The sequence below is a fragment of the Colias eurytheme genome, chromosome 10 (genome assembly GCF_061535395.1).
Source record: "Colias eurytheme isolate Ceu_HAF_F1 chromosome 10, ilColEury1 Martin Lab GWU primary, whole genome shotgun sequence".
NCBI classification, from domain to species: domain Eukaryota; kingdom Metazoa; phylum Arthropoda; class Insecta; order Lepidoptera; family Pieridae; genus Colias; species Colias eurytheme.
Genome location: NC_142989.1, coordinates 5259484 through 5547482, shown reverse-complemented (window position 1 = coordinate 5547482; position 287999 = coordinate 5259484). Strand labels below are relative to the sequence as shown.

At 32.4% G+C, this 287999-nt stretch overlaps 8 protein-coding genes, 1 long non-coding RNA gene and 2 pseudogenes across 15 annotated transcripts; 5 read left to right on the top strand and 6 right to left on the bottom strand.

Annotated features, from left to right (window-relative positions):
* Positions 1-12688: 12688 nt before the first annotated feature.
* On the bottom strand, positions 12689-16672 carry LOC149905178 (uncharacterized). The gene has a single exon (XM_090106540.1). The coding sequence runs from the start codon at positions 16670-16672 to the stop codon at positions 12689-12691; it is 3984 nt and encodes a 1327-aa protein (XP_089962666.1).
* A 26617-nt stretch (positions 16673-43289) lies between these two features.
* Positions 43290-48721, bottom strand: LOC149905177 (chymotrypsinogen B-like). Its single transcript, XM_090106524.1, has 7 exons — positions 48468-48721; positions 47240-47419; positions 46437-46668; positions 44969-45081; positions 44593-44754; positions 44096-44258; positions 43290-43650 (listed from the first exon to the last, which is right to left on the bottom strand). Exons 1-7 carry the CDS (start codon positions 48687-48689, stop codon positions 43421-43423), a joined length of 1302 nt encoding a protein of 433 aa, XP_089962650.1. The 5' UTR covers positions 48690-48721; the 3' UTR covers positions 43290-43420.
* Positions 48722-87199: 38478 nt separating this feature from the next.
* On the bottom strand, positions 87200-233488 carry LOC149905176 (uncharacterized). Of its 3 annotated transcripts, none has more exons than XM_090106142.1 (6): positions 232969-233488; positions 160262-160315; positions 153292-153321; positions 110094-110187; positions 89260-89425; positions 87200-88242 (listed from the first exon to the last, which is right to left on the bottom strand). In XM_090106142.1, the coding sequence occupies exons 1-6, from the start codon at positions 233063-233065 to the stop codon at positions 88078-88080; spliced, it is 606 nt and encodes a 201-aa protein (XP_089962268.1). In that variant the 5' UTR covers positions 233066-233488; the 3' UTR covers positions 87200-88077. The 3 variants fall into 3 exon arrangements, with proteins under 3 accessions (XP_089962268.1, XP_089962269.1, XP_089962270.1); XM_090106143.1 differs by lacking the exon at positions 232969-233488 and adding an exon at positions 181325-181503; XM_090106144.1 differs by lacking the exons at positions 110094-110187; positions 153292-153321; positions 160262-160315; positions 232969-233488 and adding an exon at positions 94076-94296.
* A 9181-nt stretch (positions 233489-242669) lies between these two features.
* On the bottom strand, positions 242670-244261 carry LOC149905175 (uncharacterized). Its single transcript, XM_090106138.1, has 2 exons — positions 244208-244261; positions 242670-244128 (listed from the first exon to the last, which is right to left on the bottom strand). The coding sequence occupies exons 1-2, from the start codon at positions 244217-244219 to the stop codon at positions 242767-242769; spliced, it is 1374 nt and encodes a 457-aa protein (XP_089962264.1). The 5' UTR covers positions 244220-244261; the 3' UTR covers positions 242670-242766.
* An 8061-nt stretch (positions 244262-252322) lies between these two features.
* On the top strand, positions 252323-256693 carry LOC149905174 (uncharacterized). The gene is made up of 5 exons (XM_090106141.1): positions 252323-252434; positions 253147-253226; positions 253930-254149; positions 255926-256198; positions 256472-256693. Exons 1-5 carry the CDS (start codon positions 252399-252401, stop codon positions 256631-256633), a joined length of 771 nt encoding a protein of 256 aa, XP_089962267.1. The 5' UTR covers positions 252323-252398; the 3' UTR covers positions 256634-256693.
* A 164-nt stretch (positions 256694-256857) lies between these two features.
* On the bottom strand, positions 256858-259070 carry LOC149905173 (uncharacterized; annotated as a pseudogene). Of its 2 annotated transcripts, none has more exons than XR_016457131.1 (2): positions 258985-259070; positions 256858-257901 (listed from the first exon to the last, which is right to left on the bottom strand). The product of XR_016457131.1 is annotated as an uncharacterized LOC149905173, transcript variant X2 (transcript). The 2 variants fall into 2 exon arrangements; XR_016457130.1 differs by lacking the exon at positions 258985-259070 and adding an exon at positions 258362-258403.
* Positions 259071-260039: 969 nt separating this feature from the next.
* Positions 260040-261346, bottom strand: LOC149905172 (uncharacterized; annotated as a pseudogene). Of its 2 annotated transcripts, none has more exons than XR_016457132.1 (2): positions 261271-261346; positions 260040-260916 (listed from the first exon to the last, which is right to left on the bottom strand). The product of XR_016457132.1 is annotated as an uncharacterized LOC149905172, transcript variant X1 (transcript). The 2 variants fall into 2 exon arrangements; XR_016457133.1 differs by lacking the exon at positions 261271-261346 and adding an exon at positions 261165-261248.
* A 2248-nt stretch (positions 261347-263594) lies between these two features.
* Positions 263595-266021, top strand: LOC149905171 (uncharacterized). The gene is made up of 2 exons (XM_090106139.1): positions 263595-264149; positions 265241-266021. Exons 1-2 carry the CDS (start codon positions 263673-263675, stop codon positions 265973-265975), a joined length of 1212 nt encoding a protein of 403 aa, XP_089962265.1. The 5' UTR covers positions 263595-263672; the 3' UTR covers positions 265976-266021.
* A 576-nt stretch (positions 266022-266597) lies between these two features.
* Positions 266598-271019, top strand: LOC149905170 (dnaJ homolog subfamily C member 8). The gene is made up of 6 exons (XM_090106616.1): positions 266598-266857; positions 267338-267529; positions 268421-268549; positions 268818-268925; positions 269733-269867; positions 270692-271019. Exons 1-6 carry the CDS (start codon positions 266807-266809, stop codon positions 270809-270811), a joined length of 735 nt encoding a protein of 244 aa, XP_089962742.1. The 5' UTR covers positions 266598-266806; the 3' UTR covers positions 270812-271019.
* Positions 271020-272527: 1508 nt separating this feature from the next.
* LOC149905169 (uncharacterized) lies at positions 272528-274126 on the top strand. The gene is made up of 2 exons (XR_016457166.1): positions 272528-273039; positions 273529-274126. It is a non-coding gene; the product is annotated as an uncharacterized LOC149905169 (long non-coding RNA).
* A 1311-nt stretch (positions 274127-275437) lies between these two features.
* On the top strand, positions 275438-277374 carry COX7B (Cytochrome c oxidase subunit 7B). The gene is made up of 3 exons (XM_090106234.1): positions 275438-275540; positions 276060-276171; positions 277254-277374. Exons 1-3 carry the CDS (start codon positions 275465-275467, stop codon positions 277372-277374), a joined length of 309 nt encoding a protein of 102 aa, XP_089962360.1. The 5' UTR covers positions 275438-275464.
* The last annotated feature ends 10625 nt before the right edge of the window (positions 277375-287999 follow it).

Genomic DNA, 287999 nt, shown 5'->3' with positions numbered 1-287999 from the left:
ACGACCTTAAAATAAGCGCACCTTAATTATTTTCTTACGGCTCTGATTAAATTTCAACTCTTCGTTTATTTGTTACTGAAGGTATATTGCCTGTCAAAAACGTACATGCAATTGCGGTTCTTTATGCTTTTTCCGTACAAGATGTATGGCTTTGCAAATTATGACGTATGGTATTATCTTGGACAAGATTTTATCAGTCATCATTTTTCAATGTGTTGGTAGGTATATGTTGTGGTGATTAGTCGAAGGTTTCAAAGGAATTCCATCGTTATAATGTATTAGCTATATTCTTGTAGGAATTAATCTAGTGGCTTCCCGGAGCTCCATGTAATGAAGTTTGCGTGTGCAGTAAAACTTTATATGAAAAATGATTTATGCAGTTGTGAGAATAGCATAAAGTTCTCTTTGATACGTGTTGTAGGAAAACTTACAATGTGAAAGTAAAAATAAAACTTTCCTGGGAAACTTTAACATAATATTATTATACCTACTTTTAAATAAATAATATAGAAATTCAGTAGTGATAAAAATAAAATGAACAAATGCTTATGAAAATAAAATTTTCCAATTAAAAAACTACACCTACAAAAAATATGAATGAGTAGTAGACCTGCATAAATATTCTCAATAGCTAAGTGTTGGACGTCACTCAACTATAAGTATCGCCTTTTGTTTAACAAAAGTAAAGTCTAGGACATAAAAAAATTGAAAAACCTCTAATAGGGCGTTTGTCCACTACAAGGAATTTTACGGTCCGGCATTCCGATTTTTTACGGTCCGGTATGGCACGCCATTAATCTATATACTAGCTTGTGCACTATACGTAATTTTACTGTCCGACATTTTACTTTTCCCTATTCCGGATGGTTTTTTGTGTCTACGAGTCGCTGTAGGTATAATTGTTTTCGAATGCCCACTTGCTTGGATTTTACTGTTTTTACTGCATATGCCAATTAAAAGCAAGCTCTTGTTTTACTTTCTTTTAGTTGGCAATGAGATTTGAGAAGTCGGTATTGTTATTTTATATACATTGACCAAGCACTGACCTATAATTATTATCTAAGTAAGTGTTGGTAAGTTAAAGTTCAAGTGGGAATAGCTTAATTAGCTCCTCGTCACCGATTAAAATAAATAAGTGAAACACGCATTTTAAATCTCTTACGGAACTTTACTTTTTATTATAATGAAGTAAAATAATATTTCACCTTCTATATTTTTTACTCGTTTCTTGTAAAATACAAAAACAATCATTTATGATAGCATTATACCGCCAAACTTCCTTGAACTGTACCGCACTGATCCGAATAAAGACGGACAGGTGCACAAGCAATTCATCGGTTTTTTCATGCCACACCGGACCGTAAAAAATCGGAATGCCGGACAGTAAAATTCCTTGTAGTGCACAAGCGCCCATACACTTGAGAGATCTCTGTATTCTTTCATAATACTGGGATGGACAGCTGATAAAAAATTCCACTAACAATTCCCATAGCGCTCGTTTAATGCATGGATCTAAATTCTAAAATACTAGATTAGTCTACTCTTCCATAGTGCATAATGCGTAGGCCGTCTGTATTAATTAATATCAATTATTAACTATTCAAGTAGTAATAAGTACCAAACGTTTGAGGTATTTTCAATTAACATTATAATATGTTTTCTGCAATAAGAAAAGTTTTCCAGCACAAAGTTTCACAATTATTAAAAAGCAGAAATCAAATAATTATGTTAAGTGTAAGTAAGATATAGATAGATTTCTGTCTAACATATTTGTAGAATCGTAATAACATTTTCAAAGGCTTTGAAAACTACACGGTTAAGTACAATTCTATACATCATCAAAACTTATAACCATCAGTATCATTTAACACTTTTTAAAAATCCTGTTTCTCTACATCTACGTAATTCTCCCCTCTAGTCCGGCAGACGCGACTCAGCCCCGGTGTCCATGTTTACTGTTTGCGCCACTGTAATTAACATTTTATTGTATCGGCTGTATCCTCAGATCAAGTAAATTAGTATTCATTAATATTGACCGTTTTAACGTATCCTGTGGTTATGTGATTAAAATGATGACGCTTTTCTGTAGGAACATATTGTATGCTTCGTAGTTTAAACCATGGTTCATTCTATGTTAATAGAATGAACCATGGTTTAAACTACGAAATAATTTTATAATTTCCATTCTTATTACTCTAGTATACCTAGCAAATTCAATCAAAAAGTTTAAAATAACATTGAGAGTCATTTGACTCTACTTTAGATGTTATCGTTTTAATACTTCAAAACTTACGGTTATTCGTATGATACTTAAGTTTAATATGATTCCTATATGTTTTATTTACTACTAGAAAATAATATTCTCTAAAATATTACACAAAACTTAACCAAAACGCTGCGCCGTACGACGACTTTGTATACTTCATTACAGTATCGTAAAAAATAAATTACCCAATAGTTACGGTATTTAGTATTTACAACTCATAATTGAGATTATCGGAGATACTAAAAAACAATTATAATGAGAAAGAATAATAAACTTTTCATACTATTAAATACCTATACCTATGTTAATGCATGTTCCAAACTATGCAGGTAAACACTTAGGTACACCTACTGTACTAAATGTTATGCTAATCTATTCAGTCTTGCTCCTAAACTATTACGTATACCTATCTATATTAAATTAGCTCGATAACACAGGATTTAACAATCAATGGTACCATGAGCATAATGATTCCATTTGCAAGCCCGCTCCAGACCTGTAGAGTTACATTCGTAGCGAAAACAAGAAAAACAGACATAAAACCAGTATTTTTATAGCACACACAGTAACTAAGTTCCTCAAACTACGAACTCTAATACAAATAGTATCCGCTTACTAGTATTTTCAGCTGTTTATTTTCTTAAGGGTCGTATTCGATCTAACATAATATTGTTGTACCTACATGGCAGCTTCTGAATAAATCATATTATATACTGTTAAATACACCTATTACCTATAGGTGTTTTTGGTTTTTATTGATATTTCATTTTAAAGAGCCTTGAAATGTGTAGGATTTCAGTTTCAGTTTTATTATTACCATCAAGAATCAAGTTTGTGTTTGCATATTCACAGAACTTTACTCACTCATTTATATCTACGTTATTCATGCTATGTACTTACGTATTCGTATGTTTCGTAAAAAGTACCTATAGTGGAGCTGAAAAAAAACCGACTCTTCATAAACATCGGATGCTTAAAACACTGAATCGATTTATTCAATCTCTTTTGAACAGGAATCGTTTTAAAGCTGAAATCAATCTGCTACTCTCATTAAAACCTTGTAATTTGTACCTCATTACGGCAAGCAAAAGAAAAAATGTAACCATCAATTCATTCAAATATTGGAAACACGACAGATGCAGCGTGCTATTAAAGTTATAACACCGTTCCCCATATTAATAGTAGCCATATTTCAAGAACCTTAATCAGTTTGATTAAACACAATAGCAGTGAGTCAGGCTGTAAGCATCTTGCAAGCAAGGTAATTGAGTATTCCTGGCCGCAATCCTCCGCAGGTGGTCTACAGGAATCCAGTGCCATAATTTCAAGCTCGCTCTTATAATAATCAATGTTTAAACAGCGTCTCAGAAATTAGTTACAGCGAGATAAAGAGGCCGATTAATCAATGTTATCCGATAGAAATTGAAATATGTCGCACGATCCTGTACTCGAGTTGAATGTTTTTGTACGTGTGTACGGTGAAAGATTTCTTTAAGAAAGATAAGATGCTAACGACTCTCTTTATTACATTTGGAAGTCAAAGTTTTCCTAGTGGCCTACCACTAGGAAAACTAAAATACAAACGATTTTCAATTCATAATGGATTTTAAATATAAATTTTAGTTAGAAAAATATAAAATGCTTATTTTCATTTCAACTTTCGTTATGAAGCAACGGGATGATTACAAAAACTCAAAATGCGACAGAACCTCAACAACCTTTTCTAATTATGAACATTTCAACTTTATATAATTAGTATCAGAATAACAAACGGTGAAAGTGAACCACATGTGACCCAGGAAGCAGGGATTACGGGCAAGGGACACGTACATCGGAACAATGAAACTCTTTTTATCCAACGCTATACAACGTTGTGAAAACAACAACCAATAAAACCTCCGAGATATCAACATTTCGCGCCACCCTGCTCGTAAAATTAAATGGAACAAGGGCTCGCGATCTTTTGGGTCAGTACTCAGTACATCTTCCCTTTATGAAAACCAACTCATACATGCAGAGATAGATTCGAAACATTTTGTTTTTTTCAAGTCGTACTACATTGCTGTATGTAAAGACGAAAATAATTTTGAGACACAAAGTTTATTTGTATTTCAGGATTATCGTAGATATAAGATATATAGGCACCTATTGTAACAAAGATGGAAAGAAGCTTAATAACAAATACAATAATTATAAAATAGTTGAACCTAAGTTCTATATTGTTCCTAATAATTAGGAACAATATAGAACTTAGGTATATATATAATACAATTATTGTATTAACGTACGTCATTGTATACTGGACACTCACAACTTAGACCACTTTCTAAATGTTGCCTCATGTAATACAATGTTGTTTCAAATTTGCTCTATGGTATATTATTACAATAAATTACCGTCTATAAAGCACAACCATTAAATTGTTTTACAGTTTGGCAATATTTTATATACATATTACAATTAATATTAAACTAATGTGAGTCTAGGCTATAAGTAAATAATTTTTATGTCAACTATTTTCACTTGCACTAGGAAGATGACAATTACAGACAATTAATTACTTACAAATATTCACTGAAACTGTTACCTCTCAGTAACTTTTTGTTAATTTGTTATTATATAATAATAATTGCGTTATTGTTTCTTGAATAAGTATTGTACAGAGAATGAAAAAATAAAGCATTTATAAAATTTCACGAAACAAGAAACCCTACAGCAATTAATCGAAAAATCATCATGGAATCGATTGTCAGCTCAGCATTTACGTGAATCGATTTACACTCGATATCGAGTGTCTCCAGTCAGCGCTGACAGCCGCGCAGATATTAACCACTCGATGGCTAATTGTTCCCAGTTCAATTATCGAACAACTGTCAACGGGGTACTTCGATGACTGAAACAAATTTAGTGGCCGGTGGAATTAATATAGCGAGGATGGAGCGCCCATGATCCTTTGTACAAACACACCCAACACGCGACGATCAAATGTAGAGCATTTGAAAGTAATTTCTTATGAAATACCATTTATTTTGCTATCTGCAGTTGGATTGACACAATGTTTCTTGAAATGAGCAAATAAAGAATGAATGACGCTGATATTTGCTTGTTTAATTGCGGTTTTTATAAGGAGAATACGGTTCTGAAAATAATCGTAATTGGTACCTATTGTGTTTGATTGCCAACAATTTTTACAATCCATAAAATATCATATTAATATTATCACGCAGATGTAATGAAATTTCAAAGTGTATTAAATACAGACAAGTACCATTACACGGAACGGTTGTGGTTGCACAATTTAAATTACGTAAATTTTCTAAATATCACGTTGAATTGTTTTAAAGGATACTCGATCAAATATAAAAATAATGATAGTGCTATAGTCAGTGTATGAATTAGAATTTAGTTGTCAATAATGAATTTTGTTTATATGTATTATTTATTAGTTATTTATCAATAATGAATTTTGTTTATATGTATTATTATTAGTTATTATTAATTAACTGAATGATAAACCAAGTTCAATATTCAAAATTCATTACAAATTCATAAAATAATAATATATGTATAACTAGTATCATCATCATATACTACGCATAACATTCCTCGATTAAACAGACTTGAATAAATAGCAATCGCAACTTAATATTAAATAAAATTACTAAGGCAGGCTAAGAGTACGCTCGAAGCAACATTTAAAATGAATCGTTGTGAATAATTGATGTCCCCGTCTGCAGGCCCGTCTCCCGCTATAAATATATATAAAGAGGATGGAAAGAAACTGCAAAAAATGTGCGTGATCGCTTCGAACAACACAATCAGTCAAGTGAAACAAATGATAGAACTTTCTGGAACGCATGGATGCGTTAGGTCTTAGTGTGTACAATTAGCTAAGTTGTTACTGATCTTTTTCAGCAGTACTTAAAAGATAGCAAAAGTAGTAACATGAAATTGTAATGAATATGTAACGTTTTTAGTTATGCTTACTTTTATTAAATTAAATGAGTAGAAAGGCGTGATACCTGGAGATTTTTAGTGTCTGAGTTCAAAATCCTTGTTGGGTCGTAGCGCCGAAGTAGCAGTAGTATTTTTTGTAAGGTAATATTATCCCAAAAATCACTCAATAATTCATTAATAATTTGGTACATATAACCTTCTTATTAACTTAATTTCTTATATACTCATCTTGCTTAGTAGTTTTTGTTTTAATACAAATCCTATATCAATTCATAGACCTTCGTGCCACCTGGGAAAAAGAAGAAGATTTTCTAATTTTCTCTTAATTATTATTATGTACATACAGAACAAAGGCTCGACCTTTCCTAGGTTATTCTAAATTAGGAAATGGAAAAATGTAATTCAATGAGTACCAAAACTTTTATAGTTTCTGATTAAGTAAAAGGAAAGGTCCCTCAATTTAATTTCCTATTCCTTATTGGCGGAAATTACTATAATTATCTAACTTTTGTATTCGCCACCACTATGAAAGTCATGAAAACACCATTATGAAAAGAATGCCAGTGTATATTTTCATTATTTTTGCATTTGGCCAACTTTAGGATGCTTTTCTACCAATAATATACGAGGGTGTGTAGCGAGGAATGGAATATAAATAATCAATAGTATCGCTTCAAACGCAAAACACTTCAAACTTCAAACTAAATAAAACGATATGATTGGTTTTTACAACACATTCCTCGCTACACATCCTCGTACATTATTAGTGGACAAGCAGCCTTATTCTATTTCAAAAAGCACTTGGAAAATGAAATCCAATGTTCTATAAACTATGACTGACAATCAATAGTGTATAATCATGTCGTATTACAAGCCGTTATTTTCGATGAGGGAAACAACTGAATCATATTGTAACCTATATATCAATAATTGTAGAGTAAGGTACGACGATTTCATGACTTATTAAAAGTAAATTTTTTAATAGAAATTATAGATAAGATTGTCTCTTCTTTTTTTTTTCATACATAAATGGACATTTTCATGTTTGCAGATAGCATTCGTGCCAAAGAAAACTTAGTCATTACGAAATAATCACAAGACGTTCCCATTCTATTTATCTACTTAATAACTGGAATAAAACAAATGAGATTATTATTAATTCCATTAGTAATTTTTTCATACTTTCTTTAACACTAGGTACACACGCTTTGTTAATCGTAACGCTGTTCTTAAAATCTATTTGAGTATTGATTTTAACAGCACTCTAATCGAAAATAGATATGTGGTGAGTCCGAATCTCCTCAATGCACCAACAAATATTTGGCCTTTCGTATTTTGACTACGTGATCCGATTACGAAATTAAAACGGTACACATTTCTGAATAACCCATACATATCTGAGAAAGGTTAAAAGCATTATAACTCACAAATGAACATACGGGCACCAAAATTCTCATTACGAAGCAATTACCATTAAACGTAAGATTCATTAACTGTTAATAACTCTCCGAAACATTATATCGGTCAATTAACGTATTTCTTAATGTTATGCTTGATAATATCCAGTTTAAATGAGTAATGTTTAATGAATCTAAAGCAACGGAATGTGGATTTAAAGGCTTTCACAGATTATTGATTTATATGTTTAACTCTCTTGAATCTTACTAATTGTAATATTATGTTATGAATATTATATTGTGTAAGTAGCTTCCGCAATCAATAGATAATATTATGATGAATCATAAAAAAATCTCATTTCGAAAACATTATAAGAACGAATAAAGTGTAGGTATATTTCTAAAATACGTTATTCTTATTGTGATTTTGGACATCAATTGGTTTAATACAACTTCGATTACAAGATTTGTCCCAATCTCTTCATTAAAATAAGAAAAGAGAAAATAACGCACGATGCACACGGTTGACATACCTCATATCTGAGTCTATAATAGCTGGCATAGAAACAATGGATAAATGAAACAGTTTATATGAAAACAGTCCCATAATAAGCATGTAGGTCTTACTGTATGAACAAGAATACAACAGCTATCAAACTCTAATTAGCTTGAGTGCAGTTTCTTGTTTCCATTTTGAAGGCACACGCGACTGTTTCTTAGTGGGTAATATTAAACCCACATAAACCAGCTAAGTATATTATATTCTTAAACTTATATTGCGTTTTCACGTATAGGAATGGATAGACGTGGAAACTTGATAATTATGCTTTAAGTTGAAAAACAACTAAATAAGAATGGTAAGTAGACTCGTCTTATAAGATTAGCACCAAATGAACGAAAAAACTTTGTTTTTCAAAGGTATATTATATAGGAGAACATAATCAATACAGACGGGATTGTAATCATGTACAAAGGGAATTTAAAAAAAAACTTTTGACAGTATTCTAGAACAATAAAATTTAAATAAAATACGTGCATGGAAGACATAAAAGAAAATAAGTTGATTGTCTCGAAATGGATTAAATAATAACAACGAGATTCATTAAAGATAAAAGAACGGGATTAATAACGAAAGGAAACATTCAATAACAATTAAAATGGATGCATGCAAATGAAAATGAAGTTAAATCCTGATAAGAAAGAGTAGATTACGATAAAAGGCTTTTAAAACGAGCCAATGCGTATGTTTATAAAAAAAAACTTCCTACAGGAATAAAGCCACATGGTGTCTAATGTTGAGCTTTTATAAGATTAAATGCATTAATATTCATAACATAAACTAACAAAAATATTGTACAATTTAAATCCATCAGTTGCCAAAACGTGAAAAAATCATTGGGTTATAATAAAATCGATCTGATGGCAGGTCAAAAGTGTCGTGCTTCGACAGCGGTTAACGTATTGGAGGGCTTACCTCGACCTCTGACTGATTTATGCGTCGCCTAAATCTCCAATTTACACGCTCTGCTGTGATCTAATCGTTGATAACAAGTCCTCTCAATTACAGCTAATTGCGTTAATACTTTACATCTAATAATTACGTGACGGGACGTGACAGAAGTAGTAATTACGCCAATCTGTATAGTGTGTACGTTTGTAGGGAATGTAGAAATAACTAGATTTATTTTTGTAGACTGATACCAAGTAATTTATTTGATAATAATTTCTGATAATCCTTATCAAAAAGGGAATTCATTGTCCTTATCAAAAACTTTGAGGTGACAAAGGTGACACTTTTACAATGTAATATCTTACTTATTTTTCAAAAATGCTTGTACTTAATCCTGAGGCTTGCGCCGCGTTTTTCCCGGATAAAGGTCAGCTTTTGTGCTTATCCTTACTCTATACCAAATTTCATACAAATCCGATCAGCTGTTTTTTCTTGAAAGAATAACAAATACACATACAACATATTAAAACGTAATTAGTATAGCAGCAATTGTTTTACTCAAATTCTAGAGGCGCTTCTATCATTCATTAAATATAGATGGAAATTGCATTAAACAGGATTTCATTCCCCCGTGAATAAGTTTAGTGCAAATAAAAGGGATTTGCAATTACAAGTGTTGGGGAGCATTCATTGTCCTAAGAAGCTTAAACCTGCTTGAGTATTTATAACGATTCCTAATTATTTTAACAAAAACCAATACACGTTTGAAAACTTTTAGTGGATTTTTTTAAATCTACATAGAGGAATTGAATAAGTTATTTAATCAGTAATTATATATTATTTTGAAAGTAAATTGATGACTCGCTAATGTGTAATTCTTATCATTAAAACTGAGGTTGTGTAGTTCTCTGAAAAATGCTTGAACATTTATTTACTAATTAGTTTATATTAAAAAAATGTCTGTATACGTTATTTATCTTCTATTTACTATTTATAAAGTACGTAATTTACTTTACTTTAAAAAGCACTCAGCCAGAGTAGTGATGACCTCGGACTTCACTGATGATGATGAAGTACGTACTTTTTATAACATTAAAAGGCGGATCCAAACAGAGCGAGCAGCTTCGCGAAGCCATTGCTGCGCGAAGCTAAGTATCTGCATGGACGAGGCTCGGCCGAGGTATGTGCGTGTGTCGTTGACATCATCAATAATATTCCACTCAATACTGTACGTAATAGAATCCATGGAGCTTTCAATCTTCTAGTATCATGCATAGATAACAATTTTCTGGTAGTTTTGACGTTGTTTTAAAAATCCAAACATAAATTACTTATTCAAGCTATGCGAGAGCAGATTGCAAGTTAAAATAAAATTATTAAAAACTGGATAAAAGATCATTTTTATCCTGCACAAGAATATAGTAAGTGTCTTAACAAATGTTTAATGATGAACAGTACCTTTGTTGACTTGACAGTTAATTACGGAGTTAGAGCAGCTATCCAAAACTCATCCAAGTAACACAATGCCGAGTTATACCGGGAATTTCATTATTCACCTTATATCGGAATTCATTTTAAGGATATATAATATTTAAATTTTCCTTTTTTATATATTTTTAATTATACTCTTTTGGCAGCGGATGCAAAACTTTTTATCGGGGTTACGCGCAACGCGCCATCTTTTTCTTATCCCTACCACGCGTGATTCGACGTATTTCTGTAAAGTTGCATATAAGGCCATAAAGAAGTTTCACTTCTTACGTGTGTACACTAGTACACGCACACATTTTTATAAATCTAGGGATTTTAAGAATCGCTTTTACTCTTTCGTTCAGAAAATAGTACATGAGCTATGTTTGATTTAAATTAGAATTAAAATAATCATTTAATATGTGTTCTATTTTTAAATTGTACATTTTATTTTCTTCTTCAGTATATATTTAGTAAAATTTACGTCGATAGATATGGGACATCAATGAGGTGAAAACCCTTTATTAGGTCAATAAGCTTTTCAAACATCTCAATTTCCAGCACGTGTAAATTAATAAATCAACCATTTCCATTTTTTCTATAACTTATATCAGGCCAAAGTGTATATAACTGCATATCATTCTACGTATATAACACATTTGATTTATTAGCAAGTGCGGGATGGGGACTGTCACCGAGCCTCTGTAGCTGACCCATGCTTATACAATAACTATGCAAATTATTCTGATATCGCCCCCAAATTGCCCCCGCTAAATTGAATTCGTAACTCTGATTAAAACCTTTTGAAATGTCGATTCTGTAAAAACAAAAACTGATAGAGGATTTGAATGAATTCAATTTATTAATCCGACTTTATTTTGATTCAATTAATATTAAGGATTTTTCCAAGCAATGAATAGCGATAATTTTTCATAAATATTCAATTAAGTTCAGCGGTAAAGCTTTTAGGATTTCTGTGCATCTCACGAACCAAATAAAATATTATCTAAAGATAATAAGAATTAACCACTAGCTGATCCCATTCCGTAAATGGAGGATATTTAAAAAAATAGGAGGACCCTTACTTAAAAGAGTCCGATTTTAATTTTTATCTTTCTATATCTTGCGAATACATCATATCGTAACTGCAAACTGAATGCAATTGAAACTCGATGATTTAATTTGCATTCACAAGACAATTTTGATAGTGAAATTTAGCATAGATCTCATGGGAGAAGTAATGAATATTAACATTGGATTGGTTAGTCTAAAATAATTAGTACCGAACAAGTCTAAAACAAGTCTAAAGACTTGTTGGGTACTAATAATTTTGGACTAAATTATTTTGACTTTGAAAGGCCTGTATTTTAAGGAATAGTTTAATGAAATGTGTTTGTTACTTATTGTTCGGTATAAACGTTGAAGTAAGTATACTTATACTAAAAGGATTAATATCATTCAGATTGTTGTAGCGAGTTGCTATAAAAACAATAGAAATCGATATTAACATAATATTTAGAATGTTCAATATCATCTGTCAAATGAAAATGTGCTGCTCTATATATTTTCAATATTTAAATCCTGTAAATATGTGATTTTATATATAAGATCTCCTTATTATTTAAGCAATGAAATTGATTGAAATAATTGGCACGTATTTACATGCAAAAAATCATTTTAGTTTAGACAAAGATACAATAGTAGAATGTAAATATACGCAAAATATAGCTTTAACTAAATACAAATACACAAAGTACAGTACTTATAGGATTATGTGCGAAGCTCTCAATATCGTCGCATTATTTAGTTGGATCTCACAACTTCGTTGCGCCATATTGTATTATAAAAACTTCGAAACGTGTGCACGTCCCACACGAAATTATTGCTTTTGCTATGTGTGCAAGAACTGGGGTCTTGGGGTGTCGAATAAAAACCATCTAAAGGTTCTAAATTATATTTGACAATAATTATATGAGTCGTACAAAATAAAGGAAGACAATAGCACGCTTATTGGAGGCGTGTGTCACGTACGACGCTCGAAGTAGAAGAGGGCGAGGCATCGGCTCTGAGGTGGGGCGCGGGGACGGCGCTCGTTCGGGAAACCGGTTTCTTGATGCCGTCCCTGTGTCGCTGTCGCTAGGCGGATGCCTAGACATACTGGGGGCCGTTGGAGACGTCAGGCTCCAAGACCGTCTCTGCGTCGTCCAGCAAAGGGCAGAGGTACTTCACACCTCGCCTGTAGGAGCCGGAGGTGGTGGCAACTTCGGCCACTCGGGAAATCCCATCAGCTCCAGGGAAAAGCTTTGTTACGCGTGCGAGCCTCCAGTTTAAGGGAGGAACATTGTCCTCCTTCACCAACACCAGGTCGCCTTGCTGCAGGCATCTTCCAGGAAGACGCCACTTTGTCCGCTGCTGCAGCTCGGCGATGTACTCGAGGTGCCAGCGGCGCCAGAAATGCTGCCTCAATGCTTCGAGTCTCTGAAACCTATCTAAACGGTTCGGGGTTATGTCCGCTAGGCTCGGCGATGGCAGTGAAGTCAGCGCACGACCGATGAGGAAGTGACCTGGAGTCAAGGGTTGAAAATCATTTGGAGAGGAAGATAAAGGACATAAAGGTCGGCTGTTCAGGATGGCCTCTACTTGACTGAACAAAGACGCTAACTCTTCAAATGTCAAATGCGCATTCCCTAAAATTCTTTTTAAATGAAACTTTGCGCATCGTACTCCTGATTCGACCAGGCCGGAGAAATGTGGAGAGAAAGCCGGTTGGAATTCAAACTTAATCCCCTCGTTTGAAGCAAAGTCTGAAATTGAACTTGATCTTATAATATCGTTAAGCTCTCGGGCCGCTCCGACAAAGTTTCGGCCGTTATCACAAACTATCTCGCGAGGCTTACCTCTGCGAGAGATAAAACGGCGCAAGGCTAAAATGAAAGAATCCGTAGATTGTGAGCTTACAGCTTCCAAGTGTATGCACTTATAACGCGTGCATACAAAAACAACTAAATAGCATTTCGTTATTTTACATCCCCTTCCATGCCTATCAGTAATAAAAAATGGCCCGGCTAAGTCAACGCAAACACTAATGAATGGGAAGTCCGGCGTGACGCGTTTGGAGGGGAGATTCCCCATGAGAGGTATAGAAGTCCTGCCCGCGACGCGGCGGCACCTCACACACTGCTGCGACACGGTGCGAGCCAGGTCGCGCCCACGCACTGCCCACACGAACTCCCGGATAGACCCTAATAGCAGCTGAGGAGCAGCATGTAGTAAACGCACGTGCTCTTGCTGAAACAGCAGCTTAGTTAGCCGGTGTTTGGCATGGAGAAGAATGGGATGACACTTATCAAAGGTGTAGAAAGATGAACTCAAGCGACCACCAACCCTTATAAGATCATCGTCCTTATCATAAAAGGGATTCAAGGACAAAATTGTAGACTTAGGACTCAATGATTGGGTGTCGCGAAGAATTTTCAATTCCTTGGGGAAACTATCATGCTGTGCCAGCCTACACAAGTGTTTAAAGGACGCGTCAAGTTCCTCAGGCTGTAGAACACCGCTATGTTTATTATTTGGATGTCGACAGTTATGAATAAAGCGTAATAAATATGCGAACGCGCGCTGTAGTCTCGTTAGTTTTGAATATCTGTCGAAATCAATAAAGTTATTTACGGTCTCCCCAGGGTTGTTTATAACGGCAACATTAACCTTTAATTCAGGTAAGTTGCTACTAATATTCGCTGCAAATTGCGGCCAGTTGCATCGAGGCTCACGTAAAAAGGACGGTCCGTTCCACCACAAATCAAGATCAGTTAGCCTACAAGCTTCAACACCGCGCGATGCGTAATCAGCCGGGTTCATCGACGTGGGCACGTGACGCCATTCACTGCCTTCAGTAAGTTCTAAAATACTAGCAACGCGATTTGAAACAAATGTTTTCAATTTGCTATAACAGGTTTTTAACCACCCTAAAACAATGGACGAATCGGTCCAGTAGACTACTTGAGATATCTGGCAACGGAGCGTTCTACGAACAGCCGAGGCGAGTTGAGATCCTAATAGTGCACCGGCCAGTTCTAAACGGGGGATAGTAGTAGGGCCTCCCGCGCCTACCTTTACCGGGGCCACTCGCGCCTTTCCGCTTAGAAGCTGTACGACAACATCACCCGCTTCATTCATAGATTTCAAATAAATGCACGCGGCGTAAGCCGACGCGCTACTATCACAAAAACAATGCATCTCAATATAAGTAGGCGATTCGCATAAAACATGACGGGGGATTTGTAGTGAAGTTAAATAAGTTAAACCATTAACAAAGTTTATCCAGGAAGTCTGGATATCTAAGGGCACGTTTTCGTCCCATTCAATTTTTGCAACCCATAATTTTTGAATTAATATTTTTGGTATTATGGTTAGTAAACACAACATACCTAAAGGGTCAAATATCTTACACGAGTCGGATAAAATTGACCTTTTAGTGAGATTCTCGACCCTGACCGCGTACTCAGTGGGGAAATGAATAACGTCTAAAAGAGAATCCCAACCTACTCCGAGCGTGTGCGATGACGAGCTAATTATTAGGCTGCCTTCAGCCTGCGCACTTTGTGAATCACATAAAACATTAGGTGAATTAGACCTAAATTTCCGCAGTGGGAAACAACCCGCGGACAAAGCACTTTCTACGGACTGCTTAATATAACGTAGGTCATCTTCTGTGTCTGAGCCTGTCAACAAATCATCGACAAGAAAATCATTTTGAATTATATTTTTAATTCTGTCGTCGCTGCATTCCTCGCCCAATTGCCATAAGCAGCGCGTGCTCAAAAAACTAGCGCTCGAAAAGCCGTAAGTGACCGTGTTAAGTCTTAATGTTTTTAAAGGCTCATTTTCATGACAACGCCAAAGAATTAATTGCAAATCACGGTCACACTCCTGTACCATAATCTGGCGATACATTTTTTCTACGTCGCCAGTCAGCACAAATTTATATAAGCGAAATCTAATTAGAATATTAAATAGTGAGTCCTGAATTGTAGGCCCGACCATCTGCAAATCATTCATTGAATATCCAGATGTGGTCGGAGCACTCCCATTAAATACCACTCTTATTTTTGTTGATTCACTATTGGGCTTGAGCACCGCATGATGGGGCACAAAATAAGAAATATCTGGAATGGCGGTCTCAGACTCAGACATATGACCTAAGTATGAGTACTCATTAATAAATTCTATATAAAGCTTCTTTAACTCGGGATTATTCTTAAATCGCCTTTCTAACGCAAAGAAACGATTTTTAGCACGCCTAAATGAATTGCCCAAGCAACTTGGCTTAGAAATAAGAGGCAGGCGAACATAAAATCTACCAGTTTCATCACGATATGTATATTTTAAAAAATGTTGTTCGCATTCAGATTCTATATCTGAATAAGGTTGAATAGGCTGTGGAATTTGCTCCAATTGCCAAAATTTAGTTAGCGAGTCGTTCAAACTATCAAGAGTGCACAGTGTATTGCATTGCAAAAATGAATTAAGTAAAATGTCGCTTGACCTTGAAGGGGCGCTAACTGGCCCGGCAATTACCCAACCTAACTTCGACTTGCGCATAACCGGCATGCCCTGGCCTAACGTAATCTGCTCGGATCCGATTAAATTCCAAAAAATGTCAGCGCCGATTAAAATATCAATTGGACCGGGCTGATTAAAATTGGGATCTGCGAGTTTGATGTTACACGGCAAATTTAAATGAGACACGTCTAAGTATTTATGCGGCAAATTACCCGAAATATTAGGCAAAACTAAACACGATATATCAAAATTGATATTATTGTCATGTATAGACCTAATTTGCAAGGCGCAACGTTCAGGAGTTTTAAACAATGAAATATCACCTACTCCTCTCAAATTAACGAAATTGTGTTGCGGCGTTAATTGCAATCTATGTTTTAATTCATCAGTTATTAATGACGTCATACTACCGGAGTCTAACATCGCCCGTGCTGTCACGTGGTCGTTGCTAACGGGATTGTAAACATCAATGAGCGCTGTACATAACAACACCTGAGTTGAATGGGAGACGGCCATATGATTGGACGCGACTCCGGACTCGCTTTGCGTGGGCGTAGGCGAGTCCATAGTTTGTGTATTTACAGCCTGAGTAACTTCCCTATGTAATAAAGTGTTATGGCGCTTCTTACAAGTACGACAAGAACGCAATCGGCAACGGTATGTGGTGTGACCTGCTCTGAGACAGTTGAGGCAGAGCTTCAATCGAGCAGCGCCGGCGATTCGATCCTCGACGCTCAAGGACCGGAACGACGAACAGTCGTAAATGCGATGACCGCCGTTGCAGAAGACACACGAAGCCGATGGGAGAGAAGAAGCACCGGGAGCGGCTGAAATTGTGAAGGTTTTCATGTTTACGGACTTGTCTGACTTGTTGTGAGAAACAAAGTGTTCCCGCTTACTATTGTTATTATTAAACGATTTATCTAATTTATTACGTTGTACTGATTCTAAAACGTCAGCACGTCCCTTTAAAAATTTATTAAAATCAAATAATGACGGCATTTTATCATCGTTGAAAGAAGTATTTTTAAATTCTTCCCATTTCAAATTAGAATTATTGTCGAGCTTAGCCGAAACCATATGTATAATTAAAGTGTCCCAGTGATCAGTGGGCTGCCCCAATGTATTTAAGGCACGCAAATTTTTAGACACATGATCAACTAGGTAACGCAAAGATTTCGCCGACTCTCGGCCTATAGATTGTAAATTAAACAAAGAATTTAAATGGTTAAAAATTAATTGTCTTTTGTTGTTATATCTCTCGCAAAGGAGACGCCAAGCTACGATGTAATTGCAATCGGTTACCTCTAAATTGCTTATAACTTGAGCTGCTTCACCTTCTAGGTACGAGTTCAAATAATGAAATTTATGAATGGACTTTATGCGCTCGTTATTATGTATTAGCGATTCAAAGGTATCGCGAAACTCAAGCCATTTGTAATATGAGCCATCAAAATTTCCTATATTTATCAAAGGTAATCTAAAATTTATTTCGTTACTTTGATGACCGCAATGAGCTTGATTTTCGGACTTTACACTTGCTAGTTCACAGTTATTCTTATCAAGTAACTTTTGAGCACTAGCTATTAGAGAAATAAAATCTTGTTCAATTTCATCCCTTACATCAATTTCGGCTTCCATGGAGGTTGGATTCTCAATTTCGATGCGCGTTTGCACATCGTCGAACTGGGTGAACAAAGCACGAAAGCGCTCCAACCTCAATGAAAGTTCATCCATTTCTTGCGAAGAAATATCATCGCTATTGTAAAGATTATTGATATAATTCTTAAATTTAGTTAAACGTCCTTTAATGGAGGATCTAGTATTTACGTAAGAAGTCATATTTGGAACAAAAAATATATTAATTATAAATCGACAAGAAATGGAAGAAGGATTAAATTTAAATTAAGAAAAAATAATATTGTAAAAGAAATACGTAAATTAATCCGGCTTATAATCCCATTCACTCGGCGGTGGCGCAGGGCGTGTGCGTAGTAACAGCTGGCGGCAGATAACGGGACTCGAGCTGAGTCACGCGGTCCGACACTGGCAAGCAAAGCGAAGCGTAGTTATCTAATGCAATGAAATATTAAGCAGGGATTTATAATTTTTAGCTATAAATTGATGGGATGAGTGCAAGTTTATTCAATAATTAAATGAAATGAGTATAATTAATGCCCTTTAGGAAATAAAATAATAATGAAATATAGGCAAGCAGCTTTAGCTTTTAATTTAATAGTGCAAAAAATATTGCGAATAGCTCAGTAAGCTTGTATGGCTTGAAGCTAATTAATTTAATGTAAAGAAACTCCTCCAAAATAATAAAATAAAGAATTTATGCAGATATATGCGAGCGGATCGATCGGCAATTTAGATAATTTCAAAGGAATTAGATATGGAAAGAAAAAGGAAAAAAGGAGTGGTTCACTTCCCTGCTGGAACGTGGCTGCGGCACCTGGCGGCGTCGGCGGGTCGGCGGGTCGGCGGCCGCTCCTGAGTCCTGACTCTTGAGTGACGTGGCGGGCTTCAACGAAGCGACTGGGACGGCACGGCTAGTAATTGCTGCCTGAAGTCTTCGGTCTTCCAAATCGGTCTTCTAAATACGTAGTAGAAGTTCGAGGGCGTGGCAATCTGTGACCTTCGTCCGTCCTTCTGTGTTCCTTGCGTCAATCACGTCGGGGTCACCATGTGCAAGAACTGGGGTCTTGGGGTGTCGAATAAAAACCATCTAAAGGTTCTAAATTATATTTGACAATAATTATATGAGTCGTACAAAATAAAGGAAGACAATAGCACGCTTATTGGAGGCGTGTGTCACGTACGACGCTCGAAGTAGAAGAGGGCGAGGCATCGGCTCTGAGGTGGGGCGCGGGGACGGCGCTCGTTCGGGAAACCGGTTTCTTGATGCCGTCCCTGTGTCGCTGTCGCTAGGCGGATGCCTAGACACTATGTTATGTAGAGACACTTGGATTTCATACAAATTGACGAGCTTTCTCCAGCTAGTTTAATATGCGGTCTGTGGTTATATGTATGATAGATTGCCTGTTCACATTTTATGATTTATTTACTAGATATGCCGATATTTCACACAACTTTTAATAGTAAGTAGCTGTCAGATTTTTTACATCCTACTTTCTAAACACCTAAATTTGTAAGAATGTTTACAGTTTAGGTGATTCCTCTTCCACGCCAAATATATTAAACAGATTTTAATGTTACTGATGAAATGGTAAAATCTACTATCAATAAGTACTAAAATCACCAAATAAGTCACATCTGTTTTATTAGGTAAAAGTTTTGCTATTAGTGATTTATTATTAAAAATAAATTAAATATCCATCAGAAGTGACGGGCTAATTTTCAATAAAGCTGAGTATGTATTGCAATGCCCTTGCTTAGGGCGATGTCGATCAGACACGCTTCACCCTCTATTAATCCGTAAAGTATCGGCAGTCGTAACTGGTCAACAAATTTTAAAGTTTTATAAAACTAAATATAATTTTTTTTTATATTGATCTGCATTACACATGTGAATAACATAATTAGATGGGTATACAAATTACAGTTAAATTTAAGATTAGCAACTAAATCTTGCAATAAATTCTAATGTGCAAACAAAAGCTCATAACCTATGTTAATTTTAATTTACTTCTATTTATTAAGCTTTACTACTCACAAACAAGATTATACATATGAGTTGTGGCCACTACTATTACGGTAAATCTTGCAATTATTAGAAACACAAGTTCTAAATAGGAAGTGATAGGATGTAAAAACAATTGTTAAAATCAGTTTTAACAATTGTTTTTTATCAGTAAAATAAGGAATCATTATAGAGAATGAGAAATTATAGTATATGTTTTTTATAAATTTTACTCTATTTCTGATACATACTTGGAATAAATTGTATTGAAATAAACAAAATATATTTTTTTTTTATATAAAGCAAATATTAACTTATTTTGTTGTCTGCACGTGTTGGCAGTGAGTATCGCGTCCGCTTCACACAATGCGATCAACATACGATCACACTAATGCTGTTTTGATTAAAATGCATCGGACATGACGTTTTCAATTGTAAATGTTACTTTTTATAATTGTATTTTATGGAATGTATTAACTACTGTTAGCTTTCGTACAAAAACGTTTGTAAAAATATATTTTATTTGTTTATTTGATAATTTTATATTCAATTTTTTTTTAACTTAATTTATAAACGAGCTGTGTCTATCTACTGCTGATTAAGAACAAACATAAAATTATTATCGAGATTTGTCATAAACAAAAAAAAAGCAGTTTGAAACCATTAATAAGAACTCTACACTTTATGCGAACCAACACCCTGATGAACACGGTGTTCGTTAACCGAACTTAAATTATTTTAACTACCAACTTAAATACTTAAACTACCTTTTAAAAGTGGTAATAGTACTCTAGTCATAAACATTTCCTCCAGTAAGTAGAACCAATACCACAGAATATATAATAGTACTACCAATACCTAAATTACGGAAAAGGATGTCAGGTTTCACAATAATTTTGTGGTAACAAAGAAAATAAATGTATCGTCCATAATAAGGTATCTGCCACTCAAAAAATACCCCAATCTAACATCTGATAAACCGCTTCTTTATAATCCGAATAATAACATACCTATACAATACATAAAAATAATTACACGCTGAGTGGTTCAGTCCATATGATTGTTTTCCGTTTCTAATTGTTTTACCGGATGAGTTGGTCTTATAATGGCTTCATATTTTGTATATTGATTTCGATTTTGATGTTTACTCTTATGGAAAGCAATAAAATTTAAACCAATACTTCGTGTGATTTTTAGCCAGACAGATTTATGTTATAGCCGTTAGCAATCAACGTGTGAAATTGGTGTATTTGTTGACAATAGTTAAACAATTATACTATACTAGCTTAGCGCCCGCGGCTTCGCCCGCTTTGTCTAAGACCTAATAAATTATATACTAAAACCTTTCTCTTGAATCACTCTATCTATTAAAAAAAAACCGCATCAAAATCCGTTGCGTAGTTTCAAAGATTTAAGCGTAGACAGAGAAAGCGACTTTGTTTTATACTATGTAGTGAAGTACCTATGTCGTTTGTTGTTTTTGAAGTAAAACATATTTTGGCGCGTTGAGAGTAAATTTCAAGGACGCGTCATGGCAATACCGTCACGTCATGGAGGAAGGCGACGATTTTGGTATATTTGAATCTTGCCAAAGAAGTTTCACTTCTGACACGTGTGCTGAGCACACACGCTCCTTTTTATTTAAAGACATACAGTTAAAGAATTGAGTACATACATGTCATATTCGAGTGATATAGGTGTAGTGTGCATAAAAAATAGAAAAAGTATAAGGACACATGTTCCGCCTACATTATTTGAATATTTAATAGATTCACTACAAGGACACCTACATATTATTTTCATATTTGTAAATCCGTAGAAAGATGGATATTTTAATCATGCTAAGAGGGGATTATTGTTTGGCAGTTGGTTTGAACAGACGTCTAAAATGTTGTACACCTAGCCAATCAAGTTGAAATATTTATTTAAAAATGAGTGATAAAGAAATTATAATTAATGAAGTACTATGTTATATTTGTAATCGAATAGATGTTATTGATGAACAAGCAATAACTCAAATATGTACGTCGAGTTTTTCGGAAAAAGAAATAGAAAGTGCGAAGGCGGTTATTTGTGAGAATTTGGGAACAAGAATCACTACAAGAAAGGGCGAAACAAGGTCAGTCAAAAATGTCCAGGACATTATTAAAATTTTAAAAGACACCGAACCCGATAACTTACCGATTTTTGTAGCAAAAGATTTACACAAAATTCCGCCAGTAACGTTCGATCACTTAGATGTCACCAAAATTTTAAAAGAGCTAACTTCCCTAAGATCGGAAGTTACGTTTATGAAAATGAACATGGTTGTAAAAAATGAAATATCTAAAATTCAAAACGATATGGTCACAATAAAAACTGAAATCTTTAATCAACGCAAACCTTTGTGCAGTACTGTACAACAATCATATGATTCGTTAAAAAATGTACAGAATACTGAAGGTAGTTCGAAGGAAGTAATTTCACCGTTACCTGCATCGGAAATAATAAAATCGACTCAGTCTGATGTACGTATGAATGAACCGGCACGAAGGAGGCGTGGCTTAGTGGATGCTAACATAAAGGCCAGTGCACACAGTTACTCGTATCGTTATGCGGTGACCATTCCGGAAGAAAATATAAATAAGCAAAAATCTAAAAATCTAGTAGATGCCGATGGCTTTCAATTTGTCACAAAAAGAAAAAATTATTTAAAAAATCGAAATATGAGAGGGAAGGGGGACGCTGACGACTTATTGCCGGCAGTACCGAGTACATCTGCACTGTATATATCGCGGGTACGCTCGGATATTTCAGCCGATAAACTACAAGAATACATAAAAAAGAAAGGCGAAAATATTATAAAAATTGAGCACCTGAAGTCGTATAAGAATCAAACAAGTTTTAATACGTTTGTTGTTACTATAGAAGCGCAGAAATTAAATGTATTTCTAAATGAGGATTTTTGGCCTCCTGGCATTGTGTACAGAAAATATATATATAAAAGATATAATAAATTGCCCAATAATGCTAGTGAAAATGATAATCGTGATATAAATAATTAATATGGCTGTAACTTTAAAACTATCATCTTTTAATTGTAAATCGGCAAAAAGATCTGCTGAGCACATTCGTGAATTGTGTTATAGTTCCGATATAATTGCACTTCAGGAAACTTGGCTTTTGCCAAGTGATATTGGATTGTTAAGTCAGATCCATGAGGACTTCTCATTCCATGGAATTTCAGCCGTTGATATGTCCGCGGGTATTTTGCGTGGCAGACCTTATGGTGGTGTGGCTTTGCTGTGGCGAAAGAATCTATTTCAGCAGACTAAAATAATTGATGTGGTAGATGACAACTCTCGCATAGTGGCAATAGAATTTCATCTGCAAAACATATCATTTATCGTGATGAGTGTGTACATGCCTTGTGACTGTAGCGATAACTTGCCGGAGTTTACGAGTACATTAAGTGCGATGAATGCTATCGTCGAGAATAGTTGTGTACAATTAGTGTATATGTTAGGGGATTATAATGCGCACCCCGATGCATTGTTTGGGCATGAACTTTTGGCTTTTTGTGAGGAGATTGACTGGCGATGCTCGGATATAGAAATGTTAGATAGTCAATCATCCTACACGTTCGTAAGTGAGGCGCACGGAACTTTGAGGTGGCTAGACCATTGCGTGTGTACTAGGCTCGCCTCAAATACCATTGAAAAGTGTAGTATTCTTTACGACGTAACATGGTCAGATCATTATCCCTTGTTAATATTTTGTAAATTTGACGTGAGTATTCCACCAAAGGTTATAGGGTCAAGTAAGGATATAGAATGTAATAAGATAGTTTGGGGTAATAGAACGTTAAAACAAATTGAAGTATATAGTAAATATTGTGAAAGTAAATTTAAAACCATAAACCTGCATTTAAAATGTCAAAGCCACAACTCACATTGTTTCATAAAAGATCATTCTGACTATTTAGTATCTATGTATAATAATATTATCAACATTTTGAAGGAAGGCGCGGCTTATAGTTATATAAACAATAAGGTTATTAATAAAAAACGTATCCTAGGGTGGAATGATCACGTCAAAGAGTTACACAAAAAGGCTAGAATATATTTTAAGATGTGGATTTCATGTAGTAAGCCTCGTTGTGGTTCAGTGTACGAACAAATGCGATCTTCGCGAAATAGATTTAGAGCAGCTTTAAAAAAGTGTCAAAAAAATGAAGAACAGGTCAAGTTTGATTTATTAGCTAAACATCACAGTAATCAAAATTTTGTTAAATTTTGGCAAATTACAAATACGTGCCATCAGAATAGGGTTGTTTCTAGTACAATAGGATGTGAGAGTGATTGCACAAAAATTGCAAATAGTTTTAAAGACCATTTTCTGGTACAGCCGCTATTGAACGCCAAAGAATGTGAAACAGAGTGTGGTGACCTGATTGATATAGAAATCACAGAAAAAGATGTAATAAGATCATTTAAACATCTCAAAAGAGGAAAATCATCAGGTCATGATAGTTTGAACATTGAGCACCTGTTATATGCTGGACCGACTTTTGTGAAGCTGTTAAGTTATCTGTTTAGCCATTTTATTAAGCATAGCGTATTGCCGGAATCTTTAATGATGACCACGGTTGTCCCAATTGTAAAAAGTAAGTTGTGTGACCTTTCTGACATGGGTAATTATAGACCGGTATCAGTGGCCACTGTGTTGTCAAAGGTTTTTGAATTTATTTTATTGGGCTACCTAGAGAAGAGTGTTAAAATTAATGATCGTCAATTTGGCTTCAGACAAAATTTATCTACGGATCTTGCGATATTTGCATTAAAGAGTTGTGTTAACTATTATAAATCTAGAAAAACTTCTGTGTATGCGTGTTTTCTAGATTTAAGCAAGGCATATGATAGAGTGGTGTACAATAAGTTATGGGACAAAATGTTTAACGCGGGTGTACCTCATAGTATTATTCGTATCTTGAAATATTGGTATCAGCACCAAAAGAATGTTGTAAAGTGGCAGCGTTCATATTCAGATACATACATATTGAACTGTGGTGTAAGACAGGGCGGACTGACTTCTCCGATCCTATTCAATCTTTATGTCAACGCACTGATCGAGGAGCTGAGTTCAGCCCATGTCGGCTGTCATATCGGCGGGTTTAATGTCAATAACATAAGTTACGCGGACGACATGGTGCTCCTTAGCCCCTCGATCAAGGGTCTTAGAGTACTGGTAGATATATGTCAAAATTTTGCTAGCGAACACGGGTTATTGTACAATGAGAAGAAAAGTAATGTCTTGGTATTTCGCTCAGGAAAGGGTCCCGATAACATCCCACCTATTTATTTGAACGGAACGAAACTAGCAATTGTAGAAAATTTTAAATATCTAGGTCACTTTGTCACCAGTACTCTAAGCGACGAAGCTGACATAGAGAGAGAAAGGCGAGGTTTAGCTGTACGATCTAACATGATTATAAGAAGATTTAAGCAGTGCAGTAAAAATGTTAAAAAGCTTCTTTTTACCTCGTATTGTCAGTCTTTTTATTCGAGCAACCTCTGGGTTAATTATACGCGTAGGACCATAAACATTCTAAGAGTTCAATATAACAACGCATTTAGGATGTTTATGGGTCTGCCGCGTTACTGTAGTGCCTCCTTGATGTTTACATTATATAGGGTAAATGACTTTTATGCGATAATGAGAAAAAAGATTTTTTCTATTAGAGATCGGATAAGTAAAAGTACAAATATTGTTTTAAAGGTATTAAACTATTTGGATAATGTTATTAGCAAACATTGGCTTTGTAAATTAGGCTGTAGGAATAAATGTATGTAATTAATAGATAATTGTTATTTGTAATACTAACACTAGGTTATGATGTTACTAATACTATATGGGCTATGTGGCCTGAAATAAATGAATTTTATTTATTATTATTTAAGAGGTATTTGTTCACATCAAAAGTAGAGTGAATTGAAATCTTGATTCTGTATCATTGGATAGGTATATTATAACAAGCAAATAGTATTTAAAAGCATCACATATAATATATTTTCCGTACAAAAGATCATACATGTAATGAAACTTGAATCTATGCGAAATATAAGAACTGTTATAAATAATTAAATACACAGCCTTAATTAAATTATACCTTCAGTAGGTTTGATTCATTGCTGCATATTCTGAAATTACATATTATTTCACGTAGCCTTATTCAAGTTCCCTTTACAGTGTTAATGCATGGGAGTGAAAAATGAATAACGAAACGTGTAAAGACATCTGTTCGCAATACAGGAGCATGGAAAGAGCGAAATTTAATATTAAATTAAGGTGTTAGGTGGAAATCGAGAAAGGAACGCCGGTAGACATAAATCCTTGTGATATATGAGCCTCGGATCGAGCGTGTTGACATTTTTGAGGCAACATTTTTAGGTTTTCGCTGCTTGGCTGTGTTATTGTTGTAAAAGATTGCTTGGCGTTACAAGCGTGAGCGATGGCCAAATATTTTAGAGCAACATCGCAAAAAATAAATGAAATTTATAAGAAAGGTACGGTAATGTTTTGTGCAACAGGTTGTCCAAACCCATCAACAAAATGTGATTTAAAATTGTATTTTCATTGTATCGAAGCATCAATTATTAAAAAATCAGGCAACAAATTTAAAAACAGAAAAGCACGTTTGCTTCAAAATGCCTGTAGATTGTGCCCCATTCTCGACGTTCATAACAATTTATCGAAATTGGTTGCGGAGTTTATATCCATGAAAATTTAATAGGCCAGAAGAGGAAGATAGCATTTAAAAATTAAGTGTGGATGATGATGAAAATACACAAAATAGATGGATTTTTATAATAATTGTGATAAACTGTAATAATATAATATTTTACAAGAAATTATTAATATGCTTCTGTTGATATTGAAACTAAGATATTCAAGCGTTGCATCAAATGAATGTTTAAAAAAATATTTTTTGCAATAACAGGTAGCTACGATTAATATCGTGTAGTATCACCGATTTTACTATGGAAGGGATAAAATGATTAGTATCTATTTCCTTTTATTTTATAGATAATAATAGTAATTTATATAAACTACAAAGAATAGCCACTCACTAAAGTGAGGGTCGGAAAGAATTTCTGTCTTTTTTTATAATATTTGCTGTTTTCGTAACAACTTCTGGCTCGGCCTAAAACGACCATATAAAGTATCGTTTTAGATAAAACTAATTATGTATTACTAGATTACCGCCCGCGGCTTCGCCCGCATTTTCAAAGGAAAACCCGCATAGTTCCCGTTCCCGTGGGATTTCCGGGATAAAACCTATCCTATGTGTTAATCCAAGTTATCCTCTATATGTGTGCTAAATTTCATTGTAATCGGTTCAGTAGTTTTTACGTGAAAGAGTAACAAACATCCATACATCCATACATCCATACATCCACACATCCACACATCCATACAAACTTTCGCCTTTATAATAGTATTTAGATTAAAGCAATAACCGTAGCTTTACCCGTTTATTTAATAAAATTTGTATAAAATATTAGGTATTTACTTAATAACAATATCGCGAACTCTATCAAATCTATACTAATATTATAAAGCTGAAGAGTTTGTTTGTTTGTTTGTTTGTTTGTTTGAACGCACTAATCTCGGGAACTACTGGTCCGATTTGAAAAATTCTTTCGGTGTTAGATAGCCCATTTATCGAGGAAGGTTATAGGCTATATTTCATCACGCTACGGGCAACAGGAGTGGAGCCACGGGGGTGAAACCGCGCGGAGCAGCTAGTACTAAATAAGAGTATAATATTAAACGCTCTTTATTCCTGTACTTTTCAATTACCATCTCAATATTATTGGATTTTATTTAAAGAATGTAATGACGATTCAAAAGTGCTTCTGGAAGAAGTCTAATTGAATAAATAAATGTTTGAGTTTGAGTTTATTCAAACTATTAACTAAAATAAAGTTACTTAAACACAATATTATTAAAATGAAATTTTCTGATAATTCATACAAAACAGTACGGACTCACGCAGACTCGCGGACTTACGAATTTACATGCTAATATTATTTCGTATAAGCTACCGTTGTTCAATTTTCCACTGCTTTACGCTGGCTCACTAATGTGACCCGACGCCAGCGTGCTTCGTGACATCCAATTCTGAAGCTACTCTTTATTTATTTCGTTTATATTAAACTTCTGTGACTTTCAAAACAGTTTTAAATCATTGTAAGTCGGAATACCTCATTTAATAAAATGCGTTTCCGTGTAATAATTTGAGCTAAATTCTAGAGATGCGGAATGTGATGCCTATTTCTTTATTAATACTTAACTTTATTACTATTTATTCATTAGTTTACAAGCCGTCAGCGTAAACTAATTGCTCTATTGCTAGTTTAGTCGTTATTTTGAAGTTATGTATAAACCATTCTACAGAATTTAGAGGTAAGAATCTTCTACCAATTAGTAAACATGTTTGGCTAAATAAATGTACTACCTACCTACTATTTTTTACCTTATCTACGTTACAAAAGTTGAAACTTTATTATCGTTTGAAAAGTAAATTAATATTCAATGTATATTGTTTTTAATTTTTACGACTGACTTAAACCAGGCCTTGAAATTGGAAACTGTCAACAGTTGGCTTCCGAAAGATAAAATCATGTTTATTTTGAACAGTAAAATGTGAATGGTTATTCGTGGCTTTAAACAAAATAAAGGTGTTAAAATACAGAGCAACTATAAATATACTTCGTGGGTGGTTTTCGACAATCACCTGTGAGCTTTTTAAATTTTTCGTTCTGTAATAATGTAATATTTAACAGAATTCTTTTTGTAGTAATAATAAGGAAGATTTGACAAGATTTTGTTAACCAAGTTAACCTTAGATATTGCGCACTACTATTTTCCTTTGCAACGTTGTAAATTTGAAATACGCTAACATTTACTTATATTATGTACCAGATATTCAGTATTAACCCGTAACTATTGCTTTAATGAAAACAACACTACTTCACTCGTATAATGGGCCTAGTGTTGTGCTAGATTGCGTAATCCCACGCTGATAATTTCCTGTTAAACATGACTGCGCGACGCTTGTTGGTTACATGTGACGTTTTCAGGTGACGCTTCTCATTCACCACACACCCCTCACACCACATCCATTCATTTGGAAATTAAGTAAAAATCAATTAACACGGGAAAAGCTAAGCGAATTGAAATAAATTTATTTTCGCGTTTACGAGACACGAAGTGAACTCGCGCGCGTTTCTACACAATTAAATTTAATTAATTTGAATAGTTCGCGCGTCGTGCCAGCTAATGGGTTGAATACGTCTGCCATCACAAAGGGCTGTAAATATGCTGCCAGAACATTATGTTAATTCCTATATGCTGGCCTTATAATAATGATACTTTAATTAATTTTGGGATTTTCTTTGTTCCGATGTTCTGAGCATGGAATATTGTGATTAACGCCCTTATTATAAGAATTCTCTCTCTGAATTTACTGACCTATACTTTTATTTTTACCTCGAAATGTAAGATGAAAAAATAAACAGCTCTTTGCTAAAATTAAAAGGCACATTAGATAGTCATAATATTTTCGTCTTAAAGAAACGAAAACTAAGAAGTATTTTTGCAAAAAAAAATGTTAAATTTGTACCTTAAGTTTGAGTAATCCACAAGTTACTACTATTATCTGATTAACAAAAGATGCTATTTTAAACTGACAACTGAACTATAATGATTCAATAGATAATATTAACGGATATTAAGTTATATATAAATAAATATTTCGGGACAATTTTCACACACGGCACGATCTAATCCCGTACTAAGCTTTCGCTTGTGTTATGGAAACCAGATGGCTGATAGACATCATACTAATTAATATTATAAATGCGAAAGTAACTCTGTCTGTCTGTCTGTTACTCAATCACGCCTAAACTACTGAACCAATTTTCATGAAATTTAGTATGGAGATATTTTGATACCCGAGATAAGACATAGGCTACTTTTTATCCCGGGAAAATGACGCAATCCCGGAAATCCCACGGGAACGGGAACTATGCGGATTTTTCTTTGACTGCGCGGGCGAAGCCGCAGGTGGAAACCTAGTTTATATATAATTTTAAATAAATACTTATATATGGATAATTAACACCCAGACACAGAGCAAATGTTCATCACACAATTATTTGCCCCGGATGGGAATCGAACCCACGACCAGTGGCTTGGAAGGCAGGGTCACTACCAACCAAGCCAACCGAACAGTCAAAATATTAATAATAACTAATTGTACGATTAGTTATGAAAGTTACTGTAAAATTCTTATTCAAAAGTGGGTGAACCCTTTAACACAACATACCTTAACGCGCAATTTACGCGCCTTTATATTTGTACTTTATAGGCTAATATTTCAACACTAAATACCTTGTAACACACAAAACCAGCAGAATTCGCGTTTTATAAAAACAATCCTAAGACCGAAAGCGCCTTGTTGAAATATAACTTGAGCTTCCCATAAATTCTCCGCTATGAAAACCGCAATATGTCCGGAACCTCTTTATTTATTTCCCCAAACTTTTGCTATCCTTAAATCTTTTAAAAATACACGGATAGAATACATTTATGGTATGACATCGGTGGTAGCACTTCCATTTATAAATAAACATAAAATAGTGTAAATTGTATTGGAAAACAAAAAACTAACAAAAATTACAACATCATAATATTTATTTGAATAGTGAAAATATTATAAAAAGTCCATATAAAATACCATCATAACATAATATTACCTTCGTTCACTTTTATTTTCCTTCTTTAGATTTAATAAGAGAGCAAAATGTCATTAAATTGACAAATATCGATTTCAGCTGCAAGTAAATTGTGACAAAAGTGACAAAATAGAAAACAGTTGAATATCAATTTCAGTCGTTCGTAATTCGATATTCAAAAACTTTTTTTTTTAATATGGCGCATATTATTTCCAGCTTATGTTTTGCAGTGTTGACACTAAGTAAGGTTGGCGAGTTCTTACCCTTCAAAAGCTGCGGTTATGTGTTGTCGGTAAAGCCGCCATTCATGGTCCGACTTTCCGGTGCACCCTGTCATTTAAAATTTTAATGAAATCAACGCCTCATTGTTTCCTGCCTGCCTGATTTTTCTTGGATATACATCTGACGCATAATTACACATATAACTCTTTATTTACTAACGTTTAAAGGTACTTTCAATATTTATGTTCTTGATTAGAACTCGATATTTTAAAGCATTAAAAAAATATTCATCATTGTTTATTCATTTAAAATCAGTTAAATTCTTTAATTAATTAAAGTCGTCTAATGAATAGTCAGCCGAAATTTTTTGGTTAGGGTAGAATACGATATATCTATAGCAAACATAACGCCTTTATTGTCAGGCAGTACAGGTGGCATTGCTCAAAAATAAATGATGGTTGCGGTTGCGGTTTCGTTCACCCTCCACTCACCTTGACTAGTGCAATGCACTACAATTATTTGCCAGGTTTTGCTTTTAAAATATTATATACATGTCTATTGAAATATAGACAAGGATAAGATATTGAACGTTAATATATTTCTGGATGGTGTGTAATATGTAATGTAATAGCCACATGGGCGTAGCCACGGTGGGGCAGGGTGGGGCGCTTGCCCCACCCTGGCTCTGACCTGGAAGGTACCTAACCAAATCTAAAAAAATAATTATGTAGGTACTGACTACAAAACTTAATATCCGTAAGATTAGTTAAGTTCACACTCAAAAGTCGTCAGTCGACACAAAAAAATCGATCTAAGCAAAAAGCTTGCGCACGATTGACACCACGTACACAAACTTAATCCTTTTGTTTTTCGTTTGTGTGCAATTATTTACCTCAAAATTGACTGATTAACAAATTAGCATACGCCCACGGCCCAGCGCCCTAACGGCTGAAGTAAGGGACACATTTTTGAATGCATTTCGTGATGTAAGTAATAAGAAGATGTTTTGGATAATTCTAATTACCTACACTCGAAAAAAATTAAATTGCTGAGGCTTCAATGTAACATGAACATGATATGAACTTTGGTGACAGAAAAAGTAGCGTAGTTTTGTTACCCCACTTTTTTTGCCAACCTCGCACAAAATTTCCGAACCAATTTTATTTTTGTTTTAGGTTCAGGGTCACTTACTGACCATAAAAATGAAAAAAAATATGATCTGTACGATCCAGGTGGAGTTTCGCTTGTAATCTTAAAGAAAAGTTTTTGGCCGATATCTCGGAAACAACCCACTTTAGGGCAAAAGTTGTTTTGACTTAAAATTAATAGTGTAGTTATTACCTCACCTGCAATAGTTATGGACTTTTTAAATATTTTATTTTATTAAATTTCGTACAACTACATAATATTGAGTAATTATATTATATTGGGATGCAAGAATGAAATAAAAGAAAACGAAAGGAGAATATTTAAAAAAAGTGTTAAAAATTCATGTTTCTTTAAAAAAAATTGCCACGGATTCAGAGTTTGGATACGGCAAAAATTTTGCATATCTCTTCTTCATATTATACATTATACTCTTTGCTCTTCTTCATCTTCATTACATCCGTGAAAAAACTTTTGGGCTGATGCGTCAGCCTGCCGAGCGCAGGCATTTCAATAAGTCAAAAAATATGGGCATTAAAAAAAAATTCAAACAAAAGTTGTAGAGAACAAAATGAATTTAAAAAATGGATATGTAGTGCATTTTATTCATTATTCCAATATTTTAAGAGTTATAAGCCAAAAACGATGAACCGGTTCATCAAATAGGCCATATATCGTAAACGATAAGATTTAAAAAAAAGTTTACAGGGTATAAAAGATGCGAAATTTTACTCTCTACAAAAAAGTCAACAAAAATTTTGCCCTAAAGTGGATAGTTTCCGAGATATCAGCCAAAAACTTTTCTTAAAGATTGTGAGCGAAGCTCCACCTGGATCTGTCAGCATTTTAAATTTTTATGGTGAGTGATTATTAACCTAAAACAAAAAAAAAATACCTGAAATTTAGTGCTTGTTTAAACGCTTTATTTACTGAGTTATATCTGCCATTGAAAATAGTTTAATTTTCCATTTACATAGAATTTGTTTTATATTTCATGATAAAAATAAATTATTAGGTACATCATATTATTGTATAATTATAGTAAACTATATCTATGCTAATATTATAAAGCTGAAGAGTTTGCCTGTTTGTTTGAACGCGCTAATCTCGGGAACTACTGGTCCGATTTCAAAAATTCTTTCAGTGCTAGATAGCTCATTTATCGAAGAAGGTCGAAATCATCGTCGAACGATGAATAGTGTGAAAATTTGCAACATAAACGACTGTATCTTTTGATTGTTTGTTGTTGATTTATAAGTTTGATTTTTTTTCAGCTTCAAGAGACGGTAGACTTTAGTATTTAATATTAATTTCAGCTTGATACAGCCACGCGTTCCTGAGAAAATAGGTCTTTTAGACAGACAGACAGACGGACAACAAAGTTATCCTCGGGTTTCGTTTTTTCCTTTTGAGGTTCGAAGCCCTAAAAATTAACCGGGATAAGACTTCGGCTATAGTTGCTAGTTACATAATTTTTTTTTGTTGCCCCACCCTGAGCCCATGGCTAGCTACGCCCATGAATAGCCATTATCTGCAGTCGGCATGTTCTTTATTTGTGTATTTCTTTATAGACGCCTCTAAGTAAAAAGTGTTTAAAAAATTATGATGCTCAGCAATCGCAGCTCCCGATTTGAGTTTGAGGTTTAAAGTTACATGAGATTATTTTCATCTGACTCTTTTTAGATTTCATTAACAGCTAGCTCTACATAAATAACTAGTTTAGTAACAGGCACCTATATATGTAGTATATTATAATGCACTTTTAATGTAAAGCAGTAACAATATATTATACAGTATTATAGATTAATATCAAATTCATCGCTTTACATGCAAAGCATATGCAGAAAAAACTATCCTCATTCTGCGCATTCATTTGAAGTTGTTTAAATTTCGTTCAAACTTTATAACAAGGTATGTAACTTTGTGATTTCGTGTGCAAAATTCTGTTTGTTTTTCTTTGCAATTTAAACTTCGCCACCTGCATATGAGAGGTAATAGAATTAATTTATTTTGTTTAAATTATGCTTTTCTCGTACGTTAAACTTCAAATTAAGTTTTCAAACATAATACTCTCATAAAGCACTTTACTACTAGGTTAATTTTAATTGTTAAATAAAGTACATGAACTAATCAATCCGTTTTAGTTCAATTCAGCTGATATAAAAGTATGTTTAGTAAACATTTTATCATGCCGTTAAAAGATTGAAAAAATCATGAATCAGATCAATCTGCGCGTCAAACGTCGCTTGGAAACTTTAAAAACGGATTTAAATGAGGAGATTTCAGGGGATCAGGGTAAAGCCCTCCATAAATAACGGTTAGTGAAGTCATCAGAAGGGTGGCAGCTTTCAGGCCGAGTGTCATGTGAACCAGCGATCAATCTTACGGTCGGTCGCTACGCATAATGTACTGTGTTTACTTTAGCGGGGACAGCTACGGTTCCAATGAAGTGAGATATCATTTTATCTATTTTATTGGGGTGTAGGTCAGTGTGCTGAGGTTTTATTTACCTTAATTAGTTGTGTTTTATCGCCGTGTCAATTGATTTCTGGTAAAGATTGTATTGATTTGATAAATAAATAGCACATAGTTCAAATCTTACTTACAAAATAGTGTAATCAACAAAAATAGTGTAATCAACGATGATGTTATCATAAAGTGGTTTCATTATCCGCGAAATATAAAGATATCGAACGTTGTGGCAAAACACGAACTGTTAAGAAATCTTACTGAATCTAAAATGACTACGACTCATGTATTGACTTTTTAACTTTCCATCAATCAACACATTTTTCCCCAAAATTTCTTCCACATATTTCATTATACTGAAAGTCAGGATTAGATTCAAGCATTTCTCAACTACGTTGGCTTATAATTTGCCGTCATCTCTCATCGTTCATACGACGCATCTCCTCTCCAGCTTAAACAGGCAATCTGTTATAACAGGAAGCAGGCGTGTTACAGTCCTGGCATAGTTACGCAATAAATGGATGTGCGTCCTTTTTCTCTGTTATCATGCTGTCACGTTACACTGGAACGGAACGTAGAATTCTTTGTAGATAACACTAAACATTGAAGGGAATTTCAAGTGAGATTTATTGGCAGCCGCGAAGGGCTTAATCAAATGATACGATCGTGACTGTTAAAATATTGATGATATTTTTCTTAACTTGCAATGAATATCATAGGATAATGTAATTAAGTATAATATTATATATAATATTTATTTCCTCAAAAAGGATTAAAATCACAGCTACACTTATTTTATACTTATAATTTAAATTACTATTATTATTATTACTACTACTTACTTATTATTTTCCTTTAGTCAAATACAAATACTATAATATTTTCCGTGTCTCTTTATATATTATAGACCAATAATAAATAAAACAATATCGTCAATATCGATGCTCATGTTCATCGTTATTCCATCAAAGGCCTCATCAAAATCCCAAATTCGACTGCGATTGATCAAGGGCTTAAACTCCATTTCGTCTTTCATGTACCCATAAAAATTACAATGGAAAAACTTAAATTATTCGAAGGGGTGCATGGGGCCCTTTTCAATGGGAATTTTGTAGGGAATAAAGGGAATGGTTTTGCTTAAGCAACCATTAGTTTATATCCGCTGGAGGCACTTTTAGAGTATATTTACGGACAAATAATTATGTCCGTACGGATCCCTCAAGCTTTTCCCATATAAATTTTAAGTTGCTTATTTTTTTTTGAAACATAACTCTGGTAACAATGATATTATTCTTTATTCGAGTAAAGAAAAATGTATTATGACTACTCTTGACAGATTTTATTATTGCACAATAAACTCTAAAATCTCCTTAAAATTCATTGCATCAGGGCCCCATGATTGCTTCGAGGCAAATGAACCCTACAAAACCAGATCAAATTACAATACAGCTTATTGTCTACAAAATTGGTCATTATATTCTAATGTATTTTTCTCTAAATACAGCTTTCCGGTAGCGCGTTCGACTGCATTTTTTTAACAGAAGGGTCCCTTAATTTATTGCTCACAATGATAAATTCCCTTAATGGATATTGTTCACGAAAAAAGAAATCTATTAATGTCTCTGGAATGTAGTTGGTAATAGAGAGATTATTTTAGGGCTGACTAATATGTACGATTCAGTGTTGAAATTGCTGCCAACTTTTTTTTCCCTATTTGCTTTCGATTTCAATTATAGCGCGCGCGTGGTTTTACCTTTTTTTAGCTCACCATTTCTATCGTATAAACAAGTATTTTTACTATAGAGGTATATTTATATAAGACCTATGTCCTATATAAAACTCACTGTTAATAATTGTTTACTCATTTAGTTTCAAAACCAATTCAATCGAATTTGACTATTATCATTCAGGGCTTCTAACTTTCGTCCTATCAATCTTAGTTTCTTATCTATGTTCCGTCCTTTCAAACTCCATCTAACCTAACAAATTGCATCTAAAATGCACGTTATTTACCACGAATCATCACTCACGCCATAATTCCCAATATGAATGACGCTCACGTACTTAACTATTACAACGCTTTGTCAGCCGCGCTTCGTGAAGAGTTTTCTTGGAAATTGAGGCGCATTTTCATTTGTTTATCGCGTTCTAGGAAATAAAAGCGAGAATCAACATATTAGAGAACAGAAAGACTTGATAAATAAAGTCAGGCGTCGAGGGGACTGCGTTGGTGACTGGTGTGCTATAGTGTATTAGAATATGGATGTTTAAAAATGTTGTTTATCATGACTTTCGTGGTTCATATTAATGAAATGGATTCACTACTAGCATCACTGTGAATTGATTAAAAAAAACAAAGCTAATTTCGTTATAACAAGAAATCAATTCGTGTTTCGAGAATCAAGGACATCACATTTTGGTCAGCGTTACAAAACCAATAGTCAACCTACCATCAACAAAAAATATTATAATGCCTATTTACCGACAATATATTTTCCACCACCGATTTTGTTTACCAACATAATGTGTATTGTAAACACGTATAACACAATAATTTAGGGATGAAGTGAATTCCTGCGCTATAAAATTAATTTCCGTAAAATTCCCCGTAGGTGCGATTGGCAATAAAAGTTGGTGCTATGTGCTCACTCATGCCAGCTTTAATGAACCACGTGCACTTCGCTTGTGAGTCCGAGCACGTTTGAGGGAAGACAGGACCATCACCCTCTCGCGGCGCTAAAATGGAACTTGCGCGATGCTTTACTATTACTTCTTATTTTTAAAGTGCGAGGAATGGGTGGTAAAATTAACGTTCGTTGTGATTTGTGTTATAATTGAGGTCGGGTTTTTGCTAGTCTTATAATTAAAATAGAAAAAAAATAGTAAGTAATAATTATGATGACTCACTACCACGAAATAAAATTAAGTAGTTAGGTATGTATGTATGAACTAAAATTGATTTAAACATCGATTGCTTCATTTCGCTGTTTTTGGAAGACACAAAACCTAGGTACGCAATTTTTTGTATTATTAATTTATTCACTAAATATTTCTAGGTGAATCTTCCTATTTTGATTCATATACCCATTACATTATTAACCATAAAAAACATTATTTCAGAAAGCAGTTAAATATAACCATATTATTGTACATTTACGATCCAGGTGTTAAGAACAATAACTTGCAGCAACATTTTAGAGGCGCAGAATCCCGTCACAATTAACCATAAGTATTAATACTGTTTTCCCCCAGCGTTACGCGCTATTTCGCCTTTGCTTATTGCTAAGGGTGTCGACGCAACTTTATTGGCACCGATTGTGTCTTCATGTACTGGCGACACTTTCCCTTTATGAAGGTTTTGGTTTCCCCCTGATCGTGTTATTTCTAGTACACTCTTGAACTTTGCACCTCTTTCTTAAGAATTTAATGCGTTTTAGTCTCTATCTCCAACAGCCAAGGTATATTTTTCTTTGCATTGCAGAGATTACAGCGGAGAATCCGTTAATGATCTTTTATGTTTACGCCTTATAAAGTAGTAGCTGAAAATTTCGCGTGACGGCAAGCAGAAAAGTAATCTTTATATTTTATTCGATGCGCAATTAACAGTCATTGATTAGAATTAAATAGCGCCACAGTATAGCGTATCTAGTTACCAAATCATTAGCAGCCTCTGAGTTGAACTCGTTTAGGGTGCGTGCGGTTAGCCGGCAGATACGTTCTCTCAATAACGATCAGCGTAATTACACTCACTGTTAGCCGTTTGTAGCAATTTACTTTGTTAAACGACTGGGAACTTCCTGATTAATCTACTGGAAGTGTGCCTTTGATGACTTTAATGTTTCTTTATTTAAAACTAATTATTTTTTCCAAGCCGCTCTGGCTGGCACCGCAATTTGATGTTTAAAAGTAAACGCCCAATTGGGAGTAAGAATTGTAATAAACAAACATAAACTTGATTTTCATATCTATATTTGGTGAGCAATCCACTTAAATCAACTCTACATTTTACCAAGACCGTAATCATAAAATTATTATCAGTTTTATGGTAATGTTGAACACTGGAGGCAAAAGCGAGGTAATAAATTCTTTGAAGTAATAATAATCGATCCAATATTATGACATAACAAACGTCGTAAACTTTTAGACATACCTAAGAATTTATAAAGTTACATAATCGAACAACCCTGTTAAATGCAAACAAGAAAATGATGCAATTATTGAAATGTAAAGAACCCGTCGCCTAAACATAAATCAAAAGAAAGAAACCCGAGATTGGACGTTAGTTCCATATTCTATATTTTCTCAAATGGCAAAGTCATTTTTCGCACAAGACACGCTGCTTTATCAAACATTGGAACACTGGAACATGATTATGAGGGAACGTGCCTAGAATATCCTCCATCGAAAGAATTACGGCACATCAAAGAAAAGAATAAACGCTTTGATACTGATATGAAAAATTACTCCACTCTCGTTATCGCTGAGAAATTTTGTTATATTTTCAAATTATGGACCATTATACGTATTCAGCGTGAATTTAACGGTTCTTATAAGCGTATTACTTTTTATATTTATGTTAAACTTTGAATATTATATTTCATGTAAAAATCTGATAAAAATGAAGCTAAGTTTTTCGACGAATTTGAATCATAATGAAATACTTAGTATTTTGTGTATCTAGTTACTATATTATTATACTTGTAATTTCCATTAAAACATAATATCTAAATCACATTTTTTTTTCTCATATAACGCTATAATTTTCTGTCTGCATGCAAATTACATGCTTAAACCATAACATGTAGGTATGTTGTATAGAATAACGAGTCATGATTTTGTATGCATTTAAATTTGCAAATTTTCTAGTGGTTCATTCATTATTAAAAATTAAAACGTTGGCTAGAACCTAAAAAAAAACTCAAAATAACGTAATTCAGCGAAAAGGAGAGCTATTTTATATTTGCATGAACAAAAGTTATGGCTCAGCTAATAGGAATCCATGTTTTAATATTTTCGTTCTCGTGTAGTGAGCAAGTAAATCACGTGCACTTTAACCGTTTATACGTGAAAAAATATTTATTCATTTTCATAACACGAGTGTGAATTAAACGTACGACAATTTAAAACATAATTACTGTGTACCAGCTAAAGAATTATAATCAAGTTGCATTTTTTTATGAACACGTCAAGCGTTATACGATAAATATAAAAAAAATGAAATTTTGCAGACTCTATGTGATTTTTATTTCTTATAATATTATATGATTGCAATATCTGCTAGTCATTGTTGTGAAGGGCGTACGTTCTGCGATTAAATTTAAGTCATGGGTAGATACACTACACTAATATTTAATAATATTAGTGTACTTTCCAAGTCATGTTTACCAAACTGTATCTTCTTCAGTTCATGTAGAGTAAAATTGTGTTTTTTTAAATAAACAAATAATATTCAGCACTCATTATATTGTTGTTTAGCTTATGTTTTATATTACAACTATCAAATAGAAAAATAATATCACACTTTATATAGCAGTACTCTATTATCTACGAAGCATTGTATCTTCCTACAGGAAAAAACACTGGAATACTCTCCAACGCCCTTCTCACAAAATTACACCATTCCTTTAACTCATAGTCATTATTCTCGAATCAATCGCTTGTCTAGCACGAAATAAGAGTTACAAAAGAGACTGTAAACAGCCAAAATAGACTTTATCTCGTGTTGTTAAAGATTCTTATTGCATGGTGTAGATTTATTAGGATAAAGTGAAACAATTTTCAGTCCCGTCAATGTGATCACGTCTAGTAAAATACATCTACGCAAATAGATAAAGTTATTATTTTGTTATATATATTTATATAGTGCTTATATTCTCACTAACATCTTTAAGTTTATCTAGTTTATAATAGTTTCTGTCTACAATGATTGTACAGAACAGATGTAACAAATTTTAAGGAAAAGTACGTCTAATCAACGTTCTCATGACAAAACTGTTATTTAAGATTATTTATTAATTGGATTAACTAATTTAAAACTTTCATGTTGAAATAAAATTTTAAATTATTATTTATGGGTGCAATAGAACAGTTCCGCGCGAAAACGCAATAAGCTCGCTAGGCAAACAGTGGCAAGAGAGCTTGTACGTAGTAATGTAAAGTTAGGTTTTAAAATATTACGCATTATATGGTGTTATTTGAGATTCAAACAACAACAGTTCATTTGGAGGTTGTAATTTCACTATAATAATTAATTTTTCAAACTACAATTAATAAAAACGTTTCATCCTGCACATATAAAAGCTACTTTAAAACGCACTGAACCATCCAATACCCCTTAAAATCGAAGTAACTGAAACCGTTCATGCATTTCTATTCAATTATCTTCATTACTCTGCAATCAAACGTTTAACTATGAATCCACCGAAATTCAAACTGCATGATCGGGTGTCCGTTACAGACTCATTAAATGCATGGCCATGCACCAATGGTCGGTCGCAAAGCTCCGCTAGTTTACCTCTCGGTTTATGGTTCATGTATTAGTCGAGGATTTATAACTATCATCTTTATAAGCGGAACATTAGTAGAATGCAAGTGGTGGCTTTTAATAATAATCGATAGATATTTAGAATTGTGCTCCGATACATAGATAGTTTGGATCGTGTAGGCAGTGATAAGTAGGTCGCGGAAGAATTCCAACAAATACCCGCGGCCCCATCATTAAAGCGGCTCGACGGAACACAGTGGGGTTTTAGTCGGTAAGAATCCGACATAACCCACGGCTCCTTCCCAGGGGGCCGTGGGTAGCTTTGGAAGATTTCCCCACTATAAAAAAAAAGGCAGTGATAAGTAGAAAATTGTTTATAGATACATAACAAATTTAGAGATAATATCTAATAATAATTATATTAGTATAATAAAGAAATCTCTGAAATTTATTAAATGTGTGAGCGCTTAAAAATAATGAGGTGTAAGGTTCGATTACGGGTAAAGATTTTAATAACGCTGTCTGTTAGGCCAGCGTCATTATACATCATTTAATTAAAATGATTATAATGAATTTAATGAAAAAAAGAATTATGTCGAAGGGGAAAGACGAGTCTCATTAAACGAAACTTTTAATTAAAACGAGAAGAACTTGTTCAACTTCCCTAAAGTATAGGGATACCTTCATTTTTAAAATTATGAAACTAATTATTGTTATAACTTTTTTGTTAGTAGTAACTGGCTGTTACTCGCGACGTCGTCTGCACTTACCTTTATCTTTGATAATTGCTCTTATACATTTTCTCTGTATAAATTATTTTCAATTACTTTCCGAAATATCTCAACTATAGCTTTCAATCAGGTTCATCTTTCAAACGTAAAAACGTATCATGTAGGCATTAAAATACGTATAAATAAATCGAGCAGTATAAAATCTGCTAATGTTTTATTTACTTAAATCGTATTGAAATTCCAAATGAAAGCTACTAAATAACAATATGTTGGTTTCTTCACCGGAAAATGTAATTCAATGCACGTAACTTTGGCTTTACTGAGCACAGAATCCAAGCAGGATCGTTCATTTGACATTAATTTTAAGAGCTTTACTTCTCGCACTATTAGAAAAATAGTACAAAATCATTATTTTAAGCTATTGTTAACGATCATGAAGATACATTATTTCTGTATTGTCTCTGAATAAACATCTTATCAAATATTGTGATCAAAAAATTTAAGAAGGTACTCATTTATATTCTTTACCTTTTAAACATGTCATTGCACTATTTTATACACTTTTATGCGATAAATTATGTCTCCAGCCACAAAAGATTTGCCTATATTATTAAATTTTTCCTATAAAGTGTCTTCAGTACAGTAGCCATTGTTTGAAAATCCTATTACCTTCCTTCAGCTTTTATTTTATCGGATTTTTATCAGTTGCTCGTCTGGAAACAATAGCTAAGTTAATTCAATATTATCTAAGGAAATTGGCTAAAATTAAGTATTTTTAAAGAATGCTGCGTTATCAAGTTTTTTATCAACGAATATTATCTTCTATATTTTTTCTAGATACATATTAAAAACATACAAAATTCGAAGCATACGAAATACAGCAGCTTATTTTTTAAATAACCAAAAGAATGTTATAAATTTTTCGGAAAAAATATAATAGTAAAATAAATGAAACAGTACGGTCTACAAATTACAATACTAAAGTGCGGCACTATTTTATACTGTTTAACCAGAACAATTTCACGATGAGTTATAAAGTATGCATTTTCTCAAAGAAATTGTTGGGCAACTACGGAGAGAATTGGTAAAGCGAGAATCAGAAAATGCGAATATATTTCATAGCGATTCTTAATGCCTGCTCAGCGACAGCATGTAATTGAATCTTCGAAGCGCATCTTCTTGGTCACAAAATATGGGTATTTTATTATAAAATCTCTTTTATGAAACGTCACTTATCGAAAATTAATTTTCTGCCATTCTACATATGAATTGATCTTTGATTTTATAGAGTTTACTACTTAATTCATCTAATTTAAGGTAATAGTAATTGTAATGTTATCCCTATTTATATTGGAATGTGGTGTAGTGATCTGAAATATTTCAAAGGGCTGCCTTATACCAACTATTATAATATTATTGCCATGTTTAAATTTATTAAATTAATGCAATATGGAGGAACTAATTCGATAGATTAACAGAACATGGACTTTCAACAAACTGTTGAGGCAGACAATTTGAATTGTAAAGTTGTTGGCTGTATTGTCCACATACCAGACATCTACTCGTAGTTTGAACTTAGAAGATATAAAACAAATTTTCATCAAAACGGCAAGAGGATAAATCAAATTCAATGCGTGTTTAATAAGTTTTATTGACATATATTAGAAGCTTAACACAATTAGTTCTCTTAATTCTATAAAATATGTGACTTTCACTTAATTAATATTTACAATTTTCATCATCATCCTAGGCCCACTTTTATTAGAGGATGGCCTCTATAACAATATTACAAGGATACAGTCTTCTCTTCTACGGGGATATCAAATAAAACTAAACTAACTAATCGACAATATTGCTCAAATAGCTCAACCCACTATGATGGTAGACCCATCCATAGTGTGGTGCAACATCTGTATAAACTACATAGAAGGTAGGATCACACATTGTTTTACCCTGCGGAACCCCACATTTTGATAGTAAACCACGGAGAAACCAGCTAACTTTGTGATCCGGTTGCATTACAGCTACTACTAACCCGCCTCCACTGTCACCTTGAAGAGGGCTCGTACCTGTAAAGCAATATATGTGTAAAGATTTTTACGGGTCTCATAATATAATTGTTGGCATTTCTAACAAGCAAACGAAAATATATGTATTTCGTATTTTTACTCCATTGAAGAGTGATGAAATCACGAAATTCCTGGGGAATTTGGTCGACATGCAACACTAATTTTACTATTCCTTGTTTTAGATTATAAAAATATTAATATGTTCGTCTTGGGTGCATCTCCAGATTTTCTCACAAGCTTATTAATTATTATTTCCGAATTAAGAAAAAATATTATAGGAATACTTAAACACAACTAAATAAACTTGGGTCTAGTACAAATGCTCATAATTATAGTTACTCCTCCATGGAATGCGTGAACGACGTCTATCTACTAATAATCACCAATCGTCTACACTTCATTACATTGAAACGAAATCATTCAATATTAAAACAGTTGAACATACCTGAGTCAGGACTTAGACCGGCGCAGAAAGTGAATTCGTTCAGCAAACTCATGTACAATTGAGGTGAATACGCAATGCAAGTGGTATCATTCTGCACTACAGTGTACGTTGACCTCAATTTGTTCGACAGCTTATTTTCTTCCGTTGTTCCAAAGCCAGCTACCTGAAATATAACATTTTATGCAAAAAATTGATGCAACTTTCTGAGAACTATTTAAATTAAAATGGGATTGTGGGAGGTTAAAGATATAAAAAAGATAAAATATTACTTTTTATCATAATTTTTCCTTTATTTTATGTATATTTCCTTTTTTCTTAAATCTTAATTTTAAAGGAATAGTCACTGAAATCAGTGCGAGTTAATTACCACCACCAATTTTTAAATACGTTCCTCTAGCGATAGAATTTCAATAATTTCGCTCTTACATCGTTGTACAATGTTTATTTTGAAAATTTTTATAGCTAATAATTTGTATTTATTTCTAGGCGTAACTTACCAATGCCGTTTCTCCATAAAGAGTTTCTTTATTATATGAGGGACCCCAAATACATATTGGTTGTACAAATTCCGTATATCTGAACCGATTAACTCGAATGATAGCTAAATCACCAGTTGCCTCGTCCAAATGAAAAGCTGGATGAATTATAATGTCTACAGCCTGCAATTATAATTATTATAATGAACCGTGACAGTGAAATAATACGAAATTTTGTCTAATTTCGATCAATAATTAAGGCTACAATGAATATAGATGTTGATGTGAAATATAAATCTTATTTGTTATCTATTTAAAATTATATAATCATATGGTAAAAGTACGCTGTCTAATTATTTATTCTAAATCTTTAAATAATTTATTCTTAAATACTTACACGTAATGATTGTCTACCAACTTGATATGCATCGAGTAAGTTATCAATTCCAGCTTCAACTACAAATTGTGATACATGAACTCGAACTCTATTTAAAAATATACAATGCCCAGCTGGAAAAGAAGAATATTTTATTGAAAATGTGTGCCAATTAAACTAGACGTATAACTGAGCTTAAACATTATCTAATAAGATTTTCGTCGAATGGTGCATTTACATCATCAAACGAGCGAATGCTCATTCTAACCCCACTCTATGTAAAATTATTTTAGTGTAAACAGGCGTAGAGCATTCTTTCGTTGTTCTTACTTTCGAAAAGATTCTATGCAATATTCTAATACTGAATACGAGTTATCGTTTACACTAAAATATCACGAAAGAATTTTTGCCCTTGCGCTAGATCTATGTTCGTTTGATGTAAATGCACCGTAATATTACTTTAAATGTTTTTTCCTTAAACTCATTTCCAAACAAATCGAGATATATCCTAGAACAAATATAATTCAATGTTATTTACAAGACATTTAATATCTTTTTATATATATAAAAATGAATCGCAAAATGTGTTGGTAAGCGCATAACTCGAGAACGGCTGAACCGATTTCGATAATTCTTTTTTTATTATATTCCTTGAAGGACGAGGATGGTTTTTATGTAGAAAAAACGTAAGTATGTACCACGGGCGAAGCCGGGGCGGTCCGCTAGTACCTAATAGAAAACGATTAAACTTAAAACTCGATTGACATAACCTACTCGTGGACTCGAATAGAGTACGCAGAACTATATAATAATATGTAGTACAACCACGATTCGCCAATTATTTAATTCCCTTGAGGTTAGCCTATTACCAAAATGGACTGGACCTAGTTCAAAATTTCATTCGGAATTATAATATTCTGTTCGCCTAAATAGCCTGTTCTGTTAATGTAGAATTTAGAACGAATATAACTATAAGGTAAATAAATTAATCTTATATATAAAAATGAATCGCAAAATGTGTTGCATAACTCGAGAACGGCTGAACCGATTTCGATAATTCTATTTTTATTATATTCCTTGAAGTACGAGGATGGTTTTTATGTAGAGAAAACGTAAACATGTGTCACGGGCGAAGCCGGGGCGGACCGCTAGTAATCTATAACAATGTCACTGAAACCTTATTCTTTAATTTATGGTTCGATCGACAAACAGTACTAACAGTAGTTCTGTTTAATTTACAGAAATATGCATGGATTTATTTCATGTCTATAAAATATGTATTTTTTAAAAATGTACAGAGAGAAAATCCTTTGTACAGTATCTATTTCCCAGTAGGTATGGAAATAATGTAAATTAATACCTTCCAAAAATTACAATAGTTATGAGCTTTGTAACTAAAACATGAGACACATTAATTATAATAAAGTCTATTCTGACTCTATTGTGAGAAAAAAATTGAAAATTCCTAGCCAACATTATTCCAACCTACCTGTCAAAACTGCAGTCTTAGAGATAATGTTGCCCCCACATTGATACATGGCTTGATTCACATCATAGGGACCCGTGATTAGTACAGCAACATGCCATGGCCAGTCCCCCGCCTTAACGTCTGTTTTCACAGAATTTAGTTCGGCGTTTTGCAACGCTCGTCTCCCGCATACCTGGCGTTGTACTGTGTCATCTGGCTTGGTCATGTTCAGGGATTGTATTGTTTGGTCTTTCTACAAGAAAATGGAAGGAAACAAGCTTGTGAATCATCAGTATTATGATTTGCATTGTAAAGGTTGATGAGTTAGATTTTTCTCAATCCCCTTATTTCTTTATCGTCTACCATCTCTGGCCCATGATTGGAATATCCTCTAGTAACTAGTACGTATTTCCAATATTTTCAGAACGTTTAATACAGTTACGTCACTAGTCACTACACTCCAACATTAAGCATATGAAAACATTATCTCTTATTCAAATACCAAGAATCTATCAATTCTATTATGAATTCCGATAACTTCAATGGCTGATGTATTTACTTATCATTTGTACTTTAAATTTCAATCTAAAAATATTTAAAGTAACATGATAGTAGAGAAGAATATTATGTTTCTTATGAAAAAGCATTTAAGTACTTTAAATTTCAATCGTATTTCATATATTGAAAAACGTACTAGAAGAAGCCTCTACTCCAAGAAGGTACAATTTTTTACAAGTACAAAGAAGAAGAAGTGGTAATGATTAAAAGTTACAAAGTCCTTCCATATTATGTTACAGTAGTAAAACAAATTAATTAAAAATTACCTTCATTATATCATTACACAGTACTAAATCGTTGAGTTTAACTTGTGTGACAATGGGCACATTGTTTCCATTATTGTTTTCAGCAAGATAAAAAACATAACGCGGCGGTAATTCCCCACTTGGTTTCAATACAAACACTTTCCAATCGTCCGTAGCTGTGATTATAGTGTTGTGTGATGCCTGAAAATATAAATACATCTATTACAGCTATCTATAATTATAATTTAAAAGCATAAAATATAAACCCTAAAGAAACTTCATTAATCAATATAATTAAACTTATTAGTAATTCTAATTAGTAATTTCTGATAGATACTGATTAATTTATTGAGGATAAATTTAGAGTTAGAGTTTTGTTTTTATATTGAAAACAAAAAAGGTTTTCAACTTTTATAATAAACTGTCAAACTTGAAAAACTACCCTACTTCCCAAAAGGTAGACAGAGGGGTTCATATACTGCACCCAAATCTATAGGTACATATAGTAATAGAAGAATAGGGTGTAGAACACAACAGTGTGTAGAATATAACCACAGTATTACAATATTATATAACTATAATCTAAGTAGGTATAAATAACCTCTAGATTTTAAACCAAATCTCTCTAATAAAGGATCATTTAAAAAAGTGGTTTATATGATATTAAGTAAGCATTCTAAATGCAATAAAGAATGATGAATGCAAACAGAGAATCAAAGAAAGTAATGACATGCATATTGTATCATTTTTTTCATTTATAAATAACAGTAGAGTATCCATACAAATAATTTCCAATACAATCTACAAGGATATAACCAATATGACAAGTATCATCGAACTAAGATTACTCGGCCCATATTACCGGCTCCCACTTCTGAAGAATTACTTATGTTCGACCCGATAAGGCGTCATTGATATCGGAATGAGTTACTCTCACTTGTTGCTTTTATAGTTGTTGATCGGTGTTTACATGTGAAATATTCAATTGGAACTTTTGTTTTACTCGTAATGTTAATAAAGAAAAATGTGTAGCCTAAGTTTTCTTTTTTGTGCCTTGTTTAATTGTGCTACTGTTTTCTTAAAACTTATAATATTAAGAACCGCTTAAAAGATTTGAATTAATTTAAAACAAAACTTAAAGTCTTATAGATGTGGAATAAGGGAAGGTTAATTTTTAAGAATCCATTGCATAACGAAAATACATATCTACAACGGAAAACTAGTTATTAGATAATTACCATAAACTTACCCCATAAATAGTCGTAGGATTATCAAAACTAATTTCAATGGCAGCATTACTTATATTAGGGTATAGACTAAAATTTATAACACCTTGCCACGAAGTATTTGTTGATTTTTCAAAGTATATTAACCCTAAACTGCACGGGTCATATCTAGTGTATTCAGGTCCACGGATTGCCACACCATTTACAGATAAAATAAACAACGAAATTACTAAAAACACTTCCATGCTGGACTGAAATTTGATTTATACTTGTAATTTGTAGCACTAAATCTCTGTGCGATAACTATACTGAACTTTATCTCAAACGTTGTATACAGTATGTTCAAAAATAAAAAAAAACAACTAGTACTCTCAGCCACTCGCTTTGTGAAATTGCCGTGGTCACTCAAAGCGCACTCCTTTTTAAGTGAAAGTTTTTCAGTGAATCATTAGGGTAACAATGTGCAAAAAGTTCGTACATTCAACCTGTTAATTAGGTTAGTATTACTTCACTATTGATAACAATAAATATTACAATGAATGGCATAACATGTGTAATATGACCCACTGACATGGTCATACATAGAGCTGTAGTAAATATTATGCATGATACCCACTTGTACAAATAGATGGTGAGAATATTATGTACGGGATTAGTAATATTAAAATCAAGCCACAATCGCTACGTTTCTTTGTACTGTTAGATTAGTTAAAAAAATTATAAAAAATATGGATGGCGGTGTTCTGTAAATTTAGACGCAATATTATATCATTACCCTTAACATATATGGATATGTTTATGTATTGTAAATTGCTGTCTTTTATAATAAAGATTAATTATTCAGGTAACGAATTATTTACTAGTCAAAATATTATATTAATTTAATTAATACTGCTTTATAAATTGGAACTCTGATTGTTCTCATTTAATTACCACAATAAGATTCATTTTTTACAACAACAATATCGATTAGACGAAGTGCCGTTCAAAAGTTACAATAAAAACATACTGTTTATCATGACCATGACCTCCAATTCTTAGAACTTTTTGATAGCATTGTTGTGTATTATGACAACACACTGTAATTAATAAAATAATTATACATATTTGGTCATTGGTTTTTCATACTTTATTTTTCCTTGTGTTATGTAAATAAGATAGCTGTAATCAATATATTATTATAATATTACTTATTTTTGATCTAACAAATGTCAAGCAAAATAGTAGAAAATCTGTATATTTTAGTATAAGTTTAACGAAACGGGTCTAACTTATCCCAATATCCCTAATGCCACAACCAATATAAGCAAAAAGGTAGTTAAAACGAGCTTATACGAAAAAGTTCACAAATTACAAAACCCTAAAACAAAATTATTAATTTCAGCATACATGTAGTTAACATATTCCATACAAGACCAAAGGTATGCGATATTTATTTTAAATTCGTTTGAAAAAGCATACCAACCTTTCCAACTTGGAGTTTGAATTAACGGAATACTTTTAGGGTTACAAGTATGTTCGAAATTACGTTTACAAAGGGATATTATATAAATAGAGGTGAAATGGGACATTCGTATGTATCGAGGGAGAATTATTAATTTATATTTTTCAAGCTTATCTCTTGTTTATGTTTCGTACAGTCAGTAAGTAATTAACTAGTCAATTTATTTTATATAGATAGTTATATGATAAGCTTGCGCGGTACAACTATATATTTCATTCATCTATTCCAGTTTCATCTATTGGATTTTTTTCATTATTATTGGCATTATCTGACAGTATTATCATATACATTTTTAGTTGTTTTTTTTTATAGTTCTGAATTGTTTATTAAGCATCAGATTTTTGTGAATGTTCACAATTTTTCAAGTTACTTTGGGTGTCAATCACACCTCGAGATTATTAAAATTAAAAGAAATAATTTTTAATCGGACAGTAATAATCAGTTTCGTAATCAGAAAACTTAACTTTATCCATACAAGGTGGATGGCTATATCCTTAGTACTCTGTAGTTTTATTTCTTAAATATTCTTATTGGCCCCATTCAAATGGAATAGGGATTTGATATAAATATGGGAATGGAATGATATAAATCTCGAAATTTTGCAAAAAATATATAGCTTTTACTATTTCCTAAAGTGTAAAATGAAAGGTAAGTAGGTTAACCAATGAATATTACCTTCATTCGCTAATAATTTAGCCCACTTCTAATAGCTCGACGATGTGACCGCACTCGTGTGGCAGAGAAATATACGCTGGGACGCGTCTTTCCAAACTATACAAGGCCAGTACGCAACGGTGTGAAACTAATCACGTATAGTTTGGAAATAACTTTTTTACAAAGTTCTTCCAATCTATACAACACCAGTACGCAAATACTCGCGTATACTTTGTAGTGAAGTAAGTAAGAATAGCGCTCCAAAATATACAGCGCCAGTACGCATGCGGACTAATCGTGTATGTTTCGGAGTAAGCGCGGCGTCTTTCCATTGCTCGCGTTTATATTATTGTATTGCTGTTTTGAAATCTATTATTAAAATGCATGTGTATCGTGTATGTAATATTGCGTACTGTTCGTACCTATATTTTTTGTATCGAGGATGCTTGTGTCTTCGTTTCCGACTATACTGCACGAATTACAATTGACAATAGTGCTAAAATGTAAGAATCTAATAAGTCCAGAAGAAAACGGTTGCGAGGCGACGGAGCCCCGCTTCGCGGGGCTCCTATTTTTGTGTAGTTAAAAAAAACACGAACCTTACCTAACCCATAGGTAACCCTTACATCTGTTACCTATTTATTTTTCTAAGCTTACCTAATAATATTTTTATTCCATATTTTACTGAATCAATCAAGAAGAATAAAAGTAGATAGATATAGCTGTACAAGTCTTTGATTGCCTATATATTTATTATTTCGCTCAAGCGTAAGTTGTGTAGTAGCTATATTTAGTTATACATATTTTGCGTACTGATCGTGTATAGTTTGGAACGAAGAAGCAAGCATCCGCGTTACAAAGTATACACGATCAGTACGCAAAATTCGTGTATATATTGTAATAACAAACTTAAAAACAGCATTACAAAGTATACACGAGCAGTTTCCTATGGTTGCGTTCTGGCTATGTATAGTTTGGAAATACGCCGCTGGGACTTCATCGGAAACCAACTGCAAATGTTTTGAGGAATATTATGAGGTACGAAACACACACCAGTAATATGTATATGATTCCCTGGTACCCGTGTGGTAAATTTCATTTCTAAATCTTTGATTTGTTTTTTTTTTTAATGATAAGTGTTTTATGTTATTTACATTTTCTATAAGTCTCTACCAGAATCAAAATATATTATTAAGAATTGAATCCTGCAGTATAAAGTCTGATTACAATTTGTTTAAATAATAAATATTTAATTGAAGTAACACAAGAGGTTCTACAGCTGTATCTACCGTCTTAGAAAGTAGAACGTATTAAGAAGAGATTTTATTAGATAATACCCGCTCCCAAGTGAGGTAATTTTCTATTTTCAATTAAGACGATGTACACTAAGCAAATGTATTATGCCTGAAGAGCCATTGAAATAGATTAATGCAGTGGTTTACGAGTGCTCTTGGCATAGCGATGACTATATCCTTAATTACATTTTACTTATATATGTGCATGCAGGAATATAATAATAAAAAAATATGTGTTAGAAATTGTGTGTAAATACATCGACAGAATGGTAAGGTAAAATGATAGAGAAGAAATATCTATTTTAATTTTTCCTTGCTAGTTAATAACTATAGTTGGAAGTAACATTAGTATTTAATAATTATATCAATCTCCAAATATTCCTTATTAATAAACTGCGCATTACGTTCACATGAAATTGAAATTAAACAAAATTCTAAACTTAATAGAAAGTTTATATTTCTGACTTGTATGTTATCCTATAGACGGTATTAGGTATTTATGTTCCTCATATTTTTCTCAAAAGAACGCACAACTATATTTTCGGAAAGTCTATCGACGCATCTTCATCATTTATCAACATAAACAAACATACCAACACCGATTGATTATACTCTTGAGTACTGCTCGTTGTTGCGCTAGATAAACAACACTACATAGTGTTGTTTATCTAGCGCAACACAGAAAATACTATGAAAAAAAGTATGAATGCCTTTCTTGCGATGCGTTTTTTGGATGCATATAAACTCTAATAATCTTCGTGTGACTCGACTGCTCAATTGTCGCCCATAAAGACATTATATACATACACAGCAATACACATTCATAGTATAATTAAAGACTTGTCTAGATAGCTGAAGAGCCGTAAAGTTTTATACATAGTTAAATAAATTGCGAATGTTAACAATGTGAATAATCTTAAGGTACGCGCATAAAGTTAAGACAACGTTCTAGAATTTTCTTATAAAGACGCAAACTAGTTGTGTACGTGGAAAATATTTTCCATGCATAACTTTGCTGTGAGAGCGTTGTGAGCGCTTCTAGTTGCCGCGTTTGTTCCAATTTATTCAAGTTCTTGGTTATTATTTCAAATACTTTGTTTAATTGTATATTGATTGATAAGGAATGCTAAAAAGCAATACATATTTATCATTATGTATTTCTTTTGTCGCTTGTTGATACTCGTATAGGGAGTAAAGTTGCAAATAACTATACACCAAAATATAGGCTCGGCCTAGTTGAGATGATTAGTGTCCATAGACATAATGGAAGTAATTAATTTAAGAAATTGAATGGCTTGCAAATTGTCAGTTTAATTCGTTAAATGTTTTATGCTAAAAATAGGTACCCAGTTACTTTTAGACTTTCGACTGGTTCACAATTTGGATGTTGGCAATTATTTCACACAAAAGCTAATACAAAAACAATTTGGCTGTAATTCTCTATGTAAGTAGATTATAACGTCGTAACAATATTAATTATTCGCAAGCAATGCCTCGGCATAAGCTAGTCATGTATAAAGCTTGCATTACCAAATACCATTGATGTAGCAGTGAAATAGTCGCATTTCTCTGACGCGTCAATGTTTTTTACGACCAAATAATTTTGTGTTGTTCCTGACGCCTTTTTTAGCATTCTCCACCGGGAATCAAATGCACAGAATAGCATCACTAGCAAGTAAAGTAAACATGTAATTTCAAAGGATTTTGATCTGTTGTTGATTTAAAAATTGTACATTTTTATAGGTAGATATCTATTAGGAAATAAGAGAAAAATCATTTTAAACATATTCTAATTTGTATTCTCTCTTCGATTGAAATATGTAGATAAATTCTTATTATAAATGGTATGTTGTTATAATTATTCATAAATCAGTCAAATGCATTTATCGATTGATTGTAGAGCAATTTGCAATCAGCACTATCAATAATTATAATTAGATCCATAGTGCATATTAATTGAATGGGTACCGTTAATGTGACATAACAAGGTAACGACCGGGCACTAAAACTATGCACTTGAGTATCGTTGTCCTATTGATATAATCATTTAATCGATTGCTAGCGACACGTTACGTTATTCTCAATTAAGGAATACACTTCATAGTTTTCTAGACACGACACACGTATTTTTATTATTATAATTTAAGGAAGTATTTTTTTCGCATTTTAACACCAGTATTGAATTACATATAACCTGACTATTTTACTTGACAGACAGTATTTTTTTCGTAATTACACGTGCCCCTCTTAAACTCTACTTGACCACTGACGAAAGGCACTTCCAAACAGGCCGTTTCCAGATTTACAATATCAATGTACTCAATAAAACGCGGGCGATGAGAATGCCCTTAATAACTAGTTTTCTAATTCACTTTAACGAACAAGTGACTTGAGTTAAACAAGACTTATTGCTCTTAATTGGTGTTGGACAATATGTAAGTCTCAACTACGATTAACAGATTTCTTACAACAATATTTGCAGACACACAAATTAAATACGTCCGTCTTCATTGATTTAATTGTATTTTATGAATAACAATGAATGTTAAATGTTATTGTTAATGAAAAAATGTAGATTAAAAATTTTAGGTATGTTCGTGTTTTAGCGTTTACTTTTGGAATCATTTACTATTCAGTATTCACTATGCAAAGGTATTCTCGTATTCTTGAAGCCTGGTTCTGGATCTTTAAATATTTTTAATAAGAAATTTATGATATTCACCAAAGTGTTTTCCGCTGAAAACACTTCTAATCTGGTATTTATCTCTGCAGTAAAATATATCTTTGTCCAACATAGCATTGCGTCACTGTGAAATATCTTCTTGTATCGATACGGCACGGGTATTAAGTCCACAACATGGGGTTCGATTGGCCAAAGGTTTCTTTATAGACAACAAATGCTTAGTTGAATGGCGGATTTTATTCCGCATACCTACTGTTGTTTCGTTCCTGCCGTAAATACTTCTATCGCTGGGTTTAAAAATATTGTTATACTGTTTGTTGTTTACTGTGGAAGTAAAATATAATGATATCAGTTTATTTAAAGTTGAAAAAAAGAAACAATTGACCAAAATAATATTGTTTTAGGGACTCTACCTACTACAATGTATCATACTATGACTGTAACATGATAGTGTCAGGCAAAATGAAATCTTTCTAGATCCTAACACCACAGCGTACACGTTCCTATTGCGGTAATAATATGAGCGCTTTAAAGACAGTATTGTTATCTTTACAAGAAAAGTGTTACGTTTGATTTGACAAATTTCGTTCCCAAATAATTATACTCGAAACAATATGATATCCTAGTTGGATCTACATCGTTACACGCAAGCGTGATGATTTTAATTGGTCCGTGTTTATACAAGAAAATGATTCAGTTAATTAATTGAATAAAATCCTTTCCTACAATTTGTGCAGCTGTGTTTGTTAAATGTGTTACAAAAGCAATTTCAATTGGATATGATAATGAGTTTACTTTAAGTAACAATATCTTCCTAGAAGATCGGTTTTAATTGCAAAATTGATTTTCAGTATAATTTAAAATATAATGACTTCCCTTGAATAATTTTCCGTTAATTTACAATTTATATTGAGCCCTTAAAGTGTTATAATTTAATGAGAGCATCATTTTTTATTTATCAGAAAAACAACGTGATTAATTATATGTTACTAATATCACAAATAATATACCAAGATACCAAAATAATTTGGAAAATCCAAAAGTGCACGCCTCATAATTTTTTTTTAATAAATATTTATTAATTATTATTTTTGTTTATTTAATAACAATTAAACCACATCGAATCAGACCCTGAAAAATAAAAGGGTTCTATTCCTGAGCATACTCAAGCGTAAGAGAAAAAAAAGACTCGATTAGTAAAGTATTTCGGTCGCTATCGTGTTAACAAGAAAAAGGATCCGCACATACAGACACACGGACGTCCAAGACAGAACTTTTTTAAACTGTTTTTTAACTAGTTTTAATAACAAAAATGACATCAAAAATATCATGAACGTTAAAAATAGTGTTTTTTCTTAATATGTGTGTGTATGTATTATCTTACAAGTGCAATGTATGATACATAAAGACATTTTAAGTTTGAAAAATCAGATGTTTTGCGCGAAGTGACAGTAGTACCCACCTCAACGCTTCGCTTATGAGGCGTGCAATACTATGAAAAATTAGAAAATATCGACCATAACACTAATACACCATTAGAAAAGACACATTTCACAAGCAGTATAAATATAATAAAGGAATCGTGTAACTAGATTTATAGACAAAGGGGTATTCGCCGCCATTTGTTATTTATTGTCAATTTGTGTCCCGCTCGCTGCAGTTCGTTAGTAGCGGATGGTAATAAACTTATTAAAAATACCGCTTATTACACCGCTACATTTTTAAATTCGCAACCATTTATATAATAACGAAGTCGTATACATAATTGCTGGTGAAAAGTTAAGGATTTATAAGTTTTATGGGTTGTTTGAATAATCATCATCATCCCTCTTCTTGCTTCCTAATATCTACCTATATAATATCTAAACTATTTAGCTGGTGAAATGTATGCAGATGGGCATAGCGATCCTTGGTCTTTGATATGCCAGTTTCCTGAAGTTGTTCTCCATAGCCAAGACATATGCTGATATGAAAATTTTAAAATATACATTGAATAAAGTTATTGAACTTTCATGTAGCTACGTTTATTTTAATTCATATCTATTTCTTTAAATAAATTTGAATTATATCCTATGATAATTTTGTGATCAATTGGCCGAAAGATAAACTATTTTTAAAGGTACATTATTTCGAACCCATCCATCCATACTTTCATCCGGACCCTTTTACATAACCAAAGAAAAGATTAAGATAAAAGAAAGAAGGATTTTCACTGAAATAAAGGCAAGTGTCCGCGTTTAGGATCTCTTATCGCACTATACGAACTTACTTTTCTTGTGAAAGCCTAATAAAACTATTCAGGACAATTTTACTAGAAGAGACTTTGTGTTTTGAATTGTGCAAATAAAAGTGTATAAATAATTTGAGTCTAAAAATGTCTATTAATGAATAATTCATCGTTGTGATTGGTACTGAAAAGTATCTATATAACGACTATTGATGTAATAATATAGGTATATATCCAAATTGAGCCGATATTAAAATTATCTTATTCTTGTTGTACAAATGTAATTTTCCATAAAAATAAAATAACATGGATACGAAAAGGTACTGGAACGATTACCGTATCTATATATCACGAACTATTTAAAAAAATTATAACAATCTTGCATTGAAATTGATAAATCTCAAAAGTTACAAGTACAAAAAATATTATCTCTATCATTTTGTATGTAACGGTGTAAGCGTATCAACATCCCATCCAAGCTTTGAACACGCATGAATCGCAATTATTCTCGTCCAAAGCCCACCCATAACATTATATTGCGTCTGTTAATTAATAAATAATACAATAAAAATTTAAATGCGGTAATAAACACGACCATCTGGTTTACAGAGGTATTTACAACAATTACTTATCTCATTACTGAACAGTTTTGAGTAAATGTAAAAGAGTTTTTATTATATGTGCGAACCTCAGTCTATTTTAGTAAGAAAAATTATTATGTATCGATGTATTAAAATTTAACGCCAATATTTAGTCAATTACTTGATCAACAACTACATAATATATGAATTCTAATGGAGATTTTTATATAATAAATGCTAATGAATAAAATTATATCTACTTGCAGCATTAGGGCTTACCTAATTAAGTGCCGTTAAAAACTAAATGAATTTAAAAACAAGAAAATAAAAAATTTATAAGTAAATTAAAAATACTTCAGAGCACTTATTTAGAAATGTTTTCCTTTTGCAAAGGATAATATTATTAAGTTTAAGTTGGGTGATAATTTTCAAGCCGTTAAACTGAAAACTTAGCTTTGTCGTAAGAAAGCGTAGTCAGTTTATCTGGAGAGGGCGGGAAAATACGAGTGAATATAAATAACTGGAGAAGTTGCAGACTTAAGTGTTTAATTGTATTTTGAAACAGATTATGAAAAAGGACTGTTTATTAGTCTAAAAGCTTTATGTCTGTGTATCATGATTGATGAATGTATTAAAAATGAAATTGTTTTCACTAGCTACTGAAATATACTTACTATTTTTAATTGAGCATGTCAAGCAAAGGAGTAGGCGGCCGAAGAAAACTTAATTTTATGTGGTCAACACCGCTTTTCAGTCAGTGACATAATATAACCTACGCTTTTTTCTTGAAGGCCACAATTTAAGGGTATATCGCAGGTGGTATATCTTTTATGAAGCTTCAGTATGCGAATGGACAAATGCTTAGTAACAAATATTAGATGTGATGCTGATAGGGAGAGATAGTGGTTAACACTAATTTAAATAGGACATTCATAGTAAAAAACTTCAGTTTGTTCTATTAGAATACAATTTATGCAAGTTTCAAATCAATTTCACTCAGTGTCTAGGAAGAAATTACAATTGCCAAGAAAGAATCTAATTAAACAAATTGTATTCCATACTCAGAAAGCACCAAGGAATTGCAGTGTTCCTATTGTACCTTGTGAAATATTTTATTTTGTGAAAATATTTTTCCTTGCAAACATGTTCCGTGAAATCTGGCACATTAATCAGGCGTGGACCGAATCGGACGATACCGCAATTCTAAGCAGCTTGATTTATAGCCCCCGGAAGCGTCTACCACCTGTCTCGAAGCTGGCCAATGCTTCGACATGGTAACTTGGAGATTACGATAGCCGTAACATGGTACATATCGAATGTGTGTATAACGTGTATCTAAAAGAGATGGCTCGTTTTTGAATGTGTTGATCAAACATGATGATTCAGAAGAGTTTCCTAATTTAATTATCTCTCTACATCAAAATTAATTCCTTTATTATTCCTTATATGGTAACAGTTAACAGTCAACAGCTGGACCAATTTTACTCATTATTATTTGTTTGTGTTTTTTTTTGTCAGTAGAAGGCGACAATGGCACATCAAATTACCTGCAACTAAAATTACCAAATAACATACAGGCTTCATACACTTTACATTTGATATGAAACTATGTCACTGTACTGCGAAATAGTATTTACTTAAACCCTGACTTATTTAGCTGGCTCTCATCTATTTGCCCAAGACAAGAGCCTGTTAATCCTAAGACATGGCCGTACTCTATTAATTAAATCTGTTTGCTATTTGACTGTCTGTGTTTGCTTCAACTTAATTAACATTCCACTAAATAACAAATATTAAGTTGTATTTATATCTTCATACGATTAAAGTTCTGTTTCGTAACTGGTCTAATCGGTAGCTCGAACAATGGAATAGTTCGCTTCGTAGTTTAATTGAAGAACCGGTAATTAGGTAATAAACGCAATAGATGTAAAAAAATATTTAAGTGGTACAACACAACCCACCGTGGTGGAAGTGGGTATACCTAAAATTACCTGACAGTAAAAGTCTACATGAAGAGTGTAGACTGCTGTGAACACGAGAAAGCAAAATTAACAAAAGCATTTTGACAAAATTTTATTTTCACGCAAATATAGCTTGCAATAACATAAAAAGCCCACTTTTATCTGAAACCAAACACAGCGGAAAAAAACGCTTTATGCGTTAAACAAATATATATGTTTTTTTTTATACATCGTATATAAAATAAAATATTTCAACACCCTCTAATTAAATGACTTTTTATTATTTTACAAAAATCCATAAAACTGCTAAAAACGTTAGTACAAAAATGGGCAATGGTCGTGATATCTGGATTGTTTAATTAAGCAAGCGAAGACGCGACGGCGACGTCTTAAAAATACATTAGCTGGCTTCTAAAAGAATTAGTCACGAGCCGATGCTTAAGACATTTCACTTGTAATTTGCTCTTTGCTCCTTAATTAATTACTAAGCAAAATATATAAAATATAATGTAAAGTATATATTTTTCAAAAATGTACGTAAATCGCGGCGGATGTCCCAATAATCTTCAAATGAATGTTAAGTTATATTCGTAGCTTTTCCTGATACTACAGGTACATTTTATTGTTCAAGTATAGAGAATGCATCACTTTTGCACTCACACTTTCAGATACACAAATAACTGTTTGTCACTCAATAATGTAATCTAAGTAATAATAATTCAATATTAAAAACAAAAAAAATTAAATATATCCGGCACTGAAGACAAAAATGTCTGTAAATGCACCCTCCAATTACGCTATCCTTTAGCCAAAGGCGATCAAGTCATTTTTATGGTTCTTGAATAAGCGAATAAATTAACATTGCGTATTTCATACTCTTCATTCATTCATTGCGCATTCAAGTCAGCCAACACCTTATTGTGAAGGGTCATTGTGAAACCTGAATACCGCCAGGAAGACAGGATTGTATGGGTTTGAAATAGATCCCTATAAAAGAAACTTTTGAAATAGCTTAACCCATTTTCCGCAATACGTGGACGTAATTATTTTGATACAATATGTAACACAGTTTAATCTGTATTAACTTGTATTGTTTCATGTTAGATACACGTTTTATCACTTAAACCATTGACCACCGAGCGGCCCGATCGGGCCGAGACACAATAGATTTTCTATTGTGTCTGTGATCCGAGGACTAACGGATTAAACAGTAATATTGAATAAAATAAATGAAAATTAGCAATGTACATTTAAAGCAGTATCGTTAAGGTATTTATATTTAAGCCAAGATCCTTTAATTAGAAACATTAATGAGCTTAAAGTCGCTATAAACGCTCTAACATCTTATATCTTCCTACTGTAACATTGTCAGGATTTATGGCTCGTTACGAATTTAAAGACCTTTAAACGACACTTAAATTGTACTCTGTACGGGATAACATTTTTATCACTACACTATCCACAAATTGCCTACTACTTCAAGACATTATAAGAATAAATATATACTCTGTGGCCTGTTTGTAAAATACTTTTTAGGACGGAAATGAAATTTTAACAAAAATTAACACTTAAAATGCGAAAATACGTAATATTTTTGCAATGATTATCCAAAAATATTTGCCAAATTTTATTCTTATAATACCTATGAAACTCTGGACGTAAAACATTTATTTTCATAACACTCTTATACTAATCTCAACGATTTGTAGAGCAATTATTATAGAAATAAAATAATGTCGTAATATTAATCTGATTATCATGAATTTCCGCGATTTTTCTAAATCTCAAAAAAAAATTTATCAAAATTGTAGAGACAAGTAATATATCCTATGCCGTATTTAAATAAAAGCCATTAGATAAAGATGTATCCCCGCATCCAAAGAACTATAGCGTATTGTTTCCCTCAGTATGCTAACCGATAAATTTCCTTGACAAAAAACTGCCCAAAAGGAAATATTGAAATGGATGCCGGATATCGTCTGTCTTTATAGACGTCCACGGTCCATTTTCAGCTTGATTTGTTATGTTCTGTGACTATTTTTATGACTATTGGATTTGCTTTCAAATAACGAGTCACTTTCGTTTTGTTTTCTTTGTAAGAAAGTTATGTTAGGTAGAATAAATCGCAACGATGTGGTAATAAAAATACAAAATGTTATTATATGAATAATATGTATTGAAAATATACACCTGTATCGCTGGTAAAATAATTTGAAATTACTCCAAAATTCAAGAACTACACTCATCTCCCATAATATATGATAGATGTTAAAATTTATTTTCAATAGGAAATTTAAAATTTTATATGCAAATAGTTTCATAAAGCAGCCATTTACTAAAGTTTTGGAAATAATAATAATAAATAAAATCATCTTTATTTGGTTCTCACAACATTAAAAGGTTACAAAACTCAATTATACTACACAAAGAGAGGATAACGTTGTGAGAAACTGGTGCCTGAAATAGACTAAATAGAAGTCTGAGGTACAGGTCACCAGCCCCCCTCGCGGATATCATACAAAGTAGGTTAATTAAAGTTTACGCACCTAAATAATGGATAAAAGTATACAAATTTTACCAGTCGACAATTTTACTGTAAAAGAAAGAAAAAAATAAATAAATAATACTATATAATACAAGGAAGAATAACCTATTTTAAATTCCTACCAAATCTTATAGATGTGCCTTAATGTGTGTGTGTGTGTGTGTGTGTGTGTGTGTGTCTCTTAATGTGCTTGTGTTTGTGATGTGTTGAATCTGAATGTATGTGGGTGAAATTGAAGTTGGAAACATTTTGGGTGCAAATGTACAAAGTTAAAGTCTGGGAGAAAAGTATATAAAACATTACGTCGGTGGAGATAGCAGATTTTCAGTTTCTTCGTATGTTTGGGACTTAAGGTAATTAGTGACAGTTTTTTTACAGTTAGTTTTATTTTGAATATAAATGTTAAATCGATTGTTAAAATTGTTGTATAAAAATGGACCAAGATAGCAGAAGAAGCGGTGAGAATGGAAAGTGTTGAAAGATACGGTTTGACATACGTTATACTTGCGGCGTTTTTTGTTATAGAGATCAGGATCGAAATTTAGTTGGGAGTGTTTCTTCAAAATCACTTGTAGTATAAATGATTGTCTGATAGATAAAACATCCCACATTTTGAAAAGGTTAGCAGTAGGGAACCGGTAGGGAAGACCAGCACCTACCTTTAGTATAACTCGTTGGGCCCTTTCCACTTCAATCAAATGAGTTTTCGCACTACCACCCCAAGTTAGAATACAATAGTTTATTATCGATTGTACTAGTGCAAAATATACCATTTTAATGGTGTTACGATCAGAAATATTTCTTAAACTTTTAAAAATATAGATTAATTTTCGCATCCTACAAACAAGAGAGTCTATGTGGCACCTAAAGGTGAGACATTGGTCGATCATGACACCAAGATACTTTATATTATCAGCCCTTTGAAGTGATAAGCATTGGCAGGTTAATGAAATGTGGTCGCAAGTATGAGCTGTAATGGATAGTAGCGGTGATGGTAAAAGGTGAGTTTTGTGGGCAAATGCAATATATTTGGTCTTGTTTACATTCAGGGTAAGCAAATTAGTTGTAAGCCAATCATAGACCCTGTCAAAGCCAGCTTGCGCAGTTTTAAAAAGATTGTCCCATGTGACGTCGGTAAAGAAAAGAGCGGTGTCATCTGCAAACGTAAAAATTTTACCCCCAGTTAGGTTTAAACCACACAAATCATTAATGTATACTAAGAAGAGCGTAGGGCCGATTATACTGCCTTGAGGTACGCCATAATTGACCGGTAACTTGTCGCTTACCGTATGATCTATCCTAACCCTTTGAAACCTATCACTCAGATAGTTTTTCAAGAATTTTAAGGGGACTCCTCTTATACCAATATATTCCAGCTTATTTAACAATCGAGGGATAGAAACTGTGTCGAAAGCCTTGGCCAAATCTAGGAAAATTGCTAGACATTTACGCCTGGCATCTAAATTGGTGATAATATTATCCACTAGTTCATGAACAGCATCATTTGTATTCTTACCGTGTCTAAATCCAAATTGATTTGTTGAGAGGAGATTATTTGTCTCTAGAAAATTTACTAGTCGTTTATTGACAACGCGCTCTAATATTTTTGATAAAGTTGGCAATATTGAAATTGGCCTATAGTTATCGACACAGCTTCTATCCCCATTTTTGTGTACAGGGGTGATAAAAGCAACTTTAAAAGCATTTGGAAACATTCCTGTATCCATTGCTAGGTTGCATATGTAGGTAATTGGAGGGACGAGGATATCAATGTATCTCTTGATAATTTTAGCAGTGATCAAGTCACTGCCAGCGGCAGGACTGTCCTTAAGATTTTTTATTATTAGTGAGATCTCATCTTCACTCGTAGGAAGTAGTACTAATGAATTGAGAGGTGATGAATGTGAGAGTGTGAGTGTTTGGCGAGAGGCGCATAGTTGATTAGAGGAAAAAATTTTTTCTGCTAAGTTAGATCCGATGTTTGCAAAGAAATTATTTATATTATTAAGACAGCTTTTTGGATCGTTAGACGTAATTAAATTTGAAGAACTATGTTTTTGTTTATCATAGTTTGTAATATTTTTAACAGCCCTCCACAGACTTTTACTATTACCCCTAGCATTAAGAATTTCTCTTTTATTATATTCTCTTTTAGCTTTATTTAATAATGAATTGCAAAAATTTCTATAGCGCTTAAAAGTGATTTTAATAGTTTCATCATTTTGGTTACGTTTAAATTTTTTATAAAGGTTGTCTCTGTTCCTCATCACACGCAAAAGGGCATTGGTAATCCACGGTTTGACAATCCTTTGTCTGGACGGAGTTGAAATTAAACTTGTGTTAGCTTTTATATTGCGATGCAGAATTGATACCAAACGATCAGTCGCTATATTGACATCGGTAGACTCAAAAATTGATTGAAAGTTAATTTTATTAAGTACTTTATCAAGGCCATGGAAGTTTATACGGGATAATTTTTTGTTGGATATCAGTACTTCATGATTATATGCTAAAGAAATGGCTACACATTCGTGGTCTGTGATGGAAGACTCGATCACAAAACATTTAGCCTTTAGAGTCGTTTTAATCATCGCATGATCTAAGCACGTCTTCCCATGGGTAGGAAGAGTATGACTCGGTAAAATACAATGAGTTGCCAAAATATTTAGGTAATCGTAGGCTCGTTTGTCGTTAGTGTTAGGAACGATATCAATATTTATGTCACCGCAAACAATAATATTCTTAAAGCAACTAAGTTCCCCAAGTGTTCTATCCAATGAGTTTAAGAAATTTGTAGTGTTACTATAACTTGGCGGACGGTATATAGCAAGGATACAAGTAAGAGAGTTTATTTTTAATAAGATACAATTAGCATCGCAAATAAGTGGTTCTTCGTGGACTACATTAAGGCTGTCATTGTAATAAACTACAACTCCCTCATTTTGGGTGCGGTGAACAGAAGTTGCTACGGCTTGATAATTGTGGATTGTAGGTAAATTTTGTACAGATGGAAGCCAACATTCTGTGAGTATAAGAAAATCCCACGTAATTGCTGATCTTTGTAAGAAAGTAAAAAGATTAGGTAAATTGCAATTTATACTTCTAATGTTTTGGCAAAGGAAATTCAAATTTTTACTGGTATTCAAATTTAAGTGTTTATTTACATCCTCAATATCACAAACAATCGTATGCGCCACTTGAAACGAGTCCAAATCGGAGTTTAATTCCTCAATATCCTGCATAATGATATAATAGTGAAAAAAAATATAAATATGGTCACTGCAACGCCGTGACTCATATGTTTATCAAAATAATAGCGAGTTATTATCCGATTGGTACTACAAGAAGCAAGTAAACGCAAATGATGTGAGTGAGTGAGGGCAGACGGGGTGTGTGGTATTTATTAAAATGTGTATGCATAATAAGTATATGATTGCAAATTTTGCGATGTGTTAGTGTAAGTGTAGTAGTGTAAGAGTGTATATTAATTGTAACTTTAAATTGAGCTGATTTCATGAAAAAATGCGAATAAAACAAAAATGAACGATCAAAATATTGATCAAATAAACAAAATGATCTACTGAATTTATATATGAAACTTAGATAAAAATCACTTAAGTTATGTATATATTGTGTTTTGAGTTGTGTAAATAGTTTAATATAAGTTGGTAGGAAAAAATTGTATATTAAGTCTATAATAGTACAATATTCTAAGTAGAAAAATCCGTTAATAGATTTTTTAAGTAACTTACATTGGATAGGTAAATATATAAGAAGAACGAAATTATAACTATTGAGTACGAAGACTAGTCATGCAACTATTTTCAATAAGTCCGCCTCTTCGTTTATACGGACTGGGGACGAATTCTGATCCTTCTTTACGTATATCTTTCCGTATGCTGTCCACGTGCTGAAAATCTTATTTGTTTTAACACTTTGCCGTGCCATATAAAATAATCTTCGAGTTTTAGATGATAAGTATTCCGAAATAAATATAGTATGAGGAGCGCCCGACAGGTTGATATGTTCAGTATTTAATTGTTTTTCTTTATTAATACGTTTCGATTTATTGTAGTTATTATAGCTTGAAACAAGTTTATCCTTATGGAGCGTAGTAGTAAAATTCACTATTACGGCCTTAGACTTGGTGCGAAATATTTCCCGAATGTCCGTTGGTGTGATAGGTGAATCCATACAAAGTTTTGAGCTCAAACTAGTAACAATATTGGTAAGAATTTCCTTGTTTTCGTTAGTTTGTATAGGCAAATTCCTTATTTCAATAGTGCTGGAATGGGCTGATTTTTCGAGTTGATCTAATTTAAGTTCCAGGTAGGCTAATTTCATTTTATACTCTTTATTTTCATTTTCTAATTCATATACTCTTGATAATAACTCTTCATGTTGACATGTAATGCATTCAACCGATTTTTGTATGTCTTGGTTTTGGGTGATAATTGTAGTGAGAGCTTTGGTTAAAGATTCGAACTTGAGATCCTGTTGTTCCTTTAAATCAGTAAACATATTTTTTATGTCCGATATTGACGAAGTGGATGGCATAGGACATTCAACAAGACTTCGTTTTTGGCGTTTTGTGATATTGAAGTAATTATCATCTGAGTCTCGACTGCATGGACGGTTTAAGGCCGAGTCTGAATTATATTGCGTTATAACGTTTGGTGTGTTTAGTTGAGAACAAGTACCTGGCGGTGAACGCTGGATTGACATCGCGAAAAACAATAGAATTTGCTTGACTGGGTAAAATAGAAATTTATTACTGTGGCGCAAGGTCGCAATTAGCGTAGCTACAGAAAGCAGCGATAGCTGTATGGACGAGCGGATTACTCACTTGAGTTTTTTATCTTCTTCGCACAGATGGATGTCCTGCTTTATCGCAGTCAGTGTCCGCGTGTTTGATTGAGGTTTGATAGGCGTTGTTCGATCTGTTCGAAACTGTGCAATCCTGATACTAAGACTAATAATTGTTAGTCTGAGTGGGATAGGACGAATTTAAGTAGATGTAGCACTGATGCAAATGATCACCACGAGGTTATGGGCGCCTAATATTTTGAGATTAATTAATTCACTTTAAATTTGATTTTAACACAAGATAGAATGAGCGGTAAACACGTCTGCAATGCACGGAGGCCGCGGGGGAAGGGGGAAATAGCGACTTAACTAAAGTGCATACAAATCATTTCCAGTCTAGACGTTTACGTAACCATCATACGAACTTCTTAAACTATCCGTTGAGACGCACAATGCATTACTTACATGAAATCGAACCGGAAAATATTCTTGTCGATAGCAATAAAAACACTCGGAACTATATGCAGTCAGGACGCATCGAGTCGAAAAATATTGGACTTGTTCCAATAAGTCAGTGTAATGAAAACAAGTTTACAGAGGCACCTAAGACGCTCAAAATTTCCGAACAAATCTTTGTACGTTTTACGAGCAAGACAATAGATGTTTGGCGGTTGCTGGTGACGGACTCGAGACCTAATTTACTGGCTTAACCTTAAAGAATAATGTAACTTAAAATAAACTTTACAAATTCGGGCAAAGGTCAGAGATTATTCATATAATTTTTATTTATAAACTCGAATAAGAGATTTTCTTTGTTGCTACGCCATTCTTTGCTCAGCTTAATATGCCTAAAGGGATACTAAAGCAATAAAAATTACAAGCGCGCTCAAATTTTTTAATTCGTTGAAAATAATGCTCATGAATGTTGCAAAGAAGCAAATAAAGTGTATGAATGTATGAAGCCCTCGTTTCGGAAAGCTCATTTGGGTCAAGCCAAGCGACGTGCATTGTCGAGTCCCGAGGCTGGCTAAATTACAGGACATGAAGAATTCTTTTGATGTGCCAACATTTGTATAACTCTTCTTAGTGAAGCTAAGTACCCTTTATACACTTGTTTTTTTACTGATACACCAAAATAGAGCTTTATTGCTTGTTTTCATTTAATGGAGCTCTATGACCACTTGCATTGATTGTTATAAACTTAAACAACGTTATATGAACAAGAACAGCGTAATTAAGGAACCTAACCAATTGAACGTAGTAAATAACTCACACTCTTTTATCCACATAATATGGACTTTTGTAACTGATTGTGACATTCACACTACCTCATCCATTTGTTCAGGTTAAGTGAAAATAAATACAGAACTAATAAGGGTAGCCCGGATCCCTCCCTGGCGAGTGTTGGCAGAGGGCCGGCGCGGTGATGCGAACAACTCATTTTACGCTCCACCTCATCAACCCGATCGGCCGCCGTATTTTGAATCAATCGCTTTGGAACTTAAGACACTCACGTATCTCTGTCGATGCTCATAATACGCCTTTGTAGCGTCTTGGATTAGATCCAACGTTGGGAATTATTAGGTTCTTGTATTGATTGTTTTATTCTTGTTAATGATTCATGTATATATAATGGTTATTAATTAATGAGTTCGAATTTTCCTTATTTTTTTTCTAATCATTTGATTTTAATGATACAACGATTATCCGAAATACGAATTCATTCCATTTGTCTAGATAACTTTCAATTATTACTATCGATAATTGAATCACAACATTTCTTTTAAAATGCCCTGGGCTTCATTACTTAATTGGTTTAGATTTGATATCGTCCACTTAATATAATGATAGTCAATTACTGACAAACCTGAGAATGCTCCTTTGTGATTAATCCACGAGTTTGAAGTTTATTTAATACAAAAGGCTTGCCTGAACAAGTAAGATAATCCATTACATACACGTACCCTCGAAACTTATACTAACTTGCACAAGAGAAGTTCCACGAGCTCATGAACGCGGAAAATATTGTTCAAGACAAGTTTAATTTTTCAGTTCCTTGAAGTATTACTCAATACCGTAGCATTTACTTTAAGAATGTGTATTGACACGTGTAAGACAAAACAAAAAGGCGTAGTAAAAATATTCAGGACGGTGAGCAATGAACCACCTTTTTGTGGTTATGATGATAAAATAAAAAGCTAAAGTTTCATTTTGCGGTAAAGAATTATTTTACTATGCATATCGATGCGTAAGACATGACACATTTTAATAAGAGAGTCAAAAGGTCAAAATATTTGAAGTGAATATGGATCGTGACGAACAAAAAGAGAGGGTCACAAAGCTGAACCTTAATAAGGATAAAGAATGATGAATTGAACCTTCAGGTCATATTCGAAGCCGGAAATGTGAAAGGTTTTATGAATATCTTATATGAGAAAAATCTACGTTTTATTTTTACGCCCCACTTCATCCTGTAGAATTAGAATATCATTTGAAATTTCTACGTTTGTAATTGTCCTCTTTTTAATCGAAGGATAATACATTCCACTTCTATTATTCCTCAATTGTATATTGCGTTTCTTTGCATTCACTGTAGATGCATAGCATGAATATTAATGAATGATGGTGCAATTTTTGCAGCGCGTGGAACTCTTTTTTGTCTTTCATCAACATTCCTTTATTCCTTCAATAGAAAATGCACGCAAAAAATAAACAAAACTGAAAAAAGAGCAAAAATATAAATAGAATACCTATTATAAAATTCTGAAATCGGCCTTTTCAAAAACGAAAAACATCCTGGCATGTAAAAATAAACATTTCACATTTAGAAAAATCATGTCGCAGCAAACTCCTACTCGTGTGAGCGCTTCGGACATTCAAAACAGGTGTTAACAAAAACTTGCATCCTCCTTTTCAAACAAAAGCACGCGAAAATCCAACAACTTCTTTGTACAAAGGATGCAGACTCAAATATATATTTTCATATATGCAAAGGCAAAACTTTAAGCCGAACAAAAGGCTTCTTGAAACGTGTAAGACACCGAAAAGCATTGATGCATCTCTCACACTGTAAGATTTCTGAGTCTGATACGATTCATTAGAGTAACGAGCTTTTAATATTTAAAACAGTCTTTGATTGAAGTTGTGGAAGTGTCAGATAGCTCGGGGGCGAATCTTTTGATACGTCCAGTGACGGCCTTCGTGTGAAAAGTGAAGATGTTTAGCCATTTTGCAAGATGGCCGGGTTGAAAAAATTATGTGACAAACTAAGTGTGGCCTAATTCAGATATAAGCACGTTAGGCTATCACACAGTAATAAGCATTTTGTATACAATTACGAAGAAAAAATCTGAATTTTACTCAATAATATTCCCAGTTTTTCATGTCTCAATATATTGTGTCGCAAATCAAAGATACTTAATCTACGAAGTTTATGAACTCTTCAAGAACTATCAGAATATTATGGATTTTATTGGATGACTTTCAAAATAATTTATAGTTCGAATCAATAGTTTTATTCCTTGCACTTGACCGGTTTTTTTGTTAAAAGTTTATCCATTTGGTATAAGCGAACGAGTTCAGAATAGGATGGATAAAATCTATTATTCCACTTGTCTGAACATAGACGATTAACTTTAGTAATATAAAGGTATATAATGTAAGATGTATTAGATGTATAGTTTATTGTATTAAATAAATAGAATATCTAACAACATATTTCCTATTAAATTATTTTAAAAATCAACTTACGTGTATAATTAAAAATAGGCTACTGTATAAATTCCAAACTAAAACGTCATCAAAATAAAATTTCAGATTTAATAATGTCATCGAAAGCTTTCTATGATATCTAAATTATAAAAGTAAATAAAGAGATTCATAATTAGAATTAAGAAAACAAGAACAAAGGCCAACCGAAAACCGGTACTTCCAAACACTCAAGAAAGTTTAAACACAACAGCTGTACACTAACAAATTCGTTACAATTTCATTATATAAATTAACATAAGAGACGAATACTATGCATTAATCATTGATAAAAATGATAGATCCCTCAAACGGTTGAAAGGGTTGAACCTCTAGGGAGGTGTCAAATCATTCAGCCTAACTCTCTGACGCTCTCCCTTGAGCCCTGTGCCTGTGCACTCGTTACGATTTTGCACTTGTGTTTCATTTCATAAGTCAACAGCATAATAATGAATATATTTTTAATGGTTAAAAGGAAATATGTAACATTCTAGAAACGGTTGGTTGGTATATTTAACTTATGGGTTATCATTAGAAAACTTCGCATTGAAATAAAATATTTAGCTTCACTAATACTACTGTATAGTTGTACATCCATTTATTAAATGGTTTTCTTAATTTATTCATTATTTATTAATCTAATATAATTGCGATATTCGTTTATCAATATCTTTGTGTCTAAACGAAACGATATCATCCAATATAAAGGACAAATTCAAAACAACAACACACAACGTACAATGAGATAGAATATTGAACTTTTCAACACCATTGAGATAATATTACTACGTATCTCAATGTTCAACACATAATTTATCTACGTTTTATTCAATTTCATTCATCCATAGTTGGTATGAATTCTAAATATATAACCGACATGTATTAATAAATAGTTTAGTCATATATACCAGATAATACCATCGAAACGCCGTCCACACAACGCTCCCGCCCATCACTTAATTCAATATTAATCCAACCTCTCTTGAATATTACAAAACTGCAATTTCCGTATCAACGTGTTGTAAATACGTAATGCACATTTTGAATTCACGCGCCTGTTTCGTATTCATCGTTAGATATGTTTGCATATTTTAAAACAGCATTATGCATTTAATCAATAGATGCGTTAATGAGCTATGAGATTTATTTAATTTTATTTCAGTACACACGCTCGTCATTTAATATGTGTTTTTTTTATTCAGTAAGCAATTGTCATATAACTCAGATCAAGTAATTTATATTAAGTATTTCTCATAAATAGGCAAATTATTTCGGAGAAAACTAATTTTATTATTTACGTAAACATTCGTTAGGAATATAATTTATTATTATCTGCGTCAATTTAATATGAAATTGGTATACGGCTTAAACACTAGCTCTATTCAAATGCTATAGTACCGGTACAGTATCGGTAAAGCATAATTTCCTGCACTGAAATATTTATATCGTGGTTGGCGCTACGAATCTACGTCGTAGAACCGTTTAATCGTTACGATATTCTGTACCGATTTATTTTCATATTATACTCTAGACTCTAGAGTTTTTTAAAAAAATCAACCTGTATGTAAGCTCATTTACTACAAACAATATTATTTGTAGCAGTAGAAAGGGATTTTTTTTTCATTATATAGCAAAGCCTCTTGATTATTGTATACTCATAAAACTGGTATTTACTATTAAGTTATACCCTGATAGTATGACAAAGAGCGATTCTATCCATAGCTTATCCCTATACCGTGTTTCACCCCGTACTATTTTGTTTTCACAACAAATTGCAGCATGTATTTTTCCAACACGCGCATGTGTGACAGCTGACAGCCACAGAAACAGACAGGGTTACATTCTAAACATAGTATATTAGTTGGGGAATTTTATTTTCAACCGACTTCAAAAAGAAGGTTCTCAATTCAACTGCATTTATTTGTTACTTCGTACGGTCATACCGTAGGTAGCTTCTGATCATTTCAAAAATAATTAAATACTTAATATTATAGATAAAATAGCACGCTTGATCTCATAAAATTATTGCATTGTCATCGATCTTTGATAAGTGTACAAAGTTTGAATTAAATTTGTCCGTTTAAAGTGGGTCAGAATCGAATGCAAAGGAGTCGGCTATTTGCAAACATACAGATGAAAGTAATACAAACGTGTTAAAATGAATTATGTAGTATCGTATCCGTCACATATCGTATAATTGCAGTTGGATATAGTGAAATCTACGATGCGACGTTAAGACTAGCTCCCGAGTTATGGAAATTGCTCCAGTCGACGAATGCTCCTGCAACTTGCTTACATCTAATTCGGCTTATCCATAATCCGTTTATAAATATTAAATTCGTACAAAAACTAGTACTTAACAGGCAAAGGTAAGCCTTTGCCTGTTGTTTATCATGGACATGTTTCTCATACATTATAATATGATCGATTTAGTGAACATATGAAACAGCAAGTTGTCAGCTATCACTCAGCTATTTATAGCTTTTAAAATACTAAAATCAGTGTTAAGGAAGAGCGTAACCTCCGACACGAGCATTTTATTTGCTTGCTAGGAGTGTTCCAATCACAAATTAGTTTAAGACGTTGTAAAAGAAAGAAATAAATAATTTGAATTTGAGTGAATTTCCAAGAAAAAAAGAGATAATTATAATGTGGCATTTCAAATAATTAAGTTAAATTTTACATATAAAATATTCGTTTTTAATTTGGAGAAAATCCACATCTTAAGACGTCAAATATCTAATTGAAATGAATATTTATTAAAATGATGAATAGTTTTTTTAGTAAAAAAATAATTTTCTTAAATTATGTGTGTAACTAATAAAATAGAAGGTCCGTAAATACGAAATCCTGAAAGCCTGTTAATAAGTGTTATTTACCTAAGCTACAAGCTATAACGCTTACCGCTACGTACTAAGTAAACTGTGCGTGTTGGATTATGTAAATATGCTAAACTTTAAGCGCAAATGAAGCAGTCAGACCAACTATAATTAACTACTTTGGCTAATTTTAGGCGATTTACATTCATCTGTTGTATTTAAGTACTACACTCGAGCCCATACATTTCTTTAGCATACAGAAATTATTTTTGTGCCAAAAAATATTTATTTTCTGTCTTGTTCCCATCGAATATACTATATGTAGTTTAACTTTAAATAATTATTTATTCATTTTCGAAAATTAATAAAGAACCAATACCGTATTATTTACGTTTAATTTCCCGTATCCTAAAACTACAGACAACTGATATCTATGCAGAGACGAATCTGTAGTTAATTAAAAAATTGAAAACAAATTCAGCATCTAAATAAAGAAACAGTCTGGTTATTGAAGCTATTTATTTATTCATTGAATAGCAAACGGCGGAGTGGTCCCCGCATTGTGATGCACAATTAGCAGACGAAGCCAGGAGTCAAGTAATTGGCGCTCCGGTATGCGTCAATGTAAAAAATGAACCGTTTTCCAATTAACACGTTCAGCTTTTGCATTATATTGTTCCATTTTAACTGCTTTTGTTTTTAATATGAATGCTTCGTTTATTGACGCTTGTGAAACTGGTTTCAGCCGTGTTTGCAAGTTTTTGTAAGCATTTGATATTTCCCCGCTTTCAGGATGTTCTGAGAATATTTTTAATCATTTTCACTTAGGACGCGATACTAAAAATTATTTTTGAAAAACTTTATAATGTTGAAAGAGAGCACGGTTTAGAAAGTATTTTATGACATGCACTTGCACATTAATTTTACTGGTGAATTTAGTTTATTTTGACAAAATTTTTATTATATAATGCATCATTTTTAAACAAAGGAATAAATATTTTAACAAAGCATGTGTTATGGATATTCATATATCAACGCAACCTTTTTTAACTAGATTAAATGGAAACTAATAATCTTTATGACACAGTAAAGGACCAAATTTTTATGCAAATATACAAATACGGAATGATCACGAAATATGCAGAATATTCGAAATAGTGGTTATGATTTTTATAGAAGTAGGAAATCACTTGCCCCTTGAAGCATCGCTCCTTGTGTTCTCCCACTCTCACTAATTCTTAGCCCTCCGCCCTTTGATCTGAACAAGTCAATCGAAAAGATCGATCCCCTGGTTAAACATCACAAATGAAAAGTCACCAATTGGGAATGTTTTAAGTAATTGAAGAAATTGAAAGTGTTTTTAAGATTCAATTTGGAACAAAGATTGTTATCGGTTTTATTCAGAGAAGTCGCGTTTAATTTTATTTCTGCGTTCATTGTTGTAATTGATTGGGTTCCTGAGGGATCTCGTATTGTTTACAATAATTTTGGGATTTTGATTGTGTTTGACGAGTCTTTGTAGTTTAGCCCGCGATTGTAAATTGGGGCTGTTATTTTTAAATATTCTTTATAATATTTTTTATGGGTTGAAATTATTAATGGAGTATTAATTATATAATCAAATTGAAAAAAGATGCAATGACTTACTTCTATCTCTTCTAATTCGTCATACCATTAACGTATATATAAAATATGTAGGTACGTATTTATGCAATAAGATTCCCCTCTTTTGATCTATTGAACTGGAATGATATTTTTTTGTAAATTGCACATGCAGGATATTATTTTTGCGCCTCGTTTACTCAGATGATTATCTTGCATGTGCAAATCCAGCTTTGATGTTTCAGTTATTTTATCTTATCCCATTATGTGACATTGTTTATTTATCTTATAAATAATACTCCAATTTCTTGTCTGTTGTATTTATCTGTTATAGCGATCGATAAAGTCTTACTTTTAGAAGGTACTTATCATTTAATACCACATCGGCACTGTAGCATCTTAATCTTGAATTTTTCAATAGAAAAAAGTAATACTTAGAAAATAAAGACTTCTTAACACAAAGGTTCTATGACTTTACTTTTTCTCAAAGTAAAACATAGTAAAATATCTTTCCGCTACCGCGAAGCCAATTTCCGCGCATCCACGTACCTCAACTTGTACCTGTGTTATGACGTCATAAAATATTATGTCGAGATACGTAGAAATTTTGTAATGACGTCACCCTTTTACACACATTAACATTTATTTGAAGGTAAGCACACGGAAGGAACGGGACCAAAACATGGACACCATTATTTCACTTACACTTTATGTTTCTGTAACTTTAATAATGTTCTGAACTTTTTAAATGGTCACGAAAGGTTAGAAGCACCATGTTAAAAGTTATGTAGTTGGTAAAATGGATTTTTATGTTTGAGAAATACCTTTAACGGACTTTTAAGACACATTATATTTTTTGCTTTGTTATGTGTTCTCTTTTCGCTGTAAGCTCTAACTGTATTAAAAACAAACGGGACAGGATTCTTATGAATGAACTGATTAAGGAGCAGAGCCATAGTATAATGAAATATAATAGAAAGAGATAACAATACACAAAACATTTACCTTAACATGAAACTAAGTTAAATACTCATAAATAAACATAACAAAAGAAAAATAACAATCAAATTACACCATCGACCGCTTGTGTCACGATATCATAAACACGGAGCAGTAAATAGGTAAGAAAGAAAGACATCGAAAACAAAAGTCTCACAGAGAGCCATAAAGTTGACTGTGCTACATCCCGGAGGTACTATGGTCTGTATGCGAAAACGAACGTGCACCTTTGGGACCGTATCAAATGGATGCAGTCGAAACTTCAGTGACGCTGCGCTTAATCCACAATTTCAAATGTTTCCCTGAAATAAATACTTGGATATCGGCATTTGTATGTAGTGAAAGTAGTTCTGCTAGAGGGAAATTAAGGAACAAACAATAAACATGTCACTTTATTTGGGGTGACTTTCACTGTGCTTCAAATAACTTAAAATATTTTGAGTAAAATTTTAAGCAACATTTTTGCAATAATATGGTTCCTAATCAGCAAAGAAAGCTTTAAAAAATAACAAACTTTAAATACTTCATAATATGGCCTAAAGCTGCAAAGGAGTAAAATTATTATAGGTAGGACTTATAAACAAATAGAAGTAAAATTTTCGGATAGATTCACCTTCACTTTTATTTTATTTTCCTTTAAAATATGTTGATGTAACTCAGCGAATGTATTTTTACACACAATAAAAATAACAATAACACAATTATCATCCATAAAACGAATGCCAGCTGAAAAATTAATTTCAGTTATAGTAGCGTTCGTGATCGTTAGATAAGGATAATAGTCCAATTCAATTTAAGTGAGTACGTATGTGCCGTCCTCATATCACACCGTACTGAACAATGTTTTATAACGCTTGTAGGTAAACACATTTTGTAACATATATTTTGTGTTATACCTGATTCTCCTCGTTAATCTTTTTGTCCCCGTTTCATGAAAAACGAGTATCGAATACTCTTCTGTGGCATCTGGGAGACACCTGTTAACTCCATTTTTGGCAAAATTTTGTTAGATACATGTTTGATAAGTACAGAAAGCGCAGATTTTTTTGATCCAGGCGTGATATCTCTACGTCCACGGGAAGTAAATGAAAAAAAAATGTACACTCATGTTAAATCCAAAATTTTTTGCTACAATCAAGATATATTATAATTATCATTAATATATCATAGTAACTTTTGATGCCAAACCTGATAACTAATATAACAAGTACATAAATGTTAATTCCAAGCTTTATGCCTATGGACTAAAACTTGTTAAGTCCCAGTTACCGCGTATGTACCAAAAACATGAGATACCTACATGTTAATTAATGCAACTTATCAGATTTGGATTTATATTTCCAATTTGGTATATATAACGGTGACTACTAAATAATTAAAATACAGTGTTATTTTAATGTAAATATCTATTTATTTTCAAAATAACCACCATTTTGCCGATGGGGGATAATTGATGTGGCTCCAGGGTGACTAGGAGAGTGGCGGTTATGAGACTGTTCAATCGGAAAAATTTCTTCATCTGTGAAAAAAATATTTTTCCACGCTTCACCAGCGGAGCGCGCTTTCAGTAAGCGACATATTTCAAGGAGTATTTTTTTATCTTTATCACCCAACCGCTGCGCTTTTCGCAGCTTGTATGCTGTTAACTTGAGTTAACAACGTTGAATGACTTACACCTAAATCTCGAGCCATTTTTCTTACCTTGGCTTGTGGATTGCGGGTCAATCTTTGTTTGACGATATGTCGAAGCCTAGGCGTCCTCAGAGTTCTTTTTCTGCCTCTTCCCGGACGATCACCAAGATGGCCAAGCACATCGTATTAAAGTCGCAGTATCTCGCACTGCCGCTTACCATATAAGGATGTTATTGCAAAAAATTACTAATTTTTAATTTATTCTCTTCACAAATAACTTTAAGTTGGCGCCAAATCATGTGAAAATTAAAAAACAAAAGCAACGCAGCATGTCCCATTTTTTAAATTTATTATTTTCAAATTTGTCAACTTAATTTAGAACCATCCTGTACCTATATTACCTGTTATGTATTGTATTGCATTAGCTCAAAAATCTACCCTTAAAGAAATCCACCACAAGTTTCTCGTGCCAGGTCACACTAATTTTATTAGAGTGTGACGGTGATCATGCGTTGATAGAAAGATTTGTTTAAGAGTACAACCCGAATATTGCAGTTGAATGTTATAAGAATGACAAGCAAAAATTTCTTGGTGAAATTTATGACACAAACCGAATTTTACGGTTTTTCGAAACTACTAAGAATTTTGTCAAAAAAATATTAACACTTCAAAACAATCTTTGCTTGGAAAAGTATTTTCTGGATAAAATTTGAAAAAAAATCAGCGGAAGTAAGTTTTAAGTATTCATTGGAGAAATCAGAGCCTTTTAGGACATTTTCAAAGAAAAGAAGAGGAAGGCAAAGTACAATTTTATTTAGAAACATTACTCCCTGAACAGGCATATGTCGGAGGATTGGCGATTGATCCATTAAATCTTTAACCAAAAAGTATAAGGATTTAATGGATCTTATGCAATTCATTGATCTAATATATCGCGATTTCTATTCTAATTTAAACCAATCAGCTTCTGTTTTGGAAAACTACTCAGATAGCGAAGAAGATTATGATTAGTATCCAAATGAGTGATTCTTTTGTTTTGGTATTTATTTGATATGTGCCTTTATTTAAATTTTTCGTTGCATGTGCACTCCTGTTAAGTCCATACTTTTATTAAAATTAGCCATAAGAGTGCTTCCATTGTGAAATTAACTTATAAATAAAGAAATATAACAAAAATAACGTAAAATTGTTTTAATTAAATGAATAGCAATGAAATAATCATTATTTTTATTTTGCTCATTTTGAGATAAGTCCATTCCACTGCAATATTTTTTTTTTGGTTAAAATCTGATAAGTCACATTATTCGCTAAACTACTGCGTCAATTTTGTAAACTGTACAAGCAAAAAGAGGGTTAATATATGATATTTCATTATAATTTGACATAATTCATTTATATCTTATATCCGATTTTTAGCAGCCAATAATATGTTAAATTGCTTCTCCTGAAAATTTAACTTTTTGGAGTTAACATGTGTCTCCCAGATACCACAGTCTTATTTTTAAGCAGTGGTATGGTATAATTTATAAGTATAGTTTTGAAAGCTATCGCAGTATTACAACACCGTCAATCTAAATATGTATATATTATATCGATTCAACTGCTCGTTTCGTTTGTAAATAAACAAATAAAATAACGATAACGTAAAATAAGTATATGATTTTGACAGTATTAATTTATAAGATTTGGTATTTTGACCTTATAAGCCAAACTTTCTATGACATTCAGGGCTGATTTTTCAATCCTTGGTTTAAACTTATTCGTCGAATAATGTATAAAACTACCATTTTAAAAACGTATTCTAATTGCCCGTATTGGGCTTTATTGGGCGGATAAGTTTTATCCAAGCATTGAAAAATCGGCCCTTATTAGTATTTTCACACACTAATATGGATGGATATAATACCATTAATTATCCTTTTGAACATTGTACTTGTTAACACATATTGTTTGGATTGGCCATGCGTTCTTGTTATCAGAATTTATGAAATAATAACATAAACTGAAAAATGAACTTGATTAAGCCACGCATAAATTCATTTTTTCTCCATTTTTCTCTCACGTCCCAATTTGACTATCTGGTAAATGGATTAAGCCAATTTGTTCAAAGAAATTAGGCCGCCTCTTTCCCTCTTATACGTAATTCTTTTTATTCAAAACTTTTCTCTCGGTGTAATGTTTACTGTGGCCTTTCATGTTTATTCATAGCTACTTTGTCAGTATTAATCGAATTGGTTTTTTGCATTTCAATGAATTTATTTAGCGGTCGAATAGCTTAATCTGCATTCTATATCATCTTTTTGTCTAAATGTACAACTAGTGTGCGATATATTTTTAGGGTCTTAAAGTTATAAACAGTTAATAATCGTTACTCTACGTGTCTCTACTATGAAAAGGATGCTTAACCGATAAGGATGTATTTAACCGACTTCAAAAAAAAGGAGGAGGTTATCAATTCGGCCGGTATGTTTTTTTTTTTTTTTTTATGTATGTACACCGATTACTCCGTGGTTTCTGGACCGATTTACGTGATTCTTTTTTTGTTCGATGCAGGATGGTGTCGAATTGGTCCCATAAAAATGTTATTCGGATAGGCCCAGTAGTTTTTATTTTATGAGCATTTTTGTCTGTATTTGTAAATGTTGCAAGTGAAAGTTTGAAGTCGGTTGTTTTTAACGCAGTTATTGACTTGTTTAGTTAATCGCCTGGGGTAGCAAACATTTTTTTTTTATTCTTCCTGTTTTTTTATGTGTAAGTATAAAATTAGGGCATCAGCAATAGTCGTGAATAGGTGATTCATAAATTGTTAAAAAGATTAGGAGACAACTACTTATACTAATTAAACAATATTCTAAAATTTGACTACTTAACTTATTTATTTTTATATGACTCCTTTCTGATGTAGATTATAGTACTTTGTAGACACTGAAACGTAATCTTAAGAATTAAAAGATGATGACTGTGACCCTTTCAATTTAATTCACTGAAATATGTAGATGCGGAGTCTGCCTCAAAGGACTGTAGTTTAATTGCTAAAATTTCGTACGGGGCAATCAATCAGCCTATAGTACCCTGCCTGTTCGTGACTTTCTACTACACACTGAAAAAGCTGACCAAAATATGTAGGTAAAACCAAAAGTAAAAAAAAACAATAATCTTATATAAATTGTAGTATGTCCAACGGTCCATCGTGCGAATTATTGAAAGGAAACCAATAATTTCTTATACAGCAGTTTCAATGTCAGTAAAAATCGATCAGAATCCTCTTTGTCACTGATACCCTTCCTGTGGATATACGAGCTTTTTATCACAGTTCAATGGTTTCTTTTAGAACAAACTTATCGCAAATAACTTGAGGTTGCTAATTCCAGTCACGAGCAGTGAGTGTATGGAAGAAAAATAGTTTTACGGTTCGTATCACGAGAACGATTCAATCGACATCAATATTTCTCAAAGTTAGATATAATGTGAGATATTATGATTATGTAATTTGTGTTCTGTTCTGTTAAATATCTGACCAATAGCTTAACTTAGTACCTATTTATTTTAGAGCACATAATACTGATAGCGTTTATAACTACATGATTAATTAAAATAAATATAAAAATGGACATTATTTTGATTTCTTATTTCATTGCCTGTAACCATCCTGCTGTAAGAATCCTGTAACTCAAAAAATATAGGCATAATTATATCAAAAATAATCTCCTAGATAAAAGCATTTGTTCTTCAATGAATGAGTGATGGGTGCGGTCAAACTGAAAATTAATCCTCTGGGCTTCAATTTAATCGTAATCATGTAGATTGTAGAACATGGATCATCTCTAAACAATACACACAAGCTTCATTGTACTACTAATATCTCTATATAATGTTACACTTACCGCTCAAGTATCTCATACCTCAACGTGGCATGTAATAGCTTTCAACGTACTAATAACATTGTTATATTATTATCTTTATAGTTTACCGATTATGATAGACGGGCGAGTAATGAGACGAGTAAGATGTCTCGAGCACAATGAAGCTTATTTGCGTACCTACCAACAAAAGACTGTCACGTGTTGGCCCCAGGCACCTACAATTACCTCACGATTGTGAAGATGAAATTGCTTTCTGAAATTTTCGCAAAGAATTTATAGACAAAGAACTTTTTGCCTATCAAAAGCAATAAGTTTATGGCCGTCGTCAAACTTTAGTTCGGTATATTGCGGCTTTTTTAAGTGAAATACGATGTATAATGTAAGAACGTTCATAAAAGTAATCCTCTTAATTAATGTTCTTAGATATTTTACTCCATAATTTAAACTATTTTAATAATAATATTCGTTCAACGTTTATGATTAAGTATGTATTATTCAAAATCCGGCGTCTCTGAATTTAATTGAAAGTTAGTCGGAGCTAAAAGATGACCTTAATAACCTAAGAAGTTTGAAAGTTTGACTGTTAATGTCGGCACTACGACTCTCGAATCTCAACTGTACAAATTTACTTTTCTCAGCACTTATTAAATAAGGATTTTTATTTAGTAAATATAACTATAATAATATTTACAAGAGTAGGTATATTAACTATAAATATTATTAGAATTGAATTTCGGAATACTGTGAACGGTTTTCCAAATCTTGATTCCTTTGATTGGATATTATATAGGTACGTTATTGTATCTATGACAGGAAAGTTTTTATGGTCGGAAATAAAATCCTGAAACACTCACAGTATGTACCGATGTTGTTTTTTGAAATAATTATATACCTACTTGGTCTACCAGTACTTGGTTCTAATTCCGACAAAAATAGAATTGTTCTTTTTTGCAATTGTTAAAAGTTAAACGATAGCTATAGCTCTAAGGCGCGGGTCAAACACAAGCGGCGCGGGCGCGGGCGTGCCATAAGCGCACCTCTTGAATCTGTTTTGCACCACGTCCTTCTTACACATTTTGTATGAAAGAATTTTGGAAAGGCGACGAGGCGGCACGCCACGGTTGCGCCGCGGGCGTACCGCAGGCGTACCGCAGGCGCGCTTCCCCCATCGCATCCAAATAGAGGTCAATTCACGGTCATACACAATCAAAAACAAATCGGGTGGTAGGAGACGGTAGCCTGTCAGTCAAAAATGTGTTCTCTCTGTGTGGAATTATATAGAGCTGCTATTACATACCCTTCTTCGTTTTGTTTTTAAAGGTGAATTGAATTAATCGATGAAATGATTTACACAGGTGATGGCAGTAGGGAAAGTGAAAATGAAGAAGAGCATAATGAAAGTTCCCATGTATTTACAATGTCAGAAATAAAGATAATCCTGATTTTGATTGTGTTTTTTATTTATTTGTAATTGTAATAATATTGTGGAATGATCAGTACTGTAAATACTTTTGAACTGAGATTTTAATGATAAGATTTATATGGTTTAAATGTAAACCTGTGTTTGAAAACCATATTTTATCTATACTAATATTATAAAGAGGAAAGGTTTGTATGTATGTATGTATGTATGGTTTTCACGCATAAACTAGGTACTGGACCGATTTTGATGAAATTTGGCACAGATAATCTTTAGACCCTGAGAAAGAACATAGGCTACCTTTTATTGCGAAATATGTAGGTACCACAGGCGAAGCCGGGGCGGACCGCTAGTACAATATAAATTTTGTGTTATTTTAACCTTCTTTTCTTCCATCATTACACCAGTACTACTTTAAAATTACTTTAAAAGTACTATAAAATTTTCCAAGTAAATTCCAACATTTTCAACAAAGATATATTTGCAATCGTGGGGTTATCCTCGCTATTTACTTACAAGGAATTATCAAAACAAAATCGTTACTTTCAAATTAATGTTAATATCTTTTAGCACAAAAAACATAATTTTACTAAATTATGCATGAAGAAAATGCATTTAACCACTCTATATAAATATCATTTTCGGACGCCAACAGCGCGCCCGCGGCGCGCCGGCAGTGCGCCCGCGGTGCGCCCGATGCGCGCCGCGCCGCTTGTATATGTCCCGCGCCTAAAGGCTCTAACTGTTATAATAAATTATATAAAAACAAGCAATAGATTAAAGTCTACAAAAAGGTCGAAGTACCTATCGAGGGGCGAAAAGGTAATTCACATAACCAAGTATACACAACACTACAATTCTATCGCCTGGAGTTCATAGTTTAATAATAACATAGTATTATGAGCAATTAGGAAAGTGATCTAAATGCCCCTTATGTGCATATTACATCCCTTATAAATGCATATATAATGAACCGGTCTGAAGGGTTGGCTAATGTTACAAAGGGTAGTGGTTTGCGGTCGGGAGACATGCGGGCTATCCTTGCCTTGTTTTAATTTAAACTATCGCATAATGAGGATCTTTAATGTTTTATTTGCAGTATACGACATATTCCCAGGATATTTCTAGGTACTAAATAAAAAGTCGAGTGATAATTTAAAGCTGTGTACCTACATACTCATCATGCACATTTATGTAATTTTATTAGGAGGTATTTATTATTGAATTAACGATACGCAAAAATGTATAAAATATAATGTAAAATTAAGTAAGTTATACGTATTTTAATTGTTTTTGAATTAATGATATTGTCCTTCACAATAATACACGTCATTTTGTCATAGGTAGATATTTACCATATTTTTTATCCTTAAAAATCTCTGTTGAAATTTTCAGGTGTCTAAATTCGATTCGCCCATATACATACGAAGCTGCTAAAAGCCCAAAGGGCCCGGCTGCTACAATATAGGCTTACATTTTAATTAAAAGCAAAACAGCAACACTGGTTTTAATCGAATTGGAAGTGACAAAAAATGATATACTTAATAAATTAGGATAATAAAATAAACCTAATTTAATGAGTACATAGCAAACAAGGCAAGCTAAAACCACAGACTAATAATAATATACTACGTATCTAAAATTCTATTAGTCCATGCTAAAACGGAAATCCAATTTATTTTTGTCATAACTGCCATCTAGGAGGACATATTAAAACTACTTAACTTATAAAAGCACTAAAAAGGTTCATCCATATTTCCATAGATGTCGCTTTTGCGAATATGACAATTTTTTACATAATTTCTAATGCTTATTCTATGGAATAATGGATTACCAGATTTTTTTATTAATTATTATTTTACAAACATCGTTTATTTTCATTTTTTTTATTTCTAAGTAACGCCATCTTTTATCCTTTATTTGAAACCATATAAGTTACACAAGAGCGCTCTAATATCTAAGATAACCAATAGGTGGCGTGCATTTAGAGTACGCCACTAAAGAAGACCCGTAGAGGCGGCGCTGTCAGCACTCAAAATAATGTTGCTAGTAATAAGTAATTCAAATGTCCTCAAAGTTTGGGAAATTCATGTTAGTGGCAAAAAAAGGTTATAAATAATTCCGCTTCATTGTTTGTGATCAGTATGGATATTTATTTGTTTATTCTACGCAGGAGTTTCGAAGAGATAGAGAATTAGAGGTTTGTATGATAATATGAGGAGTCTAAAATAAAGGTTTCCTATCAGTAATTGTTTTACTCTTTTAGTCGCGTTTGATATAGGTGTGTGGAGTGTGAATTGTCTACACACTATGCAATCGTTCGCGTTATCATTTAGAGCGAGCGCGCACGAGCAATTTTGTCTCCGCAACTATTTTGTCTCTCTCATCAATTTGTATGGGGAGTTGCGTCGCTACGTAGTACGTGCGCGCACTTTCATACTAGCCCATAGGTGGGAGAGACAATTTTCAACTAAATAGTTGCAGAGACAAAGTTGCTCGTGCGCGCACTGTCTTAAAACCCATATTTTTACATAGGGTTGAAATCATAGCGGGAGGTTGGCAACTTGTGACCTTTTTCAACAATTAAAACAATATGGCCGAACTGTCAATTTACTTCGAAGCTTCGCTGTTGGACTTGTAAGTGACGGGGACTTATTTTAGAATTAATTTTATCTATTTATGCTTAGATTACAAAATAAAAGGCAGATGGAGCATGTTAATCGTCCGTCGCCCTTGTCAAAGAAAATACGAAATCAAAAACGAATACGTACCTCCGCCAGTGCTATAGCGATTCTAGTGTCATGCAATACGTCAAAATGGGTTTGATATTTTAGTAAAAAATGCTGACTTGTGATATTAAAACGCTGTAAAATTTGTTCCCGAAAACAAACAAAAAGATAAAACATCGTTTTACAGTTTTTCTGTAGATTATAATTGGCTTATTTAATTTTATATACAAATAATAATTTTACATATACGAAGGAATGCAAAACTTCAACGTATGCTGCCAGTATTTTGAAAATGAATTTGCCAATTTTAGGGGTAAAACAGTAAAATGGTTAAAAGATCTTCGGAGTAGTGCTGTTGGATTTTTCGATCGTGAATGTGATTATTTCTATTGTGCAATAAAGGTTCATGATTATTATTAGATTATTTTAATAAGCATTATACATTTTTTTGTTACTTTTATAAAAAGCGCATAGTCGTTTTCGCTCGCGATTTAATTCATGTGAACTCCATGATGGATATGATGAAAATGAAATGTCCCGCATTCTCAACTAAAAACTACCGCTATTCGCATTCATATGTTTTGAAAAATAAAAACTTTTTTTAATGTAATTTATTTAATTAAAAATTGAATTAAATTATTTTGTCCATATTTAACTTTAGTAGATAGGTGCTTATATAACAACATAATTTTTACAATATTATAAAATAATATCATAAACCCGAATTTATATTAAAATAAAAATTAAAACATGACTGCTAATTTATGTAGCCTACGTCACTACCTTCATAATTCAGATGATTGCAATGACACCTCACAACTCAAAATCGATCCAACAGTTTATATTGTAGGGCGTGTCAAAGAAATATTATACATACATACACTCGAAAAACATAACCCTCTTTCTTCCGTAGTCGGGGAAAATTTGGGAAATTTTTTCAATATCTGGTAACATAACACGCACACAGAACCACCGTGTTCGTACAGTGCAGCGGCGAAATGACAGCACACATAGCTTTATGGAAATGACGATAAATCATTCGGTTTAGTTCGGCAACGCTCCATCTGTCTTTTATTTTGTAATCTAAGTATTTATGTATTGCTTTCTTCGACAGTCAACTAAGAAACTACTTAAAATTGCCGAAACATTTATAGGTATTCATATTATGCATATGAATTCATAATAATACGTTTTTACTAATTACGCCAATTTGTTTGCTTGTAAATAGAAATAGAAAGGTGCGTGAAGATTCCATCAGATTTTAAGATCAGGTTCCTACTTAGGTGTACTTAAAATTATTGGGCTTTTTTCTTATACTGAAACTCCTTACTCTTTTCAATACGACGTATTATCTCTATTTATGTTGGTTATTAAAAGTAAAACACTGTTCTAAATAAAAAATCCCAAAAAGAAAAACAAGGTTACATTTAAATGATGGAATTTATTTCTCACTATGTCAGTAGATAGCATCTAAACAAAAATAATTGCAAGTTGTTAATATACATCATTATAACGTTTTATTGATTGCAACAGTAAAGTTAAATGAAATTAAAATATAATCATGGCTGAGTTTATTGTACCTAAAATTAATCATTTGAATATCAGGCTCAATATGAGCTATCACAATTCTCGTCCGATGGTCCTTACCACTGATATTGACAAGGCTATGTAAATACAAAACTCAAAACCATCATCAAACATTTTATTTCCTCATCTTTAAATATCACAGTAGGCAAAGACCCGGCGAAAATCTGAAAATTACACTACCAAAGCATGCAAGTAACGCAACTTTATAACTAGGTCATTTATAATTCTTAGTAAAAACAACTGCGATTACATAGACATTGTATTTCAATAATATCAGAAAAATAGTTTCTTTTTTTTCTATTCAGATTTCAGAGTCACGTTACATAACAAAATTGTACCATTTTCAGACTCGCGCAATATAAGAAACAATAATATAAAATACTGAATCAGACATTTATATAACATAGTTGATCACTCCCACTGATATAGAAGCATACGTGTGTATATAATTTCAAAAACTATTTGATCGATTTTCGCCCATGAATACGATCATGTCTAAAATAATTTAATGAACTACAAAATGCCCTAAATAGTCAAAAATTACATTTACAAGGCATCATGGTTTTCTAAAATAATTATTGGATTCTCGTCACTAGTATGCGCGACCGCATTTTCCTAAGTTCATTCATAACTTTAAATTAATAATTAAACTAAATCATTTGACTATCACACATACTTCTACGCTTATCAACGAAAGAACACTCGCAGACTTCAATGCACTAATACTTATTAATACATCTAGACTTTACATCACAATAAAGTGCTGAATGAAGAAGACTAACATTGGTCAAGAAATAATAATTGGTCAAAAAGATATGTTTAGAGATTAAAAGCGTGCATATAACACCATTAAAATTTTGATATTCGAGGAGGATATGACTTGTTGATATGAGCAATATCCATAGAGCTCGGTTGAGGTCTATCGCTTAACCAGCGACGAAGATTCCGGCTTCTGTGCTGTTATATATTATAGAGGTCGTTAATAAACGTATATCTGTTTAAGTTGAGGCTTGAGCTCAGGTGGTATCGTATACACTTCCTGTTCAGGCTTCTTCTTGACTAATCTTTTCCAACGACCACCAATGTTCTTGCGGAGACTACGAAAGCTTGCACGCTCGTTGCCAATCGGCTGCATCAAATTGTCCTGAAAAGATAAAAACAAAGATCTTATTTACTGAGAAAATAAAAACACAACCGTATTAATTAGAATTTTGAACATTACAAATAAATTACATTACATTACAAAAACAATTATTATGACCCCAATGCAATTCCAGCCTTAAAGATTCCGTTATCGTCCCCAATGCATTAGGTGCTTATGCACCGATGTAGAAACGAGTTCCAGTTACACAATACACTCTTCAAGTTATATAAAACTACAGTTGCTACCCAAATGTACGTTCACAAACGGTCGTTTCGCGTTTTTATTATTATTAGGTATCTACCGAGTACCGACACGGGGACTTCCAGACATTACTATTTGAGAGACCGGTTCTCAAACAACGCGTTATATTTGATATTCAACCTTTTTTAGCTTAGCTATTATTCAAAATACTTTTTATGAATTGATATGTCTAGGAAGCTTGTGTATATATAAAGTGAACGAGGCCATACGTGTGAGGTAAGCCTTGAATACGTTGTTCAACGCTGTCTTAGCAATTAGCATTCTTTGCTTCCTAGTGTCATTTAATTGTAGGTGGTCTAGCACTAAGTTATTTATAATTGATAAAAATGCAATAATATTTATGTGTTCATTTAAAGTATAGAAAGGGAGTTGTAAAGACAATAATAATTCTTTACAATATTAGCCTCCTTTGTGCGTTAATGAAAGAAGGTCGAATGGTTACAACATGTTCGCCTTGCGCAGCTTTCTACTCAGTTAGCGTGTCCCGACATTTAAATTTATTTTAAACCTACTTAGACGCAGTTGTCGTGCCGTAACCAACTCTCACTTGTGGCGGGGAGGGAGATTTAACCACTCACGATATCTTTTTCAATGCCTATTCTCGCAACTTTCCATACCCTTGTTTTAAGATGAGACAAATTTAAGAGATTGAATTTACTGCATACCTATTACAAAGTCTGGCATACAAATTGAATCGAGGTCAAATCAACATTCATTGCACAGCTGTTTGTTTGTTTGTTTTGTTTTGAAACTTACCTGATCGTGAGGATAGACGTAAGGCGGAGGCAGTGGCGGTGGGAACTGCCACAAAGGCTGCTGACGAAAGGCAAGAGGCTCGGGCGGTGGTTGCGTCGCAGAGGCCTGGAGCACAGCTTCGGCAGGGTGCACCGAAGCGGAGTGCTCCTCTCTCTTGCGCAGCTTGCTGTGGACGATACGAATCGCCATCATAGTACCATTATTCCCAACCATTGTATCGAATGGTACTTCCACGCAAGAATAGTCAAACACACTGGGCTGGATCACAGGTAAAAAGTTCCAGTCGGGCAGTCACAACATTTCACTTATTCACTCACAGCCGTGTTGCGGTCGATCGACGCGCTTTACTAATCACTAATTAAATAAATTATCACAATTATAGTATTTTGTAAGTAGAGCTATTGCACATATCACTGCTGCTAGGAACGCGCGGTAGACCGCGTTACGCGAGCTTCAGCTGCGCGGTGACTAGAATGTTATCGTGAAGAATGGCCGGCAGGTGCCTAGCAAAGCGCTCGCTCGTGCCAAACGACCTCTACGGAGTACTCCATGCGTCTGAGTTGAAGTGGAGGGGCGCAGATGGCTTTTATATGTTCGCCTCTGACGCGGCGCCAGTACGCCATCAGTACGCTGAAAGGGGGTAGACGCGGGAGGGGCAGGAGGGGGCTCGACGATGTCGCTGTTTTCCGCGAAAACCCACGAATACTCGTTGCTATCAGATTGTGGTGTCGACGGTTGCTCCCATACTTTTGCAATTGTATGACGCATTTGACAACGGTCGGTTAGGCCCGCGTGCTCAAGTAATAAATTTCCAACCGCTTTTTGTTTTACGTCCAGTTCTGACCAGATGGCCACTGGTTACTGAAACTATCAACGTTCACGATGTCATGGCTGTGAGTGAGACAATTAACAAATTCTAAACATTCCAATTTCCAAGTATTGGTGCTATTCTTGCGTGGAAGTAACGATGCTAAAATTAAAGCAATCATTGATTCTGATGTTAATTGTACAGTCCTTATACTTAAAATATATACCTGTAACTAAATAATCGCAGAAACATTAATGAAACATTTAAATATAAAGAATTATTATATTAACTAGATACATACTACAATATTGGGTATTTTTAATTGATTAGGTACTTAACTGCTGCCTACGCAATAACAACAACGTACCGACATCACAACATTATACCTAATTGATACATCCGAACTAGGTAATCGGACAGGCCCGTATTGATTTTTACGATAAAACCATTAACCAATCCTCACATAAAATTTACCATCAAACTGAGTTCAAAGTCCATGGAATATAAACGTACAGAAATCTCGGACCCAGTGCACGCCGTCTGGGTCTATGAATATAAGCGAAACTACTGTTATTTTTGCATCTCTTTCTATTTTACAGAGTATTACATTTACATGCAAGGGAGAAATACATTCAATACGTTCTCGTTTAAAAGTTAAAGTAGGGTTGCAGGGCAAGGGAGATGGCAAGGTACATTGCCCTTACTTCGTTCCTAACACAAGCAAGCCTTCGGGCCTTTGACTCGTTGGATAAAAAAAAACACAGGTAGTAAGCCATTATAAGTTGTTACCCTTGAAAACGTCTAGAGGATATCGTTAACGCGAATCCATTTCAAGCTTCAGTTAAGGAATGGTTTATTTGGAAGTATCAACTGTTTAGGCTTTGTTTAGGTTACAATCTGAAAATAAAGTGCAATCAGCTCATAAAATTTGATCAAGTAAGTACAATATCTTAGGTTTTTGGGTTAGAACGTAAAATTTCAAAACAGAAAGAAGTAGACCTGTTATAGATTTAGTACCACAACGGAAATTTTGGTGATCCAACAAAATATGTTAAATTTCATCAGTTTCATGAAGTGTTATCGTTGTGTGTTTTTATCTTAGAATAGAACCCTGAACTTGTACACCAAAATAAATAAAATTTTAATAATACATATTAAGTTGTTAGTTGTTACTAGGACAACTCTACTAGAAGAGTTGAATCGAGTAATTAACTAAGGAATTCAATGCTTTATTGACTTGATATTTAAAAAAATGTCAAAATTTACTGATAATGATTTGCTTATTGTAATTATACCGGCCTCAGTAATATCTAAAAACCAAGTAAGTACCTACCTACAAATGAAAATTTTATGAGTGGCAATATTTTTATAATTAGTTGTACCTATATCTCCTTGAATAGCTTATGCAATAAAGAGCATTGGAACTCCTTAACCAATATCATTGTTTTTATTTTAGTATAGTAATTATTGATAAAAACTGGCCATACATTTTAACCTCTTCTTACGTCAATCAAAGGCTATCATCACATTTCCCTGACTAAAATTGAGCCGATTGTCACGTACTACACGAATTATACACGTAAACACGTTATTAGTTTTAAGAACGATGTACGTGAGTGATAATATTCTAGAAAATTCTTTATTAAGGTCTTAACAATATTAGGTCCTTTCTGTTACGGATTGACGTCAGTATCGTGTGCTCGATGAGAGTCAATAAGGGTACATTTTTAATACAATCCGTTGATATGGAGTGCTTGATAAATAAACTAATGGCATAGTTGATTGCCATCAATGAGCCTTTAATGTAGAATGATAACTTTTCATATAATGAACAGAATATTAGCAAACCATCGCAATCGCGTTGGAAATATTAAAGTGTTGAATCTCTCAGTCTCTTCGAAATTCAGTGCAATAATTTAAGATTTCAAGGACAGTTGAAATATAATAATATTTCGAGTTACATAGAAACATTGACTACATGCAAATAGGTTTTTAAAGTTTATGCGTGGGTCGAAAATAATATGACATTTTCTTCAAAACAAGTTTTTAAGATCTTTAAAGAATACGTAATTAATACCACTTATGAATTTTATTCCTTCAACTAACATTTAAAGCACCTACATTAAAAATTTGTAGTGAAAAAATATCAACCAAGACAAGACTGAGAGACTGTTGTTAAAATTGCTTCAAGTAATGGGACAGATGTTAAGACGACAGGTGGTTAAGACATATGAATTTTGAAAGCAGAGGGTAAATTTACGATAATTTACCGTAGTTAAAACCTTAATATATATAAAGGTCTGACTGTCCTTGTAAACATGGTGATAGAGAAGAATGTATTAAAGATGGCTAGAATTCATAATACATATATAGGAAAAGTTGTTGTAGTGTTTGAAATGCTAAGCGGATTAGGTATGTTGAATTTTAGTGAAGACCAACGGCAACTTTTTATCGCTATTAAGCAGAATTTGGAATTTAATGAGGATCAGCTGTCGAGGGATTATATTGTTTAATACATATAAATAGTGGTCGGAATGCTAGTAATTATAAAAAGGCTGAAAATCAATAGTTTAATCATAAAGCTAATGGAGTAGATAGTCAGTTAATCCGCATGTATATTGTATACTGTTTCAGAACTCAGTTGTGTAGTATTATAACCTAATCCGATTTCTGCGGCAGTAATGCGGTATTGTGTTTACATTTTACCGACTTAAATAAAAGAAGTGTCTCAGTTCAATATTATTAGCTCGTTTTTAATTTGCCAAAAGACCCTGATAATTTAAAACGTAACGATTATAGGAGATCCTCCGCAAAGACAATTATTTAATTACAAAGTTCTCTATTAAAAAATATTAACCAAATAGCATTTCATGATTTTCAGTTACTATCCAACTCCCAAGCCATTCTATACGTTCGCGTCCGTTTCTTGATATCATATAATATGCAAGTACCTACAAGTAATCATTGATAGTGTAATAAAAATATTATGGCACATTTAGATCCAACGTTATCTCTCGGTTACAGAATCATATTCTTAGTAAGGTTTTGTTTATAAAGAGCTCCAGTGTTTATGAATAGTAATCACTGTATATATAAATCATACGCTAGATATAGGTAATAACTGTTAAGGTCTTTTACTGTTTAAATAGTATATTAGTACGAATATTAATAATTAGTTTAAGGCTAAGCCAAGAACTCTGTCTCATTAAGTTACAGTAAACGTATTGAGGACAAGTTCCAAGAATGATTATTACTTCCATTCACTCATTACCTTTGCAAAAGACCTAGTGTGAATTGATCTTAAGACTACGGAGAACTGACTCCTATGGCCTACCTGCGAGTTCAATTCAAAATATTTCAATGACCTTAATGTCCAAAGTTAAACGTTATTTATGTTCAGACTGCATTCATTATGGTAATGAGAATTATATGTATGGCTGACTTTTACAGAGAGTATTTATACACGCTGGCATTGCCTTGTATTAAACTCCTTTTAGGATTTTCTCCAAAGTGCATAAACCTTATAAGTCAAGAAGGTATCGAACAAATGGCCACGACCTTGTCTGCTATTACGGTCAACGATCAGTTCCTCATGTATCCATTAAGTACTTTTTTGTTTGATATTCGGATTTCTGAGTCATTCAATACGATTGTCCGGTTTAAAATAGAATGCCGAACTCGTAGTTACAACAAAAGACCCGAACGAGATAAATGATATATTTATCAAGCACATAAAATATTCAGACTTTCGACTGGTATATGTCAATGCAAGCGTTCACGAGCAAATATCGAGTGATACGAGGAATTTACCTTGACCAGATAGAAGTCAACCTTGGTACGTTCAGGTATGATAGCAAACAAGTTTTACCATGCATGATACAAATAATTTGACAAAATCTTGGCAGAACATGCTCAAAAGTACAGTGATACTTCTTCATCAGTTCAAAAGTGATAGTCTACAACGAGTAATCAGTTTTGATGTAGGCTTGTAAGCAGAAAGAGAATTACCCGCGCTCAAATGGATTGTTTTTATTCCTTCCGCATAGGCAGACAATGGTTTTGTCCACGGAGAGAACGATCAGGGAGTTGTGCTCTAACACCACGCCGACTTCGCAGTTTTCCTCTTTACACTTCATCGCCTCATAGGCGATCGGAGCGAAGAGCATCGAAAGGCGGGCACAGACACTCGACACGAGCTCGCTTGGGCGGCAAGTCTACGTGGGGCGCTCGACACGTTTTGGCGCGCACTGTCGGTCAGCCGGCGGACTTCATACCGCCGACACAACGGTGACTATTTGACTGGCGTCGGCACCACGCCTCGCGCAGCGCAGCGGTGGGTGGTGACTGAACACCAAACACGCACCTCTCCCGTTACCTTATTGCCATGTTATGGGGACTCGACCTCGCCACGCGAAAGCCCTCCGCGACCACAAGGCGTGACGTTAAATAACGCCATATAATCAATGGATTTGCTAATTTCTCTGTTATTTAAATTTAATAATTGTTCCAGTCACCTAAAAGATTCGTTTCACATACACCGTTACGAATTGTGATATTGTTTCAGAGTGTCAACATCTTTAGTGTTTATGACCAAGTGGCGCTGTAGTTATTGTTATACACGTCATTTAAAATGAAAATGACGTAGATACATATAGTTATAACGAAAATAAACGAATAATAATTAATAAACAATATGAAAATGTTTTTGTATTATTTTTGTTTGAGCTTCATTAACTAAAAGGGTTACGACTTACGATAGCCGGTGAAATCCTAATACCGTTTTTCGCCAAGTGAAAGTTGAACAAGCGCACTGAGCGTTATGGCTGGTTCACACTTTGATTAGTGTGAGTGCAGGTGTTTAGTGCGAGTGCAGGTGTGTAGTGCGAGTAGTGTCCAATTGACTGCGAGTGCAGGTGATTAGTGCGAGTGCAGGTGTGTAGTGCGAGTAGTGTCCAATTGACTGCGAGTGCCGGTGATTAGTGCGAGTGCAGGCACGCTGCGAGTGAGGGGAAGGGAGGGCGCGCGGGACGTGGCTACTCGCAGTCCACTCGCAAAAAAATAGAACACGCTTCTATTCACTTTACTACACAGACTACTAAACACTCGCACTAAACAGTCGCTGTCCACACGTAGTACTACTCATCACCTGCACTCGCACTAATCAAAGTGTGAACCAGCCATTATAAAGACTTTCATCGTATGACACATGCGAACAAGGATCATCTACACTAATATTATAAAGAGGAAAACTTTGTTTGTTTGTTTGTTTGTTTGTTTGATTGTAATGAATAGGCTCATAAACTACTGGACCGATTTTAAAAATTCTTTCACCATTCGAAAGCTACATTATCCACGAGTAACATAGGCTAGGTTTTATCCCGGAAATCCCACGGGAACGGGAACTATGCGGGTTTTTCTTTGAAAACGCGGGCGAAGCCGCAGGCGGAAAGCTAGTAATTTATAACAAAGTAATTTTGATAACATCATCGTAATTATATAAATATTTTAATATAACTACCTCACATATAGCAGCTATAATAGTTACTAGCAAGGAAATAACAATTGTTTTGTATTTTTTTATTATTACCGGTATTAAGTATATTTGTTATGCGATCTATGTTCATTGTCATTAACTAAGATTCAGGGTTCTCTGTAATCTTATAAATTAAAAGTGAATATCATAATTCATAATACATATTTATAGTGTATCTGTGTATTTATTTTTTATAAGGAAGTCAAATAATCTAAGTTGACATCCGATGATAAGGTGCCCCATTACCATTTAAAAAAATATCTGATATTGTATTGTCGCCTCAAAAAAAGAACTGATCGATAGAGTTATCCGCATATTGAATGTGTGATAAGATTTTCTTTACTTGTGTAGGTATAAAATTCAATCGAAAAATGTAGGGAAGTAATGAAACTATAGAATGTTCTACTATTCATTGTAAAATATGACTATTCATTGTAATCGATAGCGCCCGTATAGACGAAATTCAAAAAGTTGTAAGCACAATAAGCGAACATTCGATAGATTATTTTTATTACCTATTAAATAATGTTACCGTTAGACTATCGCATCCCTATATACTAGAACTATGTATTTTAAAGTTATTTATCTAAAAAATTGCGTGGCAACGATCCCACGCAATTTTAGAGCCATGAAGACCATTTATTTGCCCAATTGAATTTAAAAGTAAAACTAAAAATAATAGATGAACAACTACAAGTATTGCAATTGAAATGTTGAAACTATTAAATCCTAAAATAATCAAGCGTCAATGTCAGAAATAATACGAACAATTTGCATCATCGTTAAAGAGCTCAGTGGTAACTGCGAGTGGTGACGTTTTATTTATGTCGGATTATACTAACGTTGATACTACAAATTGCTAGTAGGATAATTCAGTATCAACTATCACTACCGAAATTGCGTCCTTGCTATTAAAATACATATTCTATTGATAAAGTAAATTGTCCTAAATAGAGTCCATTTTATTATGTTTTGCAGCTTGGAATGATCGTTAATAAATTGTCTTAGCTTTTAAATGACCCTTCAAAATCAATGAAAAAATAACATGTGGTTATAAGCAAGCAATGTTATATATTATATTTAGAACATAATAACATAAGCCAGGTAGAACCGATAAACTTTAAGTAGGTACCTAGGTAGGTACTAACTGTAATTCGTAACCCTTTGGTCCAATTTTGTAACATATCCAATTTAAATTAGTTTAATATTTCCCGATCTCTTAATATGTATAAGTATTTGTACGGTATTTAGTAACGAAAATAATCATTGTAGATATTTGAAAAATAAATTCAGTACCTAAGTAAAGTAGTTCATTTACACTGAATACTTTCTATTGACATTAAAATCCTCAATTAGTTATACTACATGTAATTCCACCGTGAATGTGATTTGCCACTTTCCAATAGAAATTGTGACAATTAGCAGGATTTTCCAATTTAACTTCATAATAATATTATTTAATTAAATTATTCCAATCACTACCTAGATACAAAACCCGTATTGTAGTTTGTATTGGCTCTGTCAATTTTGGCTGTGGAATGTGGACGTATAAAAGTTGAAATTGATAAATGTGACTCAATAAAAATTAACATTATTAACTAATCGTGTTATGACGCTTGCAAATTTAACCAGCTAGGCCAGTGGGTGCCTATATTTTGCACCATTTCATATCAAATTGATGAGCTATTAATGCTTATATTATCGAATAATATTAAACAATTTCTCCAACTATTCTGCTAACGCATACCGACATTACTTCCCATTATTCCACATTTAAGTGCTCATTTAAATTTACAGATTTTAAACAGACTTTTCTTTATGTGGCAATAGTTTTAAGAAATATGCAGTTTAGATAGCCAGTTAACTAAACATTGGGTAATTACTGTTATACTTCTACTATCCAGACGCCGAAAATTGGCCGGAATCCAACAACAACCCGGTAGACCTTGGTGGCTCATTGTATTACGTTTGTTTTAATTGTTGCTAATATACTTACATCAACGGGAACCTTGGTATTGCAATTTTAAAATAGGTATAAAATAAAACTATTAATAAAACCTTTTCATAGAAAAATTAACGTAACGTCAGAGTTACCACATCTTTTTATTTGAACGTATTTTAAAATTATGTAAAACGAATTCTCCTCATGCTACGAATGTTAAATTTAATAAGAAGTGTGGGAGATTTATTTACTTATAGATAATAAAAATCATATTATTGAAATGAACTATGACGTTATCAATGTACTTTATAGCCAAAACCGGATTAATCCAACAACAACGCGTATAGGGCTTCTAGATACCCTATTTGCCGCGAGGATATTGTATTTATGCGTACATGCGACATATGACATTGACCATACTTATTAGATAGATACATACACATGTACATCTTTGTAAAGCGATAATTAACTAAGTCGTAATACGCTACCCACCCGTTTTAACCATATAAAAACATGCGCGCCGAAAAAACCAACATGTAATTCTCTTTGGAAAAATACTTTATTTTAGACATCTTCTATGGATACTGATTACTGAATAGAAGTTCTATTCAGTAATCAGTATCCACGTGTTGGGCCAATAACTTAACATCTAAATCTTAGTCAAATTACTCACATTTTCCTTAAGATTTTGCGAAAAGATTTTTTAATCATTGCCAATATTAGCATTTTCGACATTGTATCACAATCAAACAGCACTTTTAACTGTATTTATAAGATTCCCCGTGCATATTCCAAACTTTCACAACGAACTGACTAATCTAGACGTAATGTAAAGGTACTTTTTGTGTTTACCTTCAATACAGTAATAATTCATGTAATAAATCTATATGTCTACCCTCACACAATATTTCATTTAAAACGTCAAAACTGATTCTTCTTTTTTTTTCAAATGAAGACTGATTCGAGTTTGACCTTCCTTAAAATGATGCTTGTCAAAAATCCAAATAAAACTAAATTGATTCGAGGAATATTCGCATTCGAAAATTAGTAAAAAATATACAGGGAAAACTGTGCCATGGAATGATTTCAAGATGATGGCGATGTTTGAGTAGGTATGTATAATATATTTGACGGTGTTGATTTTTTTTCTAATTCTTCCAATAATAATTGAAGTCATTCAAGTCATTCTTAAAAAATCATCATAATTATTATTGTTTTGGTCAACAAGACGATCCGTTGGGTTAAGAATTATTTATTCAGTCATAGAATATAATATTATTAACAAGATTTAATAAATCGATGGTAATTTAACATTTATTTGCAGCCTTATCATTTAAAATTCATAAGTTGGTATATAAATTAGTTAGGAACATTATGGGTACATTATATTCAAAGTGGATTTTAGGTAGGTACAATAGGTGCTCTCTATCTCTTCAAGACGTCAAGTAATATAAAAGTAAATTCAGTATATTCTCGGTTGAAGGTCTGTTTGTATTTTGCCTTGCTTTTGATTGTTTGGCAATTGGCATCAACCTACTTAAGAGGTCAAACAATCTTCATGCTAACGATCGAGATTCTTAAATCTTTACTGCCCACTGTTTACGTCGTGGTAAGAAACCTAGTCTTGAAATACATTTAGACATGCTTGTATATTTTTAAGTGTTTTTGAACGAAGCCTTGTATACACACGTCTAAGTTTGTGTTTGTTTATTAGAAATTCCTAGTACAATCTTTATACAATGAAATATTTTTAGATTTCAAAGATTGAAGAAAATTTCAACTGGGTGCTCAATGGTTGTTTTCAATGTCCTTGCTTAGCTTATCCCATAACTATAAACCAGACCGGTTTTAAAACATATTTATATCCGCACGTCCTAGAACCAAAAAGTTCATCTGCTTCTGGCTTTCATTGACCTACCACGTTAATTTAAGTGGCCTTTAAATTTGCAGTAGACTCGAGACCACGTTCGTAGTGGGATCAATAATAACTAATTACTTCTTAGCATTGTAAGTTCATATAATTATGGTAAAGACAACTGGCAGAATGAATCGAAGTCTTTGAACGTGTTTTTTTGAGACAATGATGCCATTATGTGTACTCTGAGAGTACGAGATTATTGTCAGGAAAAAGTGCATTAAGGACATTAAATCTGCGGCTAATTATCTTGGCAGAGACAAGCGTATGAATTTACTCAACCGGCTGGGAATGCTATATACATACCTATTTAAAAAGAATCCTGTCAATTTGCCAAACCAAATTGCAATTTTGCAGTTTGAATAAACTTTTGAGATCTCGCTTAATGTAACGTTTATTTATTTAAAATAATGTTTTCCTATAAAGGAAGTTACTGCCCGAATAGTTTAATTAAATATTGTTTTGTTTATTTTTGTTTATTGTTGACTTGAGCTATTTTTTTTTATACATATAACATTCTAGTATGTAATATAGTTTGAAGTACACATTTATTATTTCATTACGTACATGACTTCATACGATATAATATTTTTTTCAACTAAAAACTATATCCAAATATATTTAAACTTATGAATAATTATTTATAATTAAGAATTGAAATTAATATTGATATTCTAATCACTATTCATGCCCAACCTTCGTTTGAATTATGAAGTACCTACCAACACATCACGATCGCGAAGCATGTCTTATGAAATGAAATCCAATGTTACATTGGTCCAGTTTTTTATATTAAGCTAATAGACTACAGGCCCGTGTTGAAAAAATTATGGGTCATTTGACCCACCAGGTGACCTATCTAGAACGATATAAGAACATTAAATAATAAGATTCAGCACTATGACGTCACTTGTAAGCTGTCCACCTGAGTGCAGATGAGAATTCGAAGGTTCAGGTAGAGATTTTCTCCCCTTGTCTCCATGATTTTTGTACGGCGTTGCGGAATAATTGATTAAAAGTAGTATAGAAATAGTATGACACAGATGCCGTACAAAATCAAATGACCAAATTTACCCCGGCAACTGTCGAAAAATAAAAATAAATTCCGACTTTGTGGACCACCATTTTTGTACGGCATCTGTGTCATACTATTTCTAAACTGCTTTAAGCCATTATTCCGCAACGCCGTACAAAAATAATGGAGACAAGGGGAGAAAATCTCTACCTGAACTTTCGAATTCTCATCTGCACTCAGGTGGACAGCTTACGAGTGTCGTCATAGTGCTGAATCTTATTATTTTATGCTCTTATATCATTCTAGATAGGTCAGGTGGTGGGTCAAATGACCCATAATTTTTTCAACATGGGCCTGTAGTCTATAACGCATGATATTTTACTCTATTATAAAACCTTTTAATAAAAACCAAACCGAAATTATACTTTATAACGAAGATTGAGAAACGGGAAGCTATAAACTGGTTTTCAAGTAACCTAGTATTACAATATTTAAAATTAGCAAAATCCAGGATACATAAATACCTATGTAGAACGTCCTATACCCAGCTTGTTATCATAACGTGAACGTTACGGTTATAATAATAATAATAATAACCCCCCGTCGTATCCTTACGTTGCCGTCGTGGTGGGGCTTGTGAGCTTTAATGAGCGCTAGAGCTATGCCGGTAGAGTTACTCATGCCGGACAGGTCTAGGGTGAAAGGACTGACCAAGAAGGGTACACCAATGCTTTTGACCCAGTCACAGGCCAAAGGTATTTCTTCCTTCTTCCTCTTTAACCATTTTTAGTTAACTCTCTCCTTATATCATATTACTCTCTATCTTTTCAACATACTCTGTTACTGTATGATTCTCTTCTTCATCCATTCACCCAAGCCACGGTGGAACAGCATACGCCAAGGGCTGCGTGGCTAAAGGAGTGTTTAGTCGTTAGTATGCGAACTCGGAATACCAGGGAATCTTCCGTTTTAATTACCCTTACCGCGGTGAACGCAGGGCTCTGCCGCGGTTGACGATTATGTCCCTAGCTTCTAAAAATACAACATGATAACCAGGTCTAAATCAAAAAGGACCGCGCAAAGAATAGAAAGTGAAGATGTTGGATATAAACACGTTATATCCCCATCTTCTTCATCATCAAAATCACAATTATCATTATATTCATCATCATCATCATCATGCTTCCGATCTCCAACCATATCATTATCATCATCATCATCATCCAACTTAGGGCTAACGGATGTTGCACAGGAGGCAGAATCTGTCCAAGTACCTGTGCCCAACGTTAGTGCTGCAGAGGTGCGTAAAAGATGGAGTAAAGAAATGAATGAGTTCATCTTGCGCACATATCTTCTACTCACAAATATGGAATCGGACACTAATGCATACTTACCACCACTACACACTAAATTTTTAGAAAAGTATCCTTATATGGAAGTAAGCAGACAGAGAATTGGTGATCAGCGAAGAGCAATCATTCAAAAAAATTTATTACCAAAAACTACTATAGACAGGATTTACGAAGAAGTTAGAATAGAACTACAAACGAACAATAATTATCACTCCGCGCAACTATTATCGAACACGGGTACACAAATAGGGCAACGCATGAAATGGACGAAGGAATACAACGAGTCAATATTGAAAATATACTTAAGAATTACACAATTGGAATCTAATAAGACAGCGTATAGAAAATTACTACATGAAGAATTTATAGCTACACACCCGGAATTAGGTCACTTATCAGAACAACGAATAGCGGATCAAAGAAGAGCCATCATTAACAATAAGTATATAACGGACAACAGACTAGCAGAAATCAAACAAGAAATCTCCAATGAATTAAAGATCCAAAATAGAGAAAACAATTACTCACAGTCACTAGGTACACAGCCGCAGCAACAATTAGAAGCAGCAAATATAAACAATACATACACGAGCCACGAGGAAGAAAACATTCACACCGAAGAACAAGCCTTGTCTGGGGACAATACTTTACAGGAACTTACTGCCCCGATTTATAATACTACTGAAACTACTGTTGACCTGAACCAAAAAATAGAAAGCACCTTTCATGAAGCAGAACAACTCTTTGCTAACACTGACCCTACAAGTAGACCCTTCATCCGACGACAAAAGCTAACCAAAAAGTTCTCAACTATAGTACAATACATTAATACAACGATATTACCCACCAAATTGCACCCAGATATAGAGTTTAACACTTTACACAACATACTGTACTGTGCGGCGTGGACTGCGGCTAAGTGTAACGGGACAAAAATAGAACAGCAGTTGCAAGAGATTCACCACACACAAACTAAAAAAATCCCATCATGGCAAAAAAGACTCGAAAAACAGATTGCAGATTTGCGGGCAAGTATAGGTAGAGTTACACAATTTATAAATGGCAATAGAAGCCGAAGAATTATATCAACAGTCGAAACAATTAAATTGAAATATGCAACACACGCTCAGCACGAAAATAGCAACTCAGATCCTAAACACTTCTTGGATACACTAAAACAAAAATTAAGCGCAAAATCAGCTAGACTTAAACGATATCTTAAATGTACAGCACGTAAAAAACAAAATGCAATATTTATAAGTAATGAAAAAGGCTTCTATAGAACTTTGAATTCATCGGAAAATAACACAATAAATCGTAATAATAATATACCTTCAAAAGAAGCATTACGTGAATTTTGGGCGAATATCTGGGAGAATCCTGAACAACATAGCGACAATACAGAATGGATTAAAGAACTGCAACAAGAAACTAGTGGGATTTGCGACATGGAGTTTGAATTCATACCAGCAGATATATTCATAGACGTTATCCAACGAACACACAATTGGAAAGCACCCGGTACAGATCACATACATAATTATTGGTACAAAAAGTTTACTTGCTTATACCCTTATATACACAATCATATAAATGCATTCATCCAATCACCACATACATTACCGACATTTATAACACACGGAATTACATACATGCTACCCAAAGATCCTGATGACACTTGTAACCCAGCCAAATATCGACCAATCACTTGTCTGCAAACATTCTACAAAATATTAAACGCGTGCATAAGCCGAGTTATTAACCAACATTTAACTAAATATAATATTCTGGCAGAGCAACAGAAGGGCTGCAGAAAGGATAGTCAAGGGTGTAAGGAGCAATTAACAATCGATGCTATTGCCATGAAGACTGCAACAAACCAAAAAAAGGATATATATTCTATGTTTATTGATTACCAGAAAGCCTTTGATTCCGTACCACATAGCTGGTTATTAGAAGTCTTAAATTTATATAAAATACATCCAGTACTCACAAATTTTCTAAAAACATCTATGACAAATTGGCAAACTGCACTTAAAATAAAATCTTCTTGTGAAACTCTAACTACTGAACCTATTCAAATTCAACGTGGCATCTTTCAAGGGGATGCCCTTAGTCCTTTGTGGTTTTGTTTAGCCCTCAATCCCCTTTCCCAACTATTAGACAAATCAAATGAAGGATTTTTATTAGAAAACAACAATACTCATTACAAATTAAGTCACCTTATGTATATGGATGACATAAAGTTATTCGCAGCAGATAAGAGAACATTATTTAAATTAGCAGATATCACACAAACATTTTCACAAGATATAAGAATGCAATTCGGAGTGGATAAATGTAAAATATTATCCATATCTAATGGTAAAATAAGGGAGGATAACTATACATTAGAAAACGGAGAAATTATTGAACCGATGACTGAACATAATAGCTATAAATATCTAGGATTTAAACAATTAAAACAGATAGCTCATAAGGAAACCATATTAGATTTAAAAAAAAGATTCACACACCGCCTAAGACTAATATTAAAAACCCATCTTAATTCTAAAAATACAATCAAAGCCATTAATACTTTTGCCATACCTATTTTGACGTATTCATTTGGTATTATAAATTGGTCGAAAACAGATTTACAAAGCTTACAGAGAACCGTAAATACAAATTTAACAAAATACAGGAAGCACCATCCGAAGTCTTGTGTACAGAGATTAACGTTGCCGCGCTCAGAAGGAGGGAGAGGATTGATAGATATACAAAACCTTCACAATCAACAGATCCGGACACTTAGAAGCTATTTCCACACGAAATCGGAACACTCACTACTACACAAACACGCAACCCAGCTAGACAAAAAACTAACTCCACTCAACCTTCACGACACTAACCCTCAGCAAAACGAACACAGCGTAAGCATACAGCAGAAGCTCTTGGAATGGTCTAGTAAGGCCCTGCATGGTAGACATCGATCTCATCTGTGCCAGGCTCATGTTGATAGAGAAAAGTCGAATGAATGGATAAGAAGAGGAGATTTATTCCCAGAAACTGAGGGTTTTATGCTAGCCATCCAGGATGAAGTTATTGCCACACGAAATTACATAAAACACATCATAAAGGATTCTAATCAGACTTCAGACCAGTGCAGACATTGTAACGCAGGCATAGAAAATATTCAACACATTACCGGAGCATGTAAATCATTGGCGCAAACTGATTATAAGCATCGTCATGACCAAGTAGCAGCAATTATTCATCAATTCTTAGCTCATAAGTACAATTTCATCAAAAAAATAGAGCCATACTATAAATATAAACCCGAAATCATATTAGACAATAGTAATTATAAAATTTACTGGGATAGGACAATCATAACCGATAAAACAATTCATTACAATAGACCGGATATCACTGTACACGATAAATTTCAACAAAATGTTTACTTAATAGATATAGCTATACCTAACTCACATAATATACAATCCACTATATCAGAAAAATTAAGAAAGTATCAGGATTTAGCCATAGAAATCAAAACACAATGGAATGTGAAAACAGTCCACATAGTTCCGATAGTTCTGTCAGCCACCGGTATAATCCCTAAAACACTTATAAACAATTTAAACACTCTAGAACTACCATCACACACATTCAACATGCTACAGAAAGCAACCATCCTTAACACATGCCGAATAACGCGGAAGTTCTTAACATCATCCACTTTATCATCAACATACACAATATAAAGTATTCCGTTGCACGCTTGGCCTAGGCCCGCGTGTAATGAGTATCCCTTTCAAGTAAAGGAGAAAAATAAATATAAAAAAAAAAAATAATAATAATAAAGCTCATTTATTCCGTGAAAAAATCAAAATTTACATTTCAAATGTTTTGTTAGTTGTTAGTTTAACTTAATCTATTTTAGTATCTAATGTTAGTATTATTTTTCTTATTTCCACGGACCCCTTATTGGGTAAAAGCCTCCTCTCTCCTCTTCCATGTAATCCTATCCTGTGAAATTTTCATCCAGTTTTTGCCCACCGTTTCTATTAAATCATCAGCCCATCGCTTTCTTGGTTTACCTTTTTTCCTTTTTCCTGTTGGTCCTGCCCATTTAGTTGTCAGTAATGTCCATCTGTTATCTGTATATCTCGATATGTGACCCGCCCATTGCCATTTGAGATGTAGAGCTTGGCGGAGAGCATCTGTTAGTTTAGTTTTATTTCTTATGTCTTTGCTTCTAATCTTCTGTATTTTTTTTATTTTTAATATACTTCGTTCCATTGAACGTTGGCATGTGGTAATTTTGTTTTTAATTTTCTTTGTATATGTCCATGTCTGGCTCCCGTATGTCAAACTAGGTAAAATACAGGTATCCATCACTATTCTCTTCAATCCTATGTGGTAGTCTCCTTTTAAAATTTCTTTTTGAGCCCAAAATTTTTTCCACGTCCCATTAATTCTTCTATCAACTTCTTCTTCATTACAGTTTTCGTTAAATGATACTAGCTTTCCTAGATATATGTAGCTGTTAACATATTCGATTTGATTACCGGATATTTGTATTAGTTTAGTTCGAGAATTGGTCATTATTTTAGTTTTTTGAAGGTTCATATGTAGGCCTACATCCTGGCTGGAGTTCGATAACAGTTGTAACATTTGTTCTAGTTCGTTGGCTGAGTTGGCAAATAGAACTATGTCATCTGCAAATCTTAGATGACTAAGATATCGGCCTGAAATCCACAGCCCTTTGTTTTTCCAGTCAATACTCTGGAAGACATCCTCCAATACTGCGATGAACAGCTTTGGTGATAAGGGGTCGCCTTGTCTAACTCCTCGTCCGATTTGTATCTCTTCTCCTTTGTTTTCTAACCGTATTCTGCTTACACTATGAGAGTAGATGTTCTTTAGAATATTTATATATGTGGTACTTATTTTGCATGATTCGAGCGCTTTCCAAATTGAACAGTGAGTAATGGAATCGAATGCTTTTGAGTAGTCAACAAAAGCTACATAAAGCGGGTGATTGAACTCTTTATATTTCTCTAGTACTTGGTCTAACGTGTGGATATGATCTATAGTTGAAAAGGCCGAACGAAAGCCTGCTTGTTCAATTGGTTGTTGGGAATCTATTAGTGGTGTTAACCGACTCAAAAGTATAGATGTGAAAAGTTTATAAATACTACATAGAAGGCTAATAGGTCTATAATTAGCAATATCTAATGGATCTCCTTTTTTATAGAGCAAAACTATCTCTGAGCTGTACCATTGTTTAGGTACGTTTTCGGTTTGAAGTACTAAGTTATAAAGTTGTGCAAGATATGGAGTGAGTACTGGTGCACCTATTTTTAAAGCTTCATTGGTAATATTATCTGGGCCCGGACTTTTGTCAGATTTTAGTTTTTTGACATGTTTTAATACTTCGTCCTCACTAACAAATTCTTTTACGATATCTTCCTTATGTTGCGTACTCGAGAACTTTTTCTGTGTAGTTTGTATCATTATTTCTGGTTTCTTATATAATTCTTTATAAAATGAAGTTGCGTAGTTAATAATATCCTGACGTGTTTTAGTTGTCTCTTGCTTTTTGTTTAGTTTAAGTATCCAGTCTTTACGTGTAGTAAGTTCTTTATTAGCTCGTTTGATGCTTCTGTATTTGTCTAAGTTTTTCTCTATAATTTTGCTTCTATGGTTTTTGTAATCTCTTGCTATTTCTTTATTTGATAATTTAAACAATTTTTTAAGTTCCTCTTTAATTTCTTTTGTTTTATTTTTAGTTTTTAATAATTCTGTTCGCCTGTTTAGTAGGTTTATTGTTGATTCGCTTAGTATGTTAGTTTTGTTGTCTCTGTTATTAGTTGTAGGTTTTTTAATAACGCTTGTTGAGATTATGTTTTCTAATTTGTCGTAGAAATATTGTATGTTTTTTGTATCATGATTGAGATTTATTTTATTTTCTAAATTTTGTTTCAGTAGCTTTATGTACAACATTTTTTCTTGGTCAGTTGAAGGTAACTTATGTTGGGATCTGAAAGTTTTCCTGCTCAATTTCGGTATTTTTAGTGAAAGAGATGCTCGTACTAATCTATGGTCTGACGGATAGGACAGGTTATTCAGAACTTCTACATTATTTATTATTTTAGGTTCATTGCACATTATAAAATCAATTTCGTTTCTCGTTCTATGGTCTGGCGACACCCAAGTCCATCTCCTATTGTGCCTCTTTTTAAAATATGTGTTCATTATGAACAGTTTTTGTTCGCAAGCATATTGAATTAATCTCTCACCTCTAGCATTCCGTCTCCCATATCCAAATTTACCCATTACAAAATTTTCATGACTAGATGGTTGTCCTATTTGAGCGTTGAAATCTCCCATAACTAATACGGTTTTGCCTTCAATTTCCTGGGCCGTCCTAAGATCGTTATAGAATCTATCAAGTTTTTCCTCGCTCGCTTTTTCGGTAGGTGCATATGCTTGAACAAGTGTAAGAAGTTGTTTGTTTAGATTAAGTTGTAATACCGCTACTCTTTCAGATATTCCACTATAATTTACTATACAATTTTTATAATGCTTTTTGATTAAAAATCCTACGCCATATAGTCCTTTTGTTTCTCCTGTATAGCAGAGTATGTATTCCTGTAATTCTTCGATTTTGCAGCCCATTCTCCTTACTTCACTCAGTCCTATAATATCGAAGTCTACGCTTTTCAGTGCATGCAGCAGTTCAATTAATCTTTCTTGTGATGCTAAGGATCTTACGTTGTAGGTGCAGATTTTTAACAGATGGTTGCGCTTCATTTTTGAGGGGTGAGGGTGTTGGTCGTTGTCCCCACGGTGACCAACCGGCTTGGGGAAAGTATTTGTATGTTCTTCTATTGTGGTTTGTGTTATATTGTTCCGGTGGCTGATAGGTATTTGCTATGCGTTGTGGTCTATTTTTCCAGTTAGAGATGTTGTGGAGTTAGATCGGCCTCTCATTAGTGTGAATGCGTTTTTCTTATTTTTAGTCGGTACGTTTTTCTCTGGCTGGATTGGGGTAGTTGGTGATATGGATAGATCCCTTTTCCGGTTGTTTGTCTGTGTAGAATAATCTTTTACGTTACGGTTACCATAATATAAATAACTAGCGGTCCGCCCCGGCTTCGCCCGTGGTAAATATTTACGTTTTCTCTACATAAGAACCATCCTCGTACTTCAAGGTATTAATAAAAAAAGAATTATCGAAATCGGTCCACCCGTTCACGCGTGATGCCGTAACCAAGAAAAACGGGTTTCATTTATATATTATACTAGCGGTCCGCCCCGGCTTCGCCCGTGGTACATATGAAAAATAGATGTTGGCCGATTCTCAGACTTACCCGATATGCACAGAAAATTTCATGAGAATCGGTCCACCCGTTTCGGAGGAGTATGCAGACTAACATTGTGACACGAGAATTTTATATGTAAGATAGATTATAGATATACAAATAGGAATATGTATTCCTTAATATTTCATCAATGGTAAAGTAGTTTATTAGCCACCCGTATATGCTATACAAAACCAAAATATTATGTATATTAATTAAAAATTACTTCTGTCGTGTATAATTTGCATGAACAACATTTTAAGCTTAACATATTTTAATTTATATTTGAATATCTTGTCGTATTAATCGTATCTTGAACTAATATTTTGGAATAGTTAGGAAAGATTTCATAATACAAAATTTAATAATAAACCAGGCACCAGCAGCTTTTATTGTTTTCTAATCTTGTGTGCGTTAACTGATTTTACGTCTGGGAAGTCATAAAACTAAAGTGGCGTTTCGCGTGCCATTTTTATAATTTTATTGCTTCTCGTGATAAGTACATACAATCTTATTACTTAACAGATATTGTTTGAACATCAACTTTTATTATTAATATTCTTATCTGTGTTTGTTTATTAAATAACAGCTAATGTTTCTGCGATTTTTATGATTATATTGAATACTTACTAATGGACCTGATAACATAATAGATAACACACCTTCTATATACAAATTCAAAGCATATTTTTTAAAGAATCAATAGAATTCTTCAAAATATCATATCTTGATAAAAATTATCTGATATCTTAATTTTACTATCAGAACTAATCCTTTAAAATAAGTCAATGTAACGAATATATAGGTTATCAATAACAAAAACAATCACAATTCAAGTGTATTACCTAGGTATATATTTCTCCATACATATTTATTCTACAACTACTTTCTAGAAGTAATAAGGAAATAAAACTCACTTTATTGTGAGGGCCAGCAACACAATAATAAGGCCCACAAGAGCCATGGCAATCACCACCCCTCCGATCATGTAATTCGCATCATTTGGTGCATCTGAAACAAACAAAAATGAATTTAAAATACTGTTATACTTCTATAGGAGAATCGTCTTAAATAACGTTAAAATATGGTAAAATGGTCGATTGCTTTGTCAACAGGATCGTATTTAAACATAAAGAAATATGTGGACAGAAGGCCATGATAAATATCGGTAGGTAACCCATGAGTAAAATTGTTCGATTTTAAGTATGTATATCAATACCACAGTCACACACAGTTTGTTAGTAGCGATTGACCTTGAATACAATACATGTCAGCCCTTGAAATTTAGTTTTTGAATACACCCATGATTATTATAGTTACTGCCGTTTACCTATATTATTACCGTACTCTAACAGCTAACTCATCATATTTCTTAAACATTTGCCAAACATAAATATGTACATGTAAATGAAAATTCTTAGTAAATATACCTAATCTATTTAGATTACACTTATGTAAGTGTGTGTACGTGGTTGTTTGAAATAAAAAAATCAATGGACATAAGTGGAAGAAGTAGAATTATTTATTAGTTAATAGCTTTGGTGGCTGAGTCCTCACACCCAGGTCATTAGACATATTGCTTCTATTCTAGTAAAGTGCTTCATAAATAATTAATTAACCATTAAGGCGTTACCCGGCAATTTCGACTATGTTCAACCTCTATAAAGTCTGGTACAACATAAAGCACAATACCGAAAAAAATATATAAAATAAGATGGTCTTTGATCTTTAATTGCTCGCGAGGACTTTTTTCCAAAGTTAATAGATTTCTAGAAAAAAAATGTGCCGTGGTCATCGATTTTTCCGCAAATACTCTATAAACTTCGTAACATGCTGACTTAGAGCTCTGAAAATTTTATGTTTAATAAATTATCAGTTACACAACAGTCCCTGACGAGGATTTTTTGTTTCACTGATTGGTATCTTTTTAAATACAAAATGCGAGGAAAAAAGAAGGTGCAGCGGGAGAGGTTTGAGATCCGTCAAGTATTACTACTACTACTACTACTACGGTCAAGGTTATTAGCGCATGTATAAGCCTTAAAAGCATCAACGGCAAAGCATGTTTCTCGCTGTAACCGTCAGTCCTCGGATCACAGACACAATAGAAAATCTATTGTGTCTCGGCCCGATCGGGCCGCTCGGTGGTCAATGGGTTAATTGTGAGTTCATTAATACTCGATTGTTATAAAAATAGTATTATGTAGGTATTTCCTTAAGAATTGGGCAAATGTAAAAACAAAACTAAGTAATTTTGATTGTAACTCCCATATATGACACATGAGAATCATTTTAAAATTACTTCTATTAAAGAATCATTCAATAATTACATATATCGTAATCCCAAGAAGTCTTCGCTGAAAGCCCCGAGGAGAAACTAGCATGTGTATCATAAAATACATTAACTGCAATAAACGGTCATTGCCAGCACGCGTACCACTTTGCGTCAATTGTACCGCATTGTATCCTTAATTTGAAACCGCTGTATGCATCTATATACCGGATCAGTATTGACAGCCACACAATATATTTTAACGATAACTTATAAACATCGAGGCGGATCTTCTTTGTTTTCTTTGCAGTTATATTTAATGACCAATTGTTTTAAAACATTGTATGGAATAGGCAATATTGATAAAAGCGGAAGTGTTAGAATATATGTACCTACATTGCGATGAATACAAATATCGTTGGAGCGGAGGCGGAAAAATAGCGGGCTTAAAAACAAATGGAAATGAATCGACGAAATATTTTATAAAAATATATAAGCTAATGTTTAAAACATTAATGAATATGGCGTGAAGGATAGCGAATATAATTGTATAGCCCAGGTACTGTTAGCAAGGTTGTTGGCATCTACCGTGCTAATATACCATTGCGGGAATAAACAGTTACCTAACGCCAACAGGAATTCTTTAGACACGCTATAAAACTGCTCAATTCAAGCTTAATATTATTGCTAGCGGCCTGCTGAATACTCTATATCAAATGAAAACTGTACTAGTAGTACAAGACTTTTGTAATTTTAGAGAGCATACAATAGCAATGTGTATGAGATCTAGATTCAAGATGAAGCAACGAATCCGTGCCTTACATATTTATTGAAGAAAATTATAGTTTGCAATATTGTTTGGCTGTTGTTTACGAAACTTTGCAGCATGATTTCTTGCCCTCACAACTTTTCTTTCATCTATAATTATGATCCGATTTTTAACAATTGTAGAATCTGGCTAGAGCTTTTATTATAATTTCGTTGTTAACTACATGTCGTACAAGCCAAATTAAATTGGTAGGTACATGATATGCATTCATTTCATATCTATATTCTTGCAGCATTTCAAGAACTAAAGCAGTTTTTAAAACATTTTATGTGAACAAAACATCCGGTGAAATCTTAGAGAAGAAAGATGTTTTAGATTCATGTATTTAATAATTGATACTTTCTCGAATTGTTTTCTCCTTTGCTTATTAAAATCTTCGATCTATTTATCGTCGAATAATAAATAACATCAGTATTATTTCTATGGTTTAACGAAGTTGATATAAGAAACGTTATAATAACCACAACGGATATTGAAACAGAATCGTTGCGGTTAAAGCGAATAAAATACATTACATTTATAATGTAATGTATCATTATTATCTGACTATCAATGTACCTATTATGTACATGCTTATGAAATATAAACATACCTACTACGGCTACATATTAAGTTGATGTTACAAATGTAAAGAATAAAATATATCTCCATACAATGATTGTTCATCGGAAGGTATTTTATAAACAATTTATGCATGTGCTTTGAAAAATAAAGGGGAAGATATTCTATCATGCAAACCATTATAGTTAAAATAAGGAAGTTGAAAAAAAAACAATCTGGGTCAGAATCGTGGATATTCTAGTTTTAATTTCTAATAAATGTGTGACAAAGTTAATTAATTTGATGCATAGGATGTCCAACTATTTAGTAATCTGTGGTATCTGTTACATAGTTTAAACAACTGCAGATGCCAATGTACATCTATTAAAATTTAAAGTGTTTCCTGTGTAGATTAGATAAATAACAATTAAAATAAACGAATGTTAACATTCTTATTGTATCAGTTTGTATATTTTTGAAAAAAAATTGATAGTTGCAATGTCAGCAAATGATTGCAATTTGCAGTGTGACCAGACTAACATTTCATATAGAATATAAATCTTTTCTCTGTTTGTTACTGTGATACTTTAACTTTCAAATTCAGTATAATGTACTTTAGTTTGTACCTTCTTATTCATTTCGTTAAGACTGAAATATATTTCCTAATATTTTGTGTTGACCATATTTCCCAGATTGTTTTCCAGTATTTCTAATGAACATCTATGACGTAAATGTACAAGTTAATGACATATTATGATCAGGTATCTAGTGAGTGCATCGGCCTGCCGCGGGGTAATGCACCGCTCACGCTTTTTATTTATTCTTTGTTAATCGCCGAGAGATTGACTGTCTTGTAAACAGACGGAAGTAACGAATGTATTGGTAATTACTAATTAGTAATTACCATTTGTATTGAGATTAAAAATATATGCGAAATTAATATGCACCAATTTTCAAACATCTGTTGCTAGGTGTACCGCGCGGTTTCAGGTACAACAGTGTTCAGTATTTTCAGTATTTTTTTGTAATTCATGTTTTATTCTGATGTATGACTAATCTATATTACTGCAAAGTTTCATCCAAATCCGCTCTGTAGTTTTTTTGTATTAGCAGCAAACATACATCCATCTTCACAAACTTTTGCATTAATATTAGTAGGAAGTAGGATTACATCATTAATTCGTGAAATAAATCTGACACCTTGAAAATTTATGCGACTAGTTTTAAGAATGCATTTCCTGAATTTATAACATGTAAGGCGAAGTGTACATGAGTGGTCTCCAAGTTGTACAAGCTTGATTTACATATTTCTAATGTGAATTGAATAAAGTTGATTAACAGAAATTGTTTTAAGATCGCTATCGATTTAACAGTAATAAAAACAACAGTCGGAATACATAACATTCTAGTTGCTTTAAAGGTATATAAATATTGAAGTTAATACGATTTAATATTTTTCCAAGCATGAATACTTTGCCTATATGTGGCGCCATAAACACACGCACATTAAGCACTTTTGTTCCACGTGTAACCTTTATACCACAAAAGGCTCGATCGATACTTGATAATGCACTGTTTCTGCTTATCAACCAGAAACTGTTGAAGCGATTTTTTATCCTTTTACAAACATATTATGTCATCCTTTTAGATATTCTATAACTCAAAGTGTAAACGAGTCTGTGTGTGAAGCCAAACGATTTTTTTTAATAATTATTTATTTCGTCGTTAGCATAATATTCAAGTTTGTAACAATTGCGTTTTCTTAGAACACATACAAAAACTGATTAATTATACAGTTATACAGGTGTCCCACTATTGGTATACTAAGCGCGAAGGAACTTGTAGTTTTGCATATACTGATCACGAAAAACCAACAGTGGGACACCCTGTTTATGTATTCTAAGGTATATTATATAGGATGAGGGACATTCTCGAGGTAGAAGTAAATTCATAATTAATTTCAAATCAAGTTTAATTAAATAACAGCATAAATCTAGCATCCGCATTTGTTCAAAAAAAAATCAATTAACTATTGTAAACAAAAAAAAAACTTATCCTGTAGGTATTTTGTCATTGGACGATGCGAAATCAATTGCAAATTGTTCGTATTGCAATTAGAGGTCCGCGCCACGCCGGCGTGCCGCCGCCGAGAGACCCCGGCGCGCCGCCGCCGCCGCCGGGTCACAGAAAAATTGGCGCCGAGTTCAAATTTTGCGCGCGAACCATGTGTCCCGCACGCGTTGTGTCTACAACACGGCAACGTCGCATCGATATAGTAGACAATGCCTACTATATCGATGCCAGATGTTTTACTCCAAAAGCTAGCCAAAAAACACTCCAATCCAATAGATTTATTGATGAGGATGACGACGTCGCTCAAGAGTGTTGGAGATATTTGACTACGGCTAACCCTTCAGGTTTAGGAGATGTAGAGGACAACATTCTTAAGTTCTGGGAACAAAAAAAAGTTGTTTTTCCTTGGCTTGCCGGATTAGCGCGATCGCTTCTATCTATCTCAGCTACAAGCACGCCAAATGAAAGGGTTTTTTCTGTAGCTGGGCTAGTCTTTACTGCGAAGAGATCGCGTCTAAATCCTGCAAAAGTTAACAAAATTATTTTTATCCATGATAATTATAAACATGATTTGTTACAAATCAGTAACATTCATTGCTATGCAAACGACAGTACGGGGGATGCTCTTTATCCCGGCCGTGCAAACACCTCAAAGGAAAGCCTCAATGAGAGTCGAAACAAACTTGTGTCTGAAGTCGAGTCTTCTCTCCAAGAAGTCTCGGATTGGGGCGAACCTAATCTTGTGGAGTTCAATCCCCTAAAGACACAGGTTTGCGCGTTCACCGCTAAAAAGACCCCATTTGTCGTAGAACATCGCGTCGGTTTAAGAGTACACCCCTTAGTATATCGCTGAAAATCGGAATCCTCGGAGTTGAAATCTCGAGTGACGTTCAATTCCGCAGTCATTTGGAAGCGAAGGCTAAATTAGCCTCGAAAAGCTTGGTGTGCTCAGTAGATCGAGACAGTACTTCAAGCCGGCCCACCGAATTCAGCTGTACAAGGCTCAGGTGCGACCGCATATGGAGTACTGTTCTCATCTCTGGGCCGGAGCCCCACAGTATCAACTCCTTCCTCTTGACCGCATCCAACGTCGAGCAGCTCGAATTGTCGATGACCGTAGGCTTCCCGATAAGCTCGATCCACTGTCAGTGCGAAGAGACGTTGCGTCTCTCTGTATACTGTACAGAATCTACTATGGGGAGTGCTCTGAGGAATTGTTCCATCTTTTACCAGCCGCACAGTTCCACCACCGGACCACACGCCGTAAAATCACCATCCGGATGGTTGGCGCTCCACCACTGTCCGCTTCACCCGCAACTTCCTTCCGCGTACGGTGAAACTATGGAACGATTTGCCACCTGCGGTGTTCCCGAACAACTACCACATTGGGGCCTTCAAGAAAAGAGCTTATTTGTCCATAAAAGGCCGGCAAAGCACCTGTAACACTAGAAGTGTTACAGGTGTTTATGGGCGGTGGTGACCACTTAACATCAGGTGGCCCACCTGCTCCTTTGCCTGCTCTGACATAACATTGCCAATAAAATTATTGGCAATGTTTATAATTATCATGTTCATCACTAAATAGTTAAGCTAACTACTTGATTTTAATAAAATTTTTTTTTTATTAAACTTAAAGAGAGATTTTTCTACTGCCTGCTCACCCCCTTATAACTTTAAAAATAACTAGCCCACGCCGGCGACGCCGCGCCGCGCCGGGTGCCGCACCCGGCGCGCCGCCGCTGGGCTTTTGGACTGTGGCGCGGACCTCTAATTGCAATACGTAATTGTGATTTATTTGTATCACGTGCTCACTATCATATCAATTATGGTAAAGACTCGAGTAGCCTTAATTAGTTTTCAACTTATCGTTCTTGAGGTATTTAGACCGACGCTTTGACAAGCAAATTCATCATTTTATTATCATAACATACTCTATATTTTACTATAAGGTATACTTATACAAAAACCCCCTAATCAGAATACAGATAATATAATCAAACATCAAGATACATGAAGCGTTGTTATAAGAAATGTTTTTACAAAATGTACATCACCTAAGACAAACTAATTAGATTCACGGATCAGCGTGTTATGAGTTATCACTAAGTACTCAAACAAATTACTGCGGCATAATTAATGGTAAATTATCATAAATTATCGTTTTATGGTTACAGAAGGCCAATAAGCGAAGAGGTCGCCCGACCGACGCGGACGATGCCATAAGCGTCCTCTCGACCTACGATTACTTGCAAATGTTATGTTACTAACCTATGGCAGAATTCGAAATCCACCTGGGATTATCAGTATACGCAGGGGGTATAAAGTATAAACATCAGAGTAGATAAAGGTTTTATTACGTTGATAATCCATCTATCTGGCTAAATTACCTACGTCAGGTGTTCCGAAAACATTGAACTCACGTTCAGTTAGTTGACTTGTTAATTATATTTGCAGGGATAATTCGACAGATAACGATGCTGATTGCTGTTACTTTTATAATCTTATGCGTCAAATTAACTGCATTAGCCTTACGTCACTGTTATAGTAGGGGCAGTAAATCCAGTATTGCGGCAAGGGTCTTCACTACTCGGGGAGTGAGTTTTGCATTATTTATACTATAATTAAAATAATTATAAGCTCTGTACAATTGAGTCATTGAGAATAAAACATACAGTCTAGGTACTACGTATTCCATAAATATTATTAGAAAACAGCACATTGTGTGCGGATGGTTACAACTTACAGCGGTGACGACGGCTACCGTCTTCAAACAATACGTATATAGTATGTAGCTTATAGCTACATACTTGGTTACTAAGTATACGTTATGCACCCATTTCTTATCATGACAAATCGTTTTACTCATTCATGGACTCGTCATGGATATGTGATTTAAAAAACGCGGTTGACGTTAATCTCAATATACTTTTCTGAGATATTTGACCGATGTTATGTGGAAAAAATGTAGTATAATACAAGATAATAAAAGATAAGTAATAATATATTATTCTTCTATTCCAAAACAAAAGAATATAGAAAACAATTGAGCAATTGTGACTGATACTGAGCGAACAATGCCGCAATATATCCGTATCGAATAGGCAAATAGACAAACATTTATTTAACATTCAATTTTACAATTAGCAGTTTCACTTATTCGCACATGTTAGTTAGTTCCGGGTTTTCATATAAATTAGACTGTGTCGTGAAATATATTATGGTACCCCTTCCAGTTAATTTCGTATGCGGTAACTTCGGGTTTTCTTTATAAATTGAGGTCAAAGGAAAGTTCATATGCTTTATGCAATTACATGATATGACTGTCAAAATATTATATAGGTAAATAATAAGTTAATTAGGAAAATATATTTTACTTTGTTTGCAGAGCACCAGTTTAAAAAATATTGAGTGTTATAATCTGAGCATATGTTATTGGATACACATTAATTAAACAAACAGGACTTCAATAAGTGAAAGTGCAATCTTTATCGACCTTTCGAATATATTAATTGATGTTTGAGAGAGTTGTCATGCGGGTGAACATGTTCAATTGACCATTATATAAGCAGTAAGATACTAGAAACAAAAACGTCTACATTATTTTATTAAAATTTCATTTTTTAATATACTTACCTAAGTAAATGTTTTACTGGTGGGTACATCACGGGGTCTACCTATGCAAAGTATTATCTGTTTTTTCTTATCCTGTCAGTTTTATGATCTATAAGTATAGTAGAATTTAAAATATTTGTAGATTAAACTAAAGATGTTTGGTTGTTGTCAACGAGGATTGATAAAAATATTATATTTTCACCAAAGTTCAACGTTCAATGTTCATTTAAAATGCGCATGGTAAAAGATGTGTTTGAATCTGCTCAATATAAAATCAAACCGGTCAATAGTTCAAATCGCATGGAAAAATAACATACGTTTAAATTTTTATCCGCTACGAACTGATCACCATATTTTCATTTAAAATAACAATACAATAGGAATGTTGTCGCGATGTTCACAAAGCAGTACAATTATTTCTTGTCTGTTACTAAATATATCTATTTCTTAACTTAGAAAATAGTTTATTCAACATTGAAACCTAATATATTACAAATTACCTTCATAAAAAAGAAAGCTATACCGACTATAAATATATATTTAAGTAATTAAAGCACGTATTTAAATTGCGTTACACAAAACAATGTCACGAGTTTAGTAGAGTTATTTCTTTATCTATTTTGATTTTATAACATTTATCAATGAAATAGTAACAATGTTAGTTTCATGAACGATAATTTCACAATAAGTAATTTAGTTTCCGAACAGGGATTAAGTAATAAGTTCTTAGATCTGACTTTCACTAGTCTCGGAAGTTTGCTCCCGTTTTAGAGAAAGCAAACAAAACTCGACACTTCATGTTCTACTAGTGGTTTTTCCTTAATAATTTTAGATGTTTCTGGTGTGGTTTTAGGATTAGTGTTTTTTCCTTATATTATTTATTTAAAAACAAATAGTTTTAGATTTGTGGGTGTGTATTTAATGTTACTACCTATGTCTTTACCATGTATATTTTTGGGCTTCTTCGCTTAGACAAAATTTTAAAGAAAATATAACCGCAACTGCTCATAATAATTGTAATCTTAATAATTATGATAATTATTATTAATTAAATTGATTCTTAAAAATGAACAACGAAAGGTGACAAATTATTTAGCATAATCTACAAACACCATTTTGAAAACACTTTCTTTTTTCATTCTCACAATCCACTTTTTGTTAATTAGCACATTAATTCTACGAATTATACTCTTCGTTATAAACATATCTATAATTTGTATCTGAAATATCGTGTTTAAGTAAATGGAGATATTTCCATACGACAATGCGAGTATTGTATTTAAAATGTGTGTTGCGGTAGGAAAGAGGGAAGGTTACAAAATGAAAGCGACTGTACAGTTTGTTGTACTTTGAACCTCGACGGGCAGTTTCTAAAGAGAGCTTATAATAAGACCAAAGCGAGAAGTGAATCGAACGGATGGTAATGTACATTCTTTGACATAAATAGACTCGTGTACAATAACCCCTAGCATTTTAATTAAATTAATTATATTTTAATGTAATATGTATGTATCAAAATCTGAAAGTAACTAACTGAAAGTTGAAATAAAGGTTATAACAATAAGTAAAGAATTCCTTATCATAATTTTATAAAACGCTCTATGCGTGAAAGTTCAATTCTTACACGTGTTTCGACTAAACGACGTTTTGTTTACTAACAAAGTCCGAGTTAGCAACTTAAATAATTTCTTCGAGTAAATAAATCTTAATATGACTAACCGCTTGTAGGAAATCTAACGTGAATCAACGACTTTGTTCATTTTAGTCATATGCTGAACTGAAACTGAAATATCTCTTATTCATTTGAAATTAATGATCTTCAGGAAAATATATTCTCTATTAGTTTATTTTTATTATGTTAGGGTGAATCATTTTATAACGATTTGGTTATGTAATATGAAACTAGAAGCATGTTTGCATTTTATTTTTTCGGTTAATGTGTTGTGTTGATGTTTTCAATCATATACCTACTTGCACAATGTAGCTCGCACGCTTAATTGTTTCGCAGAAACCTAATCGATAAAAATCTATCCATAAAAATATTCCAGGTAAAAAAATGTTTGTAGTATCAAATGCTCGATTGATAACGGGATAATTTATTCTCGTTCGTTAACCTTCATCGTTTCTGTGGTTTCCGCCATTTGTACGAAATACGAATGCATTCAGATGACCCTCTATTTACTTATATGACAATAGCAATAAAATTGTAAATTTATCCTCATGTTGTTTAGATTTACTATAAATTTATAACTTATAACAATGATGTTATACCAATACTCTGAGTCAATTATTATAAATTAAAACAGACAATCGAAAAGTTATTATTTCAAGTATTGTTTATTCAAGATGAAAACAAGGTAGGTATGCTATGACAGACGTCAATTGAATGTTTGTTCGCACTTCGATGTTTTTTGTGGCCATCGAATAAAAACAGTTTGATAAAAATGCAGATGATATTGAACTTAGTCATGTGTTAAAGATACACCATCTGGCGGAAACTGTGGTAAGTAGGTACACACAACTAAACAGTTTCCTGAACACTTGGTATTTCTAATATAATTAGGTAAATCATCACTACATAGTATAAAACAAAGTCGCTTTCTCTGTCCCTATGTCCCTATGTCCCTTTGTACGCTTAAATCTTTGAAACTACGCAACGGATTTTGATGCGGTTTTTTTTAATAGATAGAGTGATTCAAGAGGAAGGTTTATATGTATAATAACATCCATTAAATAGTGGAGAAGTACTGTTATTTTTGAGGTTTCTAATGTGATGTCGAAAAAAAATTACATTTTTTCCGCGTACATTGCAAACGCAGGCTGAACCCTACGAGTTTTATCAAAATAATGTACTAAGTATTATACATATTGAAAAGGTCTACAGAAAAGTCCGCGATGGTATATGTCTATCTCTTATGGATAACCCACAATAACTTTTTTTTGTCATTTACTTTTTACGACAAATAATGGCTAATTTTCGAAGCGATTTTAACCAATACAGCATTAATCCTTAACCAATTAAATACCTTGAATACATTGTTCATTTAATATAGATCTATATGGCCCTTTACACCGTAAGATTTAAGTGAATATTTTCGAAGATATTACAGATTTAAAAATTGCGGGACGTAGCGTTTGCGGCGGTACCGCGGCCGTCCGGTGCGGGTCGCTATGTTTTTATATACAACGTTTACAGTTTTTCTGTAGTGTATTTAGTATCAGCATTGCACCCGTGCGAAGCCGGGGCGGGTCGCTAGTATTGTATAAAAGAAGAAGTAGTAGTTAGGAAGGTACCTACCTACATTTAAAATGTTTTACGAATCTACGAGCTTTAGTCGTTTTGGGTTATAATTAAGCACGACTTTCCTGCTCACAAAATATTTTTGCGTTCCGTTATGGTATTTCTAAATGAGTCTCTCCGTTATAAATAAGAAGTGTATCATAGGAAACTTTTTTCAAATCTTACGTAACAGAATATGAAAATAGAGGTGGTTTAACCAATGTATAAATGTATTTATTTGAATTTAATTTTGACGTATCAGATTTCATTATACACGGTTGAATGGAATCAGTTGTTTGACCGAAACGTATTTATCCAGATGTTGTTTGTAAAACTTTTATACGTGTATTGAATATAACGAATATTCTTTGTTTCAATAAAGCAAAAATCATATACGGTTCATTTTCAATCAAGATAAAATTGCAAACTTAATTTCCATTCGCATTCATCTCTGCATGTTGCAAATGTGTATTTACCTGTTTGTAAGTACCGAACAGGTAAATTCATTGTATACGGAACTCTGTTCACTATGCATTTAACGTATTTTCTCGACTCATTTTACATGCTCTCTTGAATCTTTAATCAGAACGATCAACTGTGCATTCGCCAAGCAACTTCCGGCGCCGGCGCCGATCGGCCGTTCCCATAACAGTAATGAGGCCAGACGAGATACTAGATAGCCTACATATACTGTTTAGTACATGGTGTATCTGTGAATACACTCATACATAATATATACGACAAACTATGTAATTTGTCATCGCGAAGGATAGATAAAGACACTGACGGTTAACGGCTGAAATAGATAATTTATAGTTCCGTCGGTGACACGTTCACTTAAATAGGAACTAAACGCTCGTGTAACAATATCATAGTACATATAAATTGATAGCCCCTCCATAGTTAGGGGGCCCCAAATTTATTTTATGAACTTTGGAGAACGCAATTGAAATCATTGAAAGGTTAAGGTGCCCCATGGCAATTACCATCAAAATAATGAGGGTTCTTTCTAAGACGTGTTTTAACACGTGTGACGTGTGTGATATTCGAAACATTATGTCATCGTTTATAATACCTAAACGTAATGGGGAAATCGTCTAAAATAATTACCTACCGTGAAAACCGTATAAATAAAAAAAGTGTAGATATGTAATATAAATTATTTAATTTGAATTGTTTGGTGTTTTTACAAGTAAGTAAGAAGCTGAAGCTTGAAGCGATTCTTAGAATGTTAAGGCCAATGACGTATTTGTTTAATACAAGGATGTTAATAGTATCTACTGAGTTGTGTTCAGTTTTTATTCTCACACATATATGGACAAAATAATAAGCTGCTATAACTTTCAGCTAAGCATGGCAACATAAAAATACATAAAAATTACAATTGGCGCGTCCGACTGTAATTTTTGTTTAAATTGTAATAATTATTTTTTCAATAGTGTCAGTGATTTAATAATATGAGTGTGCTCTTGTAATAACAATTAAAATTATCATTAAGTGTCAATGTTCAATATGACATGTGTTATTTACAAGAGGAAATAGAGATCAATTAAGTGGGTATCGTACAGTGAGAAAATTAAAGTCATCCTCATAATAAACACACTATTTAATACCCCTATTATAGTTTCCTCTTACAAACAATTCAATGAAATTTAATATTGTCAGTAAATATCTAAATAGGTATAATTGTAAAATATTACGTGGTTATTTATTGATGTAACTAAAGAGCTGTAAACCACCATGAAACTTCAACAACTTAACCTATAACTAGGTAGTTTCTAAAATTAGACATCATCCTAATCAGCCCATTATGTCCCCACCGCTGGGGCACGGGCCACCTATAAGCACAGAATATAATATAATGTTAATGGTCTAATTTTACCTATAAGTGTAAAATTAGACATTACATATCATATTCTACAAAATGTTAACATAACATATCATATTCTACAAAAATGTTACTTATTATCTGATGAACTATTCCACTCTACATTTCAGATATTAGTAGCAAATGTTCAGATTATTTCAATTTGTAAAATTGTATACAAATATTATAAAAATTAAAGAAAGAAGATGTTAAGCAAAAGTAATTTGTTACTTATTTAAATTTTGTATAACTAATGTTATAACACAAATGAGTAGTCCGGTTCAAGATTATCGTGTTTCTTTGACGACTGTAAATAATTCCCTCCGTGAAACGTATTAATGCACAAGTCTACCGGTGTAATTTCTAGAATATTGCACTCTTACATAAATATTTCTTTGCTGCACTCACATCACGCCTGCTATTGTTTTCATCAGGAAAAACACACGAGTCCCAACAACAATAAGGTTTTCTTTTGTTTGAAGGCGCCCGCTGAAGAATCAGTGCATGACATCCTTCGAGTGACAAATGCAAATTATCGCAATATTATGCTTTCAGAAACGGTCATTTGTTTTGTAACATTAACTTCTCTTTGAATTATTAACTAGCGGTGCACGTTTCTGTAGCAAGTTTAAAGAGCATTTTATAGCAATACGAACATCCGTGCAAATTAGAAAACAAAGAGAAAACAGTATGTTTCCTTTAAAATTTCTGATTTTCTGAGATTCTTCGAAAGACGCGAAGGAGTTATAACAATATACAATGGGTGATACCTATTACTACACAGTAATAGCTTTATTTATTTTTAACATAGCATCATTACGTATCATAATTGCATAACAATTTCCAAGTACCAAATTTCTGACGTAGTGAATGAAATGAATACCGAAATGAGTCAACTTGCACTGCGAAAGCAAGAGCAACGATCTTGTTTACGTAAATTACTAAATTGACTTTTATTGACTTATTGATGTTTCACCCTATGACGAAAACGATAACCATTAATCAAATCTTTCTGACGAAATGAAATTTCCCGCTTTTCTCTTTATGAAAACGTAGGTAACGTATTTTTATCACTATTTTATTAACTGCACTCGGTTTTAAGTCGTATACTTAGTACCTACATATATATACTTAGTATTTACCTATTTTCATTTCAGGTAATTTTCACCATTTACCTACTATTCAGTTTCAATATAATTTAGTACTTTTTAACCGACTTCAAAAAAAAGGAGGAGGTTATCAATTCGGCCGGTATGTTTTTTTTTTATGTATGTACACCGATTACTCCGTGGTTTCTGAACCGATTTACGTGATTCTTTTTTTGTTCGATGCGGGATGGTGTCGAATTGGTCCCATAAAAATTTTATTCGGATAGGCCCATTAGTTTTTATTTTATGAGCAATTTTGTCTGTATTTGTAAATGTTGCAAGTGCAAGTTTGAAGTCGGTTGTTTTTAACGCAGTTATTGACTTGTTAGTTCAGCTGGTTATTTTTGTTATTTTTCAATTGTAATTTGTAAAGCGTATTCTTTATCGTATTAAAATATTATGTGGTAGTAGGTAGGTATATTAGTTCCATTTACAATCACTTTTATTGAAATCAAGGTCTCTCCTGTGGTAAATAGAATTATAAGAAATAGCATAATATGTTATTTTTTATATAATATTATCTTATTGATTGGTTTAGGAAATGACTATTACGATGCATACCTTCATGCATACGAAGGACTTTAATAATATTGTCACTGAGAATCTTTCTAGAATATAAACTATATTTTAGCTAATGGCCAAATTTAAGGATTTTTTTTTTCAACTTATATAATTATGTTCTATAACTATTATATTATTTCAATTTAAAATACGATACAACAATCGGAAATCCTCAACAATAAGGTTAAGTCTCCCATTCCAATAGTACCAAGGGTATCGAATGTTGCTTATGAATTGTGATACAACAAATTGAGAACAGCTGCTGAGAAATTAGAATAAATAATAAAGCGGTCACGATACAATGCAGCGCTTGCACAGCTTCTGCGTTTTTTCATATTGGAGCGATAAAGCGCTTAAACCGCTGAATTTGTGCGTCAAGTGTGCCAAGGCGACGCTACGTCATCCCGAGATTGTGGTGCATTTCTTGTGCAATGTACACAACACCAACTTACATAGTAACACTTGAACTATCAATCAAAATGCACGCATAGCAATCAATCGGCATGACATCAGTTCAAATGTACTTAAGTTAAATTTCGTTGTAGCACAGATTAGGTTGTAAAAAAGTGTAGATATGTAATATAAATTATTTAATTTGAATTGTTTGGTGTTTTTACAAGTAAGTAAGAAGCTGAAGCTTGAAGCGATTCTTAGAATGTTAAGGCCAATGACGTATTTGTTTAATACAAGGATGTTAATAGTATCTACTGAGTTGTGTTCAGTTTTTATTCTCACACATATATGGACAAAATAATAAGCTGCTATAACTTTCAGCTAAGCATGGCAACATAAAAATACATAAAAATTACAATTGGCGCGTCCGACTGTAATTTTTGTTTAAATTGTAATAATTATTTTTTCAATAGTGTCAGTGATTTAATAATATGAGTGTGCTCTTGTAATAACAATTAAAATTATCATTAAGTGTCAATGTTCAATATGACATGTGTTATTTACAAGAGGAAATAGAGATCAATTAAGTGGGTATCGTACAGTGAGAAAATTAAAGTCATCCTCATAATAAACACACTATTTAATACCCCTATTATAGTTTCCTCTTACAAACAATTCAATGAAATTTAATATTGTCAGTAAATATCTAAATAGGTATAATTGTAAAATATTACGTGGTTATTTATTGATGTAACTAAAGAGCTGTAAACCACCATGAAACTTCAACAACTTAACCTATAACTAGGTAGTTTCTAAAATTAGACATCATCCTAATCAGCCCATTATGTCCCCACCGCTGGGGCACGGGCCACCTATAAGCACAGAATATAATATAATGTTAATGGTCTAATTTTACCTATAAGTGTAAAATTAGACATTACATATCATATTCTACAAAATGTTAACATAACATATCATATTCTACAAAAATGTTACTTATTATCTGATGAACTATTCCACTCTACATTTCAGATATTAGTAGCAAATGTTCAGATTATTTCAATTTGTAAAATTGTATACAAATATTATAAAAATTAAAGAAAGAAGATGTTAAGCAAAAGTAATTTGTTACTTATTTAAATTTTGTATAACTAATGTTATAACACAAATGAGTAGTCCGGTTCAAGATTATCGTGTTTCTTTGACGACTGTAAATAATTCCCTCCGTGAAACGTATTAATGCACAAGTCTACCGGTGTAATTTCTAGAATATTGCACTCTTACATAAATATTTCTTTGCTGCACTCACATCACGCCTGCTATTGTTTTCATCAGGAAAAACACACGAGTCCCAACAACAATAAGGTTTTCTTTTGTTTGAAGGCGCCCGCTGAAGAATCAGTGCATGACATCCTTCGAGTGACAAATGCAAATTATCGCAATATTATGCTTTCAGAAACGGTCATTTGTTTTGTAACATTAACTTCTCTTTGAATTATTAACTAGCGGTGCACGTTTCTGTAGCAAGTTTAAAGAGCATTTTATAGCAATACGAACATCCGTGCAAATTAGAAAACAAAGAGAAAACAGTATGTTTCCTTTAAAATTTCTGATTTTCTGAGATTCTTCGAAAGACGCGAAGGAGTTATAACAATATACAATGGGTGATACCTATTACTACACAGTAATAGCTTTATTTATTTTTAACATAGCATCATTACGTATCATAATTGCATAACAATTTCCAAGTACCAAATTTCTGACGTAGTGAATGAAATGAATACCGAAATGAGTCAACTTGCACTGCGAAAGCAAGAGCAACGATCTTGTTTACGTAAATTACTAAATTGACTTTTATTGACTTATTGATGTTTCACCCTATGACGAAAACGATAACCATTAATCAAATCTTTCTGACGAAATGAAATTTCCCGCTTTTCTCTTTATGAAAACGTAGGTAACGTATTTTTATCACTATTTTATTAACTGCACTCGGTTTTAAGTCGTATACTTAGTACCTACATATATATACTTAGTATTTACCTATTTTCATTTCAGGTAATTTTCACCATTTACCTACTATTCAGTTTCAATATAATTTAGTACTTTTTAACCGACTTCAAAAAAAAGGAGGAGGTTATCAATTCGGCCGGTATGTTTTTTTTTTATGTATGTACACCGATTACTCCGTGGTTTCTGAACCGATTTACGTGATTCTTTTTTTGTTCGATGCGGGATGGTGTCGAATTGGTCCCATAAAAATTTTATTCGGATAGGCCCATTAGTTTTTATTTTATGAGCAATTTTGTCTGTATTTGTAAATGTTGCAAGTGCAAGTTTGAAGTCGGTTGTTTTTAACGCAGTTATTGACTTGTTAGTTCAGCTGGTTATTTTTGTTATTTTTCAATTGTAATTTGTAAAGCGTATTCTTTATCGTATTAAAATATTATGTGGTAGTAGGTAGGTATATTAGTTCCATTTACAATCACTTTTATTGAAATCAAGGTCTCTCCTGTGGTAAATAGAATTATAAGAAATAGCATAATATGTTATTTTTTATATAATATTATCTTATTGATTGGTTTAGGAAATGACTATTACGATGCATACCTTCATGCATACGAAGGACTTTAATAATATTGTCACTGAGAATCTTTCTAGAATATAAACTATATTTTAGCTAATGGCCAAATTTAAGGATTTTTTTTTTCAACTTATATAATTATGTTCTATAACTATTATATTATTTCAATTTAAAATACGATACAACAATCCGAAATCCTCAACAATAAGGTTAAGTCTCCCATTCCAATAGTACCAAGGGTATCGAATGTTGCTTATGAATTGTGATACAACAAATTGAGAACAGCTGCTGAGAAATTAGAATAAATAATAAAGCGGTCACGATACAATGCAGCGCTTGCACAGCTTCTGCGTTTTTTCATATTGGAGCGATAAAGCGCTTAAACCGCTGAATTTGTGCGTCAAGTGTGCCAAGGCGACGCTACGTCATCCCGAGATTGTGGTGCATTTCTTGTGCAATGTACACAACACCAACTTACATAGTAACACTTGAACTATCAATCAAAATGCACGCATAGCAATCAATCGGCATGACATCAGTTCAAATGTACTTAAGTTAAATTTCGTTGTAGCACAGATTAGGTTGTAGGGAGTTTTTATATGTACTTGTTATGTAAACAAATGAACATTTTAAAACACTGCCGTCTGACAATTTTTCAGGTGATAACTTTTGAAACTATTGCATTGATCGTGAACGTTTAATAATGCAAGTCACCCACTATGTGTATATTACTTTTTATTTATTACAATAAAATAAGCAATTATACAGAAAGGTTGCCTACCGATAAAGTATTCTCTTATTTCACATAGCAAAATTCTTCAATTAACAAAATATAATAATATTTAAAGATCGAAATTGTCTTATCGCACAGAATAGTTAATACTTAGTTACGGTTACGGTTACGTTTCAAATGAAAACTTTATAAAAATAGGTCAAGTTCAAGAAAAACATTTCTATGCAGTGATGTTGCATCAGAATGAATTCATATCCACAGCTAAACAGAGGAGATTTTTTTTTTTTGGTTTTACAGAGTTATTTCTACATTTATTATTTTAAAACAAGAAAATGATGTACCTACCTTTTATTTTGAATAACAGATATACATGTCAGATTGTATAATTTACAGATATGATTAAAAAAAGCTTTATCAAAAGTGATGTGCGCTTAAATTTTTGATAGATCGATAAGCCGATTATAGGAAAAAAAAATGATTGCAAACCTTATCAGATAAAGATTTTGTTATGTAGTTCATTTCAAATAACTGCGCAGAAAAGATTGATTTTGTTCTATTTTATCAAGTCACACCACCACTTGTATAATGATAAAACAAAAATCATTTTTGTGTTTAGCCCGCCATTATTCATCCTATAGATGTTATCTTATAAATGTATGTATTAAAAATACAATTAATAGTTAATAATATTATAAATGTATCCACTTACGAAAAAAAGTGCACATCCTTACAAATAACGAAAAAACTGCAATATACAATAAGCTATTAACTCTCCATTTAAGTACTAAATGATATTAAACTAAACTCAATTGTTATTAATTTAGTAAATAATAGAGCAAATGTGAATCCCACCTACGCAATTTATGACAAGACAATTTTGGTTTTCCTTCATTAATTTTTTAGTGTTATCCTTATTTTGAATGAATCAAAGTTGATTTGAGCATTTGTCGAAATTATCTACTTAAGTTAGAACAATGAGTTGATAGAAATTATATTATAATCAGGGGCTGTTTATATAATTATAATGTTTATCTTATGATACTCATCAACTAATTAATTAATACGATAAACAAGTCTTTCAGAACCATTTCATCTTGTCGTTGACCTTTTCGACAACAGATAGACTGATTTATAAAATAATAACAAAATATACAATAGCATCATAATCATAAAAGTATAGTTATAGTTTCTCGCTATGTTTACTTTTCTTTCTTTAGAAAATAAATAGGGTTTTAGGACTGACTTCCGTAACATTCCGTTAAATTAAAAATAAGAAAAATAATAATATGATGAAACTTCCCTTTTCGTGGTTTAATATTACTAGCAAAAATTCCATACGCTTAGAATGATGTTTGTATTAACTATTAACTATTTAACTAAAGCAATGTCGAAATTGATTCCACAATTTTTTTGCAATGTTTTGGATAACCTACGTAAACTACGTAACTACGGTACGTTACGTAGTGTTCAATATAAATTTTGTAGTAAAAAGTATATATATACGCAACTCTATACTCTATAAGATTGGAATTGGATTGATATGAAACTTGGTACTTTCGAAGAAGTTAACCTATTCTATCTAGCACCATGAGTTTCGGGTCTTTTGCTACGTTATTAGAAAGAATAAGAACTGACTGATGAAATATTGAACTTCCATTACATACTATATAATCACGGCGCCGTGTACTTAATGCAAACAGTCGAATACGTGAATATAACTGTAGCCATGTATAATTGAAACACTATACAAGTATACAGTAACGAATACATGGCGTTTGACGTTGGCGTTTGGCGTGACAGCTATAGATCCAATCGCTCGTTTTAATAAATCCCTATAAAATGGCTAACAAGTGTTCGAGTTGTGGAAAATTCTATGCAACAGCAGACGGCGCCAGCTGTATTAAATGCAATTCAACAGTGCACAAACAATGTTGTAATATAAGTCCTGACTCGCGAGCCTCCGGAAAGTGGGTGTGTAATAGATGTTTAAATAAGAAAGTTACTAAAACGGGAGGTAGTGCGCGCGAGCGTATTGATGAATTGGAGGTATTTCAAGATGCTTCTACTGAGAACACGCCCTCGTCACTTATGCAAGAAATTAAACTCTTACGTACCGAGCTATCAACCTTTAGGCACGAGATGTCTCGTCTTACATTAGCCGTAACGGAGTTTAGTACAAGGTTGGATGGAATAGAGGATCGTGTATCCAAGTTGGAGAATACGTCGGTCGAACAGCAAAGTCTCGAATTGACTGACACGATTGATAATTTAAAGCATCAACTAAATGAAGCCGAACAGGAACATTTCTTGAACGACGTTGAAATAACGGGTCTTCCCGAAAACAATGCTGAGAACCTGCTACACGTCGTCATCACTCTGTCCCATAAATTGGGTCTCACAATCGACGAACGAGACATTGTCAACGCTCACCGTCGCGGGCCGCGCAAGGGCTGGATCGCGGCCCCGGGCAGTGGAGGCTCACCGTCGCCTGGCATCGAGGCGCCGCAGCCGCGCCCGGTCGTGGTCAGGCTCGCCCGTCGACACCTTCGTGATGAGCTTCTGCGCGCGGCGCGCGTGCGGCGCAACGCTGATACCGCCGGCACGGGCGTGGCTGGTGAACCTCGACGCTTTTACGTTAACGAACGTTTGACTCGAATCAACCGTCAGCTGTTCTACATGGCTCGTCAGCAGGCTATGAGTAAAAATTGGCGTTTTGTGTGGACACGTGGTGGCCGCATCTATGTAAGGCGCGATCAAAAGTCCTCGGTATGTACCATACGTTCAGTAAGGGATATAGAATTGGTTTTTGGTCACAGTCCTATTGGGAAATAGTAATATACAATAAAATTAGATTGTTCTTTTGCTATATATTGGTAGTACTTAAAATAGGTAATGTGTTTTGTTTTTATTTTGTTTGTAGTCATGTTGTGCCTTGTGTTATCTTTAAAACTGTTTGTATTTATTCTTGCCGCCTATTTTGCTACCTGCATTTAATTTCGGGAATATACTGTTATAAAAGACACTTTATATTTTATAAAATAAATGTAAATGATATATATATTCTTTTCTTAGACAAGTGTCACTATTTGTGTTATTATATAAAACTGTTATATCTTGTTTTAATTTGTTTGTTGATATATCATGTTCTTATTGTATCTGTGTTTTTGCTCAATATTAGTTGTGAATATGCCAACTTGTTATCATCCAAATACTCTAGAAATGTGGGTTATATTCTATATATTGTGTTGTATTATTTTGATGTTAATGTCCTTTGTTTAAAATATGTTGTCATAAATGTGTTTTTTAAAACTGTATCTGTGTCAAATGTTATTTTTCTGCTTTGTGTTATTTTTTTTCATAAGATGTCTTTCTTATTCAAAAGATGTGGCAGGCCTTTACTGATAGTTTTTATGTCTCCTTCTAAATTTAATATTCCTTGGGTTGGCCTATATTTTTTTTATATTATGTATTCTTTAGAGTCTCTATATATTTCACATTTCAATACAGATTTTATAAATATTTATGTTCTTTTATATTTATATTTAACTTGTTGTTGTTATATTTATGACTCTTTTAACCACACAATATATTTTGCTGTATTATTATGCTCACATTTTATTTATTACTGTTATTCATTACTTTTCTTTATTTATTTTTTATTTTTAACTATATCACATATTCAATCCGTATAAAAAAATAAAAATTGGTCTTCTGAATCCCGGCTCCCTTGGGACTAGACATGAAGAATTTCTCGTTGTTATGAAGCGACATAATGTGGATGTTTTGGCAATAAATGAAACTTGGTTGCGCGACGGGGAGGATGGTCGAGCGCCTGTTGTACCTGGCTACCGCCTCCGCCATGTTCCACGTCCACCCTCTATTCGCATGCGTGGAGGTGGAGTGGGCTTTTATATCAGAGATGGTTTGCAAGTGCGCGTTTTATGTGCGCCTGGCAATACTACTGTTGAGCAAATGTGGCTGAAAATTACTTGTCGTGGGAAAACCATTGTCATAGGTACGGCTTATCGTCCCCCGTGGTTGAATGTAGACATTTTTTTCGATGCGCTATCCGAATCAGTTGGGTCTTTTGCGTGGTGCGATGAAATTTTTTTGTTGGGCGACTTCAATATTAACTGTTTTGCATCTAATACCTGTAACTTTAGAAAGTTGAACATTTTTTTACACACATTTAATTTATCCCAATTCGTGACGCAGGCTACTCATTTTACGGAGCATACTGAAACATTATTAGACTTGGTTTGTTCTAATGCTTCGGTTGCCAATATATCCGTTGATTACGTTGAAGCTCTAAGTGATCATGCCTTTGTTTCATTTGAGTTAAGTTTAACCAAAGTGAAAGCGATACATAAACAATTTTTTTACAGATCTATAAAGGATATTGACATGAAAGACTTTATGCAAATGTTAGATAATATTGACTGGGCAGTATTACTGAATATGAATGATGTGAATAATACCGTGGATATGTTGACGACTTATATCATATCTATTTTTGATGTATTCGCTCCTAAAAAGCGCTGTAATATTAAACATAAAACTTTTCCTTGGATTACCTACAATATCAAACTTCTCATGAAGGAGCGCGATGCTGCACTCATTCGGGCTCGGAAAAGTAGGGATGATGCTCATAAATTATTTTATAAAGAATTAAAAAAAGACGTATTTAATGCTATTGACCGCGAGAAAAGGGCATACTTTAATAGCTATATCAATTCAAATATAAATAATCCAAAAGAAATGTGGCAGCATATCAAGAATAACGTTTCTATAAGTCCTAACAATAATTATATCTTGCCACCTCACCTTTCGGAACCGAATAAATTAAATGATCACTTCCTAAGTATACCTGGCCACACTAATGTTCCTTTGTCTATCTTATCGTTTTATGAATTCCATCGTCATGGTGACGCTGTTTTTGAGCTTAAACCTACTAATGAACAAGCAGTAGCTAAAGTTATACGTAATTTGACATCACAATCGGTCGGCATTGATGATATTTCGCTTGACATGGTCAATTTAACTAGTTCTAAAATTCTACCAATACTTACTCATATTATTAATACATCATTTTCTTCTAAAACGTTTCCTTCCATTTGGCGAAATGCGCTCATACGACCTATCCCTAAAATTCAAAACCCCATGGAGCTCAAACAACTTCGCCCCATTAGTTTATTACCTTGCCTTTCTAAAGTAATTGAAAAGATAGTCCAAAAGCAGTTAATCGATTTTTTGGAAACCAATGGAATATTACCGGAGCGTCAATCGGGTTTCAGAAAGAATCGCAGCACAACCACTGCCTTAGTGGATGTTACGGATGATATATTATCTGCGATGGATGAAGGCAAAGGGACCCTTCTTGTATTGTTGGACTATTCCCGTGCCTTTGATACCATCAATACCACTCTTCTACTCTCGAAGCTTACATACTACGGTTTTAGTTCAGATACAGTTAAATGGTTTGCCAGCTATCTTAATGGTCGGACTCAAACAGTTGCTGTCCCCCAAATAGATGGTAATATGGCCTATTCAACCTGTCGTACGATCAATAGAGGGGTTCCACAAGGATCTATTTTGGGACCACTATTGTTCATTTTATACAGTGCAGATGTTGTCAATGAAATAAAATTTTGCAAATACCACCTGTACGCCGACGACATTCAACTTTTTATATCTTTTAATCCGAAGGATACAGATACAGCACTGGCCTCACTGAATTCTGATTTAGAGCGCATATATTCATGGTCAGAACGTAACAAGTTAGTTTTGAATCCTGCAAAGACTAAATATATGATCTTAGGCAGCCCCAAAATTGTTAGCAAGATAGAATCACACAATCCTACTATTACTATTTCGGGAAAGATTATTGAAAGAGTACATGAAGCTCGAAATTTAGGTATTGTGTTTGATGAAAACCTCAGATTTGAAAACCATTTTAACACTATTATCTCTAATTGCTTTTACAGGCTTAAACTACTATATCGAATTAGACCCTTTTTAAGCACTGAGCTTCGTATACGGTTGTGTGATTCTCTAATTTTATCAAAATTCAATTACACTGATTGTATGTATGGTTCCAGATTACTCGTACGTACTAAAAAGGCTATACAACGTGTACAAAATAGTTGCGCGCGATTTTGCTGGAATATTCCTCCGCGCCATCACGTCAGTCCTTTTTTGAATGAAGCTAAAATTTTAAATATGGAAAGCCGACGTCAAGTGCATTTTTCTAAGTTTCTTTTTGGGATTATTATTAATGAGCGTCCAACGTACCTTTACCAGAGGCTTCATTTTTGTAGGGATAAAGGACGCAAATCGCTTGTCAATGAAACCAGGGGTATGAGTCAAAAGCTACTTATTGTGCCCAAACATCACACAACCGCTTTCAGAGGCAGTTTCAGTTATAATGCTACGAAGTGTTGGAACAACTTGCCTCCACCCTTACGTAACCTTCGTTGCATTAATAACTTCAAAAATAAAGTTGCTGCTATTATTTTTAAAAAACAACCGTAACCTACTGTAGAATGTAGCATCTCTCTTTTGTGTCTATTTATCTGTATGTATGTTTATTAATTTTTTATTTTCGTTATTATTTTCTAGTATATGTACATTCCTATGCCTTCTTTTTATATGTATAATATTTATAACGTGTAATATTGTTTATTTTATTAATATAATTTCTATCCCTCTATACTTCGGTCTGTAGCTGTACTTCAAACATTGGGGGCCACTGAAAATCAGTGCTGTGCTGTTGAAGGCACAGCTTAATACTGAGTTGGTCCCCTTTTTGCTAAAGGTCTGCCACACTTTTGTCTTTTTCTGTGTTTTTTGTATTCCTTATTCTTTTCATTATATCTGTTGTTGGCTTTTGGCGAAATAAATTATTCTTATTCTTATTCTTATTCTTATTCTTATAATACACGCGGTCGTCGGCTGATTCGCGTCGGCACGTGACGGCCGCACCATAGATTAGGTAATGTAGCCACGACACCACTTATTCAGCCTCGCCTTTATGGAACGTAACATCTAATGACATCAATAATTATGAGATAAAGGTTTTTTAAACTGTGAGAGCAGTTTGATCGTTAAAGAACATACGGTGTCAATTGGCGTGTCTAGCGCTGAGCGATTGTGTGAAACGCAAACTGTACGATCCAATTTGTGTTCGTATTATGTCTACAAAGAAATAAAACAAAAATTGACACTGTAAACAAAGCTCAGAATTTTAACAACCGCAAGGGGTACTTTTATTAAAGTAGATTTATGAAGATAACTCATATAACTTTATGCCATCTGCATTGAAAAACAGTGAAAGATAGTAAAATCTACCTTTTATAACATCTGCATTCTGCTCAGAAAAACAATAAAAGAGATCTGTAAACCGAAAAGGTACATCAACAAAGATGCTGCATTGCTTCAGAGGAAATATCGAATGCTGTTGTGATTACAAGCAATGTGACATGTTTTGTAATTTGCGAGCCGTCTCACTGAGGCCGGAAATTGAAACCTTTAAAAGTCATACACGTTGTGTTTTCGAATCATTTATTGGCATTGTATCGGTGAAGGTTTACATACTTTTATGAAACTTTTGCACATAAAAGTACTTTTTGTTTTAAAATTGTTTTGACGCTATTGGTTGTGGGTACATTATCGTTTTATGATTCTGAACGTATATTCCTTCCTTTGTTGCAAATGATTCTTTAATGCCTTTAAAGATTATAATAGGTAATTGATACACTCATGAACATTAAATAGATATCATAAACTATAAAGTCAATTGATATTAGTCTAACTTATTGATAAAACTACATATTACAATATTCAGAAACTACTTATCATGTCACCTTCAGTTACCTACATTGACACACACAGTTGATAAAAATAAACATTATAAAATACCTTTAAAACGTTTCTTTTCATATTATACCAGACTTCTAAAATCCCAGACAGATAGAACTGAAGTCTAAAATGATAAATAATAAAAACAAATACTCAAGCATCTCTTTAAACAAACATAATTACGGTTTAGATGAGGCCTCTTGATACAACATAAACAAAAACTAGATTTTAGTGTATCTAATAGTGGTTATAAAAAGTAATAAGGATGACTTTAAGTATTTTTCCTACACACGGTAACCCCGTGATTGCTATAATGAACAATCTCACGAAGCCCCTTAACTTATCTTTGATGATTCGAAAAAGTACGGAAAAGATTTTGCCAAAGATAAGCAACGTTATGTTTTAGACAATTCAAATAAATTATTATGTAGACTATCTTTATTAGTTGTACAATTTTTAAGAAACCTTGAGATACAAGATTAATGTAAAATGTTTTACTAATGATTCTTGAATTAATTGCAGACTTAAATATTTTGTCTGCTTGCTAAATTATGTAAATAAATAATTTTTCGCAGACTACATTCAGATTCATATGAATCACATATCGCTTAATGTTTCATCATTCAAAATACATTAAAATTACATATAAAGAATTAAAAGCATTGACTTTGATGGCCTTTTACCATCGTTGGCCTTTTAATTACAGTCTTGTTTAAATAAATACTGAAACACCTGTATTAACATTCGTTCCCACGTATTATATTTGAAGATCTGTCGTTACCCCATACAATGTATGTACCTATTTGTTCGTGTAGACAAAAGTCCATAATACTTATTACCTACATGGCTACATTTGAGACGGCAATATTTTTTATATGTAGAATGTTCGAGAATTCACTAGAACATGCTAGAACCAAAAAGTACGAAACGGAAATATTAATTGAATGAAAAAAAAGTTAATGAATAAATACGCGTCAAAGACCGTTGGTTTCTATAAAAAATCTCAAGGTTGGTAGAATCTTGACCTCAAGAAATAACGCCACATTCAATCGATACAAATGTTACTTGAATGCTACAACTAGTCTACTATGTAAATATGTATTAATTAATAATAATTACATACAAAAAGTATTCAGGACTTTACCTAGTTTTACTGACTATGAGATAACATTATAATATCATACAATTAACCAACATCCTAAAGTAAAATCGCATCCGAATTTACCTAGCAGTTTTTGCGAGTTGCGTGTGCAAAAAAGACGGAAAGCAAACAAAAACTTATAAGCATTAGTGCCGAAAGATATATGGAAAATTATGAGAAGTAGCCACCTGAAATATAAAGAAAACAAATAAACTTTACACGAAGATTGATGAGCAATAAATTGGTGGCTGGTCTAGAAAGAGAAATCTATCATCGAGATAATATCGGATTGAAACCTTTTTCTTCCACGTCAGTTGAAATTTTGCGTATTGTTTGAGTTATTTCAACAAGGACGAGGAATGGGTATTCTTGGATGATTTTTAAGGAAACTGTGTGGATAAAATGTTTTAGACAAAAGTGATGTTTTTTCGATAATTCCGGTTATTGTCAATCAGCATTCAGCGGTCTACTTCATATAATAAAAACGTAAACAATTATGATAAGCTTTCATTACTCATGCAATATTTACGACGGCACGTCTGAGACAACACGCTGTTTACTATTTGGCGCAGAATTGGAGGATATGGTTGAAACCTCGCCAAATGCACATTTTGCAAAACGATGTAATAATAACCCAGACAGACGATATACCCGCGCATACATTGACTGTACCTGTAGTCTTCTTGCTATTCACATAACAAAAATAATGACATCTTCTAAGCAATAGGTATATTATTTTGTAACGTCTAGAAACTTATGTAATTTAATTTAGTTCAATTTTTATTAAAACAAATGATGAAACTGAAATAGATTCATTCATCATCATTGATCAAACACGAATCGAATCATAAATTATTTTTATTGTGTAATAATATTTATCATCGTTATATCAAAAGGTATAACTGCAATGACGTCAGTAGAGTCTACGGAGAAATGGGCCCCATTTTCATATTGAGCTCACGTCAAAATGAAAATGGAACAGCAAACAAACTGCCAATTCATTTTAACGAATTTAAACTTTATTCTACTGTTCCACATAAAATTATCTGCTGAATACATGTCCTTGCAAATGATATCTTGATAGACGTTTGTAATCGTGAAAAGTCAGGTTTATTTTGATGTTATCGGTATCGAAATTGGTTTGCAAATGTAAAAGAAATAGTATATAGGTCAAATTATTTGTTACAGGGTTATTATGGAAGGAAACTGAATACGACACACGCGTTCTAATTTTTTGTACTCAGAACGTGAAGGTTATATTTTTAATTCGTAACTGTCGTCGCTGGCGATCTCTGTGTGTGGTCGGAAACATATAGTGCAATATCTGTCAAATTATTGCGAATACGAGCCAATATTTCGATTATTTTTCTGGAACATTATCATTAAACGTCATACAAGATTTCAGTAGGTTATGTGAATTTCGATGAATTTTTACTTTTTAGCGAAAATATGTTTTAATATCATGAATTATTTATGCTTTAGCGTACCTATCATCAAAATTACCTAAAATCAATTGCATAAGCATATTAAATTAACAAGTCAATTAATTAAAATAAAAAGTTGTTTAATTATCTATCTAAAAGCACTACTTACCAGTGTATATCAGCAAATACTTAACATACGTAAGTAAATTAATAACGAACATGTTTATAAATACCTTTATCACATTTATTTTTGTTCACGGTTACCAATTGTTGCTATAGCTACACGCTTTAAATTCTCGAGTTTTATTGATTAATCTCGCTTGAGAATGTTGGTTTGGTTAGTTTATTATCTGTGGTTTAGTTATATAAATAGTAAATAGGTATTTGTTATTTATCTCTGTGACCGAGCATATTATTCAATACTTCTTACTATTATGATTGAGGTTAAGTAAGATTGTTTCTTTTTTGTTTCGTAGTAACAATATTAATAACAAAATCTTTGATATCAAAAGGTTTTATAATTTAGAAGTAAATGCGAATAGATACGCCAAATTACTTCTTTAGTTTGCAGTTATTTCTCGTATAAGGTCAACCAATATTCATAAAAGCGTATGAAAACATTAGATCACGAATATCTAGCTATTAAATAACATTTATAAACAGTAATGGATGTACATTATCTTTGATAAAGTCGTGATATGGAGCCAGGTAATACAATGTAATACCTAGTACATAATTAAATAGTCTTTTTAGCCTTGTGAATGTGTAAAAGCCAATTTAAAAGCTCTGCACGAAGCATTTACCGGTACTTTCCCTTTTCCTAAACATATTTTCGATTTTCCTTGTAAAGTAAGTTTTTCCGCTTAATTATGCATTATCTATCACTTGTAGGGTGGGAAATGAGTTTCCTCTTGAGTTTTTAAAACATGGAAAGAATGATAATTATGTGTAATATTATCATGCATTTATTTAAATACAACACATATCAAAACATTCAATCGACTAAAATTATTAAAGTAATTGTATGTAAATATTATAAAATATTTTTGTGAATAATTATCAGCAGAAATTAAAATAATTTGGAAAATCCAAAAGTGCACGCCTCATAATTTTTTTTTAATAAATATTTATTAATTATTATTTTTGTTTATTTAATAACAATAAAACCACATCGAATCAGACCCTGAAAAATGAAAGGGTTCTATTCCTGAGCATACTCAAGCGTAAGAGAAAAAAAAAGACTCGATTAGTAAAGTATTTCGGTCGCTATCGTGTTAACAAGAAAAAGGATCCGCACATGTACATGTACACACGGACGTCCAAGACAGAACTTTTTTAAACTGTTTTTTAACTAGTTCAAATAACAAAAATGACATCAAAAATATCATGAACGTTAAAAATAGTGTTTTTTCTTAATATGTGTGTGTATGTATTATCTTACAAGTGCAATGTATGATACATAAAGACATTTTAAGGGCTTGGTCTAGTAGTGCAAACAAATGCATCCTGTCATCCTATATGTAAATAATACAAATGTACTAAGGGAAAGTTGCTCCACTTAATTTTTAAAAATTAAATCATTCGTATGCATAATTTAATATTCGTAATAAGTACCAAAAATGACAATTTGACACAATTTTCGTGAAAATTACACCGGGTGATTTTTTTTTTATCAGTACACAAAATTTGCGAATACTTTCTATTGATATCTTCAACTTCATGTTTATATAACTGATCAACTTTTACAAAGAAATTTGGACGAAATATAAAAAAAAATAAGCTTTCCATACAAAATGCATAACTCTATACATTTTTTTCGACCTAAGTTTCTTAGTGAAAGTTGTTCAGTTTAACTAATAAAACGGATAAACAAATTTTGTATATAATGAAAAAAATGTAATGTTTGTGTTAAAAAATTATTAAATAGAAAAATACACAAATGAAAACAAAAGATATTTATTTCCGACTAGCTTCCGCCCGCGACTCCGTCCGCGCGGATGTCAGTCTTCGCGTCTTCTACAGATTTATTATATTATGTATAATATATAGATTTATATTGATAAACCTAATAAATCTTTTGCTAGCATTTTGATGCTTTATCGGTTGCACTGGATTTATCTCTTTTTTTTCAATCGCTTGAATGATATAGGATGGGTCCTTGATGGACATCGAATGCTGAAGTCTCGAATCAATCAATTCTGACAGTAGGCAATTTATGTAAAATCTTGATAATGGTCCATCATTTTATTTTGCCTAAACGTTACATACTTTTTTATATATTTTTTAACGAATGATTCACTCCAGTCCAAACAGCAAATAAGCAGACTTCTGCTTCTGCAACGTTTAGTTGTCCCTGAATTTGGAAAAAATAGTCATGATTCTTATCTATGACAAAAGTGTTATTTTTTGCATTGTATTTCAAATATTAATTTTTTTTTAACCGCATCTTCAGCATTCATGTCTTTTGCCGGAATTAGACATTTAACTTCTACTAGTCCCATGTTCCCTTTTTGATATGGGAGTGTATAAAGTAATTTTTTTAGATATTTCTCGTTATACTTTTAAAAAGTTATTATTGTCATTTTGCTCATTAGGTAAAGTAATTTCGATATCAGTTTTAAGTTTTTTGATACCTGCAATAATAACGTCATAATCGCCTTATCGATTACACCCTGTATACAATCCACCATCCACATTCATAATGTTTTCCTGTCCTCCTCTCCTTTACGCTGTTCACCGATACATTTTAAATGAGTAAATCTGCTACCACTGAAGGAAGTTTCATTGTGATCAGCAAATTTTCACCACTGTTGTCGATTATTTGTTTTTCATTTTTAATCAGCAATTGGGAATCATCAGTTTTGTTTTTTGCAGATTGGTGATGTACCCTAACAATACGTCGAAAAGGGAAAGCATCAACGAATTATCGTTTTCGTCCTCTTTTTTTATTCTTCGCGTCTCTGTTACTTGTGTTTGTTTAGTTCTCAACACCCACTGAATTTTCTATGTTATTGTGATCTTCCATTACATCTGAGTTTTGATGATGTGATGATAATCCATTCGTTTTAATATTGGTACTTAGAGTTGGTGGACTAAACTAGAAATGGCGGACTAAATTTGTCAGCGCGTCTGTAGGATCAGAATATAAAACCAACATCCTGTATTTAAGTTACAAAATTAATAATCAAACAACATGCCGCTACGTTGAAAATGACTAGAAGAAAAAATTAAAACACCTCGGCATATAATTTTGGAGTAAACAAATCATTTTCCCCGTATGGGGATTTCCCCGGATGAACTTGGGAAGTTCAAGTTCTCAATACAAGTTTATATTATATTTCGTATTTCTCAAACGAAAAATAAACATTTTTGGAACTTCAAAAAAAAATATATTATAAGAAAATTTATGAGCTTACTTTAGTTTTAAAGAAATATACATCCCTTTACTGACAACCCGTAAAATAAAGAAATTGTTGCCAATCACCTTTGCAATCTATTTGGTTTCATTAACTTTATGTTCGAAGATAATTTTTTTTTCTAGTAGTTACACGCGTATTTTTTTCGTTTATTTTCCATATCGAAATCAAATGTTTAAAAATACGAATATTTGCACAAAACTAAGATAAAAATAATCAATTAACAAAAATATTAAATTTAATGAAGTAGAGCAACTTTCACTTCGGTATGAAGGAAAATCGAGCGTAGAGCACACGTCAGAACGCTCCGGCCCAAGGAGCGCGACTAAAGAAATTCGCTAGGATTTTTCCTAATTATTTTAAATATTTTTTTAATATTTAAAGAATTATCAAAATTAAAAAAAAAATTTTTTTAAAGGATTAATACTCATTGGTCTTCAACCAACTCGAATAAATTAATGGAAAAAATAACTTTTAGCAGTATTTACCAATAGATTTTGTAAGGCAAAAAATGGGAAATTTAATGAATTTATAACGTTCTAATTAAGAAAATCATAAGTTTTTCGGCAATTGTATTCAGCAGTTTTTAATAACGACTATATAAGGATAATAATGCGCTGATCAGATTGTGTAAATTGTAATCGGTTGCAACGTAGTGAGTGCACAAACTTAGCTCGAAATGTCTTTGGGGGAAAGAGACTTATCTTGAAGGCCTGATTAAGGTAAAATAAAGTAACTTTATAAATGTGAAAAAATTCACGCGCATTGCGTATATAACACTAATTGATAAACAAGAAAAAAAAATTCAGTTTATCATTTCATTAGCCGGGAAAAAATTGTCAAATAACTTGTTGAAAACGCAATTTTGCTAGACTGCAGCCTTAAGTTTGAAAAATCAGATGTTTTGCGCGAAGTGACAGTAGTACCCACCTCAACGCTTCGCTTATGAGGCGTGCAAAAATATATACAAGTATGTATATTATAATGCCATCGGTTAATCTATTCCATCTAGTATATTTTTAATGCACATAATTTGCAGATATATAATAATAAATCAGTAATGTTTTTATTGTTAATTATTATAAGTCAGAAAATATTTTCATAAATAATTGTGATCATAAAAAAGATTGTAATAAATGCACTAAGGCCATTGTATAATAGAATATTGTAGAATTAAATGTATAATAAATGTTCTACTCCCTTCCTTGTTTACGGAAGCTTGAGAACACTATCAATTGCTATAAAGATTTTACAGTTAAGATCTTCCACCAACCAACAAATATCTGCATACAACAGGTGAATATAAATCTATACTAATATTATAAAGAGGAAAGGTTTGTATGTATGTATGTATGTATGTATGGTTTTCACGCATAAACTACTGGACCGATTTTGATGAAATTTGGCACAGATAATCTTTAGACCCTGAGAAAGAACATAGGCTACCTGTTATTGCGAAATATGTACCACGTGCGAAGCCGGGGCGGACCGCTAGTATTATATATTTTAAGTACGGTAAATATATTCTAAATTAGATATTGGCAACGTTTCTGATTAGATCTAGAATAATCGATCAGCAGGTTGTAATTTATTTTTAGATTACGGAAACGAATTCATTCGTTTTACAATTTATTTTTATTTCACTGGCTATTTCCAATTTGGTATGGTGTTTAATAAATTTAAAAGCAATTTTAAAATAACCTGTTTTCGTCAATTATAACTGAATTGTATGTGAAGATATGTATTTCAGACTGTTGACATATTTACCAAAACGTCTTCAAGCACCAGGAAGACGTTGCTTCCTGATACGTAAATAATAAAATTAATATTCCGAAATGTTTTATACGAAGCCATCTTGACCCGAACTAATCAAAAAGCGCACACTTTAGCATTTTGATATTTACTAGAATTACTAAACATTCACATCGTTAAAAAAATAAATTTAATGATATCTACGTTCTGCTGATGAAGTAGTCAGATTCACTAAACACAGTGCCAATCCGATGTCAAAACACGACAGTATTAAAATTTTTAAACGTAACCTTCTTATCATCCATAATTTCTGCTATATTTTTTTTTGATATTCTGTTTATGGATTGGTGCAATAAAATAGCTCACGGTCTGAAATACATAAAGCCACAAAATAGTCCAGTTTCGGCACTTCCGCAATAAGAAGTTATACTCTATACCCGCAATCTCATGTATTCCATTTTATAACGAATAAGTAATGTACATATGTTTTATAAGCTCTTCAGACTGCACGTCTGCTTTCGATTATTTACTTTACGTTTTTACGACCAACTTATACTGATTTATTCATATTTACATTGATATGATTAATAGATGTAGTGCATTAAACTTCATCATTCACTTGATCGCTGCTATTTTTACCCCTGATGAGTTTTCAATCAATTTATATTCATATAAGTAATATGTATGTTCCAGTATACGATACTTGTGTACCAATAATCTATCGATCAAAAATTTTGTAATCAATTGATATGCGATTATTCTTAATGTCCTTCCCAAATTGATAGGATCTATCCTATTTAATTCATTCGAATTCGACTAGATGTTGATAATGGATAAAAAAATTCCACTTTTAAACACGAAGTAGGTCTGTAACTTTACAAAAAAAATCCGCAAATATTCCAGGCATACGTTGTACTGCCGTCTCATTAATTGTTAATAGCTTCATGGTGCTATAAGCTAATAAGCTCTAATAGCAGTTTTGAAATATATTTTTTCCTGTTTGCTAACTTGTGTGTTCGTATGTTTCGTCCTCCGGGTTCGTTGACTTGAAATTAAAACGGTCCTCTGGTTAAATCTGTCGTTGTGTGTGACGCAGTTGGATCGCGCGTCTCGGCCATGTCTAAATTCACATTACGTAGAATATTTATTTTATTGATCAAAGCTTTTGTCTCTTACTCACTTTGAAGTTTCCTTTCGATTTGTTCAGACTTTTTAATAGCTATAATTCATTTTAATTGCAATGACCTTCATCATTTTGTGTATCTTTTGCTATTTTGATGTCTGGCTTAGACAGTTTAGTTTATATTTAGTCACATGTACATAACTATCTGATATAACGTGGTTGTCTATATTTCATAACTGATGTCAGCTTCAGAGCGGTAAATATTTTGCCAAATTACTGCACTTTATAGTGAAACATTTGAACATTTGGCGCCGGCTTTGTGTTATTTCTAAAGCACTTTAAAATCAATAGTCATAAATATCTGAAGTGTGGATAATGTGATATAATAATTAGTAATAACTCGTGGCGTCCATTAGATGCGGTTACCACACCACACCGAGACCCAAATGTCAGGTTTGACGTCATAGAAACCGTAACGTTCATCTAAATATATTTTGTAACACGAGGGCTAACTGCGCTACGTAAAGGGTGACCTTTCATATCTTTTATAACCTCGCTACTGTAATAGAACATTAATTAAGTCGTAATTAAAAATTACAGGGGCTTGGCCAGCACTTGCGTTTTATTATGAAGTTCAGTAAGGAGGAGTATGTATAATGGTTCATACAAAACCAGAACATTTGGACTCAAAGTCACACATATATTATTCAGTTAGAAGTCTTCTAGAAGCATATTTGAATCGTCATAACACCGTTTTACTATTTACGACGCACCGGTTCGGAAATCAGAAACTACGGAGAAGAGCTGACAAACCTATCAACATCGATTAAACCCAGATTGAAGGAAAGCAAATAAAAATTCATACGATATTCGAAATTAAACACTAAAATCAACGAAATAGGATGCATTTATAGATACAAACAATGGATTTAACATTGGCAAGTATGTTGTAAGTCTCTATTGACGTCACTATATAACTGGGGCGGGCCCTTACGCACGTGTGACCTATTAAACTTTATATTCAAATTTCACCGCAGACAGATTGATGCCTCATGCTGGAACCTGGTAGAAATTATCTTCACTGGCACTTCTGAAATGAGTCTCGATCATTCGTAGACAAATTTTGAGGTAAAGTATGTTTTGCTTGACACACGTGTGCTCTGTCTGTTTGTTTTAGTTTATTTCGGTAATGAAATTAATTATACGAGCATCCGCAATTGGGTTCTAAATAAACTAGAGTTTGTTTTTGTTTGAGTGACCCTTTGACACTATATAAAAAGTCGTTTACTTTTTAAGAATTGCAAATGAAGAATGACTCTTTAAAAAGTTCTCAGTAGAGTAGGTTAAGAGATTGTTGTGTGTGTGCAAATAGGATAAATTTCTTAGAAAAGCTTGTGGTTTATACATTTACTTCTTGAATGGTCGGAGAATTTATATAATAAATGTGACCAGATATTTTACGAACAATGTACAACATTATGCCACAAATCATTTGTGGAATAAACGTGATATATCTAGAGTGACGCAAAACCTGACGTAAATTTCAGAATAACAGAACATTATGATGAAGTATTTTTCTAAACTTCTATTCTATCATAATATGTTCACAATTAACATTATACTAAAACAAAAACACCAAGAGAAATAAAGCAGGAAGACATTTTTCTTTAAATGTTTATAAATAATGAAGCTCATTGACTTTTTTCACGAGAATTTATTACGATTGTAATTTAAAAATTTGCATTTTTGTATTAGGCGCCAAGGTATCGGAGACTTGGGTTTTTAATTCTCTTGTTTGATCTTAGGAGATTACTCCAGAAACTAGCAAAGAGATATTTTCGTTACATCGTAGTTAAACTGCTGTAAAACAATAACAAAATTGAGGAAAGGTTTAGAACCGAGAAATCCATGTTGTTACTGTTTCATGTCCATTGTGTAAACACCAAACCGCGGACAGACGATAGAAGGTATCTTCAAAAACTACCGTTTGCGTAAATTGGACGTATGCCACGGCTACGATTGATAGCTTCAACACAGAATAACTGTTTTGTTAATTGAATTCAGCACCTCCGCAAGTTTATAAAGAGTTTAATTTTCATTACATTTAGCTTTCGTGTGTTCATAGGAATTGAGACATTTATGAGCACCAAAATCAAATACGATTCCTAGAAGTTGTTAACTTTATCTAAAATCTGGTTGTAGTTCGATTTTGAAGAATGAAATATTAAAAAGTTAAGATCCATATTCAAATACATTTATTTTAATAGAATTACGTACAAACTGTACTTCTATAACAGGCAGAAAGGTCGGCTTAAAGAAATATTAACTCTATAGTCTATACTGACTTTTATCAGTACATTTCTTCATCAGTCAATCAAACTCCAAGGTTCGGACAACCCTGGCGTTTATACTTTTAAAATAAATGATAAATATCAGTTAAAGAAGATTGCTTACACTCTTTTAAAGATAACCTTCATAATACGGGTTATGGTCAATAAAGTCCCTGTAGGCTGTAGGTATAGAGTATCCTAAATAATTGTAAAATAATTTGTATGTAACCTTAAAGGTTTAAGGTAGTATTATCGACTTATAATAAGAAAAATTTAAAGGACAGTTAAATTCAATAACGAGGCGGGATTCAAACCTGAGACTTCTAGCCAAAATTTGAATTCTGCTTTTCATCGTTTTTTTTCTATTCTTAAAAAAATTCTCATTTATAAACAAATAATTTTTGCTATACAAATAAATACTTATTTAATTCAATGTGTAACTACTATTTCCGTCTTCCTTTAGGTCACGGTCAAACATTTATAGATATACACCATTTCGTTCTCATGGATATTTTATTGATGAAATAGTACGGCCTATGTTGTATTTACACGGATCGATTCACACGAGTAATCTAGGCCAGTAGTTTAGTTACAGTACTAAATAGAAATATAGTACCAGGAAACACAATCAGGAAAATGTGACATTATTTTTACCTTTTTTTAAAATAATGTCGCATTTTATAAAGATTAGATACTGATATTGCTTATTATGCTATACCTAGTCTGAATATTAACATAATACAAGCTCTCTTTAATTCTTTATATTATGGTTATAATATTATGTAATATCTATTTATAATTGTTTTTTAAATGCTTATATGTAAAATAAGAAGGCACATTATAATTCTATAATTTGTGGATGAAGCAATCACATATAGAAGTGCTAAAATAATAAATCAAATAAAACTTAAATTATTGAATTGTCAGCTTCCGAATCGCTTCAAAATTCACACACTTGAAGAAATAAAGATTTTGCGTTCAAAGTATGGAAATTGTAAAAATAAATTCTCTTCGCTGTTACTTCAGAAATATGATATAGGTACCTATGCAAATCGAAATAAACCTTAAATGTATTATAACTAGGATAGTATTATATTATCTGTGATATAGATATTATTCTGATAGAAGATGATAAAGTAAACTAGTTCTAGGAACTACTTAAGTGAACACATACTAAATAACTTAAGGAACTCATAAGGACTTGTCATTCTGTTGCGTTATCTTAATTGTTCCTATTTTTAGTTAGAGGCTATTATTAATCACTCTGGTTGTTTATTTAGACTATACTAACAAAATGTTTGTTTCCTTATATTACAGTCAATGTAATGAAAATGTAGATACATTAAATAACTACAATGTAGCTTTATTTTTTTACAAAATAGGCATTTCCTTATAAAAAAATATTATTAGACTTATCGTTGAGGAAAGGCTCATAATAGATCGATGGGCCACAATACTAAATTATTCATGTTACATGCAAAGAAATATCGATTAGGCTGTTAATAACTGACGGAAAATCAGTATGGAACTACCCATATAGTCATAGATTATGTTCTATATCTATTTTTACAGTCATTTTCTAATCCTTTTTGGTGTTGGTAAGATGGCCATGGACATGAAACTGTTATTTCTGTTCTTTCACACGAAAATAAAGTATAAAAGATAGAATAAACAGCTGGTTTGGGATATAGGTGATGATGTTTGGTTTTGTATGAAGATACTATCTATTAGTTAAGTGGAAAATTTCAGGTAAAGCTGCACCTAGTTTATTTATTTTCACCACAGTACAACGATCCAGAAGTCTATATTTTAATGACGTGTACAACTCGGTTCATTGCTTTGACGATGACCTTGTTAAAAGGTTGCCAAACTCTTAAATGTAAACAATTGAAATAATTATTTTATTTGTAAGGAATAACAAAGTACAAGACAACACGAAGACAAAAGATATCCTTCGTGGATCAACGTATGCTTATCCGGATGGAGCGGAGGCACGTGCTGACTGCTGTCTTCTTATAAATTTATTACGTAGGTATTTACGTCTTTTGAGAGAATTGCATTTGAAGAAAAAATATATGTGCACTAGCGATTTGAAAACTTCTGATTTTGAAATAGTATTGATTAATTATATTATCTCTATAGGCTTTGCCAAGAGAAGACGAGGTACCTTTATTATATTCACTGTATGCGCAATATAAACTGTACATGAATAAAACTAGACATAATTTGTTTCCATTACATAATGTATATTTTTGATCATATTACATTGTTTTTGTGCCAAAGACTCATACTACTTATATAAAAAAAAACAGGGGTCACACACATTATCTGGTTAAGAAATAGATGGCCGTGTCACTGATTTGGCTGAATAAAATTGTATGCCAGTAATTATTCTTATATTTCCGTCCCTGACCGACTAACAGAACAATAAAAATTGACGTTTAGTTTGGAGTTTTGTATTGAAGAACTTACCGTTTTGTAGACTGCGTTTATTTACTATACACAGTTGGTATTTATCCCGCAAAAAGATGTGGTCCAGCAGACTCGGGCTTCTGTTTGAATTATTTGAAAATTATTTGAAAGCTAATTTTGAAATTAGTTTTCGTATAATTTGGCATATTAGGTCTTCCCGTATTGCGCTATCAAACAGTGCTATCATACAGCAATGTCGGTCATACAGTGCTAAACATACTGATGATATTTCTGTTAATAATTACGTAACACAGACTTCTGGGTACAGTAATTCCTGCTACGTAGTGTACATACATACTTCAAAGATAAATTAACAGTATTGTGTAACGATGATGACTCATAGAAACTGACTGGGTTACCGGTGCTGGTTGCAACCTTGTTCGTCTTTCGATCCTGCGTCACAAATTGTGATACTTCCATGTTTATAATGATTTAAAGCGTGTCTTGTGTTATTAATAAAGACAACAATAACAGCGTTGTATTATGCTAATATGTTATAGAATAGTTTGTTTACGGTAATGCGTTTTACATCACAACTCACACGACTATCTAGTAATGTGACGTCACCGTTAGTTTTTTATTGCGCCATTAGTATCTGCGCAAAACGCGATTTATATTTGTAATGCTATATGATTACCGCTCGTCTTCTTCCCGGTTGGAATGGGTGATTAGCTTTGGTACGCAGCTACGTAATATCTTATGTCAAGGTTTAATTAATAGCTAAATTGAAATGCTTATTAACCGACAGCTGTTGCCTGATGCATTTTAATCTTTAAAATTCCTTTGTTTGTAATTTATCACTCAATACGTATAGAGTACATTATGTAATATGAGTACTACCTACTTAATCACTAAAATTACCTTCAATTTATATGGAATGAGTAATCTTTGCCAAAGGCTATGAATCACCAATGGAGAAAAAGTAAAATGAAAAATAGATGTTATCGGAGAAGGTTGGTTTTGCTCGGACTTTTCCAATTACACATAATGACTTCCCCAAACAGAATGGAAACACAGAACAAATTGGTATTTGTGTAAGGTCTCCGTCTAAAGATTGATTAAGGTTACTGGGTTAAAATTACATAACCGACTTGTTAATTATACCTTGCACGCTATTTATAATTCAATAAAACAATTTATGCACTGTACTTAACTAGAAATATAATAAGAATGTTCTTGGTAGGTTAATCTGTTTTGTTGATTGATATTTTTATGGTTAGGCAGTAGATTTGCATTTTGCAGTTTTGTTTTTCACTCATTTCATCAGAAAGTTTTACTACGGGGAATCCATTACAATTGCTATAAATTTCGCGTTAACTACTACAAACATTTTCAATCGTAATTTAAGCTGAAAGTGCGCACGGCCTGAATTTCCTATATATATTTGAACTTGCATAAATAATCTGTAACATTGCATTGTTTTTTTAATAACTTAATAGAATTCACATAATTTTATGGAAGTCAAATTTATGTACAAAATTACCAATTGATATGCTTCATTAAAAATAAAGAAAAGAGTCGTTTTAGGAATCGTTCATTAGAATTTTATCAAATATAAAATGGATGCTTTATGCGACATTAGAAACAATCCAATTGTTTTTAACCGCGCAGAGTCGTAAATAATCTAATTAAAAATACACTGTTTTTCCTACTTGTCTGGATTCTGGATAACGTCAAAACATACTGAGTCGTTGTAAAAATAAAAATAGCGGCTGAAAACAAAACAATTTGCTCTTTCCCGGAATTAATTACAAGCAATTGGTGCAAACTTTATAAGTGTTAATTGCGCATTAACAATATGCTGGAACGTTTAGTTTTTTAACAGTGGTCAACAAGGACCCTTTAATTAAGTGACTAATTAATGGTTCAACCATGTAAGGAAAATGAGTCGATAACATTCTCATTTAAACTAAAACTACTTTATTAATTCCTAACTATATTATTTGTAAGTGGTGCGATAATACCGTGTATTTTTATAATGTGTCCTAAATCCTAATCAATATCAATAAATAATTAAGGTACCTACGACTACCCTTATCAACTTTATTCAATAAATCAGTAGTAATTATAAAATGTGCTACAATGATCACATTTACCATAACATAAGTGAAATTCAAATTATATTTAAAAACTAGACAAAAAGTATGTCACTTTTCTTTAATATAATTATATAATGGTTACATGATACTAAACATAACACCTTAGGAGATCCGATACGCGCTTTCTTGTTAGTTGTTACTTGTTACGTATATTAGATAACCTTTATTGCATTAAAACCATATAACAGCAGCCCTTAATGTATATTTAAATAGAGCAAAAATAAGTATGAAGCTATTTTTATGTACACGCAAATTGTAATTTAGATTAACCTAAGTAGGTTAGTACACTACTTAGTATTTATTCGTATGTGTTAACGGGGTCTAAACTCTAAATATGACTATTTTTGTATGATACAATGTTTGTAATTACAAAGTTTACCTTCCGTGTCAATGTCTAAAATAATAAAAATATCTATCTCGCCTACGTGAAAAATAACTATTACTTACTACCAGACTTTTGTCTAAATAACTTTACCCTGAATGAGATAATGATTAAGATAAAAATCAATTAGATACATTGATGAATATTTTAGTGAAAAGGTGCTTTGTAAACGATATTTTTATAATAATAATAACTAGTGTTATATGTTTAGTGACAGTTTAACTTACCAACGTGTGAAAGGCCGGTGAGATCTGATTCTGAAAAAGATAAAAATTTCATGAATAAAAATGTATATGATATAGCGTGCCCAAAATTAAAAATAGCGTTATAAATGAGATATGGATATGTATTGTATTTTTTAACAAAAAAACATGCACACATTTATTTACACATGGTTAATAGTTTCAAAATAATAGAAAATCAAAACTTTTTATATAGCTAAGTATATTTTATCAAGATTAGCAAATAGCAAGTGTCATCACAACAATTTATTTTCAAAAATAGTTTGTAGGTATAGTTCATTAAAAATACTTCTTAATTATTTTTTTTATTTATGCCAACTTTACGCTTAAAAGTTGCCATAAATTTTCACTAGCAATATGTATGTACATAATATTAAAATTATAGAGTTTTCAAATTAATGATTAATAAGAATAAAATCGATTTATCATAATTTCTTTCCATAAAATTGCCATAAACCTTAAAAATTAAACTGCCTTATATTTTTATATATACTATATTAATACTATAAAGCTGAAGAGTTTGTTTATTTGTTTGTTTTGTTCTTAGGAACTACTGGTCCGATTTGAAAAATTATTTCGGTGTTTAATAGGTTATTTATTGAGGAAGGCTATATATTATTACGCTTAGACCAACAGAAGCCGAGCCACGCGGATGAAACCGCGGAGCAAAGCTAGTATTGTTATAATAACGAACGGAAGTGACGCTACGGAACCTCATTATCAGTGCGGAACTATCGATGCAAGGGAAGTTGATGTACGTGCACTTTGTTGCTGTTTTCCTTATTTGATATTGTACTTCTTATAATTATTATTTAAATGTTTCACACATTTCGTGCCAAATAAATAGCTGGAAAATAAGGTATTCTTCAATAATTAACTCTATAAGCAGTATATTTATTACATAGATTTATTACCTATCTTTTTTGTAATGGTTAGTACGTAAATAATGATAATAATATAGTGTAATTCTGAACCGTCTGTATCTTTTCTTGTTGTCTTCTTTTCAATATAAATAAAGCAAGGTTAGACTATATCTTATATATAAAATTCTCGTGTCACAATGTTAGTCTGCATACTCCTCCGAAACGGGTGGACCGATTCTCATGAAATTTTCTGTGCATATCGGGTAAGTCTGAGAATCGGCCAACATCTATTTTTCATATGTACCACGGGCGAAGCCGGGGCGGACCGCTAGTAATATATATATTTAAAAGAATAGATATAAGATGTACATATTTAATTAAGGGGTAAGTACATTCCTTCAGCATAGAAGCCAATTAAATTCAACACACATTTTAATTGAGGATAAATTTAAACTTAAATTCCAGTCGGTCATATTAGTGTTAATAATCAAATGAAAAAATAAACATAAAAATGGCGGTGACGTTTAATTAGTATTCAGAACACATACGCTTGTCAGGACTTAACTACGAACAATGGATAAATAAATAACTTCAATTAATTCCTCGTCGTCCACCTAAAAATAAATACGGAAACTAGTATTGTTTTGAGGTATTGACGTATTGAGGTATTCTTCTTAAGAAGAGTTATGGTACTTACCTACTACTACAGGGAGTTGACAATATATTGGTTGATAGCCCCGCATAAATTAATTAAAATTCATGGTGTATTAGCTGTTACAAATAATAAAGAATAAACTCAAAATTTCTAACAAGAGAAGTGGGTAAAGAATCTTCAAAATTTCATCAATGTTTATTTAATTTTTGACACGAATATCTACAATTATTTAAAGAATTAATTACGTACATGAATATGATAAGAAAAAACCCGAATTATATCGAAAAATTCCGTTCCTTTAGATAACGTTTCACCACAAAACAAATAATAGTACTACGTACCTAGTATGCAAGTAGATAATTTAAAATAAGTAAGTAGTTTGTGACACAAATATTTTGATTCATTGATCAGCAAGTACGATGTTTATGAATCAGATATGATTATGTATGCAAATTTAATTCACAGATACTTTATCACGTGTGTTCTTCGAAGCTAATCATTAGAATTCATATACGCTCATTTAAAATACAAACAAAGGTTTGCAAATATACTAGAGTCATGTGGTATTGAAAATCCAATGAGGAATACCATTGGGATTATACACGGTTTAATTATAGTTTTCCTCTTAGAAATACACTGTAATGGAGGTTATTTGACACAATGAACTTTAAGGATTATTATCAGTTTCCTTTATTTCTATGACAGAAAACAATTCAACAACAATTTAATTTGTAAAAGGCTAAGAGCCATCCTCCAAGGACAACTCGTGAGAAATTCATTTAAATAGGTCGTTTATTACGCTGCAGCTAATAATATTTATTCGTTAGAGTAATTGAACGAACACATAATATCTTCAATAACATTTTCAACTGAATTGTCAAAATAAAACGCAATCAAGACTGGAATTTCACACGTCCTTCCTCATTTTGATAACATTTAACTCGGAAGGTTTCCATCATTTATCGTTATCTTTAGTATCAGAGGTTAAAATACAATGCGATAATATTTATTCCCCCCCTGCGGATCAAAATAGCTCTAGTTTTATTATTATCGTACGTTGATTGGTGACGCAAAGGCAGTTTTATTTATAATAATATAATATTATGATGTTTTTCAATACAAGTCAATAACTGCGTTAAAAACAACCGACTTCAAACTTGCACTTGCAACATTTACAAATACAGACAAAAATGCTCATAAAATAAAAACTACTGGGCCTATCCGAATAAAATTTTTATGGGACCAATTCGACACCATCCCGCATCGAACAAAAAAAGAATCACGTAAATCGGTTCAGAAACCACGGGGTAATCGGTGTACATACATAAAAAAAAAAAACCCGCCCGAATTGATAACCTCCTCCTTTTTTTTGAAGTCGGTTAAAAATAGTTAAAGTTACATTACCCCTGCATATTATTATCAACGGCAATAACATAAGGCTACAATAATAACAAAATAAAAGCAGTGTTTGATTCCAGTTAAGCTTTGTTTAAAAATAGTTGCATTATATTCCGCCTTATTATTGAATTCAGTAGTTATGCGATATTATACATAGGTGCAAGTGTCACCTAGATTTCATATCCTTTCTCTAATACCCGTAGTTGTACCAAGGTTTCCAACGACTGGTGCAATGAGATAACATTCTATTGTAGTCACGAAATACCCAAGTTGTACCTTAAAATAGTATGTACTGAAATCTTATATAAACCGTTCCCATATATATTGAATAGACAACAATTATATACCGGGAAATTGAGTTTTGTTTCATAAACATCGCTTACACGTGTTTCGCAAGTCCTCATGAAACATTCGTTACTATAATTATTACGATAAAATATTTTATAGTTCACGTTAAGATAACATTCGTTAAATATACGTGACTTACTTTAAACTTACATGTTATAAAGTATGTACCCAACTTTTCTGTAAACCAACCCAAGATTACCAGATGAAAAGTGAATTCTTTAGACAACGACAATTGAAGTCTTCAGCTTCAAGTAGAATAAAAACATTAATTAGATATACGTACGTTTTTGTAAATTTTGGACATAAAATGTACCTATAAATTGAAGCCTTGTTGTGACATTTAATGTCGTGTTCCTTTTATCTTTTAATTACTTGAAAATGAGTACCAATCATTAGTGTGAGGAAAATTGGATCCTTATAAAAAGTCTCTTGTTCGTATCACTATCATAGAAAATAATTACTGCGTTTTGAAGCGTTTTACTAATGAATTTGCTCATAAAGATATGTACAATATTCCGTTTATTTTATTTTGAGAGAGTTTTCATATTAGTTGCTCATCTTTTCTGATGAGTTTTTAATTCCAAATATAGTTGATTTTGTTTGGATTTATTTTAAAGATTTATTTATTTATTTATTTACCTACTGTTCCAGTGCGATGTTATTAATTAAGACTTGCTTCTAAATGATCCAGTATACTGTGGTCACTTTTGTTTTATTAATTGAATGTCATTGACCTTCATTACCAAAGCTACATCACGCTATATTTCGAACAAAAAAAAACAAATAATATACGTGTTAAAATGTATATAAGGAAAACGTTTTGTGTTCAAGTAGAGTTATTCCGTAGTAGTCTCCATTGTGTAGATTGGGCCAGGTCAAAGACTCAGTGTAGGTGAAATAATTCCGCGAATATTAAGATCATCGGGACACGGAGTTCAATGAACCTATTAACAGTTTCGTAAAAAACTACTCTCTTAAACCTTTTGGACATTTTCTTTGGAGAATTACCAGAAACATAACCTCATTTGGTAGATGGAAAATTACGCGGCGAAATTCTATGCTTCACTTTTGACTTTATCGACAATTTTTCCATGAAGTATTTCGAAAACGGACCGGGCCAAAGTCTATAGTATTATAATCTTATATATAAAAATGAATCGCAAAATGTGTTGGTAAGCGCATAACTCGAGAAAGGCTGAACCGATTTCGATAATTCTTTTTTTATTATATTCATTGAAGTACGAGGATGGTTTTTACGTAGAGAAAACGTAAATATGTACCACGGGCGAAGCCGGGGCGGACCGCTAGTACCTAATAATTATCGTTTTATAATGAATCAATAATTGTACCTACAATTACATAAACGGCAGCCATTATTACTTAATTATGACTTGTTCTCGCAAAACTCGATTGTTACATAACCTCATTGACTCTGATTGTATTTAAGAAGGAAACATTGTTTTTTATTATCTGAAACGTGAACCGAGATTGTAAGTAGGTATGTAGGTAATAAGAGTGAGTACTCAGTGTAACACAAAAAGACCATACAGCATACTAAAATTATTATAATATGGATGATAAATAATTAATTAATATGAGAAAACTATAGGTACCTAATCTAAAAGCACAGTATTAAAATATAATTATTGTAATACTGTGCTAAAAGTTTGTGTTAATCTTTGACGATAAAATTGCAATACCGACTGAAGAAATTTGGGAGAGAGATAGCACAGTAGGTAAAAAGGTGATATTATAAGAGATGGAATTTTGTAAGGGGAACGACCTTTGCACGCACGCTGGAAAAGGCAACAGCGGAAAGTTAGGAATATAGTCTAAAAATATTATATAATATGCAAACAAGATAGATAAATACTTTGAAAAACATCAAAAACAATATTTTGAAAAAATAAACATTACTTATCAATAATAATTATATTATCATGTCTCAAAGTGAAAACAATATTTATTTTTGCATTTCATGCATTTCAAGTCGACTGTGGATTTTGATTTAACCATTTTAAAACCATAGTATTAGTTGTATACGTATTTCGTAGTATCTATATTTCTCATCTCCATAATACTCGGGTACCACCAGAAGGACAGTACCCGGATCTTTGGAAGGCTTACGTGGGGCCACACGGATCCAACACGCAGAGGCCCTTTCGAGAATTTTAATGTGTTGTGGGACACCAGCCGCAGCCTGCCCGTGACCGCACTATAGAAATACAGCCCTAGGCAGTCCGCGGCCGGTGTAGGACTATTGCAGGGTATGGAAATCTAATAACTGGGCTATGGATTGGGATGCTAGATGGACTGGTATTGGGGACTATGGGAAACTATGGCACCTGCCTTTCTACTAAAAGAAAGTAAAAATATGTTGGCAGGTGGTGACTCGCCCTCTCACTGTATGGGCCCCCGAAATAAGTCGCTGCAATAGTGCGACAAGGGGGCAACATATTGTGAGCAGCTAAGGGTGGAGAGGCGTCCCTGGACTTTAAACTACGATCACGCGCTCCCTGAGGGTCCAGCATCACGTGCCCACTCGCCACTTATGATTCGCATCCACCCTTCGAGCTAAAAGCTCTCGCGACTCCACTCTGGCCGGCCGGTTAAGGCAAGCCAGAGGTGGGGGTCCTGTCCTCGTCAGGCTTCACTCCGACCGGCCGGTAAAGGCAAGCCGGAGATGAAGACAGGGGCCTCCCCCGGGAGCACTCGGTTCCCGCGGGGTCGCTACTCCCCGACACCCCGCCACAAGTTGTCCTGCGGGTTGACTGATTGCACGGGTGGAATATCTATTGTCACATAGACAATAGATATTCCAACCGTGGTATCTATATTATTATTAGTCTGTGGTATTAGTAATATTATACGAACGTATTGGCTTATAAGTTAAAATATATTGAATTAATTCATTATTATTATTGATACAATATGTTTAAAAAAATAACTAGCAAAAACAAGATTTGTTTATAGTTGGAAAAATCCACAATTCCATACCTACCTACTATAATTTTTGTCAAGAAGTCATTATATTGACATTATTGTTAATTTCTGCAGAATTGCCGTGACCGTTTAAACGCTAAAAAACTTTATAATTTACTGGAAGATTTTAATAAAAATATTAATGTCTTCGCATTGTAAATTTATTTTATTATTAGAGCTAATTATACAGTAAATACTATTTAACAATAATTAAGTACGATTATATTAAGGTACACTATTAGCATTATTAATAATTGTCAATATAATAAACTAAAATGTGAATTCATTAAAAAAAAACATACCGGCCGAATTGATAACCTCCTCCTTTTTTTGAAGTCGGTTAAATAAATGAAGGTTTTTTTAAACTTCATAATAATATTTTGCTCATCAACGCCATCTGTGATTTTATTAAGACACCAGTTATATTATAACACTGCCATCTATGAAGCATATACGAGTACTATCAGGACAACTTATTTTTAATTTTAGCGCTACCTATCGGATTTTGTTAGTACCATAGTAACATACAAGCTTATGGTCGCATCAAATGTGGTACTTCCTTATTTTTCCGCTAGATGGCGCAATTTCAACTAATACATTAATTAATAACAACTTTATTACGAAAAAATATTATTTAAAGAATTATTACGATAGGACAATCTGTTTTTTTTTATAAATTCCGTAAAAATAAATGTAAAATTAAACATACCAGTATCATTGAGTAATCCATGAATATCTGTCGTCGACCCATCGGCCGACATAGCTGAAACGAAAAAAAATGTAAAATTAATATTTCACAATGTAATTTACACATATTATAGTTATATGAATATCAATGGATATTACGCCTGAACTATAAAGTTTTTACCTAGGTACTAGGTCGAAAAAATGGAGGAATAAATACCATCCCTGTGATTTTATGTCAATAGGATTGTCTTTTTATATGTATATACCTATAACTAAGTACATAATTATTAATGGTTAATAATTAATTATGTATATTATTATAAACTAGCAAAAAGCGGTGATTTAGGAATGCAATGCAATTATTGCGAATCGGTGAATCAAGCTCCTCATTTAAATCGATTAAAATATTAATTCTTAAAATCATAAATTACCTATACATATTTATTTTGTGGTAAGTAACATATTTTGTTACTGTGTGTATTTACATATTATCTATTTTTTGCATTGCTCGATTGGAAGTAAAAAAACTCACTTTCAGCATTTTTATCTCTTTCACCCAAAGATACTGTACGAATTTTGATCATACTTATAGGTACCTACCTAGTGTTGCACCTTATTTAGGTACCTACCAGATTAACAATCACCTATATCATGCTATAGAAATGCTTGCTCTTGCTTATGTTTTTAACCGACTTCAAAAAAAAGGAGGAGGTTATCAATTCGGCCGGTATGTTTTTTTTAATGTATGTACACCGATTACTCCGAGTGTCGAATTGCTCCCATCAAAATTTTATTCGGATAGGCCCAGTAGTTTTTATTTTATGAGGATTTTTGTCTTCGTACGGCGAGCTTCATAAAAATATGTTTACATGGAATCTTTGTCAACTATTATATTAAAAGTTATTTAAATATCATACTAATTCTAGTTCTTATTACTGTCATAGTCGATCATGTTGTCAGATCGTCACGCTCAGCTTACGATGGCCTCCAACCGACCGCAGTGCCAACGGAATTCAGTTATATAATGGATATAAACAAACAACCTGATAAAACTATCATTATTTTACTATTACGAACAAAACCACATCGATAAGCATGATAGGAGTCATCTTGATAAGGATTTGAATAAGGAAGAGCAAGCAAGCAATTACACCTACATTTATTATGCAAATCGAGTAAGTACCAAAATTGATGACTATTAGAAGTGTTTGTACACTTACACACACATAATACACACAAAACAAACAACTCTGCCATGTGTCACGCTGGGTAAACTGAAGAAAATCCCACTAATTAGACAAACATTTTGAAGCAAAATGTTTCTAAAATTTTATACTCTTGTAGAGCAATAATTATAGGAGGTAAGTACATAATATATTATTTTACAATAAACTAAGAAATACATTTCAACAGTGAAATTTAAATGTTATATTTAGTTTGTATAATTTAGTTAATTAGTTCGTATTATTTATAAAATATAAGATAATAAAAGATATGTATAATCTGTGGGTTAATAAAACGTCAAAAGTAAAAATCTGGATTATGCTGGCTGTCAATAAAAAAAAATCATTTTATTTACATATTCCAAATTCAAACTTAATTTCTACAGAAATAGCATCGAATCGATTGTTTAAAGATTTTAAAGCTGTTATATTTTAGTGTTCTTTAATTCGTGTTTTTTTTTGCAATATAGATACCTAATTAGATAGGTAATACATATAACAATTTGTTTTAGTTTATTAATATTTTCGGGATATCGTCGAGAATTGCATCAACTTCACCTGATTACAGTGAGCCATGAAGTTAGGTAAGTGTATTTATACTGTCTTTTTTTCATTATATTAAATTGTACATAGGTATTATTTATAATATAGATAGAGTGTGCTACAAATATCCAAATCGAAGCAACGTTCTAGAATATATTATTCCTTATTCGGTTCAGAGATCACATGTTGTGTTATTTGTAGTGATTGTTAGAATTTTGAGAATTCGTCACAAATGATTATTGATATTATTTGTAATTGCATAATAATTGACGTCACTCATTGTAATATATATGTATAAGCTTAGTAAATATTAATTATTACCATAGACAAATATAACCAAGATTATTACCTATCTACTAATTGTTTTATAGGCATAATATAAAGCATTTAAAATGGTTTGACCGTTTGGGTGGTATCTGACCTTAACTGGAATTAATTGGAAGCAGTTTGACAATAACCTGTTAGGAAGCCACTTACTGTCGACGTTAATTTCGCAATTCACGAGATCATTGCCCCAAGTAATTACTGCAGGTTGCTAAGTATGCGGTGATTAGAAATGCCCTTACCCTAATTATTCACTTCCCTGTGTTTTACTATCCTTTTCCTCGATTCCATGACAATTAAATAAGGGCGGTAAATTCTTATGGAGATTGTTTTCTTTTTCCTTTCTTAGAATAAAATTATCATTGTGGAGGTTGAATAAAGTAAATCAGAACCGTTCGTTGTAATTTTTGGGAGACAGCTTTTTATAATAGAGTCATTGGGAGATAGTACATATTTAAATGAAATAGAAAAAAAAAGTTTTTTAGTGTTAAGTACTGGTAGAGGCTATCCCGTTTATAAAAAAGTAGAAATTATATATTATTTAATTTTATGTATATTCTAAGTTTAAATATTATATACTTACGTCACTAGCTTCCCGCGTTTTTAAAGAAAAACCCGCATAGTTCCCGTTCCCGTGGTATTTCCGGGATAAAATAGGTTATATCCCGGAAATCCCACGGGAACGGGAGGGTAACTTGGATTAACACATAGGATAGGTCCTATGTGTTAATCCAAGTTACCCTCTATACGTGTGCTAAATTTCATTGTAATCGGTTCAGTAGCATTTGCGTGAAAGAGTAACAAACACACACACACACATCCTCACAAACTTTCGCATTTATAATATTAGTAGGATGGGATAGGATAGGTTATAGACTTAGTAATTACAGAATGTTCTACAGTATAATAATACATTATTATAATATTATATATAGTAATTAAAGCCTTGATTAGAACTGGTCTTTGTAATGAAAATCGTGATGTTTTTTCGCTTCAATATTCAAATAGATAGTGGAAGTGACGTGTCTTCGTGTATATTATATAATAAAATATTTTTAACTTTGTTAAAAGTTTAGTTTCATATGGGATTTAATGGGAAAAGACGTTATTTAATTTAATTGAAAATAAAAATATGTATTACATAAATCTATTAAGTAAATAATATTATTTATATTATACTTTAATTACCTACTATTATAATATTATAATAGTAGGTAATTAAAGTTTTGAAACATTAATTTTGACCAAAGGAAACTTTCCAGAATATTTTATGAACATTCATTTTATCCAATGTACATATTTAAATATGAAACTTAACAAAAAAAAACTTGTTTTCATAATCTATTATAAGTTATGTTAATTCTGAACATCGTTGGTGTAGCTTTTTGTATGAGGATAATGCGTATACGAATAATTACATAATACGTACTTCCATATATTATTATATAATTTAATTCTCCGATCAATTTTGCGATCACTGATCAATCAATATAATCGTACGAGATATTACAAATGGATTGGTCATTAACGTGTGTCGTCTATAAATAACATAAGGAAGATAAAAACGAATAAATAAAACATTTTGTTATAGTCAGGTACTTTTATAACCTTGAATTTTATAGAAAGCCATTCACCCTCTATTCAAATGAAATAATAAAAACGTTTTATTTTTATAAAATTTCGTATGACGTTTATGTACTAAATTAAAATTGATCGCTGTCGCATTAATCTTTTTCACAGTAAGTAATTACAGTAATGCGTCAATTAAGTATTTATTAACAATTGTATAATATGACTTGTCTTATAATATATTAAAAAAGCAGCTTTAAAAAGATTAAATATTTAGTTTAAACCACAAAGAATGAACTGAGAAAACATGTAAGATAAAATAATTTAAACAGTCTTATCTCTATTAAATTGTTTTTATGATTTTTAAACTTACTCTTCGTGTTCTTTTGTTGTATAACGTTGTATTCTTTATGGACGGATGAAATCTGATTTCTGACTCCAACTTCAGGAAAAATCCAAAGTAAGGAAAACGAATACCTTCCTAACTTGTCTAGGAATGTATTCAAATTCTATTAATATTTTATAATCACCATAGCCACGTTATCTGCATAAGAATTTTCCGCACGGTGTGAAAACTTATTAGTATTTCAAGGAAAAGTGTAAATAGTGCAATTGTAGAATCGGAAGTGTCTTTAACAATACTGAGGTCAATTAGTACTATTTGTATTCAGGTGGTTATGTCTAAGCTGACTTACCTAATGCAGAAAGCGATACACGCTGACATATTGATCTTTGTAAGGTTACGAATTACGATTGTGATATATGTATATTATGTTTTTAGGTTTCAAACAAAAGAGCATATTCCTACTTGAAAGGCCGGCAACATACTCACAATGTCTCTGACACTGTGCGTACATATGGGCGACGTGGAGCACTTACCACCAGGTGACGCGTCTGCTCTGTTGCCCCCTATTGCATAAAAAAAAAAAAAAAAAAAATGTTTGTATTAAATTTTATTTTCTGAATTGTGCATGTTCAAATTTTTTACTTTTAAATATATTTCTTGGCCTTTAACCTCAAAATTTATTCAATTTCTTTCAGTCATATTAATTATGCCGATTATAATAAACACCATATCAATTTAATCTAAAAAAAATATTATTTATAAGTTACTAGTTACTTTGTTCAAAACTAAATATGAATTTCAAATCCTAATAATAACATTATTAAATTTTATTACTTATTAATTATACGATAATTACAATTTACAATAAATAGAACACCATCATAAAATTCGGAATAGGTTCCTGCTAATTAACGACGTCACCTCGTAAAACAAACAAGATTCGCAGTTTTATCAGGAGGATTATATTTATTCAAAAAATATCGAAGGAAACTTTTTTGCACGTGACTACTTCTTATAAAACTCACATGTGTTATTCATTGCTTTTTTTTAAGAGCGGTCGTGCGGGCGTAAATCGTCTCTATTGTGTGAATGTAAACATATTAATTCTATTCGGCGTGTAATGAATATGAACTGTTTTTTATACATAAATTTATAAAGTTTTTTATATAATGTACATTTGTTATGTAGGTACGATCTTCATATTTAGACGATACCTAAAAAAAATCTAGAAAAAAATTAGCTTTATAAAAATGCGGGTAACTTTCGAGATCAAGTACAAGATAAGATCAGAAAATAGTAAACACAACACACACACAACAACACAAATTTAATCAAATTGCATTAAAAATTGAGATAAGTATATCGATATAATTACCGTTATTTAAAAAAAAAAACATCTTTACATTTTTTCGTATTTATAATTGAATTAGTATACTTAATAATATAGAGCGGGTTAAAAATAACACAATAATATTAATAACAAATTCTGCAGCTGAGTTGCAAATCGCAAAAATAATAACTTAAATATTATTAAGTTTATAAATTAATTAGTAAAGTAAAGAGTAGAGTTTTCAACTTTAAAATGACAACACTACACCGTACACGTATTGTAGCACCCTCGCTTTCTCTCAACTGAGCACAAAAAGGACACACACATTAATCCCAACGTTTTATAAAATTCCATTTTATTAAATTTGTTTCTTATCCTTTTTAGAATTGATAAATATAAATCCTGTCTTGTTTTATGATTGAATGAATGACAGGGTAGTAGGATATAATCACAAAATCGTAATTCCCTTATTTAAGTTACCTTGATTACTTAAAAACTTTTGTAATGGAATTTTCTTGAAAAATTTGGTATTAGAATACAAACATACGTACAATAAGGATAATAAGAATTCTAAAGTTATTCGTAATCGTTAAGATAATTTCAATTGTATACATAAATCAATTCCGCGTACTCGCCTTTATGCATTCATGATACAACAAATGCGTGATATGAATATTTCGTATAATATATCTACTTATTAGATAGATATATTATTATGTAATCTTGCCCATTTAAATATTTAAAGGTTAGGTACATAATATATTTTTTCTATGTACCATAGCTTCTTCGATATTTTTATTTTTATTTTAAACACTTTATTGTGCTGCCAACATAACAAAAGTGGGTACAATAGAACTTAAACTAGTACAAACAACACAGAGGGCGGCCTTATTACTAACAAGTAATCTCTTCCAGGCAACCAACAGATTGTGTGAAAAACAATATTACTATACGATATTGTTGGAAGCGGCTAAACCTTGGTGAAAATTGAAAAAAATAAATGTACCTTGCTACTTCCTTTTGTACGGTAACCTTTTTATGGGTTATTTTTAAAGTTACCTTTAAGGATGTCATCATGGACTATTATTATCAGATTGGAATTAATGATTTACTTGTTCTAATATAAAAAACAAGGTTTATGCAGCAACCTTGTGTAGGCTTCAATAATTATCATAACAACTCGTACTGATAAGGACTATTGTTAGCTGGCTTATAAAAGGATTAGTTTTTAATATTATTAAGACACGTGATATGATAAATTATAATCACTGTGATAATAATATGCAACTGCATTAAATAGTTACGTTATTAATGAATATGTCGTTTTTTACTAACAAGGTGCACGTTATACCACTTTCTCACCAAGACTAGACTATTTACTTATACTCTTTAGAAACTAGTGTTACATATAATTGTAAAATTAAGATATAGTTATGTACTACATTCGTTATCTACTTGTTAATAAAAATATATAGGTAACTAGATACGATTATACTCAGCCCTATAAGAGGACTCTACTTTATAATAGAGCAGGCTCCAAGGAGATGTTCGTTTGCAAAAATCGCGGACCTAAATCTGACTTCTGATATATATTGTATAGATCCCAGACATCCTATAGACAGATGTTGCCAACCAGTTTTGTGGTCCCCCTGCCCGCACCCCGGTAATTAAATATGGCATACAAAGAAAAAAATAAAAATTTCAAAAACATGCCGTGTGGGGTATCAAATGAAAGAGCTTATTGAGTAGATCACGAATATATAGCATACTATATACATTTCTTACACTTTCTCTAAGATTTTTTAGAAAATTTACGAAAATGGTCCATTTTTGAGTTAACTTTAAACCACTATAGATTGAAAACTCATGAATATATTTTTTAAATTATTATTTTAAATAATTAACAACAGTCCATTGTTTATGATTCAATAGTTCGTAATATAATATAAGTGAGCTATGTGGTGGATTTGATGAAAATAACTATATACTATATGAACTTGAAAATATACTCGCCATCTTTGAATGCTTCCCCCACTCCCCCATGCAACTATTTCACTGTACGAAATATTGAATCGTAAACAATGGACTATTGTTAATTATTTAAAATAATAATTTAAAAAATATATTCATGAGTTTTCAATCTATAGTGGTTTAAAGTTAACTCAAAAATGGACCATTTTCGTAAATTTTCTAAAAAATCTTAGAGAAAGTGTAAGAAATGTATATAGTATGCTATATATTCGTGATCTACTCAATAAGTTCTTTCATTTGATACCCCACACGGCATGTTTTGGAAATTTTTATTTTTTTCTTTGTATGCCATATTTAATTACCGGGGTGCGGGCAGGGGGACCACAAAACTGGTTGGCAACATCTGTCTATAGGATGTCTGGGATCTATACAATATATATCAGAAGTCAGATTTAGGTCCGCGATTTTTGCAAACGAAACTCCACTGAGAGTCCGGTCTATAAAGGGTTACGTGAAATGTCTTTTCTATAGTATAGAAGTTGAACATTGAATATTTTCATACGATAGATTTTAAGTAAATGAGATTTTTTTAAGAATAAAAAAATCGTTCACGTACCCTCTATTGACATCGATAGATGTTCAAAATCAAAGCCTAAAAGGATTAAAATACAATGTTACCTAGGCTCTGTCTGTAAACTTTTTGTCCTTTATTCGTAAGGAATTAAAATTTCGTTTCAAATTTTGTGTGCAGCACAATAATATCTCTCCTTAGACTCGCTTCTAAAAGGGTAGGTGTAATTGAAGGGCGGTTTAACCCTCCAGACAGGGAAAATGTCAATAGAAAATGAAAGCTGCCTTCTATACACTCAGAATTTTGCATGTGGTTTTGAAGTTAAAATAATGTTCCCCTTTAAAATGGATCCTTTGAAATAAACACAAGAAAATATGTTCATGTGCTTTTGTGCATTTCTTACCATAAAAAGGTGTATACTGTATAGGTAATACAAATTAAATTCTTTATAGCCGATATTTCTGATGTCGTTTTCCTAACAGAGGAATAAATAGGTTTTTATTGATGCAGCAATCCTGTATAAATAAGGTAATTGTTTAGTTATTCGTAGGTACTTTTGTGATACGTCAATGGTCATAATACGTAGGTACATCTAGTTGACTGACACGCCGGCTTACATAGAGAATGTGTTTAAACATTGAGTAGTATCGCTTTAGATAGTGAATAACACTTCAATTAGCTATCTTCGTCAAACAATTATCCGCTCACACTTTATCTTGTGTTTATTTTCAGATTTGTACCCCGCCCTCGCATTTACCTACTTCACTTTGAGGAAGTGTAAATTGTATGATTTACGACATTCGTATCTGTGACATTAATGTCTACTATTTACCGTAAAATATTTGGTATCTTATAAGTTTAGTTTAAAATACTCGTTAAATCGTTTATTGATTAATGTTACTATAAAGTACATTAATATAAGTAATAATAATTATGATGTTAATTATAAAACATCCAATATCATTAAATAATGAACGCTAACAAGAAGAGTATTTGATATAAATCTAACAAAAAATATGCTAAAAAGTAAACTGTATTTGATCACGAAACCTAATACCTAAAGTCTAAACTGTACAAAATAAGGAATTACGCGAGTAATAAGTTTGAAATGTCTGATACACTTTACATACGTGTACACGTGTAAATATTCGAGATTTGGAATTATTCATTTACCTCAAAACTCGTAAGTTCTCAAAGAAAAACACATACTTTTCGCATGGCTGAGGTTATACAAAGAATAATGTATGTTTATTATGGTTAAATTACACCGAGAAATTATTATTCATACGGGTTCAATAAAACATAAAATATTTTAAGATCAAGAAGCACTGAGATAATACTTTAACTCTAAAACCAAAAGGTTGTGTGTTTAATTGTGTGAAAATTAGTAACAGCTGATTAGAAGGGTTTGAAAAGTAAAATAAATTGTTTAGTGATAAACAAGGCATATTTTCCATAGTACCTCTCGAGAAGCGCTTATTTTTTATCTCGATGTAGCTTGGAAAAATAATTTGCAATAAGTACAAATTTGCAGTGAGAACACGATGCCTCATTATAATCAGAATGATATGTTAATAATGATTATATTAAAGACGATTTCGGATTTGTATTACGTTAAACACAATTTAAGTAATAACCGGCGGTGAATACAAAATTATATCTAATTGTAATTCTAGACCCAAATGGCTAACACCTGACACCAACAGATTTTAGGTAATATTTATTATACCATATTATCTTTTTTTATAGAAGCTCTGTTTAAGAATCGAGGAACGTATTAGTTTAATTATGGCTAGTATTTTCTTTAAGGAAGGAAACATAGTCAATATTTATGTACATGTATTTTTGTAAAATTTCTTCATTATCTTCAAATAACTATAATATTTGAAAATCGCTACTTCTTTTAACTTAAAGTTCTTGATCTAATGCGGGCAGTCCCAATGACACGAACTTTTGACCTTCACATGCTTTTTGGCAAAATTTGTAGACAGTCATTTACCAAAGGCCCTACCCTCGGCCTCTAATTAACCAAATTGTGCAAATTAATTCTGATTTATAGTGTTTGGCTATTATGGTTTTTACTCAGAAATTATATTTAAGGAATAGGTAACTCTTATATTCCTGTTTTTTTTTATCTGTTAATTATTATGAAGAGTTGGAAGAGTAAGCTTTTTGTTCTTCAAAGAAGAGATAAATATTATGTTTAAATATACTATACCCGAGCCACTATGTACATTATATTCGTGTAATGAAGAATAGTCAAAACTTTATATGTCAATTTTGATAACATTATTGGGATAATTGGGATTTTTATTATTATCCTAATAATTTAGGATAATAAATTATAAAATAATTTAGGATAATATTTATTATCCTAAATTATTTAAAAAAATAATTTAGGATAATAAATATTATCCTAAAAGAAAAATTTAGATCGGTTTGAAATTGCTACCTATATCGATGAACATAATAATATTATGTTTGTGTAGACAACTAAATTAATAGTTGTATACACAAACAGATGAACATACAACCTACTCCTTTTGTTTTTGATCGATTAAAAGCTCATTAAGCACATTAAATAGGTTTTTTTTCGTCTAGTGTGTTTTCGTCCTACGGCTTCAATGTTTTAAATACATACATAATTAGCTAAAATTTTTCCATTAATGTGGTATTTTTATTGCGTTAACCATTTAATTTATTGCTTGGTGAGACGTGTAAATAATGTAAATAATTGTGTAAATATGATACTTTTTATATACAACCTGTCATTCCATGTGCTCGTGTTATAACCACAATGTATAGAAATATTAAATCTTAATCTAAGTCGATGGAACTAATTACTTAACCATTATTACTTTATTTAAACTCATAAAAATAAGTGTGGTTAACTCATTGTTTTGTAAATCGGTAATAATAAATAATGAACTGGCCAATATAGCAATCTATAGACTATATTAAGGTATAGGTAATCATGGTAATTATAGCGTAGACGAGCTTCCATAATTTATTGATAATTTAGCATACTTGATAATCAATTTTGTTTCCTAACACAATATGATTTATTTACCGCTTCAGAGCTTCGTTCAAATAATATAAATGTGTTTTATTATTATTGTTTTCAGTGCAAAGTTGAACACAGTACCACCTGTACGTACACAAGCATTGTATAAATTATAGAACGAAATAGAGATAAGAAAGGTAGACATAGAATAAAAAACTTAATTTGTAAAACCAAGGGTAACTTTGTAAGAACGTCGACAACATAATTTACCTCACTAACGTTATTTATTTAACTCAGTAATATTATTACGATTAATCACACATATATGATAAGTGCATCTGTCTGTCAGTTTAAATAATATTCATCGAATATTGTCATGGAAAACACACCCACACGCAGTAGTACATCTAATAGAACATTAGTTATAAACATTACTTTATATTTAATTTCAAACCTATATGCAATTACAAATTTATTGTCGTTCTGTTATAAACAGTTTGGCATTATACAAAATAAGTAATAACAATCTTATTTCAATAATTGCAATGTACCTACTATGTAATAACCTATGACCTATACTAACTATTAAAATACATAAAAAGGTAGGTTCTAAAGCAAACATAGAAAGTTTTAAATAAAAAACGCAACATAATATAAGTAAAAGCAGAGTGCTACAATAAAACTTAAATGACGCAAAACTGCATAATAAATATTTGTGATAAAGACAGCATAGTTGCCTTGAAATTGCTTTAAATGAGTATTTATGGCATACTTAATTTTGGATATCAGTGGATATCCTATGTCAACTGACAATGAGCGCTGAATATTTTACTTTTGTTTGCAAAAATGTGGTTTGACGACACAAGCGGGTTTCGGTAGATGCTATAAGATTTTCTCAATGTAGGTAAACCACTTTACAATTATAATCTTGTGCAACAAATTGACGCAACATTGGAAAGCTGCGATTCTGCCAATTTTGGAGCTTCTTTTTAACATAGAAGATGTTACGGCTGCTCTTACAGCTCTCACAGCTGTAATTCATTCATTTTCTATATTAAATTATAGCAGGCGCACATTATAGCTAGGTAATTATTAACCTTACAGATATTATAGTATAAATCCCCATTACACTTATTGCGATACATATAATCACCATTGTAATAACAACGCGAGACATTCATTTTTCCAAGAAATTCCTCATCTTTTAAAGTGTGTTTTTCACGCTATCGTAAAAGTTAAAGTACAAAGAAAAACGTGGACATCAAATGAGAGATAAATTTAATTGCGCAGCTACAAACTTTATATCAAACTAGCTTTCCACCCGCGGCTTCGCCCGCGCAGTCAAAGAAAAACCCGCATTAGTTCCCGTTCCCGTGGGATTTCCGGGATAAAACCTATCCTATTTCCCGGGGAAAAAAGTAGCCTATGTCCTTTCTCGGGTATCAAAATATCTCCATACCAAATTTCATGCCAATTGGTTCAGTAGTTAAGGCGTGATTGAGTAACAGACAGAGAGACAGAGTTACTTTCGCATTTATAATATTAAGTATGGATTCAGAATTCTATATTTTAATTTAAAGTATGTATATAAAAATAAATCTGTATGTTCTTTATATAATCGTAAACTATGCATTTGATCATGTGATGATCTTCAGCAGTCTTGTGAATTAGCCCCGATCTTCGGCCGACCATAGACGAAGCCGGGATGCATAGTTGCTAGTATCTTATAGATTATGATATGAAAAAACTAATGAAAAATGTTATGATGAGTTTACTGTTTGGCATATTTGCTTTAGTCTTCGTCAAACAATGCATTTGGATATTGTGACGAATTTGCTCTGTTGAGACTTGAGACTATTTAGTATTTACTTCTCGTTCCATCTAACACTTGTTTATTGTTCTGCCTTGACGTCGAGTCAGTGCAAAAAAGTTTACACAGAATTCCACCATATGCAAACTCATGAATCTTAAATAGATTCATTGTCCCATTCAAGGTTTTCAAAATAGCTCTAAATATTGTTATTCACGATGGATATTGGTTTTTCTTGTATAACTAATTGTTCGATAATTGTGTTATTCACTTTATCCAAAAAAATATTGTTAGTATAGTCAGATTTTTTATTATGACTGTCATACAACAGAATAAACTACACTTATTCATAAACATACAAACAATCTTATCTATGTCAACTTGGAGGAAATTTTGATAAATTTTTCCGTCTCAAGGTAATATTTTGCAAGCAATTTAACAATGATAACGTTCATACTGTACATTATAATGTCACAATCATCATTTAAAGATGTTGTTTAGCAGTTTTAAAACGCTTTGTTTACAACATACTCAGACATGTAGAGCTTAGACATGTCTAAAAGATAATCACACCATAAAACATTAATAAAGAGCTACTTATTTATCGCAGATAAACAAAGCGTATGAGAAATATAGAAATTATTTAAATTAAATATACATACTTTAAATTAAAATATACTTATTAATAGACTGCAAGAAATTTTCCAATGGGTTTGGAAAATTTATCTCCAGAATATTAATTGATACTAAATATTTATTTAATAGCAGTCATTAAAAACATATATTCAACATGTAACATTTTTTTATAAGTACGCAAGCACTAAACATACATATTATGATACTAACTATGAGTATTGTAATTTGTGAAAATTGAAAACTCTAAGTAGGTCTTATATTTGTTATGAACTAATTAAATCAATTAATATAGGAGAAAAAAACCTCTATAAATGATAAAATGTCCACGTATTTTTTTTGTCATACTTATTTTTAAACTATGAATACTAGCTCTCTTTTTTTGCGGAAATTTTCTGTGGCTATAGCTTTAAATTTTCAAGATGTAAAATGATCTATCAATCTTATCAAAATCACTGATTATGCTTTACTATTAAGGTAGGTATTACATAAACAAAGCTGATTATAAATTCACGAGCTTGAACCAAATTAGGTACATCATGTATTTAAAATTATATCATTAACACATTACTCTAATTCTTGAACTAATTTTCGTAGTTTACAAAAAAAGCAATTAATATAGTACCTATATCTATTTAAAAAATGACTCAGATTTTTGGAACAACCTGAATAACTCTATTAAGCTGTGAGATTACACGTACACAATAGTACGTATTTAAGTTTATAGTTATAATTTACACACAATATTTTAATTAGTCTACAAGATAACACTGTGATTGCTCTTACTTACAGTAATCAACATAAACCTCAGCTATATTAAGCGTCTTATGTATCTTAAGAAATTCTCGACGACATACATACATAATTAACTGTGTTGAAATACGATTTAACCATATAAAGCAGCATATTATAGTCTTCCGTGTTTATAAAATTCTTAACTATGTGAAAAATAATTATATTATAATGAAATCAGAGTTGTTAGACGACGTTTAATCTGTAACGACACAACCGTTCCTATTTCCCATATTTTAAATGTTAGAAACTCAATATATAAAAATAATGTCGTAGCTGTTAAAAATTAACCTTTCAATATTTATAATTTACACCACAGCTTAATGATTTATTGCATTATATTTCTTTCTTCGTCGATAAGAGAATCAATCAAAACAAAATATTGCGTCTTACGATTTATTTGTTAAGAATGCACGGTAAACATGTTGTTATTTATAACATAGTGCAGATTAAATTGTGTCTAAGTGTCCCTCGTTTATATTTCGAGGTCGCTGAAATAGGCCATGATTCTGATGGGAGAGGCGATGACGCAGAGCATGAAGGCTAAGGGTGTAGGCGTTGTCATGGGTAATAGCCTAAAACCCCTTTGGGTGTATCTTTCTTATTTATTACCAAACTATACGATATAAATTATTTCCGATTGTTCTTGGTTCTTACTTGCTCACTCGGTACCTTACCTAATCGATATTCTTTGACTGAAACGGAAATAAATAATTCACTGATACAGGTTGTAAACATCGGTTTTACTGCATTTTTTTAATAATGCCATATTCACTTTATTATCAAGAAATAAACTTTTGGAAAAGAAATAATTAATGATTAAGAAATTAATCAACTTTTTAACCTTTGTACAATGTATAGATATTAAATGCATAAAACAAACAAGGCAGTTTATTTATAGACCTAATCCGTTACATAGGTACTTAATTAAACTAGTTTCATATTCAGCCGTTTTTTTAATTACGCTATAAAACGATTCTTATGTCTTTAAAGTTGCGTCGTTTTATTCAAAAGCAGTTTTCGAAAAGCACCAAGCTATTTTATTATTTATTTATGTCTACTTAACATTTGTAATAATTAAATTAGAGATAAAAATAAACAGTTTATGCGTAAATCTTTGTTATTCAATTTTGTAACACTGGCGTGATTTCTATTGTTTCAATTGAATTTATTTTTTAATAATATATAAGTATATTAAGATAAGTACTTAATATCAAGTAGTTTTGATAAATGTATGTATGATCAGTGAAAGTTAACCGAAACAAGAATAATAAAGAATAGCAGCGGGAAATAATACTTTTTCACGTAGACGTAATAACAGTATTATTCTATGACGGTCCTTTACCGCCTGATCAGCTTTTTATGCCTTCATCAATCAGACGTATCATCAAGGTCACTCTAATTTTATTGCACAAACATATTTTTATCCATAGGACAAGATAACGTCCATTTGTATACAAGAAAAAGTTATTTTTGTATACTTAGTTTATAAGGAAATTAAAGAATGATTGATTAAGGTGTTGCTAGTACTATGAGAATAAAAACATCGTTGAAAAAATGTAGGAAAATCCAACGTCTGAGCAGAAAATTGAGTAGATAATATTTGCGTAAACTTATCGAAAATTACATTGTATGGAAAATAGTAAAGGACACACTAGGTACAAATTTTATAAATCAAAATCATACATTTATAAAGATAACAAACGATTTGCTTTTTGTTTTCTTCAATGTATTATGTATCCCCCCTAGTCAAGTGGCTTTCTGTTAGCGTAGCGTTCAATAGAATAGACTACAGGTAAATTAGCTTGGAGAAATTTTTGCGTTTGTAGTAGTGTATGGTCAGCAAATAAAATAAAACAACATTTTATTTTTAGTTTTTATTTTATACAGGGTTACTTGTAAAACACCAGCAACCTCGCAGGACAAGATAGCTAACATCATAAGTAACAACATTTGTTCTACGACTTTTGGCATAACGCAATAAATTATTTTTAAATGATTTTTTAAACTTGTATTGTACTCTCCTTACATTTGTAAGTCTATGTTCTATTAATTATCAGATGGATGACGCGACGCCCCCTTCCCCCTCTCGTTCGCTTTTTGTTTACGTAATTTTTGGGAGGCGTAGAGTTTATAATATTCAGACGGAAAATTAAATGAATATTTATTTTTGTATGAAAATAAAATCTAACAAATTATCAAAAGTCGAAATGTTGTTACTTATGATGTTAGCTATCTTGTCCTGCGAGGTTGCCGGTGTTTTACAAGTAACCCTGTATATATAAGGGATTTTAAATTAAACTATATGTGTTTCTCCTCTGAAAAAGATGAGACTTTATTTGAATATTTGCTCATTTAACATACATATAACTTTTACATTAACAATGTTACTAAAATGAAAAATTTACTAACCTGAAAAAGAAACGACATTTAAAGTTTAATTCTTTAGTTTGAGAAGTCAAAGGCTTGCCTCGACCATGTTTTAACACTGGAGCCATATTGAATTAACAATATAAAGTTACAACACTTACACACAAATTAAACACTAGTTATGGCCCTGCCTTCATACAAAACTGCTGAATACGCCGTTCGCACGGGAATAGAATGTGGATGCGATTTCCCTTAGTTAGCATCCAAGCTTACGTCTTTATAATTATTAAACTGTATAAATTCATTCTTTAACTCCGGTCTGCATCGTGCAGACATGGGTGTAAAAGTCTCATTTTAGCTATTAAATGTAGTTTTTAAGTACATCTGAGTTTTCATTTGGGCCCTCCGGCTGCGGGACATGTAATTCACTTCAACAAATATTATAACAATAATAACAAATAATAACAACAATCAACAAATACAAAATTTATCAATTAAACTACGTACATAATAATTATAATTTTTTAATGAAATGTGCTTTATGTTCTAACGCTACCAAACGACTGCACGTGGCACCTGCGGACAGCGTAAACTGGTTTATTCTGGTTTTGTGCGTGTTTCCACTTTCCACTATCAAGTGACGATTTATTTATTTGTTTTGTTTCGTAATTATTATGGTCAAATATTAATTATGAAACAAATTATTATGGACACGATATTTTATTGTTTCACGGTAGTCGCCTTGTCGTTTGCTCAAGGACGTAAAATTGAATGATATATTTTTTTTTATAAAGTCAAAACCATTTTCTTTCAAATAAAAACTCGTTTTTATTGAAAACAAAAGTGTTGCTAGGAATAAGTATAAAATTAAATAGTAATGTTAGGATATCGAAACATTTTTGTATGGGCCAGAACGATATAGTGGAAACGCGCTCTAAGATCTGAGTAATATACACACCACTACATATGCAAAAATTTCTCCAAGCTAATTTACCTGTACGAATGTATGAGATTGACGTAAGTTTATCTACAGCCTACGTCAATCTCATACATTCGTAGTCTATTCTATTGAACGCTACGCTAACAGAAAGCCACTTGACTAGGGGGGCAGGTATAGCACGGTTCGCGAGAAAGTTTTAGGTAATAATTTGTTGTTTAACAAAAATATTGTTATAAATTTTTCAGAAAAGATTCTCTGTTCATCATATAAAATATGTCTTATGTAATTCTAAACCCTTAAAGTCATTTCCTTGTAGTAGTATTTAACGTGATTTCTAGAAATTTTCACTAGACAATACCTATTGTATTAAATTCACCGTTTTAATTGACCACATTCTCCAATTGGAAATCTATCATTGAAAGTTTTCAATAGTTACCTATACGATAAAACACTCGCTTGATACCTAAGTAAACTGAACATTGCACCCTGAGTATATCTTAATACTATTATAAAGGCGAAAGTTTGTATGGATGTTTGTTACTCTTTGACGTAAAAACTACTGAAACGATTACAATGAAATTTAGCACACATATAGAGGGTAACTTGGATTAACACATAGGATAGGTTTTATCCCGGAAATCCCACGGGAACGGGAACTATGCGGGTTTTCCTTTGAAAACGCGGGCGAAGACGCGAGCGGAAATCTAGTATACGTATAAATACTCTAAGATTGCACCAGTATTTACTATTGATTGTTTTCAACAAATAAACCAGTTATTGTCACCTTTAATCCACCATACATGTGTTTTAACACGTACTCTTTGATTGTGATATTTACTTGATTTAGTTGCTACGATGTTGCTGCTCCAACAATTTCATCCTTTGTTAATATTTAGCGGGTAATTTATAGTGTTAACTTTCAACCGTATGAAGGGCAGACAACAACACACTACAATATTAAATTCATATTCAGTCTAGGTATATTTATAATTTGTGTAATAGTTTTAAAGTCACCGCGGCGAAGATTTTCAGAATAGTAGCGAATAAAAAACAAAATGATTTTTTAATAGGCGCTCAAGTCTAATGTTAGTTAATTTAAATAAGTGTAAGGTTCACATAACAGTTTAACTAATGTTTATTTTATGACTGTCGGTTTTTTTATTGAATGTAGTTTTTTATTAATGAATTCTCATTAGTTTTATTACATAAGCTAACTATAAGCATGCAATTCTATTTATATCACTTAACGGTTATTGATATTTTATATTTAATTTAATAAATAAATAAGTGAGCGCAATAACCCTCATTATGAAATAATATTACCAATATTCTTTGCCTATATTTAGCAACTCATATTATTTAATTAATATAGTAATTGATTCATTTAAAATATTATAAATAAAGAGATTAAGAAAATTTGAGTACAAGTGGAGTTAACCAAAATATTGTAATTTTAAGTTATTTTACACATAGGTATAGTTATTTTATATATACCAAGGTGTGGATTCTTATTATTAATTTTAACTTAAATTACAATGATGCGTGTAAAACACGCCTAAAGAATGAATAATGCTTTAGGCGTTCTAAGTTGGAGATAAGCTCGCATTCTTATCAACACATGTTTTGTTAGCACTATAAAATAAATTATATAACTGCATTATATGGATTAGGTACGTATGTTATTAATATAAATTTCCTATATTATACCTAATTGATAATTTTTTTAGCAATAACTTGAATACGGGCAATCATCTTGGATACCTACATACAGTATATAATATATTTCATAATTCATACCATCAACAATCTTCCAAATATTATCAAACATTTTGCCATTTTAGAATGTACATTGCGATTAACACCATATTCAAACGTTTAATTTAATTTATTTAAAACTATTTTTTACACTATTGACTTTACAACACCTACACTTATACATAGCATCTATAAGAAGAAAGAATGCCACTTCATTGAAAAAAAATATGAATTTTTAAACAAACCTACTATACCTAAAGATATAAAGTGTTAAAAATTCAATAAAATGTAAGAGAAATTGATACTCTCATTGCTCACCACAAGTTATCCCAGCACGTGCCGGGCTGTTATCTTTTATTTAGATGGTTCATTTATCCATACTAATATTATAAATGCGAAAGTAACTCTGTCTGTCTGTCTGTTACTCAATCACGCCTAAACTACTGAACCAATTTGCATGAAATTTGGTATGGAGATATTTTGATGCCCGAGAAAGGACATAGGCTACCTTTTATTGCGAAATATGTACCACGGGCGAAGCCGGGGCGGACCACTAGTATTTTATATATCTAAACGTTATTTGATATCTTAAACTCAAAATATGTTTATAAATCCATGACAGGGTGAAAATTTACATTTATAAAATTGTGAATCTTGCATAATCCTTCTTATTATTTATTGGATAAAAGTGGATAACGCGTCACAAAGTCATAAAAACTTTAAGTATTCGGGATAGTGTGCTTTCTTGAAAGGAAGCTTCATGTTTAAAATATTTCGATGTTCTCCAATTTAAAACGAATTGATTAAATATTTCATTTTTTTTACGTAAATGATATTTTTGTACTACTTTGTTATCATGATAAACTGTCAATACATATTATTATCAGTATAATAGGTACCTACATAAACAAATACCTTTTATTTAATACGTTTGAACGCGTTTAAACCCATAACCACTTTAATTAATGGTCATGCGTCATACGTTTTTATTGTTTTATTAGTTTCAATTCACTTGAATTACTAAAATAATAAACATATTATAATTTTTAATATATCATCTATACAGAAAATTTTTAAAATATCCCTAAATATCTGATTTATTTTCTAAAAATAAATATTTATTTTCCAATAAAACTTCCACACTCTTTATTCTATTACCAATTCAAATGTACATAAAAATATAAAGCATAATTAATGCACTCAGACAAAATAATATTCACAAGTTGATGTGATTTCTTATAAGGCTTTTGTTAGAGGAGAATTACAGTCATGTGACTGATTCTCCTTATATTGTGTTCCTTGAGAGGAAGCTTTCCTATGAAAAAGGCACATATTTTTTTCGTGGATCAAAATGAATTTTGTACTCAAACTTTGCTCGATTACATTAATAGTTCAACAATCCGAGTCGTAAAATATATGAATGAAAATCTGTCAATCGACCGCTAATCTTTGATAACTTTTTTGTTGAATATATGAAAGGCAGTTGTTTAAACAATTGTTTTTTTCTGCCTAGAAACTTGATAAGACGTTTCAATGCGCCTGCTGTAAGTTTAGAAATAAGAATAAATAGCAAATTTATATTTTAAGATTTTCTTTTTATAATACTTACTAATAAACATGTAAAATTATACGTTAGTTACGTAATTAAAACTGATTCTATATTTTTTGTAAACATTTATTTCCTTAGCTGCATAGACGTCTTAATGTAAGAAAAATTAAGGAAAAACGTGTATTTCTATCAACTCTACACAGACAAATTTTTAATAATTATTATCACCTCTAAAATTGTGATAACAATATAAAAATCCAAGAAATGTTTGTCTGTTTTTTCTTCTTTATAATATAATATACGATTTCTTCATCTTCATAACAACAATACACGAGAAGAGTTTCCCCAAACTTACCGGCATCAATCGGAACGACATCTGTTGTCAGCTCCACGACAACTGACACGTCATACGTGTCGACCTCCAGTTTTTTGTGTCCAAAATTTTACTTCAGAGTATTCACACAGTTAATAGCATCACATATATATATTTCATTCACACTCACGATCCACCTTTAATCACTAAATTTCGTTCGAATTTATTTATACCTGTTTTAGGGTTATTGGTCTTAGATGCACTCAAATCTAATTATAACTAAAATAAATGATTATTATTTTAATGAGACATCCAATACACTGCGTTATTAACGCGTCGTTGTAAAGAGTGATAATTTTATCTCGTTAAATAAAAAAATATTATAAATTCATTAAAACTTGACCTCAAAATCTTAATTACTAAGAACTGTGATTTAACTAGAACCATTCCTTATGATCTTTACCTTATACCAATCAAGGTATTAATGAATAATATTAAAGGATACTCTACGATTAAATTATCATAGATTAAAACCGTTGTAAATTACTTCATTACATAATTTGTTACGCGTAAAGATTACACTATTTTGCGAAAATACTTTAACCGTATAGCTTTAACAATAATATGACATAAAAAAAATGAATGGAAGGAATTTTAAACCCTGTTAATAATGTTATTAAATATTAATGTGTTAATTTAATGAAAAAAGGTGATAATTAATTATATTATGGCAATTAATATCTCGATACAAAACTGATTATTTACATTGATCGTGACTGAAATATTGATCACAATTCGCAAATTATTATACGTGTGTAAGTAGAACTATAAAGTTTTGATATAAGATATATTATATATAAATTATTTGTATGTTTTACTTTTGGCAAGCTAGGTCTAGTTCATGACTTTCCCCTCGCTAACTGAAGGGTGTATGAAGTGTGTACATAGTACGTACGTCTGTCGACAGTATTTTTCTCTACCTATTCTATTTTTGGTGTTTTTGTTATATTGTTGAAGGTACAACTCCAATTGTGTATCTAGAGTATTTGTACGTGTATTTTTGTAGAAAACTCTTTTCATCTTATCTTCTTCTAAGAATGTTCCAACAATTAATGAATATCCAATTTTAAATTATCTGTTATATATCGGGATTATATATATATCGGTTAAGTATTATTTAATGGCGTATCATGGTCAAGTTCAAAACAAGTCTGTAATTCAACAGACCGCGAACGCATCTAAGCACGTGACCGATGGAAAATTAACACAGTACCTTGAAAGAAATAGCTATGTGACTTATACCTACTAACATGAAAAAGTGTATTAATTTAATCGGACGAAATTTGTGTACAGATATGAGTGACAAATAACTTTATGATGTCTCAGTTCCAATAACATGTCCTTTATAAATAAAAGGCGACACATTTTCAATGTACAACAATTAAATCGTTATTTCCGCTAATCTTCGCTCATTTTGTTCTGTTTTCGCATTGGTGGCTGCCTCACACCGATCATCATAACAATGATCACCAGAACAATAACTGCAGATAACGAGTTTTCCGCATAAATATACAAAATCATGAATATTCATGTAGCGTAACAAATGAGAGGCACTGCCACTGGTCGTTAGAAAAATTATTGAAACTTACTCAAAAGTTAACGCGTTTTTTTTCGCGGGAACGCAGCAAGGTAAGTTATTTTCGCGAGTGTGACAAGGACGATTCCGGGAAATCCATCACAAGTAAAGAGTATACTGGACGTCTCATAATATGTAAACTCTACGAAAATTGCACTCGATATGATACGTGTCGAATAAATTACCTGTACAGGTAAAACGCGTGCGTCGAACGCGGTGTTCGTCGCCCGAATGCCGTCTTGTTTCGTCTCCATTGTTTACAGCGATAATTACATTTTCGTTTCGATCGAGTTTACGGGTCGAAGGCTTTGAGGCGGAAAATCTGGCGGGTGTCCAGTGCACGTCACAGAGAGTTCTATAACGATTTACTACCTTTAAGGACGTCCGGCATTGTTTCACACAATAACATTTCGATGCGCTGAGCATTCACAATGCGTAATCGATATCTATAAGGCTCTGTACTTGTTGCCAAATATGAAAGAGCATTATGTGTAAAACTTTATCTTGTCTTAACCGTATCTATTTTTAAAAGTGACCATGAACTCTGCACTTTTTAAGTAAATTACACTCTAGTACATACCTATATTCTGCACCTAGCACTGCAATTTTCTTTACAATAGTATTCGCATGCATATTGCATGCATATGAAAACATCCACTTTATCATATATTTTTTTTTTTACTTTAATTTAGTTACAATTTTATTGTTGATTGTTATTGAACTTTGAACTCAATTAAATTATTTTTAAATCAGTTTTGATATTAAATACAAAGATAATTATAGACACAGCCTTATAATTTCTTAAAAGGTACCCTTATTATAATATAAAACCTACGTCAAAACTCGATATAATATACTATATAAACTATGTATACGTCATAAATTAGCAATACAACTCGCAAAACATCGTGACAGACGAATTACCGTCACACGTTACATTATTAATATAGAAACAAAATTGCTTGCATTTACACTTATTACGCTTTTAAGTGCTTAAACTTGGCCAACAAGTTGTAATTGCACAATAAAATATTTACCAACATATTCAACATATAAGAGTAATTTTCAATTGATCATAAATAAATATTTTTAAGTAAAAATATTGAAAGGCGCTATATTTTGTATCTAATAATTATAATCTCAACTTACGTTAGAAGTGTGACACTTGCGAATTTTCCAACGCCTGATAATCTGTTTGAGCAAAATGACGGCTGAATTGATTTTAATAGGTAGTGCATTTAAATTGAACTGGTTCTTGAGAAAAGTGTGTGCTCTATGAAAACTACCGGTATAATAATAACGTGACTCTACCAACACTACTTCATAGGTCATAGTTATAGGCAATCATGTGACTATTATAATTCTTGCCATAGACATTATTATGCATACAGTTTGTACGTATAAATATCTGGAAAAGTCTAATTAGATAAAGACATAACAATGTAGATGTTTTTGTATTTTAATACTAATAGACATTTATCGCAATTTTCAGGAGCGGATGGTATGGTCAACACAAAAAGCTTTTTTTAGGTCGATTTTAATTATATAATCAATTATCGATCTATATAAGTAGTAAATACATATGATATAGGTATATATCCAAAATATATTCCGCCTTTGAAATAAAAAGAGTACTTATATTTCAAAGGCGGAAAGTCTTTACTTTGGGAAAATCAAAATTTTCCCAGCATAGCATACACCAAGGATCTATCAATTATTTTAGGCTTCTCCTTACACAAAGGGAGGTAAAAAAGATAATAACTAACCACGGTGGAAATAAGATGTAAGACCGCGACGTCTGTTTGCGGCCGACCGCTTAATGTAATAGACGTATACAATTTCACGAAAGCAAGTTTCAAATAAAGGTGCAACTTACCAATATTATTGCTAGCACCCGCTTGTTTTGATGTGATTCGGTCAGTAGTGAAGGGCTTGGACTGAGCTATTTCATAATATATTATCATGATTGTGTCCATCATAGTGAGAATACATATTTAAGCATTCACTTTGTAATTTAAAAAGTTTGAAAGACACAAATATGATTCAAGAATTTAACGAAATACATATTTTAAAATGTTCAAGGATTAATTCATTTATTTGGAATAAACCTGTTTATAAATCACGAAACATAAAGAGATGAGAATTTTCTTTTTTGACCAAGTCTGTCGCGTCGAATGCTCTACATCATCACTACATAGTATAAAACAAAGTCGATTTCCCTGTCCCTATGTCCCTATGTCCTTATGTCCCTATGTCCCTTTGTACGCTTAAATCTTTGAAACTACGCAACGGATTTTGATGCGGTTTTTTTTAATAGATAGAGTGATTCAAGAGGAAGGTTTATATGTATAATAAAATCCTTTAAATAGTGGAGAAGTACTGTTATTTTTGAGGTTTCTAAAGTGATGTCGTAAAAAATTACATTTTTTCCGCTTACATTGCAAACGCAGGCTGAACCCTACGAGTTTTATCAAAATAATGTACTAAGTATTATACACATTGAAAAGGTCTATAGAAAAGTCCGCGATGGTATATGTCTATCTCTTATGGATAACCCACAATAACATTTTTTTGTCATTTACTTTTTACGAAAAATAATGGCTAATTTTCGATGCGATTTTAACCAATACAGCATTAATCCTTAACCAATTAAATACCTTGAATACATTGTTCGTTTAATATAGATCTATATGGCCCTTTACACCGTATGATTTAAGTGAATATTTTCGAAGATATTACAGATTTAAAAATTGCGGGACGTAGCGTTTGCGGCGGTACCGGCCGGCCGCCAGGCTATCTATACGAAGTCGGAGCGGGCCGCTATGTTTTTATATACAACGTTCACAGTTTTTCTGTAGTGTATTTAGTATCAGCATTGCACCCGTGCGAAGCCGGGGCGGGTCGCTAGTGAAAATAAAATAGAAAAGAAAATTAAAGACAGGTGTATGATTGAGCGTTAGTTCATAGTTTTATAGGAATAAACGGTTTTAAATTATAATTTTTAAAGGCTCTTTTTTTATTACTACAGATGGCTGATGACAATAAATTAATAAAATTAAAGTCAATAAATATTAATTAATTGCTTAGAATTACGTTAACGTTCTTGACGACATACGCGAAGATCCTTAATGTATTTGAATCGGAACTGTATTCTACATTATGTGTGCGTGGCATTTTTCATATTAAATAACTATTCATGGTTGCTAATTATTATTTTATTTAATAATAGTTCTCAGTTGAATAAAAAATGACTTACAATAAGGTTATTCGTTTAAATAATGCTCTGGAATTTTAGTCATACATACTTTTTTAACAGATTAATAATAATGTATTCAATGTAAGTTTTATATACACACAAAAGTTTTTTTGTTTTGGTGAGCACTGAGCACGTGCAAGAGTTTATGAAAGCCAATATAAGATAGCTATATCAAAAATAAAACCGCATGACTTGCAAGTAAAGCAAATATAAGTGATTATGGGAAGTGTGTTTTACAGAATGAGATGTCCATTAAGCAAAAGGTTCCCCACTTCTTAAGTCCAAGGGTCAAATGATAAATGCGACGTCATCCTAATGAGATCATTGTGAGATGATGATTTAATTAAGGGAACATCTTTTAAAATGTATGTAGAGTTTGTAGTAGCCACTTTTATTTATTTTATTATACATTGTATAACAAAAAAAATCTCAATGTCACATTCCAATGTCCATCCGTTCATCCAGTCACTACGTAACTGTAGATCTTGATAATACTAAACAATTTGTGAGTATTATATCATGATAATAATAATTTCAACTATTACCACAGTTTTTTCATGTAATATAAATCATCATCAATCATCATCATCAATACATATAATAAAATTCTAGAAAAGTGGTGTCTGTACAATGAAAATATGTAAAAAAAATTAGCAGGGGTTATTACTAAATCGATCCCAAACCCAAAACTGTTGTTAAAAAAATTTTGTCTGTTTGTCTGTTTGTCGGTTTGTCTGTTTGTCTGTATGTTTGAACACGCTAATCTCAGAAACGGCTTATCCGATTTAAATACGGTTTTCACTAATATATTGTGGTAAGCTTCATTTAACATTTAGTGTTTATTTCATGTCAATCGGTTCATAAATAAAAAAGTTATGACCATTTAAGTAATCACAGCGAACATTTGCTAAGGCATTCTATACATGAATTACTTTATTACGTAAATTATACGCTAAAGTTATTCCTTGACATGTCCAGATGATCATATCGAAAGTTCCCAAGCGTGGGGGGGGGGGTGGTTATGCTGAGGGGGTAGTAGGGGGGGTCAAAGGAACTTTATTTAGTTTTTTGCTCATAAGAGGGGTGTTATGTTCGCTATGTGTGTATTGCGTGTCTGTCTGTGTCACCGTAGCTCGCTAACGGGTAATACGAATTAGATGCGTTTTTTTGTTACATTAGTTGTTTATTATATTATACAGGGTGTCCCGCTTTCGGTATACTAAGCGCGAAGGGACTTGTAGTTTTGCATACACTGATCACATAAAAATACTTAAATAACAAAATTACGCGAAAAATTTTTTGCTAAATTTTTCCTTAAAATCCATGTATTCGTCTCTAGCTTCGCGCAGCCGGCATATACCGCTTCGCTAATGTGAGTATTTTGTCTATGAAAACATAATCTAAAACGATAGCTCACATGCGGGTGGCAAAGTTGGGCGGTTTGCTTGTTGGGGGTGTACACATGGTATTTTAAGAATTCCTCTATTTAAAAAAAAAATGCGTCTGGAATTTTATAATTATTTTTTACGTACTCAGCGTATGCAAAACTACAAGTCCCTTTGCGCTTAGTATACCGAAAGTGGGACACCCTGTATAGGGGTAAGTGGGAATGAAAAAAACGAATGTTAGTTGTTAATGTAGGTTGTAGGTTATACCCAAGTGATATATCAAATGAAAATAGACGACATGTCAGAAACAATTAGTCAAATTTTATCAAAATCGGTTCATCCATTTATTTGATATAGGGGTAAAAGTGGGAATAAATAAATGAATTTTATCAAATATACTCAAGTGACGTATCTAATGAAAGACATGACGTGTAAAGTACAATAAGACATATTTTATCAAAATTGGTTCATCCATTTATCGGATATAGGTATAAAAGTGGGAATAAAAGTTGTCAAATAATATACCCAAGTGGCATATCAAATGAAAGGGCATGACCTGACGTGAGAAGTATGATGAGGCATATTTAATCAAAATCGGTTCATCCATTTATTGATTTATAGCGGTAAAAGTGGGAATGAATAATCGAATGTGGTCAAATAATATAATCAAGCGGCATATCAAATGACGTGTGAATTACAATTAGTCATGTTTTATCAAAATCATGTTTATTACATATAGGGCACCTTGGGGTGATAGTGGGGATACATAATCCAAATGGAGTACCAAACGAAAGGATATGACATGTACATAATATTATATAGGTATGATTAGGCATGGTTTAGAATTTAGATCAAAATCGGTTCTGCCATTTACTAGGGGTGAAAGGGAAAAGTTGAAAGTCTGTGAAAGTAGAAGGAATATGGGAGCGGGAGAATAACCACATCCTGGAAATTTTGAACTCTTCTGTACCTAAGTTTTATAGCTCAGTTTAGTAATAAATTTTACTAACAGTTCTTTTGTGTTATTATTTATTTTATTTCTTAACTTTATAATAATGTGTAAGTACTTATAATTTAGTTGTATATGATAGTACGTGTTTCAAGACGTGTTTACTCATTAATTGTGTGTTAAGTAGTAACTACTATGCAGTCACTATTCCACGCGGACGAAGTCGCGGGCACAGCTAGTAAATATAATAATAATAAGTATATAAATAGATTTAGGATGACAGAATATACGAATTAACTAAATCGTTTTATCTTAACAGACAAATAACCATGTTAGTTCTTAGTTGAAAACAATAAAATCTGCAAGAATCATTAACGTCTATATTTCTATATCATTGCTATAGGTATAAAGATTTATAAGAAACAGCATTTAATTGATACTAAACGCAATCTTAATCCGTTACGGCGCGAATTATAATCAATGTATTATGTAAACAATTCTGTTTTCAACATCTATAAGGTTTTGCAATTTTTTCCTTCTAAAGTTAAATGATAAATGTATGAGAATGAATAAAGATGTGACATGTGTTATCAATCATAGTCGTAATATGATGGACTTATGAATGGATAATAAGATATTATATGCAATTACTAATGATGCACCTAAGTTAGCATACATACAATGTTTAATGATTTATAACTTAAGAGGAAAGAATTCACGTTCCCAGTAAAATCCATATTTTTCAATTACATCTTCTTCTATCTATTTTTATAGTGATATTTATAATTTTCATTCACCTATGTGCCTGTTCATTTCTGCTTAAATTCTTTTTACACTATTCAAAATGGAAAAATATCCCTAAAATATTTATTCTTTGTTGAATGAAACAAGATTTCACTCCGCGTTTTCATGGAAGGCATTCCTGTTTATCGTATAAATGTATATATATAAATGTAAGTTAATCAGGGCCAATAAAAAAACAATTCACTTATATAATCATGTATTTACTTTATGTAATTGTAATCATAGCTAGTTCTCTATATTTTGAGATTTTATCTTGCTGCTATTCCATTTGAAGAAAAAAAATGTTCGGCATTCGTAACAAATAATTCGAAATACCTATATATTATATGTATTACATTTTTATTGTTAACATTTTTAACAGAGTTTCATCGGTATATGTAATTTTAAATTGTTTATATCCTGTATAAACTACGTACGTAACATAATTTAATCATAGTAATCCCAATCCTAAAATATCCCATGATCTCATCGAAAAGTCGTGTCACTTGGTCGTGTCCATATATTTTGCACTGTATTAGAAGGAAATCAAACCCGCATAAATATAGAATCACGAAAAGTTTTCGCTAATTTCGCAAAGCTTGAAAGCAAATAATTTTGTCGAGTACTTGTGTCTATAAAAAGATTATCAATACATACGTCAGATGTTATTCTAAGAATATAATGCATTATATTATTCGTAAACAGGATATTTTTATAAAGATATTCAACATAGGTCACACTATTAACCAAAGTTTAGTACATGCCTTTAAATGATTGTAGATATATTAGAACTATTTTATTATTTTTTACTGAAAATATCGAGTTTATTTTTCTAGAGCTAAATGCAAATTAGAAGACATAAAATAAAGATACATGCATAAGTAAAGACCTGCGCTAAGTCAGGTTTTCCGATATTTTTTTATCCATCGATTAACAATAATAATTATTAATCTCGGAACTCGCGCATACTGGTTATATTTAGTATGTCTATGATAATTTATTATTTAAAATTTTCATTGAATTACTGTTTTATGTTTTCCCGCGTTGAATAAATATAATTTTGTTTTATAAAACCCACGTAAATGTATATATATAAAGAATAAGCGTTACTTATTGACATATTATTGTAACAGTACATAATAGAAATTTAATTTCTGACTAAAAATACTGTAATAAAGGGCAATGAAAAACCCTTAGCTTATCAATTAATTTTTCAAATGTATCTTGTGCTTGTTCTAATATTTCTTACGGAACTACATATAAATAACCATAACTTACACGAGGGCCTTTTAAATTTATTTCATTTAGGATGTCTTCCACGTAGATATTTAAAATTAGTACCTGAAACAAATATTTATAATTTTAATGTCTTCACATATACCAATTCACTACTAATACTTCGTATATTTTAATAGCAGTCAGTTCAGATTATTGAACATTGAACTGTGCAAACAAACAGTTTGATTCTTTATAATAAGTTGACTCATTGAATAGTTATCACCAAAACATTTGATATAACATTGAAATATAATGAAGTAGGTATCCATTGATGAACAAAGGAGAAAAACATTCCTAACCAAAAGGTTATAAAAACGTCGTATTTAGTTTTGCTATTAACACATAGATGATTATTCTGTCGGTTTTGTTATTTAGATAAAAAATTAAACATCCGAGTATTATAAAGATTATTATTAGGTATATTTACATATAAATAAACATAGGTTTTATAATTCAATAAAAACGTTAAATAAATAATAATATGTTTTTCAATTATAATTGTAGTTGTAACTCGTAACTCGTAAACTTATTGTTATTTAAAGCCATATATGTTTTAGTCGTTAAGACTCATATTTGCACTAAGGTAGCCATGAAAACTTCCGGTAGAAATCCACCACCTAATTACGATGTACTGGTACACTTAGGTAGTCTAGTACGTTACAAGTAGGCTACTACGCATTGCCAGTACAGATTAAAGGAGTAACCATTTCAAAGTACAAACAATTTAAGACTTTATTTATTAGCTGGTACATATTGTTTCACAAAGCTGATTCTTCAATGTCAAAGTAAAAGTAATTCGAAGTAAATAGATATTAATTCCATTTCATAAAACAAAAAATAAAGACGGTAAAGCGTTTAAACATATATATACAGATAAATATAAGATACTTGTCTAAGGGCTGATTTTTCAATCCTTGGTTAAAACTTATTCATCGAATAACGTATAAAACTACCATTTCAAAAATGTATTGTAATTGTCCGTATTTGACAGTTTACAGGTGACATTTTAATATGTTCGTGTAATACTTTATTGGACGGATAAATTTTAACCAAGGATTGAAAAATCGGCTCTAAATAATATAAACGTAAAGTGGAGTACATAATACAAAAACATTCTGCAAGAAAATAAATTTGAACAGTCTATAATTTGTGTTCGTTCAAAAGAAGCTCTAGTAGTAGCTTTATAAGTTCTGAATGACACTGGATATTTTTATACGTATCCCATATTAAGCCTACGTGTGTACAGATGAGATCTTGTTTTTATCTAAATACTACCTATATTGTTTTATAAACCAATTCAAAAAACAAACAAAGACAATTTTTCTCAATTTCGAATCGTCATTCACTTTTATTTAAATTGCATTGAACACATAAAAAATATGCATGTTGCAGCTGCCATTAAATCTTAGCCTCATTAATTGTAAAACAATTAACCTACATTGCTAATTCATTCACTTCCTAGAACGACAGGATTTCCTAATTAATTGCTGCAAGCTCTACATTGATATTATAATAATATGATTATTTTCTATTTCGACAAAATAATGTATGGAGGAACTAGTTGACAAGGTGTTTGCAAATTAGGTGGATTTTTCTTTCACACTGAAACACATATAAAGCAAATAAATAAGTTGTAGTCTTAGTTACGATATTCATAGTTCAAGTTCATTATTAAATTTTAGATGAAAATATATTATATATTTTTATATTATATTTTACACTAGCTTTCCGCCCGCGGCTTCGCCCGCGTTTTCAAAGAAAAACCCGTTCCCGTAGGCTTTCCGGGATAAAACCTATCCTATGTCCTTTCTCGGGTATCAAAATATCTCTATACCAAATTTCATGCAAATTGGTTCAGTAGTTAAGGCGTGATTGAGTAACAGACAGACAGAGTTACTTTCGCATTTATAATATTAGTATGGATTTAACGATAGGTAGGTACTCTTAGATTATCCGGAAAATACTTCGGTTCCTGGCCTAAATAAATCACACTACCGTCCATAGAAACGGAACAAGAAGAAAGAATGAAGAGACGAAGAAATAAATATGTAAAGCTCTATAAAATAGAGGGAAACTGCACTTCAATATAAACAACAAGTCCGTTTATGTAAAGTATTGCAAAACCCGATGTCCATCACTTACGCCACTCCGCTACGTAATGAAGCACAAACGGCCGGAAACGAAACGATATTCGCTCTCAATCAAGTCACAATACCAGTTTTATGATAACTTACAACTATTACGTTATAATATAACTGTATATAACGTACTTAATATAATATCGCAATGTACATAATCATATTTCCTGCGTAGGTTAGCGTCTAGTCTTGGTAAGCCGGCGCGGAAATTCGGTCAGGAGGACAAAATTTAAATGATTACGTAGCACAACAAATTAATATATAACTAACAATTAACGAAATAGCATCATATAATCACGTATTCCTACATAAGTAATAATATTTTATATAAATATACACTTCTACATAAATTTCCTTAACGCTACGAATCAGAGAACTTTTTTTCATATATTTCAAAGTTCAAGGATATTTCGAGAATAGTTTTTAGGTTTGTACAATTTTTTTTAACATTATAAACATTGTTATTATCAAAAGTAGTAAGTATTAAAATATTTGAATAATTAATATATCGTAAACCTAGGTAAATCGGGAATCTAGTATAAATACATAATATAGTATACTATGGTGAAAAGTGAAAACGTTTTTAATAAACTTACTAGTTATCTTGAAGCACTAACCGTACCTACTAGGAACTATAAACATAGTAGGAATAGAAATTTCACAAGTCATAACTTATCTCAAAACATAATATAAATGTCTCCTATGTAATTACGAAAACAATGTATACATTTTCGAACTTAACATCTGCGTGTTATCATATTTTAAGAGCACAATAATTATAGATACTTTATTTTTACAGACAAACCATCGCTAAACACTTTTCATTTAGGTAACATTTATTTCATCCAAATAACAAAGATTTAGATTGATCATTGGAAACTTAATGTAACAATTTACTATTTATGATAAATTGATGAGCTCGAGTATGTTACCCGGCAATTTGCTGAGCCAGGCCCAAGTGAAAGGGATCCGCTGTTGTAGCAAATAATGTACACTATGATTTCGAAAGGTTATCAATATAATCTTACAGCGAAGTAAGATGAAGACCAAATTTTCACAAATACGTGGTTAAGCATGTATTTCTGCGATTATTTTAAAATTCGGTAAACCGGTTCAGTAAATATGTATAAATAAGGTTACTTTCTCACATTATGGTAACAGTGAGATATCGAGTAAAGAGATCATACAATATTATATCTTAAAATATTGGTTTCTCTTTTCTTAAAAAAAAGAAAACGCTTAATTGAATTATAGAAAATTCTTGATATTCCGGAAATAGAATCAAATTATATCTACCAATTTTATTTTAACAAAGGTATCTTTTCCGTAATGATAACAATAGCGAAAAAAGTGAGATTCTTACAATAATTGTACAAAATATATAATTCTCAATAAACTAACTTACTCGAGAGGAGTATCATATTTTTTGTATATTGCCAAACCATTTAAATCAATATCAATTCAATGCTCAATCAGAATCAAAATCGAATCGTGTAACATGAGGTGTGAAACGTGTTATCAGTAATCTAATTACTAGGATACATAGAGACAATAACCTTGATAAGTCGTTCGAAAGCCAGATGAAAACTGTTTGTTCCGCGTGCACGTCTTAACGAGATTGACCTAGGGACTGCTCGGAAGTGAGCGATTGTATCATTATCCTTTGACGCGTAGAAGGTGCGACGTTTGCATATGCTACTGGATGTGACACTTGACGTGTGATTGTCGTATTAAACTTTGTTGTATGGCTTTTACGATATGGTCATTATGATTCTTTTGACGTGTTGATCAGTTATCGTGTTAGGCTTGTGGCTTTTATGATATGGTTTTGATAAAGTTTAAATTTTAAGAAGGTATTGCAGCTGTGATAATGATATCGTTTGAGTAGACAACTGCGCTGTGTCTGTCGTCAGTCCAATTGAATGTTTTACGTATAAAATTAAATAACAGTGTTATTGTTATTTGTTGTTAATATAATTTCTTTATTCAACTTTATTTCATTGTTGTAAAAATTAAACAAAAATCAGGTTATATTCCTAGGACCCACGGTGTTGAGTCATAACTTACACTGGAGTGGAGTGCCAGTTTTCGATTAATCGAGTCACAACTGTTCAATTTAAATTTTAAAAGTAACACATTAAAAATTTGTTTTCTATATAAGCTTTAGATAATATTTCACTGTAAATAATAGGGAATTCAAAGAACAATTTATCTATATCAATTTATATATTTTACTATTCAATATGTAGAACATTAACTTACATCATACAAAACACTTGGCCATTCGTAAGCTTAGCGCCTAGTTTAATTCTGAAATGAATACATACGTAATGAAACTGTTTTATTTATTGACGGTCAATTTATTGCCGCTGAATTTCCCAGATTACGTATTACTTTATTCCTTATCTTTACGGATGCAGATGTAACAACATTGATGGATAACACGAATATAACAATAATATTTTCATTGGTTGGTACATAATATCTAATATCAAGATTAAAATTTTTATGAACAAAATAATATTATTTCAAAAACTTAATTTTAGGCGCTTATACAAATAAACCTGGACGTCTTTACCTCGTCTCTGAAAAAACCATTTTATATACACTACCCTACATTTAATATTTCATATGAAAAATACGCATAATGTATAATGAAAGACAAATAAGCTGGAAAAAAAGCAGAAAATGCAAGCAAGGTGCAAGCCAAGTGCAGTACGAGGAGTTAATGCCACGCTTATCGTTATCAATGTCGCTTCAAATATTTATACATCCTTGAACTCTAGAACATTCGCCCCGTTCGTGCTGAAGGCGAACACATTGTAACTACATTTGCACGTACGTGCTCTCTGTATTGCATATTGTGAAGATATTAGGCTAGCCGCACACACAAAATAATATTGACAATAAAGTACGTATTGTCAATATTATTGTGTGTGTGCGGCCTGTATTGCGGTATTGTTCAATATTATTGTGGATTAGGGTACGCGCAGACAGAGAGCGTTCTGCGTTCCGCGTTCTGCGTTCTGCGTTCCGCGTTCTTTGTAATGTGAAGGATCTATAGCGCCGGCGCACACAGAACGCAGTTAGACCGCGGCGGTCATTCGGAACGCTTGCGTTCTTGCGTTCTCTGTACATAATTACAAAGAACTCGCGTTCTCGCTATGGCTGGTCCGTCTTCTCCAATTGGTATCTTGTTTTTCTATTTCAGATTTGACATAGTCATGTAACTCATTGAAGCTATTTATTGACATTCGAAAATAAATATAAAATCTCTCTTCATCTTGAAGCAACTCAGGGATAAGAATACTAAATTCTCCCATATCATCTCATCTCGTTTCGTGTTGATAGGGTGTACCCAACATTTTCTACTTTTTTTTGACTCCTCTAGACTCCACAAAAGCAAGGCTTCATCTTCGGAAGATGAACTTTCGAGAGACATGTTTCACGTGCGGAGAGTCGCGAAATAGAACGCAAATGTCTTGAACGTGCTCCTGTGTGCGCTAGAACGCAGAACGCAGAACTGACGAACGCAGAACGCAGAACGCGGAACGCAGAACGCTGTATGTCTGCGCGTAGCCTTATCCAGAAATTCAGATTTTGTCACGTCAATATCGGGGGGAGGCAGGGGTATTGACAATAATATTGACGTGTGCGGGCGCGCGGCAATATTTTAGTTGAGAAAAAGATTTCACGGCAGGCGGATGTTCGTGTTTTTTGTTCAAAATGGAGGACGAAAACAGTATCCAATGCGAAAATAATGTTAATATTGTTGATGATAGCAGTCTCACGGAAAAACACTATTGGTCAGTGTTTATTAAAACATGGGAAACTTATCCAGAATTATGGAATACATCCTGCAAATCATATCGCGATACAGTTAAGAAAAATAATGCGCTTGATAAGTTGCTCGATATTTATAAAAAAATCAAACCAAATAGCACGAGAGAAGACGTAAAGAAAAAAATTAATTCCCTACGAACAAATTTTCGGAAAGCTTAAAGATTAAATTCAATTGAATTTTGAATTAAATTAATTTAATTTAATTAATTAAATTAAATTATTAATTTTTTTCTCATCCAGTCCTTAATCCATCGTTTCTTTCTTGATTGCTTTTTTTTAGATAGTAAAATTAATGCAATACTCAATGCAACGATTCTTTTCTTTCTATTCATTATGCACGTAATCTAGCTGCGGAACGACTGAGTCAGATTGTACCATGAAAAATTGCCAATAATATTGCGTAGTGTGCGGGGACCATATATTGATGAAGATTTTTGACAATCTTGCATTGACAATATTATTTTGTGTGTGCGGCTAGCCTTAGACGATCGTTGCCAATAAAACCCAAAAGTTGTCTCTCGTCTCTCACTTGAAACAAAACTTTGTTTTACGATACTAAAGTATCATGTTTTTAATCATTGTATTGTTTTTTTATGTTTACCTAACATGCGATATCCTGTTTTTAACAATTGATTCAGTAATTATTTTTTAAACGTCTGTAATGATTTGTAATTGTTAAATGGATTACAATTGGCAACTTGTTATCCATTCATAGGTTAACCTTTTGAAGAACAGTGAAAAAATATGATGCAATTACTATTAATATCAAGCAAGTGATCGAAAACTCAGTAACCGTCGCGTGATAAAGGATTTTTTTCAGTTTAGACCGAATTTCCATGCGTTTCCAGCTATGCTGCTAAATAGCAGTTTCATAAAAAATGGCCAATTAGAGATTATTTACTGTTCTAAAACAAATGATTACGCAAAATGTTTGAATCACACATATACATACGTCTAATAACTTGCTTATTCATAGGGATTTGTGAATTCACTCGTATTGCCGGATATCTGAACGAAATAATTCTTTTTTTTTGCAGTGTGGTGTCTCTCAATGTTAGCCAGAATCGATAGTACAGTCAACAAAGTAGGATAAGGTATATATTTTATTTTACCTATTATTTATTCTGATACAATATTCCCCTTCCCACCCCTGCCAAAATATTCATATAATATATTTGTGTAAAATTTCCTGGTGATAAATAAAACGAGTATACACGCATCGGCGCGGGCGCGGCGCCGAGCTCTCGTTACGCATATACCACGCATTGAATAATTGTGTGTTGATTGTGGACTGTGGAGTATTCACTTCTAATTGTATTGTTTGTTTTGTATTAACATAATATTAACTCGTATTTAACTTGTACTGACTCGTCGGGGTTTTATCCAACTGTCAGATATTGTCGTGGATAAAGTACGTATAGGTATATTAAGAAGAGCTGGAACGTCAACACATTTACACATTGCACATGTTAGGCCGGGAGATACTGACACAAAATTTCGGGTCATTTGTAACAGGATGGCGGTCTAGAGGGGCCTTAGTACGCAATGACAAAAAGAAAAATGATCTTCAGAACGCTGGTACCGGCGGACTAGTCGCGTGGGCGTTAGTCACACTCGTCGGATAAATAGCGAAAGTCCAACGATTTGTAACACAAAAATTTTAGAATTTACCGATAGCCCTTAAAAAAGATGTAGGCGGTAGTGTCATGCCATACTTTGACGATGTGACTTACAGTCCGCCATACCGACGTGAATGCGTTGATTTAAAAAAAATAATTCAACCATTTGTACCGGGCTAACTTTTGCAGAGGTAACCATCGTCGTGCAGCCATTTACTCAAATCGCCATGCCATACTTTTCGGACGATTCCAAATGGTCGCCATACCGCGGAAAATCTGCAAATTTTTGAATTTTTTTCGACTTTCGCTATTTATCCGACGAGTTCGACTAACGCCCACGCGACTAGTCCGCCGGTACCAGCGTTCTGACCATCATTTTTCTTTTAGTCATTGCGTAATAAGACCTCTGTAGAACCGCCATTCTGTTACAAATGACCCGAAATTTTGTGTCAGTATCTCCCGGCCTATGTATGTGTCATATTTTGCAATTGTTTATAAATACAGGGTGATGTAATTGGTGTAGTACGAATATCTAAAAATCTATGAAGAATTTTGTGATACAGTAAATGGAAGAATTATAGACTATTTTACAGTATTTAATAAAATCATTTAATTTTTTGTTCATTTTCATTAGAAATGTCAATTTTTCTCACCGAGGTGGAAATTTGGATGATAAGGATCTTGTTAGAAAAATATAAATTTTGACTAAAATCGGCATTTTTTTTTCAAAAATCAAATTACTAATTAATAATCAGAGTTATCACATTATTAAAAAAATAAGCCAAACTATACACCATTTTTACCTACTTGATGCAATCCTCAAAGATCATGGACATAGTGTATTGCGCCTTCCACCATACCATCCAGAACTCAACCCAATAGAGTTACTATGGGGCATAATTAAAGGGAAAGTAGCATCACAAAATGGGAACTATAACTTGAAAACTGTGGAAGCATTATTTAGAAAGGAAGCAAGTGCTATTAGTCTGGATATGTTTAGTGACGTTTGGAGAAAGACCGAGAGAGACCGCGAGAACATGAGGAAAAATATATTCAATTAGAACCAAAAGTAGATAATTACACTGACTCATTTATTCTCCTCCTTTTCTAATGGGTTTCATCCTACTACTATTTTTTTTAGGTTTTTATCATTTTGGAAGGGATTGGCCCTGGTGTATGTTGGGAGTGAGCGCACGTGTTATTTGTATTGTTTTTATGACCTGTTTTTAATTATTATTTGATAATTGAATAATTATTAATACTTTTATCTAATTGATTATTATTAGAATAAATATTTAACTTCATCAATTGATTTACTTTTAAATTATAATTTTACAGGTAAATTATGAGAGCTTTCATAATTATATTTGCATATATTTATCTACAATGCACCCATTTTACAATTCAAGTCTAAAATGAAACTAGAGTCGCATTTATTTTTGAACATACTGTAAGTGAAATTGCATAAGTGTGAGTACTGTGAACATGCCAGCTTTCCTTAATTGACCTGTATGACAATAGGTTTTTGGGAGGTATATGACTGAATTTCAAATGCATGTATTTTTTACAGATACAATGGATCATATTTCGTCAAATAAGAATATTTTGTGTAAAATAAAACACATAACGTATATAACAGCATATATTTACCATTTCTGGGTTTACAACAGGTTAACCAACAATTGCAATCACATAGGAATATTCTACTTATGTCACCTTCAACCGAAATTTTGTATCAAAAATTATATCAAATATAATTTACGGAATATGCGGAGTCAATTATCCAGTTAACAAGCGAAACAATTAAGGAATGAATAAATCAACAAAACAAGTTTTGGTATAATTAAATAATTTTGACCAAATACGGCAAAAGCGTGGTGTGTTGCTTAAACCCACAAACCGTTAATCTATTTATCATTCAGAATGCGAGCTTGCTGCTTGTGATGCTATGAAGTACCATATGTGCATATCAACGCATTGGTATGTAAAAAATATTATCTATATTATGTTAAAAGTTTTAACGCTAATAATAACTGGAAGAGATAAATGTCGTTACACATTTAAGAACACACCTATTAAAACATTCCACACGTTAAGCTTCGTATAACGATTACCTACAATTAACCCCCTTTTATGATAAACTAATTTGTAACTAAATGTTTATAAAACACCAAAAGAAAATGATCAATAAACTTTTTGATACGATTGATAATGTTGTTAGACCGGGAGATACTGACACAAAATTTCGAGTCATTTGTAACAGGATGGCGGTTCTACAGGGGTCTTAGTACGCAATGACAAAAAGAAAAACGATGGCGTGAACGCTGGTACCGGTGGCTTAGTCGCGTGGGCGTTAGTCGAACTCGTCGGAAAATAGCGAAAGTCAAACGATTTGTAACAGTATGGCACTTATTTTTCCTGTAAGTTTGAGGATCAACAAATATAAATACAAAATTTCAAAGATCTATGTGTTGGAAATCTTCACTTATATAAATTAATAATAAATTAAGTTTTCAAGTATGACAGCACTTTTTCCCCCTACTAGAAGTATGGCAAATATAATAATGGTCACATTTTATCAAATACTCTCCAAAAATCCAAATGCAATACTGGTACAAAAAGTTTGGCGAAATAAAAATTTTTTGCAGATTTTCGGCGGTATGGCGACCATTTTGAATCGTCCGAAAAGTATGGCATGGCGATTTTCGTAAATGTCTGCACGACGATAGTTACCTGTGCAAAAGTTAGCCTGGTACAAATGGTTGAATGATTGTTTTATTTAAATCAACACATTCGCGTCGGTATGGCGGGTTGTAAGTCACACCGGAAAAGTATGGCATGACACTACCGCCTACTACTTTTTTAAGGGCTATCGGTAAATTCTAAAATTTTTGTGTTACAAATCGTTTGACTTTCGCTATTTTTCCGACGAGTTCGACAAACGCCCACGCGACTAAGCCACCGGTACCAGCGTTCACACCATCATTTTTCTTTTTGTCATTGCGTACTAAGACCCCTGTAGAACCGCCATCCTTGTTACAAATGACTCGAAATTTTGTGTCAGTATCTCCCGGTCTATATAATATTAATATCAAATCAAATCAAGTGCATCGATTTAATATAAATTAGAATATATTAAAATGCTATTAAATAAGTCAAGGTCTTGTGTCAATAACGGCAAATCGTTGTTTTAATATTTATAACCAACTAGCGGTCCGCCCCGGCTTCGCCCGTGGTACATGTTTACGTTTTCTCTATATAAGAACCATCCTCGAACTTCAAGGAATATAATAAAAAAAGAATTATCGAAATCGGTTCAGCCGTTCTCGAGTTATGCGCTTACCAACACATTTTGCGATTCATTTTTATATTATAGATATATATATAACATTAATATTATATATTTCGTTCAATATCGATATGAGTTTCAAAGAAATGAGAAAATAGCTCAACAAAATCAATTAAAAATTCTTCTTATTTTATATTCTTAAACTGATTTACTAAAGAATATCTGTGTCCTAATAACAAATACTATAGGAGTGCTATCACTCATTGTATTAGCATTGGTAATGAGACAGCAAACGAGGCTTACATTGAGCAATGGGGTAGGTCAAACATGCGTTGATTTAATGCTTTGCGAATTCCCTTACCGAGAAAGCAATATATTTATGTTCTATATATCATTTAATTTTCACATATAAGCCAAGAGCGAAAATAAGTATATAATATTATTATAGGTATGAATACAAATTATCATATCTCAAAAATATTTGCACACTGGGATAAGCACCCGGCAAACTTCTTGGCCAAAAAGTAGCGTGGTGGGGAAAGTTTGCGCATCAAGTTTTAGTACATTTTTATATGCGCAAGCCACCCTACTTTTGGGCGAAGAAATTTGCCGGGCGCTATACTTATAGTTAAAATCTAATGCTCTATGTATATCATGTTATTGCTTACTACCATGCATAACGCTAGTTTTACTTATTACATAAATAATTATGCTGTAATTCTATTTCATTTTATTACGTAAATTAATAGAATAAGAACAACATAATAAACTATTCCGTCTATTTCAAATTACATCAAATTGAGAACACTGCGCACGAAAATATAGAGAAAATGAAAATCGTATACGTATTAAGTATACCACAAATATAATGTGTACTATATAATAGACGTATATAGGTTCAGAGAAAATAAAATTGTTCCTCCATTACTAACTCAACTAATAACTGAATAAACGACCCTGGCCTAGACCGATTCTCTACACTTGTCCTTTGAAAGATTTCAAAAGAAAACTATTACTTACTGACTTCTAACGAGACAATTTTGATGAAACAATGTTCATCCGTGCTTGTGTGATAAGCAATACACCGATGTAGAATATCTTGTATATTGCGTGTAATTAACATTAATTTATAGAAACAATAGCACGTTAGCTGGCGCAATTAAAATGTACACAGAATACTTTATGTTTTGGTCAATGAACTATATAAATGTTAAAATATCTTATAAAAATAAACTATGCACAATCCAAATATGATTCAACTTAAATATAATATATTTTTGTATTATTCATTTATTAATTTTCTTATGTCCTTAATTAACAGAGGATTTAATTCATCTCTCTTCAGCATATCTGATAGTAATTTTGTTAATGAATCAGTAAAATAATAAGAATAACATTTTATTTCGCAATACTGATAACGTATGTACATTATCAATAAGTAGCGTTATGTTGTCGACGTCGCGAATTAAACATTTACCATGAAAATTTTCTTATTCAGAAAAATTAACCATATAAAAGGAATTTAAAGACACTGCTTTATAGCCATAATAAAATCTTTAAATGTTATTCGCTGCTGCGCAATAAAATCTATTCAAAATATGTGTGAACCGTTACCTAAACATAGCTACAGTTATTTTTATAGGTTTAATTATACGGCTTACAAGTTGACTGATAAAAAACTGAAATAATAACAGATTATCCTACTAACTAATGCTATACTTACACAAAGGTTTATGAATAAAAATTGTTTCGAGCATTGGAATATTTTCGTATTATATATTTACATACTAGATGTTTAAGTATTTGGTTGTAAAGGATGTATTAGGTACCAGTGTTACCTAGGGTCATTATAGGAATTAGGGTCCGATCCCCAGGATCGGGATAGTGTTGTCGGGTGTGCGCATATGGAAAATCCTTTGTAGTAACTTTGATTTTCCCCTTGTGCTCAGCTTATGGTCAATGGTCATCAACCCCATTTTGCGCGCTCTTGGACATCATCATCGTGTGCAAAACTACAAGTTCCATTAAGCATTGTAGCCACATGCATCCAGCATATTAGAAGTTTTTTTATAGATATTATAATTAGTGTATGGTTACTAGCGGCAAATGATAGAGCAAGTTAGAAATTTCTTACTTACAACTTCACTTACAAGAGTAAATATGTTCCTAAATTACAAATTAAATTCTTTCATAGAAAATTTTATTAATTTAGCCGCTTTTATGTGATTAGGTATAATCAATCGAAGTAGAGAAATAAAACACAGAAGTTCTAGTATAACTACTTGTTAAAAAAAACATGCATATTTTATTGTGTAAAATTGTAAGTAAGTAGGTTTGTTGAGTGAGATTAGGACGGTGAGCTACTACATTGTTACATTATGCAACCCAATAAGGCTAACGGTGGCATACCAGTGCGTCCGTGGCAGCCCAAGCGAATTCGTCTGCAATATTGAATAGATCGTCTTTTATCGTTTCTTTTGATCAAAGAACATCTAGACAACACGTGAAACAAAATTATTTGGTTGTGAACGTCGATCCAGACAGATAAGAAATCCGTGATTCAATATTTAAATTCAAAGACATATAAAATGTAAAATAGTATTCGAAATCTAGAAGATATAATATAACTGTTAATATCTCGGCTAATAATACAAATGTAAATAAAAATACATCGTTAGCTCTTAAATCTTAATAAGTGTCGCGCTGTCAGGATATGGGCATATTAACGACGAAAATAAAAAGAAATGAGAAGAGAAAGGTGACGAGACGACAAATAAATTAATTTAAAACTTGACTGAAATTCGAGTCTCGGTTGAACAAGTTTGCAAATCTCGTGATCTTGTCCTTGTTTAAAATCTTCTTAATATTCTTGCTTTGAAAGATCACTTGGGTGTATTTTTATAAAGCGACGCGTTATCAATATTTATCGTATGCTGCTAAAACAAAAAAAAAATCCACAACTTTTGTTAAAAAGCGATGGCAAATTATTTAAAACCCACTTGGCATCCCGTATGCAAAAGGTTAGGTTATTTCCATCTCTTATATAATCTTTATAAATCATACAATAATAATTATAAATTATAGTAATGTATAAAATATTAAATTATACATATTCATTGCAGAAATAAACGATTTAATCTGCAAGGAGTTGGGACTTCCCTAAAAAAAATCTAACCCCAAACAATCGGAATAGTATATTATATTTCATATAAATGTTTCAGAAAATGTTGTCCGTTTATTTCTATCTAGCCGTCCGCCCTGGCTTCACCCGTGGTACCTACGTATACATGTTTACGTTTTTTTTCATAAGAACCATCCTCGTACTTCAAGGAAAAGATTCCGCAGCGCACGCGATGGCAGAATTTTTATTAAGGATTTTTTTACACCTTGGGTTACATTATTGCATTTTTGGTTAGGATCTCTAATCTTTTTGAAAATGCAATATAGCCTATGTTGCTCAGTGAAGATGCATCTTTCTAATTTTGAAAGAATTTTTGAAATCGGTCCAGTAGTTTATGCGTGAAAACCATACATACATACATAATTATAAACCTTTCCTCTTTATAATATTAGTATAGATAATAATTGTTGTATGTGTAGAGTGTGAAATAACTATTTCGGAATTTTACTGTATCTTTTAAGTATTTACTTCATAAATATTAGAAATATATTCTCTAACAAAATATTTGCAGAAATCTTGTACTGCCTTGTACTCGTACTAGCATTCAATGTTGTCAAACACTTCATGCTCAGGGGAAAATAGGGGCATTACCTCCGACAAAAGTACACCACTTATAAGGCAGTATTTAAGATCATTTTTCTACCACTAAACAGTGAATTAAATTATTATTATCATTCTTAATTTATGCGTAGAAATATAAATGATAATAATTTATGCATATTCGTTGAATTCGTTTGAACTCGTAACATAACGCAACTTGATTAAAAAAGGTCACTGTAGCACATAATCATAGAAATTTTTCTCACAATTACACACGCTAACTTACATAAAGAATAATAATATAGATTGTTCACCCATTCTCATACTACTATATCCGCGGTACACTTTTTTTAATAAAAATCTAAAGAATTCAATCTTTTGTACTAATTGAAGAAGTAGGTAGTACGACGATCAACCGTTTTTTAAATACTTAACTCCACAAAGACGATAATTTTAATGTTGCCTTATTACTTAATTCTAATTCTAATATGTTAGTAAAACACAAACCAAAACACTTGCGGTAGTATTTTTTCCATCTGTAAACACATTAATTTGTTAAATAGAGTTAATTTAACAAAATAATGTCTACAGATGATAAAAGTCATTTTGAACTAGAGTTCAAAATAGACAGTGGACTAGATTTCATTATTTTAACTAGATTATTCCCAACCACGCTTAAGACATGTATAGTCATAAATAATACACATAAAGGAGAATGGCAAACTCCCATAGGACTTTGGGCCTGATCGTTACACTGATGATTTATGTGGGGTTAAATAGATAAAAATATACAGATTCTAAAAATATAACAATTAAAGATCTGTTCTATGGGATAGCAGAGATATTGAGCATGTAACGTCACTAAAATTGAGGTTAGGTTTGCTCGAGTTCAATGAATAGCTTTGTTTCTTTCTAAGTAGAGGTAAGTTTATATCCTATAATAATATACATTATTTAGATAAAGAGTGTAACAGAAGAACAGTTGGGTAATAGAGATATTGGATCGAACTTTTATTCTTTTAGAGTACCTACCAAAACATCGTAGGTACATATATATAAAATAAAACACGTTTTTTCATAAATAGTTTATTCATCATTATCATCATAAACAATTAACACATCATCCAGAAACTGTGCTGGCGGCATTAAATCTGGTTGATACCTTGCCCAGCTAAGGTACCATAATATTATGCACATAACGTGACAGCAGCAACCTACAGTTCTTCTTTCTACTAAACAATTACAACAATAAACTGTTATTGCTTCCCTTCCTATGAGAGCCCTCACCCAGCAAGAATGACATAGATATGTTGCTCTATTTCCAATCTGTAAAGAAATACTTTGTTAATACACCTTTCATTTTTACTTTGAGATTTAAAAAGAAGATTATTGGCAACTTAAAATATTATCAAAACACTCAATAACTTAAATGACGAGGTAATATCCACTCTAATATCACTGCTCTAATTCTTTGATCGCGTTGAGAATCAGTTCTTAGTAAATGAAACCGTGTGCGCAATACAGAACGTCCACAATAAATGCATACACGTTGATGACCCAGAGTTACAGTGTCATCTTCATGATTTTCAATCCTCAAAGAATCATTTGCAAGTTTCCAGCATGCATCACATAATTATGTGATCAGAGTGAGTGATAAATCTCGTGTCACAATGTTTGTCCTCAATGGACTTCTAAACCACTTAACCGATTATAATAAAATTCGCACACCATGTGGAGTTCGATCCAACTTGAGAGATAGGATAGATACATGTAGGTACCACGGGCGAAGCCGGGGTGGACCGCTAGTATATATATATATATATATAACAATGTGTGTTTACGTTTTTGTTTGATTTCAATAGCTAGTACTAAATACCTTAGATAATACTAATCCACTAACCGTTAGAGAAGCAGTACATCATCATCATCATCATCATCATCAGCCCATATACGTTCCCACTGCTGGGACACGGGCCTCCTATGAGGGTACAGACCATAATCCACCACGCTGGCCAAGTGCGGGTTGGCGGATGACACATGTCGTCGAACTTTTGATTCTTCGACATGTCGGTTTCCTCACGAAGTTTTCCTTCACCGTTCGAGCAGTGGTGATGTTATAACATACGCAGATAAATTGAAAAATCAATTTATTTCCTGCGCGCTCGCCAGGTCTCGAACCCCGGACTTATGGATTCGAAGTCCGAAATCTCACCACTGAGCCACCACTGCTCTCACCAGCGAGGAGGAGAGGAGCAGCACACCCTTGTATAATACCACAGTTAATGCAGTTCATATTTGTAAATGAAAAATCGGATGCAAAGTCGGTGTCCAGGTAGGGTAGCAGTAGTGAGTCGTAAAGGCAGGTAATCAAAGTCCGGTGTGCAAGCGTTGGTTGGTAATAATAACAGAGATCGTCAGTGTCCGTAATACGTAGCGAAAGTCGATAAAGATGAAGAAAATAAATTAACCACGAAACGAAAAACCTCAATCAAATGTCAAAAATCAAACGACAAACATGACATTGTAATTAAAATTGAAGCGGCCAGCTACATTTCAGAAATATTCTTACAAAGTGCGGCCGCCATGAGTAAAAATGTATAGAATTACCTAAATAAATAGCGTGCTAAAAAGTTAAAAACAAAATATGTAACGCAGCTAACTTATATTTCTGATTTATAAAGCATTTTATATATAAAGAATTTTATATAAAACTAAAAATGAAAATAAATATTCATTCGTTTTAATCGATATATCGACTATTTTACTTCTGACAACACTGACAATCTCTGCTTGATAAGACCGGTAGTCATAGAAATCTAAATAAAAATGCCGTTAGTGAACACATTATCTTTTTTTTCAAACATTTGTTTTCCCATAGAATCAGAAGTCAATATTTTACCAAGAATTATTAAAAATAACATAATGAATTTTAAATATATTATGATTTCTGTAAGGCCCTAATTTTGTTAGGCCCAATTTCGCCATTCTCCTTTGGCGACATTAGACATTAAATTATTTTGATATGGTTAGACACCAAAAGTTTCTAACATAATTTAATCTTAAAACTGTATTTGTTATATAAAATACCTGCATACAAAATAGTCATAGATTGCGTTTTTAAAAGCACTAAAAATGCAAAAACTTACAACACTTCCTTATATACGGATTAAAGCCTTGACATAAGTATCCCTTGAAAGTAACGCCCAATGATCTCATACAATTGTTGCATATAACAAAAAACCACTGACCCTGCGCCGTTTGTTTACTTTTTTCTTTAAAAATTATTTTATTTTTAAAGGATTTTTAATGCTTTTATGTTTTGATGCATTACCTGTTCTTACTGATTTACCTGTAATGGATTAGTTTACCTGTTAGTTTCAATTAAACTAAGGAATCAATATTATAAGTTTATAATATAACAGATTTAAATATTAATACGTAAATTTGAAAATTTCGTTACTTCAGTTGTTCTTAAACTGGTTTAGTCGTGGAGAAAACTGCCTGTCTATAATCTGGTACAGACCCCGATAACTCGGCGACAAGGTAGTAATTGTTACGAATAATTTTAACTTTAATCATGTTTACTCTACTTATTCTGACATTGCTTTAAAATATATCAAAACTACATCAAAACACAATTAAATATAAATAAGGAAAAGTGAAACTTAATTTCCTCTTTATAATAAAACATTAAGAAAACTGACAAATCATAATTGTCTCAACTCTCAAGCAGGAAATTCAACTATCAATCATTGAGTCACAGTCACCTCGTTATCGTTACTTAATTTAAAACTTCATCTACTCAAAATTACCTGCAGAAAATAATAATTTTATGTATATTACATAAAACTCCTCGGGCACTATTTAACTGTATTCATTGCTGCCTATCGCTTTTATGTCGGAAGGAGCCGTTACAAGCACAAAAAAGCAGTAATTTTGGGCATCGACAGTAATTTGCAAAAACAAGACCAGAGAAGTATGTTGAGAACCAGTTTATAATTTATCGATACTTGTCTTTGCGAATATTTTAAATTCACGTTCACATAATTTTATTGAGAATAACCGGTACGTTGGTTTATTTACAATTGCATTAATATAGTTTTGACACTGTTGGGAAATCGGTGAGTGTCAACTCACGCTCTGAAAGGAAGTGCTTTGAAAGTTTGGTAATTAAAGCGAATAATTAATTATAGTGATGTGAATTAACAAATACATCAAGATACTTGTCGCTGAAATTAATGCATGTCAGGAAATCCAATTTGTGATACAAACCAGAGCTAAATAAGTAATTTTAATTGAAATTTCAGGATAATAAAATAATAATAAATAATTTACAAGAAGAATTTTTTCATGCGAACTCTTAAATTATAATTTCTCTATATATATATAAAACATCCTTTCAAAGAAGTGACCTGCATTTTTCCTGATTGACATAAATTAGATTAGATTTGATTTATAAGCTTTTCATACAAATAAAAGCACAAAAAAGACATTATTCTACAATTTTCTTACCTCTATAGACTATTGACATTCATCAGAATGTTAAGAAACCAAGCAGACTTAAACAATAACAGAAGATCTTTGTAACAACTAATGACATAAAGCTATACATATTATTAGTTATTACATATCGCTTAAGTGTGACAAGTAATGGACAAGTTCTTACATAATAGAGACGTGTACTGAATTTTATACGTTGAGAATCTTCGTGCGTACAGTGTAATGTCCATATAGTGATTATGTAACTATACCTGCAGGGTTCATTAGTATTCGCCTATTATTAAAGGATTACATATTCGAGTATTGATAGTTTTTCTGCTTATATTTACATGACACGAAATTTACCGCCACGATGGCAGTGAATTGCGTGTCTCAAAGCACGAAAAAAAATATTGTTGCAGACCAATTCAATGTTTTAACAAAAGAAGGTATAGATAAGATATTTAAATTTTTTTCTTAAGTACAGCAGTGAATTAAAGGTTTATGTAGTACCCAATTTTTATTACATATGGAACAAATTATATTTATCTAAAAAATTTTTTACGTGAAACATTCCAATGAATGAACTATAACTTCATCCATATGAGCAGACACTTAAATATCGTTCAAAGAACATTATCAGAGACAATCATTAGCAGCCATGATGCGTGATAAAACGCATTATCTAATAACTGGCACCTAAAAGAAATCTCTACAAAATTACCGTCGGAGTGGAATCTCGGAATGATTAAAGGACCGACTTTAGCCGCTATAATTTCGCTAAAACTGATAAAAAAAACTCGTTATTTCATCAGAAAATAAAGCTCCGAGATTGGCCTTGGTGCAATCTAAATGACGTCACAGAATATGATTAGTCGATTTATTTCTACGTCGTAGAGCTTTGATAAAGAGAGAGATCGATGTTTTTTATTTATTTACAGTTTCGACCAATAGATCGCGTCCTTAAACGCGTCATAATGACATACATTGATTCGAATAATCTTTTTTGAACGATTTTTGTTCTGGTCAATTATACTATAATTAAACATCGTAGTTGGATCAAATTAATTCCATGCTCCATAACATATTAAAACGTTGATACTTTTGTTGCAGAACGTCATCATTCTTATTGAAGACCTTAGTATTTATTAGTTATTCAAATTGCATGTCTTGAATGAACATAATTACGGAAAACAGACGGTAATTATTGTACACTGCAGAATACAAAACATAATCGAGTCGTCTTTCCTTTCAAATGATATCGTTTCTGATATATAGAAGGCATTTTAAGTCACGCGCAGTAAACGATACTGCAAACAAGGGGCGGTGTAATATAATATGTTCATTACAATATGTTTATAGCTTTCGAACACATAAAGCTATACCTTGACCCAATATGGGCGAGATACCAATACAACTAGATACCGGAACCTTGAGCGGAAGATTTATAAGCAATCAATATTATCAAGTACATAAGTAGTAAACAATTGTGTTCATGAGACGCTGTTTTGAGTACATAGTGTCAACAATATCTTGAGTTAGAATATTTTTTGCAAATTTTATATTTCGGAGATGGAAGGTCAACGATTCTACTTGAGAACCAGTTGGGCTCTCCAAAAATACAATATTTATACTAATCGAGCAAAAAAAGTAAAATAAGGGTCCTTGGAATATTAATATACTTACATAAAGCAGAAGGAGCATACTGTGTATGTATAGTGTATAATCTTCGGTTCTATTTGATCGTGTGTTGTTTTTTTGCAACTTATTATTAAACTAACTCTATTGTTGTGTTACCGCAAGTCACGATCCAATTGATAATGTTATGTCGATTACAATACTTCAACGTGCGCGGTCTTACAGGTTGCTATTTAGTTTTTTGCATTTTACAACGCTACAACGTGTGAAAATTGAAGTTATATATTTTATTTGCTGTAATATTTTGTTCATGCTAGGTTCATATTTCAGTCTTTTTATATGTATTCTTGTCAAATTATTCATAAAGAATTAATCAAAATAAATAATGCTAGGCATTATACCAAATCGTGCTGAAACTGCACGTCCTGATTTGCAGTAGTTAATAAGAAGATTAATATAATACCACGCGTAACGCAGTGATCTCTCGCAGCTCCATACATAACATCATTAGAACAGCTTTGACCTCAAAACATTCAAACTCCATGACATCGCTCCAATTACCCAAAAGTGCACTGTTGTGTAACTCTGATATAAGCGCGACTGACCCGTCTACTTGCACTTTCTAACACTTTCACGACCATTGTGAACACTGCTTGACGTAACCACCAAATGTTCGGACGGTGGTACTCGTAAGTCGTCGTAGTAGTATTTTAGCACGATATTGTTTGATGTTACCGTTTTATAACTCGTTATGCATAGAACGGTAACTACATAGTGTACCTTTTAATTGGATTGCAAATTGACATAACATATTTGGTGTGTCAGTGTGTTTTGTTTATATGGTGGATTCTTTTGTAATGTTTGATCCGCAAAATATCTTAAAAGATGCTTTTACAATAGAAATTATAACAATTGATGGTGTACCTTTATATCTCAGAGTAAATATTTTTATATCTCAGACTAAATATTTCATTGGATTGCAAACTTATATATTTAGTGATCCATGTTGGACATTATCATTTCTTTTGTAATATTAAATCTACGAAATATCCTTGAAACATACTTTTACAATGAAAATTCTAACAATCGATCGTATATTTTTATAACTCGAAGAGAACTTGATAGTAATGTATCTCTCACAAAGCATTGTATTTAAAAATGAGGTATATTTTGTATGTTATTTATTGTTGTTCTTTTTCAGCTATTTATAATACATAATTTAAATGTAAAATATTACTTTAGGATACGCCCAATGAAGAATTTGACCTTTATCAAAGCTTTATCTCAAATAATTTTTAAATTGAAGAGATGTTCATATAAAAACTATAAGTTCAATGTCAACAAGTTTGTACCAATAAATCAATGAAACACTTGTATATTTTTTTAAGGATGATACAGGTGTAACATAACGTGTTTAAACATTATTCCTTTTCAAATGGTGTAGGCCTTCCTTCCTGGATCCTTCTATACCTTAAAATTGATCTGAAATCGGGCTTTGAATATTGGCATTGAATTGGCTGTTTTCGTAGTATCGCTATTTACTCTATTACGCTTTCTCTTTCCGTACTTTATAAATGATATAATATTGCATTTATTTATGTAAACATAATATATTATATAGCTATGTATACTAACTTTTACATCATCATAGATGGGTCCGTAGTTAAGGCATAGCTGCCATCATAAATTATGTTAATTTTCTTTTGTCTTAGCTATTTATTATGAAGTGTTTTTAACAATAAATACAAAGGTGACATCGATCTCTTGTCGTGTGGTTTCTTATTTCGGTGACAACTGACAATGTATTGATAAATTATACGTTTTAAGTACAGACAGTATAAAAAATGCAACCTTGAATGTTCATATTATTATACATGTTAATGGCTATATGCTATCTGTAACCAAAAATGTTGCTGGAATTAATTACGTAAGTACAATACTAATTAACTTGATAGTTTAAAGAAAACACTTCTAAATCGTTTTTATTATTTTGCTATCATTTTCTGTACAAGGCTTTTCTATGCTTTACGTATATGTATATTATACCAAACAAGTTATATACCACAGACATAGATAGACTACGCAAGTACCGCGATCTGTATGAAAACCAAGCGTGTCATATTTTTTGTACTGACCTTGACGCGTTATGACGTCACGAGCGCTTTTTAGTGATGGTAATTTCATTTTACGCTAAATCGATTAGGACGCCACTCGCGCGGCGATTCTAGTATCGTCCTATCCCATCGAAGTAAATCGAAAGAAATCAGATCAAACTAGATCTATGTCTAAGAGGTAATTAAATAAATGAATCGTAATCGATTACTAAATCGATTCAAGACAGAAAAATGATAATTACCATAGACAGAGGAATGATAAAATAAATTTATAAACCTTTTAATATTCTAACAAGTAAACTAATGTGTTTTAGCTTTTTCTTACATATGCCCATTGAGTTACCGTGTACTACGTACTAGAGAGGCCTTCGATGGCCTATAGAAAGTAATGAAACTGTCAATCAATCAATCTTTATGTCCCGTTGCATCAATCCATTTTTCTTTTATGTTCGGGTTGCTTGGAAAACTGAAAAAACAAACATAGTCTAAGCAATAAGGAGTTTTCTTAAAAAACTCCCAAGATGACACTTTAACTAATGGCGTCAATGTCATAATATTTATTTTTAGTACCTTTGTATTAAAATACTTAAAAGTTCTAGGTCAAGTCGTATTAAATGACAAAAAAATTCTTGCCTTTTTTTCTGAAAAATTGCTCCTTCAAATTATCATTTTTCTGTTCGATTATAAAATCGATTAGAATCGAGAACTGTTGCATCAAATGAACATCACTAACCACAAAATTGGACAGAAAAATGAGAACAGAAAAATGAGAAGACGCTATTCATTGCTTGTTATCATACGACTCGATCTTTACCGTGCCAAGTAAAAGCCGCAATGTATTCCGAATCATTTCGTATGATTTGGTATCCGTGTTTGTCACGATCGTTTTCCACAGATATTCTTTATTTGATTTTAAAATAAATAGTGCATATTCTGATTAGAAAATTACTTACCGGTGGAAGGAAACATCTCTGCTAACTCGGCCACTCACAGCTGTGGAGTTTCTACAGTTTATAACGGCGTAATTCGGCATTTTACTTTATTCAGCTTCACGTCTTTCCTTGGCGAACTGCAAGCGCGGACTGAGTGTAGGCCAGCGTCAAGTAAGTTTCATAATCTTAGTTTGGACACGGGAAGTACATACACTCGCTTAGTCTATCTTGATACATGTCTGTGTTATATACATATTTTAATAATCTACGATTTTTGGCAAATGGCACAATAAGGTGAAATATGAAATTTAAGTAGGTAGGTAATTTGTTTTAAGTGTTTTTGTCATAATAATGATCAATTAAAAATAATAGGTTGAACTATTTAAGTATTCCCGGATTTTTTTCGCCATATCATGTTTATGTTTAAGCTTTATGTTTGCATTATTAGTTACCATTAGAACTACAATTATAGGTTTTATACAAGTTATACATATTTTGTACGATACTATGTATTTATAAACACACTGTCTTACCGTTTATGATCTCCCTAAGACAATAAGTTTGTCTTAAGGAGATCATCACAGACATGTATCAAGATAGACTAAGCGAGTGTATGTACTTCCCGTGTCCAAACTAAGATTATGAAACTTACTTGACGCTGGCCTACACTCAGTCCGCGCTTGCAGTTCGCCAAGGAAAGACGTGAAGCTGAATAAAGTAAAATGCCGAATTACGCCGTTATAAACTGTAGAAACTCCACAGCTGTGAGTGGCCGAGTTAGCAGAGATGTTTCCTTCCACCGGTAAGTAATTTTCTAATCAGAATATGCACTATTTATTTTAAAATCAAATAAAGAATATCTGTGGAAAACGATCGTGACAAACACGGATACCAAATCATACGAAATGATTCGGAATACATTGCGGCTTTTACTTGGCACGGTAAAGATCGAGTCGTATGATAACAAGCAATGAATAGCGTCTTCTCATTTTTCTGTTCTCATTTTTCTGTCCAATTTTGTGGTTAGTGATGTTCATTTGATGCAACAGTTCTCGATTCTAATCGATTTTATAATCGAACAGAAAAATGATAATTTGAAGGAGCAATTTTTCAGAAAAAAAGGCAAGAATTTTTTTTGTCATTTAATACGACTTGACCTAGAACTTTTAAGTATTTTAATACAAAGGTACTAAAAATAAATATTATGACATTGACGCCATTAGTTAAAGTGTCATCTTGGGAGTTTTTTAAGAAAACTCCTTATTGCTTAGACTATGTTTGTTTTTTCAGTTTTCCAAGCAACCCGAACATAAAAGAAAAATGGATTGATGCAACGGGACATAAAGATTGATTGATTGACAGTTTCATTACTTTCTATAGGCCATCGAAGGCCTCTCTAGTACGTAGTACACGGTAACTCAATGGGCATATGTAAGAAAAAGCTAAAACACATTAGTTTACTTGTTAGAATATTAAAAGGTTTATAAATTTATTTTATCATTCCTCTGTCTATGGTAATTATCATTTTTCTGTCTTGAATCGATTTAGTAATCGATTACGATTCATTTATTTAATTACCTCTTAGACATAGATCTAGTTTGATCTGATTTCTTTCGATTTACTTCGATGGGATAGGACGATACTAGAATCGCCGCGCGAGTGGCGTCCTAATCGATTTAGCGTAAAATGAAATTACCATCACTAAAAAGCGCTCGTGACGTCATAACGCGTCAAGGTCAGTACAAAAAATATGACACGCTTGGTTTTCATACAGATCGCGGTACTTGCGTAGTCTATCTATGTCTGTGGAGATCATCAAGCCACGAGGCCAGCGAAACAAACTGAATAATAGTTATAATATCTCCTATCTTAATCTTAATCTTATCTTATCTTAATCTTAATACTATTATAAAGGCGAAAGTTTGTAAGGATGTATGGATGTATGGATGTATGGATGTATGGATGTATGGATGTTTGTTACTCTTTCACGTAAAAACTACTGAACCGATTACAATGAAATTTAGCACACATATAGAGGGTAACTTGGATTAACACATAGGATAGGTTTTGTCCCGGAAATCCCACGAGAACAGGAACTATGCGGGTTTTCCTTTGAAAACGCGGGCGAAGCCGCGGGCGGAAATCTAGTTTATATTAAGTGTAAAAATATTTTCAACCATTTTGTTTTTCAATGCAAAAATCAGCTTAACTGTTGGCTGAAAAATATCTAATAAGATGCGAGCATCTTTAACGGTGAAACCTGGGCGGGCGGCGTCACGGAAAAAGCGTAGCTATTGTATAACAAATAGGTTCTGTTTATGTGTGTTCTACTCGAAGTGCATTTTCCCACGGTGCTGGCGGTTTGTAAACAAAAGGAAGTGCAGAGGTCCGTTGAAACACGCACGTACTATCATTATCTACTAGCCGATAAGAATAACATTAATTGCTTAATGTGTAGGATAACTGTATAATTTTATGGTTTTAGCCATTTGTGTTTAATGATAATAATTTATATATTTTATTTTGATATATGCAACTAAACGTAGTAATAAATGTTTAGTGTGTTTTATTGCAAATCGTTTATTCTAATCCGATACAAGACAAATGTTAAAGTGTTTCTGTATATGATTATAAATTAATAATCATATTTACTCGGTGTCTAAGAGCTAATACATTATAATAATATTTTAGAACAAAACATATTTTCTTTACTTTAAATATTGACATTTAAAGAATCTTCCTTTCATGAAAATAGCGCCCAATTTATTTCTGAAGCAATACGTTTAAGTAGTCACCTACTTATCAACCAATATGATGAAACTGAATTTAAACATTTAACTTCTTAGTTATTTCAGCAAATTCAATAATATATTTATTGACTATGCGTCCGAATGCTTTCCCATTTTATTTTTATTAATTATTAATGACAATTACACGACTCTTGCCTTTAATCGTCCAAACTAGGATTTCTACAAACTTAAATTCTTTTAACATGATGGTATGTTAACATTGAAACAATCTCATCAATTAACTTTTTGACTTTGACCCTAAAAACACAGCTTCTCGAGCATTAGCAAAAGAATTGTGTAGTATTGTTTCTATTTAAGGCCAACACTGTAAATTCAATTCATGTACTTTCGCAATGTAATTTACATAGTTTAACAGTAATGGCTCCTGTTGAGGATTTTATACATTATCTTCATCACTACAAAATACTAAATACGTTTTATATAACCCAAATAAGCTTAAATACGGTTGAACTGTGAACAAAGTACTTAGCACTTTAGTCATGTTCTTTTGTTGTTAACAAAATTTTTAACCTGCTAGCTTTGAGTAAATAAATCTATAAATAATAGAGTTTGTAGGTTTGATTATTGTGGTATCAAATGCTTATTTGAATTATATTTATTTAAATGTAATAAAATATAGATTTAACACTTCCTGGTTAACTGAATCACGATATTTTAACAAAAAAACTAATTTATGTACCTCATATTTAAATTTCATTATTATTATAACGACCATTAAAATTATTAATAAATTAAATATATTTGTCAAATAAATTTAACGTGTATTATTTGAGAAATAACTTAAGAATGATTTATGAATATTAAAATATACCACTCGATGTTCAACATGGATGATCGTTTTTTAGGGTACCGTACCGAAGGGTAAAACGAGACTCTATTACTGAGACTTCGTTGTCTGTCCGTCTCCAGGCGGTATCTCATAAACCGTGATAGCTAGAAAGCTGTAAATTTCACAGATAATGTATTACCGTTGGCGCTATAACAACAAAACTAAAAATTTATAAAAATAAAATATTAAGGGGGGTCCCCACAGTACGGAACCCTTCGTGCGCGAGTCCGACTCGTAGTTAGCCGGTTTTTTTTAATGTACATTTTGTACCATTATAAATACTTCCTAGTTCCTACTGATACATGCTACAAAAAATAATGTAACATAATAAATAATAATAAACCATTGTAACGATTTCGTAACAAACATCTTTATATATTTTGCTTTAATTACAATGAAATTTTTGTAAAAGCTACGACAGGATTTTCACACCTTGTTCAATGTTCCTGTATGAAGTGTAATTACAAGAAATAACCGACAACACGATTATTACGTATTGTATTTGCATCACTAGCTTCTTATCCTCATATGAAAAAAGACTGCAGGATATGTAGTTGTAGGATATTCACGATGAGGTAATTAATAAATTGATTTCACTGTCTAACTACAGTCCAACGTATGGAGAGCGGGAATTATAATTAGGTAATTTGAATAACTCCTTATTTGTAAAATGATCACAGTTATATTTAAATTGTTTAGGCCATAATATGATATTTGATCCTAGATCCTAGATCTATAGGTGTAGAATCTATTCATATAAAGCTTTACGAGCTTTACTCCATGCTCTATTCACTATAGTGCCTGAAATAAAGCGAACAAAACGATCCTTATTTCCTGGTAAAAAGGACTTAGATTTAAATTTGAATAGGTGCATATATATAGCGTGTTAATAACTTCTGCAGTCCGCTTTTGAATAAACGTCTAATAAGTGAAAACTAGATAACAGCTAGACATGAAAGTATCACTTACACCGCTAACTTTCTGACTCCTCGCGTTACAGATATTTAGTTTAATAATTAAAGAAATTTACGCACAGAAATTCCATTCAAATTAAAAATTACTTGCTGCTAACAGCAAAGCGCAGACTTCACAGAATTATGTTACTGAATAATTACCATGACGAACATAATAACTCTCGTTTTTAATGTATGGAAAATTCCAGTTAAATAATTAACTAGCCTATAAAAACATTTACAAGAACTAAATACCTAGTTCAATTTAGTTATCCATTCCACTTATTTCGAACACCGCTTACTTTTAACGCTGCCACAACGAGTCAAGGATTTTTAAAGCCTACCTATTTATTTGTATACTTATTCAATAGCATACTGTAAAAGCTATTACAAATTAATTGGTGTCATAAATATATTTAATAAATTAAGTGATTGTAAAGCGGAAAACTAAATAAGTGACTTATACAAATGTTTAATGAACAAATTAAAGGAGGCCAAGCATTACGATTAATATGAAGTTCAGTATCTCATAATAATCTGTGTCTAATCCTACTCAAACCTACAGATTATCTAAAGAAACACAAATAAGTAAAAGAAGTGCAAAGGCTTTATTTACGCAAACTATCACTTTTGTTTGTATATAACGTGATGAATGTTTTTTTTTTGTTAATGTACATTATCAACATGATAATGAACATTAACAAAAAAAAAACACTTTGTAACATAAACAATTTTAGACACGACAAGCTTATTAATTGATAATATAATAATTATTTCAAATGCTAAAATGGATATCTATGGACATTCCGTCCCCTTCTTTCTAGTTGAAATATCTAGTTGAATTGTATCAGTTTGTTAAGTTTCAACGTAATTTCTTCAAGAGAAAGCTGTTGCGTGATCTTAGACGTACTTGATTTGATTAAATCTAGTATTCAACAGTTCTCACGAGCAACATTGAATAAACATCAAGTCTTGTTACGTATCCGGTAAATAACATTAGATACCTGACGAAGTTCATGAATAATTGAATGGAATAATATGAAGATCCTCGTGTAGTATCATTTTGCGTAAATAAAAATCTGATATTGAAAATAACAAGAACAGACAATCACCTAATGGCATATTCATTTTTATATTACAATGGTAATAAGCAACTGTGCGGCACTTTTAAAAGCTACATGCAATGCATATATGTAATATCTGCACAGTAATTTTAATTGCAAGAAGCTTGTTCGGTTATTAATAGCAATAGAGAGAAACGAATCTACAAAGTGAAATCAATAGTAGTTATATTATATTAATTATCCTAATCTTCTCACAATATTTCCTTATTACTAAGCCGTAAACTCAGTCATCTAAAAGCTTGCTAAAAGCAAAATTCAAAGCGGTGAACCGTTTGAATTTTCTATTCAGAGGGTTTTCGGAGGTCTCAGTTCACAAAATAATTATATCTGAAATACGATATTATTAGTAAGGCTATTAAAAACTTTGATAGGATTCGTTCGTTTGAGCATACATATTATAAAGTTAATAAAAAGTATGGAACCGGTCGGAGAAGGTCACTACTCCTAGTGATAAGGTGGCAACATCAACACGCCAACTTGTACACAATATTTTTAATTGATTCTAACTCGTTTCTTACATATTTTGAGAACTTACTAATGGCTCTTTTATGATCTTCTAAAATGTAAATATTTGGCAAAAATATTCCAGTGGATTTGAATTTTGAAGGTAGAAAACAGCTTAATTACGCAGTTCTTGGGAAAAATAAGGCTTGCTTTTTAATGGTCGTTATTAATGAAATGATAGTTTTACGATATCGATATTTCTATTTGAGATTGTTGTCTCTATAGACCTGTTGATATTACCGTGGCTCATGTATTTATTCTGTGAGAAAATTGTTCAGAGAATTATATGTCTCTGTAATTTGCTGTTAATTTTTTCATATAGGTAGGTATTGTGTAAACCGCAATATCATATTTTTATGAACATACATATTTCTATTATAGCGCAGTTAGGTGAAGATATTCTCTTTACTGGGTTAAACTTTATCGAATTGTATTTCGAAAGCTCGGGAAATAACAACTGATGTAAACTTTATAAAGTTACTTTTTAATCATCCCCATAATTTAAAAGCAATTTATAATTATAAATAATTTAAAGCAATACATCCATCTATGTCCCTGTGAGTGTAAAATATTTAATGTTTTTATTTTTTAGAACGAAGTTCCTTATTGTAATCTATTAAAGTACTCCGTAAAATTCTTTTTTATTTAAAAAATAGCCTTCGATTTAAAAAATATTCCTTTTATCGATAACCTCTCACGCAAGTAATAACGCTTGTATGGAATATAGCCGTGGGTGAATTTCGTAAGTTCATAGTTGAATTTGGTTCAAATGCCACCAGCTACGGGACAGCTTGCGCAATAATGTTCGTATTCAATTAATTATTTATGCGACTATAAAATATAATTAAATAAATTCACCTCATCGATCTCAGTTTTAATGTTACCTCAAGGTGAAGTTATTTTGTTCTTATTTTAATGTTAATTGCTACATAAAGATCTTTAATTAAAATCTAAATTAACTCGTTATTTAAAGCCAAAATGCCCTTAGCCTTATTTTGTAAAGATAAAGTACATTACATGCATGCAGTCAAACAACTCCGTCAAAATTCAAAATTTATGTGAGGGTTTTTGTCTCCAAAAATAAATAATTAATCATTAACATAATATTTGCATATTTCACGGTCTCAAAATGTACTTAAATGTAAAAATAAAAGAATTCTATCTCATTTGAAGTCAATAATATCACGTGCGACTCCCATGACCCACATCGCGTGACAATCTAAATAATGACCTTAGTTTGATGATCAAGAAATACAATATTAAAATAATTTTGGAGGAAAACGTCTCATTTAAGTATATTGTAAGTATGTAAACATTGTACAAAAATATTGTTTCACTTTTTTAAGAAAAAATTGTACAGACAATCACTGATGCAGACAATTGGCGAAAAGAGAAGCTTTTTATCTCTTCATATTTATAGTTTATATCTAATACAATCTATCATTAATTTCTTTAATAAATTGAAACATTATAGGTAGGTTTCTTGTTAGCAAATTTTGTATAGGAAGGATCTTACGACCAAAAAAGCAAACATCGAAGAAAATAATGATAAATATCATCAGGTGCGGTACCTAAAACGTTTTTTGATCACAAATTAAATTGCAATTACTAGTTACTTGATGTCCGTATTCTGTTAAGGTGAGGTAGCAGTTCCTTCATTTTTTTGGTTTTACAATAAAACTCCAATATGATTCTTGTTGTTTATACGTGTCGTAAGTATTGGAAATAATACTTTTTGTATGGGACTCAACTTGCAATACCACTCAATACGAATCGAAATTTAATAGTTATACATGATCTCCGTGTTTAATATTTGTAACAATGCCAATCCATAGACAATAACTTATTATTTAAAATTGTTGAATAAAATTATATGAAGAAAATAATATATTATGAATTCAATATGAACTTAATCTGTCCTTGCTTCTCAATACATACTTTCGACAAAAACATTAATAGAATTAATCATATATTTGTTAATTAAACTTTATACAGTTGGTGTCATGGTGATTATTAGTAGTAAGTAAACCAGAAATGATATTATGTAGTTAATATTTTGGTGGTTCGTTTAAAAACGTTTTACTATATAACATCATTTTTCTGCAATGTAGAGCATAATTATTTATAGCAATATGATAACACGCTCATGTGTAACATATTTTTTTTAATAATATATGTTATTAAATTGGATGTAAATATTATTAAAATTGAGAATGACATAGCTTTTTTCAGAGTTAAAATTATGATTTCACACATTGGAAAATTGCAGGAAGGTAAAGTATAAACTTGTGACGCTTAAGAGATAAGACATCATTTTAATAAACTTTAAAAAGCTCAAACATAATCTACAGGAAAATCTTGCTTAACAAAATGACATGCAATTTTTTAGTGTAAACAGGACTAATAATTTTAATAAGGAAAGTGTTTCTAAATTCCCCTAGCGCAAGAATGGATTAAAACATTATCCTTGTACTTATTTGATGTCATTTACCTGCGATTATAAATTGTTTTCAATATGAAACGGTTATTATATTAAATCGTTTAATAACTCTATAATTAATAATAATCTGTTTGTTTCCCTTTCACAAATACTTACTAAAAAATCAAGTTTAAATTTATTTGATTATCACGCTTATAAAGCTTTGGCACTTACACTATTCACTTTATTTTTATCTAGAGCTTAATTTCTATAGTGTCTCATTTACACAATTCAAATTCAATTTGCTGGCTGCTTTGGCATTTACACTATTCACTTTATTTTTCTCTTAATTTCTACAGTTTCTCATTCAGACAATTCAATTTGCTAGCTTGACCTTTTAATTTTTAGTCGGCAAAACGATGACTATTTTGAAAGTATCGACGTTTATTACACAAAGTAAACACATGCAATTCTTTCAGATGTATTTATGTATGAATGTGTATCATGAGTATGCATTTTATTGCATTCTTTACTTCAGCTCAGTCTAAAGCAATATTTTGTTTCGCAACATATTCCGTTATTTTACCTTTCTCCCCATGGTTGCATGGCAGAGATCACTGCACAGTCATAAAGCCGCCCTTATTGCTTTTATTTAATGTCATATTACCTTTATGTACTTTTTTTTAACATTAAAGTGTTAAATAAATAAATGAATAAAGAAGTAATGTTTACATTTCATGATTAAACCAAGTCGAAGTGATTAACAGTCACACGATACCGGTCAACATGAATACATACTACATGTGAACTTTCACGCATTTTGCAATGTAAACATTCAAAGTTAAGATTATGTTGTTAATGACATAATATTATGATATAACTCATAAGTAATTCAATGTGTTGAAAAACATATTTTTTAAATACACGGGGAGGTGCCCTCTTTTATCAGCAGATCTGACACCGCCCACGTCACAGTAAATCAGTTGTCGCAAACCTTTTTTTTCCTACAAAACATAAAGTAATACTACGATAAAGTGTAGAAATTTTTAGTGTGAATGAAACAATGCAGCGATCTTTTAATACCTGAAAATTAAAAATATGTCATCCATTGTAACTTGAGGTTCCTATAAAAAATTATGAATAAATGGTTTTTTAAAAACTTCATTTAAATTATATAATAAAACTTTGCAGTATGGTATGATTAGATAATTCTTAAGAAACAAATATAATCTATTCAAATTCTATATTAGAAGAGACCAATATAGCAATAAAAAACACATATAATAAAAAATGTTGTGTGGTTTTATGAAACCACGGTAAAAGTGAAACTGTTCGAACGGTTCCGAACACTGCTTTGTGTAGCGCATGTCGCGTGGCGGTCGGCTGCCGAGTAGGTATACCTACTCGGCAGCCGCGATACACGCGACATGCGCTACACAGACCAAAAAGTTTGAGACGATGTAATAAAAGTTTCACTTTAAAAAAAATACTCGTTACAAACAAGAAAAGGTTTGCAACACCATGTTACAATAAACAAAGTTCACGACTTCAATGCAGGGTCAAGTGCGTATGATCCCTAAATGTAATTTGGAACAATTGACGCTATTCCTGATTGTTATATCATTCAGTGACTTATTTCTAAAACATTTTCAAGTTCTACAATTGATACCAACCCCATTATATAATAATATTTGAGCATATGAATAATGGATTAAAATTATATCAGACGCAGCACAGTCATTTACACGCTATAGTCGCAAATAACCATGATTCAACATGTTTACAAACATTTCCACTAAAAGTAAAATAAAAAGACGTTAGACTGGTCCAGCACATACACACATGCCTGACGCATCGTGTTTGTTCACAAGAGACGCCAAAATAAAGAACACTGTCCTGATAAAACGTATTTGATTGTATGTAGTTCTTTATCCTTCACTCTGACCAGTTTAAAATAGCACTTAAAGGGCAAAAGAAAAACCAGATTATGATAAGCGAGGACCGGATAGATACTATGTATATGTAACTTATCCAAGTATTTCGGTTGCGCATAAATATTAGATAATTATATTTTATATACATGTTTTGACATAGCCACATTGTTTTTTATTTATCAAATACAAAATATAGACAATACAGAATACACTACTACATCGTAACTACAGCCGCATTGCCTGGCTGCAGTTGCTTAATTGTTTTTTAGTTATTTGACAGGACTATATGCTGGTTGTTCGACAATAACATAATTATAATAAATGTTACAATGCATTTATTTCATATAACCAATCAGCCGAAAACAGTGGTAAGTATTTCCACAGAGTAAACTTAACAACAAATTCAAGACAGCCATAATAAAATAACGTAATGCGGTCAGCAATGCCACGGCTATTTAGCTAATCGTGTCATAACAATTATACGATTTTATAATATTGTAAGGTGCCAGTACTTCATCGTTCAACGATTGCGCGTATACCAATATATTTCTGCATGTATTGTATATTATAAGCTAGCAACCAATTATTCTGCAAAAAAAATTCACGTGAATTTGTGACGTGGAGTATTTGTAGTGGGTTTATTATTTAAACGGCCATTTCAGCTGTCAATGGAGCTCGTGCAGTTGTTTTTCTAGACTGCAGACGACCAGTATATAAAATCATGACGAGATACGATGCAAATGAGATTATAAATCAGCCTTTGATCCGCTGCAGGATTCGCTTTGTTATGAAGTGTTTCACAAGAGCAAAGTGTTGGTTTGGATATTTTGATAGCTTTATCCAGAATTTAGACTAGTCAGATACACTGAAATATTTGCCGGTAGTAAATTTATTTATTTAACCACATAATATGAATATGAAGCTATTTCTGCGAACAGATTTATATGTTCATAAAAATGTATTTAAATATTTTGCTTGAAGAATGCGTGCTATGTCCTTGTTTCTAAGTAAAGTGAGAGCCTAGTGTATTTTTTTCATAAAAATGCATTTCGCAAAAAATACACGAACTCTGTGCCACCACAACAGATAGACTGGTAACTGGCAGAAAAGATTAAAACGGTGTAAAGATTATTATTCATATTTTCCTGCAATAAAAAGCAATTCAGGGATTAAAGAGAAATTCAAATATGTACTTACTTTGCTAAACTGAAAATCTTGTTCAAACAACATTCCTTTAATTTCTTTAAGTACTAAAATAAATTACAATTTTGTAACTGAGCATTTAAAATTAAACGGTAGCAACTAGCACCAGGATTTGGAAGCCTGACAAATTCAAGATGGATTAACAATCTCAATTTCACGATACTTTACCGTAAAGGAAAACATTCAATTGTTTGTAACATTTTGATAAAGGGGTTTCAAGTCTACAACTACGAATAATTATGTTTTATAAATTTTAAATTTTTATTTAAGATAAAAAATACAAGATTAAAAACATTACCTACTCAAGCTATAATAATTAAATAATAATTAAAGTTTTCACAAACGAAATAAACAAAAAAATAACGGGTAACGTTTTTGAAACGATGAAACTGAGCAAAATTTTTTTTTTTTCTTTAACATGTTATGTTGTTATATTTGTGAAACTACGTAGTTTAAGTTGTCTATAAATTGCATTATTACTGCCTTTGTAATTATTACTTTATTTTTATGATCGAAATACATTTTGAGTTTTATTATTTACTTGATCTTATTTGCCTAGAAATAAAGGATAAGACTTGTTAAAGCGAAGGTCACGTCTTGATTGTGAACGTTATCCATCTAAAGCAAATATTGAACTTTATTACTTGATTGTTATTTATTTTTTATTTACCCTTTTAATACGAATGGATAGAAACAGATCAGCTACTAAATAAAACTGATGCTGATTTCCATGTTCAAAGTTATTATTTTGAACCAGATCGTGTGACAATTACTTTTTTAGGGTTCCGTAGCCAAAATGGCAAAAACGGAACCCTTATAGTTTCGTCATGTCCGTCTGTCCGTCTGTCCGTCTGTCCGTCTGTCACAGCCGATTTACTCGGAAACTATAAGTACTACAGTGATGAAATTTGATGGGAATATGTGTTGTATGAACCGCTACAAAAATATGACACTAAATAGTAAAAAAAAGAATTGGGGGTGGGGCCCCCCATACATGTAACTGAGGGATGAAATTTTTTTTTTCGATGTACATACCCGTGTGGGGTATCAATGGAAAGGTCTTTTAAAATGATATAAAGTTTTCTAAAAAACATTTTTCTTAAAGTGAACGGTTTTTGAGATATCAGCTCTCAAAGTCGTAAAAAGTATGTCCCCCCCCCTCTATTTTTATAACTACGGGGTATAAAATTCTAAAAAAAATAGAGGTGATGCATGCTAATTAACTCTTTCAACGATTTTTGGTTTGATCAAAGTATCTCTTATAGTTTTTGAGATAGGTTGATTTAACTGTAATTTATTATATTTGCTGCTACGGAACCCTTTGTGCGCGAGCCCGACTCGCACTTGGCCGGTTTTTTAATGAAAAAGCGAAGATGTTCAATGGTCTAATTACCGTATCTGAGAGGACAAACATGAACCAATTGAAATGCTCTATACTTATACATAATATAATATGGAATAAATGAATTTTTATTTATATAGGTACGTAAATGAATATTTTTTTAGTCAAATGGTGTCTGATAGTAACGGAGCGGATGAAAATCTATGTTTACTGCAAATGATTTTTTATCTTGACATGTTAATCAAATGAAAAGAATTCAAGATTAAATTGATTTTATACCTCACATGATAAGAGAAACTTTTTTCTTAGATATTGAAAAAATCAAAAATAAAATAATTAAAAAAATGTTATTTTTGGTACGCATGCATGCATGTTAATTTACCACAATAATTACTTTAAATCACAAAATCAACAACACAATACTGAATATGAAAATGAAACTGTGAAAAAACAAGAGAAAAATATGAAAAACATTTAATATATAATAAATTTAATTTATAGTATATAAACGTGGATTAGAGCAGGCTCCAAGGAGATGTTCGTTTGCAAAAATCGCGGACCTAAATCTGACTTCTGATATATATTGTATAGATCCCAGACATCCTATAGACAGATGTTGCCAACCAGTTTTGTGGTCCCCCTGCCCGCACCCCGGTAATTAAATATGGCATACAAAGAAAAAAATAAAAATTTCCAAAACATGCCGTGTGGGGTATCAAATGAAAGAACTTATTGAGTAGATCACGAATATATAGCATACTATATACATTTCTTACACTTTCTCTAAGATTTTTCAGAAAATTTACGAAAATGGTCCATTTTTGAGTTAACTTTAAACCACTATAGATTGAAAACTCATGAATATATTTTTTAAATTATTATTTTAAATAATTAACAATAGTCCATTGTTTATGATTCAATAGTTCGTAATATAATATAAGTGAGCTATGTGGTGGATTTGATGAAAATAACTATATACTATATGAACTTGAAAATATACTCGCCATCTTTGAATGCTCCCCCCACTCCCCCATGCAACTATTTCACTGTACGAAATATTGAATCGTAAACAATGGACTATTGTTAATTATTTAAAATAATAATTTAAAAAATATATTCATGAGTTTTCAATCTATAGTGGTTTAAAGTTAACTCAAAAATGGACCATTTTCGTAAATTTTCTAAAAAATCTTAGAGAAAGTGTAAGAAATGTATATAGTATGCTATATATTCGTGATCTACTCAATAAGCTCTTTCATTTGATACCCCACACGGCATGTTTTGGAAATTTTTATTTTTTTCTTTGTATGCCATATTTAATTACCGGGGTGCGGGCAGGGGGACCACAAAACTGGTTGGCAACATCTGTCTATAGGATGTCTGGGATCTATACAATATATATCAGAATTCAGATTTAGGTCCACGATTTTTGCAAACGAAACTCCACTGAGAGTCCGGTCTAGATATGGTTTTTCCGTATCCTTCAGATTCAGTTTTATTGTATCAAAAACATAAATATCAGGGAAAACCGAGAAATTATCTTTCAAATTACAAGATAGATAGAAACACATGTTATCTGCTGACTTTATATCTGGATACTTACACTATGAAATGGGTGGGATTTGCCCACCTGTAGGTACTGCCACGAGTGAAACCGCGTGGCACAGCTAGAGCTTTAATAATTATTTTAAAGTGCATTATTTATGTTAATCTTTAGTACAAAAATGAATCGAAAAATGTGTTGGTAAGCGCATAACTCTAGAAAGGATAAACCAATTTTGTTAATTTTTTTTTTATAATATTCCTTGAAGTACGAGGATATGGTTCTTATGGAAAGAAAACGTTAACATGTACCACGGGCGAAGCCGGGGCAGACTGCTAGTTGAATATATTTTTAGTAGGTACCTATTGTTACTTATACTTTATTTTTCTTCATAATTATAAATACATGTGAAAGGAACTCTAAAGGAAACACTTACTTAAATAGCCACGTTTCCTTTATTGATCATTTATTAAGTGTTTGATATTACTAAATGTTTTACGACTTTCCGTGTATAATATATTTTTTATTATTCAACATTATATTACGCAGCCAGGAACATAAATCAAAAAGATAATGCGTTTCTTCTGTTAAAAACACTTCCTATTTTCTCTTATGAGATGTGAAAATATGTCACAATGTGTGTACAAGATAAAGTTATCGTTCTCTAATCAGTGAACAGTTGTACATACTTGTATCTCTTGCCGATAGCGATTCACTAAACATATTATTTTAAATAATAATAACTGAATCTGTGACTATGTATGAATAATAACAATAAATATAGTTATAAATCTATAAACTCTATTTAATAAGGTAAACTCATGAAATTATTGTATTCGTGATTAACTGATTAGTGTACAAAGATTGAATTAATTCTGTCCCTTTAAAGTGGGTCAAAATCGAGTCTACAGGAAACATGCAAACATACAGGTGAAGCCAATAAAAGCGTGTTATATGTTTCAGTTTCACCCAAAAAACAGCGTGTGAAAGTATCTGAACATTTTTAAGAAACAACAATTATAACTGCTAATAGAATGTAACATGCTATAATTACCAATTTGGGTATGCATGAAAATGTTCTTGCATCAAATAATTTAGCGATATTTCAAAATATTAAATTAATTAAAAAATAATTTGATTGATTGCATCTCACACGTATCTAACCGCAATTGTACATTAAAATATATTTATGACTTAAGAGAGTGCATGTTAAATAAATAATATAAACTCAAAATCAAACTCAAACATTTATTTATTAAATTACACTTCTTCTCTTCTTCTAAAAGCACTTTTGAATCGTCATAACAAATTTTAACCTTTACCACCGATTCGGAAAGGAGTCCCTTTGGAGAAGAACCCGCAAGAAACTCCAATTAATGTAATGATTACTTCTTATTCGTAAAGCAGGATCTTCATATTGATCAATATTTTGCGGGTTAGCATTGGTAGAGCACGATTTGGTTTCGTGGAACCGAAATATTTGTGAAATGTATTTACTTATTCGCCATATTTAATATTTGTCTAACATATAATGTATTCGGTGAAATCTTAAACGACATCCAAAATATTTATTTAGTAAAAATTCTTGGTTTAAAATATTAAGGATTTCTATTGATTTAATAAAAAAAAACATGATAACATGTTTTTAAGAGTGAAGATGATGGACGATGACTATTGACTGATTGACTTTTAACCAAAGAAAAAAATTTGAAAAATATATCACTTTTTAAAACTTGCTTACAATATACGTCTCATAATTTAAGTGACCCTAAACTAAATAGAATAAAGGATGCCAATGATGCTATGCCAAGAATTTATTTTAACAAAAATATTTGCAGTTTATGTTTAAAGATAGCGGCCATTGTTCAAGTATAATGACCGATCGTATCAATAGGAAAACAATAAAAGTGTATTGTAAACTGTTCATAATTTTATCATTTCTATTTCATATTCAATGAGATATTAAACGCTTATATGCACAATTACTTTCAACTGTTTTTCAAGAAATTATTAAATTGCATGTTACACAATTCTTATTTAAGAACTATATTGAGTATTTAAAATTATCACTAAAATGAAGAAAGTATATGGTATATAAGCGACCATGTGATTATGAACCATGGTAATTAAGTCTAAATAAATGACACTGTAAATATGTAATTAGTGATAACAATAGTAGCATGAGTCTGAATATAATGCTGACACCAGTTTTAAATAATTTGTGACGTTTATTCATGTTTATTTAGGTGGCTCTGTTAGAACCTAAAGTATTATTAATTTTTTTTTTTTTGATAAATCGTTGTTGACAACGCAGATCATTTTAGTAGTTACTAAAGTATTATAAGTTTTACTTAAAATTAACTTCATATCATTAAATCAACAAAAATTATTTTGTTAAACAAGATTATACTTATCCCTATCACAGTTAAAAGCAACAACAAGACTACATAGTAACCGATCTACAAATTGTCCGAAATTTGAATTACGTAGAGTCGTAGAGTAAACACAAGTGCTTTCAAAATTAAATAATAAAATTAATTTTCCTACTAAACGTTACTTGACTAAATTCCACTTGTAGCCCTGATCTTATTTATTACATACCCAGAACATGTATTTCTTATTCCAATCAGTGTCAATCAAATTGTATATATCTGTAGACTGTAGTATAGCGTATAAAACAGCTCAAACGTACCTAATCGCGTATTGTGCAATCAGAACACAACTAACTGTGAAGTCTAGTGGGACAGAACCACATAGATACAGGCTTTGCCTAGTTTAGTCTTTAGTTAACTTATATAACCTGTTCATGCTCGATAGGTGTTACTTGAATCGACATCAAAACGTTAATGTCTTGTCAAGTTTAATTCGAAAAATTTCAAAGAATCGACTTTACGGATTGGTTATTTTATTTGATTTTTATTTTATTTTTAGAGTACCTTTATCACCAGTGTTGCTAATGTTTATGGGCAGTGGTGACAACTTAATATCTGGTGACCTACCTGTCCCTTTGCTTGCTCTTATATAAAAAAACCTTCCAATATAAAATATTTTAATTTTGAAATATTTTTGCTACAATTTATTAATTCAGATAATACAGGTTAAACCTACGTAATACATTACAAAATATTCGATGTGCTAAAATATATGTTTTGCTCAGTTTATTAATTCAGATTAAAAAGATTTTTAGAGAATCTGAATATCGTTCAAAAATTATGATCGTCTGCCCTCCTTCTCATATGATAATTTTAAACTTTAGACATTTTCAACATATGTATGCGTGAATATTAAAAACGAGAACGTGGCCGTATATTATTATTAAAAAAAATTGGCGAAATCACAGCACAATTAATTAACATAAATTGAATTATTTCACAACTTCCAACTAATTGATGTATTTACATAAACATCCCCGTCGACCAATATCGTCATAAAAATATTGTCCTTATGCATCAATATAATATGTAGAAATTGTTTGCTTCCATAAAAAGAGAAACGCGTGCTTTTAAAATTTGCTTATACAAACATAATATATTTTTTTCGCATCAGGTTGGGGCCGGTTCCTTCGTTCGAGTGGCAATTGAGTGAAAACTATTGACGCGGTCCGCAAGTTGCGTGATATCTGTCTCTAACACCTGTCTGTTAATGTTTCTTTTAGACCAGTAAAACGTTTTCATCACAACTCTCTGGTTTCATTTCTACGTACGCAAATGTCAAGGCTCAGTAACAACACCTAAACGATCATTAACATTCCGGCCACCGATCTATAGCCGAATTTATTTTCGCACTTTAATTAATACACAAGGATTTTAAAACCTACATATATAGCATTTTGTTAACATTAACATTCGCATTTTAAACAAACAGTTTCATTGTAAGTACCATTGTCTTTTCATTGTTCAGGCGAGGATTGTTATAGGAAAATTCTCGGATTGATCAGTGATGTCACGTCACAGGGGCCTTACCTGAGTCCTGCGCATTTTGCAGGTGGTGGATGTGGTGGAGGTGAGCGTAGTAGTGGTGGTGGTGGAGGATACATTCCAGATCAGTGCAGTTTAACATTTTCACGGGGCGCCGGCTTCACCGGCAGCCGTCTCACTCACGCTCGCTGCACACTTTCACAAAACTATTCCACAGGCACTTTATTTTGTTTCGCTGTCACATCACGTTATCTCCTTGGACACTAATGCGGGACTAGCGAACATGGGATCTGTCCGACGACGGCGCCGCTCCGTCTATATCACCAGCTACGCGAAAACTTATCAGCGCATCACGTCAATTTTGTTTATATTTTCTCACAGATTACACATTCTCGTGATTTTTGAAAGGCCACTCGCTGTTTGAAATTGCGCGCGGCAATCGAAACAGCGGAAAGTATCGACACTGCGATCACAGCGGAGGAGTGCACGAGTTCACTCGACAACAATGCTGCGAAAGGTGCGTGCGCACAACACCCGTGGCGCGCGAGTGTACACTGAGTGCGGCATGCGCTCGCTGCCACCTCTCCTGGGCTCCCGGCCTCGGCCGCACTTGTCGAAGACTTGGTTATCATATCGTGCCACCTATTGCCCCGCGGCAGCGATGTGCCGTTCAATGCCCGAACCTATTATCATCTTCACATGGAAGTAGCTCAATTGACACACGCGTCCTAATCAGCTTAACCTAGAAACATATTATTATAACGAAAATTGTTGTTTGTCGTGGTACAATAGGTAAGTGCACAATATCAAGGATGCATAGTGCATACACAATTAACATTAACGTTTAACAAATATACCCAACTAGCTTTCCGCCCGCGGCTTCGCCCGCGTTTTCAAAGAAAAACCCGTTCCCGTAGGATTTCCGGGATAAAACCTATCCTATGTCCTTTTTTTTTTTTTATTGGTAATAGGGAAGCGCTTGACCACAATCTCGCCTGATGTTAAGCTGAGATGTGGTCTAAGATGGAACGCGCTTCCCTAGAAGGTTGTGGTGGTTCACTCTACGCTTGAAGAGTGAACAGGTTTCAAAATATCTCTATACCAAATTTCATGCAAATTGGTTCAGTAGTTAAGGCGTGATTGAGTAACAGACAGACAGACAGAGTTACTTTCGCATTTATAATATTAGTATGGATTATACATGCATATGCCTCTATATAAATACGAAACGGTGCTAACGTCGCTCTTATCGATCAACAAACGTCGTATTGCCGAGAAGAATGTAGTAATTATTTTGAAATTATTGTAGTTTGCGGAAAAAAGGAAAAAATTAACAAGTAAAGTATCCGCAGTACGATTACCAAGGTCGGGGGACCTGCTCGCCGTGAGTGCTGGCTGCGGACGAACTTTCGAGCGGCGCAGGCGCGTGTGTGAACACTGAACAGTTACATTACTTATGTAGATAGGTTACCGAGTAAATCACTTGATGTACAGCTGCATTACAATGAAAGCTCGCTTGAGTATGCACACCGAATGACACTACGAGCGAAAATATTAAGTAAGAATTGGCTCTACATTTCCGCCTCTATCTTTCTTCTATTCTCTTGTTTTCTGACTGATTTGTAAAAGAATCTTCGCTTCCAATGGATGAATAAAATAACAAATAAATTAATAGGTATGCTAAAATCACAAACCAATTATTTGTATAATTTTATTTTGCTGTATTAAATTTTTGAAGAATAACTACTGAATCTAAAACGTATATTTTTTTAAAGGTTATGTTTATTTTTAAAATATTTATTACAATATATGCGATAAATAATCACATGAATATTAAGTTTTGCCGCATATTTGTGTCTGACCTTAGTTACTTCACACGTAATCGCTATCCGTTTGAGCTTGACAGGACCTTAAAGCAATCCTTTGTTTTTATTAACATCGTTACATTGAGATGTTGACGGAAATACCTTTACGGTATTATGTAACCCTTTAATTTTATCGGAAGAATATATGCGAGATAATGTAATTTATACTCTGTCCATTATATTATTTGCTTTTTGACAGCTTCACGCCTATGTATAATTGTATTGTCTATGTTAAAATGTCATACAAATAATTATCGTACTTCATGGACTGGTCCCGCCCACTTAGTGATGCCTACACAGAATTATTCAATGATGGGTCGATAGATTAAAATAATCGATAGAAATACTCTGTAAAATATATCCGATACAGAAAAACTCTTCTATTATGTTATATAATTTAGACGTAAAGACAACCAAATTGTAAGATAGAAACCAATAAATAATAAAATATTAGTTTAGTTTAGTTTTAACATACAATGCATAGATATGTGGTCTTATTATTACATATCTTATTAGAACGTTTACGTTGTAATTATTATTTACGTACCTGATTCGATTTATGATAATATTTTGAATTTATAATTGAAATGGTATCACAATCGACAATCTTTTGAACATCACTTCTGGTATCACCCGTCGAGCTGTCAAAAAGCAATTCTTATAGTGGACAGACTTTACACGTATAGATCATTCTAATAAACATCGATTTTATACGCTTGTATATAACTAAAATAACTAGCTATGTGAAAATTGACCTGAAAGGAATATGACAACCAATTTTTCATCCCACTTTTGACCTAAACATTTCATGACTTCTACTACTAGCAGAACAACAATTTCAATACTTATTGTACCTTGAGGGAGCAATTTAGTAGTTTAACGCGTGTTTCCACCATTCATCACAGTTTAATTTTAGCTTGCACTTAAATCCCCTTAAGTAGTTAATGTAACGAGGGGGACGTCATCGCCGACTACAATTTTAGCATTCACTTGGTATGGTGGGCAGAGCTGTATTATAGCTCTTACTACATATTACTGGTATGACAAAATAAGAGCAGAGAATATTCTGTACTTTCTTGTTTTATTTGAAGCGAGCATTATACGTTCAAAAATTAAAGACTTTGGAATTTTACACATCATGACCAATTATAATTGACCATGCTCGCTGTTATGTGTTCGTAACATTGGGATAAATAATATAATTAATTTATATTATTTATCCCATCCCGTTAAAACTCGTTTCATTTTCAAATTAAGTGCAGAATCAAACCCTAAAATCATCTCAAATTTCTTGTACCTAATTCTAATTCGAATATCGATGTCCATCGGTATCTGTACGGTTCGGTGTACGGTTACTGTTTGCGGTTAAATGTAGATCTAGACCTCAATTCAGTATGTAAGTTCTGAATGTATTCTGAGTTTTAAGTAGAAATTTAAAATGAAAATTCTGAATATATTTCAAAATCGAACCAATAATTAGTTTTTGTTAATATTTATAATACTATTTATGGTTTAAATATTGTTAATATTCCGTTACTATCATTACCTGTTAATTACTTGTTATGAAATAAATAAATTACACTTATACAATAATTATAATAAATAGTAAGTAAAGTAACAATTTCCAAAACGTTACCTCGACCATAAAACCATTCACGTGAAAAGCCAATTTATTTGCAATTAGTACATTTACTCTACAAGCTTTCTAAAGTGCTAATATCCTTATAAAATTAAGTTAAACTGCTAGTTTCTGGTCAACATCGGCAGGAGAAGCCAGATGTACAGAAATAACAAAACTTTAAAATTATTAAAATATAACTTTTTGTAATTCTGAGTATTGATAACGATGGTTGGACTTTGCCCACATCAAACCAGTCCAGTTAAAATCGAATCTCAGACACAAATATGAATTCAAAAATATAATGTAATATATACGTAAAAAAAAATAATTGTGAATGATAGAAATATTTGCTGACACAAGAAACTCAAAGTAGAGACAGCGGTAAAAAGTTTTAACTAAAACAATAAGTGATAACTTTTGAAACAATAATCGTTAAACAATATAAGTTAAGTTTCAATAATATAATCTATGCATATAAACTCTTCCGGGATATAGGTATTATTAATTACATTGAGTGCGTTAATCAACCACAATTAGATTAAAACACGCTATGTTCTTATTATTGGAATTGCGTGGAATTTAAACAAAGCCATTATTAAATATAGACGATGACGATGAGATAAATCGTTCTAGGAAATAAATTTTAATTCTATTACACATATTTTACTTATACGAATTATCTTATAAAGCATTTTCATACGGTTTTTTGAAAGCTTTTTTTTTACTTTTTATTGATATTGAAGGAACATTTGTAGGTGTAATTTTGACTTTATAAATGATATCTATTTTTAACCGGCTTCCATAAGAAGGCGGAAGTTTCCAATTTGTAGCGTTTTGTGTTTATAAAAAATGCCTGAAACCCGCATTATGGGTGATTATGGTTAAATCATTGCAATCTAATTTAATAAAATTGTAGAGCTTTTTTTACATAAAAATAAATTATTAGGCTATATTTTTTTTTTAAATAGTTATTTTCTTAATCAGTTTATGAGTTATTGTAAACATAAACCCTCATAAACCTTATCTAATTATATCCTGTTGCCAAAATAATTTTTAACTTCAGCATTTGAATTTAAAAGACAAGACTTAAAAGAAAAGCGGTCAATTCACATACATAAAGAAAATCAGGGGCATAATGAGTGCGTTATCGGCCTCGAAAGTACTCATTACTCATTTCGTGATTCAAAAATATAACTTATATACACATGAGTCTCTAAGTATAGATACAGTAGTCGTTAAATATTGCAAGTTACGTTTAAATTACGCAAGTTACGTTTTGCATACATACTGTGAGTAGGTACTTTTTGTTATACATACATACAATTTAAATAAATAACAAATACGCTAAATTATTTAAACTAACATTTACACATATATTAATGAATTATTTACATAATAAAGTAGCAATTAAGATTCGCTATTTGATCCGACCGCCCACATGAAAATATAAAAATTGGAAAGCGAAACGACTTTCACGCGCCTGAAAGATTTTGTCAGGTGTATATAATTTCACGTGCAATCAGTTCATTCTTTATCATATATTATCATTTATCTACTTTTTAGCAGCTTTCTCTTACTAATCTTATGTAAGTGTAAACATTTATTATGTGTCTTCATCTTCTTGTTGGGAAATGTGAATGATGCATTTTATTCATTCTAAATTTATTTATTTTTATTTTATTTTATTTTTTACATATCTTCGTGAACTTTACGCCGAAGCCTTAAACATGTATAAAGTAGGTAAGACATTGTAATTCAACCCAGGCCTGATAAATTGTAACACTCCGACAAGAAGAAGGTAAACCTCCTGAGATATAGAGTAAATAAGATAAAAATGCATCTGCAAACAATGAACGTGCAAAGGTAGGTAAAATGCACTTACCTCTTGACCAACCATCAAAATGACATTTTTTACAAATTTGCTATTTACACAACTTAGCCTTTAAATAGCAATTCATATTTAAAGCCTGACCCTGATATATATATCGTCGCAATTGCCTGATAAATACAAATTCAAATTCTGTTACATTTTATTATCAAAATAGTCATATGTATGTAAATTTTTATACACGGTTGAAGTATGTGACGAGCATATATGCGATAAGGAAACTATGCCACTTTTCCTTTTGGGAAGACGAGCTTGTCCTTCGTTGACCTCAAGAGGGTTACGAAGAGCAAGGACTGACAGCTAATGGCTATGACGGAAGACTCGATGAAGGAAGAGAACTATTTCCTTGACTTGTTTAGTAACTTTTGAATCATCAACAACAAAATCATAACAGCCGTTCCGCTGCGGCTTCATCTGCGTGGAATTCATTCATCTATTATGGCTATATTTCGTTTTATAAACCATCCTATAAATTTTCTCAAGGTTCAGGTCATCAGTATACCAAATTTTATGAAAATTAGTTCACGCGTGAACATTACAGACATACACAGATAGAGTTACTTATACATACATTTTATTAACAGTTCTAGCTGGGCCCCATTGTTTTACCCGCATTAGAGCTCCTATTAGTCTTAGCGTGAAAATATAGACTTCCTCGATATGTCAAACTGAAAGAATTTTTCAAATTGGACCCGTAGTACCAAATAAAAGAACAAAGAAACAAACTCTTCAGCTTTATAATATGTGTATAGAGAGGATGGCGTATTTTATAGTATCCACTTACCACTTACATATATTTGTTGCAACTCAGACCAGTATTGAATCCATAAATCACCTGATTGGCCGAGGATGCATTAGGAGATGTCACACATCGGCGATCCATCGAGATTCTAGGACATACCGTTTTCATCACGAGATTTTCCATTACTTGTTTGAAGAGTGATTGGCAAGCGGTAAATAAATTCAAAAACTAAAACGAGTTAAGCACTTTATTTATATTCAAAAACTTTCATCTTAAAATTAATAATATAAAATAATTATTCTGATCATTATTTCTTTAGCGATACGAAGCAGAATGTAGCGTAGCGTGTAAGTCTTATTGTTTGCTTTAATTTTGTTTTGTATTTCAAATTAACATTTGCACAAATGCATATGGATGTTTATTTTTAGAATGCTTATTAAAATTTCAAGCTGAAACACGTATAGTACATTTGCTACAACTTCTGTTTTTGTGGAAACATTGATCATAATATACACGGATAATAAATGCACTCGATCGTGTTTTAAAATTTCAACAGCTAAAGTGTTTATAGAAATCAATTTATATATAAATTTATATTATTATATTATTATTTACTTATATTATTATGTTATTATTTATATTTATTTATATTATTATTGAATGCCATAAAACCAAAAATATAAATTCATCAATTTATATGTTTTTATTGAGTAGCTATATGAAATTATTTCAAAAAATACTTGAATGCCCATGAAATGCCACACTGCTTTCATATTGCAAAATCAAAATACTCAAACATGCCCAAAAACTCAACATAATATGGTCATACAACAATAAAATAATTTCAACAGAACAAACTAAAAAATCAAGTAATAGAATTGCGGCAAACCTTTCTCCAAACGTTTGGAATTTGAAATTTTGAAATCATCATTATAAAAGGATTGATTCGCAATCGAGTACAATTTCGCCGAGTCAATTGCGAGATTAATGTCTCTTTAAATGACTCTGTGGAAATGTGCATCAAAGCAGGTGCGGCTGAAGCTCGGACCTCCAGTTATGGTGTTTCAATTAATTCGCTTTTGACCGACGCACCCGGTCGTTACACTCCGACAAGGCTGTAGAGCAGCCTAGAAGCGGTTTCGATAAACCTGACGTGAATACATTGGGATCATCAGCATATGCGTCGAATTTCAATGGAATTGCACTCTTGGATTGTTTTGAAATCTGTGTTTTAAGCTGTTATAATTAACAAAACGAACTGCTAAGTCTGTAAGCTGCGAAAGAACTTCACCTTTTTAGTTATTAGGTAAAGTAGGATTTTATCATTGGCAGAATATTGTTTTCATCAATATAATTAATGTTATATTAAGTTCATTATATTCTCTTCCAGTATATTTAAACCTAACATCATTGACGTGCGTGTTTCGTCATAATCGGAACCTTTGATCGACGTCTTCCAATTCTCAGACGAAACGCTTTAAGGCAGGTTCGCAAAAGTGGCATTTTTCTTAAAAGACCACTTTTTTGAGTACTGCGAAGTCTTTGCTATATAGATAAACCATTTACATAAAACGCAAAGGCATTTACACCCTTCGCCTTTCGAATAAACACAACGAGAATTGAAATTCACAAATTCACATAAAACTCAAAAACTTTAATATATTGAAAAAAATATATTACAATTTAAGCTGTTTTGGTATATTGTAAGAAAAGTTGTTGTTGACCTATGACTAAAATGGAATTTGTTGGAAGTAACAAATTAAAATTAAACTAAAATAAAGGATGCTAACAGAACTAGTTAGCTTGCAGAAAGTACTATCTAATAATTATTATAATAAGTTACGTGTTCGCCACGCAACATAGGTTCCTTTCGTTATTAAAGACAAGTCTTTCTGGCTTATTTATGGTTTACTGACTAATATTAATTATGTCTGAGATTTCCGTACTAGGAGTTCCTGGTTTGAACTTGCAATCCCTTCCGCTTTGACCAAGAGATAACACTAGGGACGAAAATCGAAAACAAAGAAATCAGTGTCTTATAATTAAAAAAATTACGAGGTAACTGGCAGGTTTATTCGGATAAAAATAATGTACGCATTCCATTGCCTTTTTAATAAATCATGAATATTATCTTGCAGATTCATACTCATATAAAATGAAAAGTATGAACAATTTTTTGCTGAGTTGAAGATCTGCAAATACTTAATGTTTGACCGTTAGACTGCGGCATCCGACTGGTCAAGTTTTTACGAGACCTCGCTGCGGTACCTACCTGCCTAGACTATTCGACGTTGATTCCTTTTCTTAAAGTTTCACAATAAAAATATAAGATTTAGAAGTTTAATTAAAAAGAAAGAAGACGAATTAGAGATTAGATATTTTACTAGTTTCATTGATTCAATACTAGCTAAGTATTAACTACAAGCCAGCCAATTGAACGGGAACCTTCCAGGGAAGCGCGCTCTATATAAGCCACATCTCAGCTTACCATCGGCCTAGATTGAGCACTTCCCTATTTTACAATAACAAATAAATAAAAAGCAACAAAGCTCAATAAATTGTACCCATGTAAAATTAGATATACCTACATATAATTATTCAAAGAAATATCTTCAAGATTTAACGGGCTATAAAATTTACACTAAAACGAAATGTTAAGCAAGTAGAAACTAGAAAGTCTGCGCAGACGCAACAAATATTAAGTCAATAGAGAATACAAACAACTATGTATTTCGAAAGAAATATCGGCATTATTAAGTATAATGAGATGATTGAAAACGAATACGATTATATCTGATATTTTTACAATGCGTCAATATTTTATCGGGGTCGTTCATCCCAACCTCTTCATAATTGTTATTTAGTAATAAATGTCACAATGATTATAATTATATCCTACCCTATCGTAATTCTACGATATTTACTATCTTTTTATGCCAATTTTGCAATTTTTATCTCCCTCTTTAATTATGTATCAACGAGGGTATTACTGTGCTTTTTATTTTAGCAGTTAGCACCACTTTTTAAAATATATTTATATATCTCTGCAGCTTTCCTTTGCTGTGGTTGTCTGGTAGAAATCGCTCGAAGCGATAAGACCGCCCTGTGTACTTGTTCTGTACTTTGCTGTATAATTGTTTTATCCTCTCTTTTTGTGTACAATAAAGAATTTTTATTATTATTATTATTTATTATTATATATTAGATTATTAAGTTAATATTATATTATAAAAAAGAAGAACATAACATAAATAATCATATAAACATAACATAACCATATCTAAATTTAGAAATGTGTCACTATTACATATATCTATCTTTATTATCTATACTTTAATATCTTTAATTCAATGTTGGTACATTTTAACATTACATAACATAACGTTATATTCAATAGTGATTAATAATAATGACAGATTTTACCTAAAAACCTACGTCCTGTTTTAAGGAGTTAAAAATTATAATACTCAAGTACAATAATTTCCTATTTTTAAAACGTTCATACTTATACTCCAATTTTTCATAATTTTTAGCTGATAATATGAAGACTATTTCAAAACTGCTCTATTTAGATGGTGATGTTGGATAAAATTCATATCACTTTATTGGATAGGAAAAGAAAAAAAAAGCTTATAATTTCTAATTATTTATTTGGTCGAGCCTCAATTTTGGCATAATACTTATACCTCTAAAATTAATTAACAGAAGATTATTCTTATCAGTCATATTATTTGTGTTTCCACAATTGGAGATAGGCAGGACTTTGCACATTAATGTAAACATTTTTGCCATGTTGACTCAATTCAAAAGGCACCCTTTGGGCTTCGGCTCTCTCTGGATTTCTTTGAGCATTTCTTTCCGCATATATCTCTGCATTTCTTTCAGCGTTTCTTTCGGCATATATCTCGGCATTTCTTTCAGCATTTCTCTCGGCATTTCTCTCTGCATTTCTCTCCTCGGCATTAGTCTCTGCATTTCTTTCGGCATTTCCCTCTGCATTTCTCTCAGCATTTCTCTCTGCATTTCTCTCTGTATATCTTTCAGCATTTCTCTCGGCATTTCTCTCGATATTTCTCTGTACATTGCTTTCTGTATTTGCCTGAACATTTCTCTCTGGATTCCTCTCTTGTGCGGCCACGCGTGTGTTTAATTCCACTGGTACGGAATAGGGTTGGGGTACCCTCACCTCATATGGATGAAGAATAGGAACTAACACTGGTGTTGGGACGGGTACATTAACATGTTTCACAACAGGCACATGCTTGTGTTGAGTTATGAGTACCTCCTTCTGGATTACAGCTGGCGGTAAATTACCAAGAGCATCCTCTTGTTCAAATGATTCCTGGTTTTCTGTCGCGTTGTTCTGTTCGCGTATCAAATTGCCGCGAACTAAAGCATTTAAAAAGGAATTATAATTAGCGATCTGTTCTTGTTGTTGTTGTGCTTCTGGATTGCCACTCTCAGGCTGATTCCTTTGAACATTAGAGACTGGCTTTCTTTGTTCATAATTATTATTTTCAAAAGTGTTCTGGAAATATGCTTTAATTTGTTCTTGTAAATACTGTTCTTCTGAGTTTTCTTGTTTTACCGGATTCCTATTTTGCTGATTTTGCTCATTGGATTGTATAACTGGTCCTTGATTGTCTTGATTGAACAACAATATTTGTGGTGTTAAACCACCGCGATTCAATGGAAGCCTGTTTGGTGCATTTATGTATCTTTCACCTTGTTGCTCCTGTTCTACGCTTATTAACTGCGATTTATGCACAAGTGGGGCCTTCAAAATATTAAGGTTTTCCCGGTGAGAATTATACCTTGATTGAGAATTTTGTTGTGGTAGTTTCGTTGGTCGTCGACTCATAGATATTTCACCTGAGGAATCTGACCGAAGTTCCATCTTGCCTGCTTGAAGTTCATTTAATTGATCTGGAGTTAAATAAATTATTATATCCTTCTCAGCAAATCTTTTCTGTTGATTTTGTGCTGCTCCTGCCGGTGAATCATTATTATTTGTAAAGGTTTGGGGTCCTCGGTCCAATTGCTTTGCTTGAATAGCAACTGCTGTTAAAATAATAGAGATAAGAGTAACCTGTAAAAAAGAAAACGATATTAAAGCTGATGTTTTAAGAAATAAACTTTTTTTTCTTATTTTTTTTTATTTAACCGACCTGAGTTATCATTTTGGATAGTTAAGAGATGAGGTTTCAACGGAAACGATCGAGCGTCTAATTTTGAGTTTAAAAATCAGCTTTTTATATACATTTATGCGTAGTAGAAAATAGCTAATCTATAATTAAAGCTATTTTTTACGTCATAATTTGCATACGTTTCTTTAAGAAACATATCTTCCTAAGGTTCTAAAAATAAATGTTATAAATTCATAATAATTATGTAACTCAAAAACTGGCTAATATAGTATATATAAATGATTTTGAAGTAGGTTAGTAAGTTAATCGAGTTAAGATTTGCTAGATTAGTACAGTATTTTTTATATTTTTAATTATTATTAGGTCTTTATTGATTTATATTATGTGTACAATGTACATTATTATTTCTTAACTAGATATTAATAAATAAATACCTCTTAAAATTTGACCGGTTAACCAACAACACGCCTATTATGAAAAGATTATGATGGACTTGTACTTTTTTCATATTATGACATTTAAATTTTAATTTATCTCGTGACTTGAATTAATGCTTATATGAGTAAATCATGTATTGTCAATCTTTTATAGGTACTGTACAGAATCTTAAATCTTATTTTAGTAGTGTTTAAGTGCCATTTGTAATAATGTTGACATTATGGAGAAATCTTGTTACTTGAATGAAATGTTGTCTTCATAGCCTCGTTCCACATAACTTTTATTAAATATTATAATTTATGCTTTATAATTTAGAATATTAATTGTCATATCATTTTATACAGGCTATGTCTGCTCAAACATTTTTTTCTGGCTCTCTATTATTGAATATTTTATATTTCTCTTGTTTTGAGAGATAATGAACGATGTGTCACAGGGAATACACTGGGAAGCCAATCTTAGTAAACGCCGGGCCATCAACTCGCAAGTGTGATCCTACCCTTAACATTTCAGGTAAAGCTCTCACAAAAGTGACTTTAAAATATTATAACGAATATCTTCCCATTTTAAACAGGTACTCATTCGTAAATAGGTCCGTTTACTAATAAATTTTAACACGGACACGACTCTACCAGTCTTCGCTTTCTATAGAAAGTTTCTCGGAAGAAATTCATTGACATCCAGGTTCTAATCACAAACGCATAGATAAACCTATCCACTATGTCTAACAAGGATATATTATGTATATTCAAGTGTATATTATTGACATAGTGACACAAAATTTATCGATTAGTTGGACCAAGTGACGAAATTGAAACTGAGAGTCTTTTAGTAAATCAAAGCGGCATGCTAAATAAATTAAAATAAATTTTAGTACTTAATATAAAACTGCCCGAGAACTTGTCTGGTTGTATTAAATGTATTTATATTAATTGCTGTTCTGTCTGTTCGCTACCAACTGAGAAATTCCATCTTTTAGCTCCGTTAGGACCATAACATAGACAAAGATTTGTAAATTTTCAGTTCTCTAGCTAGCTTTATATTTCAGTGGAAATGACTACGCATTATAATATAAACTGTTTTAAAAGCGTTTCATAAATGTTTCTAAATACATACTACGAAACAGATTAGTTTCTGAGGCATGGTTTTTCCCTAGAACAGGTGTGGCTGCATACATTAGACATAAGTTGTAGCGAGGACAAGCAATTAGTATTTTTTTAACCTGTAAAATAGAGTAATTATACTTACATTGTATCATATAAACTGTATATTATATATAATCGTATTTGAATTATTGCATTTCCTGCCTAATATGTATATAAACCAAATCTTGTAAATTTTATACTCGCACAGTTAAACAGCCATACATTTATTAATTTGTTGCAGTTTTTTTTTTTTTTTTTTTTTTTTTTTTTTTTTGTGTGGTGTCTCTCAATGTTAGCCAGAAGGGCTTCTACATTTTAACGCGGACGCGGGGGTGAACTGAAGGTTCACCCTGGTAGCGACATGCACAAGGGCGTCCCCCCTTGACGGGGACCACGAACCTCGGCTTGAGCTGTCGCTTGAGTGGAGGAGGCCAGAAGGGCCCTAATCGGACGGTTGTTGCAGTTGTAACAATATATCCCACTTCAATTTGTTTTTATGACGTTTAACTCCACGGTAAATTACTGGCAGTTTTATCGCAATATACAAGAAAGTGTAATGCATTAATATCAGTGGTATTGTTTACACCTAACTTTATTGTAACCGAGGCATCAGCCGCTTGCAAATACATTCTCGTTATTTTTATTGCAACACTACTTTTGCAATTGTCTTTACTTATAAACTAAACGGTATGACGAATTGACACATATAACATAATATAATAATGCATTATACTATTTTATATTGAATACAAATAAGATCAAACAGTCGTTATTAATACAAAGAGATACCTTTTTACGATGAACTCCATAGGTAATAAAGTTAAGAAACAGATACACAACTTCGTGGTAATAGGGTGGTTTACTTATAATAAATGCCCCTTTATGTCAATCTTTGTCGTTCTATGGAGCTTTTGTAGCGGTAACTCAAGTTTAGGGTATTTCCTATTAAAAAAAGCTTTAATGTTTATGCAAACGCTTTGGTTGCAATAGTACCTAGTAGTAAGTAGTTTGCAAACAAAATTAAACAACCCAATCACAACAGCATGAATAAAAATCAAAAAGTTTAGATTTTCCAATTCCACGCAGCACTTAAGATTAATTGACGCATCTTTGCAGATGTATTAAAAAATATATAATTTAGAGTATTTACACAGTTAATGGCCCATGCCAAAACAACATGATAAGTAGTGCTGGCGTCTTAAATGTTCTTTGTACATACTATATTTTGAAAGGACAATGACCGGTTATTTTTATTTCTTCTAAGCACGTTTGGCCGCTCTGCATTTTGCAAAAAATGTTGCTTAGACGTAAAAGATATTTCTAAATTAATAGCTTTAATTGCGTGAAATAATTGATTCTATTTTTTTTCTCCATATCCACATCAACAATGTTTATTATTGACATACAACAACAACCCATATATTAAATTAGCTTCTTGAATACATTTACATACATATGTATTAAAAATTTAAAAGGAAGGATAAATCATATTATATAGAATCAACAATTTGCCAGTTAATTCTAAACCATAATGTAATAACACTAAACCATAAATGCTTATCAGTAGATTTTACAACTACACGATTTTCTTTTAAATGCTGATAATCTCAGGAACAATTAGAAAAGTCATGACATTCATAATGAAGGAAGCAATAGTAAGGTACTCATTTTCAAAAGAAATTTTTATTTAAAATAACACTGTCGCTATCTATGATTACGATAACACTTCGAAGCACGTCATTTTTGCAGCAGTTCTAGAGAATTGTTACACTTTAATCTATATATCCTTTTACTTTAATTTTCATTTTCAAAGTCCAGATTCAAATTAACATTCAAACTGTCTAACCATAAATAGCAATTATTCTTCATAACAATTTGCTTTGAATTTCATATTCTCAATTACAGTATACTAATTCCAACTCAGTTAATATAATTTTACAATTTAAGATAAGCACTATAATATCAAATTTAGAAATTGTAAAAGTAAATAATATAGGTAATATTAACACCGTGCGGTCAACGACCACCATTTCAGGAAATTCATTATTCATTACTATTGATACGGTAATTTTAATATTTGAATATCGTCTTTAAAAAATCCCATCAATCATTTTGAATATTTTGTAGTTTGCGAACTTGGTCTATTAATTATCTTGATTTGTATTCATTGAACCTATCCGTAAATGAAATTCATGAATTAAATTCGTTAAGGAAAATGTAATTAAGTATGAGTAATTTAAAACCTGATCTGTTTTAATATAATTGAATTGAGTAAAGATCATTCGACCCTAGGTCGACAGTAGCTTGCCTCGAAAGCCACGTCACACAATCTAATTACCAAGTATTGGTAGGAAATCATTGAAAATAACGACTTTTTGCTAAATTTTAATACTTATCTTTAGTCATAGATAAACACAAGGTAAAGAGGAAATAATTAGTTTAAAGCAAATGCGAGCTTTTTGTACGTAATGAAGTTTCATTAGAATTGAATAGACAATAAAATTATTAATTATGTGTCTCTTCGAAATGGATTGTTTTTAACAAGTTTTATAAACAAACCGTTTGTTTTGATAGATTATAAAATTATAATTCTAGTTAAAGATTTTTAAATTTGAAAAACATCTTAATTTTCATTAAATAATGACCTATGTCATTCATCTGTAGGTACTCTGTGATGAGTGATGACGTACATTGGCAGACTCCCTGCTTATTGGGTGGAGCCATTAAAGAGAAGAACAAGAAGAAGAGTGATGACGTAAGTTGTTGCCATAATATTAATTCTTAACACTATATAGGTACCTATGTAAAGAGTAAACGCCACTAAACGTAAACGTCCGCTCAACTCGCCTTTTCTTTAAAAATCTTGAAATTCTGGGTCAGTCGAGATGACTGTTCTGAAATGCATTTTCCTCTCAATAGTACACGTCTCCAAAAACTACAACGACCTTCCAGCTAACCTCAACATAGATCAATTACATCATTCACTCAGTAACAAGCGAACCGTTCAGATCACATGACCGGCTCGCATGTGACAGTTGACCCAACCCCTTTTATCTCGATAAAGGATGTACGCTGGAGTTGCTTATTGCTAAATTACCGTTCACAATGAGAAGCAAACAACAGCTATTAATGGGCCTGTTCTTCCGTCTTTGATCATTGTTCAATATTCAGAGATACGATCGACGATAAAAAATTAATAAGCGATATGATAGATGCAACGCTGTAATATGTTGCGAGCATAATTAATTGCGTCTGTGTGAGCTACATTTCTTTATCATTTTCTTTACTAATGCTAATATAAAAAGGCCCTTATAGTCTATTGGCAACATTTATTAGTGAAATGTTTATTTACTGATTTTTGACACACAGTTTTTTCACAATAAGTTTCTTGGTCTCGCCTTGTGCGTGACTAGAATTTGTCGAGAATTACTTAAGATTATGTGTCAACATCATGGGAATCAGCATGCACCTAGGTGAAGGTACATTATTTTCTTGCAACATACAACATATTTATGTGAATTTCCAACGAGAGATCAATGAAAACGAATAAATAACATTGATTTGTATAAATTTATAAATTATTTGCTTCGGTTACTAACAAATAATCAAGTGAGAATATGAAATTATTTATCATCTGAAAATGTTAAACCAGCTTGATAAAGATGAGATTTATTTTCATTTTGACTATACATATTTCTAACTGGGAATGCCACATAAAACCCAATTGTTAACATTTTTTTCGAGTATTGCTTGAAAACACCCATCATTGACTGTAGAATCATTCTTCATTTTTTGTACTTTGAAAGGATTAGATAAATAACATTTCAATGTATTTTCAAAAAAATATTAAGTACCTACCATAAAAAGGCGTTTAGCTTAGAAGATTTACCAAAAATGTATTTGTATGTTCCGTTAAAAATATCTGAATATAGAGCATCAAGAATAAACTTTCAGCAAAATTCATACTTTAAAAAATACGCCTTTTTATTACCATGTGCAAGAGTGCATGCACCAGATCTTAGCTATTGCTTTATATTTTTCTAAGGCGTACAAAATAAATGTTTGATATATCTTCTATCAAATACAATAAACGTCGGATGTGTATGGATATATAATCAGATGGATTTTTATAAATATCAATTAATATTTAAGTAAGTTACCTATTGCAAACTGCATCTCATTATCTCGTTATGGGCATATGAATGAGTATATAGATATAAAAAATTGTTAATTTCTGGTTAATATCTGGATTTAATTAAATTCTGGTGATTCCACCATCATAAAATCTACATTTTTTTAATATTTTTTTCATTTATTAATATTTATTGTTATTATATTTTTTTCATTGCCATTTAATGAGCAAAGTTGGTGTACAAAATTTGCACCTTTAGGCCATAATATATCTACTGTTATCATATCCAGGCGTGAAGTCGATTTCAGAATTCAAATAGAATTCCGATATTAATTTCATAATATGTCACTTGTTAGTTGTTACCCATGCTCGCTGTGTTGATGATGATCAACTATTCCTATAAAACCATCCGCTTGCTCCGAATTTAGACCGGGGTAAAATAAATAGAAAGGTATCTTTGAAGTAGCTTCGGAAGTCATCCATGTAAACCAGCAACAAAAAATATTATTTCCCATTCTAATACATATCAGAATAGATAACATCGAGGTAAAAGCCTAACCCTACTATATTACTTGACATATTTAGAAATTGCTATCAGTATAAGATCAAAGGTTGCAGTTTCAAGCAAATCATTGAAGATTACCTTCATCTAAGACATTAAAATGATTAATCGTTTGAATCAGACACCGATTCATTATTTACCTTATCAATTATTTTACCTTGCAACAGTCATAACTTGAAATAAGGTTATTATTTATTCATAAAATGAAGAACCGATTACCCTAGTTGGATTCGATATCATATCCTATATACAAAAAAAAAACATAACACAGACGAATAATCCAGTCAATAAGTTTACCAAATTTTGGTAGCAGCTATTCAATAAAAATAATGTGCCCTTTGTAATAAATTTTAAATCATCATCATAACAGAAATTAAGTAGGTACGTAGGGTACGTAGGTAGGTTTCGAAACTCGTAAAGAGTACCTAATTATTTTAACTGAATAGAATCATGTCAACTATGATAACCGCGTATTTGTCTTGAACCGGAGACCTTGAGATTTTGTAAGATAACATACTATTTTACCTGTGATTGCTCAATTGGACATAATTTCATGAATCTAATAAGTACTTAGGTATTCAAGATAGATTCTCTGATTATGTTAAGATTTGTAATGTTGCTTTCGAAGCCACATTTTTGTAATAAATAAATTTCTAAACATGAGCTGTAAATATTAATAAGAGCTTTTAATTTATTGGCATAGTAATAATAAATTTTCCCAAATATTTTATGAAACCTATAGATACCTAAAAAGTACCTAATATACGATTGCTGTTTTAGCTACTAATCCAATCGCACACTAACTACTAAGTTCATGGAAAATTCTTGATAATCTAAACAAACAAATAGATTTGGAAAAAACATAGAGCTTACCTATTATTAATGAGCAAATGTTTTGAAGTCAGTGCGTTTTATCACAGTATTACCATTATTAATGGTAATACTGTGGTTTTATACTGCTTGTATAGGTTAGCACCTACCTATACGTTAGCACGGGAAAGTGAACGGGTGGATCAATTCATCAATTACTAATGTATAATGTACAGCAACCACCGAATTGACTCGGAGCTAGTCCGAGTCAATTCGGAGCACATTTTCAAACTTCAAATTTCTTAATTGGGGCCGCTAGATAGATTTGCAGAAAGCTATACCATTGCAAAATATTATGACATACCTACTACTTGACATTTTTCTTCCGTGGGGATGCACCTATTCAGATGCGAGTGGATCCGTAAAACCAACCAAAACACGCTCTACTTTCCCATTTAAAATACTCTACGTTTTGTCTTTTTTTTGTCATTTTTTTAATTGTGGTGGCATTAGCTACTATTAAGTATTCTGTGATTGTGGTAAGTAACAAGTTTGTCCATCTATGGTTATCAAGATTTTTTTTGTTTATGATGAAATCCTCTTTTCCCGCCTTTGCCCGCGTTGACTCGGAGCCTAAAATATAGCTGCAACTACCAAATAGGTTCGTTCTAATATTATCTATGCTACAAGTTAAAGTGCACAAAGGTAAAAGAGACCTCTAAATCAATTCAATAGATTGATTAACCTTTTAATGTAATACCTATATGCCTAACAAATTTATTGATAAGGCAACCATTGTCCGTTACTCTATGTACCTAACTATAGCCTATAGGTACCTATATCATCTAATAGCAGCTGAAATATAGAATTCTATAGAAATTACCTGCAAACAACAATAACCATAAATCGAGTAAATATCATTAACGGCTTGTGCTAATTACACATTTTTACCTCATCCTATGGGCTTATCAATTGTTTAAAGTATTGCAACGTAAAAATTGTTTAAATAGAATGATGTATAAAACCATGGATATTTAATACACGCACCATTAGTGTCACGAAATTACAGAAGACAGTGTAAATTAATTAGAGAAAAATTATAATTAAAGAAACTCGCTAGTTACAATGAAGTGCCTTCTGTTTTTACTTTTCATAGGATTGGTGAGTATGGTAGAGCTTATATTATATGCTTTCGAGTTTTCGAGTTATGGTTTTAATTTGAAGTTCAGTTTTTTTTTATTTGTATAGGTATACCGACAGTTAATAACATCCATTCCATAAATATTTTTTCTTAAAAAATTATATGTATATATATTACCTATTCCTAACAATGATCAAAATTTAATGAAATGATTGAATTTTACAATTTTCACCCAATTCAATATGAATTAAACCGAATGAAACTTATTCAACAAATTTTTCGATAATTGCGGGAAGAAGCAGTACCGTAATAAATTGGTTTAATAAGCTATTAAAATTTAAAGCAACATATTATGTGCAAATAATAATAGAATTCACTGATACAACTGATGTTAAGAAAATATGTCTACTTGAAAATATAAAATATTTTCGATATTATTCACATTTAAAACATTAACAAACTTTCGACGCCGGTTTATTATGAATTACTTAGGTCTTAGATCATTTCTTGAAGTTAGAATTTACTTATGAGCGTAACAAAACTAGCCAATTTACCTTAGCATACAATATCAATAACAAAAAGTGTAAAAAAGCAAATAAATTCCCAAAAATACTAGTTAATAATAAAACTGAATAAATCAATAATTTAAATTTTATCTGAAAGAAACATACGTTAATAATTAATATATGTACCATGTACCTATTTGTTTTAAATAATTGTATAATATCATAGGTGTCTACATCCCTTGGGAATCCTGATTCATCTGTGTCACTGCGTCAACGTCGTGAAGTCGACATTGTGGCGAATACCAGGTAAGTTTTGAAACCACTTTTTTAATACAATTCACTTATTAAGTTAACTAGCAAACTACTTTTCCGACCTAGCTTCGTCCGCGTTGTAATTTTTTTTTTAAGAAAACCTTCCATAAGAATCACGATCTTCATCCACTGTCTGTTGAAAACAAAATTAAAATCATTCAAGCAGTTTTTGAGTTTATGGCGAACAGACAGATAGACGAAGGAGGCCGGTCATGGAGAAGCGCGCGTAGAGGGGTGGCTCTATACCGTAAAGGGCACCAAATGTATAACGCGAAAGATAACACGTCATTTCGGTTAATCTTGTTGCTAAATAAGAAAAGACATTGAATCTCTATTTATCTTCTAACATTAAAGGTTAAAAAATGTGGTAAATATTGTGATTTTCATCGATCAAAGGGCGTCATTACAACTTTCGGTTCCACCAATGCGAGCTACGGCCTACGGCACTGTCGTCAAATTGCTACGGCTCAAGTCCTTAATAATAAGTTAGACCATAATATTTATAATGGGAGTGTTTTGTGTAAAATTTTTGGATATTTCCCGTTTTATTTTTAAAAAGTTATTGTTGTCATTTTACTCATTAGGTAAAGGGCTTTCGATATCCGTATAAAGTTTTTTGATATCTGCAATAGTTACGGAATAATCGCCTGTGCACACTTAACGATTACACCCTGTATAGTGTTCTTTATATTTATAGGGGCCTCATACAAGAATTGATAACTAATCTTCAAAACTCGGCTCAACAAGCGAGGACTGCCATAAGAACTTTCGTTCAGGGTTTGCAGCAACAGGTTGTACTTTATAGACAAAAGGTTCGAGAAGATTTACAAAAATTAAGAGACAGCATCTTAGAATCTATCAAGAATATAGCCAGCAAACTTACATCAACTGGACCGGCCATTGTAGGATGCATCAAGGTAAATAAAGTTTTGTTTTGTGGTTTTATAAAAATTTATTGGCTGCATTTTTTAGAGGTCTCTTTTACAGGACGTAATACACTCACCGGCACGGAATCTTGGCCACTGCAAATTTTTGCGTAAAATAACACTATTTATTTTCTACTACAAAATTCAATAAAAATTTAATCAAAATTAGTTTTTTTAATGTTTTTATTAACTTTTAGTAATCATTGGAAGTTTATAAGAAGTACTACTGCGTAGATATGAATTAAACAAGAATTTACGCTTTTCCTGTGAAATTTAAATGATTTCTTAAAAAATGCATAAAAATTAGAAAGAACGTTTCCATAAAAAAAATTGAACTTTTTAATATAGGGTGTTTCCTTCTCTTGCCTTAAACACTGTTTGCATCCAGTCTGGCATACTCTAGAAGACATTTTTGATGTCCACTTGAGCTATAGTGTACCAAACGGCCCCAGCTGTATTTCTAAGCTCATCTAACATTGGTGCTGGTTTGAAATCGAACTTTATGTTTCTTTTAAGCATGTCCCAGATGTGTTCTATTGGATTAAGATCCGGGCTACGAGCTGGCCACTCCAATTTTTCAATAATAACCTCTTGAAGGTACTCTTATACGCATCGTACGACACGCGGACGTGCGTTATAGTGTATTAGTAGCAAATTTTCTTCACTGATAAACCTGTAATAGGGCTGAACATGTTTCTGGAGAATTTCCTCGATGTACCTGATCAAATTTAAGCCATTATCTACGATAACTAACTCCGTGCGAGTATCGGAACTTATACCTCCCCATACCATTTTTGACCCTCCATGAAAAATGGCAGTTTGAGTGTGGTTATGGGTGAAAACCTCTCTTCTCGTCTTCTCTATACTGACTCTTGGCTATCAGAAGCTCGTAAAGTGCCTTAGCAGTCATCTGTGAACACTTCACGAGCGCACTGGCTGTGGGTCCAGTTTTCATATTCTCGTGCAAAACGAAGACGTGCTTCTCTGTGATGTCTGAGGAGTTCTGGACGGCATGCTGGTCTGCAAACCTTCAAATTAACTTCCTTCATTAGTCTTCTCATCGATTGCTTACTCACATTTATTATCCTGGTGTTTTAGAGCCGGTGGCGTATCTCATAAACTGTCAGAAAGCCATTTTTGAGTATCTCTTGAACAATAAACGGGTCTTCTCGAGCTGATGTGCACCTCACACCTTCATTTTCTGGTCTGCACGTGGAGCTGCCAGTCTCCTGGTATCTTTTCCATGCACAGTGCATCGCTGAACGTGGTACGTACTGTACATTAGGTACTTTATGTTGCGGCAGTTATTGGTCTAACATTGTGATGGCCTGAGCAGGTTGTTCAGATGTTAACGGCATTTTTTATTGTTTGTTATGATCATTGACTATAGTACAATAATAACAATATCTTAAAACGGCATAAACGTTATCGAAAAAAGTTTAAAACGAACAATTCGTAACTTCGGCTTAACCGCACAAATCTCAAATTTTGAGTAACTCTTAAAAAGTGGTAAAAGATAATTCTCAAACTTAATGATTTCTTACCATAAAATTAAACAAATAATAAGTTAACATATCTGCATACAAAAAAACCGTGAAAAACACTTCAAACTTTTTTTATCGGCAAATTTGTAAGTGGCCAAGATTCCGTGCCGGTGAGTGTATAATATCGAGTTAAAAAAAAATGATATTACATTCTTTATAGATACAAATTATAGAAAAATATTTCGGATTCATGAATTTTAAATGTACATACCTTATGTTTCAGAATGGTCGCGAATCAGTTGAGCAATTATTTGCAAAGGCGCACGAAAAGTCTAACAAATGTGCTGACGATAGAGTTCTGTACATTAACAAAATGGTAGAAGAACTATCAGTTTTAAGTGACGGTGCTATTAATTACACAAGTATTGCTGTGAAGAGTATGCAAAGCTGTAGCGAGAATAACTCGGGTCTCTTAAGCGTAGGACGCTGCCTGGGAAGTCTCGTAGTCAAGACGGAATACAAGGGAGTAATGTTCGCTGCCCAGAGTTCTCTCATGGTAACTATAATCTATATACATAATGTTTTCAACATTCAAAATTTTAATCATTCCAAATAATACCAAAGGGACTGTGACTACATACTATGAATGCGTTTACTTTGTCTCATACCTATGCGCGATTTCAATGATTCATTATCTACAAAAGGACTAGAAGGAAAGTCATAATATATGGTTTTTATTTTTAAATTTTTATATATTATTTGAAGTAACAGGAAGAAAATATACCTACAATGATTAAATAAAATCTAAAATTATAATTTCCCTTCACAGATTTCTCGCATCAACTTATCCCTGGTGACATTGCCTGCTGCTATGGAAGTGTGCGCTGGCACTAGTCTCCTCTCAATCGGCTCCGAGGCCAGAACCATAGTGTCTGATGTGGCCACTTGTTCCTTTTCATCTATTTTCTCTTCACCAAATTCTATTGAATAATCAATAAACACACTTGAGAATGTTAAATAACACGAAATTGTACCTACTTACTTAAATTATTTATTTATTTATTTTCTCCAATAATGAGCATTAAAGAGTACGAAATTACATTTTTGTTTTTATTTATTTACTTACCTACCTACTGTACGCGTTTTCTTTGATGTATAATATTATTCATTCGTGGAGGTATTGAGGTAAAATGTCTTTATAATATGTAATAACTGACTACGATTTGTTACAGTGTGCAATACCTACTCTAAAAAGTAAAAACATATATTCTTTCTTGTCTGTAATTATTTAACATCATGCTATATTTTTATCATTAACCTAATTATATTCAAGGAGACGTAGTGATATCACCCAATGTAAGATAACGTATAGCACTAAAGTAAATAAGATATTTGCTGTCTCTTTCTTCTCTCTTCTACTCTTTCAATAGAATTCTAATTCAATAAGAGATGGTTAATATAAAAAGGATTTTAATTCTTAAGTTCGTGGACACATAGCATGACGGCCACCGTCTACAGGTAGCGTCGCTCCCGTTATGTTGCTGGCTGCATCACTTGCTAAGAATGTAATTACTGAAGACACCTCATTTGCTTCGCCCGCTCTACCCAAAGCATGCGTTTCAGAACACTTTTTCAAATAAGCCTCATATTCCTGTTCATTCATGCCACCTCTGAGATGAATTCCCGTAATAATCACTCCTGGATTAACAGCATTTACTCGAACTCCTTTCGGACCCAATTCTAATGCCACACATTTTGTAAATTGATCTAAAGCAGCTTTTGATACACAGTATGCAAGAATATTTGGAAACGATCGTAGCCCAGCCACACTTGATACATTTACTATGTTTCCTTTAGTTTTTATGAGATAGGGAACTGCTAACATGGTTAAATAATAAGGACTTCTCATGTTAGTCGTCATTATATTATCAAATTGCTCTAATGTAGTTTTCTCTATTGATCCCGAACCGAGAATACCAGCATTGTTAACCAGAACATCCAGTCGATCAAAGCGCTTGAAACTTTCCTCTATCAGTTTTTCAATTTCGCTTTCCTTATTTATGTCACAAATAACTGTGAATGGTTTAAGTTTTTCTGGTGATAATTCCTCGCACTGTTTAGCAACATCCTCTAAATTTGTTTTGTTCCTTCCAGTGATAATTAAACTTGCTCCTAGTTTCGAAAAGTCCAATGCCGTTTGGGCTCCTATGCCTGAACTGGCCCCTGTTATGAGTACAACTTTTCCGCGAAACATGTTACCTGTTGAAATAAATACATTGTTATCTACTGTTTTCGTTTACATAAAGTAAAATATTTTAAACGACCTAATTGAATAGTTTCTACATTTTTCACGATAACTCAACATATTATACGGTAACTTGTATGGTAACCTAACAAGACATACCATCTACCTACACATAATATTATTCCAGCCTGTTGATTTGAGGTTGAGAGTTCACACACTCATAATTACTAGATAATAAACATATAATAATAAACACACATATAATTTTAAAAATTTGTTGTATTTGTTATTGACGTATTAATAAGAATTAAGATTCCATTGTAATTGAGCTAAGTATCCACATCAATTTGAATACCTTAGTTAATACAATTTTATTAAAAGTCCTACGTCTGGTGGTAGATAGAAGAAGATAAGTACCTAAGGTATGTTTAACACAAAAATATGTCAATATTAACGATTATCATATCTACTTACCAACTATTTAAGCACGACTGTATGGCACAACGCGAACGTGTGAAGCAATGGAATAGTAGACTTCTTATCGCGATACAACTTTGTAAATAAAAATGCATATTTCTTATACTGTTGTTTTTGATAAGATTAGATATAAGTAGTGTTATTTGGCGCCATATTTCATTATTTATTTACATTTTTAATTAGACATATTAAAATTCCCCTATAAGGAAAATTTGCTAAATTTTTTAAAAGGCGTATCAAAAAAATAGTTTCTACCTCGTTTGATACGACTTATATATAGTAAAATTACCAATCCTCTATTATATGATACGTGTAATATTCAAGACCTATCTAAAAAATAAAATATGTATCAAACTAGATGATATTTCGAGGATTCTGTTTGATCAAAAACTTATTACATTTAAATTGGCTAGATTAAAAAAAATCACAATGTTATCTCTAATTTTCACACCTGCGATATCTACTTGACATGGTGATATACCTACCTATTATGATTTTATTTTTCTTAGACAATTATATTGAAAACATTCGAGAAGGCATTTTGTGTAATTACTTTCAGTTTTGGTTTTATACTTAGGTATCTCTTTATAATTATTATAATCTTTGTTTAATGTACTTACGAATTGTGATATTTCCTTTCCGCGAATTTTTGCATTAGGTACCTTTCAATATTCAATATTTATTCGCCACTGGCTTACGTTCTTGCCATGAAGAATAAAAATAGACTGACAAACGAATAACGTTAAAGGCCTGACAGACGTACGAGTAAGTACGCGAACTTGTGGCTCGACGACCTTTTTCGCTCGTGTATCACCCCAAGTACGCGTACTTAAAAACCGTCGAGTAAGTTCGTTGACGATCCAACATGTTTGAAATTTTACTCGTAGCTCGCCTTCGCTCGCACGTCTGTCACCGCCGCGAGCCGCGAGCCTAGCCTGTCTAGCTATAATAGGTGTTACTAAGTGCAAAAGTTCAATTAATTTCGTCTTCTTCTTTTAGTTTTATGAAAATAATTTAATATAATTAATATGAATGAATATAATATAATTGAATATTGGCGAAGGTATCTATCTTTGAATCACGCCAAGGAAGTTTCACTCCTGACGCGTGGGCTCGGCGCACACGCTCTTTTTTGTAAAGTACCCTCAAAATATAATACATAGAAAAAACGAAAATATCCTTCAATTTTTGAACATTTATTTAGTTAGAATGCTATTTACTTAAAAATAAGTGCTGGTTATTAAATTAAAAATGTCTATATTTAATTCCTGAATAACATAAAATTCCCTCTGTTGAGTGTTGATGACATAGAGACATTCGATATCGGTGACACGCGAGAGGCTACTGACCAAGCTCTACGTGTGTCACCGACGTCGAGCCGAGTAAGTACGCGAACTTTAAAACCGCGATTTTAAAGCTTGTACGTCTGTCACCCCTATTAGGGACACATCACACAACAGCTATACAACGTCATACGACCTTCACGGTTCACCAAACTGGTTAATATGTATATGTAAAGTGTTAAAATGTTTAATGTGGGTTTCACTTATTTACAATACAAAAATATGAAGCTTACTTAATATGCTCTCATAATGTATATATATATGAAATATACCTACTACATATACTCAGTAAAGCATGTGCAATACCAACTCAACTAAATAAAATACAAATAAACTTTCTATATAGTTTTAATAAATTCCACATATATACATATAACAGAAATAAAATATGCTAAAAATGTAACATTTAGACAAATTACATTATCGTGGGCACATTGCATGGCGTCCACCATCCACTGGAAGAGTAGCTCCTGTAATATTACTTGCTGCATCACTAGCCAAAAATGCAATAACTGATGATACTTCTTTAGTATCACCTGCTCGCCCTATAGCATGAGTTTCAGCACACTTCTTAAGAAATGCTGCATATTCTGTTTCATTCATTCCTCCTTTCTTATGTAGCCCTGTGGTTATTACACCAGGATTCACTGCATTAACTCGTACACCCTTCTGTCCTAATTCTAAAGCAACACATCTTGTAAACTGATCCAATGCTGATTTGGACATGCAGTATGCCAATACATTTGGGAACGACCTCATCCCTGTTACACTAGACACATTCACAATATTCCCTTTACTTTTAATGAGATGTGGGGTTGCTAACATGGTCAAGTGGTATGGCGAACGGACATTAGTGTTCATGACTCTGTCATATTGGTCTAACGATGTAGATTCAATGGTCCCAGATTCTAATACACCTGCATTGTTGACAAGAACATCTAACTTGGTAAATTTAGAAATTGTTTGGGTTAAAATATTTTCTACATCACTTTCCTTGTTCATATCTGCAATAATAATAAGGGGTTCTAGTTTCTGTGGTGATATATCTTGACACAGTTTGGCCACTTCGTCCAGTTTCGCCTTGTTCCGCCCAGTTATAACCACTTTTGCTCCAAGTTTTGAGAATTCTATCGCCGTCTCAGCTCCAATTCCAGAACTGGCTCCAGTTATGAGTACAACTTTGTCTGTGAACATTTTGCTTGGATAAACCTGTAATTACAGATATTCAATTTTAAGTTCGTTTGAACAATAAAATATTACTTAATGGAAATTCATTATCAATAATTTTAATTTTTAATAGTATAACTTTATACACAAAAATACATAGAAAAGTGTGTCTGGAGATAAAAGTATAGTGAACCCGGCACCGGCAGTTCCTACTGTGAGTGAGCTATCTTAACTCTTATGCCAGGTTTAAAAATACATAATAGGAATTAATAAAATACTCTAATACCTACTGTTTTATGTTGCCTCACATAAATACAATAACACTAAAATTATAAAAATTGGATTAATTGTGAAACTACGTCACTAAAGTCTACTACCACTACTACCACAACTTACTAAGTCAAAAATAGTCTCCTTTAACTCACAAGTACCTAACTATTATAACAAGTGGTCAAAACTCAAAACTAGGGTCTAGACATGGGTAGGTAATGCGTGTAATAGTACAAAAGTAATATCACTTTGACACGTAATGCAACATCACGCATTACGCATCAGTTACAAACATCACTCGCATCACTCGCTTTTTTTTATTTTGTTTCACATTTGCTTGCGTTCATTACAATTATTAACAAACAACACAAAGTACGTGGCCAAGTATGAAGGAAAATCAACTACATTTTTTAAATATTTACTTAAATTGTAATTTTACGATATGTAATAACACTAATAACTAATAAGCATTGCAGTTATTATTGCTATTTTTCAATATTATGATCTGTAATACTTCACATATCACCATTAATATAATATAAACATTATAATATTATTAATGTCATCATTTCATTAAAAATCGATCGGGTAATGTGTGATGTTACGGAGTAATATCACTTCCGTGGAAGAGATGCGTGATGTTGCATTACTATTTGACGTACTGTTTTGCGCATGTCTACTAGGGTCACAACGAGTATCACGGACTGCCGACTGACGGTGACGACAGTCGACACTGACAAATGATTGACATTGAATATTTATTATCACTATGATAATGATAATAATTGATATAATAATATCACAGTGATATCACATGAGTAAATAAATATTGAATAGGATGTACGTTCATGTCTAAGGGCGTATTCAGAAAGAAAGCTTGAAACTTATAAGCGCTTATAAGCGCTTATCGGCGCTTATAAGCTTATAAGCGCTGGTAACCCGCGCAGGAAAATATAATAATATGAACATGCGCTTATAAGCGCTGATCGGCGCCGACAAGTTCCAACAAGTTTCAACAAACTTGTCGGCGCCGATCAGCGCTTATAAGCGCACGTTCATATATTTTCCTGCGCGGGTTACCAGCGCTTATAAGCGCCGATAAGCGCTTATAAGCGCTTATAAGTTTCAAGCTTTCTTTGTGAATACGCCCTAAGGTTCATGTGATTTTATTTTATTATAGTACCACAGACTAATAATAATATACTACGTATATCTTTATTGCTCTGAGACGTATATAGTACTCTAAACTCTTTGACATTGAGTCGAAAAAGTTGAAAATAGAAAACTTTACATGCCAAAGAAATCAACAAAAAACAAGGAAATAATACATTTAAACTCGATTTAAACATAAGAGCGTATACGCACTATGCGGGTAGCCGCATTGCGGGTAGCCGTCCGGCTGACCGCAAGCACAATTATGTACGTAATATTCATTTCTATGCGCACTGCGATGCGGCTACCGCAGACCGCACAGTGCGCATAGAAATGAATATTACGTACATAATTGCTGCTTGCGGTCAGCCGGACGGCTACCCGCAATGCGGCTACCCGCAAAGTGTGTATACGCTCTAAGATTTAAACATTCGTACAATTCCTTAATGATCTAGTCTTAATGATCTCAGAAGTCAGATCTAAGTACAATTCACGAATGTTTGCACTTTGCACTTTGCGTTGCGCATTTATGGAGATCCCGGTTTTCCAATTACAGAGCGTAATGCGACTCAGTGCCGCACAATGCCGGATTATGCTGATGCTTAATTGGAACGTGAAACGCACCAGCAGGTTGCGCTAGTTCAGTGTTGAAAAAAAAAATATTCATAGAATTAGCAATAACCACATTAATGTGTAAATAAAGTGGTATACATAATAATTGGTTGAAAAATATTTACGATTATTTTAAGTAATTTGGATTTTGATTTTTTCATTAACATTTTTTTCAATGTTTGTACCTTCATCCATACTTATATTTATTTTTTAACACAATTTGAATTAACTTTGATTATTTCGAAAAAACTACAATGAAACGAAAGCTTTAAAATTTTTTTCCAACAATTAATAATTACCATTAATTACTAACGATAAATCGATTGCACGCATCAATTCACGCGCATTACTTTTTCTAGTGCTCGATTGTGCGAAGCGTTGCTGTAGTTGGAACATTCAACGTTAAGCATTATGCCGCATAATGCGCTCTAGTGCTGTAATTGGAAAACGGGGATAGATAGCTTCCTTTTTGTTTCTATTATGTTTAGGACGGCCGCGGCGCGTGTTCAATTTACAACCGATATTAGAAAAGTTTTGATTTATCTGTATTTAAAGTATTTTATTTGTTACTCTGTGGAAAAGTTTGACACACACATTTTTAGTTTTGACATTTAGGCAGCCTGTAGACGTTCAAATAATTTGTCAAATTTTACGTGTTTGGCAAATTATTTGACAGTCTGCGGATATGTTTGACGTGTTTGTCAAGCAAACTACGTGTTTGGCTGTTTATTTGAAAGATTTGATTGACGACATGCTTGTCAAACATGTTTGAAGGTGTACGGTCATGTTTGTCAAACAAACTCGCCATTTTCGTGCGACCGCCGCTGAGACAGGTTGTACGTTCGTCTAAGGTTATATTCGTATACAACAAAATCAAAATGGCTGACTTGAGTGACAAGGAGTATCAACTGTACTTTATATCTTTATTTAGAGATTCACCACAACTGTGGAAAGTAAAATCCAACGAATATAAGGATAAACATAAAAGAGACCTGGCTTTAAAGAAAATGGTGCAAGTATTAAAAGTTTGTCGTCCACAAATTACCGAAGAGGATGTAAAAAAGAAAATAAATATCCTGCGTACGACTTTTAATCGGGAAAATAAAAAAATTAAAAAGTCTAGGGTTTCTGGGTCGTCCACAGATGATCTATATGTGCCTAGCCTATGGTATTTTAAGGAATTGCAGTTTTTAGAGGATCAGATGGAACCGGAATCAGGAATTGACACAACTGTAAGCGAGGTAAGCAGTGTTATTTTTTAATAAGTGCTTAAGTGCTCATTGAGTAGGTACTAGACTAAAAATAAAATAAAAACTTTGTTTTTACTTAGTTTAATATATTAAAATTAAGTAGTATACATATAAAATTTTCATAATCAACACAAATCATTGCAAGCACTTGTCTTGCCATGGCACTGCTCCAACTGTATTAAAGTACTGGCAAAAATCGTCTCGAACTTGTTTTGCTTGCAGTGCAGAATTTCCTGCTCGACTTCGTTCAATGCTTAGCAATTGGTTTGGGTCATTTCTCCATGTGCCTGGTGTTATAGTACCACTAGCACAATCTTCGACATCTACATCTCCATGACGAATGTATTGCTTCTGTTTCACGAGCAAATTGTGCAAATGACAACATGCCATCACTATAGTTTTTGCTTTATTGGGTGAAAGGTTAATAGGTTTTTTAAAAATCTTGAACCGTGATACAAGAATCCCAAATACATTTTCCACTATACGACGCGCACGAGATAAGCGGTAGTTAAATCGTCTTCGGTCGTCATTGAGAATATTCTTGTGATATGGTTTCATAAAATTTGGGAGCAGCTGAAACGCCTCATCCCCTACGAAAACAAAAGGCATTTTTTTTTCTGAATTTGGTAATTTTTCAGGCGGTGGAATTTGCAGTTGCTTCTTTTCAAACAGATTCCAAAATTTTGTATTTTTAATCACTCCTCCATCAGATACTCTTCCATTAGTTCCAACATCAACCATTATAAATTCATAGTTTGCGTTAGCTATGGCCATTAGCACTATGCTAAATGTTCCTTTGTAATTGTAGTATAAAGAACCGGAATCCTGAGGCTTTTCAATTAACACATGTTTCCCATCCACTGCTCCAATACAATTGAAAAAATTCCATCTATTGCCAAATGCGTTGGCTAGTTTTTTCCAATCATTTTCTGTTTTGGGTAGCTGTAACAAAAAAAAACACACACATGAAAAATGATAATTATTATAATATACCTATTCATTAACATTTTAATGTAACACAATTTTGACTACACAGTAATTTTTATTATTTTATATTACTCATAATTTAATTTTTGTTTCAGGAATCATCAGCACAACCAGAATCTGCTACACAGTCAGATATTTTAACACAAACAGGGACTGCTACACAATCAGGGACTTCTACACAATCAGGGACTTCTACACTACCAGGGACATCACAACAATCGACAGCACCACCAGCATCAAAAAAAAAGAGAAATGATTTGCAAACTGAGTTGATGTTGTTAGCTAAGGCACATTTTAAAACACCAGAGAGTGAATTTCAAATAATGGCGAAAAACTGGGCTTTTAAATTACAACGTATGTCAAGAGAGCAACAAAGACTTGCCGAGAAATTTATAAACGACATACTGTTTGAAGGTGAAAATGGCAATCTTAATAGAAATTCTGTGATGATAAATGCTGCTCCAGCTTCCCCTACCTGGTCCTCCAATTCTTCACCTATACCACCTACGCCATCACCCAAACCCTCTATAACATCAACCATAACTCGCACACAACCACTTAAACTACAATCGCTATCAACCATACCATTACCACATACGCAATCAGCCATACCACACACACCACCAGCCATACCACACACACTGCCACCTTCATTACACTCGTCGTCATCATCCGTGCAGCTGCCGGTACAATCATATTCATTATCTATTCCTTCTCCCATGCCAAATGTGCCTGATGAAATTGTGGAAACAACTGAAGATGTAATAAATACTTCGGACGCAGAAACTGATACTGCAACAAGCTTTTTGCAATCTTTTTATGCTCTTTAATTATAATGTGTAATGAAACTGTATGCATGTTGATTATAATAATAAAACTTACCATTATATTTCTTTTTAATACTTCATTTATAGCTTCACATGTTTCCATGACAATGTCACTCAGAGTGCGAGGTGCAATGCAGGACTGAAATTTTAAATCTTCAAAATCGGCTCCAGTTGCTAGAAATCTTAGAGTTATTGATAGCCTTTGAGAAGCTGGAATAGATTTTCGCATCACGGTATCTTTTTTTCCAATCAGAGGACTAACTAACGCTAGCAAGTTGTTGAAAGTTTTATCGTTCATTCTAAGAAAGTTACGGTAGTCTTCTGGTTCTGTGCGCAATATCACATTCAATAAATTTTCATGAGTAAATCTATCTCTTAGTTTTAACCATTCTCGTGTCCAACGTCTTTTTTTCTTCTTTTTTATACACATCGCCAAAGTCAATGCAAGAAATGCTTTGTCAACGTTACTCATCGGAGCGTGATTTCACGGCGAAAACTGCTTTGAAACTGTCCTGTTTGTTTGACAAACTTGTTGTTGTGTGTGCGCTGATATTTGATGAAAACGTACAAACAAAACGTAAAGTTTGACAAACATGTTTGAACGTCTACAGGCTGCCTTATTAATTATACTGATGTTTGGTGAGAATTCTGTCTTCTGAAAAGATCGATGGAAAATGGAATAATCATAACTTGCAAGATTATTTAAAGTTGAAATAAAGATACTACGAGTTCATTAATGTAAATGTGACATTACTAAATGGTCCCTTATCCTTTGGTTTTGTATCTTATTCATTTATAAATATTGTGTCGTTTTGTCGTTCGAGAACCTAAACAATGTCTTCATCTAGTGCAAAAAAGGAATCTTTCGAGGATTTTTATGTCGAGGTGACTGTCTAAACATAAGTCAATTATTTTAAGACTGCATCTATATGTAGTATTCGATTGTTTATATATATTTATTTCAACATAGCTATAGCTATGTGCCGAACTTCACATCCTACCGTAGGGTAGCCCTTGAGTTTAGCGAACATACGTAATTGTATTTGATATGTAAAATAATATTACGTACCATTAATACCTAGTTTAAGTATAAAAGAGGGCTTTTGTGTCGCAATTTGAGGGTATAGTATATTGATATGTAATAAAATGTTGGAAGGAATGTTATTGTGGACATAACTTGCAGTGGTTTAATTAACCATAGGTCAAAATAGTAAGCCAATATACAATATATAATAGCCAATGTACATTTATATATTTTTTAAGTAAGGAGAAGTAAAAAGTGACATTTGGATTGTTGTATTTTTGAACAATTTTTTCAATTGAGATTGAAAGTATTCTATACATTTTCTTGTTGATATTTAACAGGTAAAAGAGATTGAGAAAAGAGACTCTGTATTAACACCTAAACAGCAGATTGAACGACTGCTTCGCCCAGGGTCGACATATTTCAATCTAAATCCCTTTGAAGTTTTGCAAGTAGAACCTGATGCATCCCTAGATGAAATCAAGAAGAAATATAGACGTCTATCCATATTGGTCCATCCAGATAAAAATATGGTAAGAAACATGAACAATCATTGAAAAATTTACTCAGATTCCAAATAATCATTAGTCTTTAAAGACATGTATTATATCATTTTGTATGATAAAGTTTTACACTAAATATACCGAACAAGCAAATAATTGAACTCCTATTGAACACCCAGACTTGAAATTTGTGTAATTGTAAATATTTGAAAGAGAAAATGTGTCCTATTTTGGTTAGACGGTACCACCGTCAATATTTCATTTTTATCCACAGATTGACCCAATGGTTACCACGAGACAACCAGAAGCACCTGGATATAGGTAAGGCATCCGCTACGAGGCTAAAGAATGAATGTTTAGATTTAAAGACATTTGAAAATGTCTAATCTTCTGATTGAATATACAATCGATAACAGTTGTTACTGTTTAGCAAAACATAATATAGTGTAGAATACATATGTAATAGATATTATGATTATTATTAACCGCAGATGCTCTTAACTCTTTTCCTTCAATTTTTACTTAAAATAGAAATACACAAAATATTACCACATACACTAAGTTCTGAAACTCTCCTCAGATTTCTGTAAAGTTATTTCTGTATGAATGTCACATCAATCACAGAATAAGTTGAATAAATAAAAAGTGCAACAATTTGATCTTCCCAGTTGTACTTTATTTGATAATATTTATATGAAAATAGCCTGACTGAATAACACCTTTTTATTAATTATAACAACACCTTGCCAATTGTTGGTTTAATATTTAACAAAATTTAAACTCATTCAGTGTTAAATATTATTTATTATTTGAACTTACAAAAACTATGACATAAAAAAAATCTGATTTTAATATTAGCTCTTATTACAAAACTTATACTGATTACATTAATTGATAAATATTTATAATTATTCTTTTTAGGATGATGCAGAACGAGCTCAACAAGCATTTGAGATAATAAACCGAGCATGGAAAACTCTGGAAAATGAAGATACAAGGAAGAAATGTTTAGATATTTACCAAGAGGCTAAAGAGCGAACTGACCATATGGTTTGTTTTTAATATTAAAAGTAACGAATACATTCTTTCATTTGTTTTCCAATGTATGGAATTGAAAATTTTGTCATGCATTATCTATAACACTATCATTTAAGCATTTATGTGTCTAAAGACAGGTTATTCTAACATGTAATCATATAATTACAATAATGTAGATACTTTCTTGTCTGTCTTGATTTTCTTCCACTGTACCAAGTTTTTTAATATCTTGGAATAAATGCTTATGTTCAGTTGAAACTTAAATGAATATATATTACAGATAGATCAAAAACGAAAGAAACAACGGAAAGAAGGTCGAAATGATGAGCCAATACCTGAGGATGATCCTGATAAATATAAACATGCCGTATATGTTATGACAATGAAGGTAAGAGGTTTGACTTGACAAATAGCGTGCCCGGTTATTAGCAAATAAGCATTTATATATTCACAGATTTGCTTGTAGATCTATTTAGATCCATTGTGATATCTGTTAAAAAATTCTTTTATTTAACTGGTTTAGTGGATGCAATAAGCATAATATAATTTGAGTAATATTATATAAATTATTCTGTTCTCCAAACACATTAATTATTAAATTCCCAGGAAACAGAAAATAAAGTTGTGTCTGTTTTCCATTTATAACTCAAAATCGGCTGAACATTTTTCAATGATTTGTTGGTTTGATTGCATGTGCATCTCCACGTAAGATTATTTAAAAAAGTATAATCTATATATATATTTTCATTTAGCCCCAATCCTACATATATAAAAATGAAACCCATTTTCCTTGATCGCGGCATCACGCGTGAACGGGTGGACCGATTTCGATAATTATTTTTTTAATATAATCCTTGAGGTACGAGGATGGTTCTTATGAGAAAAAAAAACATAAACATGTACCATGGGCGAAGCCGTTGCGGACCGCTAGTCCATACTAATATTATAAATGCGAAAGTAACTCTGTCTGTCTGTCTGTTACTCAATCACGCCTAAACTACTGAACCAATTTTCATGAAATTTGGTATGGAGATATTTTGATACCCGAGAAAGGACATAGGCTACTTTTTATCCCGGGAAAATGACGCAATCCCGGAAATCCCACGGGAACGGGAACTATGCGGGTTTTTCTTTGACTGCGTGGGGGATGCCGCGGGCGGAAACCTAATTCTATATAAATAGTATTTTATTTCAGTTGTTCGCTGACATGGAACGCAAGCGGCAACACTTAGAGACACGAGATATGGAGGAGAGGAAACGAAAACGTGAAGCCGAAATAGAGCAGGAGGAGCAAATGTCACTGGAGAAAGAGTGGGCTAAGAACTTTGAGGTTTGTATTGTTTGTAGGTTTGTATGTATTTATAGGTATTAGTTTTTGGCTTCCTTGGTACAGTGATTAAGTTGTGAGCGTACAACCTTCTTGGGTTCAATTTATAATGGAGACAAAAAAAAATCTTTCCTCTTAATGATATTAGTGTGATGATGTGTAGATGTGTTGTAATTTATACAATGACTTTATAGAGCCTCTTTTACAAATCTGAGTATTGTATCTTCTATTACTTACACTACCATTACACACTGAATATTACAACTGCTGTTATTGTTCAGTAGATAAGTAACCTATAGTAATATAATTAAGATAATCAAAAAGCTAAGCTGCTTCATTATCAGGCCAAAATAAATAGGAATCCATGTTTTCAGTATATACTCAACCTTCGCAGTGATTTACATATTCTTAAGTCAAACTTTCATTTACTCAACTTTACTTCTTTTAGGAGCGTTTTTGGATAGTTCAAAAACATATTGACATAACATAATATAACATTTGACGACGCAGTTGGCGCAGTGGTAAAGTAACTGCCTACTGAGCCGACGGTCCCGGGTTCGATCCCCGGTCAGGGCAAATATTTGTGTGATGAACTCAATTATTTGTTCTTGGGTCTGGGTGTTATTATCTATATAATATTATGTATTTATTAAATATTATATTTATCGTCGCCTAGTACCCACAACACAAGCCTTAATTGAGCTTACTGTGGAACTAGGTCGATTTGTGTAATAATGTCCTATAATATTTATTTATTTATTTATTTATATAAAGAAGAACTACCAGCAAGTTTGCACAGATGTAAAAATTAAATATTCACATTACAGGAATCTCGTCAAAACCGCGTGGATAGTTGGAAGACTTTTCAATCGTCCAGCGGTAAGGAAAAGAAGAAAAAGAAAATTTTGGGCTTCAAGCCGCCCAAACCAAAACCCGAGAGTAGATAAGACGCACTATATTATAATACTGTCCTTTATCCAATTGCTGTTTTAACTACTACAATTTAAATTTTAAAGTATTGTCACTACAACAAATCTGTGAACTTAAGAGCGGATACTATCGAAAGTACTATGCGTTTCAACTAAGAATATTAAAATCAATGACATTCATATTATGTAAATTTTGTGTCAAATGTCATTTGAAAAATACTAATAATAGTCCAATGTAAAAATTTTAACAAAAGTTATGAGAAGGTAGAAGTGAATTAACACCTTTGACGTCACAAAATGGCATAGTATCGATCCTATTCTTAGTTGAATCGCATAGCATATTAAAATTTAAAAGTACATGCACTTATAGATTAAATGATTTATCATTACTAAGTCAAGTGCATATTGTAAATTTTCTCAAATAAAAAATCGAACATGAATTGTCGCGATTCTCAATAGAATATGTCTATTAATATTTATTACTGATTGTACATCTGTGTTCACAAGCGTGTTCCATGTATTACGTAATATTCTGACCGTCTTTAGATATAATAAATTAGAATTAGGGGATTGACATTTTACAACTATGTTTCAAAATACCTCAGAAAAAAAATGCTGTGTTTGTATCCCAGTGTGATATTTTAAGATTTGAGAAGCAATAATATTTTTGGGAATAGACTGTTGTGTCTATGAAAGAGTTATTTTGTTTTAATTTTGCGTTGTTGCGGTATTTTGGACAAAAATATCTAAGAATATTTGGGATATCTAAAAACATAGCAGGCTCACTTGCACCAGATGTGATTTCATTGAATATTTACATCAACTACTTACTTGAAATAGATACCTTAATTCGAATTAAGATTAACTTCTGTAATTGTTAGGAATACAGAGTTTCTTGATTCAGTCATTAAATTTTGATAAAACAGTATTAACTGGTTTTATTTTATTTCAATAATTTCATTTTGTTTCACCTTTTAGTATAAAGAAATAATTTTGATTACTGCATGGTGTACGGAAAATTATAATTAATATTAAATGAGAAAATTGTAAGTATATGTACCTAGTTAGAAGAGAAAAGTGAAAATCTTTAAGTATTTAGAACAACTCAAAGTTTGTAGAAGATAGTTGCTATTTCCTTATTTTACATGACAACAACGCTAAAAAGATTCTAGACTGGTAAGTGATAGGCAGTGATTGAACATCATTCAACAAACGAGTTTAAATTGAATAGATAAAATGTGCCCCAAAAAAAATAGATATTCCTTTTGAGAACCGATGTAATAGCGTGAGTCAAGCAAATTCTTATACAAATACATAGTACACAGCAGTATGTACTGTGTGCGTGTTGCGGCGTCATGCCGCGTGATGCCGCGTAGTTCGATCCCGGTAGAAGCAAGAAATTTTCCCAAAATCTTTGAATGCAGTTCTATTTCTGTTTAAAAATTAAGGAATGTTTCCTTTCCGCAAAATTAACTATCTTGAGTATTAAAAGTACTTTCCCTCCAGGGTCCATCAACAATTTCCACACTGTATACATGATGTATCGTATGACATGTAAGTTCTACTCAATCACAGCCTTAGGGCGTATTCAGAAAGAAAGCTTGAAACTTATAAGCGCTTATCGGCGCTTATAAGCGCTGGTAACCCGAGCAGGAAAATATATGAACATGCGCTTATAAGCGCTGATAGGCGCCGACAAGTTTGTTGAAACTTGTCTTCCCCATGGAACTATAGTCATACTGGAACCCAAACTCCTAAGAATAAATAAAAAACTGATAGAATGACCGCAAGTAACCCCTGTTTACCCCATAGGGTAGCCAGCGTGATTGTAAATTTTTCCCCTATTGACGTGCATTAAAAAATCGACTGTCAGTAATAATAGTCTATATGACATAAATCATTAATAAAATCCGCTAAAAAAATGAAATTTAAACGAGATTCATGCAGGTTTGCTTTTCCATTGAAATAACAAAGGTTTACAACTTTTAAAATGGACTGCTTATCGAACACGCTCATAATTTTTTTCCCATATTTTGAATTATGTTATGAAAATCGTTGCGCGGCAGCCCCAATTCTAGGTGTCAAATAATGTTTACTGCAAAATGGCGGATGTTTATGTTCATTTCGTGAGTTTGTTCTTGTATTTTGGAATTATTCTGAGCCAAAATTAATAGAAATGGTTGTAAATATATTGTGCGCGGTTGCAAAAGTGAATGGCATCCAGGATGTGATATTATATTTCATTCGTAAGTACAAAAAACCATGCATAAACTACGCTTCATGTAAAATTGTAGTTTAGTAATATTTCTACTTTAATTGTTGTTAAATCTGGAATAATAGATCGAAGTTGTGATTATAATGTTAATTTTGATTAGGTTTTTTCCATTTAACATCGTTATTTGCTTATTATTAAATGTTTCATGATTGTAATAAATATTAGACTAGGGTGTCCATACTTTATAAAATTGTGTACATATATTTCGGTATGGTATTTTATATGAGGAGAAGTCTTTCTCCACTTGAGTTAGTTCAATTGGCGTGAAAGTTAATGGTATAAAAACGTTGTTTACTACTTTTATATAATGATATATTGTAAAATCAAAAACTCAAAGTACATACATATATGGTACCTACTGAAATAGAAGCACAAGACAACAGCACAAATTTTGTGTTATCTGTATCTAAATGACATTTTTTTTTTATATTTTGCAAATAATCTTCTTTTCTCTTTACAGGTTTCCGTCCAATCTAGCGGAACGTAATACATGGCTAAATATAGTAGAATTAAAAATATCCTGTTTTGAAAAAGTGAAGATATGCAACATTCATTTTAAACCCGCACTTGGCCAGTGTGGTGGATGTGGCTGTAACCTCATAGGAGGCCATGTCCCAGCAGTGGGAACGTAATATATACGTTACGGGAAATAAAATGTATGGGAGGGTTTAAAGTTACATTTTTAGATATTTCTTGTTATATTTAAAAAAAGTTATTATTGTTATTTTACTCATTAGGTAAAGTATCATATCAGTATCATATCGATATCAGTTTAAAGTTTTTTGATACCTGCAATAGTTACGGAATAATCACCTGTGCACACTTAACGATTACACCCTGAATATATTATATTTTGTTTTTTATTGTATGATAGGGAAGCGCTAGACCACGATCTCATATTTCAAGTACTCTTAAAACTATTTAAATACTTAAGGGTATGGAATGATAAAAATATTTTCAGTGAACCGATTTCGTTACTTTTTATTGTTATTATCTTATAATTTGCAAATTTGTAAAGGCAGTTGGCATTGTAATGATAAATAAATATTATAAAAACACATTGATATTTTACTTCATTAATTCCTCAAATGACTGGACGTAACGCCAAATTATACAGCAAAATGTTGTCATAATTTATAGCGGTCCTGTGTTCTGAAGATGCAAGACGGAAGACGCAAACATGAAAAAACGCTGAAAGGAACATTACAATTTTCCAATGTTAAATACTTGAACATCTATTTTTTATCTATTTGCAAAAATTCTACAGTAACTATATTAGAATAATAAATGCAATTACGTAATTTATTTCCGCCGTAAATCATCAACCATCAATCAATCAATAAATATAAAACTCTCCCGTTACTTAGTGACTGACAGACAACGCACAGCCTAAAATCACTGGACCTAAAGACATGAAATTTGGCACACTCTGTATATCTAGAGTATCCTAAAGGTGCACTTAGAAAGGCTATTCCGAAATCCCCACGGGATAAATGGGATTTTATGTTTTATGACTTCAACGAGGACGAAGTCGCGGGCAAAATCTAGTATTATAGTAAAATTTTAATACGAATAAAATTGATGTATCCGTTATTTTTTTTCCTTAATATCCTGAATTTTTTACATTTATACTCACCCCACGGAAATATAGACATACTATATATATTATGACTCACCGTAACTAGAAAGAGACGGAGGGGAAACGATAAGATTCAAGGTCAAATTTTTTGACTTTACTTTTTCTTAGGGAGTGTGGGTTCCATACGTAGTATATATAGTTCCATGGTCTTCCCTTACTACCTTTGACTAATCATAGACAAAGGTGATCGTCGATACGGTGTCTAGTACAATACGACCAACGTAACTTGGCGAGCCTGAATAAAGCCTCTGCGAACTTTGGCGCATGTACGTAAAAAAAGTGTTATAGGCATTCATTTTTTTAAACTGAAATTCGAATAAAAATTCCCTTATATTCCTTGGTCTCTGGACCAAGTACAAATAAAATAAAATCGCGAATAATACAAAATTCCAATGGTCACTTATCAGTTATCACTAAAAGGTTATGACGTCGTTGCTGTACACAGTACGAACTTCGTTGCGTTTGAGACTAGATGGCGCTGTCTGCTGAAAGGTCCAAGAACTACATATTTCAATGAGAAAGATTTTAATTGTTTCTGTTATTATCAAATTCATTTGAGAAATGCTAATTTTAAATAATTGGATGAACCACCGATGACCAGAGAATTTTAGTGCCTAAAATTTGAAAGGAGGTTTTTTACTTTTATTTTATGTTTCAATATTGTCAATAGAAAATGATTAAAAATTAATGTCCTTTCATATAACTACTGTCATTTGAGAAATTGAAGAAATCCTGTGATATAGTGTCTTATTTTAAAATGCGTACTGCAATAATTGGGTTACGAAAGCACATAATTGGAGTAATGCAACAGAAAAAATATTCCAATAAATCGAGTAAGAATGTTTACATTACAAACTGGGTACAACTTGACCTACTGTTGAATAAAATAGACCTCTCTTTACTCACCGCTAAATAAATAAGGAACGTTGAAATATGTCATGAACAATACGGGCTCAAACACGGTACCTTTATCTTTTCCCTACTTCTTAAAACTTAAATCTTTTGGATTTGGCTGCAACAAAGCAATGCAGAGCCGCGGCCACAGACATCTGGTTTGTTGTAACACCGAAATATCGCGTTGATCGCTGCGCTCTCACATTATAGAAAAAAGCATCTGAGGCTGCGCTGCTGAGCTGGAAGCTGGCTTTTTTCCGCTGCACAGCGTTCATTATTCCTCGCTTCACTGTTCGTAGATGTTTGTTTTTTTTTGTAAAATTGTGTTTGTTATGTGTACCTATGGTGCTGCAATAAATGTCTATGGTTTCGTTTCCTCAGAAATTAGGTATTTCAAATCAACATCTCCATTCTAATAATTTCTAAAAAATCATACTAATCCAATCGTAATCCTAAAGCATATTGTCCACCACACATGAACGAGCTGCCTGTGCCGTGCGGGCCCTGGGACCCGTGGTATAAAGCTAAGCAGAGTTTTTACATGAAGCATCTTGTAGCTGGTATTGTTTGGTTAGTTTATTATTATTCAATCTTAATCTTAATACTATGTATTATAAAGGCGAAAGTTTGTAAGTAGGTATGGATGTATGGATGTTTGTTACTCTTTCACGTAATAACTACTGAACCGATTACAATGAAATTTAGCACACATATAGAGGGTAACTTGGATAGGATAGGTTTTATCCCGGAAATCCCACGGGAACGGGAACTATGCGGGTTTTCCTTTGAAAACGCGGGCGAAGCCGCGGGCGGAAATCTAGTATGTATAATATAATTAAGATGATGCCCATAGATGTCGAGCGAATATTTTTAAAGTAATTTTTATTTATGAGCTGTACCTACCTACTTACAGTTTGACATGCCTAAATAGTAAATACAAAGTATGCATGAATGCTACATTCATGATAAATTATTATGAATTTTAACAAAATATTAATAGTTGATAGACCGTTCTTATAAAAAAAAATACACACGTAGACTCTCTTGACTACGGGAAAATAGTATACAGGAAAACGTATGAATAAGGAAATAGGTATCTAAGCCTTGAACGAGAATCTTATGAGAAAATGATACGAGGTTACGTTACCATCGCCCTCGGGTCTGTTGTAATTAAAAAATAAATACTTAGATACCTGTTATAAATTGAGATTTGAGGACCTCTGTTTTAAGTTGTGTCGCTTGAAAATACATTAAAGCAATTTAAAAAGACTATTATTACTACGGCGGATAGTTCATGTTTTCTAATCCATAGCTGATAGCTGCTATCTAGCTCCAAGTATTTTAATTTTAGTAAAGGTAATCTCGAGGCCCGTGCCCCAGCAGTGGGAACATATTTGGTTATGATGATGATGATAATGATCAATCATCAGAATTGGTATGAAATTAAACACTTAATTAGTTATTAAGAATAAAATAATGTTAAAATCAATCGGTTATTTTGTAAATTTGTACGTTCGCTTACACCCGAATAGGAGTTGACAGTTGTCTATAGGAGGGTTTTATGTGTCTCTAAGCTTTCGCCATCAATAATTATTTAAATTGAAGTATCTAAAAAGTGACCATTTATTTATTATATGTTTTCGATATTTCAGGTGGTTGTTCTCCTTTGGCTTGGCTCTGTATACAGAAAGCATCTATTTGAACTTCAGTCCGCCAGCGCAGCCCGGCCCGCCCAGTGACATGGTCGAAGAATGTGACGATTCTGATTCTTAAAACTTAACTACTTGCTTATTACTTAGAAATGAATTAAAGAATAAAGATTTTAAACCTCTGAAAATGTATTTTAAATTGAAAATAATATGTATATGAAAGAACCTACACTAAAAAAATATCGACGTTCTAGCAGAATATAGAGCTATACTTTCCTATCTTGACCTGTACTTAACTCTTCAATTCCCATGTCTAAATTAATAGCAATTTTGCATTTCTCTTTTACTGAAATAGTTTAGATACATCCGGAGAAGACAAAAACAAAGAACAAAAAAATTAATTCTACCCCCCATTTTTTTTATGGGGGTGTCACCTACAGGTGACACTGGGCATTGTTTTAACTTAGGACTCTAAAGGACTAACGAGGTTTTTCTTTATTTGGTAGGAATAAAATATCGATTTTTATTATAATAATATTTATATATGAACAAGTAGATATAAATACATAACTTATTTTATGTGGAACATGTACCAACACTTTAGAAGTAAGCCGATATTGCACTTGGCGCACATTTTTCTAGTGCGTTGGTGATAGTAGGTACCTGCATCTTCACTGTGAGCAATCGAATGCCGAGTAGTCGTCCACAGTTCCAGCACTCCTCACTTCTGTGGGCACTCTCATTTGTGCTGAAACGCCCCAGGCAGAATTACGGTTGCCACATTCCGCTGGAAATCGTAGTAGGTCCAGTTAGTTTCCATCAGCCCTTTGATCAGCCATGCATTTTGGCCAGCTGCTTCTATGCCAAAACCCGTTTTTATCCACAAATCCAATGCGATCTACTTTTATGATAGGATCCAATCCCTGTTAGTTGGATACGATGGTAACGATGCTGTTGTCATGCCACTTGGCGGTAATAATTTCATCAGAAGCTTTCTAATATCTTTTTTCTTCGGAATTTCGACTTGTTCTTCCTCGTCATGTACACAATTTTCTCCAGAGACGGAAGTTCTATTTTGACATTATACTTGTGACCAAAACATGCGACAAAAAATGAAAAATACTAGCGTCATTTTCGTCTCCACTATCTTCGTCAGTCACCACACCATCATCAGGAAGAAATAAAATAATATCGCCTGGGTCTTCTCCGGCGTGCAACTCCTCGGCAATCTCATCTAACGTCAACCTGTAATACGGAAATAAGCTCTAAAACAATATCACCACATAGCAATAAGACAAAATATAAACAACAGTCTTGTTATTACTTACAATAAATTCGGAATAATAAAGTTATTATAATGCCCAGTGTCACCTCCAGGTGACACGGCATATTTTCAGTGCTGTAGTGAAGATGCTATTAGTTATTTTTAGCATAAAATATATTTATATTATAGTTAATACATTCATTTATTATATATAATAAGAAAAAAAGCAATACTTACTGCCGGGACATTGTTATATCACTTTATACTTCAAGGAATCACACAAACTCTGACTACTTCAAGTACGCGCGAAACAACTAAACAAATTTGCTAAATATTATAAGGTTAGCTTTGCCAGAAAAAAAACATGAATAGTTAAACCAATAAGCTTAGCTATAAACGTGGTAGAATTAAAAAATAAATTTTCATGTGGTAGAAAAAAAATATTAAACTACTGTCACCTACAGGTGACACTGGGAATTGAAGGGTTAATACAGTAGCGATACTACATATTTAGATATCAAATAAGAAGTCACACATAATCGACATTATCTATGCCGTACACGAGAAGTAATAAAAAGTTCTTAATTTCGCTATAAAAACATTTGCCACATATCTTCAAATATTCTCGAAGTTACGCAATAAAATAGCCTTAATCGAATTAGTTTTGAATTTATCAAGTAATTACCAGTGTAATAATACTAATGCTGCGATATTTTTTTATTGAAATTAAAGGAAAATAAGTATTTACATATACCTATATTTCGCTGTATCTGGTTAAATTTATTATTTGATTGAATGACTAGCACATTCATTAAATGACGACATTGCTTCGGAATGTTTCTACGTCTTTTACCTCTGCTTTTTGTTTCTATCCCCAAACAAGCAAACGAGCATGATAGGAAGTGCGCTATCGCGATCGTTTCAGATTCAGGATGTTTTTAGAAAGAGTATGGCGGATAGAATAAAATAAATGTATATTTGATCGGTATATTGTGTATAGCCGATATTGGATAACGTATCTAGGTAATTTGGATATATCAATCAAACATTTATTTATTCATTTAGACTTCTTCTAGAATCATTTTTGAATCGTCATATTATCTATCATAAGTCAGGTTCTAATTTTATCTGCGATATTGATTAACTACTTTAAAGTTTATCATAAAGCTAGGAAGGTATAGGTATATACCTCATATATCTAGCTATTTATCTATATATTTCCTGAGGTTCGAACTCGTGTTTTCCGTTTTACTGTAATGCGTTCAGACATAATTTTATCAGACTTTTTGCGCACTTTTTATAAACACTTAGGGAAAGGGTGAGGGAAAATAATACAACCAATTCAATTTTGAAAACAATATCAAATTTAATACATAAATAACATTTATGTACTCCTACATACATGTTTTGTCTATATATTTACATTTAACACATAACTTTTCCTACCTTAGCTAATTTACCGTAAAGAATTTCACGTAAAGGTATTTTTTAATTACAATAAAAAATTAATAATATACCAAAAAATAAAATCAACAAAAAAGATTTGAACACCATTCCTTTGAAGAACAATGCAAAAACATAGGAAAAAAAAAACATTCTACTAAATAAGTTAAACATATGAGACAACAGACGTCTTACAGAAAGTCAAATGAAATAACTATACCTTGGTAATTTACTTTATAAATGTACAACTCAATAAGCGAACACTGGTCAGTTTCTCGTAACAATTATTCATCCATAATTACACTACGTGTACCCAAATTAACTACCTAAAGTTACTGCACTACAGGAGTCATTTCAATTTTCATACGCATCGCAGCTCGAACTAATATGAGTGACTGTGCCTTTACTAAGTACCTACTAAAATAATTTGATGTTTCCGTAATTATAATTAATCCGTAATTTCACTAACTTAAAAGTGCTTCATGATATGAAATAAAAGATTTTTCAGGCTTTAGTGATCCTTCATACATCGTCAAATTTAGTTATCTGATAATTTCGATAGTGTACTTAATTTACAACGTTCTTTTGACAATAAATTGCTGGCGATAAAATAACATAATTTTATAGTTACAAAGCTAATTTATTACTTTTCAAAAGCAATAAACAACACTTTGACATTTAAAGCGAATATAGAACAAAAATTCTCACAAATCTTATTTACAACAGTCAACACCGATTATATAAAAAAAGATCTAATGTCATTATCAAATAAACCAAATTACTATGTTCTTCCACTAAAGACCTTAGACCTATAAGAACAGACTCATTAGATCCTTAATTAATTGACCACATGGATTGACATAACGTCTGCCTCAGCAACGATTTTACGAACAAAATAACCAATATTTAAAACTGTCTAAAGACATTCTGTATGACAAAAATTCATATTAAAAGTCGACTAAAATTAAAACGTGAATTATTTTGCTGGTGAAATCGATTCTTAACACATATAACATTATAAAATATAGTATCAACAACCATTAAAAATAAAACTAATAAACCTATCTAACATGAGATACCTCCGCGGAGGCGAGTCATCTAACATCGAACCCCTACTATACTTAAGATACATTCATATTTGTGTCGCGTTATAACATGTACTGAATATTTGGCAAACTTAATCTTATAGATTCTGATGTCGAACATTCAATAATAGTACAAAAGTAACTCAATTTAACTATATTATATTTACAAGTAAAAGTTGTTCATGCACCCTCTGCCTAAATTTGGCAAAGAACGAAGTTTCGTTTTTATAATTAATTTTGTACGAACATTTCATTTTTATAATACACGAATGAAATTAAAATATTATATATTTGTTTTAAAATGCGCTATATAATATTTAACTATAGCACCAATGTCAGCTGTATGTAAAAAATGTAACAAAAATTGCTTTCAACATTCTTACCAAAAATAATAATAAGAGGCAAAAAATAATGCTCTCGTCATAACATGGACGCCAAATATAATAAGAATTGACTTACATTTACAGTAAAGTTGCTAAATTGAACACTTATTGGCTAAATCTATCACAAATAGTCCACTGAGGTAATTCATAGAGTGAACTCTTATCAGGCCTTTGCAGAATGTTCTCGAACAGTGGTGGAATCGCTCAATACTTAAGCCACGATATTTTTGATGGATGCAAGATACTACGTAATGCATATTTTTGTACAAATAATCAATTGTCAATAAACACATGACAAAGGTATGGCTTTACGCTATAATTTTCGACGGTTTTAAATATAATATCAAACGTTTTGAGGAAAATATGGTCGTTTTCCTCGGTCTGCTGAAACCACCACTGTTATCGGTAGCATGTATAAACGAAGTTGTCACAAAAGATGACATCAAATATTAGTGTGTTTAATGTTGAACAATGAATATTTAATGTATCTTTTGTCGTAACCTTGCGGTTAATCATTTCGATGTTAGCCGCAAACGACGCTTAATTAGAACTTATTAATTATTCGGGACTAGAGGTCTGACTATTCATTTTGCACGTCAACACCAGACATAACATAGTGTCCCATATGTATATTATGATGAATCCTTCAACAAACAACAATGAGCATTAAAACATCGCAACTATTTTTACAAACAGGCACTACTATTAACATTTGTACACTGTACTAAAATTGTGTCTAATATACTCTTTACTGTTCTTAAAATAAAGCATGATTTTGGCGTCAAAATTGTTGAGCAATTGATTGGTACTTCATAAATTTTTGGTTAGATAATGGCATACGTAAAAATATATATGAGGTATTACATTGTAATTCTATTAGCATTAAATAACAGGGTGTGCACCTTGAGATGTTATAACCGTTTAATTACAGATCTTTAGCGATGCGAAATTTGTTAAATATTACACGCCGTAAACATGTCGAATTAAATTGCTATAGCACGCCATGGTATGCATCCTACGGCTGAACCTGAACTATTCTTCGATATCAAATTGGATCAATTATAAAACTGCACAGCGGATGTCCGTATATTTTACAAAATTACTTTCCTAGATATAATTACATGTAAACATAATTGGCCCATCTGTATCCGAAGATGAAAAATTAAAAGCTAAAATGGCAATGATAACCGAGCTCGAAGCTCTTTTCGTTTCTAACATCGATTTAAGCTTAACATTTAAACAAGTAAAATTACATAAATAATAGAAGGGAGAACTATAATGGAAATTAATTATACATCGATTTCTAAACATACGCGAGGTCACATAACCTTAATGATAAAAAAGTTCTATAATTGAATTAGAACGATTCACTATCGCACTTTGATCGACGTTTCATATCTGCAGAAATCAGAACACTTATATCAGTCTCGGCTGTAATCCGGTCTCGCTCGTCGGTTGCGACCGTTGTGCGTTAGCATTGCAACTTTGTACCTTGCCTCTGCAAGCCAGGAAAGACCTGAAACAAAAAAACAAAACAATGTAAATAACTATTTAAGACGCAAATTAAAACTGATATTTAGTAAGTCTTTAGTAAGTACATATAACAATTAAAAGTTGTTAACTCTTTATCCAACTTTTTTACTTCGCTTATTTCGTTGAATTCTTCGTTGTTAAACTTTTTAAACGTTTTTAAAGGATTTAATGTGAATATAAAAAATAAATCATAAAGAGATTAAAAGCTTATCGAATTAGTCTGCCCCATGAGAGAAGTCTAATTGCTAAAAATTCTTCTCCGGATACAAATGATTACAATAAATAAAATTCGCGCATGTATTTAATTAAAATTTATGAACAAAGAATGTGTCGTCCCAGTAATCTTGATGTAATTTTCGCAACGCGCGTGTATATGTGGATTATCAGCGATTCTCGTTCGGCAGAGTTTCTGCTGAGTTCGTGGAGTGTAAATCGTAACCTGCCCGCCACAGCGACGCCAAGTCTGTCCCTCCCCTGCCCCGCGTCCCAGGTGACGACCCCGTAGTGCCGGGGCCCTATCGATTCTTACCAAAACTTTATACAATACCAAAATTAAAATCTAACATGTACAATTAAACGCAATTGTCGCTTTTCAAATCACAAACATCAGCTCTATTAACATTTGACGAACTGAACGTGCATCGTCATTTTCTAATCATTATGAATAGGAAAATTATAGGCCGCGAATAAGGTAATAATGAACAGCAGAGTGGTTAAGTGGACTCCTCGCTAATTATAAATATTGCGCCGCATATTTCGATTATCGTCGTCGATAAAATGGAACATCACTACGCAACCACGATAAATCTGTCGCATATTCAGCAATGTAACGGACTTTCTCTGCGTTCATTGCTCAGAATAAAGTGTGTTCTTAATAATATGTGATGTAGATAATTGGCGTGCCCGAAATAAGGCCGACATAAACCATGGAGACTAAACGAATACGAAACTTTATACAGGGTGTAATCGTTAAGTGTGCACAGGCGATTATTCCGTAACTATTACAGATATCAAAAAACTTTAAACTGATATCGAAAGTACTTAACCTAATGAGTAAAATGGCCATAATAAATTTTTAAAAATAATACGAGAAATATCTAAAAAAATAACTTTAAACCCTCCCATACATTTAGTATGAGATATGAATATCCCATGTACATGGGTTGATCTAAAAGTAATGATAATCAATATTAAACAAGGTCATTACAGTTAAAATAATTATGTATTTCTCTAGATAGTCTTCTAACTAGATAATATACTTCGATATTTTTTTTCCTTAACTTAGAAAAAAAAAAAACTTTGACTTCATCTACAAAAACTTCTTCAACTTCGCTGTCGTCTTAAAATTTCTTGTATCGACGGTGTTTCTTGTGCCGAGGTAAGAGATAGAATTAACTAGGAGCTAGATCTTACAAACAGGGTGGGCGTTCAAGCATTTTCAATGCCGACTTTTGATTGGCAGCCATCGCAACTGACGCTTTGTGATCTGGTGCGTTGTCTTGGTGAACCAACATTCAAGACCGAAGTTTGCCATGTCTCTTTTTCTTACTAACCTACCCGCAATCTTTTAATTTGGTCTGTGTAGTAAGAGCCCTGTGTAGTAGTGGCTACCTTCTTAAAATATTCCACATTTCTTCAGCGTCCCAAAAAACTACGGCTTTAATCTATCCCACTAATTTTCACTTTGAAAATCTTCACCGTCACTTTGGAAGCTCGCATCCAGGCCATTGATTGTTTCTTGGTTTCAGCATAAACATGGTGAACCCAGGTAACGCCCATGGTCACAAATCGTGACAAAAAATTATCCTGATCTCATTAAAAATTTAGAAATTCACCCTCTAAATGTCGAATCGTTGTTTCTTCTTTTCGTTGGGAAACATTCTGGCTCGCACTGTTCATTTAAAATTAATGTTAATACTTGGAAACGTGGCCTGTAGATATAATTTTTTTGTGATAACTTAGTGATTACATGAGCAAGCATAAAACATTTATTTTATATTTTTATGTGCACAGGAAATACCCAATTATCATTACTTTTGGATCAACCTATACATTTAATATGAAAGATTTTAGCTTTTTTTTGTTTTTTTGGTTTTCTGCTTTATTTACTTCGCAAATTTGGAGGGAAGTTCATTTAGAAACTGTAAATAGACCTCCTCATTGTATTGCACAATAAGGACGTCACTTCGAAAATCTACTATGAATACAAAATGTATGGGAAATAAATTGTATGGGAGCGTTTAATGTAACATTTTTGGTTATTTCTCGTTTTATTTTTAAAAATTTATTACGGCCATTTTACTCATTAGGTTAAGTACTTTCGATATCAGTTTAAAGTTTTTTGATATCTGCAATAGTTACGGAATAATCGCTTGTGCACACTTAACGATTACACCCTGTATATGACTATCACTTCTATATATACACACCTATACTTGCTGATTTATTACTTAAGTAAAATATCTATCTAGATTTCTAGAACAATCAACTTTTCGCATAAAACTTGTCTGTGAACGCAAAATATTACTTTTGTAGTTCGTGAGATTTGTGAAATGGAAGTTTTATATCTATGTGCGTGGACTCTAACATAGATAAGACGTACAATTCGTTATTCTTTCTTTTTGGACATTGGTTACAATCTTGGATATAATATGTTAATCAGGATGGATTGCAGATAAAAAATAAACGGTTGACAGATGGTTGACAGATATTACGTACCTACTATTAATACATGCACATTTACTAAATTGAGATAAAGGATAGAACCAAAATAATAATTGATTATTTAAAGTTTAAACGAAAACTCTCAGCTTTTTGGTTTGGCTTGCAATTAAAGTCTGTAAAAATTGAGAATACTTTTTACTCAATTTGGGATAAAAATATTGATATGCTTTTTGGTAATTATGTAAGGTAAGTTAATTTTTATGGCCTATTTTCTAGTATTGACTGATGGTGATAAATAATAATATTAGTCGTTTAGAATTATCTAGTTAAGAGGTTAAAAATACATAAGTATGTATACAATTTCATCGTGTCATTAACGAAAAAAAAATCATATCACGAAACATGTTATATGCATGTTTTGTAATATGCATAAATATACATGTACCTATATTTTAATATTCAACGAAAAATGCCAATTGACATACTTTGTGATTTTCGCAAGTTTTTTACAGGAATGTAGGGTGACAATAAATTCAGTTCCGGATGTTACGGGTTATAAAACATAGGCGCCGTTGGTTATCGAGATATTCCGGTGGGGTGCCTCGCGCGTAAATTTATTCACACTATACAATAGGGCTGCGAAAATACTTACTTTTATCATAAACGCGAAAGTTTGTTAGAATGAAAAAAAATGCGAGTATGGATGTGTTTTTCTCAAAAATACAAAAAAAATCTAAAACAATGTTAATAATTACGTTTTTTTTTCAAACAGTGTTTTTTTCCTCTTTACCTAAAATCTGATCGAATCTGTATGTTTTTTGGTAGGTAATTTGTATATTTTGGATTATATTCTGGATTAGGACATAGCCTACTTATTACCCGGGTTCCCCGTGGGTGAGGCCGCAGGAACCAACTAGTCTGTAATACCATAGACAAATTACTATGTATTTTGATATGCTTCAACTGTGCCATACTTGAACTTCTGGAAGAACTAGGACAAATTTATTTATTATTTAATTAACGATTTCAAATTAAGGTTAATATCACCGAATAATTTTGGTAAACTTTTAATGAGTATTTCCAATATAATAATTTATGATAATTGTTCGCTCCATTTCTTAAATCACCTGAGTGCTTGAAAGCCTACATCGTCTGTGATAAATTTATAATGCCATAAAGTCTATAGTACTATCAATGGTGATAGCGATTCGCGTTAAATAACAAATACCTAAAACATTCTAAGATACAATTTGTATACAGTATAAGTTATATATCTCGTTCTACTAATACCTACATTGTTGATGATTTTTTTGTAATTTATTTCTTTTTCTTCAAGTTAAATTTTTTTAAGTCAAAGAGACATGTAGAGCATCCATAAATTTTGTGCCCTTCTCAAAATATATACTTTCTCTCAGTCTCTCACACTTTTTGGAAAAATTTATATTTCAAATTTAGAAGTGTTACCCCTGTGCAAAACCCACAGACCTCTTAACACGCCCGTTATTTAGAACGTGTTTCCTTTATAGTACAATCGGTAAGATTTCGATTCTGTAGGTCAAATTTTATAGGCTCGAATTTTTATTGTTCCCGTATTAAATGGTATGGAACGGAAAAGCCTATCAGTATCTACATATTTCAACGGTAAATTTATTGGCCGTTCCTTTTATTTTTGAAAATAATTTGCCATTGAAAGATGTAACTTGAATTTTTAGGTGAAAATCAATTTTCATAACGATCTTAATAAATTCTTCAATGGTAATGTCTCGTTTTCCACCTAAAGATGGTTACACCCTACTACTTTTAGCTTCGGAAATAAAATCTATTATATATTTTATAATTTAAATTATTAAAAGTTTTAAAAAATATTCTGTATCTTCAAAAATAAAATGTACATACTAATTATAGTAAGACCAGTAACCCAACATGTACCTATATGCTGGATTAAAATTCCATAAAGTGCGTCCAAAAATTAAAAAATGTTGTTGTTCTAAAAATTTTAGGACCCTTCACAATACAGCCGTAAGATCACATTAGTAGATATATATATTTAATTATTATAATATCTAATAATATGTACATTGATACATTTTTATTGAAACTGCTGGGATATTTAACGTTTTATTTACAAGTGTAAAAGTATTACACAATTAATGGAAGAAGCCATAAGACTGAATGACAATTAAATATAAGCTAGTATTTAGCCTAACTATACTGTAAGTTGACTTCTCAATCGTATATTTTTACACGCTTTATATTAGCTTCACCTGTATGTTTGTAAGTTTGTAACCGACTTCTTTGGGCGCGATTTTGACCCACTTTAAACGGCCAGATTTCGTTCAAACTTTGTAGATTTATTTAGGACCGATGACAATACACT

Excerpts from the sequence above, each read along its gene's own strand:
- LOC149905171 (XM_090106139.1), top strand. The coding sequence starts at position 263,673 with ATGTTTGAAGGTGTACGGTCATGTTTGTCAAACAAACTCGCCATTTTC. Across the intron at positions 264,150-265,240 it reads TTGACACAACTGTAAGCGAG|GAATCATCAGCACAACCAGA; the intron begins GTAAGCAGTGTT and ends TTTTTGTTTCAG.
- COX7B (XM_090106234.1), top strand. The coding sequence starts at position 275,465 with ATGCGTACTGCAATAATTGGGTTACGAAAGCACATAATTGGAGTAATG. Across the intron at positions 275,541-276,059 it reads AAAATATTCCAATAAATCGA|CATATTGTCCACCACACATG; the intron begins GTAAGAATGTTT and ends GTAATCCTAAAG. Across the intron at positions 276,172-277,253 it reads CTTGTAGCTGGTATTGTTTG|GTGGTTGTTCTCCTTTGGCT; the intron begins GTTAGTTTATTA and ends TCGATATTTCAG.
- LOC149905178 (XM_090106540.1), bottom strand. The coding sequence starts at position 16,672 with ATGGACTCGCCTACGCCCACGCAAAGCGAGTCCGGAGTCGCGTCCAAT.
- LOC149905176 (XM_090106142.1), bottom strand. The coding sequence starts at position 233,065 with ATGTTAAACTGCACTGATCTGGAATGTATCCTCCACCACCACCACTAC. Across the intron at positions 110,188-153,291 it reads CACCGGCCTTTCACACGTTG|ATGCACCAAATGATGCGAAT; the intron begins GTAAGTTAAACT and ends TGTTTGTTTCAG. Across the intron at positions 88,243-89,259 it reads ACGTCTATCCTCACGATCAG|GACAATTTGATGCAGCCGAT; the intron begins GTAAGTTTCAAA and ends TTATCTTTTCAG.
- LOC149905170 (XM_090106616.1), top strand. The coding sequence starts at position 266,807 with ATGTCTTCATCTAGTGCAAAAAAGGAATCTTTCGAGGATTTTTATGTC. Across the intron at positions 267,530-268,420 it reads TCCATCCAGATAAAAATATG|GATGATGCAGAACGAGCTCA; the intron begins GTAAGAAACATG and ends TATTCTTTTTAG. Across the intron at positions 268,926-269,732 it reads TATATGTTATGACAATGAAG|TTGTTCGCTGACATGGAACG; the intron begins GTAAGAGGTTTG and ends ATTTTATTTCAG.
- LOC149905174 (XM_090106141.1), top strand. The coding sequence starts at position 252,399 with ATGAAGTGCCTTCTGTTTTTACTTTTCATAGGATTG. Across the intron at positions 253,227-253,929 it reads GACATTGTGGCGAATACCAG|GGGCCTCATACAAGAATTGA; the intron begins GTAAGTTTTGAA and ends TTATATTTATAG. Across the intron at positions 254,150-255,925 it reads CCATTGTAGGATGCATCAAG|AATGGTCGCGAATCAGTTGA; the intron begins GTAAATAAAGTT and ends CTTATGTTTCAG.
- LOC149905177 (XM_090106524.1), bottom strand. The coding sequence starts at position 48,689 with ATGGAAGTGTTTTTAGTAATTTCGTTGTTTATTTTATCTGTAAATGGT. Across the intron at positions 47,420-48,467 it reads ATCCTACGACTATTTATGGG|GCATCACACAACACTATAAT; the intron begins GTAAGTTTATGG and ends TTATATTTTCAG. Across the intron at positions 44,755-44,968 it reads TTGGTAGACAATCATTACGT|GCTGTAGACATTATAATTCA; the intron begins GTAAGTATTTAA and ends TTATAATTGCAG.